The 288358-nt window shown below is 35.6% G+C and overlaps 1 protein-coding gene across 2 annotated transcripts; it reads right to left on the bottom strand.

The window, feature by feature from the left end:
* Window positions 1-94355: 94355 nt before the first annotated feature.
* Window positions 94356-269613, bottom strand: KLHL3 (kelch like family member 3). Of its 2 annotated transcripts, XM_031953008.1 has the most exons (15): window positions 268959-269613; window positions 258019-258138; window positions 235483-235589; window positions 218914-219035; window positions 212394-212556; window positions 186581-186690; window positions 167688-167804; window positions 160072-160221; window positions 126870-126987; window positions 118774-118971; window positions 116063-116164; window positions 104771-104899; window positions 100335-100475; window positions 97494-97637; window positions 94356-96366 (listed from the first exon to the last, which is right to left on the bottom strand). In XM_031953008.1, the coding sequence occupies exons 1-15, from the start codon at window positions 268970-268972 to the stop codon at window positions 96338-96340; spliced, it is 1764 nt and encodes a 587-aa protein (XP_031808868.1). In that variant the 5' UTR covers window positions 268973-269613; the 3' UTR covers window positions 94356-96337. The 2 variants fall into 2 exon arrangements, with proteins under 2 accessions (XP_031808868.1, XP_031808869.1); XM_031953009.1 differs by lacking the exons at window positions 235483-235589; window positions 258019-258138; window positions 268959-269613 and adding an exon at window positions 220882-221410.
* Between the last annotated feature and the right edge of the window lie 18745 nt (window positions 269614-288358).

Here is a 288358-nt window from a genome sequence, read left to right as displayed (position 1 = left end):
CTCAGGGTTGGTTCCATGATGTAGGCAGACTGGACTCCATCCCTAAGAGAGGAACTAGAGACAGATTATCATTAGCAGAAAAGGACTTTAAAAGCTATCTGGTATGTTTTCATTGTACAAAAGAGGAAAGTGAGAATCAGAAAAATCATAGTATTTTCCCAAAGTCACTGAGTCCCAAAATGCCACTTTGGCTTTGAACAAAAGTCACCTGACTCTAAATGTAATCCTTTTCACCATACTGCCTGGCCAAAGGGGAATGCTCGCTAGTTTCTCTCCTCAAAGCTTAAGCATACATTACAAAGATATCCCTCCATTCCCAACTCATATTTCTAACAGTGAATTTTAGGTGTTTTTTTCTATTTTTTAGGTCAACACCAATGATTCACTTGCTGTTTTGACTGCAGGGGAGGCCTAGGACATCTATGTCTACCTTCATTAATTTTTATATGTACTTTCTACCCATGTGCTCCTCAAAACTAGGAAGTACCTACTATACTTTTTTCTGTTCCATTTATAAGCATTGATGATCTTCATTTGATGCTTTTGACAATATGGCACCATTTTTTTCCCAGTTCTTTCTCATATTATTCCCCTACATAGGAGTCAATCTCTAGACAAAATAGACTACTCTCTAACCCTACACTGTTGCCCAACATTATAAGCTCAAACTAATATGCTTTCTCTTCTCTGTTGAATTCTCAATCATCTTTGTGGTACTCTAGAGTACAACTCAAATGCCATTTCTTCCAGGAAGTTTTTGCAGGTCAATAATGAACTTTACCTTCAAATGTCACATGTACTTGGTTTGCATCTGAAACTCATGTCATAGCTAATTTTTATAAATACTCTAAAGTTTACAATCTTGTCAGTAGGTGTTACTATTATTTCCAGTTTTACAGATGAAGAAACTAAGGCATAAAGAGTTTAAGTGGTTTACCCAGAATCACACAGATAGTAAATATGTCAGGCTTCCAATTCAATTCTTCATGACCCCAAGTTCTTCAAAGCCATCTAGCTGCTTATATCAATTCTTCATGACACCAAGTTCTGCAAAGCCCTCTCTCTCTCTCTCTCTCTCTCTCTCTCTCTCTCTCTCTCTCTCTCTATATATATATATATATATATATATATATATATATATATATATATTCCCTTACTAAAAATACTATCTTTTCTGAGCTTTTTCTCTATACATATCAACCACAATGCTCTATAAATAGTGAAACACATTTATTTTTTATTAATTTGTTTCATTCCTCTATCCCCACTCCCATTTTTAATCCAAAAGTCTTTGCCCTTCTAAGCTAAATCACCAAAGATCCTTTATTCCCTCATAGCAGATCCTAATGCTTCAGCCTATGATGATTTCTGTTGATTCCTTTGAAAAGGTCTGCTCAGAAGATTACTTTTTTTCATGTAGCCCAAAAGAACTATTCAGTCTTGAAGGTATCTAAGGTTTTTGGGGGGCTATTCCATTTTTATACAATTGAACTTTTCCCCTAATGACCCTGGAACCCCTGGTGGCCCTTACCCCACTGGGTGACTACAAAATTTAGCTGAACATTCACTCCAGTTTCAATGAATGTGTATTGAGGGAATGGGGAGGAAGCAAAAGAAGCCAGAAGAGCCACCTCCCATAAGCTAGGATTCAAAAGAACACAGACAATGTTAACAGGGACTGAACCAGAACTCTATCTGCAAAAATGATAATTACCTAAAAAAAGCTATTCTTGTCAAATCCCTGCTGTCTTCTTTACAACCTTTATATGCAAGAGACGCAATTCTCTGCTTTTCTGGCCAACGACTAATATTTTCTTTTGAAACCATTGGAGTAGTAGGAGCACTTGAAGTCAGGAAAGCCCATATAGTTCAGTATTATTAAAAAAAATTTCTTTGTGGGAATAAAGTCTTTTTTAATAACTTTTTATTTACAAGTTATATGTATAGGTAATTTCATAGTATTGACAATTGCCAAACCTTTTGTTCCAATTTTTCCCCTCCTTCCCCCCACCCCCTCCCCTAGATGGCAGGATGACCAGTAGATGTTAAAGTATAAATTAGATACACAATAAATATACATGACCAGGGAATAAAGTCTTTTGGGGGGGAGGGGGAAAGGAATCAGTTTGGAGTTTGTAATAATGAATAACACCAATAGACAAGCTTGCTATTTTGCAGCAACCTGTAAAGGCACAGCCATCTACCAAGGAAAACTTCCCCAGAGATAAAATAATTTGAAGATAATTTCTTCCATGAAAAGAATAATGTTGCCATCAAAATGAAAACTCTTGTAATAAAACCAAATTACACTGAGACCTTGGGAGCACTCTGCTTCTCCTGCATCTCTGTGACAGAATTTCTTTCTTTCTTTTTTTTTTTATTTAATAGCCTTTTTATTTACAGGTTATATGCATGGGTAACTTTACAGCATTGACAATTGCCAAACCTCTTGTTCCAATTTTTTTCACCTCTTCCCCCCATCCTTCCCCAGATGGCAGGATGACCGTAGATGTTAAAAATATTAAAATATAAATTAGAACATAAAAGTATACATGACAAACATTATTTTGTGTACAAAAGAATAGACTTGAAATATTGTAAATTAGTTGTGAAGGAAATCAAAATGCAGGTGTATAAAATAGGATTGGGAATTAAATGTAATGGTTTTTTTCACCCAGAGTTCTTTTTCTGGGCGGCTGGTTCAGTTTTAACGTCCATTAGAAATGATTTGGTTGATCCTTGTGGGATGGACAGGCCCATCAGAACTGGTCAATAAAGTATTGTTGTTGAAGATATAGATCTCCTGGTCCTGCCTATTTCACTCAGCATCAGTTCGTGTTCTCCAGGCCTTCGAAATCATCCTGTTTATTTCAAGGGTAATATTATAACAATATTCTAACCAACAATTTTTAATTCTTCAACGATGGGCATCCATTCATTTCCAGTTTCAACACAAAAGGGCTGGGCCAAACATTTTGTGAAGTACAGGTCCCTTTCCCTTCTTTATAATCTCTTTGGGATATAAGCCCAGTAGTAACACTGCTGGATCAACGGGTATGCACAGTTTGATAACTTTTGAGCATAGTTCCAAACTACTCTCCAGAATGGTTGGATTTGTTCACAACTCCACCAACAATCCATCAATGTGTGACAGAATTTCTGTAAAAATAAAGTGGCAACAGCTAGAAGCAAGGGATTAGGAAAAGGAGATGATCCCTGAATGCTTATAAAACAGAGCCCCACCGAAGAGCCAGCCAGAGCAACTCAGTGACTCAGGCCTCTGGGGGTCCTTTCATTTATTGTTCCAGATGTAAATATTACACAGGGAATGGTTGTTAAGGGGCAAGTACTGAATCCCCCAGATTATTCCCTTTCATAAGAGTGAGCTGGAAGGGATCTTGGAAGTTACCTGGTCCAACTTCTAAGACCTAAAGAAGTCACAGATCATAGGATCTGTGATAGATTTAGATTTGAATTGGAAGGGAGTTCTATCCTATGTAAGGTAACACAAGTTAAATGTGTCAGAGGTAGGGTTTACCCAGAATCACACAGATAGCAAATATGTACCTTCTTATACATCTCAACTCTGAGCCTCAATTTCCTTCCTTATAAAATAAGGAAGCTGAACTTGATCCCTAATGTAACTTCTCCTCTAAATCCTATGAGATCTGCCCTGTAAGGCTGGCCTAGAGAACACAAAGATTTAACAAGATAAACTGGGTCAAGAACTTGTGTACTTTGACCCCAGAGCCATTGTTCTTTCCATTACAATTTCCTTAAGCTGACTTGGGAATTGATGAAAATAGAGGGTAGAAGGTGAAAAAGACCTCACTGCTCTCAGGCCCATTTCAGGAGGGTACCCAGGCCAGCCATCTCATCATTTTCTACAAGGTTGCACCGCTCTTTATTTCATCATGCCTCTGCACTGCATATCCTCCCCAGGCTCCTTTTTCAGCTTTTTTTTCAAGAGTAGTACTTCCTCATTAGATTGTGAAATTCTTAAGGGACTTTCTTTGGTCTTTGTATCTCAGATTAGCCCAGTGCCAGTACCTATGGGTACTTAATGAATATTGATTTCTACAACTACCTTAAATGCTTAAGCAGATTTAAGCTTGAGGATGAAGGGAGACCAGAAAGGTGGGGGTTGATACAAAGGACTTCTCTGACCCTGGAGAATTAACATACATGTGAGTTTAGAAATGAATATAATCAATTCAATAGGAACAGAATCAAATGCAAATCTAAATGAGAATCTTAGAATAAAGTTAGTTCAATTCAATGAATATTTACTATATCATTAGGCATTGGGTATTCATAGACAAAACCAAAATTGTCTTTGCCCACAAGGAGATTTCATTATTTCAGATAATCCAAATTTTCCTATTAACAGCAAGTTGTTAATTTGTTAACTTGTTAACAGTCAAACTTAGCTATCTGTACATTATTTATTACCGTAACAGAAATTTTTAACAAAAGGAATAAAAATATAGTAGAATATAAATGATGTTAATATGTGTTTTTTCTAATTTTCTAATTCAGTATTGAGGCCTAACAGTGATCCTTATGGATGGGTTAGTGGTCCATTTACTACTTGAATTTGACCCTACTGCACTAGGCCATACTGCTTCTGTTGGTCACAAGACAGGAAAAAATGGACAGATCAGTACAGGACCATCCCCATTAAAGACTAAAAGCATTGACCAGGTGGAAAGAACCAGGGGAGAAGTCTACCCTAAGAGGCAACTAAGTTTTCATCCCATTTCTACCATTAACAAGCTGTGGGACCTTAAAGAAGTCACTTCTGCTCTCTAAACTTCAATTTCTTCATTAATTAAATTAAGAATTGGACTCATTTCTGGTGTCTTTTAACCTGATAATTTGTGATTCTAGGAAAGAAAATATGAGAGAACTATAATCCCAAGAAAATAAGAACCAGAGAGAATGATGTCTAATATATATAATATTATTATTATATTATTGATTATATATTATTAATATATAATATTATATTATATATAAATATATGTTGGAATCCTAGTGTTAACTCCACTTGAAACAAGGTACAAAAGTGGAACTGAGAAACAATGCTTGTGTTCACACCTGTACTCACTGGAGTTCACACGTTTGGGAGATTTCAGGGTTTAGTATGAGATATCCGAATTCACACTTCCCTTGAAACTCTCAGGGCCAGAGAGCACTTTGGGAGAAACCCATAATCCCTCTCTCTCAGAAGAGATCCTATATAAGAAACAGACAGAGGCTCTCTCGGGGAGTTGAGCTGAAAACATTGAGAGAGAGTTCAGCTGAATTAGATTGGAGAAGGGAGCATCAGTTCAGTTGAGGAGAAGCACTCTCTCAGAGGCACAATCAGATTCAGCACTTTGCTGATTGAGAGCCAGAAGCCCTCTCTCAGAGGCAAGAGAGATTCATTCCATCTGGAGGCTGAAGAAAGCAGAGGCAAAGGACAAAGCCAAGAGTTTAGAACGGGAGAGAGAGCAGAGGTTGGGACAATTAAAGATTTTGGAACCGCAGAGAGATAGGCATCTGAGCTAACCGGGCCCAAGGAAAGAGACAAGACTTGGAAGGAGAAAATAAATGTTTGCATTTTATCAGCTGGCTGCATTTTAGGTGATTATTTACTCGTAACTGAAACTAAGGCTGCCTCCCGAAAACTTCCCCGAGAAACCTTCTCCCAGAGAGAACCATTATTATATTTTAAAGAACAAGAACACCACAAATATATATTTGTATATATACATATATGTGTATATATATTATGTACATAAATATAAAAGTATATATATGTGTGTGTATACATATATATATATATATATATATATATACCAGAGAATATATATGTGTGTGTGTGTGTGTGTGTATATATATATATATATATATATATATATATATATATATATATATATATATACACACACATATATATATATATTCTCGGGTATTTGCCTATGTCAAAGTGAGGAGCTTGAGTTGAGGTTTGGAATTTGGAGGGAGTAGGCAGCCTAAAGAATTTACATTCCATTTTATATCTTTACAAGATAAAAAGTATTTATGTAGCACCTTGAATTTTGAGGATGCCCAGAAAGACAGGTAATTGTAATGAATTGAATTAATAGGCTGAAAGGAGCACAAAGGATCAAAAAAAATTCTCCAGAGAGCCCAAAGGATGTAAAACCCTTTATAATGAACAGATTATGGCCAAGATTACTAGATATATCTAATATGTTGTTTGAAGGTTGATTATCTAAAACTAAAGTGATTTGTAAAAATATGTCTTGAAGGAAAAAAACAAAGCAGAGCTTTCAACATTTAAGAAAGGATGAAAGGCTAGCAAAAAAAAAAAAAGTGCTTAATCAGGGAAGGCAGAGCTTGGCAAATGTGAGCATTTGCAGATGTGCTAATAATGTACAGATGCTGATGGACTGACTAGCAAAGAGGTAACAAATTAACCAAAGCTCTGTCAATTACCCTTCTAATATTGTATGCATTAGTTTTGTTTGTACAAAAGCTTTTATTTTTATATAATCAAAATTTTCTATTTTGTGATCAATAATGATCTTCTTCTTTGTTCATAAATAGGATAAAATAAATAGGATGGATTTTTCTAGCATGAGAGGCAACTACATGAATTATAGAATTCAGGAGCTACTAAGTCTTTCAACAGGTGCCAGTTGCTCTTCATGAAATACCCCCTGACACTATAATGATACCTCTTAGAGGAGATGACCAATGACTGCAGACCTGGCCTGGCTTGCCAAAAGACACAGATCTCCAAGGAGCTGTCTCATCAGTCTGCAGTCAAGGTGAAGTGAAATCACTATTTAACAAGTCCTACTAAGTGTCCTGTGTTTTATTATTATGTACCACCCAATAGATGCTAGGCCAAGGCCCATTTGGTCATCTTTTGGGTCCTGTTTGACTCAGATTGACCGTAAATAGCAGTTATTTCTGGTGGCCAGAAACCCTGAGATTATTCCCCTCCCAGATTCATTCATTTATTTATTTAGATTTTTTTTTTCGAGAGCAGGGACTAAGTAAAAGGGAAGATGCTTTGCCTTAATTGCTGCTTAGCCTAAATTACTGAATGAGTGTAGTCTCAGTCAAATTGAGACCTGTTGAAGACTTAACTTTATTTTATTTTATTTTTGTTGAGGCAATCGAGGTTAACTGACTTGCCCAGGATGACACAGCTAGGAAGTGTTAAGTGGAAGACCTAACTTTAAAAAGGCCAAGGTCTCCCATTTCACCCAGAGTCATCTCCAGTCCTCTTGATCTATATCTTGTCACTGGACTTAGATGGCTCTGGAGGGAAAAGAGAAGCAAGTGACCTTGCACAGCCCTCCCTCATTAAAATCCAATTCAACTTCCATGTCATGGCATCAACAACTTGATGCCATGGTTCTCTTTCACAGTGAAGGACAAACAAATACTAACCTCTCAAGGGAGTATAATAGGAAACATAAGATTATTGCATTATGTTTTAAGTGTTTGTCCATTTATATTTATATATATTTTTACACATTTCTTCTTAGTAGAAGAAAAAAAGAGCTGTTTCTAGATGTGGGTATACATATATATAAATATGTATTTATATTTATGTATATATGTATATATATATATTAGACTTGAACTCAGAAAGACCTGAGTTCAAATCCAGCCTCAGACACTTACAAATAAGTTATATATGATCTTGGGTGAGTCACTTGGCCTTTGTTTGTCCAGCTTTCATCATCTATAAAATGGGAATAATAATATTACCTTCCTCTTAAGATTGTTATAAGAATCAAATGAGGTATTTGTGTGATTTGTAACAGCACATTTGTAATATTTGTAACAATTAGCAAATGCCTAGCATGTAGTAGAAACTATATAAATGCTACCTAGAAAAAATAACAACAAAATTCATATGGAAAAACAAAAGGTCAAGAATTTCAAGGGAATTAATGAAAAAAAAAATCAAATGAAGGTGGCTTAGCTGTACCAGATCTAAAACTATATTATAGAGCAGCAGTTACCAAAACCATTTGGTATTGGCTAAGGAATAGATTAGTTGATTGGTGGAATAGGTTAGGTTCAAGGGATAAAACAATCAACAAATATAGCAACCTAGTCTTTGACAAACCCAAAGACCCCAGCTTTTGGGATAAGAACTTACTGTTTGATAAAAATTGCTGGGAAAATTGGAAACTAATATGGCAGAAACTAGGCATTGATCCACACTTAACACTGTACACCAAGATAAGGTCAAAATGGGTTCATGACCAGGCATAAAAGAATGAGATTATTAATAAATTAGAGGAACACAGGATAGTTTACCCTCTCAGACCTGTGGAAGGGGAAGGACTTATGACCAAAGCAGAACTAGAGATCATTACTGATCACAAATAGAAAAATTTTGATCATAAAAACTGAAAAGTTTTTGTACAAACAAAACTAATGCAGACAAGATTAGAAGGGAAGCAAAAACTGGAAAATATTTTTACAGTCAAAGGTTCTGATAAAGGCCTCATTTTAAAATATATAGAGAATTAACTCAATTTATAAAAATCGCATTCTCCAATTGAAAAATGGTCAAAGGATATGAACAGACAATTTAGATGAAGAAATTGAAACTATTTCTAGTCATATGAAAAGATGCTCCAAGTCATTATTAATCGAGAAATGCAAATTAAGACAACTCTAAGATACCACTTACACACCGTCAGATTGGCTAAAATGACAGGAAAAAATAATGACGATTGTTGAGGGGATTGGGAAAACTGGGACATTGATGCATTGTTTGTGGAGTTGTGAACGAATCCAACCATTTTGGAGAGTAGTTTGGAACTATGCTCAAAAAGTTATCAAACTGTGCATACCCTTTGATCCAGCAGTGTTTATATCCCAAAGAGATTATAAAGAAGGGAAAGGGACCTGTATGTGCACAAATGTTTGTGGCAGCCCTTTTGTAGTGGCTAGAAACTGAAACTGAATGGATGTCCATCAGTTGGAGAATGGCTGAATAAATTGTGGTATATGAATATTATGGAATATTACTGTTCTGTAAGAAATGACCAACAGGATGATTTCAGAAAGGCCTGGAGAGACTTACATGAACTGATGCTGAGTGAAATGAGCAGGACCAGGAGATCATTATATACTTCAACAACAATACTATATGATGACCAGTTCTGATGGACCTGGCCATCCTCAGCAACGAGATCAACCAAATCATTTCCAATGGAGCAGTAATGAACTGAACCAACTATGCCCAGAGAAAGAACTTTGGGAGATAACTAAAAACCATTACATTGAACTCCCAATCCTTATATTTATGCCCACCTGCATTTTTGATTTCCTTCACAAGCTAATTGTACAATATTTCATAGTCTGATTCTTTTTATACTGCAAAATAATGTTTTGGTCATGTATACTTATTGTGTATCTAATTTATATTTTAATGTATTTAACATCTACTGGTCATCCTGCCATCTAGGGGAGGGGGTGGGGGGTAAGAGGTGAAAAATTGGAACAAGAGGTTTGGCAATTGTTAACGCTGTAAAGTTATCCATGCAAAAAACCTGTAAATAAAAAGCTATTAAAGAAAAAAAAATAAAGAAAAAAAAAGAAACTATATAAATGCTAATTATTATTATTATGATTATTATTACCCATACCAGATTTACATTATACATTGAGTACTTTTCTACTTCCTTTTAGGGAAAATACTTCTTAAGTATGAACTAATCCTATCACCCTAAGCTTTAAGTGATTTTTTTCCCAAGTTTTGGGGGAATAATTAACAAAAGTGTGAAGAGAGAGACAGAGACAGAGACAGAGATGGAGGGAGGGAGGGAAGGATAGAGAGAGGGAAGGAGGGAGAAGATGGGAGAGAGAGGAAGGGAGGGACAGAGAGGGAGAGGGAGAGGGAAAGAATGTTTGATCCCTTTCTTTTGAAGCTAGGTTCTCCCAGGACTCAACCAGTCTCCCACAAGCTCAGAGCCAGCTCAGCAAGTGTGCTGATAAGTCTGGTGATAAATCAAGTTTGATGGTGGAGATCCACACCTCTCCCCTCCTCCGCCCCCCGCCGAGAATCTGCTATTATATTGTCATTGTCAGAGATATTGCTATTATGTGGAAAGGTAAAGAATTTACAGATTAAGCACATATGGATCAGAGACTATTAGCTAAAGTAGATCAAGCCTATAGGCCTTAGTTTCAGCTTCTCTGGAGTCATGTGATTTTAGATAAGGCCTGGACAACATCCCATTGTCCAAAGAAGGAATTAAAAATATATACCTTGCCAGAGAAGCTGTTTATCACCTTGTCTACTACATTCCATTGATTAAATAGGGGAATACAGATTTATGTGACCAATCACAACACATAAAGGGTAGGATTTTGAGGGTTCTTTGTCTGAAATGTATAAATATTATAAACATTTTCAAGGCTCTGGCCCTATCCTGCTGTGAAATTTGGCTCACAGAGCAGGATGGGGTCTGCTTCTCGAGATTCTAATAAATAATTCTGCTTTTTATGACTGATTTCTGTAGTAGTCAATTTGTGTAGGTCTTTTTACCCCAAACTGTTGGAGGCTCTCTGGGGTGGGGTTTTTGGGGGAGATGGTTGTGTACCCTGAACATGGAACAGTTTTCTCCATGGTCCCTGGCTCTGAGTGAGCAGCCTCCCTCCCATCTTAGACAACAACACAAAGTGGAGATACTCAGTGGAAAGCAGAATTGAAGATTGAAGGAAGTAGAGTCTTGACTGGCCAACATAGTTTAGAAATTTACATGTGTGGTGTGGTAAGCTCTTGGAACAGTTTGAGAGTCCTATTTGTGGGATCTTGGGGAACCCAAGGGAATATCCCTTGCTAAATTTTATTGAGTGCAGGACTGTGATAGGCCCCAGTGTTAAAGAACTGCCGAGGGAAGCTTCCAGGAAACTGCTAAACTTAGTTTGGGAACTAAGTATGGGAAAGACAGTGTAAAAATGGATGTCAGGACATTAGCTAGGGGATTGAAGACTGGGATGAACTTCTCAGATATAAAAGGTGAAAATAAGAGCTCTGCATCTGTCTGTGTGTGTATGTTTGCTTTGCATTTTGTGTTAAAAAGTTAGCAAGCTGGTAAGAGATAAGAATTCAGTCTCTGTGTTGCAAGCTTAGAAAAATATCAGGCTGAAATTAAGACAATTCTGAGATACCACTACATGCCTGTCAGACTGGCTAGAATGACAAGGAAAGATAATGCGGAATGTTGGAAGGGATGTGGGAAAACGGGACACTAATACATTGTTGGTGGAATTGTGAATACATCCCACCATTCTGGAGAGTAGTTTGGAACTATGCCCAAAAAGTTATCAAACTGTGCATACCCTTTGATCCAGCAGTCTTACTACTGGGCTTATATACCAAAGAGATCATAAAGATGGGAAAGGGATCTGTATGTGCACGAATGTTTGTGGCAGCCCTCTTTGTAGTGGCCAGAAACTGGAAACTGAGTAGATGCCCATCAATTGGAGAATGGCTGAATAAATTGTGTAGATGAATATTATGGAATATTATTGTTCGATAAGAAATGACCAACAGAATGATTTCAGAAAGGCCTGGAGAGACTTACATGAACTAATGCTGAGTGAAACGAGCAGGGCCAGGGGATCATTATATGCTTCAACAACGATACTTATACGATGATCAATTCTGATGGACCTGGCCATCTTCAGTAATGAGAAGAACCAAATCAGTTCCAATGGAGCAGTAATGAACTGAACCAGCTACGCCTAGTGAAAGAACTCTGGGAGATGACTAAGAACCATTACATTGAATTCCCAATCCCTATATCTTTGCCTGCCTGCATTTTGGATTTCCTTCACAGGCTAATAGTACACTATTTCAGAGTCCGATTCTTTTTGTACAGCAAAATAACAGTTTGGTCATGTATACTTATTGTGTATCTAATTTATACTTTAATCTACATTTACATCTACAACTCATCCTGCCATCTGGGGGAGGGGGTGGGGGGAAGGAGGGGAAAAATTGGAACAAGAGGTTTGGCAATTGTCAATGCTGTAAAGTTACCCATACATATAACTTGTAAAGAAAAGGCTATTTATATATATATATATATATATATATATATATATATATATATATATATATATATATATATATATCAGGCTGAATTGCTCAAAGTGGAATTCATTCAGAGTAGTAATTCTTTCAGAATGGCTCAGAATGTATTGGTCTTAAATTATGAAAAGGTAATTTGGGAACTAATTTGGCCTTCTCTCTCTCTCTCCCTCTCTCTGGCTGACTGCATTCTCTGTGAAGGCACAGAGATGCACTAAATGGGCTTGGAAGTTTAGAGAAGCTCTGTTTGTATTCTGGAAGGAAAGAATGTTCAAGGTGAAACAAAGTTCTCTACAGGGGAGGACTCCTGGGAAAAGCTCCTAGTCTGTTTTGTTGATTTAAAAGCTCTGTTAAGTTTTAAGAAAAATGATTACGAAATTTGGGGAATGGTTATTTTAATGTTATTTAGTATAAAATTTGCTTGAGATTTTTAACTTTTTAACTAGATGTACTGATTTGTAAGTAAGGAAAAACTGGGCTGAAGAATTTTCAGAGCTTTCAGAACTTTCAGAGTAAAGGGCAATAAAACCTTATCTGATCGAAACTCAGGCAAGAGAAAAACATTTGATAAGGAACTTTGGGATGATTCTGAAAATTGTGGGAAATAATTTTGCTATTGTCTTTGCATGTTAGATTTGTTTATTCTGAGTATAGAATCTTGGAATTTGTTTGAAAATTGATACCTTTATTACTAAAGAAGAGAAAGAAAAAAAATTGTCTATTTTAAGAATGGAGAAAAAAAACAGCCTGCTCTAGTTAGAGAAGAGAGTAAAGAGCAATAAAATTCAAGCTTAGCCTGGCCTGGGCAATAAAAAACTCTGGCGATAAGCTGTTAATTGCTATGAGAAGAAATGTGGCAGAAAAGAAAAAAAAAACTTTTAAAAACAGCTATATTTAGTTTGATTCAGTATGTTACCTTCTGAAACATGGGATAATTTGTTAACATTGTAAGTTATGCTTTATGGAGCTTTTCTAGCTATTGTGAATCTTAAAGTTTTGAAGGGAACTGGAGAGGAGAATGCAGGAAATTTATGAAGCATTGATTTGTAGCAGCAAATTGAGAACTTGAATGATATCAAGAAGGAATCAGTTGGAAAAAGAAAGGAAATAAACTGATTGCCTAAATCTTGAGAAGGATTCCTGTGTAGGAAACTGAGTGGGAGGGAAGGGCAGCAGTGAAAAGGGGCCTTTGTTCCTGCTGCAGCTGAACTGCTGAAGAAAGCAGTCTCATCTTTAAAGGGACAGGCTGCTCATGCAAGGTGTTAATTGACTGAATATTTGTTTCTTTGAAACATAATGGTTTTCTTGTTTAAAGAATATGATCAAAAATGCGACCTATAGTTTAAAAGGGTTATTTCAAAAAGTTTAATTGATGTTTTTAAGAACTTTTCAGATTCTTTTATGTGAAAATAGGATATTTTAATTAACTGCATTGATGCCAATTTTCTGAAAGGATTCCAAGAATAATAGTTTTTGCCTTTGTCTTTTTGAATATGTGTTTGTCATGGGCAATATATAGTTTGGGATTTTTCTGTGTATTGGGTATTTTAAAAGCAAAATGATTGGTATAATATTCAATTTATGAAACATCTACTTGGGTATATAAGAATTGTGTGAAAATTCTAGGATAATTTTTTTACTGGTAAAAGTCTTACAATACGTAGATGATCCTTTTGTGGCAGGGAGGAAAATGAGTGACCTTGTCCAAATCACTATCAGTTTGTTAAATTATTTAGGAGCACAGGGACTGAGAATTTCTTAAGACAAATTGAAATTTGTGAAATGTGAGGTAAAATATTTAGGTCATTATATAAGTGAAGGGAAAAAGAAATTAGATCCCGTAAATTACTTGAGGGAAAGAAGGGAAACAGTAAAGGTAAAGCAGTGGCACACAGGACATTGGTCACTAAAATTTTGACTAATCTTATGTTATCTAAGAACATTGAAGTGATTCATGTGCAGGGGCACCAAAGAGGAGATTCATTTGAGACAAGGAGAAACTGCTTTGCAGATGAAACAAAATGGACTGGAGAAGAGGTATCTGTAAATACGGTGGAAGTGATGGTGCTAATTCTGGCATTTCTGCCTCCAATGCCTCCACCTGCCCTTACTCCAGAAGAGAAGCAAGAAATCCAAATTCTTGGCACTCAGAAGGGTAAAGAGGGATACTGGTTCCTCCCTGATGGCAGAGAGATACTGACCACAGCAGGTATGAGACATGTACTCCAACATTTACATCAGGGCAGTCTTTGGGGTGTCCAAAACCTGGTGATGCAGTGCTGACTAAGTTTCTAAATCTGTGGCACTGGCTTGTACACAATAGCAGGCAACTTGTCAGTGATTGTCCTGTTTGTCAAAGAAAGAATAGGAGGACACAACAACAAGTCCAAAAAGGAGGAAGGCCCCCTGGTAGACCTTTCCAAAGTATACAGGTGGACTTTACCGAGCTGCCATCAGCAGGGCGTCTCAAATACCTGTTGGTCGTAGTGGAACATCTGACCTCATGGGTGGAGGCCTCCTTCCTTGCCTGCGCAACTGCCTCAGCAGTCTTAAATGTACTCCTTGAGCATATCATTCCGAGGTATGAGGTGGTGGAGCAGATAGATTTATACAAGGCACTCATTTCATGGCTAAAATCCTCCAATCGGTGGCCCGAGTTCTAGAAATATAATGGGACTTACACACCCCATGGCATCTGCCCTCATGAGGTAAAGTGGAAAGGATGGATAAGGAAATTAAACAGCAATTGACTAAATTGGAGTTAGAGACACAATTGCCCTGGACCAAGTGCCTTCCCCTTGCCTTATTAAGAATTAAACCAAAACCCCAAAGGGATGTGGGATTAGCACCTTATGAATTATTATATGGTCACCCTTATCCAAAAGGAATTCAAAATTCTTCCTTGCATCCAATATTTGAAACCAAGGATTTGTTTTTAATGAAATATGTTATATCTTTTCTGCAACATCTGAAAACTTTATAACTAAAAGGGCTTATTGCTCAGACTCCTCCCTTAGGATTCACAGTGCATAAGTTCTAGCTTGGAGACTGGGTCTTGGTTTGGACATGGAAGGAGGACAAGATGACCCTGACCCGGGAGGGACCATTCCAGTTCCACTTGACATAAGATACAGCAGTGCATACCCAGGAAAAGGATGGACTCAGCATACCAGAATTAATGGATGCTCCAAGGGTGTGGGCTTCCAAACTGAATCCAGAGAACAAGCTAAGACAAACACTGAAAAGGAACTGATGAACTGTGCATATAAAATCTTGATAGTGGTATTGATCTAGAGTACCTTATTGGGGCACTGCCTAAATCAAACAGGTGCAGGGCCATCATTGATGGGAGAGAGTAAGTGTGAATGGACCTTTTACTCATTGACCAGAAAGGGTAGATATTATAGATTGTGATGAGCATAGAAACAGATGGAGCAAATGAAATATTGTTTGTGATGATGGGTCAGTGCTTAATTGTGTCCACCAGCATTCATTAGGGGGTGATGAAGACAAACTGGTGATGCTAATGGGTGGGGAAGATGCCTGGCCCCCAGCACATATTATCAAGGAATATGGACAGATGATTTGGGCCTAAGATGGGGATATTGGACACGCACATACACCCACCCACCCACACACACACACCCACACACACACACACACACACACATATATATATATATATATATATATATATATATATATATATATAAAACTACCTGTTGTATGCAAATTGATGACAAAGTGTTGGAATCCTAGTGTCAACTCAACTTGAAATAAGGTGAAAACTCAAGGGAGATATCAGAATCCTGGTGTTAACTCAATGGGATTGATACAGTGCTTATTGGTTCACACCTTAGAGCAAATCCTTACAAGGTGATGTCACTAATACTGATAGACAATAATGCTTATGTTCACACTTTTAGAGAGCTCATATAAACAAGAAGTATTTAAGTACTCATTGGAGTTCACACATTTGGGAGATGTCAGGGTTTAGTATGAGATATCTGAATTCATACCTCCCTTAAGCTCTGCCTCCACAAGGAAGAGTTAACCTTTGGGAGATCATATATAAAGAGGCTCTTAGCTTCGGAGAGTTACTTTGGAACATTGACTGGGCTCAGAGAGGAGCACTCTGGGAGGAAGCTCACAAGCCCTCTCTCCGAGGCAGGAGAGAGTCATTGCATCTTCCACTTTGGTGCTGGATGGAGGCTGAAGAAAGCAGAGGCAAAGGACAAAGCTGCAAGACCTCTTGAAATGAAGCAGAGAAATAGGCCTCTAAGAACACTAACCAGGCTATATTGGAGACAATAAAAGATGTGAACTTTTAGCACCTGGCTGCATTTTGGGTGATTATTAATTTTAGCTGAAACTAAGGCTGCCTCCAGAAAACCTCCCCAAGAAACCTTGCTCCCAGAAAGAACCATCATTTTAAAGAACAAAAACACCACATTTTGGTGCCCAACGTGGGGCTGACAGGCCCCTCAGTGGATTTCAGTGGAAAAGCTCCAATCCAGATTTCAGTGGAAAAGCCTCTGATCCTGAATCCAGTGGAAAAGTCTCCTCAATCCAGAAATTAGGGTGAGTACAACAAAGAAATTTTGTTAAAAGAGTTAAAGTAGAATTTCAGCTAAGATGGGACAGATATTTAAAAAACAGCCTGTTTTTGTTCAAGGAAAATGTTTAGAGAGCATTGTCAAAGTTATGGAAAGCCAAGGTTTGATTATAATTTTGGAGCAGATCACTGAACTTTTAGAAACTGTTAAGTACATATGTCCTTGGTTCTCTATGGAAAAAGAATTGGATTTAGATGAGTGGAAATTAATAGGAGAAAAACTGGGTGAATACTACAGATCTAATTCAAACTCAATGCAGTGGAAATTAGAAAGAGAAGATCTTTTTTATAATAAAAATGGACCTGACTCAATTTCCAAAGACATAATTAATACATACAATTTAATACAACTGGCTATAAGAAGTTATTTAAGTGTTAGAATGAAGAAAAAGAAAGTGCAGCAGGGAGAAGTGCCAACTAAACTAGGTGATAAGGAGGAAATTTCAGATAAGAATGGAGTTAAGTACAATTCTAAGTGTGATACTTCACAGCAGGAGGAATTAGATCATTCCACATCTCATGACCTTCCCCCCTCAATTAACCCTTCATAGGTGGAGGAAGAAGGGGGAGGGAGAGAGGCAGAAACACAGTCAGCTTCTCCTGTGAAGCAGAATATGACAAGATTAGAAGAAGCATTAATTAAGGCAAAAAATGAAGGAGAAGATATATCTGATTTTATAAATGCATATCCTGTGATTGGAAAGCTTGACTCTGCAGGTCAAAAAGAGAGAAAATACACTCCTTTTAATTTGGAAAAAATTAAAGATTTGAAAAAGGGTTGCACTCCTTATGGGGTTACATCCTCTTATGTGAAGATGGTTACTAGATAATTTGTCTTATGAAATCTTAACCCCCAATGATTGGAAATCCATAGCGAGGACATGCTTAGAACCGGGACAAAATTTATTGTGACTTTCGGAGTTTCATGAATTATATAGGATTCAAGCCCAATGCAATAGGCAAACAGGAGCTATTGGACAAATCACTTTTGACCAGCTAGCTGGTGAAGGTCAGTATGGAGAGAATTCAGAACAGATTTATTATCCCATAACAGTGTATGAGCAAATTTCTAAGGCTGCAATAAAAGCTTTGAATTCTCTCCCTGGACAGAAAGATGGAAATAAAGCTTTCACAAAAATAGACCAAGGCCCCAATGAACTTTTTGCAGATTTTGTGGGATGTTTGCAAACAGCTATAATAAGAACCACTGGAGATAATGCTGCCACAGAAATAATGATCAGACAATCTGGCTTTTAAAAAATGTCAATGAGGTTTGCAAAAGAATTATATGGGGACTAGACAAAGATGCTCCTTTAGAGGAGATCATAAGATGCTGTGCCACAGTGAGCACAAATGCTTATTTTATCCAAACTATGATGAACATGGGAAGACAGGGTCCCTCTTGGCAAGGGACTTCTAGAGAAACTCGTAGATGTTCTCAGTGTGGAAAAGTTGGACATTTGAGAACTCAATGTAGATATGGAGATAGAATGAGAAGACAGGGTGAGAGAAAACCCAAAACCCCATGTCCAAAATGTAACCGAGGCTTTCACTGGGCCTCTGAATATAGAGTGACCCAGAGAAATGAGAATCAGGGCCCAGCTCCAAAGTATCAATCAAAAGGCAGATGGGGCATGATAGTAGCTGAGGTTACACCCAGAGAGTCTTTAGAAATTCAGGACTCTGATGTCATCAATCAGCTGAAAAGCAATCAGGATTACAGTTGGAAAGAATACAGGTCTTTTAACCAAACAGGGCAGTATTCAGTGCAAACAGACAATTGGGGAGAATATAGGCCTTTTAACCCAACAGAGCAGTGTCCAATGCAAACAGCTCCAATGTAATTACCAGATGATAAGGAGAAATCCCCAAAGTAGTAAATAGAATGGAGTTAGATAGGTTAACTGCTTGGGGAAGAGGGTTTGCTTGTATTTCCACAGGTAGAGAAGGAATCAGATGGGTGTCAAAGAGCCGTATTCGCCTTGTCCATCAGAGAGAAACAGAAAAAGAGAAAAACCTCAAAACAAAGGAGAAGATTTAAGAAACATCTGACACTGAAGGAGCATGGCTGACAATGAGACTGTTAAAATAACTTTTAAAATCTTCATGAATCATTGGATTCCTTAACACAAGATGAGACTCTTTCAGTTCTTGAAAACCAGCAAGAACCATTGGATTTCTTGAGATGAAAAATTGTTGATGAGACTATTGCAGTACTTCAAAGCTTCCAGGAATTATTGGATTCTTGGCACATGAACTAATGGACAATGGATTCCTTTGGAACTATTTTTAGGACTTATGGACATATATAATTCTGTATGTTGATTCATGTTATGAAAAATTGTTTACTTCAAAGCTTACAGGAATTATTCCTGGCACATGAACTATTGTCCATTAGGACAATAGATTCCTTTTGGACTATTTCTAGAATTTATGGACATGTGTAAATTCTCATGTTGATTCATGTCATTTGTTACATTACTACTAGCTTGTGTGATATTGCTATGTCCTTATGTATTTTATGTAATTATGTGTAATGCCTCCCATATTGATGGATTTATGTACACCTTGTTGCAAACCTGTTTCAAGTGAGCCCCTTTAGAAACCCCGCTAATCTGATTTGATTTTCTATTTCCTTTGGTGTTTTCATCTCCCTTCCTGATGTGAGGGAGGTTCTTTTTGGGGTTTCTCACCTCCTTGAGAAGTCATGTTCTAAATCAAAAGAAAAGGGGAGATGTTGAAATCTTTACAAATTGTTAAGTCATTAGAGTTGATAGAGACAATAATTATCTAATTTAGCATGGTTCAGTACGATTGATTTGATCTTAGAAGGAGATGTTATAGGCCAGAATGTGAAACAAGGTACTAAGTACAACTGATAGAAACAATGCTTGTGTTCACACCTTTAGAGAGCTCATATAAGCAAAAAGTATTTAAGTACTCATTGGAGTTCACAAGTATGGGAGATTCACAAAAGTTAACTTTGTAACTTTGTGAATTCACACCTCCCTTGAAGCTCTTAGGGCCAGAGAGCATGCTGGGAGATATCCCACAATCCCACTTTCGGAGGAGCATAAATAGAGCTTCAGGGAGCCAGTCAAGGAAGAGTGACTTCAGAACATTGTTAGAGGTTGGAGAGGAGCACTCTGGGAAAAAGTCCACAAGCCCTCTCTCGGAGGCAAGAGAGATTCATTGCATCTTCCACCTTAGTGCTGGCTGGAGGCTGAAGAAAGCAGAGGCAGAAGCAAGGGACAATCTGCAAGAGCTCTTAGAACCAAGCAGAGAGATAGGCCTCTAAGAAAAACTAACCGAGCTATTTTGGAGGAAGCAATAAAAGATCTGAACTTTTATCACCTGGCTGCATTTGGAGTAATTATTACTTTTAACTGAAACAAAGGCTGCCTCCAGAAAACCTCCCCAAGAAACCTCTCTCCCAGAGAGAACTCTTATATTTTAAAAAACAAGAACACCACAACAAAGGACAAGTAGTAAAAGAAATTACTAAGGGCATTTGCAGGATAGTTCATGTGCCTGTCCAAGAAATCTCCCTTCAAAAATGGCTGGTGGTCTTGGTTTGATGGTAACTGGTGGAAACAGCTCTTATGGTATAGACATTGCAATCAGTGGTATTATTCTGTTTACCACTACATTTACCCTGTATAATAGTTCAAAAATCACTGTCAAGAATCTTACATATAGGGGATGCCATTAAAATAATGATTTTACAGAAAGAGGGATGGGAGGTAGTAGCAGGGGATGATCCAGATGAGATTAACAAGCATTGTGTAGAGATGTTAATTTAATTTGACCACAATGTAAATTCTTCATGAGGAAATATATATATATATATATATATATATATATATATATATATATATATATGAATAACAGGGGGGATTGTGTGAAAAGGTGAAGAACTTATAGATTAAGCATATATTGATCAGACTGTTAGCTAAAGTAGGTCAAGCCTATATAATCCTTAGTTTCAGCTTCTCTGGAGTCATGTGATTTTAGATAAGGCCTGGACTACATCCCATTGTCCAAAAAAGGGATTAAAAATATATATATGGCCCAAGAAGCTGTATATCACCTTGTCTACTACATTCTGCTGACCAAATAAGGGAATACAGATTTATGTGACCAATCACAACATATAGAGGGTGGGATTTTGAGAGTTCTTTCTCTGAAATGTATAAATACTATAAACATTTTCAAGGCTCTGGCCCTATCCTGCTGTGAAATTTGGCTCACAGACCAGGATAGGGTCTGCTTCTAGAGATTCTGCTTTTTATGAGTGATCTCTGTAGTGGTCAATTTAGGTAGGCCTTTTTGTCCCAAACACTATCATGTCACTTGTTTTTTGCTATGTTGAGCACCTGCCTTTTCCAATCTTAGTATTCCATCTATACCAGTTATATTCCTGTTATTCCTAAAGGACACTCCCAAAATATTTGTTGTTTTCAAACAGATTTGGAAGCTTCCAAGTGAGCAGAAGTCCCAGTTAATTATTAGCAAGGAAGCACCTTTGTCTTGCCCTGGGCTAGGACTCCTCCAATCCTAGTACAATAAATGACAATTGACATCCTACAATCCTCATCCTAAACAGGAGGCTCTGAATGCCCTCTAGTGCTAAAAGTGTTTAAGAACATCTTTATTGCACAGCCTTCAGAAAATTCTTCCAGAATCCCATGTGAAGTAAGCAGAACTGTGGAGTCGGGAATAACCATCTTTGTGGATTCAAATGTGGCCTCAAACACTGACCAGATTTATAACCCTGAGCAAGTCACTTAATCTATTTTTTTTTTTACCTCAGTGTTCTCATCTGGAAAATGAGCTAGAGAAGGAAATGGCAACCAAATAGGATCATGCAGAATTGGACATGATTGAAAAATGACTGAATTGAATTCATAAAACTAGCAATCTAGTAAAGGGAAAAAGTCATAAATTCAGGTAACAACAATACACAACATTATATGACAAATTTAGAGAGATACAAAACAAAGCAGAGAGAGGACCCAGAATAAAGGAAGGCTTCTCTAAAAAAAAGAGAGCATTAAAATTAAATTTTAAAGTAGTGTTGTCAAACACAAACACAAATGGATGTCATTAATTCTACCTAAGGATCCTTGACTTAGTTTTAAAATGTAATGCTCTCTAGGTCTTTTTGTATTTTATATATTTTGTTAAATATTTCTCAATTACATTTTAATCTGGTTTGAAGGCTGCCTATTTGACATTTTTGTTTTAAAGGACAAGAGGACTTAAACATTCATTCACAGCCTCCTAAATTCCAGGCACTATTAAACACTATTGTTTGTCAGGACCACTAGAGATATCTCTGGATGCAGAAGGAGACCTTGGTCTTTTAATGCTAACAAGTCTTGTAAGACTGAGGCAAATACCCAATCAATGATTAAGGTTAGTGATTGACACAGAGAATGGACATTTTTATTCAATCAAAAAAAAAGAAAAAGAAAAGAAAAATAAAGTCAATCTGTAAGGGGAAGATCTTTGGAATGTCTGGCCAAAAAGCACCAGGGATAAAATAAAGGTAAAAGACAATTCTTGATTTTAGGGAACTCACAGGCTAATGGGAGGAACAACATGTAAGCAATTATGTACCAACAAGATATATACAATGCAAAATGGAGATCATTTCAGAGGAAGGCACCAGCATTAAGGAAGACAGGAGCAGTTATAGAAGTTGGAACTTTAGCTGAGATTTCAAAAATGCATAGATGAAAAGGGAAAAAATTCCAGACATGTAGAGAGCCAGTAAAAATTTCTGCAAAGAGGCCATATAAGGGAGTAAGATATAAGCTTAGAAAGGCAAAAGGACTGACCCTATATTATAGCATGGGAGTATTCTTGTGTGACTCAAAGGGAAGGAGAAGAGACATCTCTAATGCCCTCTCCCCACTTTCTCCAAAGAAGACTTTAATTAGTGCCAGGAGGGGATCAAGAAGCTTGGGGCCAGAAACTTAACCACTCTGCTTTTCTCAGAGAGGAGCTATAATTTGTACAGGAATGTGGCTTTCAAATTCAAACTTCTGGTGTTATTTCATTAGTTGGGGAAAGAGATAGAAGTAGGACTCTAAACTTTATTTTTAAGGCTTGACTCCTTTCGCACCAGTCCAGTTATGAACACAGATAGGGTTAAAAGTTTTGTTGACTCAAGTTGCCCATTGTTCCCAGTCTTGCTTAGACACCAAATCTGAAACTTTCTATATCATCTGCTCTTTTGTCACATACCTGCAAATTGCTACATTTTTAATACCTTAAAAAAACTGAGATACAAGGGGTCAACTTCTCTTGCTGAGATCTGAATTGTCTTAAAGTTACCTATAAAAGCTGTCCACACCTTGAAGCCTTTGATGATTTTCAGTGATCAACCTGTCAAGTATTGCTATCTCAATTTGCTTATAAAATTTTTTAAATTCTCTTTGTCCTGAGTTTTGCCTCATTAATCGAGGTGAAAGCCCAAATGAAAAATTTTCCTTTCAGTAGGGAGAAAAAATCTTTTGCAAGTCCACAGCAAAAAAAAAAAAAAAAAAAAGAAAGAAATCAGAGAAAGGATGCAATATATGACAATAGAATATATAAGTATGAAAAATTTCACCCATTTAGAATTAGGTAATTCAGCTCAACCAAGAAAAAGAGTCCCATATGTCATTTAAGAGGAACATCCTCAAAATTGTGCCAGTTCATGTTGACTTCCTTGCACTGTATTTTCTTTCACCAAATAGCATTGGCAGGTTCCAACTTCTCTCTGAACCTTGTAAGCTATAAGTATCCAAAATGAAGGCCAAGTCCAATGAGACTCAAATGATTGCTAGTATTCTCTGATTAAGCTTGCACTTTTGAAATGTATGTGTTACATCTTACATGTAGTCTGACACAGTGACACTATTGTGTCCTCCTTGATATGTATAGTACCATGTCTACCAATTGTACTGTTAATGTTAGAATCCTTGTCTAGATTGTCCAAAGCTAAGAATGTTCTGGAAGTAAATGGTATAATCAAAGTCATAATCCCAGAACCTCATTAGAATAAATTCACTTTTCATTATAATATTCATTCTTCTCATTGCTAACCAATCAGAGTTGACTACTCCCTCAGAAACACCTACTCTTTTGAAGGCATATAAGTGTTTAGCCCCTCTTATGAGGGGTCTTTAGCATGAGAGAATTCTATTGCCCACTAGCGTGATTAATAAAGTGATTAATTACCCAGACACATTCTCTTAAACTTTTTAGTTATCACACATTTATAAAATGAGGGAGTTGGGTTATCTCTCAATATACAATCTGATACCTTAATGCTTGAGCATCACAAGCAATTATAATTATCAGAGAGGTAGATGGGTCATATATTATGACAAGCTATTCAGGCTGGAAAGGTAGGAGCTGAAGGGACCTGGCTAAAATCTATTGGAGAAGTCATTTTGGAAAAATGCCTGGAGAGCTGTTCTCAAACCCAGTTTCAAGTTCTACTTCTGACACATATTTGGCTTTGAACCCTGGACAAGTCACATAAGCTCGGGGTGCCCTGAATGGCTTTTTAAGATTTATAAATTAAACAAACATAAAATATAAATTGCAGAGAAGGTACCAATCTACATTGATGAAAGAGTTTTCTCACTATACATTTTCCTTTATCAATTGAATTGTAGCTCTAACCCCTATCCCTTTCTTCATTTCTGAGGCGCCAAAGCATTTTATGTACTTTGTCTCCTTTGTAGTCTGATCACAATTATGTGAAGGTAGGTATTTTAAGACTAAGAAATATGAATGGATTTGTCCAATGTCTCATACAACTAGGGGTTAGCAGGGCTAGTATTTGAAGCTGGGTCATCAGATTCCAAATCTATTACTCTGTCCTTTAAATTATAGCTAGCTGGAAACATCACAGACCAAAAGACCTGAAGACATGTTTACCCATCTTCAAATTTCAGGATGAGAAGAGAATTCTGGAATTTGAAGGAGCGAAAATTTTTTTAAATTTTTAATAGCTTTTTATTTATAAGATATATACATGGGTAATTTTACAGCATTGACAATTGCCAAATCTTTCATTCCAATTTTTTCCCTCCATCCCCCCACCCCCTCCCCTAGATGGTAGGATGACCAATACATGTTAAATATGTTAAAGTATAAATTAAATACAAAATAAGTATACATGTCCAAACCGTTATTTTGCTGTACAAAAAGAATCAGATTCTGAAATAGTGTAATTAACCTGTGAAGGAAATAAAAAATGCAGGTGGGCAAAAATATAGGGATTGAGAATTCTATATAATGTTCTTAGTCATCTCCCAGAGTTCTTTCACTGGGTGTAGCTGGTTCATTTCATTACTGCTCCATTAGAACTGATTTGCTGAAGTGCTTTCCTTCTCTCATCTCATTGCTGAAGATGGCCAGGTATATCAGAATTGATTATCATACAGTATTGTTGTTGAAGTATATAATGATTTCCTGGTCCTGCTCATTTCACTTAGCATCAGTTCATGTAGTCTCTCCAGGCCTTTCTGAAATCATCCTGTTGCTCATTTCTTACCGAACAATAATATTCCATAATAGTCATATACCACAATTTATTCAGCCATTCTCCAGTTGATGGGCATCTACTCAGTTTCCAGTTTCTGGTCACTACAAACAGGGCTGCCACAAAAATTCTTACACATACAGGTCCTTTTCCCTTCTTAAAGATCTCTTTGGGATATAAGCCCAGTAGTAACACTGTTGGATCAAAGGGTATGCACAGTTTGATAACTTTTTGAGCATAGTTCCAAATTGCTCTCCAGAATGGTTAGATGTATTCACAATTCCACCAAAAATGTATTAGTTTCCTGTTTTCCCACATCCCCTCCAACATTCCATATTATCTTTCCCTGAAATTCTAGCCAGTCTGACAGGTGTGTAGTGGTATCTCAGAGTTGTCTTAATTATTTTCTCTGATTAATAATGACTTGGAGCATCTTTTCATATGGCTAGAAATAGTTTCAATTTCTTTGTCTGAGAATTGTCTGTTCATATCCTTTGACCATTTATCAATTGGAGAATGGCTTGATTTCTTATAAATTAGAGTCAATTCTCTATATATTTTGGAAATGAGGCCTTTATCAGAATCTTTGACTGTAAAAATGTTTTCCCAGTTTATTGCTTCCCCTCTAATCTTGTCTGCATTAGTTTTGTTTGTACAAAAACTTTTCAATTTGATATAATCAAAATTTTCTATTTTGTGATCAGTAATGATCTCTAGTTCTTCTTTGGTCATAAATTTGAAGGAGCAAAATTTAAGAGAAATTGTCAGCAAAAGATTCATAGCCTTGTTGCTCCAAAAAATGTGGAAGGAGGAATGGATATAATAGATACAAAAAGACATTGGATGACCAGGCCTTCCTCTCTCTATGGAAGGTTACTCAGAATAGTCTCTTTTTAGAGGGTCAGTTTTCTCATCCATAAAATAAAGGTAATATTATTTCACAGGATTGAGGCAAGGAAAGCACTTTCTAAAATTTAAATATTATGGAAATGAAAATTATTGCAATTTATAATAACAAAGGGTAAACCATAGAATAAAAGAGTAAAGGGACGTTAGAAGTGTCACATTGAGTAAGACCCACTGTCCATGCAAGTGAAGATTTCTGTGGCTAAAAAAAATTCTATTTCCTTCCCCAGTGACAAAATTAGAGGAGATCAGATGCCAAGAATCCTGGTTAATGTTAGAAGTAGACAAAGTAAGATTATTCTGCAATTCCAGTCATGGAGTCACAAAGAAGCTCCCTGAAACTTTGGGAAGTTAACCAGAGAAAGACAAGAGGTAAGAGTACTTGACTTGAAGTACTTGACCTTCATTCATATTCCAGATTCCATACTTCCTACTGTACATTTCTATTCCCCTCACTGGATTCTTGTGTGGATTAAATGATTTCTCAGATGCCTTCCAGCTCTAGATTCTAGGATCCTTTTAAATAAGTAAGAAAACCTTACATCTCAAAGCAATTCAGGGTGCCCATTCATTTTCTTTCCTTCTTTTTTTTTTTTACATTAAATTCTTTCAATTAACAAAAATCCTACTTATCACCCCAAGTGAAAAACAAAACAAATATGTATAATCAAGCAAAACAAATTTCCACATTAGCCATGTCCAATATATGGAGATATACAGATAGACATTGATAGATGTCTCACTGTATCCCTTAGGTGGATCCTGTCTCCAAATCCAGCACTCTTTTCCCACTATATTACAAAGCTCTCTCATTCCAGCCATTTTAGTCATTTAGTAGCTGATAAAGCTTAAAGAACAAAGAAAGAAGGAAAAAAATCCACATGTACAAAATATTTGTAGTAGCTCTTTTTGTGATATTAAAAAATTGAAACTAAGAAAGTACTCATCAATTGGGGAATATCCTGCAAGCTGTGATATATGAGTGTGAAGCTATTCCTATTATACTAAAATAAATGAGGAGGACAGTTTCAAAGAACCATGAGAAGACTTCTGTAAATAATTCAAAGTGAAATAAAGAGAATCTGGAGGACAATTACCATGATAACAACAACATCATAAAAAACAAACAACTTCTCAAGACTTAGGAATTTTGATGAACACAATCACCAAATTACAATTTCAGAGTACTAGGACCATGTCTCCTAGCTCTTCAAACTATATTCTTCCCACTTTACCACAGTATATAGTCCCTCCTCTCTTGAGGAAGATGGGGACCTCTAGTTCTAGATCCAAGTAAACTATAACCCAGAGATCCAAAAGTATCATGCTGTATTCAGGATTCTCAGCATTTCAGTCAAGTCCATGAAATCAGCTATAGTTACATACCAGGAAAGGGGAGTGTAAAGTCTTGGGTATGTAGCTTACACACATTTTAGAAGCATCAGAATACTTACATCAGTGGTAAAACAGCCACACAGAGCTGTCTATTGGCTGAGCTTTGATAAAAACAAAAATGAACCTCTGCCATATGCCGAGACCCTCTTTGGAGAGATGGGAGAAAATATAAAGAAAGGACGGTTGTTTGATTACTCATCCCCACAACAGTCCCCAGACCCCTTGGATCTTGTAGTATGTATTGGAAGGTCTTATTATTGGGTCATTTGATTCTTTCAGTTAGCTTGGTGAAAAATATATACCTGATTTATATACTCTCCCCCTGACCTATGTGGGTGTGCATACATACATTCACACATGCACATCCTTTCTTTTTTTTCATCCCTTTCCCTCATTTTTTCCTCTTTACCTTGCATCTGGGATCCTGAAGTGTGTAGTGAAAAAAACACTAGGCAACTGTGTCTATTTGTTTCTATATATTGTATATATGAGCTATTCCACTAATAAATGACTATTACTTAATCAATACTAAATTGATTTGGTAATTATTGTTTAGAGATGGGCCCCTTTCCTTCCCACTTAAAAAATTATTGATATTCTTGATCTTTTGTATTTTCAGATAAATTTTTAGTTTTTTAGCTTATGAAGTAAACTTTTGGTAGTTTGGTATGGCACTGAATAAATAAACATGCAGACAATTATTATTAATTTGCAGACAATTATTATGAACAAGCAATTTTTTCACAATTTTAGGCTTGTATTTCTACAAATAAATGGATGTCAACATTTGTTATATCTGTTTGTCATATATTTAGGTCTATATTTTTGAGTAGTTGTATTCATGTAGTCCTTATGTGTGTCTTGACAGATTCCCAAGTATCTTATATATTCTGTAGTTATTTTAAATGGAATTCTTCTCTTACTACTAGGTTTTGTTGGGAATATAAAGAAATATTGATGACTTATGTGGATGTATTTTATATTCAGAAACTCTGCTTAAGTTTGGTTTCAAATTATTTTTTGGTTGACTGGGTTTCTTATGTATGTTATCATATCTGCAAAAAAAAAGTGATAATTTTGTTTTCTCTTTGTCTATGTTTAATTGCTTGAATTTCTTTTTCTTGTTTTATTGCCATAGCTAATATTTTTAGAACTGTGTCAAACAGTAATTATGATAATGGATATATTTGTTTTAGTTTTAATTTTATTGGAAAGGCTACTGGTTTATCTCCATTATAGATAATTTTGGCTTTTGGTTTTAAACACATACTACTTATCATACAGAGAAAAGATCCATTTATTCTTGTCTTCTAGTATTTTTTAAAAGGAATAAATGTCATACCTTGTCAAAAATCTTTTTTGAATCTATTAATGTAATCATGATTTTTGTTATCCTTGTTTTGTAACATACTCTGTAATATAGTTTTCCTACTAGTGAATCAAATATTTGTAGTATAAACCCAACTTGGTTATAGTGTAAGATCTTTGTGATAAGTCTCTTTTGCAATATTTCATTAAATTTTTTGCACTGAAATATTTATTAAGGATATTAGTGAATAGTTCCTTTTATTTTTTTTTCAATTTTGACTTTCCCTGGTTAGGTAGCAAGACCATATTTGTATCATACAAAAAAAAATTTAGGATCCTTTCCTAAATTAATTTTTTCAAGCAGCTTATGTTATGTCAGAATTAATATTTAAAAATTTTTTTTGATAGAATTTAATTATAAATTCATATGGAACCAGAATTTTTTTGAAACCCTAACCCTAAACAGTCCCATCTTAGAAAAAGAAATAGAACAAGCTATTAACCAACCACCTAAGAAAAAATCCCCAGGACCAGATGGATTTACATGTGAATTCTACCAAACATTTAAAGAACAATTAACTCCAATGCTATATAAACTATTTGAAAAAACAGGGATTGAAAGAGTCCTACCAAACTCTTTTTACAACACAGACATGGTACTGATACCTAAACCAGGTAGGCTGAAAACAGAGAAAGAAAATTATAGACCAATCTCCCTAATGAATATTGATGCTAAAATCTTAAATAAAATATTGGCAAAAAGATTACAGAAAATCATCCCCAGGATAATACACTATGACGAAGTAGGATTTATACCAGGAATGCAGGGCTAGTTCAATATTAGGAAAACTATTAGCATAATTGACTATATCAATAACCAAACTAACAAAAACCATACAATCATCACAATAGATGCAGAAAAAGCATTTGATAAAATCCAACATCAATTCCTAATAAAAACACTTGAGAGTATAGGAATAAATGGACTTTTTCTTAAAATAGTCAGGAGCATTTATTTAAAACCATTAGTAAACATCATATGCAATGGGGAAAAACTGGAATCTTTCCCAGTAAGATCTGGAGTGAAGCAAGGTTGCCCACTATCACTATTATTATTCAGTATTGTATTAGAAACACTATATTTGGCAATAAGAGTCAAGAAAGAGATTAAAGGAATTAGAGTAAGCAGTGAGGAAACCAAACTATCACTCTTTGCATATGATATGATGGTATACTTAGAGAACCTCAGAGATTCTACTAAAAAGCTATTAGAAATAATTCATAACTTTAGCAAAGTTGCAGGATACAAAATAAATCCCCATAAATCCTCAGCATTTTTATACATCACCAACAAAATCCAACAGCAAGAGATACAAAGAGAAATTCCATTCAAAATAACTGTCAACAGCATAAAATATTTGGGAATCCATCTACCAAAAGAAAGTCAGGAATTATATGAGCAAAATTACAAAAAACTTTCCACACAAATAAAGTCAGACTTAAATAATTGGAAAAATATTAAGTCCTCTTGGATAGGCCAAGCAAATATAATAAAGATGACAATACTCCCTAAACTAATCTATTTATTTAGTGCTATACCAATCAGACTTCCAAGAAAATATTTTAATGATTTAGAAAAAATAACAACAAAATTCATATGGAATAATAAAAGGTCGAGAATCTCAAGGGAATTAATGAAAAAAAAATCAAATGAAGGTGGCCTATCTGTACCTGATCTAAAACTATATTGTAAAGCAGCAGTCACCAAAACCATTTGGTATTGGCTAAGAAATAGATTAATTGATCAGTGGAACAGGTTAGGTTCACAAGACAGAATAGTCAACTATAGCAGTCTAGTGTTTGACAAACCCAATGATCATAACTTTTGGGATAAGGATTCATTATTTGACAAAAACTGCTGGGATAACTGGAAATTAGTATGGCAGAAATTAGGCATGGACCCACACTTAACACCGTATACCAAGATCAAAATGGGTCCATGATTTAGACATAAAGAACAAGATTATAAATAAATTGGAAGAACATAGGATACTTTATCTCTCAGACTTGTGGAGGAGGAAGAAATTTATGACCAAAGACAAACTAGAGACCATTATTGATCACAAAATAGAAAATTTTTATTACATCAAATTAAAAAGCTTCTGTACAAACAAAACTAATGCAAACAAGATTAGAAGGGAAGCAACAAACTGGGAAAACAGCTTCACAGTTAAAGGTTCTGATAAAGGCCTCATTTCCAAAATATATAGAGAACTGACTCTAATTTATAAGAAACCAAGCCATTCTCCAATTGACAAATGGTCAAAGGATATGAACAGACAATTTTCAGACGATGAAATTGAAACTATTACCACTCATATGAAAAAATGTTCCAAATCATTATTAATCAGAGAAATGCAAATTAAGACAATTCTGAGATACACACCTGTCAGATTAGCTAAGATGACAGGAAAACTGTCATGACACTTCTGAAAAGAATATTTGGGCTTTTTTAATTGTTATTTTCTGTTTTCTTGGATCTTTTATTGCTTTTCCTGGCTAATGGGTAAATACTTCAAAGATCTGAGTGGCAGCTACCTCCAACTGGGAAACTGCAGATTTTCAGTAAACATAAAGTGGTCTGATAAAGACTGAAATCTGATTATTATTTTCTTGGTCTGAGCTTTTTCAAGCTCCTAATCCAAGTTTGGGTCTAAGAAATATATTGTGGACTTGCCTCTTCTTGGAGCTTTAATAGATTACTGCTGGTAAAAGGAAGGATCTGTAGGTTCCGAGGGATAGTACTGCAAATTTGCCCTTGATCAGGGTTTCCTATTTTAGTTATTCTACTATAAGATTTCAGACAGAAGTACGTCTGGATCCTTGCTTGATCTACTCCCAGAGCCACACATCTCTTTACTACATTCTTATTCCTTGCACAACCCACAAGGCCCAGACAAACCACATTTTCATTATTTTCCAGGCTACATGTGGACTGTTGTTATAGAAATCTCTTTACATGGGCAGTCACTCCACTCCTGAACTGCTTCTCATCTTGAAATTTCCTTCTGACTCTGAGGTCTCTCTGTCTCTTTCATTGGGTGGTTCCTCCCATTAAATGTTTTCCTTCTAGAAGGAAGTAGTGTTTTTTTTTCTTTGACTTGGAAGCTCTAGATTTTGACTGCTACTCCCAGAAGTATTTATTTTGGGAAATCTTTTGGGAGCTTTCCAGTAGATTTTATTTTCATTTTGCCCACTAATTTTAAGCAACCTGAGCAATTTTCTTTCGTGATTTCCCAAGGTTCTATTTCCAGAAACTGGAAACTGAGTAGACATCCATCAATTGAAGAATGGCTGAATAAATTGTGGTATATAAATATTATGGAATATCATTGTTCAGTAAGAAATGGCCAACAGGATGATTTCAGAAAGGCCTGGAGAGACTTACATGAACTGATGCTGAGTGAAACAAACAGAGCCAGGAGATCATTATATATTTCAACAATAATATATGATGATCAATTCTGATGGACCTGGCCATCCTCAGCAAAGAGATGAACCAAATAAGTTCCAATGGAGCAGTAATGAACTGAACCAGCTATGCCCAGTGAAAGAACTTTGGGAGATGACTAAGAACCATTATACTGAATTCCCAATCCCTATATTTTTGCCCATCTGCATTTTTGATTTCCTTCACAGGCTAATTGTACAATATTTCAGAGTCCAAATTCTTTTTGTACAGCAAAATAATGGTTTGGTCATGTATACTTATTGTGTATCTAATTTATACTTTAATATATTTAACATCTACTGGTCATCCTGCCATCTAGGAGATGGGGTGGGGGAAAGGAGGGGAAAAATTGGAACAAAAGGTTTGGCAATTGTCAATGCTGGAAAATTACCCATACATATAACTTGTAAATAAAAAGCTATTAATAAAGAAATAAAGAAGAAAGAGCGAGAGGGAGAGTGAGGAGAGAAGGGAGAGGTAGGAGAGAGTAGGGACAGAGAAAGGGAGAGAGAGGGGGAAAGAAAGAAGGATATAGGGATAAATAGAAAGGAGGAAGAGAAAAAGGGAACAGAGAGGTAGAGGGAAGGGAGAGGTTGAGGGGGATAGAGGAAGAGGAAAAGAAGGAGAGACTGGGAAGGAGAGAGAAACAAAAAGAGAAGGGGAAAGTGAGAGGAAAGGAGAGGGAAGGGGGAAAGGGAGAGAAAAAGAGGGAAGGAGGAAGGGAGAAGAGATGGAAGGAGAGGGGGAGAAGGGAGAGAGAATGAGAGAGAAGAAGTAGAAGAAGAAATAAAGAAGAAATCAAAGAAGAGGAAATAGAGGAGGAGGAGGAGGAGGAGGAGGAGGAGGGGGAAGAAGAAGAATAAAACAGATGGGAGTGGGAGAGGGGGAGAGAGACAAGGAAAGGGAAAAACAGAGACAGAGAGACAGAGAAAGAAGGGAGGAGGAGAAGAGAATTCTCTTGTCTTTCTGTTAAGATTTCTAAGTCAAGGTGGCAGAGAGGAGGCACACAGCTGTGTAAGCTCCGCGTTTTCTCTTAGAATTCATTTCATGACAAGCCTCTGAATTAATACTTGACTGAAAAAAACCACAAATAATTACCAAGAGAAGATATCCTTGAAATTCCCCAGGAAAGGTCTGTTTTTGCTCAAGGGCGGGGAAAGTTTTAGATCAGGCACAGGCTGAGGGCAGTCAACAGCAGCAAGAGTGCAGCAGGCAGCTCACAGCCCAGCAGACCGGAGGGGGGTGGGGTGTGATCTCAGCCGTCTCTGTGGGGAGAGCTTTGCTACAGGATTGCATACTTTGCCCTGACAACAAGCCAGCGGACAAGCAGAGAATCTGTAAACACAGGGGGTGAAGGATACAACCCCAAAATAGCTGGAATCTCTCGGGACCTGGCCACTCCTCCTCCACAGTGTCTCAGCACGCTCTCAGAGTCTCAGAGCCCAGGCGCAGCACAACCATCGCTGTCCTGTTAGGGCCTTGCTGCTGCCCCTGCAGTCTGTAGAGGAAGCTCGGTAACACTACCCAGGCCAAAAAAGAAGGCAGATTCCTTTTGGGGTTTTTTTTTTCTTTTTTTCTTTGCTAGTTTGTCTTTGATTCTTCTCTGACAAAATGAGCAAAAAACTGAAACAGACCTTAACCATTGACAGCTTCTATATGGATAGAGAGCAGGAAATATGATGAAAAAAGAGCCTGGACACTATTTTCCAGGAAATTATCAAAGAGAACTGCCCAGAAGTCATAGAAACAGAGGGTAAAATAGACATTGAAAGAATTCATCAATCACCTACTTAAAGGGATCCAAAAATCAAAACACCAAGAAATATCGTGGCCAAATGCCAGAACCCTCAGATGAAGGAAAAAATACTTCAAGCAGCTGGAAAAACCCAATTCAAATATCAAGGATTATCCAGGATCTAAACCCTGAAGAGACTAAAAACAGATTGTCTCCAGCTGAATCCCCACAGGAGGAGATCATCTGTTCCTCAGCACAGATGACTCTCATAGAAGAAATTTTGAAAAACTCTCACAAGAGAGCTAGAAGAAAAATGAGAAAAGGGAGGGAGGTTTGGCAAGAGAGTCTGGAGAAGTCATCCCACTCATTTAAAGACAGAGTGGATAAAGAAATCAAATCGTTGAAAATTAGAATTAGTGAACTGGAAACAGAAAACAGCTCACTAAATAATAAAATTGGCGAAATGGAAAAACATTCCATAGAACCAATTGGACAATTAGAAAAAGATATAAAAAAAGTGAGTGAAAACACTTCATTGAAAATAAGAATAGAACAAATGGAATTGAATGACTCAACGAGACAAGAAGAATCAGTCAAGCAAAACCAAAAAAACCAAACAATGGAGAAAAATGTGAAATACCTTCTGGGGAAAACAACAGACCTGGAAAATAGGTCTAGGAGAGACAATCTGAGAATTATTGGACTCCCAGAAAAATACGATGAAAAAAAGAGCCTGGACACTATTTTCCAGGAAATTATCAAAGAGAACTGCCCAGGAGTCATAGAAACAGAGGGTAAAATAGACATTGAAAGAATTCATCGATCACCTACTGAAAGGGATCCTAAAATCAAAACACCAAGAAATATACTGGCCAAATGCCAGAACCCTCAAATAAAGGAAAAAATACTCCAAGTGGCTAGAAAAACCCAATTCAAATATAAAGGAGCCACAATAAGGATCACCCAGGATCTAGCAGCATCCACATTAAAAGATCGAAGGGCCTGGAATATGATATTCCAAAAGGCTAAGGAACTCGGTATGCAACCAAAAATAACTTACCCAGCCAGAATGAGCACCTTTTTCCAGGGAAGAAGATGGACATTCAATGAAATAAGCAAATTTCACCTATTTTTTAAAATAACTTTTTATTGACAGAACCCATGCCAGGGTAATTTTTTACAACATTATCCCTTGCACTCACTTCTGTTCCGATTTTTCCCCTCCCTCCCTCCACCCTCTCCCCCAGAAGGCAAGCAGTCCTATACGTGTTAAATAGATTACAGTATATCTTGGATACAATATATGTGTGCAGAACCAAACAGTTTTCTTGTTGCTCAGGGAGAATTGGATTTAGAAAGTATAAATAACTTGGGAAGAAGAACCAAAAACGCAAGCAGTTTACATTCATTTCCTAGTGTTCTTTCTTTGGGTGTAGCTGCTTCTGTCCATCCTTGATCAATTGAAACTAAGTTAGATATTGTCTTTGTTGAAGAAATCCACTTCCATCAGAATATATCCTCACAGAATCATTGTTGAGGTATATAATGATTTCCTGGTTCTGCTCATTTCGCTCAGCATCAGTTCATGTAAGTCTCGCCAATCCTCTCTGTATTCATCCTGCTGGTCATTTCTTACAGAACAATAATATTCCATAACATTCATATACCACAGTTTACTCAACCATTCTCCAATTGATGGGCATCCATTCATTTTCCAGCTTCTGGCCACTACAAACAGGGCTGCCACAAATGTTTTGGCACATACAGGTCCCTTTCCCTTTTTTAGTATCTCTTTCGGGTATAAGCCCAGTAGAGACACTGCTGGATCAAAGGGTATGCACAGTTTGATAACTTTTTGGGCATAGTTCCAAACTGATCTCCAGAATGGCTGGATGTGTTCACAATTCCACCAACAATGTATCAGTGTCCCTGTTTTCCCACATCCCATCCAACATTCTGCATTATCTTTCCCTGTCATCCTGGCCAATCTAACAGGTGTATAGTGGTCTTAATTTGCATTTCTCTGATCAATAGTGATTTGGAACACTCTTTCATATGAGTAGTAATAGTTTTAATTTCATCATCTGAAAATTGTCTGTTCATATCCTTTGACCATTTTTCAATTGGAAAATGGCTTGATTTCTTATAAATTAGAGTCAATTCTCTATATATTTTGGAAATGAGTCCTTTATCAGAACCTTTGACTGTAAAAATGTTTTTCCAGTTTATTGTTTCCCTTCTAATCTTGCCTGCATTAGATTTGTTTGTACAAAAACTTTTCAATTTGATATAATCAAAATTTTCAATTTTGTAGTCAATATTGATCTCTAGTTCTTCTTTGGTCATAAATTCCTTCCTCTTCCACAGGTCTGAGAGGTAAACTATCCTATGTTCTTCCAATTTATTTATGATCTCATTCTTCATACCTAGATCATGAACCCATTTTGACCTTATCTTGGTGTACGGTGTTAAGTGTGGGTCAATGTCTAGCTTCTGCCATACTAATTTCCAATTTTCCCAGCAATTTTTGTCAAATAATGCATTCTTATCCTAAAAACTGGGGTCTTTGGGTTTGACAAACACTAGAAAATTAAAGTTATTGGCTGTTTTGTCCTTTGAACCTAACCTATTCAATTTTCATTGATCAACTAGTCTATTTCTTAGCCAATCCCAGATAGTATTAGTAACTGCTGCCTTATAATATAATTTTAGATCTGGTACAGCTAGGCCACCTTCATTTGATTTTTTTTCATTAATTCCCTTGAAATTCTTGACCTTTTGTTTTTCCATATGAACTTTGTTGTTATTTTTCTAGGTCATCAAAATAGTTTTTAGGAAGTCTGATTGGTATAGTGCTAAATAATAGATTAGTTTAGGTAGTATTGTCATCTTTATTATATTTGCTCACCCAATCCAAGAGCATTTAATATTTTTCCAGTTGGTTAGATCAGACTTAATTTGTGTAGAAAGTGTTTTGTATTTTTGCTCATAACGTTTCTGATTTTCCCTTGGCAGATAGATTCCTAAATATTTTATACTATCAGTAGTTACTTTAAATGGGATTTCTCTTTGTAACTCTGACTGTTCGATTTTGTTAGTGATATATAAGAATGCTGACGATTTATGTGGGTTTATTTTATAACCAGCAACTTTGCTAAAGTTGTGGATTATTTCTAATAACTTTTTAGTAGAATCTCTGGGCTTCTCTAAGTATACCATCATATCATCAGCAAAGAGTGATAATTTCATTTCCTCATTGCCTATTCTTATTCCTTTAATATCTTTCTCAGCTCTTATTGCCATAGTTAGCATTTCTAATACAATATTAAATAGTAACAGTGATAGTGGGCAACCTTGTTTCACTCCTGAACTTATTGGGAATGGTTGCAGTTTGTCCCCATTACATATGATGCTTACTGCTGGTTTAAATAGATGCTACTGATTATTTTAAGGAAAAGTCCATTTATTCCTATACTCTCAAGTGTTTTTAATAGGAATGGATGTTGGATTTTATCAAATGCTTTTTCTGCATCTATTGAGATGATCATATGTTTTTTGTTAATTTCGTTATTAATATGGCCAATTATGCTGATAGTTTTCCTAATATTGAACCAGCCCTGCATTCCTAGTATAAATCCTACTTGGTCATGGTGAATTATCCTGGGCATGATTTTCTGTAATCTTTTTGCTAATATTTTATTTAAGATTTTAGCATCAATATTCATTAGGGAGATTGGTCTATAGTTTTCTTTCTCTGTTTTCAACCTACCTGGTTTAGGTATCTGTACCATGCCTGTGTCATAAAAGGAATTTGGTAGGACTCCTTCATTCCCTACTTTTTCAAATAGTTTATAAAGCATTGGGACTAATTGTTCTTTGAATGTTTGGTAGAATTCACATGTAAATCCATCTGGTCCTGGGGATTTTTTTTTAGGATTTTGATAATAGCTTGTTCTATTTCTTTTTTCTGAAATGGGACTATTAAAGCAATTTACTTCCTCCTCTGATAATCTGGGAAGCCTATATTTTTGGAGGTAGTCATCCATTTCGCTTAGGGTATAAAATTTATTGGCATAAAGTTGGGCAAAGTAACCCCTTATTATTTCTTTAATTTCCTCTTCATTGGTGGAAAGTTCTCCCTTTTCATTTTTAAGGCTACTAATTTCATTTTCCTCCCTCCTTTTTCTAATCAGATTTACCAAAGGTTTATCAATTTTATTAGTTTTTTCATAAACCAACTCTTAGTTTTATTTATTAGCTCAATAGTTTTTTTAGTTTCAATATTATTCATTTCTCCTTTTAATTTTAGAATTTCAAGTTTAGTAATTGATTGGGGTTTTTAATTTGGTCTTTTTTTAGCTTTTTAAGTTGCAAGCCCAATTCATTGACCTTCTCTTTCTCTATTTTGTTCAAGTAAGACTGTAAGGATATGAAGTTTCCCTTTATTACCGCTTCTGCTGCATCGACAAATTTTGGTATGATGTCTCACCGTTGTCATTATCTTGAGTGAAGTTTTGAATTGTGTCTATCATTTGCTGTTTCACCCAATCATTCTTTAAGATGAGATTATTTAGTTTCCAATTACTTTTTGATTTATTTACACCTAACTTTTTGTTGAATGTAGTTTTTATTGCATTGTGATCTGAAAAGAAAGCATTTACTATTTCTGCCTTCCTGCATTTAATTTTGAGGTCTTTATGTCCTAATATATGGTCAATTTTTGTGTAGGTTCCATGAGCTGCTGAGAAGAAAGTATACTCCTTTCTATCACCATTCATTTTTCTCCAGAGATCTATCATACCTAGTCTTTCTAATATTCTATTTACCTCTTTAATTTCTTTCTTTTTTTGTGATTTGATTTATCTAAATCTGAGAGTGCAAGATTGAGGTCTCCTGCTATTATAGTTTTGCTGTCTATTCCTTCTCATAACTCTCTTAATTTCTCCTTTAGGAAGTTAGATGCTATACCACTTGGTGCATATATGTTTAATACTGATATTGCTTCATTGTCTATAGTACCTTTTAGCAAGATATAGTTTCCTTCCTTATCTCTTTTAATTAGATCAATTTTTGCTTTTACTTGATCTGAGATAAGGATGGCTACCCCTGCTTTTTTGACTTAACCTGAAGCATAATAGATTCTGCTCCAGCCTTTTACCTTTACTCTGTACGTGTTTTTAAATGTGTTTTAAATGTGTTTCTTGTAAACAACAGATTCTGACTCTTGATCCAGTCTGCTATCTGCCTCCTCTTTATGGGGGAGTTCATCCCATTCACATTTACGGTTAAGATTACTAATTCTGTATTTCCTGCCATCCTAATATCCCCAGATTATGCTTTTCTTTTTCTTGCCCTCCTTCCCCACTTCCTTAGTATTAAACTTATTGGTCCCACTTGCGTCACTCAGTTGTCCCTCTTTAGTATCCCTCTCTCCTCCCTTTGAATCCCTTCCCCTTTCTTGTACCCTTCCTTTATTACTCTTTTTCCTTTTCCCTTTTCTTCTCCCACTTTTTAATGAGGTGAGAGAAGATTCTCTGTAAAACAAATGTGTCAATTATTTCATCTTTGGGCCAACTCTGATGAGAGTAAGATTTGCACAGTGTTCCTCCCCCTCTCTATGTTCCCTCAGATATGATAGGTTTCCATTGCCTCATCAATGCATGACGTTTCCCTCTTTTTATCTCCCCTTTCCCCTTTTTCTGACACTATCCTCTTTCCATTTCTACTTCCCTTTTTTATGCTATATCAGTAAAATCAAATTATACATGTGATTTTTATATATATCCACAACAGATATACAGTTCTCAAGAGTTCCTTTTATCTTTTTCTACTTGTCTTGAGTCCTGTTGTTGGAGATCACATTTTTTATTTAAGTCTGGTTTTTTCTTTGGAAACAGATGGAATTGCTCTTTCATTAAATGTCCATTTTCTTCCATAGAAAAAAATGCTCAGTTTAGCTGGATAGTTTATTCTTGGCTGCATTCCAAGTTCTTTTGCCTTTGGGAATATCAAATTCCAGGCCCTTCGAACCTTTAATGTTGAGGCAGCTAGATCTTGCGTAACCCTTATTGTGGCACCTTGGTATTTGAACTGTTTTTTCCTGGCTGCTTGTAGAATTTTTTCTTTAGTCTGAAAATTCTGAAGTTAGGCCACAATATTCCTTGGAGTCTTTATTTTAGGGTCTTTTTCAGAAGGTGTTCGATGGATTCTTTCCACATCTATTTTACCTTCCGGTTCTATTACTTTTGGGCAGTTCTCTTTAATAATTTCCTGTAAAAGAGTATCTAGGCTCTTTTTTTCGTCGTAATTTTTGGGTAGTCCGATGATCCTTAGGTTTTCTCTCCTTGATATATTTTCCAGGTCGGTTGTTTTTCCAAGTAAATATTTGACATTTTTTTCCAGTCGTTCATTTTTTTTGGTTTTGCTTGACTGATTCTTCCTTTCTCAATGAATCAGTCATTTCTATTTGTTCAGTTCTGATTTTTAGTGAGTTATTTTCTTCATTAGCGTTTTTTACTTCTTTTTGTATATGTCCAATTGAATTTTTAAATGAGTTGTTTTGCTCTATGGAATTTTTTTCCATTTCACCATTTTTTTTTTTAGTGAGTTATTTTCTTTCTCCAATTCACAAATTCTGTTTCCCTGCCCTTCTTGGGAGGTTTTTACCTTTTCCAGTTCACATTTCAGGGAGTTGTTTTCTTTTTCCACTTTGTCAAATTTTTCTTTAAGTGAGTTCTATGTCTTTTCTGTACTCTCTTGCATAGCTTCTCTTTCATTTCCCCATTTTTCTTCTAGTTCTCTTTTAAGGTTTTTAATAGTCTCTTCTAGGAGAGCCTTTTGTATTGGGGACCAATAGTTGTCTGGAGACTGTCTGCTATTAGTCTCTTCAGGGTTGAAAAGCTGTTCTCTTTCTGAGTAGAAAGTATCAATTGTCCTTTTGATTTTCTTACTCATTTTGTTAAAGCCTTTAGGGTCTGTCTTCAGGGCCAGGAGGTTACCAGCTTCCTCTGCAGGGCAGTGAGAGGTGTATGGACAGGTAGCTGGCTTGCTAGCAGGCTGCAAAAAGCAGCGAGGTACTGGGGTGCTCTGGGAAAGAGTTCCCCACCAGGAAGTAACTCAGGCCTACAGGGCAGAGCTGGGAAAGTGCCCTGCAAAGAACCCCTGCTGTGTGAGATAACGACTGCCTTGGGGCTAGATGCTGAGCAGTGAGAGTTTCACTATCCCAAGCCAAATCCTGCCCTGGGGCTGTGGGTATTAGCAGTTGAGCAGTGAATGGATTTTCAGGGACCAGGAAGTGTCTCTGCTCAGGGAAGCACAGTCCTGTTGGGGAAGTTCTATTGCCCCAGGCCGAGCCCCCTACTGTGCTGATTAGAGGCTGCCCAGGCTGTGCCCCCCTGCCGTGTGGGTTTGTAACTGCCCCTGAAAAAGCCCTTAACTGCAGGATGTAGCTGCAGAGCTGTGTTTCAGTCTCCTGAGTCACTTCCGGGTTTGAGTAGCTATAGCCAGTGTTAGGTTCTGGCGTTTTTTAGAGTACTCTCTGTTCCAGGCTTTAATTTCTCTGCCAGTTTACTGCTTTGTAATCAAGGCAGAGCAGTTAGCCTATAGCAGAGTGGTCTCTATAACTTCTCTAGCCACAGAGATCACCCCCGCCCCTGGTCTGCTCAGGACGCTAGCCTCTCCCTGCCTGTGCTGGTCTGTTTCTGGCCCCTCAGGACAAATCTTTCCTGGCGATCTTCCAGATTGACTTCAGCAGATAAATTGTATGCTTCTGATCTTCATGAATTTAAGCAGTGAAGAGCTATTTCTGAGGCTGGATAAAATAGTTGGTTATGAGGGTCATGAGAGGAGCTTAGAAAGTCGCGTGTGCCTTCTCTGCCATCTTGGCTCCACCCGTCAGAGTGAATTTCACCTATTTTTGATGAAAAAACCAGAACTTAACAAAAAGTTTGATCTACAAATATAGAACTCAAGAAAAAGGTAAAAAGAAATCTTGAGAACTATATTTCTGCTATAAAGATGTATAAAGAATACATGTATACCTTGTTCTAGAAACTAGAGGTGGAAAGGACATTGTATCAGAAAAAGGATAAAGTTGGGGGTACTACATCTCATGAAGAGGCAAAGGAAACTTATTCTATCTGAGAGAAAGAATGGAGGGGGATGAATATAGTGGGTATCTTACTACCATCAGAATTGGCTTTGAGAGAAAAATTTTAGCCATATTCAATTTATGGTGAAACTTCTCCCACCTCATTGAAAAGTGGAAGGAATAAGTCAAGTGGAAAGGAATACGGAAACTGTGAGGAAAAGGAGTAAGATAGGGGGAGGAACTCTAAGGCGGGAGGAGGGATACTAAAAAGGGAGGGCTGTGAGGAACAAGTGGTGCTCACAAGTTTAATACTGGGAAGGGGGTAAGGGGGAAAGAAGGGAGAAAAATAAAGTGGGGTTAACAAGATGGCAAGTAATACAGAATTGGTAAAACTCCCCCATAAAGAGGAAGCGGTTAGCAGAATGGATTAAAAGCCAGAATCCTACAACATGTTGTTTACAGGAAACACACCTGACCAGGGAGATACATACAGAGTAAAGATAAAAGGTTGGAGCAAAATCTACTATGCTTCAGATGAAGTCAAAAAAGCAGGGGTAGCCATCTTGATCTCAGATTAAGCAAAAGCAAAAATTGATCTAATTAAAAGAGATAAGGAAGGGCACTATATCTTGCTAAAGGGTAGCATAGATAATGAAGCAATATCAATATTAAACATATATGCACCAAGTGGTGTAGCATCTAAATTCTTAAAAGAGAAATTAAGAGAGCTGCAAGAAGAAATAGATAGCAAAACTATAATAGTGGGAGATCTCAACCTTAAACTCTCAGAATTGGATAAATCAAACCACAAAATAAATAAGAAAGAAGTCAAAGAGGTAAATAGAATACTAGAAAAGTTATATATGATAGATCTTTGGAGAAAACTAAATGGAGACAGAAAGGAGTCCACTTTCTTTTCAGCAGGTCATGGAACCTATACAAAAATCGACCATATATTAGGACATAAAAACCTCAAACTCAAATGCAGTAAGGTAGAAATAATAAATGCATCCCTTTCAGACCACAATGCAAGGAAAATTATATTCAACAAAAAGCCAGGGGAAAATAGACCAAAAAATAATTGGAAACTAAATAATCTGATACTAAAGAATGATTGGGTGAAACAGCAAATCATAGACATAATTAATAACTTCATCCAGGAAAATGACAATAATGAGACGTCATACCAAAATGCGTGGGATGCAGCTGAAGTGGTAATAAGGGGAAATTTCATATCTCTAGAGGCCTACTTGCATAAAATAGAGAAAGAGAAGGTCAATGAATTGGGTTTGCAACTAAAAATGCTAGAAAAATAACAAATTAAACCCCACCCCAGTCAAACACTAAACTTGAAATTCTAAAAATAAAAGGAGAGATCAATAAAATTGAAAGTAAAAAACTATTGCATTAATTAATAAAACTAAGAGTTGGTTCTATGAAATAACCAACAAAATAGACAAACCCTTAGTAAATCTGTTTAAAAAAGGAAACAGGATTTCTAAGTCCAGAATCACAAGATGACACCAGATAAAACTCCCCTCTACTATACATTTGTTACTTAACACAATCACAAGATCACTAAGATTTTGGATGCATTATCATTACTCTGGCTTCCTGCTTCATCAACGAAGGTCCAATAAAAACTTCTGCTCGTGGAAGAGTTCTGCATCCCAAATGTTAAACACACAGTTTGCAAGTCCCATGCAAACCATCACATGTGGCCCAAACCAGAATAAGATGTAACTTGGAAATATTTAACAAAAATAAAATACAATAAAACATAGATAATATGAATATGTGGTTTTCTAAGTTAATATGTGGTTGGTAGGAGTCCTTCTATACAGTATAGTGAGCCCTATTTTTATTTGAGTTTCACACCTTTGCTGTCCAAAAATGATCCTAGAAATTAAGGTAGAGAAATACTCCCTCCCCAACATACATATTTGTTGTCTTTATCCACATACTGTGGCCCTATTTCTGTCAAAGGCACAGCTATTCTTCCAGGCTCAAAACTAAGGTTTGATTCCTTGATTACTCCCTCTTACAATCTTGTGCGTTCCTTCCCCACGTTCTATAGATTTTGCCTTTGAGATACTTCTTGCATATACCTTCTCTTCTCTCCTATGTTACCGCCACAGCCTTCCTATATGCCCTCACACCTGGACAATAGCAATAGCCTACGGGCTAATAACCTGCAGTAATCTCCCTGTCACAAGTTTCTTCCCACTTCAGTCCATCCTCCACTTAGCTTCCAAAGTGATTTTCCTAAAAAGACACCTCCATTCATGTCACTCCCCTATTAAAAAACCCCTTTGGGGCAGCTATAGTGCAGTGTATAGAGTACTAGCTCTGGAGTCAAAAAGACCTGAATTCAAATCCAATACAAAAGTGGATTTTCCTTGATTGATTACTGCACCTAATCTTTCATTCTCCATGCCATTTGCAACTATCTTTGTTTGCAGTTGATTACATTTGAAAGAAAAGTAGTTTAAAAAAGACAAAATCCAATTGGAAAAATTACATCCAAAACAAGTACTTTATAGAAAACAAGACCACCGAAAAGTAAAATACACAAGAGGAAGAAACATCTTGTCCTCAGTATCCTTTATTCTTGTATGCAAGTATAAGATAGTGAAGTACCATGGTTTCTAATGAATACAAGGGAATGTAAGCATTCAACATGGACAACAAGATTTCCTGATGGAACATTTCCAAAGGTGTTCAAAGACTAAAAAAACAAAAAACCCAACAATATTGAATCAGGCTATTGAAGCAAACTTTTGGAATTATCATCTAACCTGGGCGTTTCTCTTCATAGTTTGGTATGGTGTTTTTCTTCTTTAAAATATAAGAGTTCTCTCTGGGAAAGCAGGTTTCATTGGGAGGTTTTCTGGAGGCAGCCTTAGATTCAGTTAATTACTCCAAATACATCCAGGTGCTAAAAGTTCAGATCTTTTATTGTCTCCAATATAGCCCGGTTAGTTTTTCTCAGAGGCCTATCTTTCTGCTTGGTTTAAAGAGCTCTTGCAGCTTTTTCCTTTGCCTCTGCTTTGTTCAGCCTCCAGATGGAATGAATCTCTCTTGTCTCCGTGAGAAGGCTTGTGGGCTTCCTTCCAGAGTGCTCCTCTCCAACCCCTGGGAAAGTTCCCAAGTAACTCTTTTGAAGCTCTAAGAGCTTCCTCTCTATATTTGATCTCCCAAAGGTTAACTCCTCCTCTGAGAGAATGGGATTATGGAATTATAGAGTGCTTTCTGGCCCTAAGAACTTCAAGGGAGGTGTGAATTCAGAAATCTCATACTAAACCCTGAAATCTCCCAAACATGTGAACTCCAATGAGTACTTAAATACTTCTTGCTTATAAGAGCTCTCTAAAGGTGTGAACACAAGCATTATTGTCTATCAGTATTAGCAACTTATCACCTTGTAAGGATTCACTCTAAGATGTGAACCAATAAGCATTGTCTCAATTCCATTGAGTTAACACTAGGATTCTGACATCTCCCTTGAGTTTTCACCTTGTTTCAAGTTGAGCTGACACTAGGATTCCAACAGTTTGGTATGTAGTCTTTTGAAAAATGAACACATTAGAGGCAAAATTAAGGAAAAGTGAAGAAAGACTAAGATATGAAATGAAATTTCAAGATCATATTTAATGTTTGCATAATAATTCATAGAATTGTTATATATAAAGCATGCAGTTACTTTACACAATTCCTTTATGATTTTCATTAAATGGAAAAGTATTTGGGAAAAGGAAAGATATGCTAAATCAAGCTGGCAAATTTCATGGGATTCTGTCAGGAATTTAATGAATTCCATTGATTGGAATCATTGCAATACATAGAAAAGTGGATTTTCCTTGATGGAGTACTGCACCTAATCTTTCATTCTCCATGCCATGCAACTATTTTTGTTTGCAGTTGATTACATTTAAGCAGTAGTTGAAAAAGATGAAGTCCAATTGGAAAAATTATATCCAAAACAGGTACTCTATAGGAAATAAGCGCAGTGAGAAGTAGAGTACACAAAGGGAAGATGGAGTTTTCCATAGAGGTGCACATTTTCCTTCTAAAACATGCTCAGAATCTTATATCCTAGCATGCAAGTAGAGAAAGAGAGTGAAGTGCCATGGTTCCTAAAGAATAAATTAATATAAGCATTCTAAAACAGGATGTCCTTTTCAAACATATCCAAAAAACAATAAAAATTGTTTAAAAAAAACAATATTGAAACAGGCCATTGAAACAAATAGAATTATCAAACCAGGACTTTTCTCTTGATTCACTTGATTTCTCTTGATTGACTAAAAGTCCTTATGTCCTTATGAAATATATTGGTTAACAACATGAGCACATATCAAGTAAAATCAAAGAAAGGTGAAAAAATTGTAAGATAGAAAATGAAATTTTGAAATCATATTTAATGTTTATATGTCTTACAAATGTTACACATATAATCTGTGCTATTATTCCACTTAATTTATTTATGATTTCTAGTAAATAACAAATGCTTTTGATAATGGGAAAAAAGTGATATACAAAACCAAGCTGGCAGATTTCATGGGATTCCTTCAGCAATTGAAAGAATTCCACTAATTGCAACAACCATTGCAATACCTAGAAAATTGGATTTTCCTTCAATGAGTACTACATCTAAACTTTCATTCTCCATTTCATTTGCAACTGTTTGCACTTGATTACATTTGAATGAAAAGAGTTTAAAAAAGATCACGTCCAACCGGAACAATCATATCCTTAGGAAATAAGATGGGACAGAAGTAAATTATACAAAGAGGAGAAGATGGAGTTTTCCATGGAGGTGCATACTTTCATTCTAAAACATACAGTGCTCAGCATCCTTTATTCTAGCATGAAAGCAGAGGGAGATCAGTGAAGTGCTATGGTTCCTAATGAATAAATTAATGTAAGCATTCTACATTGAAAACAGGATCTCCTTATTGAACACATCCCAAAGGTGTTTAAAGACTACAAAAAGACCCAATATATAAACAGGCAATTGAAGCAAACATAGCATTATCATCAAGCCAGAATTTTTCTCTTGAATGACAAAAAAAAATTGAATCCCTATAAAATGTATTTTTTTAACAAAATGAGAATATATCAAGTAAAATTAACAAAAGGTGAAAAAAAATCATAAGATAGAAAATGAAATTTTGAGATCTTCCTTAATGTTTGCATAATATGTCTAAGAAGTGGTACACATATAATCTGTGCTGTTATTTTACCTAACCTCTATGATTTTCATTAAATGGCAAGCTTATTGGGTAATGGGGGAAAAGTGATATATGAAACTGAGGGGGGAAATTTCATGAGAACCTTTCGGAATTGAATGAATTCCATTCATTGGAATCATTGCATACATAGAAATTTGGATTTTCCTTGAATGAGTAATGCACCTAAAATTTCATTCTCTGTTCTATTTGCAGCTAACTTTGCACTTTATTACAGTTAAGTGGAAAAAATTTAAATAGAAGATGTCCAATTGAAAAAATTACATCCAAAAAGGATAGTCTACATACAAGATCAGTGAGAAGGAGATTACACAAAAAGGAGAAGATGGAGTTTTCCATGGAGTTGCATACTTTCCTTCTAAAACATCTTATGCTCAGTATCCTTTATCCTGCATGCAAGAAGAGGGAGTTTGTGAAGAGCCATGGTTTCTTATGAATAAAGTTAATGTAAGAATTCTTCATTTAAAACAGGAACTCCCTATTGAACATATCCCAAAGGTGTTCAAAGACTACAAAAAAAAAAAAAAACCTAATATATAAACAGGTCATTGAAGCAAAGAGCACTATCATCACACAGTGCTTTTCTCTTGATTGACTAAAAGTCCAAATCCTTATGAAATAGATTGTTTAACAACATGAGCACATATTAAGTAAGATCAAAGAAAGGTGAAAAAATAGTAAGATAGAAAACGAAATTTTGAAATCATATTTAATGTTTGCATAATATGTTGTAGAAGGGTTATACATCAAAAATGTGCGGTTATTTTACCCAATTTTCGTTAAATGGACAACTATTTGGAAAATGAAAAGAAGTGATATACAAAACTGTGCTGGGATATTTCATGAGATTCCTTCAGGAATTCATTGAATTCCATTGATTGGAATCATTGCAATAGATAGAAAAGTGAATCTTCCTCTGTTGTATAATGCACCTAATTTCTAATTCTCCATGCCATTTGCAACAAGTTTTGTTGGTAGTTGATTAGATTTAAATGAAAAGAGGTTGAAAAAGATGATGTATAAACATGGCCAAGCAGGGCTGGATCAATATTAGGAAAACTATTAGCATAATTGACTATATAATTGACTATAACCAAATTAACAAAAACCATATGATTATCTCAATAGATGCAGAAAAAGCATTTGATAAAACCCAACAGCCATTCTTGTTTTTAAAAACTAGAGAGTATAATAATAAAAGGACTTTTACTTAAAATATTATGTAGCATTTAGAACCCTAGAGATTCTACTAAAAAGCTATTAGAAATAATCCACAACTTTAGCAAATTTGCAGGACACAAAATAAATCCACATAAATCATCAGCATTCTTATACATCACTAACAAAATCCAACAGCAAGTGATATAAAGAGAAATTCCATTTAAAACAACCATCAATAGTATAAAATATTTGGGAGTCTATCTGCCATATATATTTGCTATATGATCAATACTATCAAACACTTTCTACACAAATAAAGTCAGATCTAAACAATTGGAAAAATACCAAATGCTCTGGGATAGGATGAGCAAATATAATAAAGATGACAATACTACCTATACTAATCTATTTATTTAGTACTATACCAATCAAACTCCCAAGAAACTATTTTAATGACCTAGAAAAAATAACAACAAAGTTCATATGGAAAAACAAAAGGTCAAGAATTTCAAGAGAATTAATGAAAAAAAAAAAAGCAACTGATGGTGGCCTAGCTATACCATATCTAAAACTCTATTATAAAGCAGCAGTTATCAAAACCATTTGGTACTGGCTAAGAAACAGACTAGTTCATCAGTGGAATAGGTTAGGTTCATAGTACAAAATAATTAATAACTATAGCAATCTACGGTTTGACAAACCCAAAGACCCCAGCTTTGATAATAATAATTCACTATTTGACAGACTACTGGGAAAATTGGAAACTAGTGTAATGTTCTTGGTGGTCTTGGAGCAGTCTTCTTTTCAGCAGATTAATCACCATGAGAATAGACAGGTGTTAAAGTCCAAAAGTCTTTATTGTCTTTTTCGCCTGGTACTCAGCTAGCTTTCTCATGGCCTTCAGAGGGGACTTGGTTTCAGTGGAGAAAATTCAGGATAGGCCTGTCACCACAGGATGTGAGATGGGATGAATGAATCTATCTCTCAGTCCCCCAGTAGAGCCACCAAGAGCCTGATTGAAGATGGAAAGAATATCATCCCAGTCCTTCCTGGCTGTTATCATTATCATAGGTGTGAATCTTGTGGAACTATATTAAGTACTAAGTACATGTACTGAACTAGAGAATTAAGCACCATGCTAAACTAGATAAACATTGTATTTATCAATTCCACTGACTTAGTTCAGCATTCTGGCCCATAACAAACTAGTATGGTAGAGACTAGGCATTGACCCACATAAAACACAGTATAACAAGATAAGGTCAAAATGGGTTTATGATCTAGGCATAAAGAATGATATTGTAAATAAATTAGAAGAACATAGAATAGTTCACCTTTCAAATTTGTGGAGGAGGAAGGAATTTGTGACCAAAGAACTAGAGATCATTATTGATCACAAAAAAATAATTTTGATTATATTAAAAAAATTTTGTATAAACAAAACTAATGCAGACAAGATTAGAAGGGAAACAACAAACTGGGAGAACATTTTTAAAAAGTTCTAATAAAGGCTTCATTTCCAAAATATATAGAGAATTGAGTCAAATTTATAAGAAATCAAGTCATTCTCCAGTTGATAAATGGTCAAAGGATATGAACAGATAATTTTCAGATATAGACATTGAAACTATTTCTAGTCATTTGGAAAGGTGCTCCAAATCACTATTGAAAGCAAATTAAGACAACTCTGAGATACCACTACACACCTCTCAGATTGGCTAAGATTACAGGAAAAGATAATGAATAATGTAGGAGGGGATGTGGTAAAACTGGGACACTAATACATTGTTGGTGCGATTATGAATGGATCCAACCATTCTGGAGAGCAATTTGGAACAATGCTCAAAAAGTTATCAAATTTTGCATATCTTTTGACACAGCAGTGTTACTACTGGGCTTATATCCCAAAGAGATACTAAAGAAGGGAAAGGGACCTGTATGTGCCAAAATGTTTGTGGCAGCCCTTTTCTTTTTTCTTTCTTTTTTTTTTTTTGTTTGTTTGTTTTAAATAACTTTTTATTGCCAGAACCCATGCCAGGGCAATTTTTTTACAACATTATCTGTTGCACTCACTTCTGTTCTGATTTTTCCCTCCCTCCCTCCACCCCCTCCCCCAGATGGCAAGCAGTCCTATACATGTTAAAGAGTTTCCAGTATATCTTAGATACAATATATGTGTGCAGAACCGAACAGTTCTCTTGTTGCTCAGGGAGAATTAGATTCAGAAGGTATAAATAACCCGGGAGGAAAAACAAAAATGCAAGCAGTTTACATTCATCCTAGTGTTCTTTCTTGGGGTGTAGCGGCTTCTGTCCATCCTTGATCAATTGAAACTGAGTTAGATCTTCTCTTTGTCAAAGAAATCCACTTCCATAAGCATACATCCTCATACAGTATCGTTGTTGAGGTATATAATGATCTCCTGGTTCTGCTCATTTCACTCAGCATCAGTTCCTATAAGTCTCGCCAATCCTCTCTGTATTCATCCTGCTGGTCATTTCTTACAGAACAATAATATTCCATAACATTCATATACCACAATTTACTCAACCATTCTCCAATTGATGGGCATCCATTCATTTTCCAGCTTCTAGCCACTACAAACAGTGTGGCAGTCCTTTTCATAGTAGCTAGAAACTGGAAACTGAATGGCTGAATAAATCATGTTATGTAAATGTTAGGGAATATTATTGTTCTGTAAGAAATGACCAACAGTATGATTTCAGAGTGTCCTGAAAAGACTTACATGAACTGATGCTAAGAGAAACAAGGATAACCAGGCAATCATTGTACATGGCAACAACAAAACTATACAATGATCAGTTCTGAAGGTTGTGGCTCTCTTCAACAATGAATTGATTCAGACCAGTTTCAATTGTTCAGTAATGAAGAGAGCCATCTACATCCAGGGAGAGGACAGTGGCAACTGAGTGTGGACTACAACATATCATTTTCACTCTTTCTGATGTTGTTTACTTGATTTTATACTTTGATTTTATACTTGATTGATACTTTGTTTTCCTTTTCAGGTTTTTTTTCTTTTAAGATTTTTCTTGTGCAGCAAGATAAATGTATGGATATGTATACATATTTTGGATTTAACATATATTTTAACATATTGGAATATCTGCAATCTAGAGGAGGAGGTAGGGGAAGGAGGAGAAAATTTGGAACAGAAGGTTTTACAAGGGTCAGTGTTGAAAAATTACCCATGCATATGTCATAAATAAAAAGCTATAATAATAATAAAAAGATGAATTATAAATGGGAAAATTACATTCAGAAAAGGTACTGTATATAAGACAAAACCAGGAAGAAGTAGAGTTCACAAAGGGGAAGAAATTCAGTTTTGCACAGAGGTGCACATTTTCCTTCTAAAACATGCTCAGAATTCCTATATCCTAGCATGCAAGTAGAGAAAGAGAGTGAAGTGCCATGGTTCCTAAAGAATAAATTAACATAAACATTCTACATTGAAAACAGGATCTCCTTATTTAACATATTCCAAAGGTGTTCAAAGACATATATATATATATATATATATATACACACACACACACACACACACACACACACACACCAGGGCTTTTCTCTTGACTAAAAATCCAAATCTTTATGAAAAGTAGGGGTAGCCATCCTGATCTCAGATCAAGAAAAAGCAAAAACTGATTAATTAATTAATTAAGTAATTAAAAGAGATAAGCAAGGAAACTATATCTTGCTAAGGGGTACTATAGATAATGAAGCAATATCAATATTAAACATATATGCATGAAGTGGTGTGGCATCTAAATTCCTAAAGGAGAAGTTTAAAAAGTTGCAAGAAGAAATAGACAGCAAAACTATAATAGTGGGAGATGTCAACATTGTTCTCTCAAAACTAGATAAATTAAGCCACAAAATAAATAAGAAAGAAGTTAAAGAGATAAATAGAATACTAGAAAAACTAGATGATAGATCTTGGGAGAAAATTGATTGGAGACAGAAAGGAGTATACTTTCTTCTCAGCAGTTCATGGAACCTATACAAAAATTGACCATATATTAGAACATAAAGACCTCAAAATCAAATGCAGAAAGGCAGAAATAATAAATGCTTTTTTTTTCAAATCATAATGCAATAAAAATTACATTCAATCAAGGGCCAGGGGAAGATAGACCAAAAAGCAATTGGAAACTAAATAATCTCTTCCTAAACAATGAATGGATGAAACAGCAAATGAGAGATACAATCAATAATTTTATCCAAGAGAATAACAATAATGAGACAACATACCAAAAATTTATGGGATGCAGCCAAAGCAATAAGGAGAAATTGTATATCTCTAGATGCTTACTTCCATAAAAGAGAAAAAGAGAAAATCAATAAATTGAGCTTATATCTAAAAAGCTAGGGGAAAAAAAAACCAATCAAATGCCAAACTTGAAATTCTAGAAATAAAAGGAGAAATCAATAAAATTGAAACTAAAAAAACTATTGAAATAAGTAAAACTAAAAGTTGGTTTTATGATAAAACCAATAAAATAGATAAACCTTTAGTTAATTTGATTAGAAAAAGAAAAGAGGAAAATGAAATTGTTAGTCTCAAAAATGAAAAGGGAGAACTATCCACAATGAAGAGGAAACAGCAATTATCAGGAGTTACTTTGTCCAACTTTATACCAATAAATTTGACAACCTAACTGAAATGGAGTAATACCTACAAAAATATAGATTGCCAAGATTAGTGGAGGAGGAAATAAATTATGTAAACAGTTCCATTTTACAAAAAGAAATAGAACAAGCTATTAATCAACTCCCTAAGAAAAAATCTCCAGGACCAGATGGATTTATATGTGAATTCTATCAAAGATTTAAAGAACAATTAACTCCAATACTATATAAAGTATTTTTTTAAAATAGGGAATGAAAAACTCCTACCAAGTTCTTTTAATCAGGTAGGATAAAAACTGAGAAAGAAAATTATAGACCAATTTCCCTAATGAATATTGATGCAAAAATCTTAAATAAAATATTAACAAAGAGATTACAAATAATCATCCCCAAAATAATACACCATGACCAAGTAGGATTTATACTAGGAATACAGGGCTGGTTCAATATTAGGAAAACTATTAGCATACGTGACTATATCAATAACCAAATTAACAAAAATCATATGATTATCTCAATAGATGCAGAAAAATAATGCGATAAAGTCCAACACCCATTCTTATTAAAAACACTAAAGAATATAGGAATAAGTGGACTTTTCCTTAAAATAGACAGTAGCATCTATTTAAAACCATCAGCAAACATCATATGTAATGGGGAGAAAATAAAACCATTCTAAGTAAGATCAGGGGTGAAACAAGGTTGGCCACTATCAGCATTGTTATTCAATATTGTATTAGAAATGCTAGCCTTGGCAATAAGAGGAGAAAAAGACATTAAAGGAATTAGAGTAGGAAATGAAGAGACCAAATTATCACTTTGCAGATAATATAATGATATACTTAGAGAACCCCAGAGAATCAACTAAAACATATTAGAAATAATCCACAATTTTACCAAAGTTGCAGGGTACAAAATAAATCTGCAGAAATCATCACCATTTTTATATATTTCCAACAAAGTGCAACAGCAAGAGATACAAAAAGAAATTTCTTTCAAAATAACTGTTGATAGTATAAAATATTTGGGAATCAAAGACTACAAAAACTATGTACATGTATATATATATATATATATATATATATATATATATATATATATGTATTGTTTGTGTGTGTGTGTGTGTGTGTGTGTGTGTATGCCATTGAAGCAAACACTTAGCATTATCATCAAACCAGGGCGTTTCTCTTGAATGACTAAAAATCCAAATCCTTATGAAATGTATTGTTTAATAAAATGAGAACATATCGTGTAAAATCAAAGAAAGGTGAAACAATCTTAAGATAGTAAATGAAATTTTGAGATCTTCTTTAATGTTTGCATAATATGTCTTAGAAGTGTTACACATATAATCTGTGCTGTTATTTCACCTAATTTCTTTATGATTTTCATTAAATGGCAAACTGGGTAATGGACAAAAGTGATATATGAAACCACTGGCAAATTTCATGGGAACCCTTTGGAATCGAGTGAATTCCATTAATTGGAATCATTGCAATACATAGAAAATTGGATTTTCCTTCAATGAATACTGCACCTAGATTTTTTATTCTCCATTCCATTTGCAGCTAAGTTTGTTTGCATTTGATTTCATTTAAATGAAAAGAGGTTGATATAGAGGAAGTCCAATTGGAAAAAATTACATACAAAACAAATAGTCTACATACAGCAAGATCAGTGAGAAGGAGATTACACAAAGAGGAGAAGATGGAGTTTTCCATGAAGTTCCATATGTTCCTTCTAAAATATCCTGTACTCAGTATCCTTTATTCTAGCTTGTAAGTTGAGGGAGAGAGTAAAGCACCATTGTTCCTAATGAATATGAATGATAATGTAAGATAATGAATAAAAATAATTCTGTACTGAAAACAGGAATTTCTTATTGAACATATCCCAAAGGTGTTCAATGATGATTTTATATATATATATATATATATATATATATATATATATATATATATATAAACCATTGAATCAAACACTTAGCATTATAATAAAACCAGCCCAATTTCTTTATGATTTTCATTAAATGGACAACTATTTGGAAAGTAGAAAGAAGTGATATATTAAACCAAGGCTGGAAAATTTCATGGGATTTAATAAGGAAATCAATGGATTCCATTGATTGGAATTGTTGCAATAGATATAAAAGTGAATTTTCCTTTGTTGAATACTGCACCTGATTTTTCATTCTTTGTTCCATTTGAAGTAACTTTGGTTTGGAATTGATTAGACTGAAATGAAAAGAGGTTGAAAATGACAAAGTATAAATGGTTAAATACATTCAGAAAAGGTACTGTATGGAAGACAAGACCAGCAAGAAATAGAGTTCACATAGGGGAAGAAAATTCCTTATGAAACATCCTCTGCTCAGGAAAGTATCCTTTATTCTAACATGAAAGTAGGGGAAGATAGTGAAGTGCCAGGGTACCTAATGAATTAATGTAACCATTCTATATTGAAAACCATTCTACATTGAAGACCTGAAACAGGATCTCTTCATAGAGCATATTGGAAAGGTGTTCAAAGAGTACAAGAAAACAATGTATAAACAGGACAATAAAGCAATCATTTAGCATTATCATCAAATCAGAGCTTTTCTCTTGAATGAACAAAAATCTAAATCCTTATGGAATTAACAAAATGAAAACAAATCAAGTAAATTCAAACAAAGGTGAAAAATCATAACCTAAAAAATGAAATTTCAAGATCATATTTAATGTTTGCATAATGTCTTAGAAGTGTTACACATATCATCTTGCTGTTATTTCACGAATTTCTTTATGATTTTCCTTAAATGATCAACACTTTGGGTAATGGAAAAAAATGATAAAAGAAATCGAGCTGGCAAATTTCATGGGAATCCTTACACATCATATAAATTCCATTAATTGGAATCAATGTAATACATAGAGGGAAGGGCTTTATGACCAAAGAAGAACTAGAGATCATTACTGATCACAAAATAGAAATTTTCTACTATACCAAACTGAAAAGTTTTTGTACAAACAAAACTAATGCAGACAAGATTAGAAGGGAAGCAATAAACTGGGAAAATATTTTTACAGTCAAAGGTTCTGATAAAGGCCTCATTTCCAAAATATATAGAGAATTAACTCTAATTTATAAAAATCGCCATTCTCCAATTGAAAAATGGTCAAAGGATATGAACAGACAACTCAGATGAAGAAATTGAAACTATTTCTAGTCATATGAAAAGATGCCCAAAGTCATTATTAATCAGAGAAATGCAAATTAAGACAACTCTAAGATACATTCACACACCTGTCAGATTGGCTAAGATGACAGGAAAAATAATGATGATTATTGAGGGATGGGAAAACTGGGACATTGATGCATTGTTGGTGGAGTTGTGAACGAATCCAACCATTCTGAGAGTAATTTGAACTATGCTCAAAAAGTTATCAAACTGTATACCCTTTGATCCAGAGGGTTACTACTGGGCTTATATCCCAGAGAGATCATAAAGAAGGGAAAGAGACCTGTATGTGCACGAATTTGTGGCAGCCCTCTTTGTGTGGCTAGAAACTGGAAACTGAGGGATGCCCATCAATTGAGAATGGCTGAATAAATTGTGGTATATGAATATTATGGAATATTATTTTCTGTAAGAAATGACCAACAGGATGATTTCAGAAAGGCCTGGAGAGACTTACACGAACTGGATGCTGAGGAAATAAGGACCAGGAGATCATTATATACTTAACAAATACTATATGATGACCAGTTCTGATGGACCTGGCCATCCTCAGCAAGATCAACCAAAGCATTTCCAATGGAGTAGTAATGAACTGAACCCAGCTACACCCAGAGAAAGAACTCTGGGTGATGACTAAAAACCATTACATTGAACTCCCAATCCCTATATTTATGTCCACCTGCATTTTTGATTTCCTTCACAAGCTAATTGTTCAATATTTCAGAGTCTGATTCTTTTTGTACAGCAAAATAACGGTTTGGTCATGTATACTTATTGTGTATCTAATTTATATTTTAATATATTTAACATCTACTGGTCATCCTGCCATCTGGGGGAGGGGGTGAGGGGTAAGAGGTGAAAAATTGGAACAAGAGGTTTGACAATTGTTAATGCTGTAAAGTTACCCATGCATATAACCTGTAAATAAAAGACTATTAAATAAAAAAAAAATGTAATACATAGAAATGTGGATTTTCCTTGAATGAGTACTGTGCCTAAACTTTCATTCTCTGTAATATTAGTAGCTAACTTAGTTTGTACTTGATTATATTTGAACAAAAAGAGGTTCAATTGGCAAAAATGCATCTTAAACACCTAAACAGGTATACTTTAGAAAATAAGACAAGTGAGAAGTAGATTACAAAAAGAGGAGGAGATGGAGATATCCATGGAGATGCACAGTTTTCTTTCTAAAATATTCCATACTCAATATCTTTTATTCTAGTGTCAAGTAGAGGAAGAGAGTGAAATGCCATAGTGTGTAATGAATAAATTAATGTAAGCATTCTACAGTGAATACAGGGTCTCTTTATTGAACATGTCCCAAAGGTATTCAAAGACAAAAAAATAAAAATAAAGCAATATGTAAACAGGCTATTGAATCAAACACTTACCATTATCATCAAACCAGAGATTTTCTCTTGAATGACTAAAATTCTGAATCCTTATGGAATGTAATTTTTAACAAAATGGAAATATATATAATGCACATATATATATATATATACATATATATAAAATGAGATATATATGAAAAAATCGTAAGACAGAAAATGAAAATTTGAGATCATATTCAATATTTGCATAATATTTCATAGAACTGTTGAACATATAAACTGTGCTGTTATTGACACCTAATTTATGATTTTCATTAAATGTCAAACTCTTTGGGGAATGAAAAAAAGGGATATAAGAAACCATGCTGGTAAATTTCATGGGAATTCTTTTGCAGCTTATGAATTCCATTAATTGGAATTGTTGTAATTTGTTGAATTGTGAATTTTCCTTGAAAGAGTACTTCACCTAAACATTCATTCTGTGTTCTAATTATACCTAATTTTGTTTGCACTTGATTACATTTGAATGAAAAGAGATCTAATGAGAAAATTTACATCTAAAACAGGTATGCTAGCTTTAGAAAACAAAACTGGTGAGAAGTAGATTACACAAAGAAAAGAAGATGGAGTTTTAGATGGAGGTACATACTCTTGCTCTAAAACATCCCTTGCTCATTATCCTTTATTCTAGTGTGCAAGTAGAGGGATGTAGTGAAGTGCCATGGTTCCTAATGAATAAATGTAATCTAAGTGTTTTACATTGCACACAGGATCTTCTTATTGGACATATCCCAGAAATGTTCAAAGCCTCAAAAAAAAAAAAAAAAAGCAATATTGAAAAGAGTCATTGAAACAAAAACGTAGAATTATCATCAAACCAAGGCCTTTCTATTGATTGGCTAAAAATCTGAATCCTAATGGAATATGTTGTTTCAACATGAACAATAGGAGTAAATGCCAAGTAAAATGAAAGAAAGTTGAAAAGATCATAAGAAAGAAAATAAAATGTAGATACCTATTTAAAGTTTGCATAATATGACTTAGAAGTGTTGCACATATATTATGTGCTCTTATTTAACTTAATTTTTTTTACATTTTCATTAAATGATAAACTCTTTGTGTAATGAAAAAAGTGATATAAGAAACAGAGCTGGCAAATTTCATGGCAATCCTTATGAATCGTATGAATTCCATATATTGGAATCTTTGAAATTCATTGAATTGTGGATTTTCCTTGAATAACTACTGCATGTAAACATACATTCTCTGTTCCCTTTGAAGCTAATTTGATTTGTACATGATTATATTTGAACATAAAGAGGTCCAATTGCAAAAAATTACATCCTAAACAGGTATGCTTTAGGAAACAAAATTGGTGAGAATAGAGGACACAATGAGATGAGTTTTCATGGAGGTGAAAAATCTCCTTGTAAAACATCCCATCTTTAGTATACTTTATTCTAGCTTGCAAGTAGAGAGACATAGATAAGTGCCATGCTTCCTAATGAATTCTAATATGCTTCTACCTTACAAACATGATCTCCTTATTAAATATATCCCAATGGTGTTCAACACCCCCCCAAAAAAAAGCAATATTAAAAATGATTATTGAAGCAAACATTAACAATTATAATCAGATCATGGCCTTCCTCTTGATTGACTAAAAGACTAAATCCTAATGGAATATGTTGTTTCAACATGAACAATATAAATAAACATTAAGTAAAATGAAAGGAACTTGAAAAGATAATAAGATAAAAAATGAAATTTCAAGATCCTATTTAATGTTTGCATGATATGACATAAAAGTCTCCCACATATAATCTTTGCTATTATTTCACTTAATTTTTTTTTAGATTTTCATTAAATGACAAACTCTTTGGGTAATGATAAAAAATTATATAAGAAATCAAGCTGGCAACTTTCATCAGAATCCTTATGATTGGTATGAATTCCCTGAACTGGAATTTTTGCAATTCATTGAATTGTGGAATTTTCTTGTATGAGTACTACACCCAAACTTTCATTCTCTGTTTCATTTGAAGCTGACTTGGTTTGCACATGATTATATTTGAACATAAAGAAGGCCACAAAGAGGAGAAGATGGAGTTTTCATCAAGGTGCACAAACTCGTTCTAAAACATCCCTTGCCTGAGTGTGCAAGTAGAGTCCAATTGGAAAAATTACTTCCTAAACAGGTATGCTTTAGGAAACAAAACTGATGAGAAGTAGATGGGGGAAAAAGAGAGAAGATCGAGTTTTTAATGTAACTACATACACTCCTTCTAAAACATCTGGTGCTCAGTAATTTTTATTTTAGTAAGTAGAGGGATATAGTGAAGTGCCATGTTGCCTAAAGAAAAAAAGCAGCATAACCATTCTATATTGCAAATGTGATCTCATTGTTTTATATGTACCAAAGGTACTCAAAGCTCCAAAAAATGCAACATTGAAAACAGTCATTGAAGCAAACATTTAGAATTACCATCAAATCAGACCCAATCGTTTGATTGAATAAAACACTGAATTCTAATGCAATATGTCATTTCAACACAAACAACATGAGTTAATATCAAGTAAAAGGAAAGAAATTTAGAAAAGATTGTAAGATAGAAAATCAAATATCAAGATCCTATTTAATGTTTGCATAATACGACTAAGTGTTATACATATAATCTTTGTTATTATTTCACTTAATTTTTTTGGATTTTCATTAAATGACAAAGACTTTGGGTAAAGATAAAAAAATATATAACAAAGTGAGCTGGCAAAATTCATAAGAATCCTTATGCATTGTATGAATTCCATTAATTAGAATCTTTGAAATTCATCGAATTGTGGATTTTTCTTGAATGAGTACTGCACTAAACTTTCATTTTCTGTTCCATTTGCAGCTAACTTGGTTTGCACATATTTGAACATAAAGAAGTCCAATTGGAAAAATTATTTCCTAAATAGGTACTCTTTAGGAAACAAAAGTGATGAGAAGTAGATGGAAAAAAGGGGAGAAAATCGAATTTTCAAGGAGGTGCATATACTCCTATAACATCCCATGCTCAGTATCCTTTATTTTAGAAGGACATAATAAAGTGCCATGTTTCCTAAAGAATAAAAGTAGTGCAAGCATTATATATAGCAAATGTAATCTCATTGTTGAACATATACCAAAGGTGTTCAAAGCCTCAAAAAAAATTATTGAAAATGGTCATTGAAACAAACATTTAGAATTATCATCAAACCAGGGCCTTTCTCTTGATTGACTAACAGCATGAATCCTAATGGAATATGTTTTTTCAATATGAACTATATGAGTTCATATCAAGTTAAATGAAAGGAAATTGAAATGATGGTAAGATAGAAAATGAAATTTTGAAATCCCATTTAATGTTTGCAAATATGACTTAGAAGTATTACAGTTATTATCTGTGCTGTAGTTTCATTTCATTTTTTTTAGATTTTCATTAAATGACAAACTTTTTGGGTAATAATACAAAGTTATATAAGAAAGCACGCTGGCAAATTTCATGTGAATCCTTATCCATGTTATGAATTCCATTAATGAAAATCTTTGCAATTCATTCAATTGTGTATTTTTCTTTAATGAGTACTGTAAGCAAACATTCATTCTCTTTTCCATTTACAGTAAACTTACTTTGCACATGATTATATTTTTTATTATAGCTTTTTATTTACAAGATATATGCATGGGTGATTTTTTAGCATTGACCCTTGCAAAACCATCTGTTCCAACTTTTCCTCTCCTTCCTTTCACTCCTCCCCTAGATGGCAGGTAGACCAATACATGTTAAATATGTTAAAATGTATGTTAAATACAATATATGTATACATATCCATACAGTTATGTTGTTGCACAAGAAATATCAGTCTTGGAAATAAAGTAAAAATAACCTGAGAAGGAAATCAAAAATGCAAATGGAAAAAAGAGAGGGATTGCAAATGCGATGTTGTGGTTCACACTCATTTCCCATAGTTCCATGGCTGGGTGTAGCTGATTTTCTTCATCAGTGAACAAATGGAACTGGTTTGGTTCATCTTTTTGTCGAAGAGAGATGTGTCCAAAGAAAGTGCTCAGTTTTGCTGGATAGTTTATTCTTGGCTGCATTCCAAGTTTTTTTGCCTTTTGGAATATCAGATACTAGGGCCTTCGATCCTTTAATGTGGGAGCAGCTACATCCTGAGTGATCCTTAATTGTGGCTCTGCGGTATTTGAATTGGTGTTTTTTGTTTTTTTTTTTGGCTACTAGTAATATTTTTCACTTAATCTGATGGTTCTGAAATTTAGCCACAATATTCCTTGAAGTTTTTATTTTAGGGTCTCTTTCAATGCCTATTTTACCTTCTGATTCTATGACATCTGGGCAGTTCTCTTTGATGATTTCCTATAAAATGGTATATGGGCTCTTTTTCCATTCATAATTTTCAGGGAGTCCAATAATCCTCAGATTATCTCTCCCAGATCTATTTTCTAGGTCTGCTGTTTTTCTAAGAAGATATTTAACATTTTTCTATTTTTTTGGTTTTACTTGACTGATTCTTGATGTCTCAATGAATCATTAGTTTCTATTTGTTCAGTTCTGATTTTTAATGAGTTATTTTCTTCATGAGTTTTTTTTACTTCTTTTCGTATATGTCCAATTGGGTTTTTAAATAAGTTGTTTTGCTCTATAGAATTTTTTTCCATTTCACTAATTTTTTTTACTGAGTTATTTTTTTTTCCAAGTCACAAATCCTACTTTCCTGGGAGTTATTTATCTTTTCCAATTCACAAATTCTGTTTCCCTGGGAATTCTTTACCTTTTCCAATTCACATTTCAGGAAGTTGTTTTCTTTTTCCACTTTATCAAATTTTTCTTTTAGTGAATTATATGTCTTTTCAGTACTCTCTTGCACAGCTTCTCTTTCCTTTCCACATTTTTCTTCTAGCTCTCTTTTAAGATCTTTTATAATTTCTTCTGGGAGAGCCTTGTGTGATGGGGATCAAGTTACATCCCCTTTGAGGTTTTGTCTATAAATTGTCTGTTATTAATCTCCTTGGGGTTGGAAACCTGCTGTCTTTCAGTATAGAAGCTATCTATAGTTAGAGTTTGCTTGGCTTTTTTACTCATTTTTTTTAAAGTCCTTAGGTTCTGCCTTCAGGGATAATTGATTTAATCTTACAACAAATAATGGTTTCCTAGTGATATAATGTTTGGTTTATACTCAGTATAGAGCATTTTCAGCTAGATTCAGAGACAGATTCATTCCATCGTCCACCTTTGTGGTGGCTGAAGACTGAAGCACAAGCCCTTGGACTCAAAGCCAGAGTCATTCACTCCATCTCATACCACTGTGGTGGCAGGCCTATTCTACTTAGCTTCTCCACTAAAACTAAGACTCCAGAAGGCCTTTAAGAAAGCTAACCAGGCCCCAGGAAAGGAGACAAGACTTTGAAAGAGATAATAAAAGATTTGGACTTTAACACTTAGCTACTCTTGTAGTGATTGCTCGAACTGAAACAAAGGCTGCCTCAGAGACCCCAAAAAAACCAAACCAGAGAACATTATATCCAAACGTGGGACTAAGAACCTTCATCTGTGACCCAGAAATTAGGGCGAATACAAGAAGGAAATTTTGTAAAGGGCTAAATTAGTGCTTCAGCTAAAATGGGACAAATGTTTAGAAAGGGGATTTCTCCACTACAAGGAAAATGTGTCGAAAGCTTGGTTAGACTGATAAAGAATCAAGGTTTGATTGTGACTTGGGAGCAGATCATTGAACTTTTAGAAATAGTACACATCTCCTTGGTTCTCTAAGGAAAAATAATTGGATCCAGACAAGTAGAAATTAGTAGGAGAGCAACTAGGTGAATACTACAATGATAATGGACCTGACTCAATTTCTAAAGAAACATTTTATACATAAAACTTAATACAACTGGCTTTAAGAAATTATATAAGTATTAGAATAAGAAAAAAGAAGAAAGAGCAGGAGGGGGAGAATACAGACAAACTAGGTGAAAAGGATGAAGAATTAGACAAAAATGGAGTTAAGCACAATTCTGATGAAATTAAGGAATGTGGTGCTTTGCAGCAGGAGCCATTAGGGCATTCCCCATTCCCTGATCTACCTCCTTCAATTAACCCTTCATGGGTGGAGGGAGAAGGGGGAGAGGGAGGGGTAGTGACACAATCAGCACTACCTATGAAGTAGCCTATGACAAGATTACAAAAGGCATTAGTTAAAGCTAAAAAAGGACAGGATACATCTGATTTGATAAATGCATACCCTGTTATTCAAGATTTTGATTCTTCAGGTTAACAAAGGAGAAGATACACTCCTTTAGATCTGGAAAAAACCAAGGATTTGAAAAAAGGTGCACTCTTTATGGGGAATTATTAGAGAATTTGGCTTATGAAATCTTAACCCCTAGTGACTAGAAATCTATATAGCAATGACATGTTTAAAACATGGAAAAAACTTGTGGCTTTCAGAGTATAGTGAACTATACAGGATATAAGCCCAATGCAATAAGCATATTGGAGCTGATATACAAATCACCTTTGACCAACTAGAAGGTAAAGGTCAGTATGCAGATGCTTTAGCACAGATTAATTACCCCATAGCAGCATATGAGCAATTTGCTGCTGCTGTTATATAAAAGCATGGGGTTCCCTCCCAGGACAAAAAGCTCAATTGTGTGTGCATCAAAATCGTACATAAAATGGCTTTTTCATGACATTGCACTCATTACAGGACAGGAAGTAATACCTAAAATTTAATGATTACAATTCCTTCTTTTATAAAAACCCAAGAATGCATTTGCTGGAATTTGAATTTTTCAAACAAAAACATGATCACACGAAACACTTTCAAAAAGAATAAGACTAAATTCAATAGACAGGAAAACACAATAAGAGGAATTGATGCTTAGAAAAGGAAGAACTGCAAGAGTACTATGCAAGATCATTGATTCCATGAAAAACGAGTCCTGTTGAGAAACCTTTGATCTAGCTTTAAAGGTAAAGAAGATAATGCAGTGCATAGGGAGAGCTAATTTTATGCAAATAAGATAGAATTGACATAACTATCTAAAGTCACTAAAGTCACTAAAGAAACAATGCAAAAACCACCAACTTATTACTTGTGTCTACTAAGATAAACCAAAGAATGGCAAAGACAATGACGGAATTAAGGACATGAAAAAGAGAAAAACCATTTCATGCTTCAGATATATCTGGCCAGAAAGTTTACATCAACTGCTTTGTATTCAGGTTTTCCTATCATTGTTGAATTCAATTCGATCATTCTTATGCAAGGAAAAATGCTTTCTTATGCTCAAAAAATTCGATTGTGTGTGCATCAAAATCTTACATAAAATGGCTTATTCATTTACATTGCACTCATTACAGGACAGAAAGGAATACCTAAAATTTAATGACTACAATTCTTTCTTTTATAAAAACCCAAGAAAGCATTTGGTGGAAGTATTAAGTTTGTGTAAATTTAAAACTCATTGCACACAGCATTACCTTCTTTATATTTAAAAGTAGATCAAGGGTTGCTACGATGCTGATGTTTCCAGTGGAATTTGTGAAGTTTCAGAGAAATCTGCACTTGGTACTTCTTTCCTGATCAATATAATGAACCACAAATTGTTTTGTCTCATTTGCATTTCAATGCATTCGTCATTGTTTTTGCTTTTCTTTATTTTAACTGTGTACACACACTTGAAACAGAGGAGTAAGTTGAGTAATAGTCCATCATCTTTTCTTTTGCAGGCAAAATCCTTCAAGACCCCATTTTATTATACCTTTCCATTATGGTAGTTAATTTGGTAGTTTTCTTCTTGTTTTTAGTACATTTTGGGACCTTAGCACTACTGGTCCATTCTATCAAGTTGGCCAAAATTGAACACGCAACGTGCACTGTATTATCTTCTCTATATTAAAGAGCAGATTAAGGGTTGCTACAATGACCATGTTGTTTCCAGTGGAATTCGTGAAGCTCCATAGAAATCTTCCCGTTCCTCCCTTCCTAAGCATCAATTAAGCTTCCTATTACCTCTTCACTTTTTGCTTTTCTTCTGAGTATAGATTTAATTGCTTTACAATGAGTTGTGTTTGATCGTATTTTTGTTGGAATATTCCACTTCAAGGAAATGCATTCTGATGTTTCTATGAAGGAATTTAGTGTATTCCCTCAAGATTCCATGTTTCCAGGGAAATTAGTGATGTTCCAGAGAAATCTGCACTTGGTACTTCTTTCCTGATCAATATAATGGAACCACAAAATGTTTTTTCTCATTTGCATCAAGATTCATTCTTCATTGTTTTTGCTTTCCTTTATTTTAACTTGAATGAATGAAGAAGTTGAGTAATCATCCATTATCTTTTCTTTTGCTAGCAATGTCCTTGAAGATTCCATTTTATTATATAAGTATTGCAATGATTCCATAATGGTAGTCTTGATTTGGCAGTTTTCTCCTTGTTTCATTTCAGAACCTTAGAGCTATTGGTCCATTCAATCATATTTATTACTTGTGTCTATCAAGTTAAACCAAAGGATAGCAAAGATAATGACGGATGTAAGGACATGAAAAAGAGGAAAACCACTTCATGCTTCAGGTATATCTGTCCAGAAAGTTTGCATCAACTGCTTTGTATTCAGGTTTTCCTATCATATTTGCACAAATTTAACACTCAGTGAATACTGCATTTTCTTCTCTGTAATTAAAAATACATCATAGGTGGCTGAGTGGCCCACATTTTCTAGTGGAATTAGTGAAACACCAGAGAAATCTTCCAGTTCCTCCCTTTCCAAGCATCAATATCACTTCTTACAAGCTCCTCAACTTTTGCGTTGCCTCTCAGTATACATTTAATTTGTTTACCATGAGTTCCGTATGACCTTACTTTCCTTGAAATAATCCCCTTCAAGGAAATGAATGCTAAAGTTTTGAATAAGGAATGTAGTGTATTTCTTCAAGTTTGGGCAATGTGCTGTGTCATGATGTGATTCCAATGGAATAAATGGTAGCAATTGCTGTAAGATTTGATAACCTCACAACTGTCCTTTTTTCATTGGAAGGCATTTTTGCCAGGGGGAAAAAAGTTCAAATTGAATGGCTATCTGTTAGGAAAACCTCAATATATTGTACTTGGTACTTTTTTCCTGGACAATATAATGGAACCACAAGTTTTGTCTCATTTGCATTTAAATGCATTCGTCATTGTTTTTGCTTTCCTTTATTTTAACTGTGTACACACACTTGAAACTAATGAATAAGTTGTATAATGGTCCTCTATCTTCTTGTGCCTCCAGAAGAGCATCATCTGAGCTGTTATTTAACTTCATGTTATTTAGATTTTCATTAAATGACAAACTCTTTGGGTTATGATAAAGAACTTATATAAGAAAGAATGCTGGCAAATTTCATAAAAGTCCTTATGCAAGATATGAATTCCATTAATGAAAATCTTTGCATTTCATCATTTGCATTGATTTTTCTTGAATGAGTACTGCACCTAAACTTTCATTTTCTGTTCCATTTGCAGTTAACTTCGTTTGCACGTGATTATATTTGAACATAAGGAAGTCCAACTGGGAAAATTATTTCCCAAACAGGAATGCTTTAGGAAACAAAAGTGATGAGAAGTAGGTGGGAAAAAAGGGAGGAAGAATGAATTTTCATGAAGGTGCATACACTCCTTATAAAACATCCCAGGCTCAGTATCCTTTTTTCAGAATGCAAATAGAGGGACATAGTAAACAGCCATGTTTCCTAAAAAATAAAAGTAGTGTAAGCATTGTATATAGCAAATGTAACCTCACTCTTAAACATATACCATATTCATGACCTAGGCATAAAGAATGAAATTATTAATAAACTAGAGGAATACAGGATAGTTTACCTCTCAGACCTGTGGAAGGGGAAGGACTTTATGACCAAAGAAGAACTAGAGATCATTACTGATCACAAAATAGAAAATTTTGACTATACCAAACTGAAAAGTTTTTGTACAAACAAAACTAATGCAGACAAGATTAGAAGGGAAGCAATAAACTGGGAAAATATTTTTACAGTCAAAGGTTCTGATAAAGGCCTCATTTCCAAAATATATAGAGAATTAACTCTAATTTATAAAAATCAAGCCATTCTCCAATTGAAAAATGGTCAAAGGATATGAACAGACAATTCTCAGATGAAGAAATTGAAACTATTTCTAGTCATAGGAAAAGATGCTCCAAGTCATTATTAATCAGAGAAATGCAAATTAAGACAACTCTAAGATACCACTACACACCTGTCGATTGGCTAAGATGACAGGAAAAATAATGATGATTATTGGAGGGGATGCGGGAAAACTGGAACATTGATGCATTGTTGGTGGAGTTGTGAACGAATCCAACCATTCTGGAGAGTAATTTGGAACTATGCTCAAAAAGTTATCAAACTGCGCATACCCTTTGATCCAGCAGGGTTACTACTGGGCTTATATCCCAAAGAGATCATAAAGAAGGGAAAGGGACCTGTATGTGCACAAATGTTTGTGGCAGCCTTCTTTGTAGTGGCTAGAAACTGGAAACTGAGTGGATGCCCATCAGCTGGAGAATGGCTGAATAAATTGTGGTATATGAATATTATGGAATATTATTGTTCTGTAAGAAATGACCAACAGGATGATTTCAGAAAGGCCTGGAGAGACTTACATGAACTGATGCTGAGTGAAATGAGCAAGACCAGGAGATCATTATATACTTCAACAACAATACTATATGATGACCAGTTCTGATGGACCTGGCCATCCTCAGCAATGAGATCAACCAAATCATTTCCAATGGAGCAGTAATGAACTGAACCAGCTATGCCCAGAGAAAGAACTCTGGGTGATGACTAAAAACCATTACATTGAATTCCTAATCCCTATATTTATGTCCACCTGCATTTTTGATTTCCTTCACAAGCTAATTGTACAATATTTCAGAGTCTGATTCTTTTTGTACAGCAAAATAACACTTTGGTCATGTATACTTATTGTGTATCTAATTTATATTTTAATATATTTAACATCTATTGGTCATCCTGACATCTGGGGGAGCGGGTGGGGGGTAAGAGGTGAAAAATTGGAACAAGAGGTTTGGCAATTGTTAATGCTGTAAAGTTACCCATACATATAACCTGTAAATAAAAGGCTATTAAATAAAAATAAAATAAAAAAAAATAAACATATACCATAGGTGTTCAAAGCCTCAAAAAAAAAAGCCGTATTGACAATGGTCATTGAAGCAAACACTTAGAATTATCCTTAAACTAGGGCCTTTCTCCTGATTGACTTTAGCATGAATCCTAATGGAATAGTTTCAGCATGAACTATATGAGTTCATATCAAGTAAAATAAAAAAAGTTGAAATGACATTAAGATACAAAATGAAATTTTGAGATCCAATTTTTATGTTTGCTAATATGACTTAGAAGAGTTACACTTATAATCCGTGCTGTTATTTCACTTAATATTTTTTTAACTTTTCATTAAGTGACAAAATCTTTGGATAATGATAAAAAAAAACATATAAAAAAGAGAGGTGGAAAATTTAATGTGAATCCTTATCCAAGCTATGAATTCCATTAATGGAAATCTTTGCATTTAATTGAATTGTGGATTTTTCTCAAATGAGTACTACACTTAAGCTTTCATTTTCCATTCCATTTGCAGCTAACTTTGCACATGACTATATTTGAACATAAAGAAGTCCAACTAGAAAAATTACTTCCCAAACAGGTACGCTTTAGGAAACAAAAGTGATGAGAAGTAGATGGACAAAAAATGAGAAGACCAAGTTTTCATGAAGATGCATACATTTCTTCTAAAACGTCCTATGCTCAGTATCCTATATTTTAGCATGCAAGTAGAGGGATATATTGAAGTGCCATATTTCCTAATGAATAAAAGCAGCGTAAGCATTCTATATTGCAAAAGTGATCGATCGCATTGTTGAACATATCCCAAAGGTGTTCAAAGTCTCAAAGAAAAGCAATATTGAAAATGGTCATTCATCAAACCAGGGCCCTTCTCTTGATTGTCTAAAAGAATAAATCCTCATGGAATATATTGTTTCAACATGAACAATATGAGTTCATATGAAGTAAAATGAAAGAATGTTGAAATGACGGTAAGATATAAAATGTAATTTTGAGATCTTATTTTATGTTTGCTAATATGACTTAGAAGATTTACACTTATAATGGGTGCCATTATTTTACTCAACGTTTTTTAGATTTTCATTGTGACAAACTCTTTGGGTAATGATAAAAAAAACTTAATATAAGAAAGTGAGAGCTGGCAAATTCCATGAGAATTTTTATGCAAAATATGAATTCTATTAATGAAAATCTTTGCATTTCATCAAATCGTGGATTTTTCTTGAATGAGTACTGCACTTAAACTTTAATTTTCTGTTCTATTTGGAGCTAACTTCCTTTGCACATGATTATATTTGAACATAAAGAAGGCCAATTGGGAAAATTACTTCCCAAATAGGTCCACTTTAGAAAACAAAAGCAATGAGAATTAGATGGGAAAAAGGGAGGAAAAATGAATTTTCATAGAGGTGCATACACTCCTTCTGAAACATCCTTGGCTCAGTATCCCTTTTTTTAGGATGCAAATAGAGGGACATTTGTAAACTGCCATGTTTCCTAAAGAATAAAAGTAGTGCAAGCACTGTATATAGCAAATGTAACCTCATTATTGAACATATACCATAGGTGTTCAAAGCCTCAAAATAAAAAAAAAAGCAATATTGAAAATGGCCATTGAAGCAAACACTTAGAATTATCATCAAACCAGGGCCTTTCTCTTGATTGAGGAAAAGTGTAGTGTTTTTCTTCTTTAAAATAATAATAATAGTTCTCTTTGGGAGCAGGTTTCTCAGGGAGGTTTTCTGGAGGCAGCCTTAGTTTCAGTTAATCACTCCAAATACATCCAGGTGCTAAAAGTTCAGATCTTTTATTGTCTCCAAAATAGCCCAGTTAGCTCAGAGGCCTATCTCTGCTTGGTTCTAAGAGCTCTTGCAGCTTTGTCCTTTGCTCCTGCCTCTGCTTTCTTCAGCCTCCAGCCAGCACCAAGGTGGAAGATGCAATCAATCTCTCTTGCCTTCGAGAGAGGGCTTGTAGGCTTCCTCCCAGAGTGCTCCTCTCCGACCCCTAGGAATGTTCCCAAGTAAAAACTCTCGAGTGGCTCACTGAAGCTCTATTTATGCTGCTTCTCTGAGAGTGAGATTGTGGGATATCTCCCAGCATGCTCTCTGGCCCTAAGAACTTCCAGGGAGGTGTGAATTCGGCTATCTCATACTAAACCCTGAAATCTCCCAAACATGTGAACTCCAATGAGTAAAGGTGTGAACACAAGCATTGTTTCTCAGGTCCACTTAATACCTTGTTTCTTCTGGCCCATAACAGTTTGTAAAGATTCCCACAGAAAAGTATGAATCCTAATGGAATATGTTGTTTCAACATGAACTATATGAGTTCATATCAAGTAAAATGAAAGAACATTGAAATGACGGTAAGATTCAAAATGAAATTTTGAGATCCCATTTTATGTTTGCTAATATGACTTAGAAGAGTTATATTTATATTCTGTGCTGTTATTTCACTTCATGATTTTTAGATTTTCATTAAATGCCAAACTCTTTGGGTAATGATAAAGAACTTATATAAGAAAGCGAGCTGGCAAATTTCATGAGAATCCTTATGCAAGATATGAATTCCATTAATAAAAATCTTTGCATTTCATCGAATTGTGGATTTTTCTTGAATGAGTACTGCACCTGACCTTTCTTTTTCTGTTCATTTGCAGCTAACTTAGTTTGCACGTGATTATATTTGAACACAAAGAAGGCCAACTGGAAAAATTACTTCCCAAACAGGTATGCTTTTGGAAACAAAATTGAGAAGTAGATAGAAGAATGGAAAGAAGAACAAGTTTTCATGGAGGTGCATACACTCCTTCTAAAACATGCTCGGTATCCTTTATTTTAGCGTGCACATAGAGGGATATAGTAAAGTGCCATGCTTCCTAATAAAAGCAGCATATGCAGTCTATGTTGCAATTGTGATCTCGTTGCTGAACATATCCCAAAGGTGTTCAAAGCCTTTTAAAAAACAATACTGAAAACAGTCATTGAAGCAAACACTTAAAATTATCATCCAACCAGGCCCATTCACTTGATTGAGTAAAACACTAAATCCTAATGGAATATGTTGTTTCAACATGAAAAATATGAGTTCACACCAAGTGAAAGGAAAGAAGTTTGAAAAACATTGAAAGATAGAAAATGAAATATCGAGATTTTATTTAATGTTTGCATAATATAAGTAAGAAGTGTTACACATATAATCTTTGCTGTTATTTCACTTAAATTTTTTTAGAATTTCGTTAAAAATGAAAATTTTGGATAGTGATAAAAAGTTATATAACAAAGTGAGCTGGCAACATTCATGGGAATCCATATGCATTGTATGAATTCAATTAATTGGAATCTTTTCAATTCATGGAATTGTGGATTTTTCTTGAATGGGTTCTGCACCTAAACCTTCATTTTCTGTTCCATTTTTAGCTAACTTGGTTTGCACGTGATTATATTTGACCATAAAGAAGTCCAATTGGAAAAATTATTTCCTAAACAGGTACACTTTAGATAACAAAAACCTATGAGAATAGATGGAAAAAAGGGGAGAAGATTGAGTTTTCATGGTGGTGCATACACTACCTTCTAAAACATCCTGTGCTCAGTAACTTTTATTTTAGCATGCAAGTAGAGGGACATTGTAAAGTGCCATGTTTTCTAAAGAATAAAAGTAGTGCAAGCTTTCTATATAGCAAACCTAATCTCATTATTAAACATATACCCAAAGGTGTTCAAAGCCTCAAAACAAAGCAATGCTGAAAACGGTCATTGAAGCAAACACTTGGAATTATCATCGTACCAGGGCCTTTCTCTTGATTGACTAAAAGTATGAATCCTAATGGAATATGTTGTTTCAACATGAACAATATGAGTTCATATCAAGTAAAGTGAAAGATAGTTGAAATGACCCCAAGATAGAAAATGAAATTTCAAGATCCTATTTAATGTTTGCTAATATGACTTAGAAGTGTTACATATATTCTGTGCTGTTATTTCTCTTAATGTGTTTTTAAATTTTCATTTAATAACAAACTTGGTAATGATAAAACATTACATAAGAAAGCAAACTGGCTAATTTCATGGTATGAATTCCATTAATGAATATCTTTGCAATTTGTAAAGTTCTTGGTTCAGTTTTCTTGAAGTCTTGGGGCAGGCTTTGTTTCATTTCAGTAATTCACACAAGAATAGCCAAGTATTAAAGTCCAAAAGTCTTTATTGTCTCATTTGCCTGGTACTTTCTTGTGGCCTTCAGAGGGGACTTGGTTTCAGTGGAGAAAATCCAAAAGGAGAACCTGCCATCAGGAGCCTGACTGAAGATGGAATGAATCTCATCCAGTCCTTGATGGCTGTTATATACTCCATTATCATAGGTGTGAATCTTGTGGAACTATATTAAGTACTAAGTACATGTACTGAACTAGATAACTATTAAGCACCATGCTAAACTAGATAACCATTGACTTTATCAATTCCACTGAATTAGCAGCTTGTAAGAATCCTTGTTTTAAGTACAGAGTTCTGGCCCATAACAGCAATTCATGGAATTGTGGATTTTTCTTGAATGAATACCCACGCAAACTTTCATTCTCTCTTACATTTACAATAAACTTAGTTTGCATATGATTATATTTGAATATAATGAAGTTCAATTTGAAAAATTACTCCTAAAGTACACTTTAAAAAACAAAACAGGTGAGAAGTAGATGACACAAAGAAGAGAAGACAGAATTTTGTGCAGGTGTATACACTCTCTAAAACATCCCATGCCTTCTTTATTTTTGCATGCAAGTAGAGCGATATACTGAAGTGCCATAGTTTCCTAATGAATAAAAGCAGCATAAGCATTCTATATTGCAAAAGTGTTCACATTGTTGAATATATCCCAAAGGTGTTCAAAGTAAAAAAAAAAAAAAAAAAAAAAAAAAAAAAGCAAGTTTTATTTGAAAACGGTTATTGAAGCAAACACTTAGAATTATCATCAAACCAGGGGATTTCTCTTGATTAACTAGAAGCATGAATCCTATGGGAATATGTTGTTTCAACATGAACTATATGAGCTCCTATCAAATAAAATGAAAGAAAGTTGATATGACCATAGGATAGAAAATGAAATTTCAAGATCCCATTTAATGTTTGCTAATATGACTTAGAAGCATTATATATATTCTGTGTTATTATTTCACTTAATATTTTTTAGATTTTCATTAAATGACAAACTTGTTGGGTAATGATAAAAAGTTACATAAGAAAGCGAGATGCCAAATTTCATGTGAATCTTTATCCATTATATGAGACCATTAATTGGAATCTTTACAATTCATCAAATAGTGGATTTTTCTTGAATGAGTACTGCACCCAAGCTTTCATTCTCTGTTTCATTTAAAACTCACTTGTTTTTCACATGATTATATTTGAACATAATGAAGTCCAAATGGAAAAATTACTTCCTAAGGTACACTTTAAAAAACAAAACAGGTGAGAAGTAGATGATGCAAAGAAGAGAAGATGGAGTTTTCATGGAGGTGCATACACTCCTAAAACATCCCTTGCTCAGTATCCTTTATTTTAGTGTGCAAGTACAGCAATATAGTTAAGTATCATGTTGCTAAGGATTAAAAGTAGTGCAAGCATTGTATATAGCAAATGTAATCTCATTGTTGAACTTATACCAAAGGTGTTCAAAGTTTCAAAAAAAGCGACAGTGAAAACATTCTTTGAAGTAGACATCAAACATTATCATCAAACTAGGGCCCTTCTCTTGATTGACTAAAAGTCTGAATGCAAAAGGTATATTTTGTTTCAACACGAAGAATGAGTAAATATCAAGTAAAATGAAAGTTGAAAAGTTCATAAAATAGAAAATGAAATTTTGAGATCCTATTAAATATTTGCATAATATGACTTAGAAGAGTTACACATATAATCTGTGCTGTTATTTCACATAATATTTTTTAGATTTTCATTAAGTGACAAACTCTTTGGATAATAGTAAAAAGTTACATAAGAAAGCAAGTTTTTATGGAGATATATGTACAATGCAAATAGAGGAACATAGTAAAGTGCCATGTTTCCTAATGAATAAAACAGTGTAAGCATTCTGTTTTTTAAACATGATCTCATTGTTGAACATATCCTAACTGTATTCAAAGCCTCAAAAATAAAGCAATATTGAAAACGTTCATTGAAATAAATACTTAGAATTATCATCAAACCAGGGCCTTTCTCTTGATTGATTAATAGTCTGAATTCTAATGGAATATATTGTTTGGACATGAATAATACGAATAAATATCAAGTAAAATGAAAGAGAGATGAAAAGATCATTAAGATAGATAATGAAATTTCGAGATCCTATTTAATGTTTGCATAATATGACTTAGAGGTGTTACACATAAAATCTGTGCTGTTATTTCTTTTTTATATAGCTTTTTATTTACAAGATATATGCATGGGTAATTTTTTAACATTGGCAATTGCAAAACCTTTTGTTACAATTTTTCCCCTCCTTCCCCCCAGATGGCAGGTTGACCAATACATGTTATATATGTTAAAGCATATGTTAAATACAATATATGTATACATGTCCATACAGTTATTTTGCTGTACAAAAAGAATCAGACTTTGAAATAGTGAATTTACAATTAACTTGTGAAGGAAATCAAAAATTGTGCTGTTATTTCCCTTAATATTTTTTCCACTTTAATTAAGTGAAAAATTCTTTGGGTAATGATAAAAAGTTATATAAGAAAGCAACCTGGTGAATTTCATGGGAATCCTTCTGCATGATATGAATTCCATTAATTGGAATCTTTCCAATTCATCAAATTGTGGATCTTTTTGGAATAAGTACTGTACCTAAATTTTATTCTCTGTTCCATTTGCAGCTAAATTCGTTTGCACATGATTATATTTGAAATTAAATAAGTCCAATTGGAAAAATTACTTCCCAAACAAGTATGCTTTAAAAAACAAAACCAGTGAGAAATAGATGACACAAATTGAAAAAGATGGAATTTTCATGGAAATGCATATACTCCTTCTAAAACATCCTGTGCTCAGTAACCTTTATTTTAGTGTGCAAATAGAGACACATAGTAAAGTGCCATGTTTCCTAACGAATAAAAGTAGCATAAGCATTCTATATTGTAAACATGATCTCATTATTAGACATTATTAGATTTTGTTAAAAAACAAAACCAGTGAGAAGTAGATGACACAAAGAGGACAAGATGAAGTTTCATGGAGTTGCATATATTCCTTCTAAAACATCCCATGCTCAGTATTCTGATAGAAAACATAATTTTGAGGTTTACATAATATGTCTTAGAAGTGTACACATATAATTTGTGCTGTTATTTCACCTAATTTCTTTATGATTTTCATTAAATTACCAACTCTCTGGGTAATGGGAAAAAGTGATATAAGAAACTGAGCTGATAAATTTCATGGGAATCTTTTGGCATAATATGAATTCTATTCATTGGAATCATTACAATACATTGAAATGTGGATTTTCCTTGACTGTGTACTGCACCTAAACTTTTATTCTCTGTTCCATTTGCAGCTAACTTTGTACTTGATTATATTTGAACAAAATTTGCCTAACTGTGTTGGAATCCTAGTGATTCCAACTTGAAACAAGGTGAAAACTCAAGGGTGATGTCAGGGTCCTGGTGTTAATGCAATAGAATTGATTGATACAGTGCTTGTTGGTTCACACCTTAGAGGGAATCCATGTAGGGTGATGGGTTGCTAATACTGATAGACAATAATGCTTGTGTCCACACCTACCTTGAAGTTCTTAGGACCAGAGAGTACTCTGGGAGATAACCCATAATCCCTGCATGTGGGGTTCTTGTTCTTTAAAATAATAATAATAGTTCTCTCTGGGAGAAAGCAGGTTTCTTGGGGAGGTTTTCTGGAGGCAGCCTTAGTTTCAGTTACAAGTAAATAATTACTCCAAAATCGCAGCCAGCTGATAAAAGTTCAGATCTTTTATTGTGTCTTTCAATATAGCCCGGTTAGCTCAGGCCTATCTCTCTGCTTGGTTCCAAGAGCTCTTGCAGCTTTGTCCTTGGCTTCTGCCTCTGCTTTCTTCAGCCTCCAGCCAGCACCAAGTTGGAAGATGCAATGAATCTCTCTTGCTGTGAAGATAGGCTTGTGGGCTTCCTCCCAGAGTGCTCCTCTCCGACCCAGTCAATGTTCTGGAAAAATTCTTCTATGCTCTAAGAGCTTCCTCCATATATATGATCTCCCAAACATTAACTCCTCCTTCTGGAGGCAGGGATTATGGGTTATCTCCCAGAGTATTCTCTGGTCCTAAGAACTTCAAGGGAGATGTGAACACAAGCATTATTGTCTATCAGTATTAGCAACCCATCACCCTGCAAGGATTCGCTCTAAGGTGTGAACCAACAAGCACTGTATCAATCAATTCTATTGAGTTAACACCAGGACCCTGACATCACCCTTGAGTTTTCACCTTATTTCAAGTTGAGTTGACATTGGATTCCAACATAACTGGAAAAATTTTATCCCAAAAAAAGTATGCTTTAAGAAACAAGACTGCTTAGAAGTGGTATAGACAAAGTGGAGAAGATGGACTTTTCCATCAAGGCGCATACGATTCTTCTAAAACATCCTGTGCTCACTATCCTTTATTTTAGTGTGCAAGTAGGGAGAGAGTGAAGTACCAGGGTTCCTATTGAATAAAAGTAATTTAAACATTCTGCATTTTCAATGCATCTCTTTCAAAGGATCTCTTTATTGAACATATCCCAAAGGTATTCAAAGACTACAAAAAAACAAACAAACAAAAAATATATAAAAAGACAATTGAAGCAAACACTTTAGCATTATCATAAAGCCAGGCCTTTTCTCTTAAATGACAAAAAACCTGAATACTTATGGAATATATTTTTTCAAAAATGAGAAAACATCAAGTAAAATTAAAGGTGAAAAAATTGTAGGATAGAAAATAAAATTTTGAGATTCTATTTAATGTTCGCATAATATGTCTAAGTAGTGCTGTTATTTCACATAATTATTTTTAGATTTTCATTAAATGACAAACTCTTTGGGTAATAAAAAAGTAGTATAAGAAACCAAACTGGCAAATTTCTTGGGAATTCTTACATATCATATGAATTTCATTAATTGGAATTATTGCAATTCATCGAATTATGGATTTTCTTTGAAGGAGTACTACACCTAAACTTTCATTCTCTGTTCCACTTGAAGCTCACTTTGTTTGCACTTGATTTCATTTGAATGAAAAGAGGTCCAATCAGAAAAATTACATCTGAAATAGGTACAGTTTAGGAAACAAGACCAGTGAGAAGTTGATTACACAAAGATGAGAAGATGGAATTTTCCATGGAGGTGCATACTTTCCTTCTAAAATATCATGTGCTCATTTATTCTAGCATGCATGGAGAGCAAGATACTGAAATGCAATGGCTCCTAATGAATAAAAGCAATATAATCATTCTACATTGAAAACAGGATCTCCTTATTGAAACAATATCCCAAAGGTGTTCAAAGACTACCAAAAATACAATATATAAACAGGCCATTGAAGCAAACACATAGCATTATAATCAAACCAGGCTTTTTTCTAAAATGACTAAAAATCTGAATTCTTATGGAATGTATTTTTTTTAACAAAATGAGAACCTATCAAATAAAATCAGAAAAAGATGGAAAAATCGTAAGATAGAAAATTCAATTTCAGGTCATATTTAATGTTTTCTTAATGTCTTAGTGTTTCACATATAATATGTGTTGTTATTTCACCTGTTTTCTTTATGGTTTTCATTAATGACAAATTCTTTGGGTAATTGGAAAAAGTGACATATGAAATAGAGCTGACAAATTTCATGAGAATCCTTTGGGTATTGAATGAATTCCATTAATTGCAATCATTGCAATACATCAAAATGTGGATTTTCCTTGAATGAGTACTGCACTGAAACATTCATTCTCTGTTCCATTTGCAGCTCACTTTGTTTGCACTGGATTACATTTGAATGAAAAGAGGTACAATTGGAAAAATTACACTTGAAACAGGTACTCTTTAGGAAACAACACTGGCAAGAAGTTGATTACACAAAAAGGAGAAGATGGAATTTTCCATGGAGGTGCATACTTTGCTTCTAAAATGTCCCATCCTCAATATTCTTTATTCTAGCTTGCAAGGAGAGGAAGACAGTGAAGTGCCATGGTGTATAATGAATAAATTAATGTAAGCATTCCACAATGAAAACAGGATCTCCTTATTGAACATATCCCAAAGGTGTTCAAAAACTACAAAACAATATATAAACTAGGCCATTGAAGCAAACACATTATCATCAAGCCAGAACTTTTTTCTTAAATGATAAAAAATCTGAATCCTTATGGAATGTTATTTTTTAACAAAATAACCTATCAAGTAAAATCAAAGAAAGATGAAAAACTCATAAAATAGAAAATGCAATTTCTAAATCATATTTGATATTTGCATAATATGTCTTAGAAGTATTACACATATAATCTGTGCTGTTATTTCACCTAATTTCTTTATGATTTTCATTAAATGATCAACTCTTTGGGTAATAGAAAAAGTGATATAAGAAACCAAGCTGGCTAATTTCATGGGAATTCTTTGGCATCATATTAGTTCCATTAATTTGAATCATTGAAATACATCTAAATATGGATTTTCTTGAATGAGTACTGCCCCTAAACTTTCATTCTCTGTTCCATTTGCAGCTAACTTTCTTGGCACTTGATTATATTTGAAGGAAAAGAGATCTAATGGGGAAAAAAATTATATCCAAAACAAGTATGCTTTAGGAAACAAGACTGGTGAGAAGTAGATTACACAAAGAAGATGGAGTTTTCCATGGGAGTGCATACTTTCCTTCTAAAACATCTTTTGCTCAGTATCCTTTATTCTAGTGTACAAGTAGAGGGGCAGAGTGAAGTGCTAGGGTTCCTAATGAATAAAGGTAATGAAAGCATTCTACATTGCAAACAGGATCTCCCTATTGAACATATCCCAAAGATGTTCAAAGCCTCAAAAAAAAAAAAAAAAGCAATACTGAAAAAGGTCATTGAAGGAAACACTTAGAATTATCATCAAACCAGAGCTTTTCTCTTGATTTAAACAGTATATTGTTTCAACATGAACAACATAAGAACATATCAAGTAAAATCAAAGAAATGTGAAAAAATCATAAGATAGAAAATAAAATTTCGATATCATATTTAATGTTGGCATAATGTCTTAGAAGTGTTACACATATAATTGGGGCTATTATTTCACCTAATGTCTTTATGACTTTCATTAAATGGCAAACTCTTTGGGTAATGGAAAAAAAGTGATATATGAAACCGAGCTGGCAACATTCATGGGAATCCTTCGGGTATTAAATGAATTCCATCTATTGGAATCATTGCAATACATCAAAATGTGGATTTTCCTTGAAGAAGTACTGCAGCTAAACTTTCATTCTCTGTTCCATTTGTGGCTAACTTTGCCTTTAATTACATTGAAATGAAAAAAGGTCAAAAAATCGGAAATCCAGTTGGAATAATTACATCCAAAATAGGTACTCAATAAAAAACAATATCAGTGAGAAGCAGAGTACACAAATAGAAGTAGATGGATTTTTTCATGAAGGTGCATACTTTTTCCCTAAAACATAAGATGTTCAATATGTTTATTTTAGCATGAAAGTAGAGGGAGATAGTGAAGTACCATAGTTCCTAATGAACAAAAGTAATGTAAGCATTCTACACTGAATACAGGAATTTCTTATTGAACTTATCCTGAAGGTGTTCAAAGACTACTATATATATATGGTGTTCACAGACTACAATATATATATACATATATATATATATATATACATAAACAGGCCTTTGCAGCAAACACTTAGCATTATCATCAAACCAGGGCTGTTCTCTTGATTGATTAATAGTCTGAATTCTTTTTGAATATATTGTTTCAACATGAACAACATGAGCACATATCAAGTAAAGTCAAAGAAAGTTGAAAAATTCATTAGATAGAAACAATTTCAAGATTATATTTAATGTTTACATAATATGTCTTGGAAGTGTTACACGGTAATCTGGGACATTATTTCACCAAATTTCTTTATGATTTTCATTAAATGGCAAACTTTTGGTAATGAAAAATGTGATATATGAAACCTAGCTGGCAAATTTGATGGGAATCCTTCGGCATTGAATGAATTCCATTAATTGGAATCATTGATTGAATGAGTACTTTACCTAAACTTTACCTAAACTTTCATTCTCTGTTCCATTTGCAACTAACTTTGTACTTGATTACATTTAAATAAAAAAAGTTTTTAAAAAAATCAAATTGGAATAAGTACATCTGAATTTGGCACTCTATAGAAAACAAGGCCAGCAAGAAGCAGAGTATAAAGAAAGGTGAAAAATTCCTAAGATATGAAATGAAATCTCAAGATCATATTTAATGTTTGCATAATAATTCTTAGAAGTGTTACACTTCAAAAATGTGCAGTTATTTTATCCATTTCCTTCATGATTTTCATTAAATGGAAAATTATTTGGGGAATTGGAAAGAAGTGGTATAAAAAACTGAGAGGACAAATTTCATGGAATTCCTTCAGGAACTGAATGAATTCCATTGATTGCAATCATTGCAATAGATAGAACAGTAGATTTTCCTGTTGAGTACTGCACCTAATCCCTAATTCTCTATGCCATTTGTAGCAACTTTTGTTTGGAGTTGACTAGAATTAAACGAAAAGAGACTGAAAATGATGAAGTACAAATAGGAAAATTACATACAAAAAAGGTAATCTTCTATACAGTACTGTATAGAAGACAAAACCAGCAAGAAGCAGAGTTCAAAAAGGGAAGAAGATGCAGTTTTCCATGGAGGTGCATACTTTCCTTCTAAAACATCCTGTGCTCAGTACAGTAGATTTTCCTGTTGAGTACTACACCTAATCCCTAATTCTCTATGCCATTTGTAGCAACTTTTGTTTGGAGTTGACTAGAATTAAACGAAAAGAGACTGAAAATGATGAAGTACAAATAGGAAAATTACATACAAAAAAGGTACTCTTCTATACAATACTGTATAGAAGACAAAACCAGCAAGAAGCAGAGTTCAAAAAGGGAAGAAGATGCAGTTTTCCATGGAGGTGCATACTTTCCTTCTAAAACATCCTGTGCTCAGTAACCTTTATTCTAGCATGCAAGTAAAGAAAGATAGTGAAGTGTCATGAGTCCTAATGAATAAATTAATATAAGAATTCTGCATTGAAAACAGGATCTCCTTATTGATCATATCCCAAAGGTCTTCAAAGAGTTAAAAAAAAAGAAAAAAAAACAATATAGAAACAGGCCACTGAAGGAAACACTTAGTATTATCATCATATCAGGGCTTTTCTCTTGACTAAAAGTCTGAATCCTTGTGGAATGTATTCTTTTAACAATATGAGCACATAGCAAGTAAAATCAAAGAAAGGTGAAAAAATCGTTTGTTAGGAAAGGAAATTTCAATGACGATTTTCATTAAATGGCAATCTGCATTTATTTTACTTTAAATTTCATTAAATGACAATCTGTGAAATGGAAAGAAGTTATATATTTGAAATGGAACAGGGAAATATAATAAGATACCTTCAGGAATTCAGTGAATTCCATTTATTGGAATCACTGGAATACTTAAAAAAGAAGATTTTCCTTGATTAAGTATTGCATCTAATCTTTCATACTTTGCAGCTAACTCTGTTTGCTTTTCAATACATTTAAATAAAAAGCTGTTCAAAAAAGATGAAGTCCAATTGAAAACAGGTACTCTATGGAAAACAAGAGCTGCAAAAACTAGAGAGTTCACAAAAAGAAGAAGATGGAGTTTTCCATGGAGGTGCATACTTTCCTTCTAAAATGTCTCATACTCAAGTTTATTTTAGCATACAAGCAGAGGAAGATAGGGAAGTGCCATGGTTCCTAATGAATAAAAGTAATGTAAGCATTCTACATTGAAAACAGTATCTCCTTATTGAACATATCTGAAAGGTGTTCGAAAGGTGTTTGAAGCTATATATATATATATATATATATATATATATATATATATATATGTATATTTAGTAGCCATTGAGTAACCAAGATGGAGGAGAGGACATACATCTATTTAAGCTCTGTCTTTGCTCTCAGAACACTTTATTTAATGACAAGGCCTCAGAATTAGTGCTTGACTGAAAAAAACCCCACAAATAATTACCAACAGAGGATATCCTCGAAATTCACCAGAAAAGGTCTGTTTTTGCTCATGGGTGGGAATGGTTAGATCGGGTGCAGACTAAAGGCAGGCAGTGGCAGAGCAGCAGACAGTGAGAGTAGCTCACACTGAGCAGACCTGGGGTGTGATCTCAGCAGTTTCTGCGGGGAGAACTTTACTACAATGTGGCTACTTTGCCCTGGCAGCAAGCCAGTAGATCAGCAGAGAAGCTATAAACACAAGGGGTAAAGATTATAACCCCAAAAAGCTAGGGTCTCTTGGAACCTGGCCACAACCACCCAGAGTGACTCAGCACGCTTTCAGAGTCTCAGAGTGAAGATGCAGCACAGCCATTGCTATCCTGCTAGTGCCTCCCTGATGGCCCCTGCAGTCTGTAAAAGAAGCTTTGTAATACCATCCAGCTCCCACCACCACCACCACCAAAAAAAAAAAAAAAAAAAAAAAAGCAGACTGAATTTGTTTTTTGGTTTTTTTGGTGGTTTGTTTTCTTTGATTTTTCTCTGACAAAATGAGCAAAAAATTAAAACAGATTCTATTGATAACTACTATGTGGATAGAAAGCAGACTTTAAACCCCAAGGAGACTAAAAAGAGACTGTCTCCAGATGAATCCCCAAAAGGGGGATATGATCTGGTCCTCAACACACAAGACTCTCACAGAAGAAATTAAAAGGGCTCTCACAAGAGAGCTGGAAGAAAAATGGGAAAAGGAAAGGGAAGCTTGGCAAGAGAATCTGGATAAGTCATCCCACTCATTTAAAGATAGAGTGAACAAAGAAATCAAATCCTTGAAAAACAGAATTACTGAATTAGAAAAAGTAAACAACTCCAAGGAAAACAGAATTAGTAAATTGGGAAAAGAAAATAGCTTTCTAAAAAATAAAATTGGCGAAATGGAAAAAAATTCCATGGAACAAAACAACTCACTTAAAACCTCAATTGGGCAATTAGGAAAAAGAGATTTAAAAAGTGAGTGAAGAAAATAATTCACTAAAAATCATAATTGAACAAATGGAATTGAATGACTTGAGGAGACACCAAGAATCAGTCAAGCAAAATCAAAAAAAAAAAAAAAAGAAAGAAAGAAAAAAAGAAAAAAGAAACAATGGGAAAAAATGTCAAACAGCTTCTTGGGAAAACAACAGACCTGGAAAATAGATCCAGGAAAGATAATCTGAGAATTATTGGACTTTCGAAAAAATATGATGAAAAAAAGAGCCTGGACACTATTTTCCAGGAAATTATCAAAGAGAACTGCCCAGATGTTATACAGAGGGTGAAATAGACATTGAAAGAATTCAATGATCACCCTACTGAAAGAGACCCTAAAATCAAAACTCCAAGAAATATTGTGGCTAAATTCCATAACTATCAGACAAAGAAAAAAATACTACAAGATGCTGGAAAAAATCAATTCAAATATAAAGGAGCCACAATAAGGATTACTCAGTGTCCACATTAACGGATCAAAGGGCCTGGAATCTGATATTCTGAAAGGCTAATGAATATAGCATGCAGCCAAAAATAATTTACATAGCCAAAATGAGCATTTTTTCCCAGGGAAGAAGGATATTCAATGAAATAAGTGAATTTTTTCTATTTCTGATGAAAAAACCAGAACTAAACAAAAAGTTTTATCTCCAAATATAGGATTCAAGAGAAATCCAAAAAGGTAAAAAGAAATCTTGGGAACTATATTTCTGTTATAAAGATATCTAAAAAACACATGTATAATTTGTTCTAGAAACTAGATGTGGAAAGGAAACTGTACCAGAAAAAGGGTAAAGTGGGGGAGCTACATCTCACAAAGAGGTAAAGGAAACCTATTATATCTGAGAGAAAGAATGGAGGATGAACATAGTGTGTATCTTACTCTCATCAGAATTGGCTTAAAGAGAAAAAAATTAGACATAATCAATTTATGGTGAGACTTCTCCCACCTCATTGAAAAGTGGGAAGGGAAAAGTGAAAAGGGAAGGAGTAAGCTAAGCAGAAGGGAATACAGAAATTGTGAGGAAAAGAGGTAAGATAGAGGGAAGAACTCTAAGGTGCGGGGAGGGATCTTAAAAAGGGAGGGCTGTGAGAAGCAAGTGGTGCTCACAAGTTTAATACTGGGGAGGGGGGGTAAAGGGGAAGGAAAGGAGAAAAGCATAAGCAGGGGTTAATAAGATGGCAAGTAATACAGAATAAGTCATTTTAACCATAAATGTGAATGGGGTAAACTCCCCCATAAAGTGGAAGCAGATAGCAGAATGGCTTAAAAGCCAGAATCCTACAATATATTGTTTACAGGAAACACACTTGAAGCAGGGTGATATATACAGAATAAAAGTAAAAGGCTGAATCTATTATGCTCCAGAGGAAGTCAAAAAAGCAGGGGTAGCCATCCTGATCTCAGATTAAGCAAAAGCAAAAATTGATCTAATTAAAAGAGATAAGGAAGGGCACCATATCTTACAAAAGGGTAGCATAGATAATGAAGCTATATCAATATTATACATATATGCACCAAGTGGTGTAGCATCTAAATTCTTAAAAGAGAAATTAAGAGAGCTACAAGAGCTACAAATAGACAGCAAAACTATAATAGTGGGAAATCTCAACCTTGTACTCTCAGAATTAGATAAATCAAACCACAAAATAAATAAGAAAGAAGTCAAAAAGGCAAATAGAATACTAGAAAAGTTAGATATGATAGATCTTTGGAGAAAACTAAATGGAGACAGAAAGGAGTACCTTTTCTTCTCAGCAGTTCATGGAACCTATACAAAAATTGACCATATATTAGAACATAAAATCTTCAAACTCAGATGCAGTAAGTAAGGCAGAAATATTAAGTACATCTTTTCAGACCACAATGCAATGAAAATTACATTCAATAAAAAGCCAGGAGAAAATAGACCAAAAAATAATTGGAAACTAAATAATCTCATACTAAAGAATGATTGGATGAAACAGCAAATCATAGACATAATTAATAACTTCACCCAAGAAAATGACAATAATGAGATATAATGCCAAAATGTGTGGGATGCAGCCAAAGCTGTAATAAGGGGAAATTTTATATCTCTAGAGGCCTACTTGCATAAAATAGAGAAAGAGAAAGTCAATGAATTGGGCTTGCAACTAAAAATGCTAGAAAAGGAACAAATTAAAAAACCCCAGTCAAATATTAAACTTGAAATTCTAAAAATAAAAGGAGAGATTAATAAAATTGAAAGTAAGAAAACTATTGAATTAATAAAACTAAGAGTTGCTTCTATGAAAAAACCAACAAAATAGACAAACCCTTAGTAAATCTGATTTAAAAAAAAAGGAAAGAGGAAAATCAAGTTGTTAGTCTTAAAAATGAAAAGGGAGAACTCGCCATTAATGAAGAGGAAATTAGAACAATAATTAGGAGTTACTTTGCCCAACTTGATGCCAATAAATTCAATAACTCAGATGGAATGGAAGAATGTCTTAAAAAATATAGCTTGCCCAGATTAACAGAGGATGAAGTAAATTGGTGAAACAGTCCCATTTTAGAAAAAGAAATAGAACAAGCTATTAGTCAATTCTTAAGAAAAAATCCCTAGGACCACATGGATTTACATGTGAATTCTACCAAATATTTAAAGAACAATTAACTCCAATGCTATATAAACTATTTGAAAAAATAGGGACTGAAGGAGTCCTACTAAATTCCTTTTATGGCACAGACATGGTACTGATACCTAAAGCAGGTAGGTTGAAAACAGAGAAAGAAAATTATAGACCAATCTCCCTAATGAATATTGATGCTAAAATCTTAAATAAAATATTAGCAAAAAGATTACAGAAAATCATCCCCAGGATAATACACTATGACCAAGTAGGATTTATACCAGGAATGCAAGGCTGGTTCATTATTAGGAAAACTATTAGCATAATTGACTATATCAATAACCAAATTAACAAAAACCATATTATCATCTCAATAGATGCAGAAAAAGCATTTGATAAAATCCAACATCCATTCCTAATAAAAACACTTGAGAGGATAGGAATAAATGGGCTTTTCCTTAAAATTGTCAGGAGCATATATTTAAAACTGTCAGCATTATATGTAATGGGGATAAACTGGAACCATTCCCAGTAAGATCAGGAGTGAAACAAGGTTGCCCACTATCACCATTATTTTTCAATATATTAGAAATGCTAACCTCAGCAATAAAAGTTGAGAAAGAGATTAAAGGAATTAGAGTAGGTAATGAGGAAACCAAATTATCACTCTTTGCAGATGATATGATGGTATACTTAGAGAACTCCAGAGATTCTACTAAAAAGCTATTAGAAATAATTCACAACTTTAGCAAAGTTGCAGGATACAAAATAAATCCACATAAATCTTCAGCATTTTTATACATCGCCAACAAAATCCAACTGCAAGAGATACAAAGAGAAATTCCATTCAAAATAACTGTCGACAGCATAAAATATTTGGGAATCTATCTACCAAAGGAAAATCAGGAATCATATGAGCAAAATTACAAAACACTTTCCATACAAATAAAGTCAAATTTAAATAAATGGAAAAAAAATCTTGGATAGGCTGAGCGAATATAATAAAGATGATAAATACTCCCTAAACTAATCTATTTATTTAGTACTATACCAATCAAACTCCCAAGAAACTATTTTAATGACCTAGAAAAAAATAACAAAATTCACATGGAAGAAAAGGTTAAAAATTTCAAGGGAATTAATGAAAAAAAAAATCAAATGAAGGTGGCCTAGCTGTACCTGATCTAAAATTATATTATAAAACAGCAGTCACCAAAACCATTTGGTATTGGCTAAGAAATTGATCAGTGGAATAGGTTAGGTTCACAGGACAAAATAGTCAATAACTATAGCAATCTAGTGTTTGACAAACCCAAAGATCCCAACTTTTGGGATAAGAATTCATTATTTGACAAAAACTGCTGGGATAACTGGAAATTAGTATGGCAGAAACTCGGCATTGATCCACACTTAACACTGTACACCAAGATAAGATCAAAACGGGTCCATGATTTGGGAATAAAGAATGAGATTATAAATAAGTTAGAGGAACATAGGATAGTTTACCTCTCAAACTTATGGAGGAAAAAGAAATTTGTGACCAAAGAAGAACTAGAGATCATTATTGATCACAAAATAGAAAATTTTGATTATATCAAGTCAAAAAGCCTTTGTACAAATAAAATTAATGCAAACAAGATTAGAAGGGAAGCAACAAATTGGGAAAAACATTTTTATAGTCAAAGGTTCTGATAAAGGACTCATTTCCAAAATATATAGAGAATTGACTCTAATTTATAAGAAATCAAGCCATTCTCCAATTGATAAATTGGAGATATCAAAGGATATGAACAGACAATTTTCAGATGATGAAATTGAAACTATTTCTACTCATATAAAAGGGTGTTCCAAATCACTATTGAGCAGAGAAATGCAAATTAAGACAACTCTGAGATACCACTACACACCTGTCAGATTGGCTAAGCTGACGAAAAAAATAATGATGAATGTTGGAGGGGATGTGGGAAAACTGAGACACTGATGCATTGTTGGTGGAGCTGTGAACGAATCCAACTATTCTGGAGAGCAATCTGGAATTAAGCCCCAAAAGTTATCAAATTGTGCATACCCTTTTATACAGCAGTGTTATTACTGGGCTTATATCCCAAAGAGATCTTAAAGAAGGGAAGGGACCTGTATGTGCAAAAATGTTTGTGGCAGCCCTTTTTGGAGTGACTAGAAACTGGAAAATGAATGGATGCCCATCAATTGGAGAATGGCTGAATAAATTGTGGTATATGAATGTTATGGAATATTCTTGTTCTGTAAGAAATGACCAGCAGGATGAATACAGAGAGGCTTGGAAAGACTTACATGAACTGATGCTGAGTGAAATGAACAGAACCAGGAGATCATTATACACTTCAACAACAATACTCTATGAGGATGTATTCTGATGGAAGTGGATTTCTTTGACAAAGAGAAGATCTAATTCAGTTCCCATTGATCAATGATGGACAGAATCAGCTACACCCAGAGAAGGAACACTGGGAAATGAGTGTGAACTGTTTGCATTTTTGTTTTTCTTCCCACGTTATTCTTACCTTTTGAATCCAATTCTTCTTGTGCAACAAGAGAACTGTATGGTTCTGCACACATATATTGTATCTAGGATATACTATAACATATTTAACATGTATAAGATGGCCTTGCCGTCTAGGGGAGGGGGAGGAAGGAGGGAAGGGAAAAATCAGAACAGAAGTGAGTGCAAGGGATAATGTTGTAAAAAATTACCCATGCATATGTTCTGTCAATAAAAAGTTATAATAATAAAAAAAATTAAATAATAAAAAAGTACCCATTGAAGCAAACACATAGAATTATCATTATTAAACATTATTACAATTTTCAGTAATTGGCAATCTCTTTGAGAAATGAAAAGAAATTATATATGAAACAGAACAGGCAAATATCAAGGGATACCTTCAGGAATTTAATGAATTTCATTGATTGGAATCATTGCAATAACACTTACTGTGTGATCTTTGGCAAGTCACTTAACCCCAATTGTCTCACACCCTCTCCTAGATATTTCTACAATCAAATATAAAATCCTGTTTGGTTTCATAATCTGGCATAGTCTTTTATTATCTTTCCAATCTCCTTATGCTCTTTGATCTAAAGATACTAGTTTCCTTGATGGTCCTCAAGTAAGACACTCCTCCCAATTCCAGGCATTTTAACTGGCTGTGTCTCATGCATATAACACTTTCCTTCTTCACTGCTGCTTCCTGGATTCTCTGGTTTCTTCAAGTCCTAGATAAAGCTTACCTTCCACAAAGAGACTTTTCTAACCCCTTCCTTAATTCTGGTGCTTTGTCTCTATTAATTATTTCCAATTTATATATAGCTTCTTTAAACATAGGTGCTTGCATATTGCCTCTTTTCATTTAAGCTGTGATCCCCTTGAGAGTAGGGGCTATCTTTTCCCCTTCTTTTATCCCCAGTACTTAGTTCAGTCCCCAGCACATAGTAGGTGCATAATAAATATTTACTGACTGACTGATACACAAACATACACACTAAACCTAGGATCCAGAAGGCACTGGTAGAGAAGGAGCTGTATTTCCTAGACTAGAGCCCTTTGCCTCTTCAAAACTTTCAAGAAAAGGTAGACCTCCCTCTACATGGGAGTCCTGTTCTTAAAACTACCTGCTAAGCCAAATTTTTACAAATTAAATCATATTTTAAATGCACTAAGATGAGTTTATATTTAAATGATGTCCTATGATGAATCTATTTGTGCAAAATTATTTTTCCTGCATTCCACTGACATCCTGATCCTTCTTCAAATTCAATTCACTGATATCTTCTCCATAAAACTTTACTAACATTCTCTCTCCTCTGAACCTTGAGCATTTTGTTGATCACTGATGACCTTCTATTGTAGGTAGATATCTGGGTACATGTATTGTTTCTTTTCTTCAGTTCCTTGAGAACAAAGATCATGACTTACTTTTTGTCTCCCATAGCAGCAAGTACAAGGCCCAGCTAATGGCAACCACTCAGTAAATGTTTGCTGAATGAATGATGCCATGAACTTTCAGTTTTTTTGTCCTGTTATAAAACTTGGCTCTTTTATTTCCCTGAGGTCCCTTTGCTGTCCTCCTCTAATGACTGCTTTCAACCTTTTCCGGTCTTCTATATATCATGGAGACCCTCAGGGGAGAAAAGGGCCACAACTTGGTGCTTCTAGTATTGATACTATGACAGAGAATAAATGACAAAAAGACAAAGAGGAAAGGAGAAAAGATAGTGGGCCTGTAGCTTTCATAACTGGGGTAAGGAAGAATTATGCATGGTGCCAGTCTGTCCAAAGGAAATACTGAGAATTGTTTTAATTGCACAGCTTTTATTCTTTATTTTATAAAGAAACACAAAATGTTTGAAACTATAACACGATTCCTGTTAAAATCATATATTTTGGAAACTGTATCTTCAGTTATCACTGAAATTGAGCATACTTCTGGAAAATTTTCTCTTACAAAACATTCGGTCTATCACAACCACAAAGAAAAACAGATCAAGGACCTTGCCCACTCAGTATGCTATAATCTGTATGGTTAATCAGATTTCACCAAAAGCTTCTGTAGGAAATCATAAGGGCTGAGCAGCCTTGTACACACATATGCATACACACACATTCATACACACAAACACACTTTACCATCTTAATTCGTTTTTAAAAGAAAGTATTTTACACATAGTATCATATGAAAACTATACAAACTAAACAATAAGTTCAATGGTGGATTCTTATTGTCACTGAAAAGGAGAATAAAACTACAATTTGACCACCAATGGCAAGAAGTCAGGCCATTTCCAATGCATTATTGACTGCTAAAACTGCCATCTCAACTCCCGAGATCCAGACTTTGAGAGGACCCTTTTGGTGTCCCCAAAAATGAACCTATGGTGATAAGATTAAATGCTATGATTGGCCTACTGTTGCCTTCCATAGGAGAATCTTCTTCCATTTCCAAAGAAAAGCTGGCCTTGGAGATAGCATACCCGCTTATTTCAGTAGACATAACAACATTGTAGAATATTATTGATTAAATCTCTTAATAGTGCAAACCCAAGAAAAAATATTCCAACCTCATGGCATCAGGGGACAATGAGGTCAAAACTTCTTCCTTCTTCAATCAGTAGCAAGCCCTAAGAATGACATCTAACTGAAAAAAGTTCAATCTACCTCCCAAATCTAGTTTATAAGTTACAAATGGAAAGTAGAGTAGATTCTCTGATTTGACTTGTATCACTTATGTAGGGAGAGCAGGGAATCAGAGTTGTATAATCAGAAAGCAAGAAAAAGAAACTAAAACCAAGAAGACACTGCCCTATTAAAACTACAAATGATACTTACAGAAGTCTTAGGGATACAGTACTTAAGAAATGTCATTCAACGTACAAGAAGCAAGGCTTGTAAGGTTTGAGATGTATGTCTGCAAAATACAAAATACTTTAATTTGTAGAGAATATGATAGAGGGACAGGGATAAAGTATTCAATAACCAGATCTCTCCAAAATGGACTTTCTGATAGCAAAGTCTTCTACTTTTAGTGTCTGAATTCAAGAAGAAAATTAGAAAAGTCTGTTAGAATTTGGCTTTAAAAGGCAGGACCCCTCTTCCAAACTTAATCACATTAGCACTGCTGGATTATGCACCAGTGGAGCCAACTGGAAAATGGACAAGTGATATTTCAAGACCCACAGAAAGCAGACTGGTTGCATAAAAGTAAACAGGAAATGTAAATGATGAAAAGTGAATTTTAAAGTTTTGTGTTAGTATCAAAAGCTTTCTTAGGAATACAAGAATCTATATATAGCTCATTATTTTTTTTCCAACTAAGAAATATCCCTTTAATGTTCCATAAGAAAAAGCATAACAGAAAAAGGATAGGGAAGAAGGTCATATACCAGAATTGAATCTGATGTTATTTTCTGCTTTGAAAACACAGGGGATAATGGTTATAGGGATAAGCAGGGTTGAGATGTGAGTCACACAAGGAATGACAATTTTCAACCACAAAGCCAATAAAAAGTGATTCAAAAAATCTTTAAAATTATCTTATAAAAATATCTACATTAAAATTTTATCCCCAAAAGCTATAGCTTCAATTCTATAAAAAGGCGATCTTTGAAAAGGATCTGGCTCAGAAATGTACAAACATTACACAACAAATATTGAAGAAAACAATGTGGGGAGGGGGATACTGCAACTGGCCTGTTATGGAACTTATCAGATGTTCACATTGCATAGCAGAAAAGGAGGTCATGTTGCCTGACTTAACACAGCAACTTTTTAGATAAAGGAGAGATACCACTGGCCACTAATGAGTAAGACAATTGGAATTCAAAGCAGAATTCAGTGTCTACTTTCCAGTCAGTGTCTATTTTCTAGTCAGCATCTGAGCAAGTTCTAAGTTGCTTGCCCATTATGTAGTGATTTTCTTTGCCTTTTGGGTTTCAATTCCATTTGTTGCCAACAGGTTTGTAGTATTATACTCTCTGGGAGTGCTACCCCATCCTGGAAGGGTTTTAGCTTTCACAAGCCTGTGTTAACTGCCTGAGATGTCTACTGTGCTGGTGCATTGATGCTGACATAAAATTCCTGATCTATAGATTTCCTATAGAGTTGATTCTCACCTGACTGCAGTTACTAGCATACTAGTCTCTAGGTGATGACATATCAATTCTAGCCCCCATGGAAACACACATGGAGATGAAATGCATATCATTCCACAGATGTCCCCATCTGACCCCACAGATAAACAGGGGCAGTGCTCCTTGGTACAAGGGAATCCTAGAAAGCAGAATTAAAAGCAAAATCCAAAAATCAGAAAACAGCAATGGTTTGCTTTAACAAGCAGACTTCTTTATGGATAGATGACCTGGAAATGGAATTTACTTTAAATCTTATTAAATAAGGATTTGGAATCTGTATTGTAATGCCATTCACCCTTTTAAGACAAAAGAATAGTGCTCTAAGCAAGGGAGGGGAGCACTTTTGCAAACAATTCCTTCGTTCAATTAATTCCTCAACAACTTAGGCTGAGATGTCAAGAACACCAGTCTTACCTACTAGAGCACCGAACATATTTTGATCTTTCTTGTAATATGGCCATTTGTCTCCTAAATAGTATGGTCAGATATTTGAGGCTTTGCAGTGTGGTTGGCAAGAATTATGGGTAAATCATGCATGCCCTAGGGAGTTGCTATTTTGTTTCCAAGAAACTATGATCAGCATCAGGAGGTCTGATATTGGCAAAGGGCAAGAAGCAATATATGAGGCCCTCTCTGAGGCTGTTGGTATACATATTAAGTGCTTAATATTAAATGACTGACTAGTGTGGTCCCAGAATTTTTAAACATCCATACACAGTACTTTCAACAGTATCTGGATTGTTACTTTTTTGTTGCTTGTTGTTTTTTTTTTTTTTTTTTTTTTTAATAACCATGGCTATACCAGGTCTTTTGGGCCTATTGATCATGCCCTGAAATATCACGTGGCTCCAAAGACTCCCCAAGAAAAAAGCCAAATGCTGGCATCAGGCTGGCTTTATGTGTAGATAAAGTAGGCAGCTGCCTCTTTTGATGTGATATGAGGGATTCAGAAGACCACATAAAAGCACCTCCCCAATTGATACCTAAAATTCAACCATTAGTGATTTATGATTTATTCCTTGGGGTTAAGCATTACCTCTCTTAAAGTGCCAGCGCCTCAGGAAAAATCACTCATAAAGACCCTAACACCTCTGACTCTTCTATTTAAGAGGAAGTTCAGGAAGCAATGGAAGCTTGAGTGAGGAGAGGAAAGGAGGCACAGAAATGTGGAAAGGGAATGCAGGAGTTCAGACCAACTTCATCAGTGTCACAATTCAAGGGCTGAACCTGACTAGGATAATTAGTCTGAAATTGCCCATCTTCTCCTGATACCCAATGGAGACTCCCTTTTGTCTCTGAAGTCACGATGGACAAAGACTGGGTGCCTGTCAGTTTCTTTCCTGAGAGCCATTTTAAAGAGCTACTTTTCCTGGTGGAAGTGATCCATGTGCAATCCCTAAAACCTAGAACCCCCACAAACTTCCAAAAGCTGTCAGAGAACCCAGTGTTAGAGTCTACCTCCTGAGATTTTTGGTGTCAGCCAAGCTGGGGAGCCCCTGTGGAAGGTGACTGGTCATAGATTAGAAAAGGTTCTACAACTGGGGTCCTCTAGGGTCTAGACCTACAGCTATAGTATGTGTATACAGAGGCACTGTAAATCTAGATCTGGATTTGACTCCAGCTGGAGTCACAATCCACAGCCTGGAGATTTTACAGAATAGCAGCACCAGTCAGACAGCAGGCTCCTTATAGCACCATGTTAGGCATTCGGGGATGAAATACACCTTCATGGTTTTAGATAGTCATGAAAACTAGCTCTGTGGCTGAGGTCACACCATTTTCTATGATCTTTTTATGGGTATTAGGAAACCCCAAGAAGGCAAGAGGCCAATTTGCATTGTCAGATGTAGGTATATGTGTTTTCCTTTTAAAAGAAGTAAGGAAAAAAAAACCAAGATATTGAGGCAGCATTGCTTTAGGAGTTTCCAACATTGATATGGGGGCTTCTTAGACATGGAAGACCCCTCCTAGGGTGCCTTTGGTGCTCTTTTGAGGTGTGGCTTGTGAACATAATCATAGTGACTAGCAAAGAAAGAGCACAATCCAGCTCCCAAAATGACACGGTTCTTCTATAGAATAAATTTACAGTAGGCAAGTAATGTATATATACACAGTCACTAGAACTCTGCCTGGTCCTCAGGTGACAAAGGTAACGAAGCTTTCCATTTCCTCAGTTTTCCTCGGGAGACAAGTGATCATCTGATTCTGTCTCTAGAAGAAGATCTCTTCAGAGTCTTAGGGTCACTTCCAACTAAACCAATAGAGTGAGTCCAGAGCAGGCATTTTCCATCCCTTGAGTTTTAGCATATTTGCAATATCAGTAGTAAAGAAATTCAGTAGACTTTCACCCACCTACCTTGTTATAAAGCATGGTGTTTTACACAGAATTACAATTTCTCCAGTGTCATTGTGGAAATATGAAAAACACAGTAGTCCCCTATTTGGAGGCCACTTATGGGGTAAGGGTAAGGGACAGTTCATTGCACAAAATGGAGAAAAATGCACACGAGGTGAGGTGGAGGATGAGTTTGATGGGATAGGTGGGGCAGAAGGGAGAAGGTGTTCTCACACTGTGTCACTACTCACAGCCAAGCCAGAGCAGAGGCTTAGCTCTCGTCATATTTTCTTGTCCCGTGGAATATGACAATGTGACAAGCTGAAACAAATCAGTTCTGATCCACAGTGTTATGAAACCCAAGCAGCATTTCCTCCTGTCCTCCACCTCTTGGCAGGGTGAATTTTTGTCATAATGGCTTATGAATCACAGCAACACCTATTGTGGGAGTAAAAAAATATAGAATCTTAACATTTCCTGTGTTAATTCACACATACACCATAGTTATCATCTGTTCCAGTGACCATGTGCCTCAAACACAGCCCAAATTGGCATTTTTTTATACAATCTGTGATTTTATTAGGATAGGAAACTAATGATGAGGAACTTCCCGCTAAGAATGCAGATGCAGTGAGTGGTTCTGCAATTTATGATCTTATAGAATTGCAAGGGGCACTAAATGGAGTGACACTTAGGGTCTTATAATCAGTAAGTGTCAAAGGCAGAACTTGAACATAGGCCTGTAAGGACAGGTCTTTATCCCACACAACATATCAGCCACATCAAATGCCAATCAGTGGAAAAATAACCTTTAAAAAAAAAAAAGACAATCAGGATTAAGTGACTGGCCCAAGATCACACACCTATTAAGTGTAAGACCAGATTTGAACTCTGATCCTCCTATCTCCTGGGCCAGTGCTTTATCCATTGTGCTACCTAGTAGCCCCCAGTGGGAAGCATCTTTGCATGAGTTACACTCTGAATGCTCTTATCCCTTGAAACTATAAGCCACCTCTTCTGTTTTTTTTTTTATTCTTTATTATAAAACCTATATAGCTCTCTTGAGACAGAGGATTGAAAAATTATTTGGAAATGAAAGTGATAGAAAAACATAATTTTAAAATTTAAATGTATCTCAAAAGAACCAAGAAAACATTATACACAGTGTATAAGTCCATTAAGTCCATTTTGATCTGAATATGTAAATGTTTAGAAGAATTACACATGTTTATCTTCTTTCGGATTGCTTGCTGTCTAGAGAAGGTGGGGAAGGGAAGGAGAAAAATTTGGAATACAATGTTTTGCAAAGATGAATGTTGAAAACTATCTCTGCATGTATTTGGAAATATTAAAAAAAACTTGAAAAAAATGTATCTCAGAAATATAAATGTTATGTAAGTGTAAACCATTGCTTTTTCTTTTTTAAAGATTTTCAAAGTGCTTGGCACACAGCCCAACTGAGTAAATACTCAGTCCATACCTATTGGCCTGCCTGAGCCAACAAGGTTCCATTCCCTATGCTTACAAAGCCACGAAGATACAGGAGAAAAAGAAGCTTCACTGACCTGCATAACTTCTGCCTGTGCTCATGTTTGTGGGCAGCAGCGTCCACTTGTCACTGACAGGATTGTAGTACTCCACAGATGCAAGATTGCAGGAACCATCATCACCTCCCACCACATACAAGAGCCCATTCACTGCACACACACCTGCAAGTCAAACATAAGCCCTGACAAGGCACTAACAGGCAGGCACTAATAACAGCTCATACAGCTTGTATGTTATTATTATACATACTGTTTGTAAAATATTTGTGAAATCATTTGCTCTTCACAGCAACTCTTTGAAGTATGGGACTTTTCTAGAAGGCAAAATCTCTCTGTGGCCTCAATCATGTACCCACAATATGGCTCATTAGTAGCTTCCTAGAAATCACCATTAAAATATCTGTAACTACAGAAATCTCTCCTTGATTTCCATTCCTCCATCCCTGGAAATTTCTCCCAGTTTGTAGATGAGCAAACTGAGGCTCAGAGAAGGAACAGAACTATATATTAGAAATGGGACTAGAATCCATATCTCCCTAACACCTAAATACAGTCTTTTATCTGTTACAAGATATTGTGGATGAGGGGAGAGCCACAATACAGAGCATAACAATTTTAATAAGGCATTTACAAAATCTCCTGTGATACCCTTGTGAAGAGATCCAATTACAAAAATATGGTATATGGACTTAAATAGCAAGTTGGGAAATGCCAGATGAGAAGTGATGAATTAAACTAACTGGCAGTCCCTGGTGGCATATCCCAGGACTTTTGTACTGTTCTGTCCCATTCAATGCCTTTGAAGACAACACAGAAGACAAACATAGGTGATTATCAGGGGACCAGGGTTGGGAGATATAACTAATACATTTGGAGGGTGAAAGGGATATAGTGATTTGGGACTGCACAGTGTCATACACCAACAGAATCCATCTCCATTCATAGGGAATTATTTTTCTTTCTGAACTTTGTATAAAACATATCACATGATACCTTCAATAACACTTTGATGGATGGTGACACTCAATGGATTACTGAACAAAGCTACCTTCTTGGATGCATGTGTCATAGAATCTTACATGGTCTTAACAAGTGCATAATGTGAATGCAAGAAATAGTATGAATGACATAATTAAGGATGAATAGGACTAGAAAATGGGGTTGATCAGAATAAGAAATAAAAGGATCAAAGTTATTAAACAAACAGCCTGAGTGCTATAATTTTTCTTTGAGATTTTGTTTTGGTCTAGAGGCTCTATCCATTTCTTCTTCTCTATCCATCACTTCTAGTCTTAGAGACTTGTTTGGGTCATTGAGAGATTAAATAATTTGTCCATGTCAAAAGCAGGTCTTGAATCCAGGTCTTCTGGACTTCCAAATCCTACTGGCCACTAAAGATCATACACCAAAGACTATAATTACACTGGCATCCATGAAATATCAAAATAATCAGAGGAAAACTTTCAGAACATCAAGTGAATCCTCCAGAGCAAGGTGAAGGATGTGAACACAAAAGATTCATAGAAGTTATGGACAAGACACATAGGATGAGAGCACAGATGGACTGAGACCTTGCGAAGATTAACATAGCACAGTAGACGGCCAACTGGACTTGGAGCTGAGAAGACCTAGGGTCAATTCCAGCCTCTGACATTAACTAGAGAAAGAGAGGAATTTAGAAGCTTGGGATTAATCTGTAGAGTTTGTGCCAGACCAAACAAAGAATTTGCACTGAATCACAGAAATAATGACAAACCACAGAAGGATTTGAAACATGATCAGGTCTGTGCTTTAGGAAGATTATTTTGGAAGTCATGTGGAAGATGAATTGAAAAGGAGAGAGAATAAAAAGCACAGAAACCAATTAGGAGTATATTACAATAGTTCAAGGAATACATGATAAAGGTCTAGTCTAGGGTACTGACGCTATGAGTGGGGAGAAGGAAATGGGCTACATAGATGTAGTCGTATACCCTCTGAAAGCTAGCCTTTTCACCTTTTTTCTGCCTCACATCAAAAAATAAAAATTATGAACATAGCATCTACTTCCAGAAAAGGAACTGATGGAGTCTGGATATAAACTGAAGCATATTTATTTACTTTATTATTCTTGGCTTTTTTGGTCTGTGATTTCTTTTGCAATATGGCTAATACGGAACTGTTTTGCATGATTGCACATGTATGATCTATATCAACTAATATAGGGAATTATATTATTTTTTGTTTGCCTTCTCAAGGAGGGAGGAAAAGAAGTAGAGACTTTGGAACTCAACTAAAAAAAAAACTTCTTGTTTACATGGAATTGAAAAAAAAATTAAATAAAGGGATTATAAACCATATCTCATGCTGTCAAAATAGATCCCTAAGCAAAGGATATAGTGTAGGTCCTGCAAACTTAAAGGATATTTATTTTGTGAGTCTGGTGTTGCTCAGTACACAACACAGACTTGGTCACTGGGGATGAAATGTTCTTTTTAGTCACCTGTGTATTTGTGAAACAGACAATTTTTTAACAAATGGTTTCAACTCCAGATTTTGGTACTGAGCACTGGATTTGAAGTCAAAGAAATTCTGTTCAAATTCCTACTTCTTAAAACATTGTTCTCACAAGGATATTCTTGGCACAAGAACACAGAAGGAAAATGGGAGTTGGAATATCTGAATTCAATTCTAATTATTAACGTAACACTGAGCAAGTTATCTTCCTCTTCTATCAATTAATAGGAATAAATAAGCAGATTCCCTAATCCTTCTGGAGTACATATCCATTACCCTTTCTCACACCCCTGGGAGGCAGCACTTCCTAAGGAAAGAAACTTACTACCCACAAGCTGGAATGGGAAACAGAAACACTATTACCTGCATTTCGCCGACACATGTTCATATCAGCAACTTGCTTCCAGGTATTTGTCCCAGGATCATAAACCTCTACACTCTTCCTCACCAAGGGTCCATCATGCCCACCTGTGGCATACAGCTGCCCACTGAGTACCCCAACCCCTGAAAGAGAGCACACAGGCATTGTCCAAAGCCTGGACAGCTTTTTCTACTTCTGAAGCAAGAAGTATCATGTCATTTATTTTTCTCTGCTCTAAGCAGAAGTAGCCAGAAATGATCATCCAAAGTATTAGACTAAAACTGAACTATTTTCATTTATTAGTATCTGGTGAAATATCATTATGCATGCTTAGAATGGTCTGAAAAAGAAAAATCCAATGCAATAAATCCAACTTCAAAGAGCCATGATTTTCTTGATATGGGTTTGTCATTTCATTGATAGTAGACAGGGACTCTATTAAAGTTTAGCAGACAGTTTTTGGGAATCTACTGTGGCTGGAAAATTGTCACTCCACCAAAAACCTACTAATGAGCCTCTTTGACATTAACTAGGTTAGTCTCTGGTAATAGATAGAGTGTCATAAGATTTGGCCTATCCACTTTAATAGGAGCTTCTAGAGAATAAAGTTCTACTGACTTGGCTTTCAATAACCCAGCATTTCTTCCATGACACAATGACAAACTAGATTGAGGTTTTATCAGAGAAAAAGTGATGTAGCCCACAACAAAATCTAAATGAAAGTACAAAGAACAGAAGAAGACCTGAATCAGTTTAATTCAAGCATTTAATGATCACATAGTATGTGCTAGTTTTGTGTGCAAGGGACAAAAGTGAAAAAGTACCTTCCCTCAAATAGCATAAATTTTATTGGAAAGTGGCTTTGCCACAAATTATCTATGGATCACTTCGTCCATCTCTGTAAAATGAGAGCCCTGAACTTACACTAACTTGTGACAAAAGTCCTGGGGTCACATATAGTTTGACTCCAGTCCAAACTGCAGTTACCCTAAATGGCCACTAGAGAGAGAGCTACTACCAAAAATACTTGTGGCTTCTATCGTGATTATTGTAATTGGTTTTTTACTAGATAACTCTTCCTGTGATAGCTGAATGAACAGTCTTCCTCTTAAGAAGCAAATCTTATTGGAATGTAAGGATCCAAAGTCTACTGCCTTCAGAGGCTGCCTTTCTCCCCACTAAGGCACACAATACTGGAAATTCACTACTAGTATCTTCATTGTTGGTTGTTCTATGATTACTGCTAGTAGTACTCCTTAGTCCAAAGTGTGATTTCCTGGATCGAAAACTATTGAGTTTTCTGGGACGTTATAAGAATTTTCTCAGGGCCAGTATGCTAAATTCTAGGGACTCTCTATTTCCTGAATTACAATAGTACTACCTACCATAGGAGAGAGAACAAGACGCAATTTCTGGAAGTACTGGGTTCTAAAATAATGGCAATGAATTGGAATTTGAAACTAGTGCCTTATGCATCAACATATACACAAGTATAATACCATTGGGAAGTTATGCATTTCTGCAGAAAGGATCCTAAAATCTCCTTTTAATACAGCTAGATAGCTCAGGAAAACCTGAGTTCAAACCCAGGCTTGAATCCTTTGGCAAGTCATTTAAACTCTACTTCAGTTCCCTCAAGTGTAAAAAGAGAATAATAGTATCTACCTAACAGGATTTTCATGAGGCTCAAATGAATTAACACATGTAAAATGCTTTGCAAACTTTAAAGAGCTATATAAATGCTAGCTATAATAGGAAGAGAAAACATATACACAAGGATGACATGCAAAATATATGCAAAATAAATTCAAAGCAAATGGGAAGAGGAAATTAGGTAGAGTTACTAGCAGCTGGAATTAAGAAATGTTTCATGTAGAAGAAACAAGAGATGTGCATTCCAGATATTCCAGAGAGTAGAAAGGTGAATAGATGCAAGATAGAATTTCATATGTGAGAAACAGCAAGAAAGCCCTTGAGCAGTACAGAAAGGGAGCAATTATAACAAAAATGGAAAGGCAGATTAAGGCCAGATGGGAAAGAGCTTTCAAGACCAAACAGAAGCTCATGGCTTATCTTTGCCACAATAGAAAATCATTGGAGTTTGAGTAATAGTGTGAGATAAGCCTCTGCTTTAGGAAAATCATTTTAGTAGTGATATGGAGGATAGAATGTAAAAGAGATTTCAAGAAGGGAGACTTATCACAAGAGTTCAGCTATACAGTGAAATGAGGAAACTGAAGTTCCAAGAAGTTAAGTGAATTTCACAGAATTACACAAGTAAATGGCAAAAACAGTATTTAAAGCTAGGTCCTCCAACAAGAGTCAAACTTGAATTTCTTCACTGAAAACTCCAAATTAGCTTACATACCAGCTCATACAGTTGACATTTCTGTAATATTTTAAATTTTAGAAAGCATTTTCTTAAAATGCCCATAGGAAATTGGCAATATTGTATAATATTCAGTTTTCACCGTAAGTGACCTATGGATTCTTTCCCAGAAGAACTTGCTGAAAAAACTTTACTCATGTGGGGGCCTAGAAGAGTCCAACAGAACTCCGGCAAGTGTCTCATTTACTAAGATACAAACTGAGATGTGGGAGAATCAGGTTCAAAATACACAGGGCTGTCTAACCAGGAATTAAGATATTTCTCACCAAGGCCAGGCTTTCTTCCAAATTATCACTTGTAATAGACACAGCATCCTCTCTGTATCAAAGAACTCTCTCTACTCTGCTAAGATGGTACCACACAACCAAATTCTTAAGACTTTTCTCCAACACTTCAGAATCACAACAGAGGTTATTCAGGTAATAAAATAAGTGTTTGGGGTTTTCTTAATGGAATTATTCCAATGGCTTTTTCTTTTCATGGATGACAGAGGTATTTCCACAAGGGGCCCACCTTCAAATCTCAAGAGAAATGCTAACTCTCTAAAAATAACATTCTGAGCACAACTTTTTAATAATTTCTATGGGATTCATACTGTGCATTTTCTCCCCAACTCCCAGTTTTTTTTTTTTTTTTTTTGGTCCAGACTTGTGATTTCAAACTTGTTCCATCAAAGCAGATTAGTAACTAATCTGCAAATTGTTTACAGGCCTTGAACCCAGGTTTTCCAAACTCTATGGCTTACCCTAAAGGCAATGAACCAAGCTGTCTCCCTCTGTGCAGTCTGCCTCTAATGAGTTTCACAAGTTTTTTTTTTTTTTTTTTTTAATAACTTGTTGAAGATGTTCAACCCAATTTGGAGAGAGACTGCAATTTATCATATACCACACATATACTATAAACTCTACCTCTTCATAAACAGAAGAGAACAACATTTATTTCAGTACCCTGAAAAACAGACTGTCTATGTGAGCATGTTTCATAGAACCCAGTTTGTTTATGATCAGGCATTTGGGAAGAATTCACTAAGAACAGGATGCTAATCAGGACATTCCTGTACATCACCAAGAGTTTCAGTAACAAAGAATCTGATTTCTTCCCTGAGTAGGAGGGCAGAGAGTATCTTCTCCCACTCCTTTCCCACAGATTGACCCTGGGACCAGCAGCCAATGGAAGCTGACAACTCAAGCATTTTCCTATGATCTTGTGAGAGATGAATAGAAAAATAGTACAGGTGGGCCAGTGTACCATACTCTCTGGAGATTCCTAGACAGACTGACACAACTTCTGTACTTCCCACGAGAAGCAATGGAGAAGCTGTCCCATGGAGAATGAGCCCACTCCCAAAGGGAGGGAGAGGTTTATCTCTCAATAGTGTGACCTTTAATCAGACTAAATATTTGCCAGGGTTCAGTTCAATAAAATATGTTAAATACAAAAGATCTGCAATTTTATCCATAAAATTGCAGATCTTTTGTATTTAACATACTAGCATAGACTACCACCCTTCCATGATTTACTATATATATTTCTGGAGTTGTTGTGGCCAAAAAAAATTTCATTTAATGGCCAATCATCACAATTAGATTCCCTGAACATATCTTCCATCCTTAAATGAGAAGTATATGGTCCATCATTATGGAGAAGGAGGTTAGAGAAACATCTACAAAATAGGGAGAGCAGGCCCAACATATCTATCTCACAGGGCTGTAGAAGAAGATAAAATGCAAAAAGGGAAATGAGGATGCTTTCAACATTTTCAAGTACTGTTCAAATAGAAAGTTGTTATGAAAATTTAGTGGGCTCTTGACCTTTTGGTAAACGAATTCAACTCTGCATTATCCTTCACTCTCAATTCTGTATCCTCATTCTACCAATGCTCATGACTTGTTGAATCCTTAGCTTGGGGACCTTTTGTTCACATTCTGCTGAATGGATCCCCATGGGGAGAACAAGCTTGTACAATCTTGGTGCTATACCTTGGAATGGCAGAATGACCTGACTGCCTTTCAAAGGCTTTGACACCCAACTGTCTCATCCCAGAGATACCTGCTCCACTGCGGCGTGTGCTCATGTCTGCCACATATGTCCATTCATTGGTCGCTGGGTTGTACTGTTCCACAGTACTGAGGCACTGGCGGGAAGCCCCATCATAACCCCCAACAGCATACAGCTTTCCTGGCAGGAGATGGATGAGAAAACAAATGAAAATGGCACCTCAGAAGTAACTTCAATAAGCAGTATTAAGTCCTTAAACTTAATATATATAGCATTGTATTGGCACTGTAGATATAATAACAATGAAAAAATGGTCCCTGCCTTCGAGAAACTTTATATTCTACCAGAAGTTATGGAAGAAGGAAGTCATGGCAGAAAAGATTTTCCTACTAAAACCTCTGCCAAATATATTCCACTGACAACCAACTCTTAATTTCCATCACATCCTGCTATCTTTTATTAGAATCTTAGCTTAAAATCCTCTTCCTGTAGGATGCCCATCTGAGTTGATGAAATATTTTTCCACCCCATCAATGCAATCCCTGACTTACCTTCCCACGGACACATTTATATTATTGTAATTGAGTTCTTTATCAATTGCAAATGTTTGTTTTGTCAGTTTTAATATATTACATAGTTATGCTATTAGAGTTAGAAGTCTCTGTCGATTCCAAGTGTTTGTTTTGTCAGTTTTAATAGATTATATGTTACTTGAGAGGAGGTATGGCTTTTTCCCCTTAGCACAACTTGGCAACCCTAGATACTAGAAACTGAAGGATATTCCCATTTCTGGGAAGCAAGTCCACTATCTTGGCCCTTATTCATTCAATTATATCCATGTCCATGGTCCAACAAATATATTCATTTGAATGATCAAAGCTGAGAGCCAAATAGCGGCAAAGGACTGAGTGACCCAGATCTCAAATCTTCTGCAACTAAAACATTCAAACTGCCTCACATCTCTCATCTACTGCTGGGACTATGGGAATTCTCAGGTGGCAGTCCCAATAAATCTGTCAACATTACCCTGAGGTAAATAACTTTTTATCTGTCTTGGCTTCATCTATGCTCTAGCAAAAGAAGATAATAAATGTTTATATAGTGTCACTGTGGACCAGGTACTATGCTAAGTGCTTTATAAATATGATAACATTTATATTTATTTATCATTTGACCCTGGCAACAAACCTAGAAAACAGGCATTGTTATTATCCCTATTTTACAATTGGGGAAACTGAGGCAAGTAGCGGTTAATACTATTGTATTCATACAGGTTCATACAATTAATAAGTTTCTCAGATCTTCCTGACTCCAGGCCAAGGACTCTATCCATTGTACCACTTAGCTGGTCTCTATACCTTATAAGATGGATTCCTTTAAAGATGGATTATTTCCTTGTATTGATGTTCCCTCTACTAATAAAGCTCTTGGCCCCTCTGTGCCTTAGAAGATGGTATTTTTGAGTTGCTGTGGTTGAAAAACATCTGTCTCTCAAGGCTTTTGGTGTTCTCAGGCTTTCTGGAGATGAGGGAAATGGATACACTACTCTATCTGGGTGGCTTAAATCCAAATAGGCTTCAAATCAAGAGTGATTCAGTTTTAAGGAGCACCAAATGAAGAGCTCCATGTGTTTAAAACCCCAGCTCTGGTCCTTACTGCCCATGTGACTGGGCAAATTACTTCATCTTTCAAGGTGTCTTGCTTCCTCATCTGCAGGATGATAGGGTTGTACAAGATTGACCTCTACACTCCCTTCCAGTTTGAAATCTAGGATCCATGGGAAGAGAGAAAAATGTTCCCCGTCTGTCTTCTCATTTAAAATGTGCCAGATTAAAAAACATTGCTTTCTTCCACACGCAGGAGGTACACACAGAGAGCTCCCTCAAATGGAATGTTTTAAATTATTAATATTGAACTTCACAAACTATCCAGACATCAACTGAAAATGTCTCCATGCTGTGACTGCAAAGCTCTACTTGTGTCTGCTTAACCACTTTACTATTTTTAACTCCTGATCTATTGTTGGATATTCTTGGATAAAGAACAACAGGATGGAAGAAGGGTGGTAAAAAGGAGCTAGTTACCAAAAGAACATTTACATTGAGCAGAAGAGAGGACCAGGAATACCACATTCCTCTCACTCCACCAAGAAAATGAGTCTAAGAAATGACTGGCCTCATTAGCAGAAATGTATTCCTAGCACTGACCAATTTTATTGTCAGCTTGTGTCAGTGTCAGGATTATAAATTTCTAAAGATTCTCTAAATCACTAATGTAAATTTAAAAGAACCCTTACCTAGATGATTAAAAAAAGACAGCAGTTGGAAAGGCTGTGAAAAAAACATTATTACTCATGGTGCAGATTGTTTCAATTATTTTAGAAACATAAGGCTTACAGGATATTAAAGCTGGAGATGGAAGAAACCTCAGGGGCCATATTGTCTAACTTCATCAGTTTCCTTAAGGTCATCTATGTTGCAAATGACTGAGATGGATCACTGCCAGAAAAATGAGTAAATTGAATTGAAATGGGAATTTCTCATATTGTTAGTGATTTACCTTCTATCCAACAAGCTGACATAGATGATTAAAAAAAGACACATCAAACATTATTAATGATGGTATGGATTGTTTCAATCATTTTAGAAAACATAAGATTTAGGTTATTACATTTGGAGATGGAAGAAACTTCAGGGGCCATATTGTTTAACTTCCTCAGTTTCCTTAAATGATTTGTCTAAGGTCATCTATGTTGCAAGTGACTGAGATGGATCAATGCCAGAAAAATTACTAAATTATTCGTTACTTTGACTCAGTGATTTGCTACTGAGCACATACTCCAAGGAAGTCAAAGACAGAGACAAAAAGTCCCATATACAACAAAATATTTATGTCAGCACTTTGTGGTATCAAAAAAGTATAAGTAGCTACCCATCAATTGGGAAATAGTTAAACAAACTGATGATAAATGAACATAAGGCGACTCCACTGTAAAAATCAATGTAAGGAATTCAGTTACCTAGGAAGAGTTATATAAACTAGTACACAGTAATGTAAGCAAAAAGGAATAACTTTTATAATGACTTAATTAATGTAAAGAAAAAGAACACTAAAAGATATCAGAACTCAAATCAATGCAATAGCCAATCTTGACTTGATTGAGAGGGTTAACAATTAAAAACATCTTCCTGCTCTCAACAGAGAGGAGGCAGAATACAAGTGAAAAGTGAGCTTCATGCTGCCACACATGACCCCTATGTTGATCTTATTTCATAAGACCACAGGCAGGAAAGGTACTCAGAAGTATTTAATGCAACCACGTCTTCCAGATGAGGAGAGTTATAATTTGTTACAAGGGACTGCTTCACTGAACATAGAATAGAGGATGAGGGGTACTTAGATATTGGAAAATAACACCAATGCAATAAAAGGCATCAATGTAACATTTTTTTTAAAAAAAGGAAAATTTATTTCTAAAGGGAAAATTATACAATTCAATATCATAAGATCACAGTACCACATGATGAGGGTAGGAGGCCTTTCTAATAACAGGAAAGAAACTACATCCTTTTTCATGTTATTTCTCAAATTGAATTGTTACATACCGTAACTGTTTTCCCTACCTCTGAGTATAACTTTATAAGTTATACTGTTCCCAATGGCATATCCCTCCAGAAGAGAAGACAGACAGACAAATGGAGTCAGAGACAGAAAGATAGAGACAGACAATCAGACAGAAAATTAGAGACGGAGATAGATAGACAAGATCCAGAGACAAAAAGATAGAACTGAGACAGAAAGAAAGCAAGAGAAAAAGAGAAAGACAAGCAAGAGTGAGCAAGAGTGAGAAAGCAAAAGAGAAATAGACGGAGAAAGAGAGAGAGAGAGAGATGCTGCCTTTATGACTACAAAGTTTAAACTTTTCATTGTGACATCCAAGGTAAATGCTAACTAGCCTAAGTCCCACTACTCTAAGATCCAACCAAACTAGTCATATTCCTCCATGTTTTTCTCTTTCCTTAGTCTTATTCCCTCCACTCTCTTGGGAAGAGAAATGTGTTCCATCAACTGTATCTTCTACAGAATTAGCATAGTACTTTGCACAAAATAGACATTCAATAAATGTTTGTTGAAGGATGCATAAATGAATAAATGAATGAACTTCCCTGTAAAAATTCTATCCATCATCTAAGATAAAATTGAAATAATTATAATAATTGATAGTTCACATTGTTTTTGGAACTTTAAGACTTACAAAAAATTTTCCAAAAATAACTAGATGAGGAATTAAAGGATTATCTATTTTATCAAGTATTATTTATTATCTATTTTATAGATAAGAAAATTAAGGCCCAGAAAAAATTGGTGGTTTATGCAAGGTGATAGTTAAGAAATAGTCGAATTCATGTTGTTTTAATTTTTTTTTGTTTTTTTAAGTTCTAGGCATTTTATTTCATTTTAGAGGCAATTAGAGTTAAATGATTTGTCCACTGGGATTTGAACTCAGGTCCTCCTGACTCCAGGACTGGTGCTCTGTCCTAGCTGCCCAAAGTCCTATGCATTTTCTACATCTTCTATGGAAACTTCTCTAATCTTTCAAAAACTTGTATTCTCTTCCTCTTCTAATATTGTTTAGCATGTTTTGCTTCCTTTGTGATACTCTATTTTTAGGATTCACTCTCTACCCCAACATTTGATTTTAATAAACTTAAGGACAGGGACTATCATATTCATGTCTTTAACACGCCTGCCCCTCATACTCATTCAGATTCAATAATATTTAGAATGTTATACCTGATAGATGCTCATCATCTAGTCTTTGGTTGAACAGTTCAACATGTGATAGTGGAGTCAAAAATATCTTGATTCCAATACTGATTCTGATACTTACTAGCTCTGTGTGACCATCACTCAGTCTTTTTGAACCTCAGTTTCCTCATCTGTAAATAGGGAAACTTATAGAACAAACCTTACATAATTATCATGACTCTCCAATGAGATGACAAACATGTGAAGCACTAAAAATTTTACAACATTCCTAAATATTCCTAGATAAATGCCAGTTATCCTTATTATTTTATTACCTATTAGAGCACCCAATCGCATTACTGGACAGCTCTGATTATTCAGAAGGAAAGCCTACTCTTTATTGAGTTAACACTTGGCTTTAGTCAGTTCTGCTTTCTGGAATCACATTAATAAATTCACACCCATATGAATACTAATGGTTGAAATTAATAATGAAAGATAAATGGAAGCTTAATTCCTTAATTTATTAACTACTCTGGATATTAAACAGTTGTGGATTTAGTCTACAAAATTATCCAGAAGCTTAAAGATCAAATTAAATATGTGTCTAGAGTTGAATTTAATAAGAGACATGCTGTGAACCCATGGAAATAGTAATGATATAAATACTGTGTATTAGTGATGTCATTTATACTGTATTATATTTATATATGATGATAGTCATTTAAAAAGAAAGCTTATTTCTTAAAGAAAGAGATCCTAGGGCATAACACTCTGGGATGACAAAATATTGATTTAGGCCAATTTACCATATGACTTGAAGCAAGTCGCATAGCCCCTCTGGAGTCAGTTTTAACCCTCTGCAGCAGAAGAGAACACATTTCTACTAGGGAGAATTTAGCAATTGATGTGCCACAGTTTCCTTTGATTACTCTACCTCAGTTTTGCTAATTGTTCTCAGTTTCCCTAAATTGTTCTGCCTCAGTTTCCCTTAATCCCCTTAGTTGCAACTCCCCCTCTGATTCATTAGGACTGATATACCTCAGGGCTAGTTATTCTAAAGTTATAAATTGTAAATATGTAAACTCAAAATAAGGGGGTGTTCAGACTCCCTGGCTCCTAACTCCTCCTAAGTCATCAAAAATTTATGGTCCTACCCCCCACCCTATCAGAACTGGATTGATAGTCCATTCCCGATTTCAGTGCTCTGCCTCTGCCTCAGTCTACCCCTTGGTAGCTTGGAACCACATATGTATATATGCTTCATGAGAAGCACACATTAGCTGCTGGATGCTTTAGACATCAGCCTTGGAGGCAGCATGCTGTCCCCTTAGAAATACAAATAAATTATTAAAAACTCTCTAATCTCTATCTTGCCTCAGTTTCTCTAGCATTACATTTTGGAGGCTTCCCAGAGAAATATGAGAGTAGGATTAGAGATCAGAGACCTTCAGGCCTTTGGATTTTTCCCGGAGTCTCCAGGGAAAAGAGCAGTTTTCAGCCACAGTCACCAAATGGTGAACACCTTCCTTTTGGCCACAGGAGAGTAAGTCTGGATATCTTAGGACATAATCTAATCTGTTTACCTGTTCTATCTGTCTTGTGCTAGCATTTGGATTCTCAGAACAATAGAATGCCAGTGGTCATTAAATTCTGAGAATGGGATCATTTCCAGGATGCTGTATGATACCTTCTGTTTTGGGTGTCTTTTAAGACACATCTGGTCTGATCTGATTCTGAGCACCTTTTTGGGCATTATCTGGTTGTATGTGCTAAATGTTTTATTTAATGTTGTAACTGTGCAGTCTATGTCTGTATGATTTGTGTTCTGTATTCTGTGTGATATCTGTTTTGTTAATTTAAGAGCTCTGTTAAATTTTAAGAACAATGATTAAGAAGTTTGGCAATTGGTTATTTCAATGTTGCAACTGTGTTTAGTATAAAATTTGCTTGTGATTTTAAACTTTTTAACTTGTTGCACTAATTTCTAAATAAAAGAACAACAACAACAACAACAACAACAACAAAACTGGACTATTTTAAGACTGTCAGAAGCAGTTTTCAAAGCCAACTAGTAGAATTGCTAAGGGAGAGAGCAATAAAACCTTACCTGATTCAAATTCAAGCCTGGCCTAGGCTGGCCTGGGCAGATAAGGCCACTGGAGGACAAAGGAGTTTATGCTAATTGCTTTGACACCTGGGAAAAGGTTTTGGAGAACTAGTTTAAACCTAAGTGAAAACAAACAAACAAACAAAAAGTATCCTTTTGGGCAGTTTCAAAATGGTTTTATTATAGCCTGTGCGTGTTAGATGTGGTTAGCTTGAGTATAAGATCTTAGAATTTGTTTAAATATTGAAAGATTTGATACTGAAGAGAAATTTTTTTTTAAAAAAAGCTGTATTTGATTTGTTTTATGGAGTCATTTAGCCATTCACTATATTGTGAATCTTAAAAGTTTTGAAGGGGAGAGACAATTAGGAAAATTTGCACATGGAAAAGAGGTTGGATAGGGTAGGGAGAAATGAGATCTTTTGTCTTCAAAGGGGAAGATTAAACTCATCCCCCCCTACACTACTCTCTGCTACTTTAACAATGGAACATCTAGTTGGAAAGGTTGTAGGGTTGGGAATTGAAGGATGGAGAAATGTTGAGTAGGGGTCGGGAGCTAGGAAAAATGCCACGTGGAATAGGGGAAGGGCAGAAGAGAGGCCATGTGAAATCCCCTTCCCCCAATTAAGCCTGATATAGAATCTCTCCCCACCTCCCACTAAGTGGCCACTTTCTGCTGAGGTTTGGGTCTGGCAAGTGATTTTATAAGACAGGCCCACTTTTAAGTTAATTGACTGAATATTTGTTTCTTTAGATACATAATGATTTCCTTGGTTAAGGAATATGGTCATAAACGTGATCTATAATTTGGTAGGGTTATTTCTAAATGTTTAATACTTTTAAGAATCTTTCAGATCTTTTTATGTGGTATTTGGATATGCTGTATAGGATATTCTGTATAAGTTTTAATTGATTGTATTGGGTCATCTTGAGGTTATTTAAAGGGTCTAAAAATAATAATTTTTTTTCTTTGTCCTTTTGAAAATGTTTCTGTTATGGGCAATATGCAATTTGGATTTTTTTCTGTGTATTGGGTATTTTAAAGCAAAATGATTTGTATAATGTTCAACTTATGAAACATCTACTTGGATATGAAAGATAATTGTTCTAAGTTGTGAACTTACTGAGACAAATTTCTTATTGTTATCAATGTAAGGTCATGGTAAATACCTGTTTGGGATTTATCTGAAATTTTGGTTAATGGGATTTGTTATTGGAGGTAAAATTTCTTGGGCTTGTAGTTATTATTATTTGAGAGTTTTAAAGCTTCATTGGAATAATTATCTGGAGTAAAACTGGGTTAAGTCTATTTTATCCTGTATGAGCTTAGGGATCAGTTTTGATTGCTTACATTGTTATAATCATATCCCTGCATTTTTTCCTCCTGTGACTGATTTCTATAATCAGAGCAATGGTCAATAGAAACTGTTAACGCAATTCAATTATGTCATACATTGCTGTTTCCAATCTGATTATATGTAATCTTATATCCTAAATACTTTGGCAAATAAGTATTTAGCCTGGTCATCTATCTGTTACCGGATATTTGTGTCTGTAGATATTCAAATTTTTTAAAAGTTTCTAAATAATGAGAGGACGATTAGTGCAATGGTCTGGGAAACCTAATTGCTGTTTTTTTTTTTTTTTTTTTTAATTGGGCTACAGCTAACAGCTGTTTGCCTGTCCTGTGAAACAAGCATGTCTCCTTACCTAGGAAGCTGCTGGCCAATCTATTTTGGCCTCCCCACATCTTGTAGCAGTCCTTGTGGACCAGTCTTTCCATCTCAGACTGTTCTAACCTTTATTTGTTAGATATGTATTTTTCCCCTAGATTTTGGTCAAATTACAGCTATATCTGGGGCCTAGATCAGCTTGGATTATCAGCACACCACTCCACACCCATCCCCCTCCCTGGACTGAGAGTAAACGCCTGTCCTCAACATGAAGAAGCAGTTTTTGAATGAGACCATCGTCCCTGCTCCTAGTGTACTTTAGACTGATATGGGAGAATTTGGGAATGGTTGATGAATGACTGTTAAACCCTGACGGGGTCATCTATTACTGTGTGTTTTAAGATTTAGGATGGAAACTGTTAAAACTGTGTAACTATTGCTTTTATGTTTTAGGGATTTTTAGGAAACCCTACTGTACTAGACTGTTATGTATAAGAATTTTGATTCACTCTTGGAATTTATATGTGGGATGGTTATTTGATAATTCCTTTCTGTGAGAAAAAAAGGGAGGAAGAGATAGGAAATTGGGGAAACTGGTGGATTTTCTCAAAAATATCTGAAGGAATGGGAACCCCTAGTTTTCTGTTCACTTTGCTTTAAGCACTTCAGCCCCACCCCCTATTTCACTAGTTCAGATTGAATTGGAAGTCCTTTAAGCAGTGATTTTCCTTTTTACTCCTTGCTTAAACTTAATGAGATGTGACTGCTGGTTTTGCTTTAACTTTGGAAGCCCTTATTCTGTTAGAACTGCCCTGGCAGACTCAGTTTTGGGGGGACTATTTTCTGATTGCCTGTTTTTAGAAATCTCTAAGATACAGGCACCTTGGGACTGGTAGTCTCTATTTCTCCAGTCCTGTAACCCCATTAATTAGTACTTCAGCATTCTCAAAGGACCTTATAATTTAATATCAGGCCTCTAAAAGTTCGGGGTTTGCCTGCCTTGATAGTCTAACTGTGCATACTCTGATAGCTCTGCTCAGAAATCTGATCCTTTCTGCAGTCCTGTCTGTTCCTCTAGGCAGGGAAAGGTAAAGCTACTACAAGCCTCACCCTTCTCCCCTGGAGTAGGTTGCCCCTCTGAATGGGCAGCACAACTGTCTTGAGCCCTGTTGCTCTATAAGCAGAAGCCGAGTTAAGTGCAGAAATGACCACAGACCTAAGTCACAGTTAACTGTCCATCTCAAACTGGATTCTCTGGCTGAGATACCCCAACTGCAGAGACTTGACATGCTTGCAACAGGGAACCTTTGTACTGCTGTTAATTTTGGGGTTGTCAGGGAGAGACTTGCCCTTGCTTTCTAGTTTTATTTTGGTTTATTTGCCTCACATAGGATTGTTCAAAATTATGGTGCTAAAACCTTGCAGTACCTAAAGGAAGGTAATTCAATGATTTGAATATTCAGAAGAGAGAGTGTGTGTGAAATGTTGTGCCACAGTTTCCTTTGATTACTCTACCTCAGTTTCCCTAATTGTTCTGACTCAGTTTCTCTAAATTGTTCTGTCTCAGTTACTCTTAATTGTTCTACCTCAATCCCCTTAGATGCAATATCCCCTTCCAGTTCATTAGGACTAATATAACTCAGGGACTCCCTGGCTCCTAACTCCTCCTAAGTCATCAAGAATTTATGGTCCTACCCCCAACCCTGTCAGAATAGGATTGATAGTCTGTTCCCAATTTCAGTGCTCTGACTCCGCCCTTGCCTCGGTCTACCCCCGGTAGCTTAGAGCCACCTGTGTATATACTTCATGGGAAGCACACATTAGCTGCTGGATGCTTTGGACATCAGCCCTGGGGGCAGCAAGCCCCCAGCACAATCTCTCCCTCTCAGAAATCCAAATAAATTATTAAAAACTCTCTAATCTCTATTTTGCCTCAGTGTAAATGCCTACAGCATTACACAGTGAATGGAATGACCATAAGTTTAAATGTGGAGAAAATATAAAGGATCATCTAGTCCAATCTTATAATTTGACATATGAAGAAAATGAATACTAGAGAAGTGACTTAAGACCAACCAAGGTGTAAACAGACTTGAGGACAAGAATGAATCAAAAACTTTAATAGTGTCAATATTCAAAGTGTGTGTGTGTGTGTGTGTGTGTGTGTGTGTGTGTGAAATCTGGAATTGTAACAACACAGGTGTAAAGAAATCCAAGTGAGAGAAGTCCCTCTGCCAGAATAGGTGAATAGTTGTTCTGCAGAGTGGGGAGTTGTCTAAGGCACCAAGAGGTTAAGGTCACAAAGTTTATGTCAGGAGTCTTGAAGACTGACTCTTTATCCACTTTATTCATTCTGTGTCTATTATTATGTTTACTATTTATTTATTATGTTTGCTACTGTTTATTTTTTTTAAATATGAACAAAGTTAATCAAATAAAGATACCTAACCAATGTACTAAAACTCCTATTTGCCTTCATTTTATTCCTTTTACTAGAGAAGCAAACAATGATGAACTTACTCCATGTGCCTTGCCTTATCTCTCAAATCAAATATTAAATTCACTTAGCCCATGAAGATGAGATATTAACACAAGCTTCAGAACCAGTAGCTTAGATAAAAGAGAAATAAAAAGACTACCCCAAAACCAAATCACTATTTAACTTGAGGTACCCACATGGTCAAAAGCAAAGAGATCTGACCGTGAGGGCTTGAAGAGAGAAGAAAGGTCTAGGTTGGAATGGCCTCAGAATTCCTGAGCCAACCAGGAAACTGATCATTTCTCACTCCCACCCCTGCCTTCCTTCCTTACCTTCCACAACACCTACTCCCACACTGCTTCTCCTTGTGTTCATAGGGGCCACAAAGAACCATTCATTTGTTTTGTAGCTGTAGGCTTCAACTGATGCAAGACCTAGAAACCAAAAAAATAGGAAAGACTTCTCTGTCATCTCATTGTCAATGACTCTATATATATCAGCCTTCATAAACAGGGAGTCTTTATGTGTGGGAATATTTAAAAAATAGTACGTATGTATGTGTGTGTGTGTGTGTGTGCATGTATCTATCTCTTGGACACACTGTGTCTATGTGCATTTAGTATGGGTTAAAAATAAAAAACTTTTAAAAATGAAAGAGAATATAGGTCTATGCATAATATAGTTTCTGTATGCATATATGTGACATATATGAGAGAAAGCAGATATTATGAGAGATTATGTCTTAAAATCCCTAAAACTTTTTTTTTTGACTTTCATCATGACCTAATCTCTCCATACTTTACCAGGCTATGACTTCTGTATTGCCTATATTCTCTTTCATTCCTACTTTCAATCTCTTGGTAAACCAGTTCAACTCTATAGTACCTTTTAGTCTCATTTCTCTTGTCTCCTTTGTTCTAAAGACACTCATGACCTGCCAAATCCTAGTCATGAATTACTTCTACCATCAAACCCTTTCTCTTCACATGCTGCTGAAGGGAGGCTGAAAAAAATCACAAAATCATGAGAACTAGAACCATTACAAACTGATGTTCTTTAATTTCAAATGAGCTCTCACTGCAGCAAGACAATCCTTTATCTCTCTAATTAATATCTCCCTAATAAAGCATCTATTTCAAACCTTATCTTCTCTTATCAAGTATCTACTCAAGTTGAGTTGCTGCTTTTCCCTTTTTCATCATTTTAAAATTCTTTGACATTATTCCCTACTCTCTTTTCCTCTCTCCCAGTTTCATGATAACTAAGTGGTCTTTCTCTTTACCAAGGCCATTTCATTTGCATCTACCCTTAATCCCATCTTCTCCAGCAGACTGTGTGTACTAGCATCCTTATTCTCTTTCTAATCAATCTATCTTCCTTCCAAGCTGTCTCTAAACACGCTCATGTCTAAAACTTCTATAGTTTTCGGTAACTATCATCCTATACTCTTCTACTTTTTGGCTAAACTTTGTAAGAAAGCCATCTACATTCAATTTCTCCTCCTATGTCATTTTTAATCTTCTACACTATGTTCTCTGATGCCATCATTCAACCACAACTGTTCTCGCCAAAGTTTTCAATGACTTCTTGAAAAAAATATTTTGTGACGCAGTAAGGGTTAAGTAACTTGTCTGAGGTCACACAGCTAGTAAGTGATAAGTGACTGGACTTGAACTCGGGTCCTCCTGATTCCAGAGCTGGTATTCCATCCACTAAGATACCTAATAATGACTTCTTAATTGACAAATCTAATCTTAATTTCTTAATCTTGATACTTTCCTGAATTCTATGCAACATTTGACACTAGATTACCTACTACTACCCTTCATTAGGTTGACACTGCTCTCTTCTGGTTATACTCCTATTACAACTGCTTTTATTTAGTCCTATTTGCTTGTTTTTTATATCTAGTTCATGTCCACTAAGTATGGATGTTCCCCAAGATTTTGTACTGGTCTCTTCTCTTTAGTCTCTTGCTTAGTGATCTCATCAAGTCCCATGAGTTCAATTATCATCTCTACCAGATGATTCCCAGATCTAATTAATTAGCTTAATCTCTATCCTCAGTTACACATCTGCATTACCAGCTGGATTTTGTACTTCTAGAATTGAAAAATCCACAGGCATTCCAAATTCAACATATCCAAAACAGAATCTTTTATTACTCACCCCCACCCTCATCCCAAACTGTCTTTCTAATGTCCCTTTTACTTTTCTGAACATCATCCTCTCACTTCCTTGCAACTTCGGTGCCATCCTTGGCTCTTCAATCTCATTCATTCCACATCTCTAATCAATTGCCAAATCTTGCCATTTGTACCTACAAATCAGCTCTCATATATGTCCCTGTCTCTCTACTCATACAGCTACCACTCTAGTTCAGGCCCTCATCATCTTTCACCAGTATGATTGCAATAATATTTTAATGGGTCTCCATACACAAGTTTCTTTCCATTCTAGACCATTCATCACATAGCTATCAAAATGATTTTCTTAAAACATAAGTCTGATCATATCACTCTCTTCCCAATAAGCTCTAGTAGCTCCTATTACTTATCTCTAGCATGGAGCATGCCTGGAACATAAATGATTAATAAATAGTTATTAATTAATTGCAGTTAATAACCCAGCCCTATCCGATCTTTGTAATCTTCTTACTCCCCTTCACTTTCCTTCAAGACAGGAAATTTTTTTTTAATTGATGTTTTTTTCTTTCTATCTTTGGTATTTGGCAGATGGTATGCACTTAATAACATGAATGTTTTTTGATTGAATTAAGAGAAAATTTATGTGTCTATGGAGAAAAATTATGTCTGTAGTGACAAAAAAAGATTATGTGTATGTAAGCAGGTATGTAAGACAGAGAATGGAAGAAAAAGAGACAGAGTGAAGAGGGCAGAAAGAGAGTAAGCATATAAAGTAGTTACACTAATGGGCAAAACAAGACCTTTGTCAGGAGAGGAGGATGTAGATTTCATTACTGTGCTTAGGCAAACTCTTAAATATCTCCTAGGCTAAAAGGAGAGAACATTTCTGAGCCCACCTGTGCTACCATCAAATCCTCCCACTGCATAGAGAAGGTCGTTGAGCACAGCTGCGCCTAGCGTGCTCCGGCGCTCCTGCATACTGGCAATGGACGTCCACTGGTCCTTCACACCATCATACACATCAACGGTCCGAACACGAAGGGAGCCATTAAAGCCCCCCACAGCATAAACGCTTCCAGCCATAAACACCACTCCTGAGGAGCAAGAAAATCAAAGTGTTCAGATTAGCTCATGTAACAGCAAAGAAAATTGGTCAACTCTCAATTGTACAATACAAATAACATTAATAAAGCACAGACTGGCATAGTGGCCAAAAATGGAGAGCTTGACTTGGTATTAGGAAGAACTAGGTTCAGGTTCATACATTCCAGCTATGTGACTATGAATAAATCATTGAACCTTAGTCTCCCACACAACTCTGAAACTAAGGAAGTTCTACATGGATGGCCCATGTATATCAGTGACTCCACAATGATGACATCATAGGGTGGGACCAAACAAACAAACAAAAAAAAAAAAAAAAAAAAAAAAACCAACTTCCAGGAGCTCTCTTGAGGGTAGGTACTGATTTTTCTTCTCTTTGTATCCCTAGCACTTACCACAGTGCCTGACAAATAATAAGAGTTCAAAAAAAATATCTGTTGGTTGTTTGACTGAAGAGGAAATATAACTACAGTATGGACAATACAAAATATCAGGTAGTCTCAAATCTCATCTATTCCTTATATTGTATAGAATTTTTTTTTTAAGAATTACATTTGAATTCTGTTTTATGTAGGTGAACACTAAAATGGATATTAAATTTTACTCAGGCTAATAGCTCTAAGGATCTCTGATTGTTAGGAGTAAAATATTTGTCATGTAACTTATCTGATGTCAGGGGAAAGATACTTATTCAGCATCCTTTGGACTTGGTAGCTAGCACTAATGGCATTTCAGCCTTTGAGAATGTAAAGGGCTGAAACTTTGAGTAGATGCACTGGGTTCAGATGACTGAGCACTTAAGTCTAATTACACACTGGGCAATACTTATGCTTGGAAAATGGTCTTTCCCACTAGTCTGTACTGGCTTGATCTTTTGGTGTATACAGATGATTGTAGGAGGGATTGGGGGTGGACTAAGACAACCCAGAGTCACTTTGGTGGTAGACAAAGAGAAGGAAGGTCGTGGAGATCCTGCGTCCATTCCCTTCACTTCTACCCCTAAAGACCAAGAATAAAGACAAAAGACTTTTGCATATCCTGACACTGGCAGATTCTAAGGTATCCAGGGTGCTAACTCATTCTTCATATTAGGTGCCCAACGTATGAACCAAGGACCCTAATTTCACTGAAGAAGTTTTTGGTGACCAGGAAATAGGGTGAGTATTTTAATAGACAGACAGGGAACTTACTTTGTTAAGGGCTAAACTAGTAACCTTTTCTAACTGAAATGGGGCAGATATTAGGAAAAGATTCTCCCCCATCCCCAACTCCACCCCTCACCTCCACCCCCACCCCTAGGGGGCACTATAGAAAGCATACTTCAGTTGATCAAGGGACAAGGCTTAATTGTAACTTGGGAGCAGATTGCTAGACTCTTGGGTACATTAGAATGCATGTCCCCTTGGTTCATAAAGGAAGAAGATATTGGAGCAGATAATTGGAAACTAGTAGGAGATCAACTATGTGAATACTATAATGATAAAGGTCCTGATTCAATTTCCAAGGAAACATTCTATATATACAACATAATACAATTAGCCTTAAAGAATTCTGCAAGTTAGAAAAAAAAGAAAAGTTTTAAGAACAGCCAGATGAGGAAGTGTGAGGAAAAAGAGGAAGACAAAGGACAGAATAATGGCAATATCACCAGAGGGCATGAGGGGTTAAGTGAACCTGAAGGGCGTAGTGATTTTCGATCTCACAGAGCAGCTTCAACCCCGCCTAAACCACTGGTTCTTGACGTGCTCCCATTAATTTCACCTTCCGAGATGGAGGGAGGAGGAGGAGTAGGAGGGGCAGTGATTCCACCAGCACCTCCCCCCCAGCAATCACCCCCCTCTATGACTAGATTGCAAAAGGCACTACTTAAACCCACAGAAGAAGGACAGAATTTAGGTGATTATGTATCCTGTGATTCAACAGTTTAACTATTCAGGTCAAGAAAGTAGAAGATACATTCCTTTTGATATAGAAATCCTCAAAGACCTGAAAAAAGCTTGCACTCTTTATGGGGCTACATCAGCTTATGTTAAGATGTTATTACAGAATTTGGCTTATGAAGTCTTAATCCCTAGGGACTGGAAATTTAAAGATGCTTAGAACCTGGACAAAACTTGTTGTGGCTTTCTGAGTATAGTGAGCTCTGCAGGATACAAGCCCAACAAAATAGTCATAGTGGAGTTAATACTCCAGTCACCTATGACCAACTAACAGGTGTAGGTTCTTATGCAGACATTTCAGTACAGATTAATTATCCCATAGCAGCATATGAGCAAATTGCTGCTGCTGCAATCAAAGAATGGGCTTTTCTCCCCAGCAAAAATGACAAGGATGAAGCCTTCACAAAAACCGCATAAGGGCCAAATGCACTCTTTGCTGATTCTGTGGGACATTTTCAGACAGCTGTCATACAAACTAATGGTGAAAATGCAGTAACAGAAATTATAAGGCAACTTGCTAAAGAAAATGCTAATAAGGTTTGTAGAAGAATTATACTAGGACTATGCAAGGATGTTCCTTTAGAGGAGCTCATAAGATGCTGTGCCACAGTGGGCACAAATACCTTTTATAGCCAGGCTATGATGCAGACTTCCCAAGATCCGAACGTGAGAATACAAGGTCCCTTTTGGCAAGGGACTTCCAGAGAGACTCATCATTGCTTTCAGTGTGGTAAAGTAGGGCATCTGAAAGCTCAATGTTGGCACAGATACAGAGTAAGAAAACAGGGTGGGAGAACAAGACCCAGTACCCAATGTCCAAAATGCAACAGAGGCTTCCATTGGGCATCAGAATGAAGACTGATTCAGGGAAATAAGATGAGAGGCCCAGTCCCAGGGCCCAAAGTAAAAAATACTTGGGGCATGATGGCAGCCAATGCTACACCCAGAGAGTACCTAGAAGTCCAGTACCCAGATGTGACCAATCAGCTGGGAAGCCATATGATGGGAGAAGGGGATTACAACTGGGGAGAACAGAGTTGTATGCAGCTGGGACAACTGAGATACCCCCTAGAGAGGTGAAATCTGTTCCTTTCCAGCCTATGGCTCCCTTGCCTCCAGGCACAGTAGGCTTGACCATTACATCTCCTGAGAGTACTTACAAAATAGTATTCATCCATACACTGATGTGGGAAACTGGAGAATGTGTAGATAATATCCCAGTCATTAATACAGGTAGACAATGTGTGACTTATCAACCAGGAGAATTAGTAGCATCAGGTTTACTGATACAGACTCCTAATAAGCAATCTGGGGATAGTTGCCCAAATTCTGACTCCAAGAAACAAAATCCAGGAATATTCTGGACAACAGCTGTGACAGCTGACCAAACTATGCTCACTATCTATATAAATGGCATACCATTAGAAGGCTTGGTAGACACTGGTGCAGATCGTACAGTCATTAGAGGTGTCAACTGGCCCAGTCACTGGCCAAAGATTAAGGCAGACACCTACATGTCTGGCATAGGAGGATCAATAGCAGCTGAAGTTAGTGCTACCCCTTTGAGATAGACTTTTGAAATTCGGGATATAAGAACAATAATGAGGAGTTACTTTGCCAACTTTATGCCAATAAATTTGATAACCTAAGTGAAATGGATGACTACCTTCAAAAATATGGACCGCCCAGATTAACAGAGGAGGAAGTAAATTGCTTAAATAGTCCCATTTCAGAAAAAGAAATAGAACAAGCTATCAATCAACTCCCTAAATTCTACCAAACATTTAAAGAACATTTAACACCAACGTTATACAAACTATTTGAAAAAATAGGGAATGAAGGCGTCCTACCAAGTTCCTTTATGACACAGACATGGTACTGATACTTAAACTAGGTAGATTGCAAAAAGAGAAAGAAAATTATAGACCAATCTCCCTAATGAATATTGATGCTAAAATCTTAAATAAAATATTAGCCAAAAGATTACAGAAAATCATCCCCAGGATAATACATCATGACCAAGTAGGATTTACACCAGGAATGCAGGGCTGGTTCAATATTATGAAAAATATTAGCATAATTGACTATATCAATAATCAAATTAACAAAAACCATATGATCATCAATAGACACAGAAAAAGCATTTGATAAAATCCAACATCCATTCCTATTAAAAACACTTGAGAGAATAGGCACTTGAGAGAGAGAGAGAGAGACTTTTCCTAAAAATAATCAGTAGCATTTATTTAAAACCATCAGTAAGCATGATATGTAATGGGGAAAAACTGGAACCATTCCCAAAGGGATCAGGAGTGAAACAAGTTTGCCCACTATCACCGTTACTACTCAATATTGTGTTACAAATGCTAGCCTCAGCAATAAGAGTTGAGAAAGAGATTAAAGGAATTAAGAGGAGGTAATGAGGAAACCACATTATCACTTTGCTGATGATATGATGGTTTACTTAGAGAACCCCAGAGATTTTACTAAAAAGCTATTAGAAATAATCTACACCTTTAGCAAAGTTTCAGGATACAAAATAAACCCACATAAGTCATCAGCATCCTTATATATCACTAACAAAATCCAACAGTTAGAGTTACAAAGAAAAATTCCATTTAAAATAACTACCAATAGTATAAAATATTTAGGAATTTATCTGCCAAGGGAAAATCAGGAACTATATGAGCAAAACTACAAAACATTTTCCACACAAATAAAGTCAGATCTAACCAATTGGAAAAATATTAAATGCTCTTGGATAGGGCGAGCAAATATAATAAAGATGACAATACTACCTAAACTAATCTGTTTGTTTAGCGCTATACCAATCAGACTCCCAAAAAACTATTTTAATGACCTAGAAAAAATAATAACAAAGTTTATATGGAAAACCAAAAGGTCAAGAATTTCAAGAGAATTAATGGAAAAAAAAATCAAATGAGGGTGGCCTACCTATACCAGATCTAAAATTATATTATAAAGCAGCAGTTACCAAAACCATTTGGTATTGGCTAAGGAACAGATTAGTGGATCAATGGAATAGGTTAGGTTCAAAGGACAAAATAGTCAATACCTATAGCAATCTAGTGTTTGACAAACCCAAAGACCCCAGCTTTTGGGATAAGAACTTATTGTTTGACAAAAATTGCTGGGAAAATTGGAAACTAGTATGGCAGAAACTAGGCATTGACCCACACTTAACACCGTACACCAAGATAAGGTCAAAATGGGTTCATGACCTAGGCATAAAGAATCAGATTATAAATAGAGGAACACAGGATAGTTTACCTCTCAGACCTGTGGAAGAGGAAGGAATTTATGACCAAAGAAGAACTAGAGATCATTACTGATCACAAAATAGAAAATTTTGATCATATCAAATTGAAAAGTTTTTGTACAAATGAAACTAATGCAGACAAGATTAGAAGGGAAGCAATAAAACTGGGGAAATATTTTTACAGTCAAAGGTTCTGATAAAGGCCTCATTTCCAAAATATATAGAGAATGACTCTGATTTATAAGAAATCAAGCCATTCTCCAATTGATAAATGGTCAAAGGATATGAACAGACAATTCTCAGACAAAGAAATTGAAACTATTTCTAGACATATGAAAAGATGCTCCAAGTCATTATTAATCAGAGAAATGCAAATTAAGACAACTCTAAGATACCACTACATACCTGGCAGACTGGCTAGAATGACAGGGAAAGATAATGCAGAATGTTGGAAGGGATGTGGGAAAACAGGCACACTAATACATTGCTGGTGAATTGTGAATACATCCAACCATTGCAGAGAGCAATTTGGAACTATGCTCAAAAAGTTATCAAGCTGTGCATATCCTTTGATCCAGCAGTGTTACTACTGGGCTTATACCCCAAAGAGATACTAAAAAAGGGAAAGGGACCTGTATGTGCACGAATGTTTGTGGCAGCCCTCTTTGTAGTGGCTAGAAACTGGAAACTGAGTAGATGCCCATCAATTGGAGAATGGCTGAATAAATTGTGGTATATGAATATTATGGAATATTATTGTTTGGTAAGAAATGACCAACAGGATGATTTCAGAAAGGCCTGGAGAAACTTACACGAACTGATGCTGAGTGAAACAAGAGGGCGAGGAGATCATTATATACTTCAATAAAAATACTATATGATGATCAATTCTGATGGGCCTGGCCATCTTCAGCAATGAGATGAATCAAATCAGTTCCAATGGAGCAGTAATGAACTGAACCAGCTACACCCAGGGAAAGAACTGTGGGATATGACTAAGAACCATTACATCGAATTCCCAATCCCTATAAAGGGAGGTAGGGATCTATGCTTTCTTTTACAACATGACTTCTATGGGAATGTTTTCCATAACTTCGCATGTGCTTTCTCAATATTGGGGGAATGGGGAAGGATAAAGGAAAAAAATCTGGAACTCAAAAGTTTTAAAAATAAATCTTAAAAATTGTTTTATATATAATTGTGGAAAAATAAAATATTAAGTAATAAAACAAAATAAAAAAGTAAAAAATTGAGTGGCTGTGGGGTCAAAAGTTTTTCAGCTATAGTAACTTCACAGTCATGAAGAGGCTATAATCTATCCAGAACACAATGCTTAAAATGTGGGGAAAATGTTAAAAATAAACATGGTTCCAGAACACATAAGACCATAGATTCAGAGTTAAATTGGATCTATTCAGGGTTTGGTGGGTTGGGTTTTTTTGGTAGTTGTTTTTTTTTAATCTTTGTATTCCCAGAACTTTGCAAACAGTATGTGCTTAAGTTGCTTATTGAAACAGCACGTGCTTTATGTTTGTTAAATTAGTTTGAATCGATTTAATCCAATTTTCTTATTTTTTATATGAGAAAATTAAAGTCTAGATTGACCAAGTGCTTTGCCCAAAGTCACACAAATGATAAATAGTAGAACCCAAATTCAAACTGAATGAAACAGGAAAATGAAGACTAGGCTCTAGGAGAAGAGCAAAGATTTGTTCTTCCAGAAAAAAAAAAAAAAAAAAAAAAAAACATTTAAGAGGTTAACCCCTTACCCTTTACTCAACTGCTTAGAGAAAAACCTGACTGATTGTTTAATGGCCTGGAGATAAGGAAGAAGTCTGCAACCTGGCCATCCCTATCTGAATAGTTAAGAAAAACCTGAAACAGACCAAATCCCCTAAATTACTAGGTCAGTAATTGAGAAACCTTTAACCCCTCTTGATTAATTGATTATTTACCTTTGAAGCAAGACAGACCTTTTTTCTTAATAACATTTTGAAATATTTATTGCTTAACCAAGACTCTGGTACCACAAAAAACCCACTTGTATTCCAAAGACAAATATAAGGAATAAAGATGCAGTCAGCCAATGATTTTAAAAGGATTAGCAGGAGATGGGTGGGCGAATAGTTTCTGTAAACCTTGACTATATAACTATGCTCCTTACTTCTGTAAAATGGGCTTTCTCCGCTCCAGACTTTCTGGTGAAGGGGTTACCCTGCTTCTCCTAAGAATCAAAATAAATACACTTTGCTTGTACCATGCCTTTGAGCAGTTACTTTGAGTTAGGGTCTTTGCATGCCACATAAAACCCAAATTATAGAATAATAAGATAGGTTCATTACTAAAAGGGATTTTAGAAGCTATCCATTCCAATGGTCTTATTTTACAAATGACAAAACTTGGACTAAGAAAAGCTCAGGGATTTATTTGCCCAAGATCACAGAGTAATGAGTAATATAGCCAAGAATCAAACCCAAGAACTGAGCTTTGAATGCAGTATTCTCCTCTGCACACCAATCAGTCCTTCATATTGCCCCCCCCCAACTATTCAGAGATAGCCTTCCTCTGAGAAACAATAGAAATGAGGCTGATAAGAAAGTGGTTTGTTTGTTTTTAAACAAAACAACGGTTAGATCATATTACAACTCCTAAAAATCATCCATCTCACCTGCTCTACATCTCCTTGAAGGAAGTTCTGCAATCTGATCCCATCTGTCTTCCTCAAAATCATAACATTCAACACTTCTGATAGCTTTGGGAGCTTGGCCTCCCACTACAATCATAACCTGAAAAGAGAAAAAAGAAGCATTAAAATAGTATACCATTAAGATTGTCTTTTACAGGTGAGAAAACTGAGGTGTAGAGACTGAAAATCAACTACCTAAAATCACATCATCAGATTAGAAGAAACCATTGTCTCTTCTTACCCCCAATATTCCAAACATTTTTTTTAAACTATACTAAATATTCTGAAGGAGAGAAATTGTTTTCACAACAGTTTCCATACTTAGAGTCATTGTAGCTAAGTAGGTGGTTTAAAAAGTGGCCTTTTAAAAAAACCAAGTCTAGCTAGCAAGGAGGAGGGGAACAATGCATCCAGGAGTTAAGTCCAGAAAATAGGGTGTGAATTGGGTAGCTTTGACTAATTTTTACTTCTAAGGCTGATTTTCAATTTAAAAAAATAAGTCATTTTAAAAGGGCATTGCTCTACCCATACCCACTAAATTAAAAGTAATAAAAATAATTATTTTACACATATATTATATACATAAATATATACATACATATTATATATATGTGTGTGTGTGTGTGTGTGCGCGCACAATGAAATAATATTTGTAAATCACTTAACAGTGTCTGGCATATAAAAGGAGTTATGTAACACTTATTTCCTATATATATATATATATAGATATATATATATAGATATATAGATATATGTATGTATATGTATGTATGTATGCATATTTACATGCTACTTTCCTCCCAACAATCAAGTAAGCAGTACAGGCATCATTAATCTCATTTAACAGATGGGGACACTAAATCTTAGGAAGATGAAATAATTCAGCTACTAAGTACTGGACCTATTCCCAGCTCCACTTGTAGAACACATAGAAGAAAAAGCTGTGCAATCACTCCAAGCATATACATACTCACTCTTTTCCCACTCTCACTTCATATTGGAGCACAGAGTTCATTGAATATGTTAGGATGGGAAGGGCTCTAAAAGATTATCTAGTCTACCTTCTTCAAATTTCTGGTGAGGAAACTGAGGCACAGAGACATGAAATGATATGCTCAAAGTCACAGAGGTAGAAATTAGCAGAAATGACAGCTGAAGGAAATCTTCCTGTACTACCCTTCACTGTTCTGAGCTCTGATAGCACTGCTTTATCATCTGTCTGATTTAACAATCATGATCACAGACTTTATATCGAGTGTGCAAACCAATTAACATACATTTTCTCAGGGATGCACACAACAACACTATAAAATAAGTACTACTATTTTTTTTCTGTACAGATGAGGAAAGATCTCACAGATGATAAATAGCAGAGGCAGAAACTGAATCCAGATCTTTCTGCCTCTATGTGCATCACCATGCTCAGTGCTACGCTACTGCCATATCATTCATATCTGTCTACCACATATGAAGTACCAATGTTCAAAAAAACCCAGAACATAACAAAATGTAAATTTAATGCTGCATTAATTCAAATTTTCTTTGATGATTAGAAAGGAATTTTAATTCTTGCAAAACCTTAAGTTCATCCTCTTAATACTTAGATAATATCCTAGATACATTACTAATTAGATTAGATCAGATTAGATTAGAATCTTCCAGAGGCCAATTTGGTTTCCTATACTCATTAGATTCATGACTCTGGACAAGTCATTTAACCTCTGTCACAGTTTTCTCATTTGTAAAATGGGAATGATAAAAACATCTACCTTTTAGGGTAATAACCCTATCTACAATGTGCTTAGGCTATTATGACTAATATTAACATTGCATCAATATCCAATAGATGAGAGGTTATGATAGTTAGTAGAGGTTTACAGAATAGTAGATAAATCAATGAATTAATAAATATTTATTAAGGACCTTCTAACTACTATGCCAGGCACTTAAAGGTTAAAAAAGAAAAAAAATCTCTACTCAAGTAATTCTAACTGAAAAAGAATGAGGAGCCAAAGAAAGCACTGAGATTATAGACTGGAATACTGGATGATTACTTCAATGAGAAAAGCAGAAAAAATGAAATGTGGGTGATTTTGAGAAAAAGATAATGAGTTTTATTTTGAATATGTTGACTTTGGTGTGTCAGTTAACCGTGTCTAATAGGTATTATGATATAGAACTAAAGCTCAGAGGAGAAACTGGGACTGAATGCATAGATCTGTGATGCATGTGTATAAAGTTGCTAACTAAATTCATGGGAGCCAACGAGTATAGAGAGGAATAGGATATAGGGAGGGAGTATATAGAGAAAAGAATTCCCAGGTCAGAAACTTGGCAAAAGTCCAATGAGAGACATGAGGATACTGAGAGGTAACAATCATATGAATAGAAGAAGAACCAAGAGAGAGTAGTGTCACAAACAAACAGACAAACAAAAAAAAAACAGAAAGGAAAAAGGATATAGGAGGCAATCAACAATGTCAAATGCAATAAAGAGGTCAAGTAGGATGAAGATTTGGTTAAGGATGAAGAAGTCTAAAAAGATGAGGAGGAAACAAAAATTCATCAGATTTGGTAATTAAGAAATCGAAGTGTTGCTTCAAGGGAGCACATAACCAAAAAGACTGAAGACTAGATATTTTCTTCATTTCACATTTACTCTAGAAAAATTCCCCAAAGAGGAATTAAGTGTCAGAAGTGGAGCAATTATAACTAAATTCATAGAACTAGAAGCAAGGAGTCCAAAAAGGTAGTTTATTCTTAAAGTACTCAGAACCCTTTCTCCCAAGTTACCATGGTCAGGCAAGATACATACAAACTGGACTCATGGGGTTTTGGTTTAGAACTCACTCAATTGTTTCTTTCTTTTTTCCAGTATACCCTTACCTTCCCAGTGCATCTTCACCATCACATTGCATCAAGCAACAGTCATGACTTTGCCTAACCACATGAGGAGAACAGAAGGGATTGGAGTAAAAAATCAGGCCTCCTTCTGCCTGAGATGTTCCCTAAGTTAAGAAACTATAAAGCTGCAGAGACTCTACTTAGAACATACATACTAGAAGATAGTATGTTCTGTAAAAGTCCTGTAAAAGGTTGAATCAGCTCAGAAAGAGTCCTAAAGAACTGACAGAACTGGGACATGGGAACAGCTCTGGTACTAAAATAAAGGAGATAAATTCACTTGGGACCAATTGAAAAATAAGTTTCTCAAGTGGGAAAATATTGAGGCTAACTTCCAGTCCCAGGAATATTTGCACCATTTAAGAGAGAGTCAGAAAGTGGGTGACAAATTAATATAAGGAATTAAGACTAAAAACTACCATGAATTTCATGAATACAATTCAATTAAAAACTTAAGAGCAGAATTCAATATCAATAGAGAAGATGTTAAAATTAAAACAAAGGATAAGTACAAAAAAATTAAAAGATTACAAAATCTCTAAAGAAATATTATAAGACAAAGGAAATTGAAACAATATCTGAGAACCATTATCAAAACCCTACTGATTCTCAAGAGAGCATGAAAACATAACAGGATATTGCAAATTGGTTTAAAAGCAAAATGAAAGTGTTACTAGAAGTTAGAAGGAAATAAATGTCAGAATAACATGACAAATCAAAAAATATGAAGACCATAATGCAAGAAATAACATAAGAAAACTGCCCAGAGGGTATAAATACAAATTTTAAAAGTACCAATAGAAAGAATTCACAGGTCTCCTCTGGGTAAGAAAAGAAAACTATAACTATACAACATGTTGCATATTTTATTTAGATATCAATATACTGAACAGTTATGCTGATTTTTCCTCTTCTTTTTCTTTAGTAGTTAAATTCAATAATTCCAGTTACAAATAACAAAAAATGTAAGAATGCGGGGGGAAATGTATACAAATAAAATAAAATCTGAAAAACATAAAATTATTCTGAATATACTTGAATCCACAGAAAAAAATGGAATGAAAAATTCTGAAAAAGGAGCTCAAGATGTAACCCAAATATGTTCTAGAAAGCTAAATCTAATCATCAGTGAAAAAAGATGGATGTTAAATTGAAGAAAGAAAAACATTCCAAAAATGTCTGCCTCTTCCCCCCAAAAGGATGTGAGACAATTTGACTTACAAATACATTAAAGAAAAGAAAGACAAGAAAGGTAAATAAAGACAACTACAAAATAATGAATAAGTAGTGAAATGAAATACTCCATATCTGGAGATTTAAAAAAAAAATTAAAATGAAAGACCTATGATTAAAAATAAAAACCTACCACCAACGACAGAGAGATCACTAAGAAATTCCTTTTTAAAAAGTTCTTTATTGATATATTCTCTTTTATACGTTTTTATATTTATCCCTACTATTCTCCCTCCTTTATCCAGCAAATAGTATTTTTAAAGAAAAAAATAAGAAAAAGGGAAAAATCAGTACAACCAGCCAAAACATTAATAATGTTAGAAAACATAGTGTATAATATCTGTGGACCTCTCAGTCCACAAATGGGAGGGTTGGAGGTATTCTTTCATATCTCTCTATTTGAATCATGTTTGATCTTTACAATCTTGCTAATTAACTTTGATTTTTTTTATATGTGGCTTTTTTCAGTCCATTTACACTATTGAATTTCATGTGTATATTAGCTTTTTCTTTGCATGATTTAATTCACTTTGTATTAATTCATAGATATCTTTCCATATTCCTCAGTACTAGTCAAATATATCATTACTTATAGCACAGTAATACACCATTCCAATTCAATACTATAAATTTTAAAAATACAAAACGAAGTAAAGATGAAAGGAAAATTTAATTAAATAGAAAAGGTGACAGGAAAAAGCTACAAATACTAAACCGTACAACTCACAAGGGTAAATCAATGTACTTTGTGGGGCTATGTTGTACAAAGAGATGACACATAAATGGGCAGCTAGAGGATATAGGGTAATATATACTATGTATCAGTTAAATCTAAAAAATCAGAAATTGCAATTGTGTTATAGGGTGAAAAACTTTAGATCATGCTATAAGTAGAGATAAATAAGGAAATTATGCTTTAAAAAAATAGTTTTCAATGCACTGTTAAAAGCATCCTGGGGGCTCCTGAGACCTTTTCAGGGAGACAAAGAGGTCAAAACTATTTTTATAATAATATTAAGATGTAGTAATTTATATGGTGAACAAAGACAGACATAACCCAGATAAATAAAAGTTCTTCAAGAGATTTTCAATTTAATAACTGATCATAGACATAGAAAGCTGGAAAATACAAAAGGAGAAGAAATATTGAACAAACACACCTTTTATAGAACACAAGTCAATAAAAACAGTAATCTAATAAAAAAAAGTAAAAAGAAAAGACAAAGACCTAAATGGAGATGTGACAGAACCCTTAATAATGAGTAGGTTAAAACAATCAGAGAATAAAAATTAATAGTTACATGAAAGATAATGATGAAACAACATACCAAAATTTTTTAGTCCTCAGACTAAAAAGTATATCCCTAAAAACATACATAAATAAATTACAGGGAAAAAAGAGAAAAAAAAACTGGATGTACATCTTAAAAATCATGGAACCAACTTAAACCTTAAAAGCACTAAACAGCAAATCTTAGAAATTAGAAGAAAAATATATAAATTGGAAACCAAAAAAGATGCTAGAACTAAAAAATAAGATTCTTTGGAAGACCTAACAAAATTGATAAACCTTTAAACAATCTGATTATAAAGAAAAGAGCACAAGAATCAGATCAACAAAATAAAAAGTAAAACAAGGCAAAAACATACCTCTCCCAAATCAAAAGAAATAAAAATAATTATCAGAACCAACTAAATGAAGTTATATGACAACAAAACTGAGAACATAAAAATAATTAAAAGACTTCCTATAAAAATATTTTCATAGAACACAAACAACCATAGTCTAGTCCGAGAAAATGAAACAAAACTAGTTATGAAGGAAAGACCAATAAGGGAGGAAAAAATGCTACTCTTGAAGAACTGAATAAAACTTTTTTTAATAGTATTTTTCTCTAATTACATGTAAAGACAAATTTTAATATTCATTTAAAAAATTTTGTGTGCAAAAATTTTTTAATCCCACTCTTCTCTTCTTAAGATAGTAAGCAATTTGATATATGTTATACATGGGCAATCAGGTAAAATATATGAAAGAAGAAACAGAACAAAAGAAAAAAACATGAAAAAATTGAAAATGGTATGCTTTGATCCATATTCAGACTTCATCAGTTTTTTCTCTGAATGTGAATAGTATTTTTTCTCATGAGTCCTTTGGAATTGTTTTGGATCTTTCTATTGCTGAAAAGAACTGTCATTCATAGGTGATCATGATAAAATGTTGTAACTGTGTACAATGTTCTTCCAGTTCTCTCACATCACTAAGCATCAGTTCATGTTAAGTTTTTCAAGGTTTTTCTGAAATCTATCTATTCACCATTTCTTAGAGCACAATACTATTTCATTACATTATACTACAACTTGTTCAGTCATTCCCCAATTGATGAGCATGCCTTCAATTTCCAATTCTTTCCCAGCACACACATACAAAAAAGATGCCATAAACATTTTTGTCCAGGTAAGTTCTCCCCTTCTCCCCTCCCCTTGCCTTTTTTTTAATTCTCTTTGAGATACAAACCTAATAGTGATATTGCTAGATCAAAGAGCATATCCATAGTTTGTGCCCTTTGGACATAGTCCCAATTTACAGAATCAGTTCACAACTCTACTTAGATCTAGTTAGATCAGTTCACAACTTTTCTTAAGTTTCCCAATTTTCCCACATCCCTTCAAAAATTTATCATTTTCCTTTTCTGACAGATTGGCCAACCTGAGAAATATGAGGTAGTACCTCAGAGTTGTTTTAATTTGCATTTCTCTAATCAATAGTGATTGAGAACATTTTTTCACATGACTATAGATAACTCTGATTTCTTCATCTGAAAATTACTTGTTTATATTTGAATTCATTTTGAGTATCTATTTTAGCCATTCCTGACTGGTATTCAAAGGATATGAACAGACAATTTTCAAAGAAATTACAGCTATTGGTAGTCATATGAAAAAATGCTCTAAATCACTATTGATCAGAGAAATGCAAATTAAGAGAACTCTAAGGTACCACTTTATAACTCTCTGATTGACTAAGATAATAGGAAAAAATAATGATAGATGTTGGAGGGAATGTGGGAAAATGGGGAGGACATTAATACATTGTTGGTAGAGTTGTGAACTGATTCAACCATTCTGGAAAGCAATTGGAACTATGCCCAAAGGGTTATCAAATTGTTCATAACCTTTGATCCAGCAGTGTCTCTACTGAATTTGTATCCCAAAGGGATCATAAAAAAGGGAAAAGGACACACATGTGCAAAAATATTTGCAGCAGTCTTTTTTTAGTGGCAAGGAACTGAAAATTGAGTATATATCTATATAATAGAATATTTTTGTTCTATAAGAAATGAAAGATTTCAGAAAAGTTTGGAAAGACTTACATGAATGCTAAATAATGCTATGTGAAATGAGCAGAACCAAGAAAACACTATACACAGCAACAACAAGATTATGTGATGATCAAATGTGATGGACTTGACTCTTTTCAACAATGAGATTGTCCTTGTGACTTGTGCTAGAAAGAGTCAACCACATTCAGAAATGAGTATCTTTGGAAACTGAATGTGGATCAAAGCACAGTATTTTCACCCTTTTTGTTGTTATTGTTATTGTTTGTTCCCTTGTTATTTTTTTTCCTTTTGATATTATTTTTCTTACACAGCATGACAAATATGTAAATGTATTTAGAAGAATTGCACATATTTAATATATATTGGATTGTTTGCTATCTGAAGAAGGGGGTTTAGGGGGAAAGGGGAGAAAAACTTAGGACAGCAGGTTCTGCAAAGATGAATGTTGAAAACTATCTTTCAATGTACTTAGAAAAATTACAAACTATTTTTTAAGGGGATCTATTTTATAATTGTTGGAGGTGAATTTGGGAGAGTTCAGGTGATTTCTTGCTTGTTCCACCATTTTGACTCCTGGAAGTCCCATCAAACTTTTAAAGAATAATTCAGGGAGCGGAGCCAAGATGGAACAGAAGGCCCACGCGACTTTCTAAGCTCTTCTCTTACCCTCTTTATCAATATTATATCGAGCCTCAAAAATAGTCTTGATTGCTACAACTCATAAAGATTAGAAGTGTAACAACTCACCAGCCAAAGAAAATTTGCACTCTCGCCAAAAAAGGTTTGTGGGGAGGAAAAGGGGGGAGGTCAGCACAAGCAGGGAGAGAATGAAGGCTCCAAGCAGAAGCCTCAAACCAGAAGTGAGAGCACAGATCGCAGCTCAAGCTCACAGCCCCAACGTGCAGTATGGGGCTTTTCCTTGGGGCAGTTGCAAACCTGCACGGCAGGAGGGCACAGCCCAGGTTAGCCTCTAATCTACAAAGTGGGGGGCTCGGCTTGGGGCAAAAGAGCTTTCACAGGGCCGATTTGCATGGGTCAGAGACTTCCAGGCAGACTTCTGGTAGTGCCGGGCTACCTGTGGTCAGCTTCTAATACCCACAGTCCCACAAGGGGCTCTGGCCTGGGGCAGTGACACTTTCACCACTTAGTCTCTAACCTTAGAGCAACAACACAGCCCAACTGGGCACTTCGATAGCTCCGCCAGTGCTGAATCCACTTCCGGTTGAGGGAAGGGAAAACTCTCACTCAGAACACTCCCATACCTCGGAGCCAGAAGACAGTTTACATCTCTCCCTGTTCTGCAGAGTAAGCTGGTAACCCCCTTGCTTAGAAAGCATACCCTAAAGGCTTTAAAAAAATGAATAAAAAAATGAAAAGAACGATTGACAGCTTCTATGCAGAAAAAGAGTAGGTCAGCAAACCTGAAGAGACTAATAGCAAATAGGCATCAGACGATACCCCCAAGGGGAATGTCACCTGTCCACTTTTACATGATGCTCTCATAGAAGAGACCATTAAAAGTCTCAAAAGAGAGTTACAAGAAAAATGGGGAAAGGAAAGAGAAGCTTTACAAGAGAGCAACAACTTCCTGAAATATAATTGGAAAAGATAAAAAATTCCCAGGAAGTGCAGGGAAACAAAATTTGTGAATTAGAAAAAGTAAAAAAATCTTTGGAAAGTAAGATTTGTGAATTGGAAAAGACAAAGAAATTGCAAGAAAGTAGGATCTGTGAATTGGAAAAAGAAAATAATTCACTAAAAAAAAAATTAGTGAAATGGAAAAAATTCCATAGAGCAAAACAATTCATTTAAAAACTCAGTTGGACATATACAGAAAGAAGTAAAAAAAAAAGCTAATGAAGAAAATAATTCATTAAAAATCAGAACTGAACAAATAGAAACTAATGATTCATTGAAACAGCAAGAATCAGTCCAGCAAAACCAAAAAAATGACAAACTGGAAAAAAACCATGAATTATCTACTTGCAAAAGCAACAGACTTGGAAAATAGATCTAGAAGAGATAATCTGAGGATTATTGGATTTTCTGAAAATTATGATGAAAAAAAGAGCCTAGATATTATTGTACAAGAAATCATCAAAGAGAACTGCCCAGATATAATAGAATCAAAAGGTAAAATAGGCATTGAAAGAATTCATCGAACACCTTCTGAAAAAGACCCTGAAATAAAAACCCCAAGAAATATTGTGGCCAAATTTCAGAACTATCAGATTAAGGAAAAAATTTTACAAGCAGCCAGAAAAAAACAATTTAAATACCAAGGTGTCACAATAAGGATCACGCAAGATCTGGCTGCCTCCACATTAAAGAATCGAAGGGCCTTGAATCTGATATTCCGAAAGGCAAAAGAACTTGGATTGCAGCCACGAATAAACTATCCAGCTAAGCTGAACATGTTCTTCCAGGGAAGAAGATGGACATTAAATGAAACAAATGAATTCCATTTGTTTCTAAAGAAAAAATCAGAACTAAACAAAAAATTTGATCTCCAACCATAGGACTCAAGAGATGCAGAAAAGGTAAAAAGAATTTTTGAGAATTGTATTTCTGTTGTGGATATACAAAAAGAATACATGTATAATTTGATTTTACTGATATAACATAAAAAGGGAAGTAGATATGGAAAAGGGATGATGGCAGAATAAGGTGGGAATGGGGGGATAAAAAGAGGGAAACCACATCCCATGAAGAGGCAAAGGAAACTTATCATATCTGAGGGAATTTAGAGAGGGGGAGGAACATTGTGTAAATCTTACTCTCATCAGAGCTGGCTCAAAAAGAAAATAATTGACATATTTGTTTTAGAGAAAATTATCTCTCACCTCATTAAAAAGGGGGAGAGGAAAAGGGAAAAGAAAAAGAGTAATAAGGGAAGAAAGGGGAAAAGATTCAAAGGGGGGAGGGAGAGATTCTAAAGAGGGTGAGCCTCGTGATACAAGTGGGGTACATAAGTTTAAAAAGGGGAAAGAGGTTGGGGGGGGCAAGAAAAAGTAAAGCATAATCTGGGGATATTAGGAGGGCAGGAAATACAGAATTAGTAATTCTAACCGTTAAATGTGAATGGGATGAACTCTCCCATAAAGAGGAGGCAAATAGCAGACTGGATCAAAAGTCAGAACCCTACAATATGTTGTTTACAAGAAACATATTTAAAGCAGGGAGATACATACAGAGTAAAGGTTAAAAGCTGGAGCAAAATCTATTATGCTTCAGTTGAAGTCAAAAAAGCAGGGGTAGCCATCCTTATCTCAGCTCAAGCAAAAGCAAAAACTGATCTAATTGAAAGAGAAGGAAGGAAACTACATCTTGCTAAATGGTAGCATAGACAACGAAGCAATATCAATACTAAACATATATGCACCAAGTGGTATAGCATCGAACTTCCTAAAGGAGAAGTTAAGAGAGTTGCAAGAAGAAATAGACAACAAAACTGTAATAGTGGGAGATCTCAACCTTGCACTCTCAGAATTAGACAAATCAAACCACAAAACAAATAAGAAAGAAATTAAAGAGGTAAATAGAATATTAGAAAAATTAGGTATGTTAGATCTTTGGAGAAAATTGAATGGACACAGAAAGGAATATACTTTCTTCTCAGCAGTTCATGGAACCTATTCAAAAATTGACCATATATTAGGACATAAAGACCTCAAATTTAAATGCAAGAAGACAGAAATAGTAAATGCTTTCTTTTCAGATCACAATGCAATAAAAACTACATTCAACAAAAAGTTAGGGGTAAATAGATGAAAAAGTAACTGGAAACTAAACAATCTCATCTTAAAGAATGATTGGGTGAAACACCAAATTATAGATACAATTAATAATTTCACTCAAGATAATGATAATGATGAGACATCATATCAAAATTTGTGGGATGCAGCCAAAATAAGAGGAAATTTTATATCTTTAGAGGCTTACTTGAATAAAACAGAGAAATAAAAGATTAATGAATTGGGCTTGCAACTAAAAAAACTAAAAAAAAGAACAAATTAAAAAACCCCAATCAAATACTAAATTTGAAATTCTAAAATTAAAAACAGACATTAATAATATTGAAAGTAAAAAAACTATTGAACTAATTGATAAAACTAAGAGTTGGTTCTATGAAAGAAACCAATAAAATAGATAAGCTTTTGGTAAATCTGATTAGAAAAAGGAGGGAGGAAAATGAAATTAGTAGTCTTAAAAATGAAAAGGGAGAACTTTCCACCAATGAAGAGGAAATTAGAGAAATAATAAGGAGTTATTTTGCTCAACTTTATGCCAATAAATTTGATAACCTAAGTGAAATGGATGACTACCTCCAAAAATATAGACTTCCCAGACTAACAGAGGAGGAAGTAAATTGCTTGAATAGTCCCATTTCAGAAAAAGAAATAGAACAGGCAATTAAACAACTCCCTAAGAAAAAATCCCCAGGACCAGATGGATTTACATGTGAATTCTATCAAACATTTAAAGAACAATTGTCCCCAATGCTATATACATGATTTGATAAAATAGGGAATGAAGGAGTCCTACCAAATTCCTTTTATGACACAGACATGGTACTGATACCTAAACCAGGTAGGTTGAAAACAGAGAAAGAAAATTATAGACCAATCTCCCTAATGAATATTGATGCTAAAATCTTAAATAAGATATTAGCAAAAAGACTACAGAAAATCATCTCCAAGATAATACACTATGATCAAGTAGGATTTATACCAGGAATGCAGGGCTGGTTCAATATTAGGAAAACTATCAATATAATTGGCCATATTAATAACCAAATTAACAAAAACTATAGGATCATCTCAATAGATGCAGAAAAAGCATTTGATGAAATCCAACATACATTCCTAATAAAAACACTTGAGATTATAGGAATAAAGGACTTTTCCTTAAAATAATCAGCAGCATCTATTTGAAACCATCAGTAAGCATCATATGTGATGGGACAAACTGCAACCATTCCCAATAAGATCTGGAGTGAAACAAGGTTGCCCACTATCACCGTTACTATTTAATATTTTATTAAAAATTCTAGCTTTGGCAATAAGAGCTGAGAAAGAGATTAAAGGAATAAGAATAGACAATGAGGAAACCAAATTGTCACTCTTTGCTGATGATATGATGGTATATTTAGAGAACCCCAGAGATTCTACTAAAAAGTTATCAGAAATAATCCACAACTTTAGCAAAGTTGCTGGTTATAAAATAAACCTACATAAGTCATCAGCATTCTTATATATCACTAACAAAATCCAACAGTCAGAGTTACAAAGAGAAATTCCATTTTAAGTAACTACTGATAGTATAAAATATTTAGGAATCTATCTGCCAAGGGAAAATCAGAAACTTTGTGAGCAAAATTACAGACCACTTTTCACACAAATTAAGTCTGATTAAAAGTCTGATAACCAATTGGAAAAATATTAAATGCTCTTGGATAGGGTGAGCAAATATAATAAAGATGACAATACTACCTAAACTAATCTATTTGTTGAGCGCTATACCAATCAGACTCCCAAAAAACTATTTTAATGACCTAGGAAAAATAACAACAAAATTCATATGGAAAAACAAAAGGTCAAGAATTTCAAGGGAATTAATGAAAAAAAAAATCAAATGAAGGTAGCTTAGCTGTACCAGATCTAAAATTATATTATAGAAGCATCAGTTACCAAAACCATTTGGGATTGGCTAAGGAATAGATTAGTTGATCAGTGGAATAGGTTAGGTTCAAGGGACAAAACAGTCAACAACTATAGCAACCTAGTGTTTGACAAACCTAAAGACCCCAGCTTTTGGGATAAGAACTTATTGTTTGACAAAAATTGCTGGGAAAATTGGAAACTAATATGGCAGAAACTAGGCATTGATCCACACTTAACACCGTACACCAAGATAAGGTCAAAATGGGTTCATGACCTAGGCATAAAGAATGAGATTATTAATAAATTAGAGGAACACAGGATAGTTTACCTCTCAGACCTGTGGAAGAGGAAGGAATTTATGACCAAAGAAGAATTAGAGATCATTACTGATCACAAAATAGAAAATTTTGACTATATCAAACTGAAAAGTTTTTGTACAAACAAAACTAATGCAGACAAGATTAGAAGGGAAGCAATAAAACTGGGGAAATATTTTTACAGTCAAAGGTTCTGATAAAGGCCTCATTTCCAAAATATATAGAGAATTGACTCTAATTTATAAGAAATCAAGCCATTCTCCAATTGATAAATGGTCAAAGGATACAAACAGACAATTCTCAGATGATGAAATTGAAACTATTTCTAACCATATGAAAAGATGCTCCAAGTCATTATTAATCAGAGAAATGCAAATTAAGACAACTCTAAGATACCACTACACACCTGTCAGATTGGCTAGAATGACAGGGAAAGATAATACGGAATGTTGGAAGAGATGTGGGAAAACAGGGACATTAATATATTGTTGGTGGAACTGTGAATCCATCCAACCATTCTGGAGAGCAATTTGGAACTATGCTCAAAAAGTTATCAAACTGTGCATACCCTTTGATCCAGCAGTGTTACTACTGGGCTTATATCCCAAATCCATCCAACCATTCTGGAGAGCAATTTGGAACTATGCTCAAAAAGTTATCAAACTGTGCATACCCTTTGATCCAGCAGTGTTACTACTAATGCCGATCAGTTGGAGAATGGCTGAATAAATTGTGGTATATGAATATTATGGAATATTATTGTTCTGTAAGAAATGACCAACAGGATGATTTCAGAAAGGCCTGGAGAGACTTAGACGAACTGATGCTGAGTGAAACAAACAAGGCCAAGAGATATACTTCATCAACAATACTATATGATGACCAATTCTGATGCACCTGGCCATCCTCAGCAATGAGATCAACCAAATGATTTCCAATGGAGCAGTATTGAACTGAACCAGCTACGCCCAGCGAAAGAACTCTGGGAGATGACTAAAAACCATTACATTGAATTCCCAATCCCTATATTTTTGCCCACCTGCATTTTTGATTTCCTTCCCAGGCTAATTGTACAATATTTCAGAGTCTGATTCTTTTTGTACAGCGAAATAACGGTTTGGTCAAATATACTTATTGTGTATCTAATTTATATTTTAATATATTTAACATCTACTGATCATCCTGCCATCTGGGGGAGAGGGTGGGGAAAAAGAGGGGAAAAATTGGAACAAGAGGTTTGGCAATTGTCAATGCTGTAAAGTTACCCATACATATAACCTGTAAATAAAAGGCTATTAAATTAAAAAAAAATAAAGAATAATTCATAGCTATGATATACAAATTACCTTGAAAATTGATAAAGTAATCTACAAAACTTCTTTTACAAAATAAACATAATGGTAAGAAAGGTTAATGAAAAAGAAGTAGGGGCAGACAGATGGCTCAGTGGATGAGAAGAGAAGAGAAGAGAACAGAAGAGAAGACAAGACAAGACAAGACAAGACAAGACAAGACAAGACAAGACAAGACAAGAAGAGAAGAGAAGAAAGAAAAAAAGAACTATAGTGAATATTGGTTCAAAAGTTTTTAATAAAACTCTGGCAATAAGACCACAATAATATATCCAAGAAATCATTATTATGACTACTTGGATATATAGTGGAAATATAATGATAGTTTAACATTTAAAAAAATCAACAAAATCATATTAAAAACAAAATTATTCCAAAACACATGAATATCTCAAAAGATATTTTGAGCAAAGTTCACCAAATTATAGGCATTTTAAAAATAAAAAATAGCACAGATCATTCTTGATTTATTCCTATATTTATTATGAAAACTTTAATTGTTTCCATGCAGTACTTAACCCAAAATTAACATATTAAAACTATGTTATATTTGTGGACCCAGTCAGAGCAATTTTGTGATTTTTCTCCAGCTTTATTCAGCAGACAGTGGATGGTAGTAGCAATTTCTCCCAAGTAATTAGGAGGGCATGATCAATAATAAGATAAGGGGATGAGGGCTGAGGAGAAAATAGTGTAGAGTTAAATTGATTTGCTGAGAATTCAAGATGAGGAAAGTAGGGTAGTATGTTCAATACAGGGTGATGGAATGGAAAAGAACTGAGGGGTCAAGGGATCAGAAATAATGATGATGATGAAGAACAAGGTCCCTATTCACTAAGAATTGTTGGGAAACTTACACCATATGCCACAATATTCAAAATGAATATGAAACAAATATTAAAAAATCACACTATAAAATATTCAAAAAGAAGTAGATCACATGCTTCTCACAGGTGTGGGCAGGGATGAATTCTTAACTAAACAAGGGATAAAGGCAATTACAAAAGATAAAAGTGATAATTTTGACTACATAAGATTTATGATAAGCTTCTGCATAAATAAAATTAACAAATTTAGGATAATAATGGAAGTACTTGTGATTTTCTTCTATAAAATAATAATGGTTCTCTCTGGGAGAGAGGGTTTCTTGGGGAGGTTTTCTGGAGGCAGCCTTAGTTTCAGTTACAATCAATAATTACTCCAAAATGCAGCCAGCTGGTAAAAATGCAAACGTTTATTTTCTCCTTCCAAAATAGCCTGGTTAGTTGAGGCCTATCTCTCTGCTTGGTTCTAAGAGCTCTTGCAGCTTTGTCCTTGGCTTCTGCCTCTGCTTTCTTCAGCCTCCAGCCAACACCAAGGTGGAAGATGCAATGAATCTCTCTTGCCTCCGAATGAGGGCTTCTGGCTCTCAATCTCCCAGAGTGCTGAATCTCCGACACCTGGGAATGTTCCCAAGTAAAAACTCTCGAGTGGCTCACTGAAGTTGTATTTATGCTGCTTCTCTGAGAGTGGGATTGTGGGCTATCTCCCAGCGTGCTCTCTGGCCCTAAGAGCTTCAAGGGAAGTGTGAATTCAGATATCTCATACTAAACTCTGAAATCTCCCAAACGTGTGAACTCCAATGAGTACTTAAATACTTCTTGCTTATAAGAGCTCTCTAAAGGTGTGAACACAAGCATTATTTCTCAGTTCCACTTAGTACCTTAGTGGCCCATAACAGTTTGTAAAGATTCCAACAAGTACTCACCTGGGAAAATTTCTTTGCATAAAATTCTTAGATATAGGGATTTATGATATGCAACCCACAGAAATATAAGATCAAAATTATTTCCTAATAAAAGATTAGTAAAAGAGTTCTCAAAAGAACATTACAAACTATTAACAAACATAAAACATGAAAAAAATCTAAATCATTAATATTAAGAGAAATATACATTTAAACAACTAAGATCTCATTTTTCCCTCCACAAAGTGATTAGGGGGCAGGAGTAGAAAATGAGGATGGTCAGAATGCTACAGTTCTAAGGTTTGGAATGGGAAGAATGTCAACAGGACAAGTTGGTGAGGGATTTAGTAGATATATAGATAACAGTATAGAGTGAAACTGGCTAATTATAGGATTGAGATTAGGGAAGCAGATGGAAGGAGATAGGAAATGGTAGTAAGAAGAAAGAGGAAATGGCCTAGGAAAAAAAAGTATTGAAGAGAAGGGTTGAAAACAATAGGTGGAAGGGTAGTGATAATAAGAGATTATAGAAAGTTAAAACAAAGTTTTCAGTTAAAGATCTGGAACATTTGTAGTTAATGATGAGATCTAGGGTGAAAGAATTAGTTCTTGAGATAAGGCAATAGAGGAACAAGGAGGCTAAGGAGGAGTTTGAGGGAATATTATCATGAATGATGAAGTTCCCAAAATAAAGGCAGAAGTTAAAAAAGAAAGGAAAATTATGAGTCAGCTATTGAATTCCTCGAACAAGGAAGAGGAATGACCTATCTGTCAGAGCACAGTAGTCACTATGATCTCAATAGAGTAGAAAGTAAAAGGGATAGAGGTTGTTGAACAATGGTGGCAAGGGGGAAGTGACAGTGGTGAGGCAAGTAGTATTCAACTCCCCAACCAGGAGTCAGAAATGGAAGTAAAGATATTGGGAAGATTAGGAAGGATTCAATGTCATATAGGCCAGACCTCAGTGAGAACAAGCAGATAGAAAGGGTATGTATGAGAGGTCCAGAAGGAAGGCAAAAGGTACATCAAAAGTGGTGGGCAGTGTTGCAGTGGGTCATGAGCAAGGCAGAGATAAGATGTGGATAAGAATGATAGGATAGGATTGAAACTAGTATGCTTCTAAATATCCAGTGATTAATACAAGGATAGGTTGTCTAACAAATAGTGAGATTGTTGTTCCTAGCTCAAGGAAGATACTTTTACTCTAGGAAGGAAAATGTTTTCCTAATACAGATTAGGAATTTTTTTTAAGGAAAGACCACCATAATACTCCATAGAAAAAGTAATTTCAGAGCAAACTCTGTAAGTGTCTTTTTAAAAAGTGTAATCCTAGCTATTAGGAGGATCAAATGAGATAAAATGAAGTATCTTGTAAATCTCAAAGCACCATATACATGTCAACAATTATTAATATTATTACTGTTATTAAAATTATCTTGTTCTAATCTTTTTGATAGAATTTAAAAATGCTCTTGGAATAATTGGCTAATCTTCTATCATTCCTTATGTTTGATATTTGTGGACTATTTTAAAAAAGCTTTTTATATTTGGATTAAAATATTGGAATGTAAATGCATCCTCTATAATGATGATGAAATGCTGACTCTACTAATCAACAAGATAGCCATACTGAATCATTTTCCTGACAGTGGCCTTCTACTGACCATACTCTGTCTTATAACCAAGATCATTTTGGGAAATGGCTAATCAAAATAAGGGGATATAATATATATGTTAAGGGCTGACTGTACAGTTCCCCTGGAAGGATATGAGAGCTGGAACAAACTGAGGGTCACAAGAAACAAATACTACGAGACTGACATGGCCTCAGAGATAAGGTTCCTCATATTCCGTCAGTTGTTCCGAGAAGTGGCTCTTCCCAGGTGAGAGCTCCAGAACTTCTTTTGTAGGCTACACAAGTTTCATCTTGCTTACCTCAGATTGTTGGCGCAGGCTTTTGCAACATCTTGGTGGATATGGGATAAAAGAAGGGGAAAAGAAAGAAAGAGAGGAGGAAAGATGTGATCTCTTACTTGAACATGCCTTAATAAAGTGCCTACAAAAAGTGGCAGTGTTTCCTGTGACCCACAACCATACAGTCCCAGGGACTATGTGACATGGGATCTTATCTCAATAAAACGTCAAATTAGCAGCAAGGACATGTGCCCTCAGACATTCTGCCTGATGGCTTGACTTCCTGGCTTTATGTCCAATTTAACCGGGAGAAGTCATTTCACCTCACCTACAGCCTTTACCTGAAAACCCTTCTACAAACAAGGACTCTCAAGTATTTCAATCTAAAAAAATCACTTAATGTCTTTAAATGTCATTTGAGAGAGGAAATGATGAAAAGACATGCTAGATTAACCCCTAGTTTCAGTAAATTTCCAAAGCATCCATTTGCATTTTCCTGGAACATCATTTTCCCTGTTGCCATCTGCAGAGTGGGGTGATGTAGGAGTATTCATGTACTTGCAAGATGTTCTCTGGTTGTCCATGGCAACCCATTCTAGGGTGATGTTATGGTTGGTATATGTGTGGGTTCTAAAATTATATTATTAGCTGTTCCATCTTGAATGTGGCAGTTTGACTTGTGCATACATAGTTTTTTGGGGAATGTGGGGTGCCCTTGTCATTTTCCCTGGAAACTAAAGAGAGTGGCATTTTTTTAGTGGCATGAAGTTTTATAGACAGGAGAGGAGACACTGCTGAAAATGATCTGAATCCTGCTCCTTTCACCTATTATTAACTAACTTTGTTCATCATTAATATTGTTTCTGAAAGTCCAACTATTGTTAGTTTATCTGCAATAATGCACAACAAAGCTTCCCTGGCATCAAAGTCCTACAACTTGTTCCTTTTGGTCTATTCCAATTACACATTTATATATGATCTCTGCCCAAAATTATTCTACTCCAACATGTCTGTGACATTAATCACTTTTCTATTGCTTTTGTTTGGTTACTTACAGATCCCTAATCAAAGCATTTTATTCAACATAGAAATTTTAAAACATAGATCATTCTCTGAAGTTTTTTTCTGTGCAGAATCTAACTAATGTCACACAGGATCAAGATAACAGATTTAGAACTAAAAGAGACTTTAGAGATCATTAAATCAACCCTTTCCTTTCCCAGAACAAAAAAAAAGGAAGGCTAAAAAAGGGTAAAATATTTGCCCAAAAGTCACATGAGTAATTAACTGTAGAAATGGGATTCAACCTTAGGCGCTCTGACTCCAAGATATAGGACTCTTTCTTCTGTATGACATATTTGTACAGCTAATAAATATAATCAGGCAAATAAAGCAGCACTACAGATCATCAACAATGGAATTAGCTTCCAAAAGATATGCTTCAATTGGTAAATAAGCAATATATCATGATAAAATATAAAACAGTTCTTGACTCAAAATTATAAGAATATGTCACTATCCAGTTGGTAAATGGGTATGAATAATTTTCAGATGAAGAAATTTAAACCTTCTATATCACATTAAAAAATATTCTAAATCACTAATGCAAAATAAGACAACTTTGAGGTACCACTTCACATCACTCAGATTGATTAAGATAAAAGGAAAAGATAATAATAAATGTTGGAGGGGATGAGGGAAAACTGGGACATTAAAACATTTGGAGTAGAGTTGTGAACTGATCCAACCAAAATCTAGAACAATTTGGAACTATGACCAAAGGGCAATAAAACTGTGCATATCCTTTGATCTAGTAGTATCATTATTGGATCTGTATCCCAAAGAGATCATGAAAGAGAGAAAAGGACCCATGTGTGCAAAAATGTTTGTAACAGTAGCAAGAAACTGGAAATTGAGTGGATGACCACTAATTGGGGAATGGCTGAATAAGTTATGGTATATGAATGTAATGGAATATTATTGTTCTATAAGAAATAATAAGCAGGCAGATTTCAGAAAAGCCTGGAAAGACTTAAATGAACTGATGCTGAGTGAAGTGAGCTGAATCAAGAGAACATTACACAATTAACAACAAGATTATGCAATGACCAACTGTGATGGATTTGGTTTTTCAATCAATGATGTGGTGATTCAAGACAAATCCAATAGACTTGGGATAGAAAATGCCATACTTTAACAAAGAGAAAAGTATGGAAACTGAATGTGGATCAAAGCATGATATTTTCATCTTTTTTGTTGTTGTCTATTTTTTTCTTTCTCATGTTTTTTCCCTTTTTGGCCTGATTTTTCTTGCACAACATAACAAATATGGAAATATGTTTAAAAGAATTACATATATTTAACTTATAGTTAGATTGCTGCTTGCCATGGGGAGAGAAAAATTAAGAGAGGGGAGAGAAAAAGTAAGAGAGGTGGGAGAAAAACTTGGAACACAAAGTTTTACAGAAATGAATGCTGAAAACTTTTTTTTACTTGTAGTGGGAAAAAATAAAATACTATTGAATTTTTTTTAAAAGCAGTTCTTAAAAAGAGAAGAATTATAAACTATTAACAGGTATATTTTCAAAAAATGTTCCAAATCAGAAGAGAAATGCAAATCCACACACTATGTTAAATGCTGGACCTACAAAGAAACGAAAGAGGACTCCTGTCCTCAAAGAATTTATAATCTCAAAGGAGAGACAACATGAAAATAAATATGTACAAAGAAAACTATATACAAAATAAATAGAGGATAAGGAACAAAGCACTGGGAATTAAGAGGGATTTGAGAAGACTTCCCATAGAAGGTAGAATTTTAATTTGCATTTGTCCCTGAAGGCCATAGGAAGTGACTAGAATTTGAGTAGAGGGGTGACATGATATGACCTTCACTTTAAGAAAATCCTATTAGTGGATAAATGGAGAAAGGACTAAAGTGGGAAGAGGTTTAAGACAAGTAGATGCATCTATTATGCAGGCTATTATAATAGATCAGGTGTGAGGTGCTAAGTGCCTGAACTAGAATAGTGACAGTATCAGAGAAAAGAACAAAGTGTATATATAAGAAACAGCTCTCAAGCTTCACCTTATACCCAATAAATTGGCAAAAATGGGATCAATGTGAGAACTATTGTTGGTATGACTTTCAGGAAAACAATTTGAAATTATGCAAATAGAGTGTCTAAAATGTCCATATCATTTGACCCAAAAATTTCTCTGCTAGATATATGTGCCCCAAGGAGATTACAAACCAAAAGAAATATTCTCTAGATACAGAAACATTTATAGAAGCACTTTTTGTCAAAGAATTGAACTGGAAACAAGCAGATGGTTTTTAATTAGGGGATAGCTAAACAAACTGTGTTACATTAATATAATGGAATATTATGATGCAATAGGAAACAATTCTAAGAACCTAAAGAAGTACTGTTTTGCCATAGTTTCCTTTGATTATTCTACCTCAGTTTCCCTAATTGTTTTACCTCAATTTCCTTGAATTGTTCAGCCAGGTTGCAACATCTCCCCTCCTAATCATCACGATCCAGGTAAGGAGAAAAACCTTCTATCTTAGACATCATGACCCCATTCCTTCCCTACTTATCAGAATGTCCTGTGCCTCCCCCAACCTGTCATTGTTCTTCTTGATCCCAACTTATCAGAATTTCCAGTGCCTCCCCACACCCTGTCAGAACCGGTTTGATAGTCCGTTCCAACTCTCAGTGCTCTGACTCCTCCCCTACCTCGGTTCACCCCTGGGAGCTTGAAGCCACATGCATATATATTTCATGGGAAGCACACATCAGCTGCTGGATGTTTTTGACATCAGCCCTGGTCACAAAGCCATACATAAAGGTACCTATAAGCTGAATATTGGTTTAAAAAATTACTTAATTAATGCTATCTATGTTCCATTGTATTTTTATTTATTTATGATTTTATTAATTTTATTAAATTTCAATTTGGTTCAACTGAGGGCATGTTATAGAGTACATATTTGACACTTCTGAAATAAGGAAGGAAGTGTTGTGCCACAGTTTCCCTAAATTGTCCTGCCTCAGTTTTCCCTGAACTGTTCTGCCTCAGTTCCTTGAATTGTTCTGCCTCAGTCCCCCTTCCTGACCATTAGGATTGGGATAATTAGGTGTTAAGGGACAAGTCAATTCTCCAAAAGCCTCCATAGCTATGGATCATAACATCTGAAGGAGTTGCAGGGCAGCCTTTGCTGGTTGTTGCAGACTGGGAATGAGAGCTGGATACCTGGTACCACTCTCCTGGGTTAAGATGTTCAAGTCTGTCTTCAGGTTTAAATGGTGGTACATCTAAAAGCAGGAGCATGGAACTTATTTGGCCCAGGGAGCCAAATTCCAATACATTTCTCTTTGTCATGAACTGCATACTCTTTTCCAAGTTAATTCCTCTGTAAACTTTTGGATAAAGTACAGGTACCAGGTATCCAGGGAAGCAAGGCCTAGTTCCAAGGTCCCAGGCAAAAAACAGGTGGGGCATGATGGCAGCCAAGTTTATACCCAGAGAGTCTTTAAAAGGTCAGTGTTGGTGATCTTCTTCTTTAAAATATAAGAGTTCTCTCTGGGAGAAAGCAGGTTTCTTGGGGAGGTTTTCTGGAGGCAACTTTAGTTTCAGTTACAATCACCCAAAATCGTAGCCAGCTGATAAAAGTTCAGATCTTTCATTGTGTCCTTCAATATAGCCCGGTTAGCTCAGAGGCCTATCTCTCTGCTTGGTTCCAAGAGCTCTTGCAGCTTTGTCCTTTGCTTCTGCCTCTACTTTCTTCAGCCTCCAGCCAGCACCAACGTGGAAGATGCAATGACTCTTGCCTTTGAGACAGGGCTTGTAGGCTTCCTCCCAGAGTGGTGCTCTTTGACCCCAGTCAATGTTCTGGAGAAATTCTCTCCAGTGGCTCACTGGATTTATGCTGAGTGTAAAAGACTGACTCCGCCTTCTGGAGGCAGGGATTAAGGGAGGTGTGAATTCAGATATCTCTTTGTAAACCCTGAAATCTCCCAAACATGTGAACTCCAATGAGTACTTAAATATTTCTTGCTTCTATAAGCTCTCTAAAGGTGTGAACATAAGCATCGTTTCTATCAGTTGTACTTAGTACCTTGTTTCAAGTTCTGGCCCAAAATATCTCCTTCTAAGATCAAATCAATCATATTGAACCATGCCAAATTAGATAATTATTGTCTCTATCAACTCTAATGACTTAACAATTTGTAAAGATTCCAACAGGTCAGGATTCTGATATGATCCATCAGACAAAACCTGGTGGGGAAAAGGGATTACAAATGGGGAGAATACAGGTTTTATAATCCAATAAAAGGTCAGTGTCCAGTGTGAGCAGCTTCAATATTATCACCAGGTAATGTGAAGAGATCCAGAAAGTGGTGAATAGAAGAGACCATATAGGTTAACTGCTTCAGGGAAGTGGAAAGAGGTCAGACAATGCAATAGCCTCTCGGTCAGAGAGGTCAGAGAACAGCAATTGCCTCTCAGTCTCCTTGCATCATCATCTCACAAGAAGAGATCCATTCTGCAGGTCTGGGTTGGATCTCCAGCAGCCACTGTCAAGTGGCTCCCATGTATTCCAACAGCTCTCCCATGTATTCCAATAATTAGGGCTTTAGGGATCTAGCATTCCAAAAGATAAGACTCCAGATGTCCTAACTTAAATACCTCTACCTCTCTCTCTCTCCAGATTTCCTGGCTCTAGTTTGACTATCTCCTTTACTCCAATTTATAAGAATTTATGATCCTATCCCCCAACCATTAAAATTCTTGCTCTCAGTGTTTGGACCCCATCCCCTACCTTTGTCTTTAAGTACTGATATTGGAGCCGTGTGTGTGTGTGTGTGTGTATATATATATATATATATATATATATATATATATATATATATACTTCATTGGAATCTCACCTTCCTTCCTGATGCTGAAGCTGAATGCTTTGAGACATCAGCTCTGGGACCAAAATGGATCCTTTGGTCCCAGAAAATCTCTCCCTCTCAGAAATCCAAATAAAATATTAAAAACTCTCTAATCTCTATCTTGTCTCAGTTTCTCCAGAATTATGAGAGAAAAGGCGGGGGAGAAGGAGGGAAGGAAGAAGAGAGGGAGGAGGGGGAGAGACAGAAAGGGAGGGAGGGAGGGAGGGAAGGAGGGAGGAAGAGAAGGAAAGTGAAGAGAGAGAAAGGGAGAGAGTGAGGGAGGAGAAAAAAAGGTTAATTTAAAAGATTCTTTAAGCAATCAGAAAGAAAAACTTCAAATATCAAAGATCCACAACCAGGATTGAAAACAACTTGCCATCTACCACTAGCAAGAAGAAGAAAGCTTGGAGTATAAAATTTCAAAATCAAAAGACATGGGCTGGGGCAGCTAGATGGTGCAGTGGATAGAGTACCAGCCCTGGATTCAAGAGGACCTGAGTTCAAATCTGGTCTCAGACACTTTGACACTCCCTAGCTGTGTGACCCTGGGCAAGTCACTTAACCCTAATTGCCTCAGGAAAAAAAAAAAGCAAAAAGCAAAAAAAAAAAAAAAAAAAGACATAGGCTTCTGTTGGAGGGGCTACAGAAAAGTAGGTGCACTAATGCACTATAAGTTGAACTAAAACTAAACCAAAAAGTCACTTAACTATGCATATTCTATGATCTAGAAATACCACTATTAGGTTTATAGCCAAGTGATAGAAAAGAAATATGAAAAGGATCCCTACATATAAAAATATATATAGCAGCTCAGTTTTGTAGTAGCAACAAAGTATGGCACACATACAAGTAATAGAATATTATTGTAAAATTAGAAAAGATGGAATGGACAGTTTCATAGAAAACCGGGAAAACTTAGATGAATCAATGCAAAAAAAAAAAAAAAAACAAATAGAGTTAGGAGAAAAACCACACAATGCAAAAAACTTTGAAAAACTTAAGAACTCTAGTCAATAAAATGACAAACTATGATTCCAAGGGACTGAATCTGAAGCATGATACCTCTTGACAGAGAAGAAAGAAACTTAAGATGCAAATGCAAATTAAAATGCAAAATACATTACCAATGCATATATTTATTTGAAGTTTTGTTTATTTGTTTGTATGTTTGGGAGTGTTGAGATGGAAAGGAAAAAAAATATTATTATTGGAAAACTAAAGATATAGGCTTACCACTAAAAACTTTCCCATCAAAGTTCAATTGAGCATAATCCTACAAGGAAAAGAAAATGAACCTTTAGTTAAAGGACTTCTAAAAATTCCTGATGAAAAGATATGAGTTGAGTAAATACTTTAAAATACAAGTAAAGAATTAAAAAGAAACAAAAAAAAGTAAATGAGCAATTGGAAGGTATGATATAAAGATAAATTATTTATATTCTAGTGAAGTAGAAAAATATTTCCCACAAAATTCTAGAGTCTTCCAAGAGTCTTAAAAGAGTTCAATAAAACAGAGAGCCTAGGAATATTTATGTTGTTTTGATGATTTAAAAAAAAAAGAAAAGAAAACAGAGTGAGGTGGAAAAGAATACACTGAAAGTACAAGGTAATTTCCTATCTCACATAATCACAATATACAAGTACAAGACTATACATACAAGGAAGAAGAGGTAGGTGAAGCAAGCATCATGTAAATATGAATTTCATTTCACTCATGTAAAGAAAGGTAAAAAAATACATACACACACACACACACACACACACACACAGTTTGGTATAGAAATATATTCAATTCAAAAGGAAAACTGGAGGAAACTGGGAGGTGGGGAAATATGGAAAACAAATTAATAAATTCAGGGAAGGATTATTCATAAATAAATACACTTTAAACTTAGAGGGTAGATCATAAAAAGGATTTTAAACAGGAAGGGTTTCCTTCCTTAAAGAAGGAAAAAAGTAAAAACCTCTGATAGACTCTTGGGTAAATAGAAGAGAATATGGCCCTGAGAGGTGAAGCAGATTTCATCTTATGAGCAAATTCCTCTCTCTCTCTGTCTCTTGAGTATCTCTGTCTCTCTGTCTCTGTGTCTTTCTCTATCTCTCTGTCTGCCTCTTTCTCTATCTCTGTCTTTCCCTCCCTACCTTCCCCCTCCTCTTTCCCTCTTTTGCTCCCTCTCTCCCCAATTTAATTCTGTATTAGAAAGGGCCAGGGAACAAAGAAGAAAATATATAAGAAAACACGATGGAGGGAAAATCACAATTAATATCAAAACTGTGAATAAAAAAGAAGACAAGAATGAATTAGAGAGGAGAATATAACCATATGTTGTTTATAAGAAACATCTGAAACATCAAGATTCACAGAGTTAAAATGAGGCTGGAATAAAATCTATTATATTTCATCTGAAAACAAAAAAAAGAGGGAAGACATGGAAACAGCAAACAGATTTCATCAAAAACAAGGAAACAAAGATATCACAGACAATGTCATTATTTAATATATATAAATCAAGTGATAGGGTGTCTAAATAAGGAAAAATTAAATACATTACATGAAAAAATAGACACTAAAATTAAAATAATTGAAAAACTCAAAATATATCTTTCAGACCTGGACAAATCCAAGAAGAAATAAACAAGAAAGAAGTTAAGAACCTGAATAGGATTTTAGAAAAGTTAGCTTTCTGGTAATTAGTGTAAAAATAGGAATAGGTATATATTTAGAAATACACACATACACACATATATATCTTTCCATATTATACATATATAAATGCATATTATATATATATATATATATATATATATATATATATATATATACACATTTACAAAAATGACCAAGAATTAGGCATAAAATCCTCTCAAATGCAGATATAATCATCACTTCCTTTACATAAAAATTATACTTATTAAAGGATAATTGAAGAAAAGATTAAGAATTAATGAAATTACTGGGCTTATATCTCAAGAAAGCAAATGATAAAATAAAGTCTCCATATATTCACAAGAACACTTTTTATGATAATAAAGAACTGGAAGCAAAGTAGGTGTCCATCATTTGGGAATGGCTGAACAAACTTTGATATAACAGAATATTACCATGCTGTAAGAAATGATGTGTGTGATGAATGCAGAGAAGCATGGAAAAATCTTTGTTAACTGACAGAGTGAAGTAAACAGAGTCAAGAAAACAATATACAAAATAACTACAAGAATGTAATGAAAAAAACAACCATATACCAAAAGATCAAAAATTAATATAACAAACATGACTCAAATGAAAAGATATGAGAGAAGGCCCTCAGCTCTTACCTTTGTGGAGGTGGGGAGTAAGGTAACAGATATTGCACTTTTTGGGGATTTTTTCAATATATTGATTTGTGGAACTGACTTTTTTCTTCTCTAAGAAATATTGTTTGTTATATAGGATGCTCTCTGGGTGAAAGACATGGAGAAGAAAGATTGGAATAACTATGATGATGTAAAAAATTCAATACATCAACAAAAATTTATTTAAAAAATAATAGGGACTAAAAAACTTGATCCTAAAGAACTGCTGGATCAAGGGACAAATCATAGATACAATTTCATTAAACATAATAACAACAATGGGACAACAAATAATAATTTTAGAGGGATACAGTCATAGTAGCCCTTAAGAAGAAAATTTTACCTTACTTCACGCTCTATGAATTAATAAAGATTTTTCATGCTTCTCCATTTAAACATTGTGTACTGTAACAGCAATACTGTATAATGATCAACTGTGAATGACCTAGCTATTTTCAGCAGAAACAAGACAATTCCAAAAGGCTCATAATGAAAAATATCATTTATCTTTAGAGAAAGGACTCATGGAATCTTAATGGAGATTGAAGTATACATTTTTTTTTTACTTATCTTTCTTGGGATTTTTCTGTCTGTATTTTTTCCCCCCACAACATGGCTAACGTGGAATTATGTTTTGAATAAATGAACATGTATAACCAAATGAAATTGCTTGCCCTCTCACAGAGAGATTAGGAAAGAAAGGGAGAAAGAGAAGGTGGTATTCAAAAAATTGGGGGAAAAAAGTTAAATATTGCTTCTACTTATAAGTAGTGAAAAAATAAAATATTAAAATTTTTAAAAATTATGTCACCCATTTGCATGCCAATAAAACTAACAATTTAAATGAAAGGAATTTACCAAAATAAAATACCAACAAACAGACCAAGGAATAGGAAACTTTAAAAATAACCCAATCTCAAAAAAGAAAGAAATTTTTTTAAAAATATAAATAAACTTTCAAAGGGGAAAAAACTAATTTGAACTTCCAAATAATTCTAACAAAAATTTTTTAAAATTAATTTGTATATTATATAAACTATATGTAAACATAGGAAAAGAAAGGATGCTACCAAATCCCCTATGATACAAAAAGAGTCCTTGTACCTAAGTCAAAGAGAAATAAAACAAAACCAATTTATTAATTGCCCTCTCACAGACAGATTAGGAAAGAAAGGGAGAAAGAGAAGTTGGAAAAACTATTCCTATTCCCAAATTTTTAAATAATATATTATTAAAAGAAAATATACCTATATTGATATACAAAATTTTTAGATAATCAGTTTAGATTTTAGCAGAAATACAAAGTTGGTTCTTTTCTTGGATCAGAGCGAGACACACCAGAGCAAAAGCATTTGCTGAGAATGTTTTCATTAACCAAAAATGTAAGTCAAAAGTTCAAAGACTATCAGATACCATTGTAGTTCCAACAATAAATGAAGTGCTTCATTAGTATTAGTACTAATGTTTTGCCTGAGCAATGGAAAACAGGACCATTTGAGGGAAACATGTTAAGAATTTCCAAATCAATTCATTTTAGGATCAAAGGCAGGAATGCAACTAGATAGAATTTCTAGGATGTCATTTTAAATCCCTCATGGAGATGTAGCCACTATTCTCTACAGAGTTTTTTGTTTGTTTGTTTGTTTGTTTTTTGTTTTTTGTTTTTTTTAAAGAACAAGAATAGAAAAGAAAGAAAAATTTGCTTCCTAAGGGGGAAAAAAGGCAAAAAAAAGTTGACTTTAGTATCTAGAAATGTCAATAAGCTCTTTTTCAAATGTAATCTTGGTACCTACAAGGGATTCTCAAGGTGCTCAGTCTAAGCATGGACATAAACTCTAATTGTAAAAGATGTTTCTATTGACAAGAACAAAGACTGATCAAAGGAGGAGGTAATGAAAGAGCTTCCCCACACCTTCAAGGCCAGCTCCATATTCAATAAAATCTATTTTCTGAGTCCTGCATGTCTTTAACCAAGTACATGCAAGGAAAGAAGATATTTTCAGAGGGAGGAGAGAGCAGATCCTCAGTATTCTTCAAATTTCATGTTTGTCTTTCATATGAAGATAAATCTGAATTTCTAGAGAAACAAAGGTTATATACCTTCCATATATGAGGTATGGAATGGAGTTAGGACAACCATAGCTTAGGCAAACTGGAGAACTTCAAGCTGGGCCTGGGCTATAAATATAGTCAGAAATCAGAATGCTTGCTTTCTTACATAAGTAGAGACTAATTCAGCAACACAAAATAGCAAATGGATAAATAATATTATTCCCATTTGTGTCATATATAATTTGTGTTATTATATTTAAGGTTTTCAAAATATTTTCTCCCCCAATCAAGTTACAAAGTTGATAGTGCCAGCATAATTATCCCATCTCATAGATAAAGAAACTGAGATTCAAAGAGCATGTTTTGCCGATTATTTACATAGCAAGGAAGTGCTGAAGTTGGACTCAAACTGAGATCTCCATACTCTATTCAATCTTTCCACTGCACCATGTTGCCTCTAAAAGATGCTAATCACAGATTTTCAAAAGTAAGGCCAAGTAAATGAAAGATGGCAAAGTGTATTTTCCTCCCTTCTTTTAAAGATCTCTGCATAGTGAGAGTGGAGCATTGCATATTTGTCAGATTCTGTTGAGATGTTAAGTTTGGCTCAACTGATTTTTTTTCCCTAATAACAAGAAGAAGCATTTTATAGGCGCTTGGTACGTACCAGGCACTCTGTGAAGCGCTGATGATACAAAGCAAAGCAAAAACTCCATCCTTGCCCCAAAGAATTTCCAATGTAGAAGACAATATTTAAAGGACTGAGTACATATAAGATACCTACAGAGGAAATTGAAGATAATCCAGGAGGGAAAGACATTAGCATTTGAGGGGACCCAGAAAGGTCTTCTGGAATAAATGTGATTTAACTATGTTATAAAGGAAATCAAGAAAACAAAAGGCAGAGGTGATAGGAAAGAATATATAGGCTTAAGGAAAAGCCAATAGAAGTAGAGACAGCAAACAAGAGTATCATATTTGAAGAAGTGCATTACAGCATGCATAGAGGGAGGCTTTCCATGCCAAGAAAATTAACAAGCAGTCAATGTAAGAGGATGACATAGTTAGACATTCTAAAAAAATCGCCATGATGACTGAGTGAAGAATGGAATGAAATGGGGAGAGACTTGAGGCCGGGAGACCAGATAGAAGGCTATTACAATAATCTAAGAAAGAAGTAATAAGGGGCTTACCTAAGGTGGTAGCTGTGTGAATGGAGAGAAGATGCATACAACAGATGTTGTAAGGGTGAGAAGACATTTAAGTAAAGAGCTAAGAATGATATTCACTGAGATTATGGGCCAAGGTGACTGGGAGGATGGTGGTGCCCTCAGGTATTATAGGAAAATGACAACAAAAGAAAATAGAGGGAAAATAATGCATTTTGCTTTAGACAAGTTGAGTTTGAAATATCTACGGGACATCCAATTTAGGATGTACAGAGGCAGCTGATGATGTAAGATAGAGCTCATAAGAGAAACTAGTCCTAGAAATAGAAATCTGGGAATCATCTGCATTGAAATGATCAATGAACTCATGAGGACTCATAAGATCATCAAATAAGATAATATAAGGGCAGGGAAGTGAGGCAGTAAATAAAGCCCTAGACCTAGAGTCAAGAAGTTCAAATCCAGCCTTAAACTCTTATTAACTGGGTGATCCTGAGCAAATTATTTAATTCTGTTTGCCTCAATTTCCTCATCTGTAAGACAATCTGGAAAAGGAAATGCCAGATCTTTGCCCAAAAAAATGAGGTCACAGAGTTAGACATGATTGAAAAATACTGAAGAAGAAAAAGATAAAAGAAACAATAGAAGAAGGTATGAGGCTATAGATAAGGCTATGAGGAATTCCCACAGTCAGTGAACATGCATGGATAAAAAGGACACTAAGAAGAACAATCAGGCAGACAGATACTAAAAGAACCAGGAGGGAGCAGTATCATGAAAACCTATTGAGGACAGATGAAGAGGAGAAGATGATCCAATTTAAAATGTCGCCAAGAGTTGAAGAAGGATGAATACTGAGAGAAGGTCATTAAGTCTGGTAAATTTAGAGAGAGTAGTGCCAGTTGAATTATGAAAGAAGGAAATGAGACTTCAGAAAATAAGAAAGGAATGAGAAGCAGAGAAATGGAGGCACAAATTACAAATAGCTTTCTCGAGAAGGTTAAAAAAAAAAAGAAGTTTCTCTCTTTCTTTGAAGTTAATGGGAGTGGTACCACCAAGTAAGGGTTTCTTAAGGATGCAGGACTCATGAATGTGTTTGTGGATAGCAAGGAAGGAGTCAGAATATAGGAAGAGATTGAAGATAAGGGAGTATGGGGAATATTTCATAGGGATGTTTCTCTTTTTAATTCTGTTACAAGAGATAACTTGTAGGACAAGGGTGCAAGGGAAATATTTAGAAATAAAAATGAAGAACTAAATTATCAATTTTTTAAAAAGCAAAGTTTAGACACAGTGACGTAGGTGAGCTTATATACAGTTCTGGTCTTCAGTATCAAGGAGAAAATGAACTTATCTTACCATTGTGACACTATCCACTTCTAATTATCCTGGTTCCTGGTATTGGGAGAGATTCCTACAATCCACAGTGAATCCTAATGTCTCCTTTGAGACACCAAACCTTTGCCTGGGTCTATAGACAAGGAGTAAGTGATCTTGTATGAATTGCCTCATCTTTTATTTTCCAAGTAGAGATGGTAATAAGTAATAAAATGACTACAAGACTGTCAGCCAGAGGGAAGAATGTGGGCTAAAAAAAATTGTGGGGTAAAAAAAAAAGTGAAAAGACTACTGGATTTGGAGGTACAGGGATTGTCTTTACTTCTCCAGGCTTCAGTTTCTTCACCTATAAAATGAGGGGATTATTTCTAAGAGCCCATTTAGACCAAAATATGTAATGTTATGATTATCTTAAATAGATTAGCTAGGACAATGTGGTATGGTGAATAACTTCTGAACTTGGAGTCAGAAAGATCAAGATTCAAATCCCATCTCTAACACTAGCTATGTGACTACCTCTTCGGGTATCAACCTTCTCACCTGTATAAAGAGAATAAGAATAACAGCGCACACTATACAGATAAGTTGTGGGGCTCAAATAAGATAATACATTAAAGGCACCTTACAAGTTTTGAAGAATTATATAAATATCTATTATTATTATTATTCACATTGACTTATTAGGTACTAACAGAGAATTTTCCAGTTCCTGCTTTCCTATCTCAAACTTGCAGATTCCTAACCTTTCAGGAGCATCTAACCCTATAGTCAACTTATAAGCATGGAAATCATAGGTAGCTGACCATGTAAAGATTGAGAGTTACACTCCTTAACCTAGTAATGAGAGGGCAGAGCAAGAATGGTTCTCAATGAAAATGAGCAGCTTCTTACCTTCGGCAGGCTGACTGGAGTTCTTGGCTTAGTCCTTGGGTTTTTTATCAACAGCCTCTGATCCAAAGGCAGCAAGTGGTATTTCATAGCTTCAATGAGGAAGTCTTTACACGTGTTGTTGTTCTTAATCAAAGCTTCTTCTTCAACTGTCTAGAGGTAGCAATACACAAATTTGGTTGGAGTAGTCTATACTTGTATTAAACATAACGTTCATTCATATAATACTTAGATTTTCTATGTGTATGTATATACATATACACACACATACATATATGTATACGTAGTTTCTTTCCTAGTTAGACAGTAAGCTCTTTCAGTGTAGGGACTGTTTCCACTTTTGTTTTTGTATCCATCCCTAGTATGCGGCACAGAGACAAATACAAAGTAGGCACTTACATAGAATCTCAGTCCCTTTGATGACATATTTTCATTGAGGTACAATGTTTTTTAAAAAATTTCAAAAGTTTCTTTTATTTGTATAGCATTTTTGGATCTTTTGAATAACAGTATTTGAAGAAACTAACCACTCTTCTATCCAATATTGTTTGTAAAAGAATCCAGGTAATAAATTCCACTTCAGTTTTAATTTCGGAAAGCATATTTTCACTACAGCAGTACATTATTATGTAGATTAAACACAAAGACCATTCAGGGTCCAAGATTACAGATGATAAATCATATAGCTCTTCTAGCAGAGGAAAGTGGAGATTAGGCACATGAAGCATTACCTATGCTGCTACCCATGCCTATTGGTACTTGTTTTTGTTTAAACATGTTTTTATTACTAGAGATAAAAAGGAGTGCTTAGGTGGAGGAATATGGCAGGAAATGTCTGTGATGACAAAACAAAAAACATCATCATAACATTTGAAAAAAAATACATTATCTCTACGGATAAAGGTTTCTGCCTTCTTTCATTAGAAACTGACAATCATAAATGCCTCTTCTGCCTTAACTGCTAAACATTATGGTAAAATTTAGTGGGCAGCTATATCAACTTGCTGATTTTAGGTACCTAGTAATAACTTCTGCTTAGTTTTCTGTTGAGGATTTCTGTTTTGTTTTATCCTTAATAAATCTTATTTTGTACTACAAATTTCCACAAATCCCTTTGAAAGTTGGTTAAAATATAAATATAAAGAGTATAAAGTGGTAGGAAGAAACAGTTGAAAAAGAGATGGGACACATGGACAGATAAGCAGATAGTTATCGTTATGTGTCCTTTGTTTTTGAAGAGGATCAATGACATCATACTATTGGAATAAAATAGTAGATGATGGGTAATGTTTTCACTTGCATGTGAATTGGAAGTGATGCAGAGCTGCACAAGATTATCAGCCTAACTCATTTCTGAAGTTATCAGAGCCCAATAGCAGGATAAAAGTCAGGATGACTAGTAATGGTCTGGGAAGATGATTCTGGCATCTTCAAGGTTTGGCCAAGCTCCAAGCTCTCCACAGGGCATGGCCATTGGGACAAATTGTTCTCATCTGCCCATTCTGTCAGGAAAGTCTTCACATGCTAGGGCTAGACATCCCCCTAACTCAACAACAGGATTAAGCTTGTTGTTTATGCTCCACCTGGTTTAGCCCTTTGATAGGTATTTTTACTGGGGTGTGGCCACTGCAGGTGCTGCAGCCTCTTGGAGTCACAAATGAGCTTCTAGGACCTGGATCCTAGACAGGCACCAAAAGTAGAACATATCTGAAAAGGGCTCAGCAAGTCCTCACACCAGAGGTGCTACTCCTCCCTAACCACTTCATATATCCTGAATAGACAGACAAATGGATAGACAAACAGACAGAAAGTAAGTAGATAGAAAAATCTACATGCAAATAACAAGAAAAGCCAAACTGAATTCTTTCCAATACCAAGAAGAGCTAGAGAAAGTTCATCCTAATAACCAAATTCAAATATCTCAAAATGAACATACTGCTTCCCAGGGAGATGAGAACTCTTCAACTCAGACAAGAAAGTCTGTGACTTAAACAAAGTGAGTTAAACAAAGGCTGTTAGTGGCAAACTATCTGGGTTGTGGAAGAAGTACCTAAGAGGAGTAGAGAGTAGAAACTGCATTCTTACAGGTACAGGCTAACCAAGGCAAATGTCACAATGACCCAAAGAACTGTATATCAGATATGGGCATCTGTGACCTCAGACTGTTAACCTCTGAGAGCTGAAGGTGTGCCAGATATTTAAGGATAACCCACATCCAATAACAGCTTAAAAAGAAACTAGAACATCACCACTAGGTCATTTGGAAAAATTGAGTTTGGATCAGAAAAGTCAATGATCACTTCAGAGTTTATCATTAGGAATTATATTACCCTCTTAAGCACCCTTTCCTCAACACATAAAGTAGAGATACTTCTCTGCAGTGAAGTCATCAAAGTAAGATACAAGCAGAGATAGAAAGGGAAAAAAGGAAATTATGCATAATAGGACTGGGGGGCCAATAATATGAACCAATATTCATTTCTTTTGAAAAAAGGTTATATCCTTCCCCTTTCCCTTCCTCCTGTTTCTTTTTCTTTCTTTAGCCTTATTTTCATTGATATATTTTGTTTTTATATCACTAATTTCTGAATATATCCTTTCCAGCTTCCCCACAAACTAGCCAACCCTTGTGAAAAACTAAAAATAAAGAGGGGAGGATAAGGAATGATTTCAGCAAAATTAAATTAACTACAAAATCTGACACACTCATAAGCCTCCCTCTTCTGCCAATAAAGGAGAAAGATGCATTTTCTCATCTGTTTTATGGGGTCAAACTTAATCATGGATTACACCAAATTCAGTTTCTTTTTGTTATGATTGTTTTTACACAATATTCAGTTTCTTTTTGTTATGACTGTTTTTCTTTCCATTTACATTGCTGAAGTCATTGTGTGTATTTTCTTCTGTTTACTTCATTCTGCAACAATTTATATAAATATTTCTCTGAATTCTTCATATTTTCCACTTCTTACAGCAAAATAATATCCCATTATATTCATGCACCATAATTTGTTTAGCTATTCCCTAGTTGATGGATATCTTTTGTTTCTTGTAACCACAAAAAAGTATTCTTATGAATATTGTGGTATGTAATAACTCCTTCATTTTTTTGACCTAATGAGTACAAATGTCTAGCAGTAGATCTCTGCAAGAGATATGGACACCAAGAATATGGGCATTTTTTTTTACCTATGCTATTTTTTTTGGTAAATGCTATTTTTTTCCAATATGTGTAAAGAAAGTTTTCAACTCAATATTTTAAAGACTTTGATGTTCAAAATATTTCTCCTTCTCTCTTTCCCATAATGCCAAGAAATCTAATAGTGGTTTACATGTGCAGGCATATAAACATTTCCACATTAGTCATGTTACGAAACAAGATAGAGAAAAAAAGGAAAAGCTACAAAAAACCCCTAAAAGTAAAAATAGTGTGCTTCTATCTGCATTAAAACTTTCTCTGGATATGGATGGCATTTGTCATCATGAGTCTTGGATCATTATATTGCTAAGAAGAACTAAATCAATTATAATTGGTCATCATATGATGGTTACCCTCTACAATGTTTTCCTGGTTCTCTTCCTTTACTCAGCATTTGTTCATGTAAGTTTTTCTGGATTTTTCTGAAATCCACCTGTTCATCATTTCTTATAGCACAATAATGTTCCATTACATTGTAATGTTCAGCTGTTCCTCAACTGATAAGCATTCCCTCAATTTCCAATTTTTTTTTGCCACAAGAAAAAGAGCTGCTATAAATATTTTTATACATGAGGTCCTTTTTTCCTTTATGATCTCTTTGGGATACAACCTAGTAGTGATATTGCTGGATCAAAGAGTATGCACAGTTTGATTGCCTTTTGGGCATAGTTCCAAATTGTTATGGACCAGAACTCTGAAACAAGGATTCATACAAGGTGTTAAGTTAGTGGAATTGATAAAGACAATGGTTATCTAGTTTAGCCTGGTGCTTAATAGTTCTCTAGTTTATTCATGTCCTTAGTACTTAAGATAGTTCCACAAGATTCACACCTATGATAATGAAGTATATAACAGCCAGCAGGGATTGGACAAGATTCATTCCACTTTCAGTCAGACTCCAGGTGGCTATCCTGGGAGACTGAGAGGCTCGGAGATAGAGCCAGAGAAGACAAGTGCACTGGAGGTGGGAGCTCAAGCTCTCAAAGCCTAGGAGAGAGAGATTCAGTTCCATCTTGGGTCAGGTTCTTGGTGGCTGGCCTGACCTCCTGCATTTTCTCCACTGAAACAAGTCCCCTCTGAAGGCCACAAGAAAGCACCAGGCGAAGGAGACAATAAAAACTTTTGGACTTTAGACCTCCAGAAAACCAAACCAAGAACATTATACCAAATTGTTCTCCAGAATGGTTGGATCAGTTCACAACTCCACTAACAATGCATTAATGTCCCAATTTTCCCATTATCTTCTTCAACAACCAAATCAATTTGTTAACATAATTTTAAATTACTTTCCAGAATGAATTTACAATTCTCTCAATAGTGGAATGTTCATGTCTTCCTGAAACCCCTCCATCATTAAGTATCTCCATCATTTGGCACTTGGCAATTTTGGTGGTGAGAGGTGAACTAGACTCTTGGTCTTATACATTTGTTTTAATTCTCTATACATCTTGGATATGACTACCATCAGAAATACTTGATTCAAAGACATTTTTCCCCTGATCAATGCTTTCCCTTTTTTAGTCAATCAACAATTCAGCATCTCATGTTGTAGGCATTGCACCAGATACTAGGGATACAAAGACAAAAGTAAAATAGTTCCTGTCCTTGAGGAATTTACATTCCATTAGGGGAGATAATATGTGTATATATGTGTATATGTAGACCATGTACAAATTAATAGAAAGTGATTTGGGAACAGCATAGACTCTAGAAACATCAGGAAATGCTTCATACTGAAGGTAGCTCTTGAACTGACTTTTAAGAAAACCAGAAATTTGGAGAAGCAAAGTGAAAAGGAAGAACATATCAGCATGGAAGAGAGTTGGTATAAATAGTAAATGGAGTATTATGTGTGAAAACTGAAAGAAGGGAAGTATTAATAAATGTAGAGTGTATGGAGGGCAGTAACAGCTAAGAAGGCTGAAAAAGAAGAAAAGAGGTAGGTGTATGAAAAGCTTTAAGAATCAAACAGAAAAAGTTATATTTTATCCTGGAGATAACAGTAATAAAGTAGACTTGAGCTTTAGGAAAGTTATTTTAGCAGATGTACAAAAGATAGACCAGAACATTTGAGGTCAGAAAAATAAATAAAAGGTTACTAGAAGAGTCCAAGTAAGAGATGACAAGCATTTTAACTAAAAGGATTGTTGTGTGAGAGGAAAGATTTTGTGGAAGGAGAAATGAAAATGTGGAGCAAATATGTAGATATCTGGGGTGAACAGTAGTTAAGAAGCTAGTATATACCAAGGTTTTCAACCAAAGAAACTGGGAGGAACATGATACCCTCTACAGCAATAGAGATAGAAAGGTCTGGGGCTGAGAAGAAAAGAGTTCTATTTCAGATATATTGTGTTAAAAGATGCCTTCAATCTCATATAATCAAAATTAACTATTTTATATTTTATGATTGCCCTCCCTTGTTTAACAATTCCCTTGTTAACTCCCTTCCAGCCATATATATGAAAAATATATATGAACTTATTCTCTTTTAATGTTGTGACCTTCTATGTTAAATTAAACATCAATTAAACAATAGTCTTATATATACTATAAAAGGTTGTTATAAATCTAATTTCAGACAAATTACTTTCCAGTTTTTCCTTTTCCAGTTTTCTTAATTGACGCAATAACACTATTTAAGCCAATGTGGTCCTACCTACCAAAAAGAAGGGGAAAAACTCATTATTCAAAGGAAACAAATTTTTAGAAAATTTTCTTCAAGGAAAGAAGCCCCAAAGATAAAATAAATCCAATTTCTTTGTCATCATGTGCCAGCAGCAGCACGCACCAAAGTAGAATAGAGTTCCATTGGAAAGTCACTGACCCTTATTTTTGGAGGGAGGAATTGGGGAAGGTGAGGCACAAAAAGAATCTGTGAAACTCCTGCAATACTAATTAATGCTTATCTGGGCACTTCTGAATGAGACAACAGGGATGGGAAATCATTCTAGAATTTCTCTTACAACTCTTAGATATTCCTAACTCTCACCAAAACACAAATTGACTCATTCAATTTAATATCTGATTTGAACATACTCATTACCAATGATACCTAATAAATGACAATGGGGCATCCCTTCAAAATCAGAGTAGAGTTCAGTTTCTCACTATTTCTAATCTCTACTTTAAACTTCATTTTAGCTATAGTGATACATGATAATCAGTGGGACTTTTTAGAAGCAACATATTAAGCTCTCCAAGCATCCATTCTTCCCAAAATTTTGCTTTCTTTTTTTGTATAAAACTTTCCTTGACTCTAACTATTCAAATTCACCTCTAGGAAACTCAGTATACTACAGTAAGAATAAATGATGTAATGGAAAGAATATTAGACTAGGAACCAACAGATATGGGTTCTAATCTTGGCTTACTATTATATTGGCTATATGATCCTGGACAAAACAATTCTCTTGGGTCTGGGGCTCTATATTCTAATCTGTAAAATGAAAGGGTTGAACTAAACACTCAGATTACTTCTTGTTATGGGCCAGAACCTGAAACAAGGTGCTGAGTCAGTTGAATTGATAGAAAACAATGCTTGCTTAGCATGGTGCTTAATAGTTCTCTAGTTCAGTACATGTACTTAGTATAGTTCTACAAGATTCACACCTTTGATAAGAGAGTTATATAAGTTTGGACAAACTCAGCCAGAATCAGAACTGGAAGACAGAGACCATGATGGTGGTCCTCTTGCCTCCCCCACAGAAACCAAGATACAATTAGGAGAACCTCAAGAAGCTGGCAGAGGCAGAGAACACAAAGAACTGGCGGCAGGAGTTCAAGCTCTCGGAACCAAGGAAAGAGATAGGCCTCTAAGAAAGCTAACCAGGCCCCAGGAAAGGAGACAAAACTTGGAACGAGATAATAAAGGATTTGGACTTGAACACCTAGCTGCACTTGTGGTGATTACTGAACTGAAACTAAGGCTGCCTCCAGAGACCTCCAAGAAACAGAAACAGAGAACATTACAACTTCTAACTGTAAACATTAAATCATTTTTATGAACCCTTCCTTTTTCATCCCTAACCATTATTTTTCCATTAATTTTGAAACTAAAGGACTTTTAATTTGACTCTTTCCTGACCTCACTCATTTAACACAGAGGTAGGGGAAGTGCTTTAATCTCAGCTGATTCAGCTTTGGTTTCAAGGCTTAACTGGGGAGAAAAAGTGTATGCCTAAAGCTCCTAAAGACCACATCACTGAAAGCTGGAAGGAGCCTTAAAGAGTATTTGGTCTTTATTTTTCAGATAAGGAAAATAAGGCCAGGAAAACTTAAAAGACTTGTCTAAGATGACACATAACAGTATTTAGCAGAGCTAAGATTCAAACTCAAGCAAAAAAGTAAAAAATAAAAATAAACTATTTTTATTACAGTAAACTCTGGTAACAGGGCTGTTTATTCTTCATGGCTCACTAACCTGGACAAGATAGTCTCTTGGTAAGAGGGGAAGACGGACATGTTCCATTAGCTTAGCCATATGTTCCAAGCGGGTTTCTTTCTCATAATTTATCCAGGAAATCACAGCTTCAAAAACCTATAGAGGGAGACAATATAGTTATATGAGTTATACAGGCATAAATAAATACTATAAGAGGTCAGAGGAAGAAGTGACCATTGTGAAGTGGAACAGATAGGGAAGATTACACAGAGGAGGTTGATTTTGAGTGAGGCTTTAAAGGAAGAGTCCAATTTAATATATAGAGATGAAAAAGGAAAACAACTTTGGCTTATGGAATAGTATAAGCAAAAGTGTAAAGTTCAGAAGAAGCATGGTGTGGGGGGAAGTGAGACAGTGAGGAAATGGGTGGCTAAAGTAAAGGGTACCTATGGAACAGTAATTGAAAATAATTTGGTTATGCAGTACAGGTCAGATTATAGGAGGCTTTGAATTTGAACTGATTAGTCAATAGTGAGTCAATGCAAGTTCTTGAATAAGGAAAATTTACTGATGACTAAAAATAAGCTCTACCTGGTCATTTTGCTTAGTCTTTGTTCAAAAAGCTAAATATCAGTGAAGCTTAAGGATGTTGACATTTGACCTTATCTCTATTTTATTTATTTTTGTCTCAACTTTGTCCAATTGGTTGGACAAAAAACTTAGTCTTATTATTCACATATTCAACTATAAAACAGGTACATATAGGCACACACATATGTGTGTAACATATGCACACAGACATACACAAAAAAATTCCTGCAAATCCAGGTCGTCATTTTTTCATTGAAACTTTAGGCTCAAATATTCCTAACAATCAAGGGAACTAAGCCAGCAACACACTTGCAAAAGAACCATTTTGGTGAAGCAGGGAGGCCTCATGGGGATCACAATTCAACCCGATCCAGTGGTTTCCCATCAAAAGAAAATGCTTTTTAATGGGACAAGTAAAAAAATAATAATAATCATTTACACCTGCTCAAAAGGCATTGTACTATGGACTTCAGTTTTTAAACAAGGAACTATCCTGTTCTCACTGGTCCATGCTCAGCAATCAAATATTTGGGTATTTTGAATAGATCATCAGAAAGGGAGAAGAAATAGGATTTGAAATTGCACAGCTCATGCTTGAGAGCAAGGCTGTGACTATGGTCTCATCCAGAGTAACCTGATCACTCTGTTCTCACTCCCCTCTTCCTATTTAACTAAACCTGAGAGGATCTGCTCTTTACTAAGTTTTGTCATGAAGCAAATCCTTATTTGAACTGATGTAGAATGAAATAAGCAGAACAAGGAAAACAATATACATATTAAAGCAATGTAAATGGTGGAGGTTGGGAGTAGGAATTAAACTGAACAATTTATAATTATAATGACCAAGTCTGGTACCAGAAAAGAAGAGGAAATGCCCTCCCTTTGCAAAGTTGGGAGCCTATAAATATGGACCATTGCAGATACTGTCGTCTTATGTCCTGATTAGCTGTGCTGAGATGATTTTTTTTTTATTCTTTATTATAAGAGATAAGTTGTTGAGTAGAGAGAGGGAGTGGGAACATGGATTTATTAAGCATCTACCATGTGCCAGTCATTGTGCTAAGTACTTTACAATATTTCTCATTTGTCCTTCACAATGACCTGGAGGGGAGATGCTATTATTATCTCTATTTTATAATTGAGGAAACTGAGGCAGAGTGACTTGCCCAGGGTCACACAGGTAGGAAGTGTTGAAGTATAAATTTGAATTTAAGTCTTTCTGACTCCAGGCCCAGCATTCTATCCATTAGGCTACTGACAGATTCAGAAATGGAGGAAATGAAAAATAAAGGTATCAATAAGATTTTTGATAGCCAAAAAACCCTCCATAGTTATAAAGGCATAGCTGTATAAAAATTGTAGTTACTATATTAAAATAGAAAAAAATTGGAAAAAGAATTTACATGTTTAACCAATTAATCTCCGGTCTATTTCAATTTCCTCATCTGTAAAATGGGGATAATAAAGCCATCTACATCTAGTATCTACAAGGTTGTTGTGAAGATAAAATAAGACATTTTTAAATGCTTTACAAAACTTAAAAAACTATATGATGATGATGAATTGCCAACCATTTGGGAATGGCTGAGTGAATTATGGCATATCAATCAATGTAATATGGAAGAGAGGGGACAAAAATTCTTTTGAAAGAAAAAATACATCAACAGGGACAAAGTTACAACAGAAAAGGCAGTAGCAAAGAAAAGGATGAGGTACAAAGAGATTCTCAGTAGACACACAAAGAAAAATAAGAAAATTAATTTAACTCAACTACCAGGGAAAAACCAACTTTACATATCAGAATAACTGTCCTTTAAACCACCAAGTATTACAGTCTTGTTATAAACAGGACAATCACTTGAAGAATGAGTGTTTTAGGTTGGCTGAGTTCATGACTCTGAGGTTTTCCTAACCCCAAACTGTACCCCAATCTTAGAGGAGGGAGGAAGCTTCTCTATAGAGTACTTGTCCAATGGCTAGAATAAACCTGTTGTATTCACCTTTTCTTCAGCTGATGTCTAAAAGCTAGGTGTGAAAGAAGGAAAGGCAGCAGCAGCAGATTAGACCTTAGCTTGTCCTATCCTGGATGACTAGGGACTGGCAAAATTCCAACCCCATCTATAAGATCCATCCCAACAAGGATAAACTTCTGTCCTTTTTAAATATTATGGTTATCGCTTCAAGAAAAAGAATATCCTGCCAGACTCCTCAGATCAGTTCTGGGATCAAAGAAGTTTGCACACATATCTGAATAGCTTTAACCACCTCAACTTTATGTATAATTTAAGACACAAATTTGGTTTCTTGGATATAATAAAAACCCTTGCAGGCTCTGAGAAGACTACAAAGGATGGCTTTGGTCTTTCTTAAAAAAAAAAAAAAAAAAGTAAAATCTACCAGTTAGTCGGTCAATAAAGATTTATTAAGCATCTACTATTTGCCAGGCATTGAATTAAGTACTGGGGATAAAAAAAAAAAAAAAGGCAAAACAATCCCTGCTTTCAATAAGTTCATCATTTAATGGGGGGGGGGGGAGAACCTGTAAACAACTGTACACAAATAAGATTAAAAAGGGATAAATAAGAGGGAATTGGGATATAAGAGGGTTGGGAAAGGCATTCTATTGAATGTGGAATTTTAGCTGAGTCTTAAAGGAAGCCAAAGAGGATCCAGAGGGAGAAATGAAGAGGGAGTGTGTGAGAGTCAGTGAAAATGTTCAGTCTGGAAAGTAGAGTGTTTGGCTAGGAAAAGTAAAGAAGCCAGGATCACTGTATCACAGAGTCTATGAGGGCAGGAGGGAACAAGGAGTGTAAAGGGCAGGAACTCTGTATGGTTGATTTAATCCTACAACTAGGTGTTAACTCAGGGGAATTAATGAAACAATGATTATCTAGTTTATCTTGTGAGTTCTCTAATTCAGTATGATTGATTTAATCTTACAACAAATAATTGTTCCCTTGTGATATAATGATTGGTTTATACTCAGTATACTGTAATGATGTAATTGTAATAGAGTATATAACCTAGGGACAAACTCAGCCAAAGACAGATTACATCATTACTCAGCCAGAGAGAGACTTCAAGATAGAGACCCTCATGGTGATTCTCCTGCCTCCTGTACTGAAAGCAAGATCCATTCCAGAGGGCCTCTAGAAAGCTAGCCAGACCTCAGACAAAGGAGATAGATTGTGAAGGAGACAATAAAGACTTTGGACTTCATTCCTGACTATCCTAGTAGTAATTATTCTGCTGAAACGAAGACTGGTCCCAAGACCTCCAGAAAGTTAATCAGAACAAAGGAGAATGGAAAAGAAGGAGGCAAGGGTGAGGTCATGAAAGGTAATGAATCCCAAATAGAGGATTTTGTATTTAATATGGAAGGTAATAGGGAACCATTGGAATATTTTGTTTGGAAATGGTGGAGAGGCGACATGATCAGACTTGCACTTTAGGAAGATCATTTCTTTCTTTCTTTTGCTGAGGCAATTGGGGTTAAGTGACTTGTCCAAGGTCATACAGCTAGGATGGGTTAAGTGTCTGAGACCAAGTTTGAACTCAGGTCCTTCTGTCTTCAGGGCTGGTGCTCTATCCACTGGGCCACCTAGCTACTACTAGGAAGATCATTTTGACAGCTGAGTGAAGGGTGAATTGGAGAGGAGAAACCACCAGTAAACTATCATAATGATCTGGGCATGAGGTAGTGAAGGCCAATGTTAGAGAAGAAAAGGAGGCATATTCAAGAGATAAGGCCAAGGTGAAATCAACAAGCCTTTGCAACAACTTGGATATGGGGGATGCAAAAAAGTGGGGAGCTGAAGATGACACTTTGGTACAAGTCTATGGAACTGGGAGAATAACACTACCTTAGACAATAATAGGGAAGTTAAGAAAGAAGGAAGGGTTTCAGGGAAAAAATAATGAGTTCAGTTTTGGATATATTACATCTACTGAACATTCAGTTCAAAATATCTAATAAGCCCTTGAAGCTACAAGGCTTGGGGGTCAGCCAAAAAGTCAGAGCTAGAAAAATAAATTAGAGAATCATCAACATGAAGATGATCATAAAATCTATGGGAGCTGATAAGATCATTAAGTGAACTAGTATATAGGGAGAAAGAAAGAAGGGATAGGGTAGAACCCTATGGGACATCCACCCTTAGCAGCCATGACTTTGATGAAGATAAACCAAAGAAGGAGGAGGAGTGGTTGGATGGGTTAAGGGTTAAGGAGAGAGCAATGTAATGGAAACACCTACCGAGAGGATAGTATCATGAAGAGGGTAATCAATAGCATCAAAAATTCAAGAAGAATGAGGATAGATAAAGAGCTATCACATTAGAGAACAGTTAAGTGTTAACTTTAGAAAGTGCGATTTCAGTTGAATAATAAGAAAAGAAGCCAGACTGTAGAGAATTAGGCACAGAGTGAGATTCACCAACTATAGACAACCTGCTTATAGATTTAGCCATAGTGTGGAAGAGAGATATAGGATAATACCTAGTATGGATGGATGGATTAAGTAAAGGATTAGTTTTGTTTCTGAGGATGAGGGAGAGACATAGACAAGGAAAGATTAAGAGATAAATGAGAGAGTGGAAATGATAAAGTAATCTGGTGAAGATGGGATAAGATTCAATCACATTGAGGTAGTTGGATTTGCTTTGGCAAGGAAATAGGTGAGCTCACTTCCAAAAGTGAAGGAGGAAATAGTGGCAGAAGTCATCTGAATAAAGATGGACCTCTCGGTAAAGGTCCTCCAATTTTTCAGTAAACCAGGGTCTCACTTTGTGACGATTACAAGTAGTGCAGACTTCAGGGGTAATAAAATAAGTTCTGTTTTGGACATATTTAGCTTTAGATCCCTATAGAACATCCTATTTAAAATGTCCAAATAGCTGCTGGTGATGTTCAAGAGAAAAACAAAGCCTATATATACAGATTTGGCAAAGAGCTTATAATTGAATCTATAGGAGTTGATGAAATTACATTGTGAGATGATTTAAGACAGAGTCTTTGGAAACATCCACAGTTAATGGGCATGACATGCCATTTCCTTGCTGCCGGTTAAAGGTAAGAGTGAAAAGAAAAAAAAACAGGCATATAAAATAGGCTGATCAAAATGTGTCCAAGCTAGTGGCAGTTGTGACCTTTGTGCAACCAAGGGCACTTTGGTGCCTCAGAATTCAAAGTCACATGATATTGGGCAGCTGCTAATCAGCCAACTGGTCCAGCACCTCTGAAATGAACCAGGAGAGGGCAGCCTAATCATCATCTCAAAGAGAAACCCAAAATTTCCCAATCAGGAATTCCTGCCAATTTTTCCACAAAGAGAGTTATAAAAAAGCAACACGAGAAGGGATTCTAAGCAAACAATGCTTGCAGCCTATGAACTCAGGAGCCTAAACTGCTGACCTCAGAAAAAAGGCAGAAGAACAACTCAGATGGTCTGAGCCTCAGCTACAACAAAACCTACAAGTGCAGAAGTCGGACATTTCCTCCAGAACGAGCTAGCTCCATGCCCTCACCTGGACCCCAGCTGGATCAGGCTAGTACTATATATAGCTCAGAGGGCAAGCAGGGCCAGCAATGACATGGGGGCCAGCTGGCAATGACATTAGCACTGATGATGACAACAGAGCCAGCCAGAACATGGGGGCTGGCAGGTGATGATAGGGAGGAGGGTGGCACTGAGGGGATGGGGGGGGGGGTGCAAAGCTGGTGTTGACACTAGAAAAGCCAGAGGAAGAATCTTGTTTGGGAGAGGAGCAACTACTACCTACCAGTCTGGATACTATAGCTTCCAATTGATGACTGAAGGCAAAGCATTAAGAAAGACAGGAAAGTCCAGCTCCTTTATCACTAGGCAAAAAGAATGACTGAATGGAAGTGTTTTACATGATTGCACATGTATAATATATGTCTGTCTTGAAGGGGGAAGGGGAGGGAGAGGTAGAATTTGTTACTCAAAACTTTTAAAAAGTTTTAAAAAACTGTTTCTTCCCTACTGTGTCCTCATTTTACATGTGGAGAACTGAGGCAAATAATTTGTCCAAGCCACACATCTAGTAAGTGTCTGAAGGAATATTTGAACTCAGATTTTCTTAATTTCAGACCCAGTGCTCAATACTATACCACCTAGCTGTTCAAAGTTACCCAGGTATTTAAAGTATCACAGATGGTGATCCACAGATCCACAGACTCATGAGCCAGTGTGCCTGATTGTATTTTCTCCTCTTGAAAAACTGTACTTACACCAAAAATGGTTAGCTTTTAAAAACCCTTAAATCTTGTCCCTACCCTACTTTTCCAGAGCCATTTTGTAGAACTTTTCCTCTCACATTCTATGAACCAACCAAACTGTACTCTTTTCCTCAAATATAGTGTGCATACTCATATATGTGGACATACACACATACAAACACATATATCTCTCCCCTCTCTTTCCTCCCCAGTCCAGGTCTTTGGACTGAACATCTTCCATTACTAAAATATACATTTTTCTTTCTTTCCACCAGTAAACTATCATAATGATCTGGGCATGCTCATAGGTTCTTTCTCTTCTTTTAAGACATAGTTCAAGCATAGTTAAGCCCTTCATGACACCCCCAACTGCCAATGCCTTCCCTATTTTGTATTTATTCTCATTATATTTATTCTGCCTTTAAATATATGTGTACATGCTGTCTCCATCAGTCGAATGGAAGTAGTTTTTGTTCTTTGTAATTGTATCCTTCTGTCTTGCACAATGCCTGGTATATTGTCGGGGCTGAATACATTGCTTTTAAATTGATAAGCTGAATGTTCTTCCTCCCTCTCTATATCTCCTACCTACAAAGCTTTTTAATATACTATTTGAACAATAGTATACATTTTAAGTATTGGTACACATATCTTCCCCCAAGCTTTATGACCTTAACTCCATATCTTATCTAAACTTAATATATGTCCCCAGAAACAAGCAAAGTGCTGTGCTTACAACAGACATTTAATAAATATCTACCATAATATAACTTAACTCCATATCTTATCTAAACTTAATATATGTCCCCAGAAACAAGCAAAGTGCTGTGCTTACAACAGACATTTAATAAATATCTACCATAATATAAATACATCACAATTTGCATTTGAGTAAAATCTCATTTTTAAAGGATTAAACAAATTTTTTTCCTGATCATGAGTCCATGAGTTCAGTGAGCCCTTTCCATTTAAAATGTCTATGCAGAACCATCTCTGTAGAATTTTAGAAATATATTATTGGATCCATGAGAAGTATACAGTATCCATTCCCATGATGCAGAGACTAACTTCCCATTTGGGAAAAGTAAGACCCAAATAATTTTCCTCCAGTCCCAGGGAAAATCAGCAGCACAGTCTGGACGAAAATCCAGAAGTCCTGGCTGTAAGTGTTCCTTTTGCCTTTTCTTTAAAGTTCTGCTTCAATTGTGAGGATTCCAAAGAGTTTGTCACCCAGTTCCTCCACACTCCTTCAGCTTTGCGCAGAGTTCAGAAAGAACAGACAGACATGCTGGGTGAAAATATGTCATAAAATTAGATAGGCTATTGGACACTGGTCAAGGAAACCCCAAAGAGTATCAGTCATGAAGTGTAGTAATCAGAGCATGGGCAGAGCATGGATGGCATCACTGGGTACTCAAACTGAGTACCAAGTCAAAAATTTAATTTTGTCCTTGCCTCAAAATCAATCAATTGAATCAAAAATATTTTCCAAGTCCCTACTTTGCACTAGGTGCTGTCTGAACACTGAAGAGATAAAGTAAAAAGAAAAGAGCCTTTGACTTCAAGAAGTTTATATTCTATCAGGGAACAACTGTGTATTATACTTATTATAAAACACATGCTTATAAGAAAAATAAATACAAAGCAATTCAAAGTGAGGCACTATCAGCTAAGAGGAGGAAAGGTCTCATGTAGGAGGTGGCGTTTAGTATTTCAGCTAAAATTTGAAAGAAGCTAGGCATTCTGAGAGGCGGGTGTGAGGAAGGAATTCATCCCAGGCACAAAGGCAATCTTGTTCAAAGGCACAAAGATAAGAAAGGGTTTTCTTTTAAGATTTCTCACCAAACCTTTTGCAAATATAGTTTCATAATAAAACAAATGCTCTATATAGAGCCTTATGACAAAGGCTCTATAATAATCATACTAAATGATCAATAAAATAATATCCAGCTACTCTATCTCTATCCTTCTTGCCCATCAGCAGTGTTGGAAGAATAAACAAAACCTTGTTTAAGATAGTCCTAAAAGATTCACATATAAGATATAATAGGTCTATGATTTCATCAGCATGGGGAATTTCTAGTATGGGAATTACCCCCCATGAAAGCATATCATATTTGTATAGACTGCAGACTAAACAGATCTTAGATCTGTGACTTTATATTTAATCTTAGGGAACTGCCTGAAGCATTGAGAAACTAAGTGTTTTACTTAATCATACAGATATAATAATCATACATAGATAATAAGTGCCATATACTAGATTTCATAGGATCAAATATTTAGAGTCTCAGAAAACATCTGGTTCAAACTACTCATTTTACAGAGAAGTTAAAATTATTTTCCCCCCAACTCAAAATCCAATATATTGTACACCATATCATGCTAATTTATATAGAACAAAAGGCCAGGAATATAGTAATACAAGGAAAAATGTAGGAAAGAGGGAAGAATGGAATTGTCATAGGTCATCAGGCATTAGAGAAACTAGAGAAAATTATCCTTGCTCTCAAGAAGCTTATATTCTATTTCTGGAGGCAGAGAGGTGGGGGAAACATTTATATATAGTAATGAGTAGTAGTGGTGGTGGTAATTAAGTGGTAGTAGTAATAACAATAGTAGCAGTAATAATGGCTAACATCTACATAATGCTACTGTACCAAGTACTATGCTAAGCATTTTATAATTATTATCTCATTTGGTCCTATTATTATCCCCATTTTACAGATAAGGAAACTAAGGAAAACAAAAATTAAATTCAAATCTTTTCCCACATGCTTATTAGCTGTATTAGCAAGACACTTAACTCTCTGAGGCTCAGCCATAAAAAGAAAGTCTAAGACATACAGATGAAAATGAATTTAGAAATCTAGAATTTAGAAAATGAATTAGAATTAGGCATTGAGTTGAACCCCCTTATTTCACAGACAAGAGAACAATGACCCATAGAGGTTCAATACCTTGCCCCTTGCCTAAGATCACACAAATAATAACAAACAGCTAAGAGTAATTCGCAGCTCCTCCAACTCCAAATTTATCACTCTTCTCAGTTCCATACTACCTCCAAACTGCCAAAACTCAAGATTATGTATGAAAACTAAAATTGTAAATCATTCAATAAATGTCAGCAATCATTAGAGATAAAACTCATAAAAGAAACTATGGATTCTGATTATGTAAAAATAAATAGCTTTAGTCTTAATAAAAGCAATGCATCTAAAAGAAGAAAAGATACAGACTGGGAAAAATCTTTGCATAATCCTTGATATGTACTTGATATCCAAAACTTATAGAATTAACAGAAAGCTGTAAGATTAAAAGACATCCCCCAATTGCAAAGTAGTCAAAGGTCATTGTAAAGGGCTGAAACTCTTAAAAGGTGTGCTTGAATTAGACAACCAAGCACTTAAAACTAATTACCTATTGGACAATGATTATATTAGCATATATTTGGAAAAATGGCCCTTCTCACTGTTCCCTGCTGGCTCCATGTTTTGCTGTATACAGATAATCGTAGGAGGGATTAGAGGGTGGTATGAAACAAGGCAGACTCAATTTGCAGCAGAACCAGGAGAAGGGAGGTTGGTGGCGAGCTTGTGGCACTTTTCTCCATCCCCTTCACTTCTACCCCTAAAGACCAAGAACTTTTGCTTATCCTGACTCTGACTGATCATGAGACCTCCAGGGAGCTAGCTCAGACTTCACAGGTCATGACTAAAAAGTTTTCAAAAGAAGCTCAAACTGAATAGCCATCTAAAACATATTCAAAATTACTAAAAATCTAAGAAACAGAAATTAAAATAACTCCAAGGTTTCACTTTAAATGTGTCCAACTCACAAAAGGAAGATGGAAAAATTCAATATTGACAGGTCTATGGGGGAATGGAGCAGGGGGAGAGAAAGCAGGCAAATTCACTGCTGAAGAAATCAAGGCAAGTCAACAAGCATTTATCATATCTTTGCCAGTGTGCTAGACACTGTCCTAAGTAATAGAAATACAAAGACAGTCCCTTTTTCTTTTCAAGGAATTCACATTTTAATGAAAATAACATGCAAAAAACTAGGCACTACAGAACAAACTGGAAGAAAATCAAAAAGGGAAGCCAATACCATTAAGGCATGATATGTTCCCAATGACAGTAATAGGAAAGTTAGCAAGAGTAAAAGGTTTAGGGGAAAAAATAATGATCTCAATTTAGACATGCTAAGTTTAAGACATCTATGTAATATCTGGTTCAAGATATCTAACAAAGAGCAGGAAATGTAAGCCTCCAGGAGATCAGCAGAATGATTAGGGCTAGATAAATAAATATGAGAATCATTTATGTAGAGATTATAATTGAATCAGCAAGAACTACAGCAGGAAGAGAAAAGAGGGCCCAGAACAGAGTTTCAGAGAATATCCAAAGTTAATAGGGGCAAACTCGGAAAAAAAAGGTTTAGCAAACGTGACTAAGGAGTGATCAGATAGGGAGGATCTCAGAGAAAAGAGTATCAAAGGGGACAAGGGTGACTGATATTATCAGAAACCGCAAAAAGGTCAAGGATGAAGATTGACTAAAAGCCATTAGATTTGGCAATTAAGAGATTATTGGTCTGGAGATGACAGCTTCAACTGAATGATGACACTAGAAACCAGACTTCTGCGAGTGAAAAAAAAGTGAAAGGGAACTAAGGCACAAATTGTAGACAATCTTCTCAAAGAGTCTAGTCATAAAAGGGAGAAAGATATAAGACGTTAGCTAGCAAGGGACAGATCAAGTGAGGATGAGGAAGATACAGGCATGCTTGCAGGCAGTAGAGAGAAAGCCAGTGACAGAGAGTGATTGAAGTTTAGTGAGAAAGTAGGGAATGACAGAGAAGATAATCTCCTCCAATAGATGAGATGTAATGGGATCATTTGCGCAAGTAATGGGTGTTTTCCTTTGCAAAAAGAAAGGCTATCTCTTCAAAAAAAGACAGGTAAAGTTAAGGATAATGGAGGGAGGCATAAGTGATATAAGATGAGAAAGAGGGAGAGTAAGTTCTTGAAAATGGTCTCAATTTTTCATATTGGGAAAATAGAGTGAACCGATACAAAAAGATAATCTATTCACTGACTGAAACTAAGTAAATTATGAATACATAAAACAAACAGCTTAAATTCAGTGTATAAGTAAATACTTCCTATTTAAAGTTAAAAGAACAAAGCTTTTTTATCAACAATCAGCAGGATGATTTCTGAAAGGCATGGACAGATTTACACAATCTGAAGCTAAGTGAAGTGAGCAGAATCAAGAGAACACTGTACACAGAAACAATAAGATTATGTGATAGCCAATTCTGATGGACTTGGCTCTTCAACAGTGAAGCAATTCAGACCAATTCCAATAGACTTGTGATGGAGAGAACCATGTGCAACCAGAAAGAGGACGATGGGGACTTTATGTAGATCACAACATAGTATTTTCACCTTTTTGTTGTATTTGCTTAATTTTTTTCTTTCTCATTATTTTCCTTTTTGATCTGATTTTTCCAGTACAACATATTAAATGTGCAAATATGCTAAGAAGAATTGCTCATGTTTATTATATTACTTGCTTTCTAGGGGAGGGGATAAAGGGAAGGGAGGGAGAAAATTTTGGAACACAAAGTTTCTGCAAGGGCAAATGCTTAAAACTATCTTTGCATCTATTTTGAAAATCAAAAGCTATTATTAACAAAAACAAAGCTTTTCTATCTTTTAAAGATCTATTACAGCAGCAATTACCCTTCTGTTGTGGTATTATCTTTAACTCTGTTGCCAAAAAGAATTTTATTTAAGATTGTGCATTTGTTTACATTTGTCTCTTATTAAAACACAATTTAACACTGGGGGAAAAAAAGACCCACTCAGGACACCTCAATTTTGGAGGCTAGGAAAGGTGGCTACAAAGTAACTGGAACTTGATAAATTCACTGCAGAAATGATATAGGGAAAGGGCATTTTCAAAAAATACATACAGTGGAGTCTCTCCAGACATTTTCTCAGAAGTTGTTCTGGGTTGTGATTAAAAGACAGAAAGAATATCTAGTAAAATGAAATTTTAACTAGACCTTATAGTAGCACCAAAAATGATGTTAGTGCAAAGGAAAAAGTGAACAGCAGGCCAGAGAGAAGCAGGATAAGCCATTTCACCAAGGGCCTACCTGTTCCAGTGTCTTTGCACACTCATCATTGAGTACCCCATTAGCGTTTAATCAGAAAAATCAATGGAAGCACAAACTAGCAATTCATCATTTGGTGAGCTCAGAACTGTAAATAAGCACATTAAATTCAACCCAAGATGGTCCAGCAAGACAGTAAAACAAAGTAAGAGATTAGAAAAACAAGAGAAAAATAATTGGGTGTAATTGTCAAGTTGTTGAGGAGGTACAAAGAAGAAATTATAGGCCATTTGCCAAAGCATTTGTCCAGCAAAGTTATTAGCAAAAAAGACAAAGGACTGAGGACATCAGTTACTAAGAATGAATAGCAAGGAGAATTTTGCAATGGCCTGTACAGATGTGCAATGTTTATATTTTGTATCACAGCCAAGTAACTATTTTTTCTGCTCTAATTATAGGCTATTCTTCTCCCCTTTTGAACAGAAGGTAAAGTGGTTTAAGGAACATACCACTCTACTCTCCAAGCTGTCATTGAGAATGAAGAATAAGAAGAAGGACTTCAATTCAAAACCCAAGAGGGAAAAAAATGTTCTGATCTTTATCAGGAGGTTGGAAAAATATGACACAAAGGAATAAAGGAAAGAAAGAAGACAACTCACCTAAATTTTTATGCCTACATGTTGTACACAAAGAACATAAGCTCCCTCACAGTAGGGATTTTTTCATTTATGTCTTGGTGTCCTAAGCTAGTACAGGGCCTAGCACTCAATAATAAAGTGCTGAAAGGTTGATTCTAAAACAAAAACCTAATTCACACTGAGATAAGTCTAGAAAGTAATGAAAATGGCTCTCATAATAAATAATCTAAGGTGAGGAAATGATAGGAACTTTGTGGGGAAATGATGGCCTCATCTCATAATTTCTGATAAAAGAAGAAAGGAAAACTTTGCATAGTCTGATATACATTTTAGAATTTAAGACAGGTTTCAAAAGGTCCTGATTAAATGGACAGAATACTATGGCCAAGAATTCAGCAGCAAAGTAACACCGTACATAGAGTAATGAGGCAGATTCACCTTTATAAGTTCAAATCTGAATTTAAAAACTATGTGATCTTGGGCAAGTCACTTAAATGTGTTTGCCTCAGTTTACCTCTTCTATATAAAATGATCTGGAGAAGATATCTTTGCCAAGAAAAAGTCATGAAAAGTCAGACATGATCAAAATGACAGAACAACAACAAAATCCTACAGAAAAAGTCAGGCCTGGAAGCTTAGGGAGTTCTCAAGACATAAAGAACAATTCCAATGAGGAGGAAAATGGAAAACAATATAAAGAGGTGGATATGGATGCCCAAGGAACTCATCAGATAACTCACACAGATGTAAGTATGGATAGTCAATAGAGAGCAAACACAAAAAGATGGCACAGTTCTATAACTGTGGGACAGCTGGCAACGCAGCAGAAAAACATATAGACTTGAGCTCGCATCTGGCCTTGGACAAATCATTTGTGCTTACTGGACAAGTCATTTCACTTCTGTGGTCTCAGTTTCCTCATTTGTAAAATGGGGTTAATAAAAGTACCCACCACCTAAGGTGGTGGTTGTGAGGTTCAAATGAGGTAATTTTAAAGTGCTTTATAAATATCAGCTAACATTATTATTTTTATTATCAGCATTTTTAAAGAAGTGTCAGCAATGCTAATATTTAGAATGCAGTAAGGCTGCTGATGGAAGATGAGAACAACAAAAAGATAGGGTTGATTTTTAGCTGTGATGGACCAAAAAAAAACAAACAATGAAGGGGCAGGACCATAATCCCTACTGGATGGGATGATAATAATGGGCAACAGAGAGAACAATAAAAGGACCTTCTCAAATGTTTGGCTGAAGTGGAGCAAGGAAAGTCATGGTAAATTGGTAAATTGAGAGAAGAGTCAAATTTATTAGAGACAGAGGAGTTCCAAATAAGTGAAGCCTGGATGGAAAATAAGGAATCCAGTCCTACCCCTGCTTCTTTATATGGAGGAGTTTATAGTTCCCACTCTCAAGTCAAAGGGACATAAAGTATTAATGAGGTGTGAGTAAAAAGAAGATGATGAGATTTATTAATGTTGAGATTACTTCGGGCATAATGGAAAAGTCAAAGAAGTTCAAAATTAGTAGAGCCAAGTGGAAAATTATAGTATTCTTCTCTAAAATATAATGTTCTCTGGGAGCAGGTTTCTTGGGGGGCTTCTGGAGGCAGCCTTAGTTTCAGTTCAAAGTAATCACAGCAGCTAGGAGTTAAAGTCCAAATCCTTTATTGTCTCCTTCAAAATCTTATCTACTTCACTTGGAGCTTGGCTAGTTTTCTGGAGGCCTTCTGGATCTTGATTTTAGTGTTCTCCACAGGACAGCTGGCCACCACTTCTCTGTCTTCCTTCGTTCTGCCCGACTGCTTCTCTGGCTTGTGAATCTTCTCTATTGAATCCTGGCTTCTGAATCTCCTGGAGTGAATCCTGGTTGAGGCTCCTAACTTATATATGCTTTCTTAAAGGTGTGAATCTTGTAGAACTCTAGTAAGTACTAAATACATAATCATTGTCTCTATCAATTCCACTGACTTAGCACCTTGTAAGAATCCTAACATCTCCCGCTTTCTTTTGATTTAGAACATAGGTGGTCATGACTTCCCTGACTTCTCAAGAAGGTGAGAACCCCAAAAAAGGTGATCATGCCTTCCCTGACTGCTCAAAAGAGGAGTGAAAATACCATAAAAAGGAGGTGATCACACCCTCCCTGACATCTCAGGAAAGATGAAAACACCAAAGGAAATGGGAAATCAAATCAGATTAGCGGGTTTCTGAAAGGACTCACTCTTAAAACAGGTATACATAAATCCATCAATATGGGAGGTATTACACATAATTACATAAATTACAGAAGCACATAGGAACACAGGCTAGTAGTGATGTAACAAATAACATGAATCAACATGAGGCATTATATATGTCCATAAGTCCTAGTAATAGTCCAAAAGGAATCTATTGTCCATTAGTTCATGTGCCAGGAATCCAATAATTCCTGCAAGTTTTGAAGTCCTGCAATAGTCTCATCAACAGTTTTTTCATCTCAAGGAATCCAATGATTCCTGCTGATTTTCAAGTCCTGCAACAGTCTCATCTTGTGTTAGGAAATCCAATGATTCCTGCAGATTTTGTTCTTAGGTTTTCTCCTTTGTTTTGATGTTTTTCTCTTTTTCCCTTTCTCTCCAGGTGCTCGTTGCCACCCATCTGTTTCCTTCCCCATCTGTAGGAATACAAGCAAACCCTTGGCAATTGCATTGAAGCTGCTCATTATATTGGAGCTGCTCTCACTGGACACTGCCCTTCTGTTGAATTAAAAAAACCTGTATTCTCCTCAATTGTAATACCTTTCTGCCATGTGATTGCTTTTTGGCTGATTGATCACATCAGAGTCCTGACCTTCTAAAGACTCTCTGGGTGTAAACTCAGCTGCCATCATGCCTCACCTGTCTTTTTTATGATCTCTTGGAGCTGGGCCCTCCGTCTCATTTCCCTGGGTCAATCTACATTCTGAGGCCCAGTGGAAGCCCTTGTGGCATTTTGGACATAGGGTTTTGAGTGTTATTCTCTCACCCTGTCCTCTCACTCTATCTCTATCTCTACACTGAGCTCTCAGATGTCCTATTTTTCCATACTAAAAACATCGATGATTTTCTCTAGAAGTCCCTTGCCAAGAGGGACCCTGTCTTCCCATGTTCATCATAGTGTGGGTATAATAAGCACTTGTGCCCACTGTGGCACAGCATCTTATGATCTTCTCTAAAGGAGCATCTTTGTGTAGTCCCCATATAATTCTTCTGCAAACCTCATTAGCATTTTCCTTAGCCAGTTGTCTGATCATTATTCCTGTAGCTGCATTTTTTCCAATGGTTCTTGTGACAGCTATCTGCAAATGTCCCACAAAATCCACAAAGTAATCACCCCGAATGCAGCCAGGAGTTAAAATCCAAATCCTTTATTGTCTCCTTCAAAATCTTATCTCCTTCACTTGGAGCTCAGCTAATTTTCTGGAGGCCTTCTGGATCTTGATTTCAGTGTTCTCCACAGGACAGCCTGCCACCACTTCTCTGTCTTCCTTCATTCTGCCCGACTGCCTTCTCTTGCTTGTGAATCTCCTCGAATGAATCCTGGCTTCTGAATATCCCCAACTGAATCCTGGTTGAGGCTCCTAGCTTATATATGCTCCCTTAAAGGTGTGAATCTTGTAGAACTCTAGTAAGTACTAAGTACATAATCACTGTCACTATCAATTCCACTGACTTTAAGTACCTTGTAAGAATCCTAACAGAAAATGAGATATCTGATAGCTCCCTTGCTATATAGTTAAATCTATAACTTAATACCTGTCTATGCCTTATCTCCCCTGTCCAATGTAAGGCTCTTGAAGTCAAGAATTACTTTTAATGTGTGGTTGTGTGATGGTTTCATATTTAATCCATTTTTTAATGTTCAGCTGTGGATACATAGAAATGCTCGTTTTTTCATGTTCAATATTAATAGGGATAAAAAGGGAAATCAGAATTGCAAAAACAAATAAGTAAAAATTTTAAAACTTTGAACTAACAAACCTCAAATTAAAAAAAAGATCCACAATGATCTTAACAGGCTAAAATATTAGGCTGGAGGTAATACAATGGCATTTAGTAGGTATATATATGTAAATAAAAAAAATTTAAAATTCAACTCTTCAAGGAAGAACTAAATAGAAGCTCATCTGAAAAAGATCTAGAGGTTTGGGAAGACTTAATGACTCAAAAATATAAGAAGAAAGCCCAAAACACTAATGTGGTCATATATGACATTAAAAAGAAATAACATCACATATTTAACCTATATCAGACTACTTGCTGTCTTGGGGATAGGAGAAGTAAGGGAGAGAGGGAGAAAAATCTTGAACACAAAGTCTTGGAAAATTTCATGTTGAAAACTATCTTTAATGTATTTGAAAAAATTAAATACTGAAAAAAAAGAGAAATTGAATCCAGAATTTTAAAAATAGGATTATGGATTTAGAGTTAGAAAAGATACCTGAGATCATTTAGATCAATTCTCTCATACAATTGAGGAAGAGGTAGCATAGGAAGGAAAGTAATTTATCCAAGATTACGTAAATGTCAGAGGCAGAATTTGAATTCATCTCTCTTACCTCTAAAGTCTCTGCCTTTTCTATTTTTTCTTTCTTTTTTTTTATTATAGCTTTTCATATACAAAACATATGCATGGATAATTTTTCAACATTGACCCTTGCAAAAACTTCTGTTTCAACTTTTCCCCTTCTTCCCTCCATTTCCTCCCTAGATGTCTGCCTTTTTTATTAGGTTGGGTCATGTGTTAGGTGACACATTTTCAGGTTTAAGCTGGAAAGCATCTAGAGGAAGGAAATGAGAATATCAAAGTTTTGTGAGATCATACCAAAAGAATATGAGTTGAAGACATTTTAGAGAAGGCTGAAAAGACCTCAAACCAGACATGATGTGTGGAAAATGCCAAAAGGCATTCAGTTCAAGACAATGAAAAACTTCCTAATGAGTGGAGCTCTCCAGAAGTAAACCCAGAGAGATAGTCAGCTCTCCTCCAGCAGTGGTCTGCCAGAAAAGTCTGGTAAAACTAGTCCCAAAAATAGAGATAGAATGAATTTCTTTTTGCTTTATTTAGAGATAGCAAACTATGAAGGCAAAACATCAAATATAATGCTGGACTTAATTGATGAGTTAACTTTAGTTTTAATTTCCTCTTTTTTATTCTTTGTTACATAGGGACTATGTAACTATTGGGAAAGGGGAAGGGGAGACACATTAAGAAACGAAGGGAATGTTGAAACAAAAGACAACAATAAAAATTTAAATTTAAAAAACATTAAGTTCATTCTCCCCATCCCAAATGCTTGCCTGAAATTACTGTTTTACCTTTTCTTCCGAAGAAACTGTAAGCTTGTCACTGGATATTAAGCTACACACCTGGTCCAGATTAAGGCTCAGAAATTCTTCACCCAACATCACTTCTGGGAAATGCTGCTCTGTTAAAAAAAAATAATAATAATAAAATAAAATAAAGTCATCATAAACTCTAGCCCTTATACCAACCAAACAGCATGGAAGTCTAGTAAAAAATAACAATTACTTTGGTTCAGATCCTAGCCCTGACTTTTCCTAAAAAATCTCTTTCTCTCTCTGGTCTTTGGTTTCTTCATCTTCAAAATATGAGTCATAGAACCAAGAGGACATTATGCACAGTAACAAGATTATGTGATGATCAACTGTGATGAACTTTGTTTTTAACAATGAGGTGAATCAAACCAACTCCAATAGATTTGTGATAGAGAAAGCCAGTCATATCCAGAGAAAGAACTATGGAGACTGAATGTGGATCAAAGTATAATATTTTTACCTTTTTGTTGTTTGTTTGTTTGTGTTTTTTCCCCTTTTGATCAGATTTTCCTTGCACAGCAAGATGAATATGAAAATATGTTTAGAAAAATTGTACATGTTTAACTTATATCAGATTGCTTGCTGTCTTGGGGAGGAGGTAAGGGGAAGGAGAGAGGAAAAAACTGGAACACAAGGTTTTGCAAAGATGAATGTTGAAAACTAATTTTGCATGTATTTGGAAAAATGAAATACTATTTTTAAAATGGGAATCATAATGATGAGGTTTAAGTTTGGGGGTTCCCTTCTGTCAGGGATGATGATGATGAGATCTAAATTTAGGAAACCAAAATGAGATTAGGGCTCTTGGTGGTCAGGGAGTTAAATGATGAGGTTTAGTGGAGGGTTCAAGGAAGCAAATGGAGAGGTTTGGTTCCCCTACACCCTCTTGGGATTCGGCACATGGGTAGGGAGTTTTGGGGAACCCTCTTCTGGCGGTACAGAGATTCTCTGTAAAGGAATTTACAAACCCGAAAACCTAGATTGATAAAAGAGGTTTATTATTGGCATTGGGAAGTCAGCCTTTGCTATGCATGAACAGAAAGGCTGGCTTCCTTAGCAGCAAGGTCCCCATAGAGAGTAAAGTAGTGGAGGAGTTCTGGCAAAGAAGTAAAGTTTCTACTAGAGATATCCCAACAGAGGGGCATAAATCTCATCAGGAAAATAGGTGAAGATAAAGAGAGGGTAGCACTGGAACAGAATATTATTCCAGTGGGCAGAGGTTTCCTTGGCATAGCATGGCATGATATGGCATGGCATGGTAAGACCTCTGCAAGGAGTTGTTCCAAGTTGTCTCTTTTTATCTACAAGCTGGGTTTCAGCTTGAGCTGGGATTTGAATAAAATTGAATGAGTCTCTTTAATTCAATAGGGTTGGAATTCTTTAGCTCAGGATTGAACCAATCCCACCTAGATAAACCACTTTATCTGATTCCCTGGGGCAGTCTCTCATTGAGGCAGGGTTGAAGGAGATTTTCTCTTTTAAGAAGCTTCAAGTACTTTACCTCAAGGCTCATTCCTAAAATCAGAGAGAAAGAAAGAGTTTGGGGGCTCCCTTCCGTCAATAATACTTAAACTACCTTCTCAGAATCATTATAAACTTTAGAATTCTGTAAAAATGTGAGGTATCAGTAGAATAAACATTTACCAACAGAGCTATTAAGGAATCTAAAAGATAAAGGATAAAACATATTTTTTACCTGAAAAGAATTGGTAACAGAAAAGAATGTAACAATGTGGTCACCACTTTGTTTAAGCCTTTGCATTTAACAGCACAGAAGAAAATAGAACAGAAAGTACCCAGTTTTCATTTTCCACTGTTCAGTGTAATTAATAATAGAGTTTCAGAAAAGTGTCACTGTGACCTTCCTACTTTATTAAATTCAGAGTGTAAATTTGTATAACTGTAGCCATCTATCTCCATAGCTCTCTGAAGCAAAACTAGGCCAAAACCCTTTTGCTGCTAAATCATGATGAGAGGCTAAAGCTGAAATGGGGAATGGGATTGTCTCTCCTTATGCAGAAATGACAGGAATGGCTGTGACAAAGTAAAACATATTCACTATGACTAAAGTACTTACTAAACATCACTTTTGTGTGTGAAAGCAAATGGAATAGTCCCAATGATCTGCTGACAATCTCACCTCTGAAAAGATTGCACCTCTCCCAGAACAACCAAGAACACCTCTGCAAGATAACCAGCAGGAACAGCTATGCTTAAGGAGCATCCCCACCGTGAAATGGGAGAAAAGTTTAATATAAACTCTCCTAAGGAGCCTGAGGTGATCAAGCAGACTTACTAGCCATATGGCAATACTAGTCACAATTTGTGGTGTGTCTCAGTTTCTTCAAATAATAGATTGAAGATAATAAATAACCAAACAACAATCAAAATCAAATAATCAAAAAATCAAAGAAAAAAATCAAACCTACCTCACAAGATTGTATGGAGAAAGGAATTTTTAGGTTTTAAAGAGCAGTAGAAATGGAAGTTACAAACTATTGCCACAATAGAGAAAGTACAGGCAGCCCCATGTGAAAAACACTGGAAGAAACAAAGGTTTTGCTTCCCATTAGGAAAGTAGTGTTGCAATGGGAGAGCAGGTTTGATAGGTAAGAAATTATCTGGACACTGAATTGGTTTTTCAAAGGAAAAGTCTTTATTATCATATAAAGCAAGTCAGGATTAAGCAGTATCAGGGCACTAGTTGGTCTTAAGGGGTACTCCAGGCTGGATTTTTTTTTTTTTTTTTGTATAAACATATTTATACAATTATCTTGCTGCACAAGAAAAATCAGATAAAAAAAAAAGAAAGTAAATGAGTAAGAAAACAAAATCCAAGTGAACAACAACAAAAAGAGTGAGAATGTTATGTTGTGATCCACATTCAGTTCCAACAGTCCTCTCTCTGGGTGTAGATGGCTCTCTTCATCACAAGATCATTGAAACTGGCATCAATCATCTCATTGTTGGAAAGAGTCACATTCATCAGAATTGATGAATTCTGATCAATCATATAAGATTGATGTTGCCATGCACAATGATTTCCTGGTTCTGATCATTTCACTTCAGGCTGGGTATTTTATAAGGAAAGGTAGGGGTAAAGGTCGGGGAGAGATGTTTATTCTTTGGTCATTGGTTAGACCCTCTCCAGGAAGACGTTTACTTCTTAACCACTGGCCAAATTTTGAAAAAAACAAAGAATAGAAACATGTATCAGGACCTAAGTTTCCTGATATAGGGTCTGTAATATTAGTTCAGTTTTCTGGAGGTCTCTGGGGCAGCCTTCTTTTCAGTTCACTAATCACCACAAAAGTAGCCAGGGGTTAAAGTCCAAATCCTTTATTAACTCCTCCAAAGTCTTGTTTCTTTGCCTGGGGCTTCAGCTAGCTTTTTGTAGAGGCCTTCGGAGTCTTGGTTTCAGTGGAGAAGCTAAAGAAGACAGGCTTCCACCAAGGTGGTGTGAAATGGGATGAATGAATCTGAGTCCAAGGGCTTCCAATCCGCTTGTCTTCCCTAGCTCTGAATCCAAGCTCTCTCAGTCCCCCAGGAGAGCCACCAGGAACCTGACTGAAGGTGGAAAATGAATCTTTCTCCTTGGCTCCAAGAGCTTGGCTTATATGTTCTACACTGAGTATAAACCAATCATTATATTACTAGGAAACCATTATTTGTTGTAAGATTAAATCAATCATACTGAACTTAGAGAACTATTAAATACCATGCTAAACTAGATAACCATTGTCTCATCAGTTCCACTTAATACCTTGTTAGAATCCTTGTTTCAAATTCAAAGTCTGTCTACTAGGACCCAAGCTCCTTGCACCTGAGTGTATGGTTAACCATGTCCTGTTTACCACACCTAAGCCTCCTACACCTATCCTGGTGGGCAACAACAACTTGTGTCTAGTAGAATGAATTATGAATTTAAAAAGCACAAGACCTGGACTCTAATTCCAACACTTAGTAGCTAGATAGCCATGACCAAGGCATCATTTTGGTATAGAGGGACAAAAAGTGAAATTGAAGTAAGAGGCCATGAGTACGAAGTTCTTTCCAACTCGGAGATTTTTTAATTCTGTGAAAACACACCATAAACTGAAATCCTATACAAATATGAGGTACTATGATGAGGAGAAAACACCAAATTCAGTTAGCTATTTCTCTTAGCATACAAAGGGGAAATTTCCAGCAAGAATTAAGACTCCCTAGAATCCTAGCCAATTAAATTATCTTAAGAGGGCAGATGCCCAGTTAGATGTTGCTGCTCCATGTCCTTGAGATTAAGGCAACAACTGGAATACCAATATTCTCTACATGAAAATGTCCACCAAATCCTCCCTTACCTCACATTCTATATATGAGCTCATAAAATAAATCAAGAAATCCATAATTAATCCCCTTTACAACATCAAAATCTTAAAGAAGTTTCTCATACTTTTTTTCTGAAGAGAAGTCATTTTATTTTTGGCTTACTGCTTCTTGCCAAAGTTTATTCTGGTAAAATCTTTATATGTATTCATAAATAGGTTTATATAGAGGTAACTAAAAGAAGTATGCAATTTCTATATAAGCTCTCAAAGACAACAAATAACAGGTATAGAAAATCCTATATTTCACTCCATAAAAAATGCATTAGGCACTTAAAAAAACTTTCAGAAGTCCATAAACAGAAACACAAAACCACATTTAATATTTGTATGGAAGAGTTAATTATAAAGAACTCTTTCCCCACTAGTGGAGGATACAAAAAATTATTCCTTTCTCCTCAATTAGCTAATCTAGTTCATTATAAAGGCAGCTAAGTGACACTAGGCCTGGAGCTAAGAAGACTTTGAGTTCAAAATCAACTTCTAATGCTTACCAGCTATGGGGCTGTCTGCCTTCCTCAGTTTCCTTAAGTGCTAAATGGGGATAATAATAGCACCTACCTCCCATGGTAACTATGATCATAAAATAAGATAATATTTGTAGGGGCACCTAGTTGGTACAGTGGATAGAGCACCAACCCTTTAATCAAGAGGACCTGAGTTCAAATCTGGTCTCAGATATTAAACACTTCCTAGCTGTGTGACCCTGGGCAAGTCACTTAACCCCAAATACCTCAGTGGAAAAAAAAAAAAAGATAATATTTATAAATCACTTAAAATATCTGACACAAGAAAGTGCTTAATAAACGCTTGTGTCCTTCCTACTACAAGCACAGTTGAGACTTTCCTACTTACGCTTTCAGTCCCACAAACTTTAATGTGCAAATAATACTAGGCACATATATTCAGTAACACTAAGATCCCCAGCTCTTCATGACATGGAGGCAAGACAAGTCTAGAAAGAGATAATAATAAATGCTTGAGTACCTTCCTCTTTTCCCACTAATGTCTTTAATAAAGAGAAGTGACAAACAGGAAGAAGTAAAGAAGGAAGGGAAATACATATTAAGCCATTAAAATAAATATAAAATAAAATACTAAAATAAAAAATTTGGATGTTAAATAACTTGTCAGCATGGTAAAAAGGACTTTAGGAGACCCACATTCAATTTCCCATTATACCCAAGAAGAATGTAAGTTTTTGCAGGGGGGCACTCTAGTTTTTGTCTTTTTAGTGCCTAGAAAAGTATTTTAAATTTTGAATGGAATAATGGAATGAATAAATAAAAGAATAAAAAACATTTGTTAGGCATTTCATATGTGCAAAGCATTATAAGACTAAGCTAAATGTTTATTAAATTGAACTGCTACAAATTCACTATGTAATCTTAGAAAGTCATAGCTTCTCTGTTTTTGATGAGTGTGCGTAACAGAGAACACATTACTTCCTAAGAGAGGCCTTTTCTTTTTCAGGTGAGTTTTCTTCATACCAAACTCAAAATTTGCCTCCTAATTTTTTCTAATTGGTGTTATTTTGGCTCTCTGAGATTGTACAAAATATTTCATCCTTCTTCCATGGTACAAGAAAGTGGGATTCTTCCTAAGATGGTTTAAACCCATTCAAGACGCAGAGGCAAGAACCTGTATTAAATGACTTATTGTAGCCAGCAAGTTGGTTTTTCTGGGTTTTTATTGTTGTTGTTGTTTTATAATATCATGTCTAGTGGGTAGCACTAACAACTAGGGAAAAGAAAAAGGCTGCAGGTAACTTTTATGAGTAAATCATCTGCCTACATCATACAGCTCACAGTTAAAGCATTTGTAGAATCATTCTTCAGATGAACCCACACTGCTCTCCATTCGGTGAGTTAGCTGCACACACCAGAAAAACATACTTCTTGTTCCAGAACTGAATTTGACGTTCTGTATTCACCAGCTTTGTGACTAAGAAAATGACATTTGAAAGAGGAGTAGGAGAAAGTGATAATGACATTTTTTTTTTTTAATTTTTCATAGTTCACAATCTAAGGCAAATGAGTTCAGAGACTTGAAAAGGAACCGAGCTGTAATCACATATTCCAAAGAGCTCATTAAGCAACAAAAGTCACCAAAAATCCCTAAAGATATGACATGCCAAAGCTTCCTCATTCCTCCTACACATTCTTGTCTCTCACCCATGGCAGATTCATCCTCCTTCCTTTACTTACATTTCTCCCATATGCAACCTCACTCTGAAATCTCGTAAGAAAATTCTTCTTCTTTTCAAGAGGTTCACTCAGGAACGAGAAGCACCCACAGATTTCTGAAGGACCAATGAGGAAAATGGGTTGGATATTCTGAAATCTTTTAGTTCTTCTCCAAAACCCAAGGATCCACATCAAAAGATTGGCTAGCATGAACTAAGTATGGAATAAATTCCCTCAGGGGCAAAGTTTTCTTACCAGCTAAATAGGTACAGTTTTTCCTACAAAGATGGAAATTTGTTTCTATAGGAAACATTCACAGCACAGAACAGAGTAAAACATATTTGTTTTTTCCAGAAATAAGAAAAGAAGATTTTGTGGGGTTAAAGCGTCAATTATCACTTTTAACTTCATTAAACTTCAACACTACAGATCCATAATATGTAGAGGAGATTGGGTAGAACATGTACTGAACTCAACACATCTCCTAGAAATTGGTTTATTAAAAAATAAATCACTAGATATAGAACAAATGAACAATTATTATTAGCAGTTCTAACAAAAGCCAGGAAGTAATAATAAAAGAAAACTTATTCAAAATAATTAGAAAATTCATAAATATTTGGGAATTCAACTATTAAGGCACAAATAAGATTTATATAAATAAAATTTTAAATGCTCGTTATAGATATAATGGAAAATTCAAATAAGTAATACTCATGATTGGGCTATACAAATATGATTAAAATGGTATTTTTTTCAATGAGACAAACAATAACAAAATTTATTTGGAGGAACAAAAGGTCTAGGATCTCAAGGAAAACAAAGAAAAAATAAATGAAGAGAACAAAATTACCAGACTTCAAACTATGTTATAAATCAATAATCATCAAAAAATATTCAATAATAGATGGGGAATATTCACAGAACAGAGCTTAAGGAAATTCATAAGGAAATGCAAACAAGAAAATTTTTAAAGTAACAGTGAATTTATCATATATATGTTTAAAAACAAAATGTAATAGATTTTCATAGATTCATACACAGTTATCTTATTTTTCTGTGTATATGGAAATTCTAGGGTTTTTTTTTTCCCTTTTGGTTGCTTATTACATACAAATAAAAAATTTTAAATGATTGCCCCAGAATTCTTAAGCAAGAAGTAATCATAAAAGAAAAATAGATAATTTCAATCACATAAAATTAAGAGCTTGTGAACAAATAAAAGTAATGAAGATAGGAAAAGAAGTGAAATTTCTGAGTAGGAAAAAATTTTTCATTAAATATCACTAATAACTTTATATCTAATATATGTATCCATGTATTTTATATATATGGGGAGTTAATACAAACATATAAGATCAAGAGCCATTTCCCAAGAAATAAATAGTGAAAGGATATAAACAAACAAGAAGAGATGAAAACTACATATGACAGTATGAAAATGTGTCCTATATCATTAATTATAGAACAATGCAAATTAAAACAGCTAAGGTTTCAGCTCTCAGTGTACCAACTGACAAATGACAAAAAATTAGTATTGGTTAAAGCTGTAGACACTGCTTAAAGGAAGAAAAAGCACTTCTCTTTCTTCTTTGAAGTAGGAAAATATGGTTATGAAACACTGTATTTACTGTCAGACTTTTTTTCTGGTTATACATATATATTAATTTTTTAAATACACATTTCTTTATGAATCATATTGAAAGAGAAAAATAAGAAAAGGGGAAAAAACACAAAAGAGAAAAAAACAGAAAAAAGAAATTAACTTAGCATATGATTATAAATCAATCTTCAAAGTTCTCTTTCTGGAGACAGATGGCATTTTCTATCCAAAGTATATTGGGATTGCCTTGAATCACTAAATCATTGAGAAGAACCAAGTCTTTCATAGTTGCTCATTGCACAATCTTGCTGTTATTGTGTACAATGTATTTCTGGTTCTACTTGTTTCACTCATCATCAATTCATGTAAATCTTTCCAGGCTATTCTAAAATCAGCTTGTTCATCATTTTTTATAAAACACAATTATTCTAGTACCTTCATATATCAAAATTTATTCAGCCATTCCCCAATTGATGGGCATCTCCTCAATTTCTATCTAATACTTTGCCAAGACAAAAATGCTATAAATGTTTGTACTTGTGAGTCCTTTTCCTTTTTTTAATAATCTCTTTGGGACATAGACCTAGTAGTGGTATTGCTGGATCAAATCAAACAGTTTTATATACCCCCCTTTGAGTATAGTTCCAAATTGCTCTCCAAAATGATTGAAAAATATCACAATTCCACTAACAAGGTCCCAAAACTAGTATCCCAGTCTTCCCATACCCCCTCCAACATTTATCATTATTTTTTCCTGTCATTTTAGCCACTCTGAGAGGTGTGTGAGGCAGTCCCTCAGAGTTGTTTTAATTTGCATTTCTCTAATCAAAAGTTTTAGAGTATTTTTCATTTCAACATTTGAAAACTGTCTGTTTATATCCTTTGACCATTTATCAATTGGGGAATGGCTTGTATGCTTATAAATTTGCCACAGTTCTTTATATATTTTAGAAATAAGACCTTTATCAGAAACATTGTCTATAAAAATGTTTTCCCAACTTTGAACTTCCCTTTTAATCTTGTTTCTGTTACTGTCAGACTTAATTTTGTTTAGCTGAATTTTCCAAAATGTTTTTTCTCTCTCTTTTATTCTTTATTGGGGAATAGGAGGCAAATAAGGACTGGTTCTCTGAGGAAGGAAGAAGGAAAAATATATTTGGAAATGAAGGTAATGTTTTTAAAAATCAATTTTTTTATTTAAAGCATATTAAAAAATGTTGACAGGGCTACGAGAAGAGAAACACAAATATATTGTTGGTAGAACTGGGAATTGGCCCCATTATCCTGGATATATTTGGAATTATGCAATTAAAAGTGACTACACTGTTCATTCATATCCTTTGATACTACAACTAGGCAAAAATAGGTTGAGAAAAATACACACACACACACACACTCACACACACATACATCTACTTAGTTCAATGGATAGAGCACTCAACTTGGAGGCTTCAATCCAGCCTCAGACAGTTACTAGCTGTGTGATCCTGGGTAGTCACTTAATCTGTCTGCCTTAGTTTGCTCATCTATAAAATGGATGTAATAATAAACACCTACTTCCTAGAGCTATGTGAAGATCAAATAACATAATATTTTAAAATGAAAATACTATATTGTGAATAAGACATTTTCAAAGCACTATACAAATGTTAAAGCAACATATAAAAGCAAGTTATCATTATTTTCAACTGAAGCATTTTTGTGAAAACAGCAAGAAATTGTAAACAAAGCAGGTACCTCTCAGTTGAGAAGGATTGAATGATTAGGAATGATTACATACGAACACTATGGAATATTTCTGGGTGATAGAAATGAAGATTAGAACCTCAGGAAAGATTTGTATGAACTGGTGCCAAGTGAAAGAAGTAAAATCTAAAGAAAGTATGCACAATTAACGTAATGTTAATTAAAAGATCACTTAAAAGAAGCCAACTGAGCAAGTGAAAATTAAGTACTTGTTCCGAAGAATGGATTATAAAACATACTCCACTTGCTGCTTTGCCTTATTTCAACTTCACAGAATAAAATGCTCCATGCCAGGTACACCCTGGGATTTCTCCCCTTTACATTCTAAGTTCCTTGGGGGCATATCTGTGTTATTAGATTGGACTGGACATCATCATCTTCTCAGCAAAGAGGCAAGGATCTATTAGAAAGAACCAGGAACTATGTCCAGGTTTTTTGTTTATGTTTTTCTTCATTTCATAGTAAAGTTTAATCTGGAATGGGATGAAAAAATGTGGTATATCCAAAAATGATTATTATAAAAAACAAAAATGCTTTAAAATTTTACTTTTAAAAGATAATAATTCCTAATACTCAAATTGCTTGGTGCCCTTTTGCTTTCTTCCCCTTCAAAAGGTCATTTGTTCTCCCTGGGCTTTCTCTAGATGATCTCCAAGAAAACTACTTAGCCCTGATAGTCACACAAAGATCATGAGATTTAGAACTATAAGAGATCTTCGAAATCATCTTGTCTAATTCCCTCCTTTTATAATCCTAAGATCCAGAGAAACTAAGGGGAAAATGAGTGAGGATGTGGGAAGAACACTGGATTTTGAGTAAATGAAACCTGGAGCATTCATTCCACTTCTGGACTTCATTGACTGTAAAATTATCAGCAGGTTATATCAACTGCCTAAGCCCCAGTTTTCTCATTTACAAAACAGATCACAATGTCTACAGGATTTACTTCCTGGTGTTGATTTAAGAATCAAATAAGAAAATAAATGTACTTTATAAAATTTAATGAGGTATACAAATATCAGTTGTTGATATCATCATCATAATTATCTAATGTGCCCCAAAACAATATTGTGCAGTGGCAAAAAATACTAGCTTTGACATCAGAATCTCTAAGCCCACAGACATGGCATCTCTCTGCATCTGGTCCCCCACCTGTAAAATGAGGGAATTAGGCTAAGTGAACTCTAAAGCCATTTCTAGCACTAAGACACTACACATTAAGATGAATATGGAGGTCCCTCCTTTAAATCCTGCACTTTTTCTACCAGGCCTTTCCACTAAGATGAGAAAAGCAGAAAAGGGTAATCCAGGTAATTGAGTTATTGGTTATTTCTGTTCTGGTTAAGTTCAAATTCATAATATAAACAATTATTTTTAAGTTTAAAGTCTCAATGAGCATAAAACATAATTATTAGGTCTGTTGCTATCCATAAGGATCAGAAACTATAGTTAAGATGTATAGATAAGGTAAGTGATAGACTGTACATACAAAACAACCAAATGAGGAAATTCTAGTCCACCAAGAGGACTTAGACTTTGTCTTCATTCTCTTCGGAAAGGCAGACTTTAGACTGGGCTTTTTTCTGGGCACAAAATATGTTCCTTCCCTCCCTAAACATATATTGGAAAGGCACCTTCCAACCCAGGTAAGAACTGCTTAAAAACAGCAAGTGGGAGAGGTGGCAGAGGAGGTGGAAAGAAAGGCAAATGCAAACATCATTCATCCATTCATTCATTTAACAAATATTTATTAACTAAACACTTACTATTTGCAAAACACCTTGCCAGGCAATGAGGAAAATAAAAAATATAGATAAGATTTAACCCTTAACTTCATTAACCTATGTACTAGCAGGATAATAATACTTAATACAGAATACTACTAATAATGTTAATACTAACTAGAATTTATATTGTATTTTAATATTTGCAGAGTATTTAAAACATATTTAATAAGCAAAAGAGAGGAGTGAAAACAGTTATAGTAGGTCTAAGGCAAGAAAGTCCTCATTGTCCCATTGGGATAAATGAAGGACATTCCAGAGAAAGCCAACTACATAACTGCTTTTAATATAAATATAAAAAGTATTCTCCAAAAAGGACTTTCTCCAAAGAGCCAAAGTGGGGCCTAATAATTCAGTAATCCCACAAGTCTAATATTAGAATATTATGAGGAAGTGCTGCTTTTACTGCTTTTGTGATACTGCAGCATCAAGTGCTTTTTTAGATTTTTTTAGATTTTTGATGTCTGGATTGATAGTAGGGAAATAGGTGCAAAAGGAGGCCAGCTGACATACTCTGAAGCTTTCCTGACCTACAGGGATCTGGATTTCATATTTCACAGTCTATCTCCCTACTTGGATCCTATAATTCCTAAGGCCACAGGCTTGTGGGAATCGAAATTAGATCTCTTCACTGCTTAAGAATTCCTGGATGGGTAAAGACTCTCCTCCAGAATTCCTGAATGAAAGAGTCTGGTGTAGCAGAGAAGCAGAAGCAAAGCAAAATAGAGCAACTTCATAGAAAATGTTTTACAAAATTCCAAATAACTCTGGAATCTCCCAGTGACCCAATTTGCCAACAGCAGGGCAGACTGGGTCACACACACTCCTCTAACTCTTCATTCTCTAGTCTGTAAGTATGTTTCAATGCAGAAAGCAAGTCATCAAATCATCCTATTCCTATCAGCCCTGGTTCTTAGTCCCCTCATCCTCTCAGTCCCAGAGGTCTCTATTACTGGTCACTATATATCTATTACTATATAGATATAGATATCTGTGTCCCCTTGAGTTAAACATCTCGAGAATGGGAAAGATCTTCCACAGAGTTAATTTCCATCCATCTCAATACTGCTTCATTTCCTCTTAATCCATTCCATAGAAAGGTCACTGTCCTTAAAAGCCAGAACATTTGACTGTGATTATGACATTTACCACACAAATTAGTATCAATCTCTGACCCATACCCCTCCTCCGGTTATTGGGTCCTAATAGGGCCCTGTTTTCTCTCCCCAGCACTAGAGTGTCATACCAGAACTGCCCAGTAGAAAGTGCTATTGAATCAGGTCTGGCCTTCCTTAAAGAATCGGCAGAAAGGAAGTTTTCTTGCAATCCAGCAACAACAAATTAACTTCTGGATACCAGAAGCAATAGAATGTGCTTTCCCCTCAGCCACAAGAACTAACTAGAATGTCTAAAGTCCCATGACTTTTCCTGGCTTTCTTGAAACTCACAGAGAATGTAAAAGGCATAAAGACAAAGCAATTTGAAGGTGCAAAAAGGGGAAAGGAATCACAATAAGTCTACTCTTAGTTTTTATGTATATAAAAACTAACCTGAGGAGGAAGGTAGAGGCCACAGTGCAATCCTTATTGATAGATGCAAAGTCTAAGAGACAGCTAGGACTCTTATTCCCTCTCATTTAATTATGACATTCCCTGGTTTCAAACTGCCTAATCATTCTAAAAAGCTCTTGCTTTTTAGCTTTTGCTAGCAAGTTAGTGGAGTCCTCCCTGGGTTTGCTAGCCTATGGCTGGAGGGTTTCAGCTCTGCCTGGCTGACTGATGTAAACAACATCTCCCAAGAATTTTAACTGCTGTTTTATTAATGGCCACTTCATTACTATCACACAGAATGGGCTCTGCCAGGGCAGGGGCACCTCCTAATCACCAACCAACAAAATCCACATAAACCCACTCCCTTGCCTCAGAGGTTAAAGATTAAACAGAACCTTGGAAACAAGGATAATGAGTATTGCAGCCTGGCCTAATCCTACCAGCCTACTTAGAAGAAACACTGTGGTCCATTTCCCTGCCCTGGCCAGAACCACAGAGAATGTCAGAAGAGCTGCCTTCCACATTTGGAGAAATACACAGGGAGAGAGAACCAGAGTTTTAAGCTGCTAGGGGCTAAAAGGATACTCATAGAAATTACATAGCAATTAATGATACCCAGAAAAAGAACAGAGGTAGCTGAGGAAAAAAAAGGAAGAAGTCCTAAATTTAAGGCTAAAAGAGACTTTGGAAACCATCTAGGCCAATCCCTTTAGATATCCCACAGAGCCAGAGAGTTGAGAGAATTTATCAGATAGGTGGGATTTTAATTCACTCCCCTTAGTGCTCTAACAGTAATTGGAATGATCTTTCTCATCCTCAATTTGTTTCATTAACAACCCCAAGTCTGTATATTAGGTATTGCTGGGATTCCTGGTTCAGGTCATATTGTTCTGCATTTCCTACCTCAGAATTTTCCTTATAGATTGACCTACAGATGAAAGTTCTATTTCTCAGGCTAGGTGACATAATAGACTGCAATGTATGTAGAAGAAGGTAGTCCTCTACTGAGGCATTCTAAAGTCTAAAGGATTTTCAGAAATTTCTTACTCACTGGAACTACTCCCTGACTGCTTCAGTAAGGTGGGGGGTGCAGTGTGGCAGGAGTGAAGGGGCAAGGTGAGGAATAGGCTTGCATCAGCTATCTTTGGGGGCCTCAGAATGGACTTGACCTAGAATTAAATCACCCTGCTGGACCTCTCTTTATTCTTCAGCACTACAGTGAACTTTTCATGATCAATATCCTAAAACCCTTCTGCTTACAAATCTAAGAAAATGAGTATCTATTGATGGAATTGATTCCATGGCTCCATAATTATATTTATCATTTCTGTCATATTCTGAGCTTTATAAAATATTCTCATAATGCTAGATCTAGAGCTGAAGGAGAACTCACAGCCACTGATTAGTATTCCTTGTTCTCCCATCATCTTGTACTCTACATACAATTATGGTCCTCACAACAACCCTTCAAGGCAGATATAACAGATATGATGATGATTACCATTTTACAGATGATAAAATGGAGACTGAGGTACTCCAAACCTCCCAAAAGAATTCCTTTTCCATTATATGGGAGATACTTCACTGTATTAACTGACTTGAAAGGCAGGCCAAATTTAAAGCCTCAGTGAGCCAACTGATGGAGAAATCCTGGAGTAAAAAGTTCAGTGATGTGACTTGGACTAGTAATCCTCACAAGCTTCTCATTTCTCACTATAAGCAAAAGATCTATTTTGGGGTACTCAATGACATAAATTGTCATTAAGTTTATATAAACTTAATATAAACAAACTGCACATTCTAAGTCCTGCTAGAGTCAATGCTTTATTATTTTAAATATTACTACATGATTTTAAAAGGTTTCATGAACTTGAGAATTACACATGGAATTAAAATATTTAACCTAATTCACTTTCCCTTATTCCAAAACCACTGTACTATCTGTCTCTAAAAGGCAGTGGGGAGGGTGCTCAGAAAGGAGTGAAATAGAGGGTTGATATCACCAATAAAAAGCAAAAAAAAAAAAAATCAAATGCAGGGAAAGAAACTCTATTTCCATTCCAGAAGTTGGAGATTTGCTACAACTGAAAATTTAACCAGAAGAAGAAAAGAAGAGGTAAAGGAAAAAGAGAACTCAGAGGGGTCCTAGCCCCTAAGTTTGGTGATCTCCAACCTGTGGAATTGTTGACTTGATAAATCTAAGGAAAACAAATCAAAAGTCTTAGTCCCTTCATTTGGCATATATACCCAGGCTTCCAGTGAGAGTCAGATTAGACCATCTCCGTGTTCCCTCTGAGTTCTGAAATTCTAAAAATTTTGTCTGAAATCAGAAAATCAATCAATGCCTTTCAATAATATGCTGTTTCCCTGAAGAAACATAGGGGAAGAAAGGGGAAAGGAATCACAATAAGTCTACTCTTAGTCTTCATGTATATGAAAACTAACATGAGGAGGAAGGTAGAGGCCACAGTACAACACTTATTGATAGATGCAAAGTCTAAGAGACAACTTAGAGCTGGAGCAGAATAAGGATTCCCTGATATAGCCCCCAGTTCACAGATGCATGCGCTAATAATGATGTTCACAAGATGATTGTCTCTCATTAAGAATGCCACCAGCCCACATGATTCATGTAGTATAGATAAAATGTCTTTCCTTCAGGTATACAGCAAAGCAAGCAGCAGCTGAGGGAGGACTGTAATGCACTGAGGTTTGAGTTGATGCACTGAGGTCCCAAGTACATGAGGCTAAATAGTAATTGGACTATACTCTATTAATATACATGATTGGATAAAGAATGGTCCCTGCCCACTCTCCGTGCAAGTCCTGATGTGTTGTATAGGAAATGACGATTTTGGTGGGTGAAGGCAGAGAGAGGAACAGGAAGAGAAGCTGGGAGAGATTGGGCCTGGGTTCCATACTCCTAGCTGCTGGTGGTTGTGGCTGCGGGTCTAGCTAGCTTATTGACTCAGCTGCACACATTGCTATCGCCGATTCTCTTCCACCTCCGATCCTTCTTCACTGAGAATAAAGACTGACGATTTTCCCCTAACCTGAATTCCTGACTCCTGCTGATTTAAAAATACACGATCTTCACATTTGGCGCCCAACGGTGGGAACCAAGGACTGAAGAAGTCTCCGGTGACCAGGAACGTGGGTGAGTATTGTTAATAGACAAACAGGGAACTTATTTTCTTAAAAACTAAACCAGTAATTTTTTTTTTTTGGCTAAAATGCTAGCTAAAGACTCTCCATCTCCGCCCCCAACCCCTTCAACCCTTTCAACCCCACCCACTAGTGGTGCTATAGAAAGCATGCTTAAGCTGATAGAAGGACAAGGGCTACTTATAACTTGGGAACAGGTAGCTAGACTTCTGGGTATATTAAACCGCATCTCCCCTTGGTTCGTAGAGCAGGAGCAGATCTCTTGAGAGATCTGGTCCCTGGTTGGACAACAGCTGACTGCATATTACAATGAAAACGGTCCTCATTCAATTTCCATCAAGGTATTTTATTTACACAATATAATTCAGTTAGCATTAAGAAACCCTATCCCTAGAAGAAGGAAAAAACCCATTGCTCAGAGTAGCCAAAGAGGGAGGCCTGATATTAAGGAGGAAGGCAATGAAGAGATTAATGACCATATCCCCACAGGGCATGGAGACTTAAGTGAGCAAGGATGTGGTGACTTTCCACCTCAGGAGGCAGCTTCAGCCCCACCTCAGGAGCAAGTGATTAAGTGATTGAATCTCCTCCATCAACTCCACCCTCCAGGATGGAGGGAGGAGGGTCAGTGGGGGGGGGGGCAGTTTCAGCACTAGCACTTCCCCCCCAGCATCCCCAGTATCCAATTATGAGTATATTACAAGAGGGCTTAATGAAGGCCAAAGAAAAGGGTGTGGACGTCAGGGAGCTCCAGCCACATATCTTTCCTGTAATTTCCCAGTTTAATGCCTCCGGTCAACAAAGTCGAAGATACACCCCTTTTAACATAGAAATCATCAAAGACCTAAAAAAGGCTTGCACTCTTTATGGGGCTACATCAGCTTATGTTAAGATGCTACTACAGAATATGGCTTTTGAAATCTTGACTCCTAATGACTGGAAATCTATAGCAAGGGTATGCCTAGAACCCGGACAAAATTACATGTGGCTTTCTGAATATAGTGAGTTCTGTAGGATACAAGCCCAACAAAATAGTCAAAATGCTGTTCATGCTGCGATCACCTATGACCTACTAACAGATATAGGTCCCTATGCAGACATCACAGCACAGATTAATTATCCAATAGCAGCATATGAGCAAATTGCTGCTAATGCTATCAAAGCGTGGACTTCGATTCACAATAAAAATGACAAAGGTGAGGCCTTCACAAAAATAACACAAGGGCCAGATGAGCCCTTTGTTGACTTTGTGGGATGTTTACAGACTGCTATCACAAGAACTAATGGGGAAAATTCATCAACAGATGTTTTAATATGGCAACTTGCTAAGGAAAATGCTAATGAGGTGTGCAGAAGGATGATGCTAGGATCATGCAAGGATGTCCTTTAGAGGAGTTCATAAGACGCTGTGCCACAGTGGGCACAAATGCCTTTTATAGCCAGACTATGATGCAGGCTTCCCAAGATCCCAACATGGGTAGACAGGGTCCCTTCTGGCAAGGGACTTCTAGAGAGACACGTCAATGCTTTCAGTGTGGCAAAGTAGGGCATCTGAAAGCTCAATGTTGGTACAGAGGCAGAGTGAGAAAGCAGGGTGGGAGAACAAGACCCAGTACCCCATGTCCAAAATGCAACAGAGGCTTCCATTGGGCCTCAGAATGTAGACAGGTTCAGGGAACGGATGAGGGGCCCAGCCCCAGGGCCCCAGGCAAAAAACACTTGGGGCATGATGGCAGCCAATGGTGCACCCAGAGAGTGCCTAGAAGTCCAATACCCAGACATGACCAATCAGCCAGGAAGCCATATGATGGGATAAAGGGATTACACAATCAATCAGCCAGGAAGCAACCTGATGGGAGAAAGGGACTACAATTAGGGAGAATAGAGTTGTATGCAGCTGAGACAACTGAGATACCCCCTGGAGAGGTGAAATCTGTTCCTCTCCAGCCTATGGATCCCTTGCTTCCAGGCACAGTAGGCTTGACCATTTCACCTCCTGAGAGTACGTACAAAACAGTGTCCATCCACACACTGATGTGGGAAACTGGGGAATGTGTAGATAATATCCCAGTCACCAATACAGGCAGACAATGTGTGACTTATCACCCAGGAGAAATAGTAATATCAGGTTTACTCATACAGAATCCTAATAAGCAGCTTGGTGATAGTCACCCAGATTCTGATTCTAGATCACAACATCCAGCAATATACTGGACAGCAGCTGTAACAACTGATCGACCTATGCTCACGATCTATATAAATGGCCTTCCATTGGAAGGATTGGTAGACACAGGTGCAGATCGTACAGTCATTAGAGGTGCCAATTGGCCCAGTCACTGGCCAAAGATTAAAGCAGACACCTACATGTCTGGCACAGGAGGATCAATAGCAGCTGAAGGTAGTGCTGCCCCTATGAGATGGACTTTTGAAGGCAAAACAGGAGTTTTGACTCCTTTTACAGTTGAAAAAATCCCCATCAATCTGTGGGGAAGAGACGTTTTATAGCAATTAGGGTTAAAAATGAGTACTTCGGTTTTTTAAGCAGGGCTGTGTTGAAGGCCTGCCAACACTTTCACCTGTTCCTATCCAATGGAAAACTGATACACCAGTGTGGATAGAACAGTGGCCCTTAAGTAACGATAAAATTCAGGCCTTCTTAGATATAGTACAGGAGAAGCTTGACCAAGGACACTTAAAACCTTCTCTAAGTCCTTAGAATTCCCCAGTGTTTGTCATGAAAAAGAAATCTGGAAAATGGAGGATGTTAACGGATTTAAGAAAAGTGAATGAACAGATGGAAACTATGGAAACTCTTCAACCTGGACTTCCATCTCACTTGCCTAGAGAATGGCCTCTTTGTGTCATAGATATTAAGGATTGTTTCTATTCATCCTCTGGATAAGGAGGATATGAAAAGATTTGCTTTTCAGTGCCCATGCTAACTTAGCTGAGCCTTATAAAGATATGAATGGACAGTTTTGACAGGGAATGAAAACAGCCCTACTATGTGTCAAATGTATGTTGTTGCTGCTCTTGCTCCAGTAAGAAAAGCATTCCAAAAGTTATGCTATTACATTCATGGATGATATCTTGGGATGTAAACCTGAGGAACAAATTAGAAGCATGTCTACAAAAGACCTAGAAACACTAAGGAATTACAATTATACATAGCACCAGAAAAATTCAAAGACATGCTCCTTTTCAATATTTAGGATATGAAGTATACCCTAAGATGCTTACAGTTCAAAAACTCCCTTAAGAACAGAAAAAGCTAAACACATTGAATGATTTTCAGAAATTATAGGAGATATCCAATGGATACCAGTTTTAACTACCTATCAGTTACAACCATTATATGACATTTTAAGGGGAGACAGTGCTTTAAATTCACCATGCCAGCTTACAAAAGAAGCTCAAAAGGCTTTGAGAGAAGTTGAACTGTCTTTATCCAATGTGGTTGAAAGAGTCACTTAAAAACCCTTGGAGATATCAGTTTTTGCCACACAAGAGGCACCCACAGCAGTCCTTCATCAAGGAGACAGTGTGATAGAATGGGTGAACCTCCCGGCACAACCAGAACAAAACCTTACACCCTACCCGGGGCTTGTGGCTAGAATTTTATTAAAGGCCACTAAACGAGCAGCACAATTATCTGGGACAAGACCTGACAAGATATACACCTTTTATACCAATACACAAATTAATGTGTGTTGTGAGACCATCCCAGAGTGGCAAATTTTATTAGCCATGGCTCCAAATTTTTTACATGGGTCTCCATTAAAGGTAACTAGACTATTACATAATTGGCAATGGATTCTTGAAGAAAAAGTTTCTAAAGTTCCTCTTAAAGGACCAACTATCTTCACGGATGCATCCAAATATAATATTTGTGCTGTGTACTCTCATGATCTAACTATAAAGAGAGTAGTCAGAACTCCTTTTCAGTCCATCATAGAATGAATTGTACGATCATTCTAGCTCTTTTATTATCCAGGAGACATAAATATAATATCTGATTCGGCCTATTCAGTAGGTGTGGTACAAAGAACCACAGCCCAAATAAATTTGCAGCCTCTAATAATATCACTTTAAGAAACTTCAAGAGCAAGTGAGAAAGCATCCAGGTAAGATCTATATATTACATGTCCATTCTCATAGTGGACTCAGGTCCCATATTTGATGGCAACAAAGGCAGATAGCCTTCTAACTATGTTGGTCAATACCCCTTTGTTCCAAGAAGCCCAGGCATCTCATTCTAAATATCATCAGGCTGCTTGAGCTTTACGTTTACAATTTGGAATAACAAGAGAGGAAGCTAGGAGCATAATAAAAGCCTGTACGGCTTGCCTTCCTTTCCACGTTCCTACACTGCCTCCAGGGAAGAACCCTCATGGTTTGAGACCCAATGAAATCTGGCAAATGGATGTGACCCTTTATAAATCTTTTGGTCGTCTGTCTTTCATCCATGTTGTGGTAGACACCTTTTCGGGATTCACTTTTGCAATACCAGCACAAAAGAGAAGCGAGTGGTCACTGAATTCCTCATACAAGCATTTGCCATTATGGTGTCACAAGCAATAAAAACAGACAATGGTCCTGCTTATTCTTTCAAACTTTTGAACACTTTTGTCACAGTATAAGGTTTTATGCACCACAGGCATACTTTTAATCCTCAAGGACAGGCAATAATGGAGAGGGAGAAAAGGGTATAAGATGTCCTCCAAAACAAAAGAAAGGGGAGCCACAGGTAACCCTAGAGAATTCTAAATCTAGCCCTTTATACTATTAACTTTTGATTTTTGACAAAGATGCACTGGCTCCGGCAGACAGGTTTTATAACCCACCGGAAGGGCAGTGCCCAGTGCGAGCAGCTCCACTCTCTTTAGATAATCACCAGGTGATGTGGAGAGACCCAGAAAGTGGTGAATGGAAAGGACCAGATAGGCTAACCGCTTTGGGGAGAGGGTTTGCTTATATCTCTGCAGGTGGAGAAGGAATCAGATGGGTGCCAATGAGCCATATTCGCATTGTCCATCACAGAGAGACAGAGCAGACCTTTGAAACAAAGGAGAAGACTCAAGAAATACGGTGGTTCTTTTGATTGTGCCTACCATTAAAAGAGCGTGGCAGTTAATGGCCTTTGACTCATGAACATCAAAGATTGTTGGACTTTCAAAACCTTCAGGAATCACTGGATTCTCTGAGACATGATAATTGTTGTGGATTGAAAACCCTCAGGAATCATTGATTCTCTGAGACATAGGACTGAAAACCCTCAGGAATCATTGGATTCTCTGAGACATAGGATTGAAAACTCTCAGGAATCATTGGATTTCTGAGAAATGATAAGACTGTTACAGGACTTCAAAATTGGAACATTGGATTCCCTAACACATAAAAAGACTTTGCAGGACTTCAAAACTCAGGGGATCATTGGATTCCCTGACATGTGAAAATGGACAATAGATTGGTTTTGACTATCTCTTAGCTGCTGAAGAAGGTGATGTGTGACTGTTGTTTACATACCCTCCTTCTAGGGACTTCTGGTGATCTTTTCCAACGCATATTATTTATATTGTTTGCATTCTTGCTACTTGCATGTACAACCATGTTTGTTACACCACATTGAGCCTGCACTGACTGTGGGGAGAGTCATCCCAAAGCCTCTGCGTTATTCATGTTGTGAATACCTCCCATGCTGATGGGTTTGTGCATAATAAGACCCTTCAGCCCAGAAACCTGCTAACAACCTCCACTTCCCCTTGGTGCTTTTCATCTCCTTTCCTGAGAAGTCAGGGAGGCTGTGATCATCTCCTTTTCGGTGCTTTTACCTCCTTCCCTGAGAAGTTAGGGAGGCCGTGATCACCTCCCCTTGGGGGCTCTGACCTCCCTGAGGAGTCAGGGATGGCATGACCACCTGTGTTCTAAAATAAAAAAGCGGAGATGTAATGGCTGAGGTTTGATGATGCAATGAGGTCCCAGGTAATGAGGCTAAATAGTAATTGACTATATCTTTAATATACATGATTGGATAATGAATGGTCCCTGCCCACTCTCTGTGCAAGTCCTGATGTGTTGTACAGGAAATGACGATTTTGGTGGGTGGAGGCAGAGAGAGGAACAGGAAGAGAAGCTGGGAGAGACTGGACCTTGGTTCCATACTCCTAGCTGCTGGTCGTGTGGCTGCTGGTCTAGCTAGCTTCTTGACTCAGCTGCACACATTGCTATTGCCGATTCTCTTCCACCTCCAATCTTTCTTCATTGAGAATAAACACTGACGATTTTCCCCTAACCTGAATTCCTGACTCCTGCTGATTTAAAAATACACAATCTTCACAGAGGACTGGCTGCCTTCTCAGCCTAGTTCATCCACCCTGGCTAGGCTCATGATATAGAATGAGTACTATAAAATTAACATTCACTGGCATTCAGGAATGGACAAAACAACTTTTCTTTAAAAACAAACCCCACAAAAGAGACTGCTACTTATGATAAATGTAATTTAGGAAACAAAGAATTCATCCTACAGGTACAGGGATCCCAGAGGTCCTGGATTCTAAAGAGGTGGCTTCAAGGACTTCACACTCCATTGATCAAGCCTGAGAAAGCAAATGAAGGGTGAAACAGGCAACTAAATTGATGTTTTGGAATGAACATAGTTTGAGGATGGAGAATAGAGAGGAGAACCTGGCACAAACATTCCCAAATCCCCAATCTTTACTTAAAATTTTATTGATATTTTTTCTATCATTTTCATTTGTAAATCTCCCTTGCTCTTACTACCCTTCAAGCTATTCCCTAAAAGAAAGGATAAAAAAGAAAGAAAAATAAAGTCCAGCAAAACCAACCAGGACATAAACTGAGTCTGACAAAATATGTAATACTACTTAGCCACACTTTTCTCATTTATTCTCAAGGACAAACTTGGTCATTATAATTATACAATATTCCAAACCTCAGTTCTACTAAGGAATCACTCTAAGTTCAGACCCTTCTTAAATGACTTTTCTAACAAATGACTAATTTTTGCTAGGTATTTTTTGTTTGGTTTTTTGAGGGTTTTTTGTGGCCAGATTGGACAAAATTTCCAGTAATGAAAGCACAGGAAGTATTAATTCAGTTTTGAGACCTAAAATATCTCCTGCTCTAAAGAGCCATAGATCAACTCACTCTAATGATTCCTGGTGTCCAGACTTCATATGTACATATACAAGAACCACTTATAAGTAAAAATCACCCAATGCACTGTATTTAGTCACTCAATGACTAAATAGGCAAAGGGGCTACTGGTGCAGTCACAGAATCAACCCAGAAGCTCCTGGAGAAATATTTTCAGAGGGTGGACTTCCTGAAAGGCAAAACCTTAGTAGTATTCTGTGGATTATAACAGGATTGACTTTCTCCCCCATCAGCCTTTGAAAGCTAGTAGACATTGACTGGCACAACAGAAAAGGAAGGCCTGGGCCCAGCTCTACTAGTCAGTAGAGCAGCTAGGATTTGAACACAGGTTCTCTGACTCTTTCTCAGTGCTCTTTCCACTGTGCCATACTGCAAAGAACACTAATGCAAAATGAAGAGAGCACTACAGGAGATTAAGGAGGAGGAAAAATGGAAATGTTAGCCAACAGATGGGATTCCTCCCACTTCTATAGGTGATTCTCAAAATCAGTTTGTGAGCTAGGGGAATGAAGATGAATAACCTGTATTTGAGAGGAGAGAGTGCTCCTATTATCACTACCATCCCCATTTCACCAATAAAGAAACTGAGGATTGAATTATTCTCCTCACCCAAGTGAAACAACCCTTTCCTGAAGTCCTTCTTAGATAAACTTTTATATACTTAGTTCTTCTCAGAAACACAGTGATCAAACCAATTCTAAAAGACTCATGATGGAAAATGCTAATCCAGAGAAATAAATATGGTGTCTGAATATGGATAGAAAAAAAAAGTAAAAAGTAATATGCTTCTATCTATATTCAGACACCATATTTATTTCTCTGGATTAGCATTGAGAAAGAAAAAAAAGTAAAAAGTAATATGCTTCTTTCTCATAGTTTTTTCCTTTTTGTTCTCTTTTACCCTTCTTTTATAATATGACTAATGTGAAAGTATGTTTAACATGATTGCATATGTATAACCTATATCAGAAAGCTTGTTGTTTTGGGAAGGGGTATTAAAAGGAGGAAAAAAGTTGACAATCAAAATCTTATAAAAGTGAATGTTGAAAAGTATCTTTACATGTAATTGGAAAAAATAAAATACTATTAAGTAGAAGGGGAAAAAAGGAACAAGGTTTGCAGGGATTAAGTGCTTGCCTGGATTGCATAGCCAGTAAATGTTTGAAAGAGAATTTGAATATAGGCCTTCCTGACTCTCAGTCCAGGTCACCAACTACTATGACAACTCCAGACTAAAAATAGCAGAATCAAATATAATACTCCTTGTATTCTGAGATGACGTACTTCACACAAAGTCCCATCTTCTACAGTTCCCTCATAAACCACAACCAGGTGAGGTAAAAAAAGAATGAGAAAGACCCAGGAATGGATACTAAGGAGTGGATATAAAGAGAGGGAGAAATGACCCTAAATTACATTGCTTCAAGAAAAACAAAGCAAGGTGACACATCTGTATGCTAGGAGGTCACAGAGTACAGGTCAGAGATAAAAGGAGTCCAAGAAAAAAAATTTTAGCAAAAGGAAAGGTGATTGTGCTAAATTCTTGACCATAGATAGAACAAAACCTCCCCTAATGTTTATGTCAGTTCAAATCCCTCCTTCTCCAGGAAGTCACCTAACTTACTTACTGTTACTTACTTAGTTACTGTTGTAACTAGTCCAAAGAAATTTCTGAATTTCTTATGGCACTTACTTGATAATTCTTGCTCTAGCTTTATATTGCTTTCATTGAAATGGTATTATCAGCAAATTATCAAAGATATAATGGATAACTCTAATTACTTTTGCACAGACCAGAGCAATGCTCCCAGAGGAAAAAAAAGAAATGGTCCAACAGAAGGAAAAAAATCTTTATATCAAATTATCTGATAAGACCTTGGTACTCAAGATATATAAACATTTAACAGTTAAAGAGAGATATGCAGATACACACATGTATATATAACTAAAAGCTAATCCCCAATAGATTAATAAAGCATATAAAAAATCTATAAAAGAAAAATTGCAAACTATTTCCAACCACCTAAAAGAATATTCCAAATCATTAATAACAAACATGCAAATAAAAACCATTCTGAAGTTTGCTTTCAAATTGGCAAAAATAACAAAGTATTTTGGGTACACAGCAGGGGCTTAGTAAATACTTGATGACTGACCACAAAAAATTAATGACAGCACTCTCTTCCCTTCCTTTCCCAGAGTTTCTCATTACCTGCATAAGTATTGGCCTGCTGCAGGAGCTCTGTGCAGGTATGCACATCTGCAAAAGCTCTGATGCCAAGACAGTTGGTGGGATGTAACTGAGACTGGAGAAAATCACAACAATTTTGCCGGACATCCATTAGTTGTAACAAACTAGCTGCCGGCAGCAGCACCTAAAAGGAAGAAATAAAGATTGCCAATTGTGATACCTGAAGTGCACTCCTGGGATCTCCCAGACCCCAACAGAGAATTAGAGTAATAAAATAAAATCCCCCGTCTCTCTTCATTCTGGACATAGGCCTCTCATCTGAGCCAGGACCAAAGGAATATACCAATCAGTACTCTGGGTCCAAAACTGCCTTCTTCTCCTGTTCTTCCTCCACATTAGGGAACAGAAGCTGGGAGAAAATTGCATAAACTGAAAATATTCACAAAGCAAGGGGACTGGCCCAGGAGTAGAACATACTGGCACTTAACATTGCATGCATCATTTTCAAACTATCATTAGACACAAATGTAAAACCGTACTTCACATATTTCTATTTATCACTTCTTTCTCTGGAAGTGAAGAGCATCTTCCTTCTTAGGTCTTTTCATCACTAATTGACGTCTACTGTCATCACATTATGGCAACAAAGTTGTCATAATGACTTAATCATAAAGTTGCTTTTAGAACAATATTGTTATTATGTACAATGTTCTCTTAGTTCTGCTCACTTCACTCCTTATTGTTTCATATAAATCTTCCCATGTCTTTTTAATCAACCAGCTCATCATTCTTTATAGAGCACTAATATTTTTTCACAATCATATACCACAACTTGTTTAACTATTCACCAATTGAGAGGCATTCCCTTAAATTACAGTTCTTTGCTACCACAAAAAGAACTTACATATATATTTATAAATGTTTATATATATATATATATATATATATATATATATATATATGGAGAGGGGGGGTTCTTTTTCTTTTTTCCTAATCACCTTGGGAAACATACCTAATAGTGGTATTGCTGGATCAAAGAGTATACACAGTTTTATAAGGTAATTTTGTTTTTGTTGGTTTTTTTCAGTAATTACTACCTTATGATATAGTTTAAAAGCTGGTACTGCTAAACATCCTTCCTTTACATATACTTTTTTCATTAATTCCTTTGATATTCTTGAACCAAAGCTCTAGTTTCCCAGTGTTTACCGGAATTAAACCAAGCAGAGGCTCCTTGATCTTTCGCAAACTAGCTGCTTCCAAAGTAAGGTGATTTTGCTCCCAGAAAATCCTAAACTCCAAATAGAACATCTCCTTGATTTACTGTGATTATGTCTAGGAAGACAGTGCTTGACTTTCTTTGGGAACACATGGATTGAAATCTTGCCTCTGACACTAGTTTGGTAGCCTCTGAACTTCATAGCCTCAGTTTCCTCACTATAAAATGGGAATAACAGGGCCTACATCACAGGATTTTTGTGAGAATCAAATGTAATTCAGTATGCAAACTGTTTTGCAAACTTGATAGTGTCCTATAGATTCCAACTATTGTTTTATTTATTATACAGCTTTTGCTGTATAATAAATAAATTGATCCTCTGCCTTTGCCTCTTTCTCTCTCCTATATCCCTGTGCCACAGTAGGATAGCCACCAATTAGCAGTGTGTCCTTGGGTGTTTTCTAAGTCACTGATTCATTCCAAGTGGACACAGCCAAATCACTGAATCAGTCTCCTCCATCCCCCACTGCTCCATCCCCATCAGGCAGCTATAAAACAGGAAACTCAATTAACCTGTAGGCTTGTTCAATAGATTCCAAAAAAGATTAGTCTTCAGTCCTGCTGGCTAAGTTAGGATATCATTAATTATTTCCACCCCTTTTTTACAAACAGGCTCATGCTTACACATACAGAGAGGATAGAGAATCAATCATGCTCCAAATTGAAGAATTACCACCACCAAAATGTTTCTCCTTGATTTAGGATGTGACAGAAACAAAACTGGACAAATCCACTTATTCTCACTAGAACAGCAATGCTCTCAATCACTGAAAGGTAGAATAAGAATGATCTATCCTATGATGGAATATCAAGCTCAACAAAGGGGATAGAAGAAAGTGTGAAGGGATGTCCTGCTGTAATTCAGAAGATATCATGGTGGAAATAAAAAAGATAGGAGATCTAGAATCCAATCCTGACTCTATCCTGTTCTGGATATGTGAGCTTTCCTTTTAAATTCCTCTAAGGAATTTAAATCAGTTCATATCTCTGACCTTTTGTTTACTTATCTACAAAATGGGAGTAATCTCACTTGCCTGGCAATGACTTTTGGACAAAAGGATCAGCCTAACTAAATTCAGAAAGGTTCTTTACTAAGGTTAGCCACAAAGATAGAAAATTTTCAGTCACAGCAATTCTTGAAGACTATCTGAAAAGATGAATTAATAAATATTCCTTCTGTGTTCTCAGGTTATACTTTCAGGTGCTCTAGACAGACCTATCCCTAAAGTCTTCAATTTCCCTGGTGCTTAGAAATCATACTAGAAGACAAAAATTATAATCTGACCTCTTCATTCTATTTGGTTCTTCCTCTGCCTGAAAACATTCCCTTTGTCTACTTCTTAAAATAAACAGAGCTGTGGCTTCTCTAATTGCTTGTTCCCACTGTTTGATCTTTAGATGGTAATTATGAGTCAAAAGCCTTTTCTCTTCCTTAGAGGAATTTAAAAGGAAATTAGGAGGGGAAAGGATAAGATGTATGGACTAGACTACTAAAATAATAATAATAATAATAACTTATTTTATATAATGCCTTAAGTTTTCCAAAGTCTATTCTTTACAACCCCAACAAGATGATGTAGAACATCAGTATTATAATTCCTATTTTATCAACTGAGGCCCCACGGAGTTACATGACTTGCCTGCAGGACTCAAGCAACCAGACTATCTGACTCCATATTTAGTACCATGGGCTCTCTCTGACATTAGGGTTATTAGGGCATTAACTCCTCCTTAGAGTCAAAATGGAATCTAACCTGCATATTCTGAAGTTTGGAAGTCGAGTAAAAAGGCTAATTACATTGAGATCTGAGAAAAAAATAGAGCAAAGTACTTAATGACTATGTTGTCAGCTATAAAATATCAGTACTCTGAAGAGAGGATTTAATCTTGATATAAACAACTGGCACATTTTTTTCAAAAGTTTCATCTCTGTGTGATTCTTTGGGACTCGATTTGGGGTTTTTTGACAAAGATACTTAGAGGAGGTTGCCATTTCCTTCTCCAGCTCATTTTACAGAAGAGGAAACTACAGTTAAAAAAAAGTTAAGTGATTTACCCATAGTCACACTGCTAGTAAGTAGCTGAGGCTAGATTTGAAATCAGGTCTTCTGAGTACTCTCCTGCATCACCTCGCTGCCCTATGTGCAAATAGTAAATACTAATACTTCCTATCTATTTTTGTTTCTTGGTCTACAAGGGCTTTCAGAAGAGTCTACTTTCTCATTATATCATAGATCTGGGGCTACAATGGACCTCAGAAACCAATCTAATACCCCCCATTTTACAAATAAAAATACCAAGTCACACAGACAATGAGCATGAAAGATAAGAGCTGAACCTTGGTTGAGTCCTGAGGCAGCACTCTTTCTATCCTACTACACATCTTTCCTTAAAACTGTACTGCCCCCAATTTAGCAGCAAGGATCCAAATGGAAAAGAAAACCTAGACTGTGTGCTTTCCTGTGAAAATGTTCTCTGCATCAGGTTTGGAGGGGGCTGGTTTATTTTTCAATTAGATTCAATTCAACAAACATTTGTTAAGCACATTATTATGTATTAGGCACTATTCTAGATGCTAGGAAAGAAGAAAAGAGAGGACAGGGCAAGACAGAGTAAATAGGGCAGGACAGGACAGAAGAGCAGATGATAAGAGAGCAGAGGACAGGAGATTAAAAGAGAGCACAAGAGAGCAGAGGACAGGAGAACAGAAGACAGGATAGGACAAAATAGGAGAGGATGGCAAAAAAAGGACAGTATGGGAGAGCAGAGAACAGATCAGGACAGGATAGGACAGGAGAGCAGAGGTGAGAATGGGAGAGCAGAGGACAGGGGAGAGCAGAGGACAGGACAGGACAGGACAGGACAGAATAGGATAGGATAGTAGAGGACAAGACAGGAGAGCAGAGGACAGGACAGGACAGGACAGGATAGGACAGGAGAGCAGAGATCAGGCCAGGAGAACAGAGCACAAAGTAGGAGAGTAGAGGACAAGAAAGCAGAGGACAGAATGGGAGAGCAGAGGACAGGACAGAACAGGACAGGATGACAGGAGAACAGAGGACAGGACAGGAAAACAGAGCACAAAGTGGAAGAACAGAGGAAAGAATGGGGGAGCAGAGGACAGGATGGGAAAACAGAGGACAAAACAGGACAGGATAGAATGGGAGAGCAAGACAGAATGAGAGAGACAGGACAGGACAGAACAAGACAGGAGAGCAGAAGACAGGACAGAACAAGACAAGAGAACAGAGGACAGGACAGAACAGGAGAGCAGAGGACAGGACAGCAGAGGACAAGAGAGCAGAAAACGGACAGGATAGGACAGGAGAGAAGACAACAGGATACAACAACAACAGAAGCTATGAAGTTTAAATTATCATCCACATGGCTTTCAGAAATGGAAGTTTGCCACAGGACAGAAATCATTTTGCTCACTATAATGATGATATTATAGTTCTTGGGAATGACCCTTGCCTGTAAAGGACAGGGGAGCCTGCTTCTCCCCTCTATTGGCCTTTCCTTCATTTTTTTTTTATTTGTGTGCCATTCTCCAGCTCTGACTTTCCGCACCCCCCTGACAAGAAAACAGAGCAGAGGATATCCCGTCACAAAGTTTGTTTCCTTTAGCAATAACAGAAGGAAATGCCTGCCATGGAGTGCACCAACTTCTGGTATCCCAGCAACCATGCTCCATCACTCCATTCAGGGCACAGTGGCTGGGCCAGTAATGATGATCACAACCTTGCTACCATATCTGACTGCAAGATAGGATCAAAGCTATTCAGTCACCTCTGCCAGCATGCTATACTAGGAAGACATAGGTTCCAAAACTGTGGTGAAATAGCATGGCACAATGAAGTCATAAGACTTGGCACCAGCTCTTCTATTCTCTATGGACACTGAACAAGTCTGTAGGTTACATTTTCTCATCCATATACAGACTGAATAACTTCTGAGGGGACAACCCTAAATTGATGATCCTATAGAAGCCCCTTATTTATTAGCTATATAATCTTGGGTAAGAGCCCAAGGTCAAACAATTTCGTGTTATCATCATTCTTTTGAAACTCTGCTTTCCTACTCTATTAAATGAAATAATACTTGCATACCTCATAGGATTGCTATAAGGAAAATGTTTGGTTTTTTTTTAATCATGATTTTACCACCACAGCACCAACTAAAGCCAAACCACAAAACATTTCTTCATGGAGAAGTAAATGTTCTAATGTTGAGTAAACTACATAGTTCTCCAGGATTTATATGACAAGGATCAAATGATTCTCTTGGTTATTCAACTAAGCTTACTTCAGCCCTAGATATTAAGGCTTTATTTGTCCACAGTATTTTTTTTCTCTGAACGCTTCTTTTTTATATGCTGAAATTTTGGTTTTGCTAATGATTGATAAATTCACAATTTATAAAACAGCTAGATAATAAGGAGTCTAGAGCTAAGGGCAATTGGGAAGAATGGCTTGGGATGATCAATGCTCAGGGATTCAGAACCAATTACCTATACTTTCTTTTTGTTTTTAAATAAATTTTGGGTTTTTTAAATTATCAAACATTTTCCCCTTCCAGTTCTCTCCACTGAAATAAAGATGCAGAGACAGACACAGAGACAGGTCCTTAGAAATTATCTTATCCAATTCTCTGATTTTACAAACAGGTATCAGTATCTTTACAAAATACAAAAAATACAAAATACAAAATTTACAAAATACAAAAAAAAAATCTTTACAAAATACAAAAAAAAGTATCTTACAAAAGATCAGTATCTTTGCTGTGCCTCCCTCATAACAATACCATGAGCATCCAAAGAGAAGGGTGATGTGGGGAACAAATTTTGTAAATTATAAAGCATATACAAATGTGAGCACTTAATTATGACAAACACACAACAAAAATTACTCTAAATTTCACTGTCTGACAAAGTATTCAATAATAAATAATTATAAAGATCTCCACGTCTAGTATTGAAAGGTTTACAAAGCACTGTTTTTACAACAATCCTTTGAGATAGATGATATAATACAAATCCCATTTTGCAATTGACGAAAGCTGAAACTCAAATATACACATATTTAACCATAGTTACACAACTAATAAAAGCCAAAGCTAGAGTCTAAACCCATATCTCCTACCCCAAAAATCTAGATTGTTCCGTGAAAGCACAGGAAGCTAGCTGCTCCTCCTCCCCTGTAATTCCAATCCAATGATAGCTGTATTCATAACAATTAAGCTCATTTCTAAGGCCCCAATTACCTGGACATTTTCTTCTGTCACCTCAATTTCAGCTGTATATATGTAGTCAATCAGCTTACTCAGCGTCTGCCCATCCACATCTTTAATTTCAATCTTCTTGGCTTTACTTTCACTCATGTCACCTATGATGCAAAAACAAAACGTGTTTGTGGGGCTTTGTTCTGTTTTCTTTCTCATAGTTCTCTGTCTTCTATCATTTGTCACCCAAACTTTTACTTCAAAAACATCCAGATCTCAGATAGAGAGTTCTTGACCTGGAATCTTATAAACTTATTTTTTCCTCATATTTTGATAATTATTTCAAAGAACTTAGTTTTCTTTGTAATCCTATGTACTCTATTTTGTGTTTTTAAAAAGATATTGAGAAGGGGTCCATAGACTTTACCAAACTACCTACAGGGATTGAAACCACAAAAATAGGTAAAGAATCCTTGCTTCTTATTATGACCCTTAAAACTCATCAGATTGTTCCTTTGACCCTTACATTTTGACCCTTCACTGCTTCCTTTCAATCTTTTTATTTACCTGATATTCATTTCCTACAGGTCTATCTTTCCTTGTAAAAGCAAATCTTTGAGTAAATCTACAATGGATTTTTTTTAAGCAGATACTTTGGAGAAAACAGCTCTGATTTCACTTTGGACTTGCAGGACCTTTTTAATTGACAATACTAAAATGTATACTTTTGAGGGCCTGAGCGCTGTCATTTTTGTCTTTATATACAATGCCTGGCATAGTTTCCTGGACATGGTACATGTTTAAAGACTGTGAAATTGAATTAATACTTTACTCATTCATTTCTTGATCATCCAACAAACATTTGTGAGCAGAATACAGCACTAGTCATTGAGGGAAATACTTATACACAGCCAGGACCATAGAAACAAAGATCAATAGCTAAAAAGGACCTCAGAGATCCTCTAGTCTAACCTTTAGATTTTACAAAAAAAGGAAATTGAGACAGAGGGAAATTAAATGTCTAATCCCAAATCACACAGATTGTAACTAGATAGGATTCCTACCTTTATGGAGCTAAACTATAATACACAAAAACTATGTATAAGTCCTTAGAAGGAAGAACTGACTGGGCAGTTCTCTCTGTATAATACCCAGAAATGTAAGTATGTTTAATTGACACTGAGGCTGGCAAAGACTGCCCTATTATATTCTAGGTAGTGGTTTTCTTCCTCAAGGACCAAGAACCATAAACCAATAAACTGTCCAGATACTCCGTGTGTAGTAAGCAAATTAATCAAAGCCAAAATTCATTCAACAAATGCTGTTTATTTTATAGAGAAAGGGGAAGGCAGAAATCTCTCTGTTATGACTAAAATAAAAAGCCGCTTCACTAGGACAGAAGAGAAATGTAGAAGCACTTCTATAATCAAGCATATGAAAACAAGAGTCCAAAGTTATTGTTTTCTCTCTGTGGAATTCATGCATCTGAGCCAAAAACAATAAAGTACAGGCTAGTGTATGGGCTACCAATGCCTACCTCTGGGCTGTGCATGCTTCTAAGGATGGCTTCATCAGCCCACCATGTGCAGACTGACAGATTTCTAGATCAGAATGATTCTGGAAGAATCAGAGATAAACCAACCCAGGCCCCACTTGCCCTGTGCTTCACTCACTGCTGAGCTAGATGGGCAAGAAGAGATTCCCTTTTCTTGCCTTTCTGTTCCTTCCCCTCCCCAGTCTCTTATCAAAATAGACTCTGCTGTCTAGTATTACCCTCTATCTTGGCCCCCAAGAGAACTCTCTAGTAAAAAGGGAGTGGGAAAATGAAAAAAAAAGATAAATCCCAATCAATCAATCAATCAATCAACAAGCATTTATTATGTGTCTACTATGTTAGGAGCTAGGAATACAAAGATTTTTAATTAATATAAGTATTCTGTCATTTACAGAATAAAATGAATTGTTCCTTGCTAGAAAATTATTAGAACCCTGCAGTCTTCTCCAAACTACCTGCTCACTCTCAGCAGAAAATATGTTCTCTTCCTTCAGTTCCCCTGCTCCTTGCTTAACATCTCCTCAGCATTTCATTAATCATCTCATTCCCTCCTATCTCAGAGAAAGAGATGAATCTCCTCCTATGCCTTGGATTCCAACTTTTCCCAATCTTTTCCACTCCTTCCAGCAACTTCTGCCTGTCTCCATTGCACAGGTTCCTTCTCCATATCTATAAATATAAAAAAAAATTTCCTAATATTAAAACAAAAACCAAATAGAATAAAACCTTTCACTTGATTCTAACAAGCCTTTGAGCTGCTATTCCATCTCTCTTCCTCTCCTGTCACTGCCTTGAGCAAGCATAAGCATTGTTTCTACTTCAATTTCCTCCCCAAACTTTCACTTCTAAAACCTTTTCATTCTGGTTTCTAATCCCTCCAATTTAAAGAAATAATTGTTTCTAAGGTTTCCTGAGTTAGATAGCATAGAGCATGAGCCTAGAGTCAGGAAGACTTATCTTCCTAATGTCAAATCTGGCCTCAGACACTCAATAGCTGCGTGACCGAGCAAGTCTTTTAACCCTATTTGCTTCAGTTTCCTTATCTATAAAATGAGCTGGAAAAGGAAATGGCAAGAAAATTGCAAAAAGGGTCACGAAGAGTGAGATACAACAGCAAACAATAACTGAAATTACACCCAAGGTCTCCTAATCCAGAAATCTAATCATCTCTGCTTAGTTTTCAATTCCCTTTACTTTCCCATAGATGATTCCTTCTTCCTGATAACTCCTGGCACTTTTCTGGTTCAGAGAAGTAATAATCCAGCTCAAAATCCCTCCTCTTGAAAAGGCCTTTCTCCATCCTAACTATATCACCATTTCTTCACCTTCTTTCTTTCCCATTGTTGGGCCCTTCCCTCTTTCTATAAAGAGAAAGGATTTTCTTCTTGACTGGATTGTGAGCTTCTTAAGGATAGGGACCATTTGGGAGGCAGGAGTGCTTTCTCTGTACCCCCAGCACTTAGCCCAATGCCTGGCATATATAGTGGACACTTAATAAATGCTTGTTATTATGGCCTAATATCATAAAGATATTGAGCAGAATTAGTTCCTTTTCCACACAATTCTTCAAATACTTTGAAGACTGTGATCCTGTTCCCCAATCAAGACTTCTCTTTTCCCCAAAATATCTATAGTTTCTTGGACCAATATCCTGACTTCAGTCCTCTCCCCATTCCAGATTCCTTTCTTTGGGCTATCAATGCCTTTCCTAAAATGTGGTGATCAAATTAACTTCAGAAGTCTAACCAAAGCAGACTATTATCTTCACCTTTCTCAAGTTTCCATTCACAATGCTGATTCTTTTATTTTTTAATTTAAGAATTTGTTTTCAGTTCCAAATTTTCTCCCTCCATTGACTCCAGTATTGATTCATATTGAGCTTACAATCCACTAAAATCCCCAAATCTTGTTTTCACAGGATCTACTTTCTACAAAAATATAAGATTTCACAATTTATCCCAATTACATTTCCTATTAGATTCAGCCCATCATTCTGATCATTCAAAATACCTTTGGATTCTAACTTTAGAATCTCATTTCTTAGCTATTCCTTGACACTTTGTATCACTTGCAAATTTGACATAGCAATCTGGTGAAATGTAATGATTACTAAGACTGGAGTCCAAAGATCTGTATTAGAATCCTGACTGTTACTTACTTGAATGAGATCTTAGCTAAGGTACTTCTCATTTTTCTCTTCTGTAAAGTGAGGGGGGGGTGAAGACAGAGAGCTGGACAAAATAATCTCTTAGTTCTAAATCAAAGAGATAGTGGTAGAAGTAATGCAATCCTAGAAGCCATCACATCCAACCTTCTTATTTTACAGATGAAGAAACTAAAGCTTAGAGAGATTAATTGACTTGCCCAGTTAAAGTAGGGGTCTATTTTTTTAACCCATGCTGTTTCCATGAAATTCTCTCTCTCTAAGATCCTAGCTAACTAATAGGTTCTATCCATACTTAGTACCTACTTTTTTTTTTTCATATGACAATTTTAATTTTTAAAAGTACTTTGAAAATGTCAAGTCCCTGGTGTTGCACAGCTGGGATTGGGCATTACCTTATGCCTGCATATCTCTGGATGTGCATAGTACCTTGCATGTTCACTTGCATGAACCATCTCAGTCTTAGTACTCAAGGGTCCTACTTGCATACATCCTGGGTTTTAGTGCTGGAGGCTGGTGGTCCAAGGCATCTTCCTGAAACAGGAACACCTTTCTTTTGCAAATTTGATCATTCCTCTCATTCCCCCCCCAAAAAAATGGTGAATCTCCTATACCCAACTCTTCCAGTTGATTTTGCCACTAGCACAGCCTTCAAAAAATCTTACCAGGTTTTGCAAGCTGCCTGAGAAAACGCAATAGTTTTCAAAGTTTAAAAAGTAATTCATCCAAAGATAGTATTCTCTGGAAATCTCCATAAAATTGGTGTCCTATTGCACCTCTGTAGAATAGCCAACCACTTAGTAATGTATTATTAAGAGCAGCAGATTTGGAATCAAAGGTCCTTAATCCAAATCCTGGACTTGGCTACTTACTGGCTATGTGAATTTGGACAAGTCATTTCACCTTCTTAGTTCTGTTTCCTCATATGTAGAATAAAGGGTTTAGATCACAGCCTCTAAGGTTCTTCCAGCTCTAATCTTTGAAGTTCCTAGCATCTGGATGTGTTCATGCTGAGCTTTAATGTATTTGAAGCAGATAATATTAACCAGGGCTGAGTTACTAAAATGATTTTCAACATCTTCTGCATTTAAAAAGTTTATTTTCCATTATAGAGTATTGTAAGAATAATACAAATGTAGATAAACCTTAGTACCTACTTTTGAAAAAACTAGAAATGCTTGAGGAAGGAAAATGATAAGAGATTAAGAGAATTTGGAAGTATTACGAAGTGATGATTGAATTGTAAATGCATCCAGCCATTCTGGAGAGCAATTTGGAACTATGCTCAAAAAGTTATCAAACTGTACATACCCTTTGATCCAGCAGTGTTACTACTGGGCTTATATCCCAAAGAGATCTTAAATTAGGAAAAAGGACCTGTATGTGCAAAAATATTTGTGGCAGCCTTTTTTGTAGTGGCTAGAAATTGGAAATTGAATGAATGCCCATCAATTGGAGGCTAGCTGAATAAATTGTGGCATATGAATATTATGGTATATTATTGTTCTATAAGAAATGACCAGCAGAATGATTTCAGAAAGGCCTGAAGAGACTTACATGAACTGATGCTGAGTGAAATGAGCAGGACCAGGAGATCATTATATATTTCAACAACAATACTATATGATGATCAATTCTGATAGACATGGCCCTCTTCAACAATAAGATGAACCAAATCAATTCCAATAGAGCAGTAATTAATTGAACCAGCTACACCCAGCGAAAGAACTCTGGGAAATGAGTGTGAACCACTACATAGCATTTCCAATTCCTCTGTTTTTATCCGCTTGCATTTTAACATATTTAACATGTAAAAGTCTACCTGCCATCTGGGGGAGGGGGTGGAGTAAAGGAGAGGAAAAGTTGGACAGAAGGTTTTGCAAGGGTCAATGCTGAAAAATTACCCATGTATATATTTTGTAAATAAAAAGCTATAATAAAAAAAACTTTTTTAAAAGAAGTGATGAAGTGAAAGACAACTCATGTAAAAACATTTTGCTGTCAGATTGACTTAGGAAATCTTATTTCTTTAAGTCATTTGCACAAATCTGCTGGAAGGTGAAACAATAACATACCATCTTCTAGCTGACAAAGAAATGACCATATTGTTCATTCCCTTCATGTCCACCCCTCAACCTTTCCACACAATTGGCTGAACCCATGAAAGTGAAAACCTATTAGGTTCTATTCCAGGGTGTAAGAATCTTCTTAACTATATATGTTCCTTTATAGCTAAAGCCCAATTTCACTGCTGCAGTTTATTTCTATGTTGAGAAAAAAAAAAAGTAGGATCCTATCCCATGTGTAATAACAGCCTTTTGGGTGTACAGATAGTTATTAAGTCTTCTATTTTCCCTAATTCCTATAGGCTCTCTGTCTCTTACTTGACTGCACAGTTGGCTAAAGCTAAACACTGGGACCAAATTCATGGGGCTTGATTCTATAGGGACTAATTAATTAACAAAAAGAAATGTTCCCTATTTAGCAGGGTTCGGATTACATAGAATATAGCACCCAATCAGCTAGACTTTGATCAGTCACTTAGTAATTGTAGAAGTCTAAGTTGTTTAACCTCTCTGATCTTCAATCTCTTCATTTATAAAAATGGGCATAATAGTATCTGCACCTTCTGTCTTATAAGGTTGTTTTGATGAAAGCATTTTATAAACTCTAAAGCCTATAAGGCTAGAGTGAAGAAGAAATGGGCTAAAGAGTAGTGATAAAATGGAGTTGTTTGGTGTGAAAATTAAGGTGATCCAAACAGATTCCGTCTCATAATTTTGTATCTATTTTGTACAACCACATATATTATCCTTCATCTTATTTTTGTCCTTTAAGTCATTCATGGGAAAATAAGTCATCCATTGTTTCATAAAATGTAGGTGGATGTAATTAATCAGCACCTCCCAATTCTGAGAAAGGAGAACCCTCAAAATCTACTCCCTCTCCCAAGTGAACTGAAACTCACTCTTCCCTTTTCCTTCCTCCCAATTTGGAAAATCCATCATCTTTCCTCCAATTAGATATCAGATTACTTAATCTTGTATAGATACTTACATCCTCTTAAAACTGCTTTCTTTTAATGCATAAAAATCTATCTCCTCCTGTATTCAGGGACCACTGCCAAGTTGCCCCAATTTGTTATGACACTGGCATACATTGCTTAATAAATTGATAAACTCAAAAGCTGGAACCTGTTTCCTCAGTTATTTCAGATTTCACCCATTACATGAGGGTTTCCAGGTGGATTTTCCTAAGGCACAGATCTGATCATATCACACACACCCAACCTCCCTTACAATAAGTTACATAGCTCCTTATTACTTTCAAGTTAAATAGGATTTGTCAATCAAAGCTCTTCATAAACTAACACCTTCCTATTCTTCCAGTTGTCTCACAATTACCTCTCCTCCATACAACCTATGATACAGCTAACTGGCCCACCTGCAGCTCCTTTATCACCACATAATTTCCTGTCCATCTGTCTTTGTAATAACTGTTGCCATTCTTGGGATGCTCTACTCCCTCACCTCTGCCTCTTACATATCTGTTTTCCTTCAAAACTCAGCTCAAACCTCACCTTTGGTCAGTCTCTCAGTCTCATTTCTCCCATTCCCAGCTGCTAAAGCCTTTTTTCCCCCTCTCAGAATACCTTCCATCTACTCTATAAATATTTTGTAAGCCCTAATGTGTACATATTCTGCATGTCTACATGTTGTCTCTACCATTCTAATGATTAGCACAACCTAACCCATTAGTAAATACTTGACCGGTAATGGAACATGCGTCTTAATCAAAGAATTCTCCCAGTTAAGAAATTCCCTCTACTGCAGCAGGTCAGCAACTGTTTTGTAATTTACAAAATAAATTTTGCCTAACTCATTAAACAGCTGTATTTACCCACGATCATACAACTAGTGGGAGTGGGGTGGGATAAGGCAGGCAGGACAAAGTCTCTAGGTTATACTGCCTGATTAAAATGTTATTATTTTATTTTTATTCTGCAATAGGGTCAGGAACAGGATGCCCAACTCAGAAATGGTGAGTTGTTGGAATCTAAAGAAGTGACTATATAAACAGCATAATATCTGGGCCCAGAGGAAAATGTAAAAGATGGAATGAAGACATTACTAACTCTAAAGTCTTAATCCCAAAAGAATGATTCTACAAAGCTATACCTATTTCTCCTAACCAGAATGGGGCAATCTCCCTCAAATAAAATCACTACCCAGTCAGAGCAGGGTGTCCAATAGTCAAGACCCCTCTTGTCCATCCCCCCGTAACCCTCAAAGAAGAGAAAGGGTAAATTTCCACCCAGAGTCTAATCCCTCCATCATACACATGCTCCATTGACAGGAAAAGGTTGGCATTTTCAGGATAACATAGGCTTCAAAAAGTTTTAATGAATTCTTTTCCATGAAAAATACAAGAACCTTCTCCATCTTATGAGTTACCTGCAACAAATATGCATTCATTCCAAACTCCTGCCTTTCTCTTATTAGATTTTAAGTTTTCTGAGAGCTCAATAAACACTTTTTAAATGCCTACTAGCTGGGCAGTGCTAAGAACTAGAATAAAAGAAAAGTGACACAGTCCCTTCTCTCAAGGAGCTCATAGTCTAATGGGAGAGGCAACATGAAAGTAACTAGATACAAACTAGCTACCTATAGGAAAAATTAGAAATAATCAACAGCCAAAAATCACTAAAAGTAAGAAAAATAAGGAAAGACTTCCTGTGAAAGTTAGAATTTCATCTGGGACTAAAGGAAATCAGGGAAGTCAGGAGGCAGAGATAAGAAGGGGGAGCATTCCAATGTGAGGAAGAGCCAATAAAAATACCAGTCAGGAAATGTGAAGAAGAACAAGGAGGCTGGTGTCACTTGAGCAGAATATATCACAGATAGTTCAATATTCCCAATACCCAGGTTTATAATAGTGGACACAATAAATGTTTATTCAAATGAAATGAAAACTTAGATTTCCTCTCATCCCTAATGCCTGTCCCAAAGTCAAATTATTGTATACTCAAAGGTATCAGACTTTGAATATGACTTCACAAAGCTGACATCCTCTACCTCAGCACCTTACAGCTGAAACACTTATTAGATGGTCTTCCTGCCTCAAGTCCATTCTCCAAATGGCTTCCAAAGCAATCTTCCTAAAGGAGTCTATGTCACCTTCCCACTCAAAAAACTTCAATAGTTCCGTATTACCTCTAGAATCAAATAACAAAAACCTTTTTTTGGCTTTTTAAAGCCCTTTGTAAAATGACATCTTCCCACCTTTCCAATCTTCTTAAATTTCATGCTCTACAATCCAACGACAGTTTCTTACCCAGGGCTCTGGCTGGCCTCCATTCAGGAAATGTATTCCCTCATTTCTACCTCCTGGTTTCTCTAGGTTCCTTTAAGAATCAGATTAAATCCCACTTCTGTAAGAAGTAAGTAGTCCTTTACCATTTACCTTATCCCAACTTGAAGGAAATACCTTTCTTCCAAGACTATCTCCCAATTCCACTGAATATATATGTAATTGTTTGAGTGTTGTCTCCCCCATTAGAAGAAAAGCAGGCACCCTGTTTTTGTGTTTCTTTGTACATAAGCATTTATTACAGTTCCTGGGACATAGTAAGAGTTCAGTCATTGCTTATTGACCTGTCTACTAACATTGTGAAAAGATAGCAAATCCTCTTCCCCTTGTCACTCTGACACTTTGCTTAGAAGGACATATAACACAATTACTATTTCACTTCAATGTAGACAAGAATATTTATTATTATTATTAACAATAATTGCAGCTTATGTAGTATTGTGATATTTATTTACAAAGAACTTTTTTACATTCAAAGTGGCTAATACAAAAATTATTATTCATTTCTGAGGTAAAGTGGATTGCCTGTGGTTACCCAAGAAGTAGGTTATCAGAGCAAGAAATCAAATCCATTTCTTCTCTAAGATCAGCACTCAAACAAATTCTGTGACAAAATATCAGCAAATCAAGTCAAATCCTTGGAGGGTGCTATAATCCTCCAGGACTAAGGGAAAAGTTTGCATTCATTACAAGAATTAGCCTGTGCAACATCCCTTTGAGTCTCCAAGAGAGAAGAGAACTGTGTCCCAAATCACTCCAATTCTAATCCAGTTCCCATGATAGAAAAATTAAGTACTAAGGAGAAGGAAATTTAAAACACCAATACCAACACCACTATCACCTCAGACATCTTTTCAGCCGAACTAAAAAATTTTAATCAAACCACTGAGTCAGAAAAGAGTGTATTTTCATTTTCCTCTCCTTTTGACGTTTAGCAATTGATGTGAACTATCTCTTTGAGTAGTCAAGTGGAGCTTCTTTTTAAAACTAATTCTATGTACTTTGAAGCTGAACCTAATAATTTTTTAAACTTCTTCCAGTATTATTAATTTAAAGCAGCTACTTATTAAATGAAGTTCAGACAAAGTCTAGAAAATTACTTGGGAAGAAAAAAAATTCAAGAGCCTTGGTTCAATATGAAAATAGCTGAGCTTCACACCTGACTGATTCTTCTCATTGATTCTGCCCTTAGATTAAGAGAACCTATTATGAGATCACTAGCAGCAGATTTTGCTGCTGCCTTCCAGAATTACTTTCTTTCCGTTCCGTCCCTAGCTTAGATATGCATTTTTAAAAGGGCAAAGAAACCAATGGCCACCATTACACTTTACTACAAGCTTGATTTTCTCTATAGGATGCAATTTGGAAATGAAACTCCAAGGGAAAGGGAAGTAAGGAGGAATGTGGATGGCAGATCCACTTACTGAAGGAACATCAGCAGAATTGCTACAGATAAGCTGAAATTAGAGAAAATGAAAGAGGAATGGAGGAAGAGGGAAAGAGTCAGGCAGAGGAACATATTATACGCATTTTCAGACACCAATTCTTTTCAAATTTACCAAGAAGTGAAATAAGCTCTTCAAAGCTTCTCTTCCCACTCTTTCTAATTAATTATTCAAATAATCAATCATCAATCATTAATTACTGATTAGATGATAATTAATTTGGACACTGTGCAAGGCACTGGAGAATACAAAGACAAAACCATTCTTCCCCTCAAAGAAATACTGTCAAATTTGTGCCTGAATTTTTCTTACATAGACATTAGGTCATATCACTCCTCTGTTTAAAAATCATCAGGGGTTACCTATTGTCTCCCAAATATAAAGTTCAAACTCCTCTGCCTGGCTTTTAAGGACCTCGACAATCTGTCACCATCTGACCTTTCTAGTCTTATCTCTTTCTCCTCCAATATTCTCCATACTAGAGCAAATTAGAGATTAAAATTTAAATGGAAATTAAATAGTTTAATCCTAAAAAAAAAAAAAAAAAAAAAAGTCAAAGACAATCACAAAAACAGTCTATTTCATTAAAGCCTTTACCTCCCAGGGTTGTTGTGAGGACCAGATAAGATAATATTTGTAAAGCACTTAGGATAGTACCCAGCACATATATGCTTCCTCTCAGCCAACTGTTTTAAAACACAACTCAAATGTCACTTTTTTCACGAAGTCTCCTGAACCTTGCCTCCTTCAACTCCCAGACTCCTTTCATTGGCAATAGTTTTCTGTTGTTAAGCCTCATATATCACTTTACTTCTAGCTTTTTAAAAAACATTTTTATTTAAAGTTTTGAGTTCCAAATTCTAGTCCTCCTGCCCTTTGATCTGTTTTTTCTCTATTTTATTGATATAAATAATTAGATATAGAAATTTTCCCCTATGTACCACTTTGGCTACATACCATACATTTTGGTATACTGTTTCATTGTCATCATTTTCTTTAATGAAATAGACAGTTTCTGTGATCTTCTTTGATTCTATTTAAAACTATTTGAAACTATTTAATTTACATTTAAATTTTAATCTCTTTGCATTGTCTATTATTGAATGTGATTTTTATTGCATCATGATCTTAAAAGGATGTATTTCTATTTTTGCTTTTCTGCATTGGTTTGTGAGATTTGTATGTTCTACTAAAATCAGTTTTTGTGTTGTTGTGTTGTTGTTTGTCCTTTGTTCTCGAATAGGACCATGATGTCAGGGAGGTAATGCCATGATAAGCAAATGAATTGGATTTAAGTAAGGGAGAGCTGTGCAAGGTCACCTGCCTCACTGTCCCCTCCAGAGCCATCTGGGTCTAGTGGCCAGCTATAGATCAGGATGACTCGAGATGGCCCTAGATGCAATGGGAAACTTTGGTCTTTTTAAGCTAAGATCTTCAACAGTTCTCAGGCCTCACCCATTCAGTGATTAAGGCTAAGTAGCAATTGAGGCAAAGAATTTCCTTTTTCACTTAGTCCAAAAAAATCTAAATGAATGAATCAATGAATCTGGGAGGGGAAAACTCTCAGGGTTTCTAGCCAAACAGAAATAACTGCTATTTTCATTCAATCTGAGTCGATTGGGACCTAAACAATGACTAAATGGGGCTTAAAATCAGATTGATTTTGGATTAAGGCCTGGTCCATAAGAAAAAAATCTAGCCAGTAAACCCCAAGACATCTTGGAAAGACATCTCTTTTCAGAGGTGAAAAGAGAAAAAAATGCTTTTAAGAGGGTCTATAGGTAAGAGTATGATACTCTATGTGGACAGATGAGGGGAAGGAAGGAAGGAAGGAAGGAAGGAAGGAAGGAAGGAAGGAAGGAAGGGAAGGAAGGAAGAGGAAGGAAGGAAGGAAGGAAGGAAAGGAAGGAAGGAAGGAAAAGGAAGAAAGGAAGGAAGGAAGGAAGGAAGGAAGGAAGGAAGGAAAAGGAAGGAAGGAAGGAAGGAAGGAAGGAAGGAAGGAAGGAAGGAAGGAAGGAAGGAAGGAAGGAAGGAAAGGAAGGAAGGAAGGAAGGAAGGGAAGGAAGGAAGGAAAGGAAGGAAGGAAGGAAGGAAGGAAGGAAAAGGAAGGAAAAGGAAGGAAGGAAGGAAGGAAGGAAGGAAGGAAGGAAGGAAGGAAGGAAGGAAGGAAGGGAAGGAAGGAAGGAAGGGAGGAGGGGAAGGAAGGAGGAGGAAGGAAGGAAGGAAGGAAGGAAGGAAGGAAGGAAGGAAGGAAGGAAGGAAGGAAGGAAGGAAGAGAGAAGGAGGGTCAGTCTTACAACTAACCAATTCCAGGCCCGCTTTGTTCACAGACTTTGTTATTTGTCTTTTGTTCTTGAAGAGAACCATGACATCAGGGAGATGATGCTATGACATGAAATGAGTTAGATTTACTGCTGAGAAAAGGTATATTCCTTTCTATTCCCATTCAATTTTTTCAGAAATCTATCATATATAACTTTTCCAGAATTTTATTCTTCTCCTTAACATCTTGTTTATTTTTTGGTTAGATTCCCCCATCTTCCCCTCTATTATAACAGCTTGTTCATATTCTTTTATCTGCAAAAAGTTACCTCATTCAATCTCCCCATTCCTTTTTCTTCCAGTGCAATTTTCTCTCATTCTTTATTTTGTTTTTTGGGGTATCATCCATCAAAATCACTTTATATCCACACCCTCTGTCTACATATACTTCTTTTAATTGCTCTTATAGCAATAAATTTTTTTAGAGTTACAAATATTATCTAGCCATATAAAAATATAAATAGTTTAACCTTATTGAATGTCTTATATTTTCTCTTCCTTGTTTCTTTTTTTATTAAATCTTTTTATGTATCCCTTAATTCTTGTATTTGGAGGTCATTTTTTTTTTTAGTTCTAGACTTTTAATTAGAAATTATTGAAAGATCACAATTTCATTAAATATCCACTTTTTCCTTAAAAAATTATATTCAGTTTTGTTGGGTAGGTGATTCTTGGTTGTAATCCTAACTCCTTTGCCTTATGGTATATCTTTTTGGCTGTTTGCATTACTTTTTACTTGTTTTATGAGCTCTGGAATTTTGCTATGATGTTCCTTGAAGTTTCCATTTTGGGATATCTTTCTATTTCTATTTTTCTATTTTTATTTCTATTTTAGAAATTTTCTAGATTTTAGAAATTTTAGAAAAATTTCTATTTTTAATATATCAAGTCAATTTTCTTTGATAATTTCCTGAAGGATGTTTTCCAGGGTTTTTGTGTCATGACTTTCAGACAATCCAATAATTCTTAAATTATCTCTCCTAGGTCTATCTTCTAGATCATTTATTTTTCCAATGATAAATTTCACTTTTTCTTTTTTTTCTTTTTTTTTTTTTTTACGACTCAGACTGAATGGAAATAGCAGTTATTTCTGTTTGGCTAGAAACCCTGAGAGTTTTCCCCTCCCAGATTCATTGATTCATTCATTTAGATTTTTTTGGACTAAGTGAAAAAGGAAATTCTTTGCCTCAATTGCTACTTAGCCTTAATCACTGAATGGGTGAGGCCTGAGAACTGTTGAAGATCTTAGCTTAAAAAGACCAAAGTTTCTCATTGCATCTAGGGCCATCTCGAGTCATCCTGATCTATAGCTGGCCACTAGACCCAGATGGCTCTGGAGGGGACAGTGAGGCAGGTGACCTTGCACAGCTCTCCCTTACTTAAATCTAATTCATTTGCTTATCATGGCATCACCTCCCTGACATCATGGTCCTATTCGAGAACAAAGGACAAACAACAACACAACAACACAACAACACAAAAACTGATTTTAGTAGAACATACAAATCTCACAACCAATGCAGAAAAGCAAAAATAGATTTTTTGATTTTATTTTATTGTAACAATATCTCACTGGCATTAGTTTTCACTTGCTGATTTCTAATTTTTAAGGAATTATTCTCTCAAGTGAGCTTTTGTACTTTCTTTTCCTATTTGTTCTATTTTTAGGTTGTTATTTTCCTTGGTAAATGACCATGTTGTTGGACTTTTTTCATGATTCTCTTGCATTACTTTCATTTCTTTTCCCAATTTTTCTTTTACTTCTCTAATTTGCTTTTTGAAATCCTTTTTAAGCTTTTCTGGGAATTCTTTCTGGGTCCAAGACCAAATTACATTTTTCTTTGAGACTTCATATGTAACTATTTTGACACTATTGTCCTCTTTTAAATTTATGTATCGATTTTCCCTATAACCATAATAACTTTTTATAGTCAACTTTTTTTTAATTAGTTTTTTATTCATTTTTCTCCTTTTTTTGACTTGGTGTTTTTATGTGAGAATTGGGCTCTAGTCCTGTACTCTCCCAAATTTCTTGTTAGGGCTCTGAATCTTACTGTCTTTCACTGGCTGTCAGGGCTTGCTACTTGCTTTCTCCAGAAGGTAGGCTTCCCTTCAGACCAGGACTGGGAAGTAGCCTCTCCTGGATGTGAGCTTTAGGTACTGGCATGCCATGATAACACTGCCTTTCTGGTGGCTAGCTCTGGAGGAGAGATGCTGTTGCAGGTCTGCCCCAGCATGGGACCCTGGGACTGGGTTGCTATAGAAACAAGTTTTTTCTGCTGGTAAACCCCAGGGCAGAACTTTAGTACTGGTCAGCAATGAGGTCAAGGTCTTACTGGTGGATTTGGCTGGGCCAGGGTCTGTGGGTAGGCACCTTGCTACACTGCATAGATTCCTCATTCTCCTAAGGGTCTACTGGTTGGCAGGAGGGAAGGGTCTCACAGGTGGATTGCCCCAGGATTAGAATCCTGCTGCAGGCTCTCTGCTATGAGGTTAGCTGCTGCTGCTGCTCTTAGGCCTCAATTCTAAAGCAGTTTTCTAGTTGTCTGGAGAGGAATATGGAAAGGCTTCAGAGTTCCTTCCTTACTCTGCCATCTTAGCACCAGAGGTTCCACACATTTCTAGAGTCTTAAAACAATAGCTGGATGCCACTTGTTGAAGATTCTATAGAGGAGATGCTTATATAAACATGATATTTACAAAATAACTCGGAGTTTCTCCATGCAGCATGTTAAGACATTATATAAACCAATATTAGAGCACAGGGTTGGAAGTACTGAGGCAATTTCTAAATGTCCCTGAGACTCAGATTCATCCTCCATAATATAAGAATAATCTATCCTAGGCTACCTTCCTTAAAAAATCTTTTGTAAAGCTAAAAATCAGAGTTTATATAGGACAGATTCAATCCTAAAATTCTATGATTATGTAGTTCATTAAAGATTAGGTCACCTTCTGGGCTTATGATCCTATAGAATAACATCTCTGCCAAGTTCATACTATGCTTCCTATTCTCCTCCCTCACCTCATCATGGTGTATGTAATCCAGGTGTAAGTAAATTCTTACAATTACCTGCCACTTCCTAGTTTACACAGTAATTTCTTATACATTATCTGTTAGTCTTTCTTCACAACAGCCTAAGGAAATAATATTACTCTCATTTCACAGAAGAAACTGTAGCTCACAGAGTACAACTGACTTGTCACATAATTAATAAGCGACAAGATGATAATTCATTTTGTCAATAAAAAAACTTAAACCATGGGTTAAGTCATTTGCTCAGTCACACAATTATATTGAAGGCATAATTTGAAGTCAGGACCTTTGACTTCTTTCTCTCACTGTTTTCTTTTTTCTTTCTATTGAACCATGCTGCCTCCTGAATTCATATTTATACCTAGAAGAGATATTAAAGATCAATTATACCAATACCCTCAACTCAAAGGACCTAAATGACTAGCCCAAAGTCATGGTTATATAATCATTACTATATGTAATAAGTAGCAAAACTGGAATTTGAATCCACGTTCCCCCCATACTTAGAGTCCCAGTTCCCCTGTTTTATAGATGAAAAGGGTAGGGCCCATAAAGGCAAAGAGATTTGGTTACCCAACCAGTAAGGGCAGAAGCAGACCATGTCCCTAGATCACTAGGCTTCCCCCTATGCCAGGCAGCCTCCTCCTAGGACTGACTGCTGACCTTCACAAAAGATTAACATTTACTTGTCTCTCCCCCTCCTGGAAAGGACCCATACCTGTAAACATTGCACAGAAGTAGGGGCTGCAGGCAGCCAGCACTACCCGATGGGCTTCAATCTCGACATCTTCAGCCACAATCATCACATCACACAACAGCTGCTTACTGTAAAAAATAACCAGAAGAGTGAAAGAAGTTAGTCCCAATAACTCATAAACAACGCTCCTCTCTTCAAAGCTGCTCCTGGGACCCACATAACCTAACAAAATCTCTCCTTCAGCTGGCAGTTAGGGAATGGACTCATTCACCTCTGAATCTCCTTACAACATCAGCCTCCCTCTCTTTAGCATGCAGGGAGTTGATCCCATTGGTGCCATGTATACAGTAGCCACTTAATAAATGTGCATTGAATGTAACTGATGCTGGCAATCCATGTGTTCCTGGGCTCAGATTTTCACTCCCTTTCTGCTCCATTCCCCTATTAATTCTAATTGATATTTTCAAGGCAGTCTGTTAGTAGTGGAAAGAGCCTGGGGCTAGGAATCAGGAGACTCCAATGTATGTAGGTATGTACATGAATGTCTCCACTGGAAAAGAAATACTAACTACTCCTCAAAGGTCAAAAAATGACCAATGAAAATACCAAAAGACATAAAAACTATTTGCAAAAGGCAAGAAGGAACTGGCAAATATTGATTACTTAATCATATCACCACTCAAGATTAGACTACCAAGAGAAAAAAAAAGAAGAAGAAGAGAACCAGATGGGATGACAAGGAACTTGGAATCCTGTCTCAGACTTGTTGCTGTGGGACTTCAGGCAGAGCCAATCCTTTCCCTCATCTTCAAGGTGAGGGGGTTGACCTCTAAAATTTCTTTAGAATTTAATAAGTTATGAGTCTTTGATTCTTGAAAAGTCTCCTCAGGCAACCACAGTTCCTCAAAACCCTACAAAGTCCACATTTAAAATGCAACTGCAACTAGAAACAGGAGGAAGTAAAGTCCAGTCATCTAGAAACACACCAGAACAAGTCCTGACTGGAAAATGCAAGGAAAAAAAAAACTATGAGTTACTTTTTAGTCCAGATTGGCATAGGCAAACTGAGAAAGGTCTGCAAATACTGGGAATGGAATCTGGAAGTGCACCTTAAGGAACATTTGGGGACTGAATGAGGGGCTGCCCATGGCTGTACACCAGGGTAAGAAGAGGACACAGATCTTTATAGAGAGGTCCACTACTGTCAGGAAGCAGGAACAGTTGCCACCTGCTAACTGTCATTCACTATCCAGTTCTTTTTTTTTTTTTTTTTTTTTTTATTTAATAGCCTTTAATTTACAGGATATATACATGGGTAACTTTACAGCATTAACAATTGCCAAACCTCTTGTTCCAATTTTTCACCTCTTACCCCCCCCACCCCCTCCCCTAGATGGCAGGATGACCAGTAGATGTTAAATATATTAAAATATAACTTAGATACACAATAAGTATACATGACCAAAACATTATTTTGCTGTACAAAAAGAATCAGACTCTGAATTATTGTACAATTAGCTTGTGAAGGAAATCAAAGATGCAGGTGTGCATAAATATAGGGACTAGAATTCAATGTAATGGTTTTAGTCATCTCCCAGAGTTCTTTTTCTGGGTATAGTTAGTTCAGTTCATTACTGCTCCATTAGAAATGATTTGGTTGATCTTGTTGCTGAGGATGGCCTGATCCATCAGGACTAGTCATCATCTAGTATTGTTGTTGAAGTATATAATGATCTCCTGGTCCTGCTCATTTCACTCAGCATCAGTTCTTGTAAGTCTCTCCAGGCCTTTCTGAAATCATCCTGTTGGTCATTTCTTACAGAACAGTAATATTCCATAATTTTCATATACCACAATTTATTCAGCCATTCTCCAACTGATGGACATCCATTCAGTTTCCAGTTTCTAGCCACTACAAAAAGGGCTGCCACAAACATTCGTGCACATACAGGTCCCTTTCCCTTCTTTATAATCTCTTTGGGATATAATCCCAGTAGTAACACTGCTGGATCAAAGGGTATGCACAGTTTGATAACTTTTTGAGCATAGTTCCAAACTACTCTCCAAAATGGTTGGATTCGTTCACAACTCCACCAACAATGAATCAATGTCCCAGTTTTCCCACATCACTATCCAGTTCTAAGTCACAAGTCTAAGGCAAGACGGGCCTAAAGAGGGAACCTGTCCCATGTGGCAGTCAAGGCCAAAGAACAATCACAGGCACAGCTATGCATTGAGCAAGATGCAAATAAATAGTAAGTCAACAAGCATTTAAGCACCCACTATGTTAGAGGTACCATACCCAGTGCAAGAATACAAACAAAAAGGCATTTTTTTCTCTCAAGGAGCTCTCAGTCTAATAGAGGAGACAGCATGCAAACAGTGATGTGAAACATGGAGAGTAAATTATAGTTAATCTCAATGGGAAGCCACTATATGTCTTTATAAAGTGCACAAGATTAAACAGCATCTACATAGCTCTGATCCCCAGAGCAGAACAGAGTGTCACAGCTCCTATGGAAAGATGAAGTCTGTAGCAGAATAATCAGGGCAGGAAACACAGACCAAAGGAGAGCCTGCAGTTCTAGCTCTGGACTACCAGAGCTTCTAAGTCTGCTAACAGTGGCTGAGTCCAGTAGCCATCTCAAAATAGGATTAAGTGCACAGTTGAGTGGCTCAGAATTGGTCAGGAATGGTCAGGAATTTGAAAAGTTCAGATTAGGAACTCAGCATTCAGGCTTCAGCCTATATCATACTATTTGGCATATACTGAAAGCTTACAGGACCTGCAAGGACAGCCTGCGCTATCCCTCAGATGCTGAAATGATATGACATGTAACATCCTGAGAAAGCAGCAACAGTACACAAAAGGACAAAAAAAAAAAACAAACAAAAAACAAAACAAAACAAAACAAAACAAAAAAAACACTAAGAATAGTCCAGACTCCATAAGCACTCCTCCATAAGCACAGAGTTTGGCTTTTATAAAGAGATAATGTAATAATACTATGCAATAAGAAATGATGAACAGGCATATTTTAGAAAAACCTGGAAAGATTTGTATGAAATGATGCAAAGTAAAATGAGCATAACAAGGAAAACATTGTAGGCAATATCAACAACATTTTGTGATGCTCAGCTATGAAAGATTCAGTTCTTCTCAACAACACAAGTGATCCAAGACAAGTACAAAGGACTCAGCAAGGAAAATCCTATCCACATCAAGATAAAGACCCTTAATGCAGATCAAAGCATATTTTTTCACTTGTTTTATTACTTCTCATGGAGTTTTTCTCCTTTTGATCTGTTTCTTCTTTCACAATTGGAACTAATATGGTAATATGTTTTACGATAGCCTATTCATAAACTATCAAACTACCTACCATCTTCAGAAGAGGGGAGGAAGAAGAAAGTGAATAGTAAAAATTTTCTTGACATGTAGCTGGAGAAAAAATAAAATAGTATTTAAGAAACAAATGGAAGAAAAACACATATAGGATACAAGTTCAACTAAAATTGCTGGAAGACCTGAAGCAAGAATTTTTGTTTTAAAGAGTTCAAAAATAATCTTACAAATGAAATGAAAGTGCTAGAGGAAATAATTAGGAAAATAATAAGTGCCAATGAAAATATAGAAAAGACATGAGTGCAACAGAATAAAGAATTAGAAGAGAATTAATATCTTGATCTACCAACCAACAGAATTCTTGAAAAGTAGAATAGCCCAAGCAGAAGTTAATGACTTCATGACATAAAAAGAAATATTAAAAACTGAGAAAATAGTCATATCAAAAACAAGTCACCTGGAAGAATACCTAAAAGCTATGACCAAATAAGAAGAAAATAGAAATTATTCAAGAAAACTTCTTAGATATCTTAGAACCAGAAGATATAGTGAAAATAGAAAGAATTCATCCATTACCTCCTTCCCCAGAAACCTCTTCATCCTAGAAGATTACTCTAAAACTCTAACTCACAAACTCATACCTGAAAAGTACCCTTCTGTTTCTGAGGTCCCTCCTTCTGATCAAAGAGTAAAGGACTCCTCCATGTGCCCTTCTCCTCCATTTATGGACACAGGATGATGATTCTGGAAAAGAGAGTGAGGCTGATTTTGTGCATCTCTGCCTCACTTAAATCCAATTCATACAATCACTCCTGTGGTGTCATTAGTCTTCAAAGATGAAGAACAAACAATATTCCTCTGGCTCATCCGTCATGTCTCATCTTACTTTACCCAGTACCTTCTTTCCCCACACTTTCTCTTTATCAATTTCTTTTAATCTATTATTTTCTCCATTAAAATGTAAGTTCCTTGAGGACAGGAGCCATCTTACTTATATTAATATTCACAGAATTTAGTATAGTACCTAGTAAGCTTGTTGACTTAATGAAACCCAAAAATGATAACTTCTGGGAACATTATGTTCAAGGTCACAGGTCTTGTCAAAATGGTTTTCCTAAAGCACAGGTCTAACACATACTAACATATAGTCTCTATTTGTCTGATAATATTATATTATTATTCAATCAGTTCCAGTGGCTCTCTATCACTCCCAGATTAAAATATAAAGTCCTCTCTTTGACAACCAAAAACCCTTCCTAACCTGATCCTCTCACATACTTCCTCATACTTTCTCTGCCTTCAGTCTAGTAAAACTGATCTCCCAGCAGATCCACATACAAAATACATTATTTCCCAGTTTTGTATTTTCTCTGGTAGTTACTCAAGCCTGGAATTCTCTCCCTTCACATCTCTATCTGGACTTTCCTGGCTTCTTCAAATCCCAGCTAAAATATGACCTTCTGCAAGAAGCCTTTCCAGGTTCCCCTTAATATTAATGCTTCTCACTGTTTATTATCTCCAATTTCACTGTTTATACCTTTTTTTATCAAGTTTTTTGCATGTTGTCTCCCTCATTAGACTACTGGTTTCTTGAGAGCAAGGACTATCTTGTGCCTTTCCTTGTATGTGCCCAGTACCTAATAGGTGCTTAATAAATGCTTGCTGTCTTGACTGACATGGGCAGATGATACATATGACCTCTAAAAACTATATTTTAATCAATGATCATATAAAATAAGAGAGTTTGAAAATAGTCTTTTTTTGTTTTAATTATTTTAAAATTAAAAAGGAAAGGGAGAACTAAAGAAATATACTAGGTGGAAGAGAAAAAAAGGACAGAGGAAATTTTCTTACATAATTGTGGTGCACAGGCAGAAAACTAACTAGGAAGGGGTGGAGAGAATAAGCAATACTTCAATTTTACTTTTATCTGAAGTGGTGAAAGGAGATAAGAATTTACATTCATATTCACAATTGGGTGTCAAAATAAATTTTACTCAATGGAGTAAAAGAAAGGGAAGAAAGGAAAGGGAATATAATAAGGAAGAAAAATTAATGGAGGGTTACTCATAAGGAGAACAAATACAAACTATGGAAAATAGGATTTGAAAAGGGGTTTAAAAAAACAAAGAAAGGCCAAAATTCTGCGATTGCATTGTAGAGTAGGGAAAGAAAAGGTCAGGAGAGCAAGAAATGACTATGTCAAACATTACTGCTGAATACACTCTTTCTCTTACAATATTTTTCTTTATTAATAGGAGGCAGGAAACAAAGAAGAAGAAAAATATAAGAGAAAAGGATCAGGGAATATAATTAGTGAACGTAGAAATGGGATGAACCCACCCAAAAAACAAAGAGAGAAAAATGGACTAGAAAATAGAATGTTATTTACAAGAAACACTCAAAACATAAAAAGCCAGGGAATTAAAACAAGCAAAAACTATTATACTCAGCTGAACTAAAAATGATAGGGGTCGGTAATCATGATCACAAGCAAAATGGTAGCAAAGTCAGATTTGATTAAAAGAAATTAAAAACAACAGATTTTGCTGAAAGCTATTAATGCTTAAAATCAATGCTTAATTTATATGCAATGAATTTCATAACATTTAAATAAATTTAAGTGAAAAGTTTTTGGCTAAATAGAGAACTAGCAAAGTATAATAAAAAGAGAACTAGTAAAGATCTCAATGTATCCCTTTGAGACTTAGATAAATCGAGCCAAAAAATAAAGAAAGAAAGAACAGATGAATCATAAAACAAATCACAGAAACAATGAATAATTTCATTAAAAATAACGACAGTGAGACAGCATACTAAATTTGGAGGGTTAAAGCAGTCTCATTACTAACAGAAAGAAAGAACAGGTTAATTACTTGAGTATGAGATTTTAAAAAGCTAGAAAATTTTAAACCCCAAATTAAGCATCAAAATAGAAATTCTGAAAAATTAAAGAGATTAGCAAAGCTGAAAAGAAACAATAAATAAAACTTTTAAGAAATCAATAGTATGGATAAAATACTAGCTAAATACAAGTCATTCCTCAATGGATAATTGATCAAAGGATAAGAACAGGCAGTTTTCCCTATGAAGAATTCAAAACAATTTATTTTCCCTATGAATTCAAAACAATTTATAGTCATATGAAAAAAAAAGCTCTAAATCATTATTGATTAGAGAAATGCAAATTGAATCTTGAGATATCACTATATACCTACCAGATTGGCTAAAATGAAAGACAGGGAACATGATAAATGATGGAAGGGATGTAGAAAAATGATGGAAGGGAAATGTACAATAATTCATTGTTGATGGAATTGTGAACTAATCCAAACATTTTGAAGGGCAATCTGGAATTATGATCAAAGGATTATAAAATTGTGTATATCTTTTGATCCAGCAATACTACTACTTAGTGTATTTTCAAAGATAATTAAGGAGAAAGGAAACAAACTTATATCTTCTAAAATCTTTTTAGCAATTCTCTTTATGGTGGCAAAGAACAGGAAATTACAGGGATGACCATCAATTGGGGAATGGCTGAACAAGTTTAAGTATATGATTGTGATGGAATACTACTGTGTTATGTGAAATTATGAGCTAAAGGATTTTAGAAAAACATAGAATTGCACAAAAGATTAATTCCAATGTTACAAATTTATTGAAAAATAGGAAGAGGTCCTTCCAAATCCTTTCTATACAAGTATAGTCTTTCTATCTAGACCAAAATGAGTCAAAAGATAGAAAAAACTGACAGACTAATACCAGTAATGAATACTTGTGCAAAAAAAATTGTAAATAAAATATTAGCAATTATATGATTAAGTTGGATTTATAGCAGAAATTCAGGACTGGTTCAATAATAGGATAACTACAACCATGTCAATAATGAGAGAATAAATGAATCTTTCCTTAATATAATAAATGGTATTATCTAAAAACAAGAATCAGTATCACCTGTAATGACAATAAACTAGAGATCTTTCCAGTGAGATTAGAGGTAAAGCAAAGATCCCATTACTACAAAAATGATAACATTTCTATAACTAAAATAATGATAACTATCTATAGTGACAAGACATGTTGTGGAAAATAAAATAAACCCACTTAAATTACCAGTATTTCTACATACTACCAACAAAATTTATCAGGAAGAGATATAAAAGAATAAATAAAAAATAAAAATAAGCACTTCTTGTTGTTGTCATTCAATCATGTCTGACTCTTCATGACCCCATGAACCACAACACACCAAGCCCTTCAATCCTTCACTGTCTTTTAAAGTATGTCCAAGTTCACTTTCAATGGTTCCATGACACTAGCCATCTCATTCTCTGCCATGCCCTTCTCCTAAAGTGATCTTCTCCTTTTTCCTTCAATCTTTCCTAACATCAGGGTCTTTTCCAATGACTCCTGTCTTCTCATTAGGTGGCTGAAGTATTTAAGCCAGTATTTAAGTATTTAATCTTCAGTATTTGACCTTCCAGTGAAATAGCCTGAATTAATTTAAGTATTCACTGATTGGATCTCCTGATTATCCATGGGACTCTTTAAAAGTCTTTAACATCTACTGATCATCCTACCATCTGGAGGAGGGGGTGGGGGGAAAGAAGGGAAAAATGGAACAAGCGGTTTGGCAATTGTCAATGCTGTAAAGTTACCCATACATATAACCTGTAAATAAAAGGCTATTAAAAAAAAAAAAACTCTTCTCTAATACCACAATTAAAAAGTGTCAATTCTATAGTGCTCAGATTTCCTTAAAATAATCCAGCTCTCACATACATACATTGCTATGGAAAAAACATGGCTTTGATAATACAGAATTTTGTCAACCAGGTAAATAGCTCTGATTTTTAATATGCTGCCCATATTTCCCATAGCTTTCCTTCCAAGGAGCAAATGTCTTCATTTTGTGGCTGTAGTCACCATATGCACTGATCTTCAAATCCAAGAACATAAAATCTGACACTGCTTTCATTTCTTCTCCCTCTATTTGCCAGGAAGTGATAAGAACAGTTGCCAAGATCTTAATTCTTTTGATGTTAAAAGTTTCAAACCAGCTTTTTTTACACTCTTCTCTTTCTCCCCATCAAGCGGCTTCTTATTTCTTCTTCATTTTCCACCATCAGAGTGCCATCATATGCATATATGAGATTTTGATATTTCTACACTGCAACCTTCATTCCCTATTTTGATTCATCTATCCTGGCATTCTGCATGATGTATTCTGCATTAAAGGTAAATAATAAGGCTAAATAAATAAGCCTTGTCATATTCCTTTTCCAATCTTAAATCAATCAGTTTACCCATAGTCACTTCTAACTAACTACTGCTTCTTGGTCTGCTTACAAGTTCCTTAGGAGACAAGTAAGATGATCTGATACTCCCATCTCTTTGATGACTTGCCACATTTTGTTGTGATCCACAATGCTTACTAACATCCACTTAGCTAAGTTGATCATAGTTGATCATCACATAAGCTTGTTGTTACTATGTACAATGTCTGGTTGTTCTCACTTCATCTCAGTTCCTGGTTCATCTCACTTCACTCAGCATCAGTTCATTTTCATTTAAGTCTTTCCAGGCTATTACAAAATTAGCTTGCTTATCATTGTTTATAGAACAATAATAATCCATTATATTCGTATACCATAACTTTTTCAGCCATTCCCACCTGATGGGCCTCCACACAATATCTGATTCCTACCACCTTACCAAAGGAACTGCTACAAATATTTTTGCACAAGTGAGCCCCTTCCCTCCTTTTATGATCAATTTTGGGGTACAGATCTAGTAGTGACACTGCTAGATCAATAGTATGCAGTTTTATATCCTTTTGAGCATAATTCCAAATTGCTCTCCTGAATGGCTGGATATAACACTGTTATATGTTACATCACAATTCCACTAACAATGTAATAGTACCCCTGTTTTCCTACAGCCCCTCTAACTTTTATCATTATTGTTTCCTGTCATTTTAGCCAATGTGCTGAGTGTGAGGTAGTACTCAGTTCTTTTAATTTGCATTTCTCTAATCAATCGTAATTTAGAGCACTTTTTCCATATGACTATAAAATGATTTAATTTCTTCATCTGAAAATTGTTCCCATGCCTTAATAAATTTATCAATTGTAGAATGACTTGTGTTCTTATAAATTTGACTTAATTCTCTATAGATTTGAAAAATAAGGCCTTTATTAGCAACATTGGCTGGAAAAACTGTTTCCCAGCTTTCTGCTTACCTTCTCATTATAGCTGCAGTGACTTTGTTTATGCATAAACTTTTAAATTTCATGTAATGAAAATTATCCATTTTGCATTTCATAATGATTTCCATATCTCATTTGGTCATCATAATATCCAACTTGTACAAGTCTTTTATGTACCCTGACAGTTCTCCCTACTTTCTTGAGTTTGTCTGAATTTTTCAATAAGAAGTTCATGATTTCAGTGTATAAAATAGACTTCCCAAAACAAATTCAGGAACTACATGAATAAAAATACAAAAATACTCTTTATGCATATTGTTCCTGGATAAGCAAAACCAACATAATAAAAAATGACAATACTACCTAAATTAATTTACGTATTCAATGCCATCATAATCAAACCACTAAAAGATTACTTTGTAAGGCAAAAAATAATAAAATTAATCTAGAAGTGTAAAAGATTAAGTATCTCTAGGAAAATATTTTTTAAACTGAGGATGGAAGATGGCCTAGCAATACCATATTTCAAACTATATGCTACAAAGCAATAATCATCAAAACAGTTTGGTATTAGTTAAGAAATAGAGAAGTTAATCAGTGGAACAGAGTAAGGACACAATATCTGTGCTTGGTTGTTACAACCACAGTAGCTTCTCTCTGATCAACAAAAAAATCACAACTTTTTAGTAAAAACAATTTGACAAAAACTATTGGAAAAGCTGGGAAAAAAATCTAACAGAAATTAAGCACAGAACAACACCACACACACACCAAAAAAAGTTTCAAATGGGTACATAACTTAGACATAAAAGATGACATCATAAATAAATTAGAAGAGCAAAGAAAAAATTATCCATCAAAACAATGAATAGGGAAAGGGCTAATGACAAAACAAGGGAAAGAGACAATCACTGAAGGTAAATGGACAATTTTGATAATATACTATTTTAAAGTTTTGCATAAATAAAACCAATTTAGCTAAAATTAAAAGGGAAATAGGCAAATAGTGGGAAATCTCTGTAGCAAGTTTCTCTTATTAAAAAAATATAGAGAACTGATTCAAATTTATATGAATAAGAGCTATTCTCCAACTGATAAATGGTCAAAAGATATGAACAGGCATTTTCAGAGGAAAAGCAAAGTTATGAATAGCCATTTTCAAAAAAATGCTCCAAATTACTAATAATTTTTAAAATGCAAATTAAAATAACAACCTGAAAAAAGACAACACATTCAGCCTTTACCAGATATTAAAAAATATCACTTAATTGTTTACTGTCTAAAAAATCCACAAGCCACAGAACTTGGTAAAGATTTCAATAAATGTTTCCTAAATTGAATTTTGTAAAGGATTCCTGTTCATATATGGGCTGACTTCTGAGATCCCTCCCAGTTCTGAGGGTCTATGATTTACAAGCAGAATTGAATTAACATACTACAGGTAAAATTAGACTGGGAAAATAATAATAATTGACAGATTTTTAGGAAATGAAACTAAATTTGTGATTTCATTCATATAGGGAATTCCCAGATAAGGAAATTTCCTCAGCAGCTTCTGTACAATTTATGATCTTAGGATGTTGCCTAGAGCCCTAAGAGGCTGAGTTGAACAGCATGCATCAGAACTGGTACTTAAGCCTAGGGCTTTGTGACCACTATACAATGCCTATTCTCTGCATTTTTACTTTTTGCAAAATGCTTTAAATATATTATCTGATTTGTGCCTCATAATAAACCCATCAGACATTCCTCAGGAATTATCATCACTATTTTACTGATGGAAACTAAAGTTCATAGAAAAAAACAAACAAATAAACTAAATAAAATATCAGTAGCAGTATTTGAATGTAAGTCATTCACTCTAAATCTAGCACTCTCCCACATTTTACCTAAAGCAGATCCAGGTGAGCTGCTAAGGCTGGAGTGCATAGAGAGAAGGAGAATAAATAATGACTTGCACATCCAGAAGTAAACAATCATAGGCAACATAAAAATAGGTGATATTTATATAAAATTTTACATATATTATCTCATTTATTATCGCCATTTTACAGATGAAGAAACTAAGGCTGACAAAGATTAACTTGTTCACTCACTCCACATGTCATTTTTATTTTCAAGAACTAGCTCAGTTCAGTCTCTTTTTGCACATAATCCATTAGCCAAATGGTTAGTGCAAGCAATCTTCTACCTTTGGTCAAAGCACTTCATAGCAAATGGTGATTATCCACAAATAATCCAATAGCAAGTGTACTCTATCACTAAGGATTTAATTCTATTTTGGTTCCCATAAAGGATTTGGATGAGGGAGTTGAAATCATTACTGTTATTTAAGGGCAAATGGTATTTTAAACAAGTAAAGCTCTTGACACAGATGAGTTTAAAATGCTGAATAAATTTTCCATATGATTTGCTGAAAGAACAAATGTCAAAACTATGATGAAAGGGCCACAAAACTGTGTTTACCTTTTGATCTAGCAATATCATTACTAAGTCTATATGCAAGGAGATCAAAGAAAAAGAGAAAGGAAAAATATACAAAAATATTTATTGCAACTCTTTTTGTGATCACAAAGAACTGAAAATTGAGGATATGCCCATCAGTTGGGGAATGGCCGAACAAACTATGGTGTATGATTGTGATGGAATACTATTGTGCTATAAGAAATCACAAGCAGGATGCTTTCAGAAAAACCTAGAAAAATGAACCTGAATTAAGACAAAGTAAAATGAGCAGAACCAGGAGAACACTATACACAGTTACAGCAATATTGTACAATGATCAACTGTGAAAGATTTAGCTGTTTTCAGCAATGTCATGATCCAAGACAATTCTGAAAGATTTATGGTGAAAAATGCTATTCATCCCCAGAGAAAGAACTGATGGAATGTGAGTGCAAACTGAAGCATACATTTTTCAACTTACTTTATTGTTCTTGGATTTTTTTTGGTCTGTGTTTTCTTTTGCAACATAGTGAATATAGAAATGTTTTGCACAATAGCACATGTATAATCTATTGAAATTGCTTGCCTTCTTGAGGAAAAAGGAAGAGGATATAATAAGGAACTCGAAAAAAATTTTAATAAATGATACATGTAATTGAGAAAAATAAAATAAAAATTAATTTAAAAAAAGAACAAATGTCACAATGGAAAATTTTATTCCAACTCAAAATAAATGGTTATCCTTAGGGATCAAATGAGAGCTATAGGAAAATGGACATGAAGAAGATGCCAACAGTGGGAAATAAGTTGATGTTTAAAAACAACTTTAACAAGTTATATAATGTAGAATAGAGAAAAGATCTCTGGGGACCTGGGTTTAAACATTGACTGTGACATTTAATATCTGCATCACTTTGGGCAAATAATTTAATATTACAGGCCCCAATTTTCTCATCTCTAAAATGAGAAGGTTGGATTTGCTGGCCTTTGAGGTCCCTCACAGTTTGTCCAGAAACTTTAACTCAGGTCAGGGTTTTTATACATTGAAAAAATATTTAACTTCCAACTCTGTCTAGAGCACTATTCTGGCAGTGAGGGAAAACATGCCAAATTTAGATAAGATATGGTACCTGTCCTCAAGAAGCATACAAATCTGGGAGCAAAAAATAAGAAAAGATAGATTGATGCAGAACATTGTATGAAAAATAACCTAAGGATTATGTGAGTTTTAAAAGGAAAAATCTTTACCAACAAGGGAACCAGAGAATGTTACCATGGAGCAAATGGCATTTCAGTTGGTCTTTAAAGGATGAATAAGAATTCAAAACACAAAGATGGGGAGGGAGCTCTACAGTATGCACAAGTGCTATTCTGATCTCCGAGGAAGAAGACTCAGAGACTGAGCTTACAGTCTAATAATAGGAAGTTAAGAAACAAATGCTGAAATATAAAATTTCACATGATAAAAGCATTCAAGAGGAGCAAGAATAGTCTGAAATGAGAGATGTGAGGAGGCAGAGATGGCCAATCCTGCCAAACACTTAACAGCAATCTTGAATGAAGGACCAAGAAGTCATTCTACTGCACTTTCTTTAGATGGGAGTCTAGGACCAAGGAGATGGAATTTCTTTTCATTAATACTAGCAATTTTGATCTTCATTTTAACAGACAAAATGAGGTTTCTGGGATTCTCTATAAATTCCAAATACGTGTGCATAAGACCTTTGGCTATTACTCTTCCTCTTTCCAAGAATAATCAGGGTGGTCTAGATCTTAGAGGGGACCTCCCAAAGGCCTCGAGACAGAAAGGAAATCCTGAGTGGCTTGGCAAGTTCTGATGGGAGAAATAGCAATCTATCCCTCAAGGACAGAAGTGCAGCTGTGTAGGCCACAGGCTTGAGGTTTAAAGGGAGAGAGAAAGGTAGAGCAGCTGGTGTATTACCATACCAAAACTTCATTCTCAGGGAAGCAAACCTAATAGAAAAGTTGTGAATTGTGTGATTCATAAATAGCAGAGCACATGTGTGCTTGGGCTAAAATAGTTTTTAACTGAGAAAAAAATGTGAAAACCCTGTTTAAAAAAAAATTGCAAGTCCTTAGAATATCACAAAACACTTAAATTAGTTTAATCCACAGAAAGTAAGATCCTTTAATCCAATTTTCCACAAAAGGCACAAATATGAATGAGACTCATTCTTTCAATTGAATCAGCCTCCAAGGTACTGAAGCATATACTCTTCTTTTAACTGCTTCACTTTGATTCACTCCCACCTGTCTCCAACTTTAAGAAACAAGTTACTGAGATTTTTTCCAGATCTAATATTTTAGGGTTCTAAGTGGGGTGCTACAGAGCTGTGGCACCCAACGACCAAAATGAAAACACTATGTACATGGAAAGCTAATCATATGTTTGTTGCATAAAACTTAGAAATAGAACACAGTCCAGCTCCATCTAAGTTCATTTGATTTCACTGCACTTTATCCTTCTATTTTGCAATTGATTATATTCTGAACTACATTTTATTTATTTGAATATTCATTTTCCCTTGTTGGGTTGTAAATTCCTTGAGAATTGGAATGATTTAATCTCATTTGTTTTCTACATCTAACAGTTACTTAATAATAGTTGAATGAATGAACAAAAATCTGGGTTGGGAACAAGCAGAAGAGGGAGTGAAACAAATCTGATATAACACAAGAACATGCTCTTCCAGGAAATGAAGGATCAAAGAATTATAGAATGCTACAGGCCATCCATCTATTCAAACCTCTATCTGATCAAGAATTCCTGCCATATTTATGACAAGTGGTCATCTAGCCTTGAAAATTTACAATAAGGAGGAAACCATAAGACAACTATTTCATCCATTAAACCTAAAATTTAATTAAGTATTCCTTATAAAATGCCTAAGCCTGCCTCTAATTTCTTCATTGTTTCTAAGACTATCCTCAAATGCCAACCAAAATAAAACTGGAGTTCAAATCCTGGTCCTTCTCCATCTATAGTCCTCATGACATCAAAACCTCTCTTCTCTTAGCCAAACACATCTCCAGTTCCTTCAGTCAATCTTTGTATGGTATTATTTCTAGTTCTCACCATTCCTAGGTGTCTTCCTCTGAATGACAATGTCCTCAGCTGTCAATATCTCCCAGATGATTCAGCTGAGTAAAACTCCTTTGTTGGAGTTCTCCCTCTATGACCTACCAGCATCATAAAAGTTCCTCATGGCTTTGTTGTACTTAGGTAAGAGAGAAGAGATCTTAACAACCTAAGCCTTCGGTTTTCTGAACCAACAGTTTCCATAATGATACCACTACCATTTAAACAAAAACTAGCCTAAATTGTATAGAATGAAGAATTAAGATATTGCTCCTATCATAACTTCCAAACTTAGTTTTCTTTCTCTAGACATGATATAAAAAAATTTGACACAGGAAGTTGAATGGAAATTACAAAGAGACAGATTTAGGATCAAAATAAGGAAAACTAAATAAAAGAAAAGAAGTTCCCCTAACAATTAAAACAATCCAAAAATGGAGGGAGCTGAATTTGGGGTCATCAGATGTCTTCAGATAATTGATAGGGATGTTGAAGAAAAAATTTCTCCATATGGATTGTATGGCTTCTGAGGTCTCTTCCAACCTTGATATTCTATGAGAAGAGAAAGAAAAACTGTGAGAGAGGTAAGATAACAAAACACCCTTAACAGTGTGCTTAAAGAACAAAACAAGGGAAAGATAGCAAGCTAATCCATCTTTGTTTGGTGAAAATTAGGTGGTTGATGTCACAATGGATTTCAACTATCTGTACTTTCCTTATCTCAAATCATCACAAAAATAAGGAAAAAACTGTACAAAGCAAATAGAGTCATATATAACTAATCTAGTCAAATCCCACAGGTTGAAGGAAGTAAATGGTATCTGAAGAACAAGGATAAAACATTTTATATACTATAAGCTCAGAGGGCAAGATGCATATGTAGAAGACCGGAGCTCTGAGAAAAGTATACTTGAAGCAAAGATACTTACAGCAGGGTGTTTACTCAGTATGATTGATGAGATAAGGTTCTTTAGTTCACATATACTTGGTACTTAGTGTGATGTAATGGTTCTACAATTGGCACATGCTCAGTGTGCTATAGTGACGTAATTGTATGTGTGAGCTTGAGCTCAGACTCCAGACTCCAGAATCCAGACTCTATCCCTGACCATCCTAATGGTGACTCTCCTACTAAGACCAATACCCGTCCAGAGATCCTCCAGAAAGCTAGCCAGACATTACAATTTGGCATCCAAACGTGGGGCACTGAAAGAAGCACACTACATTTTGAGACTCTGGAAGCAAAGACCTACACTCAGCAGTTCAACTGACCTAATCATTGAGAAGTCCCTGTGACCCAGAAATAGGGTGAGTACAAAAATAGACAACCAGGAAACTTTGGTAAGAACTAAACTAATCACTTTCATTTTCAGCGGAAATGGGGCAAATACTAAGAAAAGAGCCTTCCCCACCTTGAGGGAAGTGTGTAGCATGCATAGTTAAGTTAATAAAGAAGCAAGGTTTGTTGGTAACTTCGAAGCAGATCACTGGGCTCTTAACTATATTAGAGTGCATGTCTCCTTGGCTCTCTAAGGAAGAAAAATTAGAGGCAGATATGTGGAAACTAGTGGGAGAGCAACTAATTGAATATTATGAAGCTAATGGTACTGATTCAATTCCTGAGGAAACATTACTTATGTACCATATAATAAAATTGGCTTTAATGGAGCCCAGAAGTTCTAAAATAAGGAAAATTTTTAATGAGTTTAATATGTTTCATTTCCACCTATGCCCCAACAGGTGCCCTTAGGCCACTCTACATCTCCTGACCATCCTCCCTCAATTTCACTTCTTGGGCAGAGGAAGAGGAATGAGAGGGGCAGTGACACCAACAGCACCACCCATGAAGCAGTTTTGTCCACCCTCTATGACACGATTGCAAAAGGCACTAAAGTTAGAGGATGGACATCTGATTTGAGAATAGAAGTATACCCTGTGATTAAAGAGTTTGACTCTTCAGGTCAAGAAAGAAGAAGGTACACTCCTTATAATCTGGAAATTATCAAAGATCTGAAAAAGGCCTGCACTCTTTATGGGTCTACATCATCTTATGTTAAGATGATATTAGAGAATTTGGCTTATGAAATTTTAACCTCTAGTGATCAGAAATCTATAGCAAAAACATGTTTAGAATCTGGACAAAACTTGTGGCTTTCTGAGTATAGTGAACTCTGTAGAATACAAGCCCATTGACATAGGCAACCTGGACTTAATATACCAGTCACCTTTGATCAACTAGCAGTTTTAGGTCCTTATGCAGACACTTTAGCACAGATTAATTACCCTGTAGCAACATAGGAGCAAAGTGCTTCCACTGCTGTCAAAGTATGCACCTTCCCAGGGAGACAAGATAGAGGGGAAGCCTTCACGAAAATAGTGCAAGGTCCAAATAAACCCTTTGCTGATTTCATGGGATGTCTGCAGACAGCTGTCATACAAACTATTAGTGAAAATGCAGCAACAGAAATTATAAGACAGCTTACTAGAGAAAATGTTAATGAGGTTTGTAGAAGAAGTATACTAGGACTACACAAAGATGCTCCTTTAGAGATCATAAGATGCTGTGCCACAGTGGGCACAAATACCTATTATACCCAGGTTATGATGCAGACTTTTCAAGATCTAAACATGGGAAGACAGGGTGCCTTTTACCAAGGGACTTCCAGAGAGACTTGTCAATGCTTTCAATGTAGTAAAGTAGGGCATTTGAAAGCTCAATGTTGGCATTTAAAATAGAGTAGGAGAACAAGACCCAAAACCCAAAACCCTATGTCCAAAATGTAACAAAGGCTTCCACTGGGCATCAGAATGTAGATTGACTCAGGGAAACAAAAAGGGGGGCTCAGCTCCAGAGCCCCACCAAAAAAACATGGAGCATGATGGCAGCCAATGTTACACGCAGAGAGTCTTTGGAAGTTCAGTACTCCAAAATGATCAATCAGTTGAGAAGCAATCTGATAGGGGAAAGAGATTACAATTGGGGAGAATAGAGTTGTATGCAGCTGGGACTACTGAGATATCCCCTAGAAAGCCAAAATCTATCCCTGTCCGGCCTATATATCCTTTGTCTCCAGGCACAGTAGGCTTGACCATTTCACCTCCTGAGAGTGCTTACAAAACAGTGTCACAGTGGTAGACACTGGTGCAGATCATACAGTCATTAGAGATGCAAATTGCCCCAGTCACTGGCCAAAGATTAAGGCAGACACCCATATGTCTGGCATAGGACGGTCAATAGCAGCTGAACTTAGTGCTACCCTTTTAAGATGGATATCTGAAGGTGAAACAGGAGTTTTTACTCCTTTTATAGTTGAAAAAATCCCCATCAATCTATGAAGAGACATCTTACAACAGTTAGGATTACAATTGAGTACTTTGGCTTTTTAGACAGGGCTGCTGTTGAAGGCCTGCCTGCCCTCTCACCTGTTCCCATTCAATGGAATACACCAGTGTGGGTGGAATAGTGGCCCTTAACAAGTGAAAAAATTCAGGCCTTATTAGATAGTACAGGAGCAACTTGACCAAGGAAACTTATAACCTTCTCTAAGTCCTTGGATTTCAATTTATTAAAAAAAAAAAAAAAAAATCTGGAAAATGGAGGATGTTGACTGATTTAAGAAAAGTAAACGAAGATGGAAATTATGGGAACTCTTCAGCCTGGACTTCTTTGTCCTTTTTTTTTTTTTTTTTCTTTTTTTTTTTTTTTGTTCTTTCTCCTACTCAATTGCCTAGAGAATGGCCTCTTTGGGTTATAAATATTAAGGATTGTTTCTATTCTATCTCTAGATAAGGAGAATATGAAAATATTTGCCTTTTCAGTGCCTTGAATTAATTTAGCTGAGCTTTATAAAAGACAGTTTTAATTATTTATTATATTTAATTAAATACAAGTATTAATTATAAATTATAAAATTATATAATTTTATATTATATTATAATATACAATAATTTATATATAATATAAATATGTATTATAAATCTAATATAGTATATTTATATTAATGTATTAATATAAATATAATATATTATAAATATATTATATAATATATAAATATATAATATAATAAATATATTATATAATATTATATAATAATGTAATTATAAAATTAAATACAAGTATTTAATTATAAAAGACAGTTTTTTAAAAATGGACAGTTTTTATCAATATAATTGGCCATATTAATAACCAAATTAACAAAAACCATATGATCATCTCAATAGATGCAGAAAAAGCATTTGACAAAATCCAACATCCATTCCTATTAAAAACACTTGAAAGTATAGGAATAAATGGACTTTTCCTTAAATAATCAGCAGCATCTATTTAAACCAGAGTAAGCATAATATGTAATGGAGACAAACTGCAACCACCCCATAAGACTGAGGAAACAAGGTTGCCCACTATCACCGCATTATTTAATAATTTGTATTAGAAACGCTAGCTTTGGCAATAAGAGCTGAGAAAGAGATTAAAGGAATAAGAATAGGCAATGAATAAGGAAACCAAATTATCATTCTTTGCAGATGACATGATGGTATACTTAGAGAACCCCAGAGATTCTACTAAAAGTTATTAGAAATAACCAAACTTTACCAAAGTTGCTGTTTATAAAATAAACCACATAAGTCATCAGCATTCTTATATATCACTAAAAAAATCCAACAGTCAGAGTTACAAAGAAAAATTCCATTTAAAGTAATACTATTATAAAAATATTTGGAATCATCTGCCAAGGGAAAATCAGAAACTTTATGAGCAAAATAACAGACCACTTTTCACACAAATTAAGTCTGATCAACCAATTGAAAATATTAAATGCTCTTGGATAGGGCAAAAATAATAAAGATGACAATATTACCTAAACTAATCATTTATTTAGCCATGCCAATCAGACCCAAAAAACTATTTTAATACCAGAAAAAAAAAAAAAATCATATGGAAAAAAAAAGGTCAAGAATTTCAAGAGAATTAATGAAAAAAAAATCAAATGAAGGTGGCTTAGCTGTACCAGATCTAAAATTATATTATAGAGCAGCAGTTACCAAAACCATTTGGTATTGGCTAGAATAGATTATTGATCAGTGGACTAGATTAGTCCAAGGGACAAAACAGTAACAACTATAAACCTTTACTGTGGGAAAATTGGAAACTAATTGGTAAAACTAGGCAATCCACACTTAAACCGACACCAAGATAAGGCAAAATGGGTTCATGACCAGGATAAAGAATGAAATTATTAATAAATTAGAGAACAAGGTTTTACCTCCCAGACCTGTGGAAGGGGAAGGAATTTATGACCAAAGAAGAACTAGAGACTTAATCAAAAAAGAAAATTTCGACTATACCAAACTGAAAAGTTTTTGTAAAAAAAAACTAATGCAGACAAGATTAGAAGGGAAGCAAAAACTGGGAAAATTTTTCAGTCAAAGGTTCTGATAAAGGCCCATTTCCAAAATATATAGAGAATTAACCCTAATTTATAAAAAACAAGCCATTCTCCAATTGAAAATGGTCAAAGGATATGAAAGACACCCGATGAAGAAATTAAAACTATTTCTATCATAAGAAAAGATGCCCAAGTCATTATTAATCAGAGAAATGCAAATTAAGACAACTCTGAGATACCATACACACCTGTCGATTGGCTGAGACAGGAAAAAATAATGATGATTGTTGAGGGGACGGGAAAATGGGGACATTGATGCATTGTTGGTGGAGTTTGGAAAATCCAACCATTCTGAGAGTAGTTTGGAACTATGCTAAAAAGTTATCAAACTGTGCATACCCTTTGACCGCAGTGTTACTTTACTGGCTTATATCCCAAAGAGATTATAAAGAAGGAAAGGGACCTGTATTGACAATGTTTTAAGCCCTTTTGAAGTGGTTGAAACTGGAAACTGAGGAGTCCATCAGTTGAGAATTGAATAAATTGTGGTATATGAAATTGGAATATTATTTTCAAGAAATGACCAACAGGATGATTTCGAAACCTGGAAAGACTTAATAACGATGCTGAGTAAAATGAGCAGGACCAGGAGATCATTATATACTTCCAAAAAATTATATGATGACCAGTTTGATGGACCTGGCCATCCCGCAATGAGATCAACCAAATCATTTCCAATGGAGCAGAATGAACTAAAGCCCCCAGAGAAAGAACCTGGGAGAACTAAAAACCATTACATTGACTTCCAATCCCTATATTTTTTGCCCACCGATTTTTTTTATTTTTCACAAGTAATTGTACAATATTTGATTGACTTTTTTTACAGCAAAATAACGTTTTGGTCAGGTATACTTATTGTGTATCTAATTTATATTTTAATATATTTAACATCTACTGGTTATACTGCCATCTGGGGGAGGGGGAGGGGTAAGAGGTGAAAAATTGGAACAAGAGGTTTGGCAATTGTTAATGCTGTAAAGTTACCCATGCATATAACCTGTATATAAAAGGCTATTAAATAAAAAATTTAAAAAAAATCCAACCAGAAAAATCTGACCAGTGAAGGAGATTTGGCTGAGGAAATGTCTTTACTAAACTTGGATAGTAAGAATAAGAGAAGAAACTTATTCTAAATGAATTTTCAAAGTTTCTCTTCAACCCTAGACCCTGCACAGAAAGGAAAAGCAAGGAAGCTAGGAGGACAAACTGAAAGCTTACATTAATACATTTGGGCAGAGCAAAAAAAATTTTTTTTTCTTTGTTCACAAAAAGCTAAGCAGATATGCTATGCCCTCTGACTCTCTTGTTCTTAAGCAAAGAAAAGAACAGATACATCCATCCCATGAAAAGGAAATATATGCCCAACCATGCCCTCCCTTGCTCAAGGAAGAATGTATGCTTTATTCAGGAATGAAGGTAAATCTTATTCTTAAACTTCTGCAGATTTATTTTTTCTTTTTTTTATTAAAGTATTTTTATTTTCAAAACATATACATAGATAATTTTAAGGCTCTTTTCAAACTAAGTCTAAACTCAGTCTGAGGAACAAGCTCCATCTGAGTATGAGAACATGTATATCAGCATTCAGAATCTTTAATCTGCAATCGTGGGTAGAAGTTCCAGTCATTCTATAATTAGTCTTCAAGCAATTAGCTTGATTGAAAATGAAATTTATGAACAGACCTGCTGTACTCATAATCTTTTTATGGTATTTGGTTCTAAGGTAATATACTCTTCAGAGAGAAAGAGGAGAGGAGAGGGAGCTTTTTCAATTTACACAAGCTTTGTTCTCTATAAATTTGAAATGGGGAATAAAGTCAAACCAAGATGATTTCCTAGAGTAGGCAGGAAAAGGTATAGCACAGGGTTGCTGTCCTAACTCCCCTTGCCTTGAACTCTTAAACAAGAACCATGAAAATGAAAATGGCAGGCCTATTGGTATTCATTCAAGAAACTCCAGGGGGACAAGTTTCCTTGACAAAAGTACATGTGAAATGGAAGAAGTACCTCCGTAGTTCATTCATAACCTTGAATGCCTTTCCCATGTGGGCAGGATTAATTGTAATTGTCCTCTGGTCCTTCTCTTCATCCTCACATTCCACCAGGGATTGGGAACTTGACTTTATGCTATAAAAGGAAGCAAGGAGAAGGGTCACACACATGGATTGTTTTCACCGAAAATCAAAAAGCACAGAACACTCAAGTGAGAGTTCAAAAACTGAATCACAGAAAAAAGAAATGAACTTGGAGACAGAAGTTCAAATTTGAACTCATACCTGAGTTCTAAATCAATGTCCATGGAATCCTACATGAGATCCTATCACAGAGGAAAAGATTCCAAAATATGGAAGAGAGAAAGAAAAGCCCTAGAAACAGATTCAAAGAATCTAAATTTGAATCCTAGCTCTGTCACCCACTGCTGTTAATAAGCAGAATGCTGAACTCAAACTCAGCAAGGGCTGTGTATAAATACCATCTTAGATCTTTACTAGCTGTGTAATTGTGAGCACTTAAATTTTAATAGGCCTCAGTTTCCTTATCTAGAAAATGGAGGCTTGAACTAAACTGAGAATTCTTAACCTTTTTGGCCTCAGGGACATCTTCTTAGAATTAACATTTTTAAACAATTGAAGCAAATGCTAAATTTCAATTAAAAGTTGGTGAAAATCAAGACATTTTTTTCCTTGGCTAAGGACTTACTGAAATCATGCATGAGACCTTGGACTCATGATTAAGGGTTTCTGGGTTAGGGCAGCTACACAGAGCAGTGGAATGAGTACCAACCAGCCCTAAAGTCAGGAGGACCTGAGTTCAAATGTGGCCTCATATACTTAACACTAACTGTGCAATTCCAGGCAAGTCACTTAATCTCAATTGCTTTGCCAAAAAAAAAAAAAAAAAAAAAAAAAAAAAAAGTAAAAGAGTTCCTTAATTATATAAGCAGCAAGTCTCTTAATTTAAACCCAGCTCTTTTAACTCCAAACCCAGCACTCGTACAACTATATTTTGTATATAAAACAGAAATTCACTCTAACTAAGGCACTCAGTTTCACACACAAGCAACAATCAAAAGAGTATCCCAATCACTTCTTGGCTTTGCTTCATTCAAAATAAAAAAAAAAAAAAGGGAACTGGACTAAATAGATGTAAGAGCACATCCCCACCAAATACAGTTAATTCCCATTGAGCATAAGCATTGCTTTCACTTATATATTTATATGTGCTTTTCAGAGTGTTTTTACATCCTTATTACTTGATCCTCATAATTGATCCATAGGAGAAGAAGGGAGAAAGGATAGGTCCTGTGATATCCACTTTCAGACAAGGAAAGTGAAGTTTAGAATGGTAGAAAATGACTTGGTTACCTGGATCAATGAGTGGGAGGAGAATCCAACTCTACCAACTAATCAACCTGCTTCTTTTTTTTTTTTTAAACTACCTCCCTATAAGAGTCACTAGTTGTTGTGGATGTAGTCTTCTTGACCCCATTTGGAACTTTCTTAGCAATCTTAAAAGTGATTTGCCAATTTTTCCTCCAGCTTATTTTACAGATGAAGAAACTGAGGCAAGCAGGATTAAATAATTTGCCCAAGTCCACACAGCTAGTAAATGTCTGAGGACAGATTTGAACTCAGAAAGAAGAGTTTTCCTGACTTCAGATTCAATGCTCTATCCACTGTAATACCTAACTGTCTACTAGGCATATAGTAGCAGTTTTCAAAGAGTTGGAATACAACAAACCAAGATAAAACTCAAAACTCAATAAAAAAAAAATATAAGCTCAATATAAAAATGGTACTGAGCATAATTTTTTAATTTACCATTTAATTTTAAAAATTTTATCTCTAAATTTAAATTTTTAATTGACTTTTTTGCCTCTATGCTTCACAGGCAGCATGACACAGTAGTGAGCTGATCTCTGAATTAGTACCACCTGGATTCAAGTCCAAATTCTGACCCAAACTTTCTCTGGGTCCTTGGCTAACTTCTCAGTGCTGTAAGCAACTAATTCCCTATGTTTCAAAGAAAGTGCCAACCTTCACTGGTAGAGAAGGATCCTTTCCAGGATCCTTTCACCAAACATAGGCCCATTGTCTCTCCTTCATCATTCTATAGGCATCAAGGATCTTGATCGTCCATTTCATTTGCCCAAGATACCATGACAAATTTTTCCTGCCTCTAATCTCTTGCACACTGCCACAGACTAACACTACAAAAACTAACACTTCCATCTTATCATATCCAATCTGTAAAAGCCTTCCTGATTCCTGTGATGATTTGGACAATACTCTTTAAGTACACAAGGCCCACCACAATCAGGCATCAAGCTGTTCTTTCCAGCTTGATCTCCTGCCATTCCTATCATTTGATCATTAGGTGTAATGCCTTACACTTTACCACTTCCATGCTATGATTTCTTCCTTCATCCATTCTAAACCCCTAAAATACCCCTAAATTATCCTTCAAGTCACTTCAGTTCTCTGAGGCTTAATTCTTCATCTGCAAAACTGATAGGGATATTACGTATACTACTTACCTCCCACAGTTAAAAACCTCAAAGCATTATATAAATGTTAGTTATTATTCTAAACAATTAAATTGTTTAAAAGTATTTTTATTGTTTAGAATTAAAGTGACTCTCCCAGTAAGTCTTTCCCATATTCCTCTTTATCCTCCCCAAGCAATAATGATATTCCCAAACATCCCATAGCACATTTTTTCACTTCAATAAAGCATTTAACATTTAATAGTTTATATTATAGTGTTATGTGCCAGAACTCTGAACTTGAAACAAGGATTCTTACAAGGTATTAAGTCAGTGGAATTGATGAGACAATCTAGTTTAGCATGGTGCTTAATCGTTCTCTAGTTCAGTATATGCACTTAGTACTTAATATAGTTCTACAAGATTCACACCTATGATAACAGCATATAAACTCGGACAAACCCAACCAGACTCAAATGGAGATCTAGAGAAGACAAATGGACTGGAGGCTGAAGCACAAGCCCTTGGACTCAGATTCATTCATTCCATCTCACACCACCTTGGTGGCAGGCTCTCCTCCTGCAGTTCTCCACTGAGACCAAGGCCAGTCTGAAAAGGTCTCCAGAAAGCTGCCCAGCCCCAAGAAGGAGATAATAAAGGATTTGGACTTTAACACCTAGCTACTCCTAGCTAGGTGTTACTCCTAGCTAGGTGTTAGGTGTTACACCTGGCTACCAGTATTGTGATTACTGAACTGAAATGAAGGCTGCTCCCAGAGACCCCAAGAAAACCAAACCCAGAGAACATTGCATTATAGTCACCTCTATTGGTGTTTTAGTTAATCAATAAACAACTATTAAATGTCTACCATGAGGTAGATTGTGTTAACTGTAGCAATACAAAAAAGTAAAAGAAAATACTTGCTCTCAAATATCAATGAATTAATTAGACAGCAAACAAATATATTCAAATTAAGACAGGTTGGGAAAGGCTTCCTTAAAAGATGGGATTTTAGTTGGACTTAAGGAAATCAGGGATAGAAACAAATTCAGAAGATAGAAACAAAGGAAAACATTCTAGGCTTTGACCATCCATTGTTAGCTCTTTGAGAGCAAGTACCATGGAACCAAATGTCTAGTCTCATTTTGTATGTCTCTCCCAGGGACAAAAAAGCTGTGCATGTAGTATTTAATATTTGTTAGTGGAAAGAATAAATACATACATTTAACCATCATGGTAAGCACTATTCATCCAAAAACTTGCCATCTCTAAATTCTTCCCCTTATAAACAAATTTAAGAAAAAGCATTCCTGCAAATCATAGTACCAAACTGTACGATGCACTTTTTCATTCAAATTCTAGGGAAAATTTTTCTAAATAAATTCTACTTTACAAGAGAAGTACTGTTATAGAATCACAGAATCTCAGAGCTAAAAAGCTATTTACTTCAACAAGTACCTAAATAAAAATCCCCTCAACAAAATATCCCAATCTTTGCTTGAAGACCTCCAGTGAAGGGAAATCCATTACCTTCTAATATTCCAAGCCACTGTTCTACTTGTTAGATAGTTCCTCTTTATTAGAGCCTCAATTTCTCTCTCCTTCTCCTTCTTCTCTTCCTTCTCTTTTTTCTCCTCCTCCTCCTCCTCCTTCTTCTTTGTCTCTCTCTCTCTCCTTTCCTCCCTTCCTCCCTCTCTCTCTCCTTTCCTCCCTTCCTCTCTCTCTCTCTCTCTCTCTCTCTCCTCTTTCCCTTCTTTCCCTTCACTTCCTCTCTTCCTTCCTTCCTCTCTCTCTATCTCTTGTCCCTCTGTATATAGATATAAAATATAGAGACCGACATATATCCATACAACTTCTTCCTCTTCTCAACTTCGAGCCTCAACTGGTAAGCTTTCTCATTTTCTTGCTCCAAAAAAAAGCTTCCATCCGTAATCAAGCATTTTTCTAGATACCACACGCCAGTTCAGGTCAATTTAACCTAGTTTTAGAATTCACTGGAAACCAAAATTCTGGTATCAGATCTACAATAGAAATACGTCATCAAACAAGAAATCAGCTTTAGAAAACTTTCCCCAAAAAATCTTTTTATTTGGGCATATTTTAGCCATCCAAAATTAGGCAAGCCAAAATCTATTAAATCCTAAGGCATAAAAATCTGGGCACTGGGCAGAAGGAAAGTTTTTCTTTACTTGGTTTTATTTTTTCCCTTGAAAACTTTTTTAGCCAAGTATTTCCAAAATGAAAAGTTTGGTTTTAATCATCATGGTTGAAGCACATATCAGCTTCAGATAATATATTCTTTTTTTTTTCTTTAAACAAATGGTTCCAACTGTAACATCTGAGGTAGTGTTAAGATGTCTTGAATATTTGTGAATGAATACAATAAGTTTCTTATAATAAAAAATGAAAACAATTCTTTTGTATTTGTATTTGTAAAGTATTGTGGGTACTACTGAGAAAACCTAGGTTTACTCTCAGAGCTGCAATTTATCAACTGTGACTTTAGTAAGTCATCGGATTTCTCTGTGCCTTAGTTTCTTAACTACAAAATGAAAGAAATCTAATTAGATGACCTCTTAAAACTCAGATTCAAATCCTGCCTCTTACTGACCCTTACAGGTTAACTTTGGACAAGTCACTCGTCCAGTGTCTATCTTAATCTCAGGGGTCTTGATCTCCTTTCTACTCAAACTCCTAGATGTTTCCATGTATGTACTTTTACCTGGCAGTGAAGATGTGACTAAGAATTCATGAAGCATCACCTTTTTAATGAGCATCATCAGATTTACAGAGACACCTAATATTTCCTGGGTCAAATGTGAAAAAAAAACAAACTCCTCCCTTTGTGGCTCATCTCAGGTACCTCCCCCTATGGGAAGCCTTTTCTGATCCCCCTAATTCTCAGAGCTATTTCCCTGCACAAATTAGTCAGCATCTACTTAATCTGTATTTGTATGCTCCCAAAACTCAGTAAAAATATAAACTCTTTAAAGTTAAAGATGATATTTTATTTGGTCTTTATACTTCCCCAAAGCCTGGCACTGTAACTTTCACACAGTAGGCACTTCATAAAGATGTTCAAGTGGAATTTTATAAAGTTAGTTCCACAAGCATTAGCATATAGACTACAAGCTACTTAAAGCACTTACAACTAATGCTATTGCCTAAGTCCCTATCTCCTATTGTGTCACCTAACACATGTTGGTTGTATTGTACTTTATGTCCTGTACAGTGATCTCATATAAGAAATCCAAATGCAAAACTCTAAGGGAGAAAGGGGAGGAGGTAATCCAAGAAGAAAAATCAACTGACCCATAGTGCATTTTACAATTAAAACCCCAGTTCCCTAATTTCAGGGAAAAGGAATCATCAGGTACTAGACAAAGCCAAGTGTAAAGAAAAATGATAGGCCACATCTCTCACATTATCATATATTTCTTCCAAAGCTGCTCTTTCCTAGAATCCTGGAAAATTGGGAACATAAGCCTACATTCTTTCCACCAGGTCAGATGGCTGATGTAGATAACTGCAAATAGTTAGAAACAAGCAAGGCTGCCACAGCAAATGCCTATTTACTTACAGATCTCCATATCCACACACTTACTCTATAGCTACAGAAGTGGTTACCCTGGTACCTGAGAGCCCTTCAATTCTGCCTGGTCAATATCCATTTTCTTTTGTGAAGTAGAAAACATATCCACCTTGTTCCATCTTCTGAAGCTACTTTATTCAGCATAAAAAATAAGAAATATTTCATGAAGTATTTAGAATATTGAAAATAGAAGCTGAGCATGATAGGAAATCAGAATTCGGAAAATTACATGCTTTTCTTAATATTTTCGTCTAGTTGAAGGCATTTTGAAGGAGTCATGGGACCCAAGTTCAAATCTTGGTTCACTTATTACTTCAGCAAATTATTTAACTTCTATTTTCTTTAGTTCTTCCTTTTGGCAGGGGAAGGACAGGGAGGTGTGGACCCTCATTTTACAGATGTTAAGCCTGTTAAGATGTTAAATGACAATTAAGGTCCTTTCCAACTCCAGAGCTATAGTTCTGGATTGAACTATAGGAACAGAATGATTCATGACTGAATGAATGAATGAACATATTTATCACTTACTATGTATAAGCATTGCTGCAAATGCTGGGCATTCAGAAACAAAAGCAAATCAGTCCTTGCCACTAAGGAGCTGACATTCCAATAAAAAAACCATAAGGGAGTGATGATCAGTGAACAGGGTTCTGATCATGAAAGTCTCAGAGAAGGTGAATAATAAGGCAATCAAACGAATAAAAAAATTTTTTTCCCAGAGGCAATGGATTGATTACAATTCTCAGAGGAAAACGTGGAAAACAAAAACAAGAGGGAGTCTTTTAAGTCTCTTTAAACATCAGTTTCCTTATCTATAAAATGGGAATCTCACAGTACAATTTTAAGGGTCAAATAAGATAATATATATAAGTTGTTTTGCAAACATTAAGGGAAAGTGTAAATGTGTTGAATAAAAGATCTCTTAACAATCTGAACTGAGTAAGGGTAGGAGTATTCAATATAAGGGGAAGGATAGGAAAAAGAGGAAGGAATTACAATGAGCAGGAATAAGATCTGTTGGATTTAATTTGACCTTCAGAGCAGGGTGACATTCATCTCTTCTAGCCTCTTCTAGTAGTCTATACTACAGATGATTTACATGACTAAGTGACAGGCTTAAGAAGGCCATTATTTCTCTCCAAATCCCTGAAGCAAAGAGTTAACAGAGATAAATAGACTGAAAGTAGAAGGACTGAGAAAAAAATCCATCAAAATACAAATTATTCTTGGGGCATTAAAGAGTCATACATTTTAAAACTTTGGACTTTTTTTTACTTTAAATTCGTAATTTTAATTTTTTAATTTAAAGACAACCAAAGAAAGGTTCATAAATGTTTGGGGGTTTTTTCTTGTGCAGAGAACTAAAAATTAATGAAGGCAGGAAGTTGCCTAGGAAAGTGCACAGGTTTTTGGAATCAAGAGGATCTGATTTATAAATGCTGGTTTTGCTAATTACTATGTATGTGAGTATCATGGGTTATATATTCAATTCAGTTTCTTCTATAAAATGGGTGAGCTGTACCTCAACAACCCTAGCTTCTGATTCCAAATACACTTCAGAAAAGAGGGAGAGCAAAATCAGTTGGTAAAATATGTGAAGCCCAATGGAAAAAGAGGGACTAGGGATGGACTTTGAAAGATGTTATTTAACTGATAGAAGAGTGAGCATTCCAAGTGAATCAGGCACAGCCAGTAAAGAATGTGGCTATATTCTGGGATAATAATACAGAAAGTGAAAAGTGTAAACTAGGTCTTTTGTCATTTAATCGCTTCAGTTATGTCCAACACTTTGTGATGCCATTTGGAGTTTTCTTAGCAAAGATCCTGGAGGGGTTTACCATTTCCTTCTCCAGTTCATTTAAAAATGAGGAAAGTGAGATAAATTGGGTTAACTTGTTCAGGGTTACACAATTAGTAAATGTCTAAGGCCAGATTTGAACTCAGGAAGATAAATCTTTCTGACTCCTAGATTGTAAAGGGAAATAGATTCCAAGATTATGATGGGGGAATTTTAATTTTAGGAAGTAGGGAGTTATTCAAGCCTGTTCAGCAAGGGTGAAAATAGAAAACTGCCAGGTTGAATTTCTCTTTGCAACCCAGCCTTTTCATATAAGTGCTTATGAATGGGGGAATGTCCAAAAGGCAGGCAAGAAAGCAATGTGCCTTGGATAAAAAGACTCCTAAATAATCAATGATTAATGGAGTCAAGGACTGAAGAAACCCTGATCTCCTTAAAGTGAGGTTGTGGGAAGGAAAGGTAAGGAGAAATACTAGATCATGAGCTCCAGGAGAAGGGAGTAAGGGTAGACAGATTTTCCCTTCTTTAGATTTCCCATAGCCTCCCAATAATTCAATATTTATAACCTTTGATGATTAATTAGTTAATTGATTGATTGATTATTCAAGCAGCTAGGAAAATGTTGATAAAACTGTAATGATGGTATTGGCTTTAGCCTTTGCATTATACCCTGCCCTGAGGAAAACTTGCCCAGTAATAAAAGCTGTTTGAGAAGACTAAAAAATGTTGACTTCTTAATGAGAGGATCAAATTTCAATTATTATCTTTAATGATTACTATGTGACTTTGAACAAGTCATCTAAACAACCTCATCTAAAATAAAGGGCCATGAGGTGTCACTTTTAGCTCTATATCTTAACTATCTATGTGTCAGGTTTTGTGCTTGACAATTGCATATAGAAACAGTTCCTACTGGGGTTTTTTTCTATCTGGGGAGATAATGAGTACATATTTTAAATATATACAGAATAAATATGTCAGTCCCTTAAATTTAATACCCTCAGAGAGGAAATGTGGTATAAGGACTGGAGGATATAATCTGGAATTAGACCTGAGTGAATCACACTCCAAAACCTTAACTATATAACACCTAATGAAATCACTTTTTCCTCATCTGATTAAAAACAACTTACTTCCCAAAGTTGCTGTGAGATTAAAATAAGATAATATATGTAAAGTCTTCTATACATTATACAGTGAAGGAGCTATATAAATACATTCATATTATTATTATTACTTCTGCTCCAAGACCCACTAGACAACTCCAGTCCCTGAGCATCACTTCTTACTTTCCAAGAGTCTGACCTCTGCCTGACCTCACCTCCCTGCCTCTGAAATTTAAACACATACATAGTGGTCTCTTCTTATTCTCAACCATGTCCCTCCATCTAGGGCTTTAATAAAGTCTGTTTCTGGTTGCTGATAGCAGGATTCTTACAAGACTGAAAGAAAATGTTTGAAGTTCCAAAACTCCATTTATCCCCCACCAGATTGGGAAAACAATTCTCCAAAATTGTGGCTTCCTGACAACATTTTTAATAACAAGTCTTTCAGAAAGAACTCAACATAGAATACCTATTATCAACAGAACAGGGAGACATAAAATTTGAGATATCAATCCTTGAAAGCTGCCATCTTTTCAAGAAATAAAAATCAATCTCTGACTTGTATTTCATATACTGGACAAAATCTGTTTTCTTTCTGTAAGGATTACAGCAATAAAATATACTGTGCAGAGGGGGTCTCTTCAGATACTATACCAGAGACACAGCAATGAAACAATATTCCCACAATTGGGAGACCCTAGTGACTATAGAGAAAATGGTGCAGCTTGGGATTCCCACAGAGTTACAGGAGTTCAGAGGGAACCCATGGATTTTTGAGTTCTTCCAGAGACTCCCCTCTTGGTAGTCTTCGACTCAGTTATGCTTATTATCATTTTGTTGGGTTTTTATTGCCTAGCTTCCTTCTTATTTAGTCCATCAACTCACTATTATTTCTAAGAACTGCTGGCTCTCCTAGGAGGCTTTTCTTCACAAAAACGCAAAGTCCTTGCTAGCTTATGTAAGTGAAACTTCAAAAGATCACTGCTCCCATTCATCTTACTCTCTCCCACCCACCATCATTAAAAAATAAATTAAAAAAAAAAACATACCTGAAAGATATTTTGGTCTTCTCACTGATATATCCACACCCTAAGCCAGATATGTTCACTTACAAATAAAATTAAATCGTTAAGTAATAGGGTTTTTAGTGATTTGTGTGTGTACAAGCAGGTCTTGGTTACAATTCCTATTTTTAGTGCAGTTCCTTGTCTGAAGAAAGGGGTTCTGGGATTCACTGTGGCACACATTCTTTTCTGCATCATGAATTTTAAAAATATGGAACCAAAATGAAACTGGTCAGATCACTAGACGAGGTGACTATTTTCTTTCCTTCCACCGACAATTTGCACACAGACACGAGTGCTCAAGCAGACGGCAGGCACACACCAACTCCAGATAGGGCACAACAAGCATTGCATGCCTGCTTCTATTGGGCTTTCACTAGCGATTTCAAAGGCAATGAAAGACTTAAGCTGCGTGTAGTCTCAGCCCTTCTCAACTGTAACATCTGGAATTCGACTCACGACCCCTAATCACAAACCAGCCCAGAGCCTGGGAAAGGAAATGTCTCCTAGGATGAGCACGGATTAGGTAACCCGTCATCACCACAGCCCGGGTTTACTGCAACCAAGAAATCTATCTTCCTCGCACGCTCTGAGTTGGGTGTGGATGAGGTCGAGATCTGTCCGTCTATCGGTGCCTGCCTGTGCACCGGCCAGATTTCAGGAGACAAGTGGAATTTTAGGGAAACTTGGGTTTGCATCAGTGCTTGCCTGGATCCGGCATAGGCTGTCCAGTTTGATTCGATCCTATCAATTTCCCCAATGCAAATACAAAGGAGACAGACTGCAGTGCATACCCGCGCTCATACACTCACACGAGAACGCGCGCACGCGCGCACACACCACACACACACACACACACACACACACACATACATGTACATATACATACACATACACATACCTTTCCCCCTCCATTGCGGCGTCCGGTCCGGCACGAAACCCGGCTGCCAGCCCGGCTTACAAGTCCTCTTCACCCGCGGTTCCCAGGCAGCCAGTGAAGAGAGAGAATGAGAATGGAAGTCCAGGTTGGAAGGGGATAGAATCAGGGACAGTGATTCAGCATGGCTGCAATTGGATCCTCTTTCCTCCAACCTTCCTTCCTTTCTCCTTTGCTTCTCTCCTAGCAGCTAACACTGCAGAGCCGCCAGTGGCCGCGGCGGCAGCAGCAGCTGAAGAAAATGTCTTACCCAGAGCTCCCTGCAGCCCTTTCAGCTGCTAAAAGCGGCAACCCACTCCTCCTCCTCCCCTTTACCCTCCCCCTCTGGGGCTCACTACTTGGTCTCCTAGGAACCGCGGCTCCTGCTAAACCATGTGCGCGGCCATCACTCCAGCTGCTCCTGCATCTGCACTGAGAGGGCATCCCCGGTGCTCCCACAGAGCACCCATTTGTTCTATGGAGGAGTCCAGGAGTAACAAGGTTCTAGGCACAAGCATAGTTTTCTTCCTTGCTGCAGTCATTCCTGCAGTCTCTCTCAACTCAAAGATATCTTGCTCCATCCGTCTCTTCTCCCATTCGGCCAAATAATATGAAAATGAGGCCTTTAGCTGCATGTAAAGAAAGTGACTTCGGTTGGGGAGGGAAGTGTAATAAAGGAGAGAGGAAAGCGTAAAGTAGAAAAGCTTGCCCGTAAGGTACTGCCAAGGGCCCTTTCTCCCCGCCTGGTTATCATGAGCAGTTTCCAAAATGACTGAGGAAAAATCAGTTTGAGGATGATATATAAGGGGTAACATGAAAATAATGGTAGCCAAAACGAGACCATAAAATTAATACTTCTGATTTTTACAAGAGGAATATTATCACAATAAATAAAGATCAAATATTTTGTAAAATAACTCAAATAATGAACTTCAATATAATGAAAAGAACTGGAAACCTCCTTAAAGTATACAGCAATGACATTTGATCTCTTTACTATGTGGTATTAAATTTTCTGCTTCTCTCTGTTCTGGTCAAACCCATCCCAAGCACTTTCCAACCACCCTTGTCTTTGTTCATGCCCACCCTCCCTGTCTGGAATGCCCTCCCTTCTTTCTCAATGCTAACTAAATCTTGTATCACTCAAATACTACTTCCTACACTAAGCCTTATTTGATGCCCTGCCCTCCTGCCTGCTCCCCATAACTGAAATTATCTCCTTTACACAGTGTCTAGTTCTGCTACTATAGTTATCTTTTCAAACAAGTATATCTTCTCAAATCAACAAAATTATACTTTCTTGGAGAGCAAGTAAATAAATCCTCTATTTTTGCATCCTTCCACAATTTCTTACATAGGAGACACTATTGATAGGTGTGATTTCCCCACATTAGTGAGGTACTCACACCTGCCTAGCCTGTGCACAGCTTGCACAAGCTATTTATTTTCCCAAGCATTCTGGGAATCTGCACTCAGTTTGCAATAATTCATCATTCTGACCTAGCACAAAACCCCCACTTCATTCTGCTCATTGACTGGCAGTGTCTGGGAAGCTATGGGAGCAAAGATGTTATTGGAATGGATCTGCAGGAGCAATATGCCACCTGCCCAGAGAGGAGGAGAAACAGTTTGTCTGAGAATGTTAAAGTTTCTCCTTGAACCCAACTTTCACATAGTCCCTTCATACACTGATTGATTTATCTACTTTTTGTTTTTATTTTGTGTTTTCTTAGCAACAATGTGGTTAGAAAGCATTTAAGGGTTACCAGTTAATAATAATAAAGGACTACTTTTTCTTTTTATGACTTCACTTTGGAAGTACACCAGTATCTTTTTGTCTGTCTTTCTCTAGATTTTCATGATCTCTGTAAGAGCCAGAACAGCTGGTCTGATTTCTGGCATTCTCATGGCTTGTGCATTCCACAGACAGGTTAACTTCAATCCCAGAAATAAGATTATCAAATCTAATATCCTAATTTTACAGATTAAGAAAATGAGGTCTGGGAAGGTTGTGACCAAGCCAGTGTCATAATCAAATTAGTGGTGGAGAAAGAACTGATCCCTTTCAGTTTCATTTTTGTGGAACTCTCAGGTTGAGGGCTGATTCTAGTCTCTCTGTTACTAATCTACTATGTGACACTGGTCAAGTCACTTCCTTTCTATTTCCTATCAATTTCCTCAAGACTACTTATATCAAAATCTGTTTCTGCTGAACTCTACCATATGACTGCCAGTTACCATACTGTCATCCTCTATAGAGAGTGTCCACAGAGAAATCAGAAAAGACATTCAAAAATTAAAGTACTGAATGGAAGAGGAACAAGAAGGCTTGGGCAGGAAAGTCTGAGTTAAGAGGCACAGTAATGCAGGGCTACCTGCTTCAACAACATCCTTTTTAAATAAATTTTCCTAATTAATCAAATTCGTGTCCTTATTTTATAATAAAAATGTCAGTACTCAAAAGATACAGAATTTCATCTGTGTAAATATTTCTTAGTAGATATTTAATAAGTTTCAGTTCCCAATAAATAAATTGCCTGACGATTAGTCAACCCTGCAGTGATAAGCCTCTCTAAATGGAGCCAGGCAAACTCTCTAACAAAAGACAAACAATTCATTACCAGAACTATATGGCTTGCCTTCCATTTCATATTCCCTTCAAGAACCTATAGTCCCTTCCATATTACTATTAAGCAACATCATAATTGAGCTATATGGTATATTAGTAATTCTCTAAGCTAGATAATTCAGATATTATCATCCTCAACTTCGAAATAAAGAAACTGAGGCTCAATACATATAACTAATAAATATAGATTCTAAGAGCATCTCACAGAGACAATTTAAGGAATGAGTATCCAAAGATTTCCACACACATGCTTATGAAATATTAAGGGACAGTATAGAAAAGAAAGTTTGATAGAGATTTTGAAGGTTCATAAATTTAAAACTAAAAAGGGCTTTAAAAGCTATTCCAATCCCTCATTTTATTAATGAGACAACTGGGATCCAAAGAGGTTGAGTGATTTACTCAATTTGACATAGGTAAATGAATTCCAGTCCTAAAACCTCAGTGATCTGATTCCAACTTCAGGTCTCTTTACTCACCTTATATAACTTCTTAATAGAACAGTGCCATTGAACAGAACAGAGACATTCAAATAACTTCTACCACATGCTACAGGCTGATATCATTCTCCTTTCACCACCACAATAACAAAAAATTGTTTTTCCTCTATCTTCTCATCCCTTCTTCTTCCTTTTTTTTTTTAAATCATGCTAGTGGCTCTTCCCCAGATGTTTCCTAGTGATAATCAATCACTAACAAAGAAACTCATTCCCAAGATATCATTATCCATCAGGAAAGTAATAGTATAGAAAAGCAAAAGAAACAATCAATGAGTTTCACTTTTGCAATACCATGACTTCCCATACAGAAAAGAGTCAGCAAAGCAATGAACAGTATCAGGAAAGACCCAGGGAATGAGCATTCAAAGATTTCCACATGCATGCTTATGAAATATTAAGGGACAGTATAAGAGAGAAAGTGCTACAGAAATTTTGAAGGTTCGTGGATTTAGAGCTAAAAGGGACCTTAGAAGCTAGTCCAATCCTTCATTTTACAGATGAGGCAATTGGGATCCAATCTGAGTGATTTATCAGTTTGACATAGGCAAGTGAAGAAATTGTTGGCAGTTGAACTCCAAATCCTTGACTCCAAATTCATTGCTTTTTTCCACTATGCTAGGCTGCCTTGGATTAGCCCTGGGAATTCTCTTACCATCCTTTAAAATATTTCTCAGAACCTAAAGATCAAACAATTCTTAATATCTCAGTAACTGGTAGAATAAAATATATTGACTCCCATGTGTATAGGACTGTAAATTTTTCAAAGCTCTTTCATGTATAAAGTTAGCTAACTTGCCCAAGAAAATACCAACAATAGCAATAACTCATTTAAATAGTATTTTAAGGTTTGCAGTATATTTTAAGTGCTTTTCTCACTTGATACTTAAAATAACCCTCCATAGTCATTATTATCTTCCATATTTTGTGGATGAAATTGAATCTGAGAGAAATTAAATTAATGCTTTGTCCAAAATCACATTACTGGTAAGTAAGCATCTAAGGTAGGATTCAGAATCTAATGCCCCATTTACTATTTCACATACTTTGTCCTCTAATCTACGCAACAAGTCAGAAGTGGAATCAAGATTAGAATTTGGGTCTCCGGTTCCCAGTCCAAGGCTTTCATTCCATGCTTCATCGACAACAATCAGACCCTGAGACATAAATTTCATTTTTTATTTACATTGTCTCTGGGTTCATTTCTTTTATACTTGTGAATTCAGATTAATTTCATTGAGAATAATAGGGTTAGACAATCTACCCCATTTTAAACTGTTTAAATTTTATTTTATTTGTCCAATTAACAAATAATTAAATTTGCCTGTCCTTCTGCTCCTCTCCCATTAAGCAATTAATTGATTGACCAAGACCCTAATATAGATCTACATGGTTCCACAAAACAAATACCCACATTAGTCATGTCTTAAAAGTTCCATCTCCATCTCTTTCTACATTTTAAGTTCATCACCTCTCTCTCAAGAGGTGATACCACATTTGAAATTCAAGAAAAGAAAGATTCAAAAGAATTCACCCAAGTCTACTTGCTATGAAAGGCTAAGTAGGAAGAGAAAAGGTCAATCCCACAAGTGAGCTTGCTTTACAAGACCCCAGAGACTGAGCAGATGTCTAAAAGAATAATAGTTTTCTAGCACCTTAATTTCTTTATGGTGATTATCCTCAATTCCTCCAGATACCTATGCCAACTGCTGCCCAATGATGGCACAGAGATGTGACTCATTATGCAGTTAGGGAAGTATCAGCAAGGCCCACCGGAGAAAAAGTCCTTTAAACACAGGAGGTGAAAGAGTAAGTTCTCTACTATCTTTTCTCCTTAATTGTCAAAACACACATTCCTTGGTTTCCTCCTGTTACCTCTCCTACTCCCTAATCTTTCACAATTCATTCATTAACAGTATCTCTCTTATCCTCCATCCTGGAACAGATATTTGTATCAATTCAATTTATGTATTTATTAAGCATCTATGTTCTAGACACTGTATAGATAATGAGAATAAAATTCAAAATAAAACAAAATAGTCCCTAGCTTCAAGGGACTTTATATTTTATTGGATAATAGCTCTCATTTGTACAGTGCATTAAAGTTTACAAAGCCCTGTACATAAATCTCATTTGATCAAACCAGTAATATCTTCCACAATCTTAGCTGCAACTGGTTTGGGCTCCAGATTTTAAAAAAAGTAAGAAAAAGACCTCTTGACTAAATATGCCTTTTTTTAAAGTCACATTTTGTTTTTACCTATTTACTTTGTCCAAAATTATTACCACAGACTAAAGCTCTAGCTCTCTTTTAAGAGCTAAATTCTGAGTAAGAAGGAAAGTCAGCCAGTTCTCACTCAGTGGTAGCTCACACACTGACAAGTCATGGACCTCTCAACCTCATTCATTTAAATCTTTTGTGGGTTACCACTGTCATCAAAGGTGATAACAATACACCATAATGAAAGGAGACCTGCATCCCCATTCATATGAGGAGAGGACCATAAAACAGGGACAGCTTATACAATATAATTACTGAATTCTAATCCTTTATAATTTTCTATGTTTTTCTAGCAAACCAGACAATGCTAGGCAAATGAGAAGATCACAGATCTAGAATTAGAATGCATGTCAGAAGTCATAAAGTCAGTCTCTTTAGAGGTGAGACTGAAGTCCCAAAGAAGTGGCATAACTTTTCCCATGTCACACAGGTAAATAGGCCTTAGAAGATTTTTGAACCCAGTCTCCCTGATTCAAGAATCAATTATCTTTCCAGAGTACCATACAAGATCTTTTTTTTTTTTTTTCAAAATATCCTACACGTTTTAGGAAGAGGAAGTGTCAAGTGTCAAAAAAGATTGTCTTAGTGAACAAATCCCATCTAATTCAAGAACAGGCCTTAATTAATTCTCTTAAGAGTCTTCTAGAGGACAACGCCAGAAATGTGAATTTTCTAACTTATTTCCAGAGCAAAATCTTTCTAGCAGGCTGATATCTTAAGGGATCTTCAACCTTACCCTATCTACTTCTGAATTGTCTGAAAAAATGTTTTAAGTCTTAATCACCCAGATGAAGAATCAGAGTTCTGTTAGGAACTTCTGAGAGCGTCTGCCCTTGGAAAATATTAATGAATCTCTCTTGTTAGACATGCTGGAGAAGGAATTCCTGATTAAGTCTCAATGACTGACCCAGTGGCTCACACTGTTGTGGCACAGAAATATGAGTTAGAAAAGCCACTCCTTTATGTTGGACTTAAAAGAAAGCTGTTAGAATCTTTTACTTTCTTTCCCCCTTTTACATTGTTATCTGGGAAAATATTAAGAGAATATCGGTGTTAGGAGCAAATTCAAGCTAGGGAGTGGGGCAGGTTTCATAGTTGATAAGGCTCCCTTGGGGCAGATGCTGGTAGCAGAAGCAGGCAAACTTTTATCCATATAATTGGAGTTTCTAGACATTGAGCTTTCAGCCCCAACCTCGAAGAAGCAATGGTAATTCTCAAACCATGTAGTAGCTGTTTGTATGGGAAGCACATGTTCTAAATGCTAGAAGTTCCTGAACTCCAAATTCCTGGATACTAAAGGGGGTTGTCAAGAAGTTCTTGACAATGTTGAGTTCTGGAATCCCAGTCTCCTAGTTAGAATATGGCTTTTTAGAGAAAGAAGGGGGATTTCCTTAAATAGTAATAGCTTCTAGGATTGTTCTGATTAGCAACCCCAAGTTTGTTTCTTTTCTAAATGGAGTGTCTAAATTACATGCTGGGGTTCTGAGTCTGAAATGCTTTAAGACCCTAGGGAACTTATTGGAGGGGTCAGAGAATTATACCAAAATTTTTAAAGGCTATTGTGAGCCCTTAATGTGTTTTCAACATTGTTTATGGGCTTTGAAATCTTTTCATTTTCTACATTTCTGTGGAATAGAAATAAAGGCTATTTTGTACCCTATATATGCCAGATATCAATAAAATTGCAAGTCCATTCACTATACCTATCTCTATCCTTATCCTAAATGTTCATTGTTATCTTGAGTAACCATACATTATTTGGGGACCCTTTTCGCCCATTCTTTGATTTCTGAAAAGCAACTCTGGGTGGGGGCAATATAAGACAAAAAATACTAGTTCAAGGGGCAACTAGTTGGTATAGTGTATATAGCACCAGCCCTGAAGTCAGGAGGACCTGAATTCAAATCTGGTCTCAGACACTTAACACTTCCTAGCTGGGCAAGTCACTTAAATCACAATTGCCTCATCAAAAAAAATTAATAGTTCAGGACACTATCTTCAATTTTCTCAAGTCTCCCAAAACATCCCTTCCTATCCTTTAGCTCAGGACCGTGCCAAATGAATTACTAAGAAAATACAAGCTGTTTTTTGTGAATTCCCTCTTCTCTCCTTTCTATATATCTCAAATCTCTTTAACAGCACCATTTACTCCTTTCCTCTAGTTTTTAATAAGAGATCTAACCCCTTCTCCTCTTAATATGGTAGATTGCCTTCACAATCTCCCTTGCTTTCAATCAGTCAATAAACATTTATTAAGCACTTACATTATTATTAAGCACTTATATTGCCAAGCAATATATTAAGCCCTGGGAACATATTCTCTCTGAGTCTAGATCTAAAACTCTCTGCCCTACTTCATCCACTCTCTTAAACCACCACTTGGTCAACAAATTGTAATACAAGACAATACCTGCCCTCAAAGAATACGATCTAATGGAGAACCATAAAAAGCAACTCTCACTTTGTTGTTCCGTCACAGCAGACTCTTCATAGATTTTCTTGGCAAAGAATATGTATTGGTTTGCCATTTCCTTATCCAGCTCATTTTGTAAATGAGTAAACCGAGGCAAACAGAGTCAAGTGACTTGCCCAGGATCACCTTTCGCCCAGCACAATTACGTTTGGCTGTCATGAAAGGGTTCTAGTCTTTCTGCCAATCAGAAAGCCAAACCTCATTAGAGCACTTCAATTCTGAGAATTCACAGAAAGCCCAGGCGGGGATTCTCCTCCTGAGTCCGTAGCTGGTGCCCTCTGGTGGTATAAAATAAATGTGGTTCTCTAGATAAGAACAAAAGCGAAACTTCGCTAGTCAATGGAAAAGAAGGAAGCTTTTTTCTGCAAGGTCCTAGTGCCTTGGGATTCTAAAATGCCTGTATACCGACATAGATACTCTGTAAATGAAATACCGGACGCCCAAAAGACCTACAACGAATTAGACACAACATCGCCTACTCTCAAGTCTGGTCAGCCCATAGACTTTTCCGTCTTTTGCATCTTCATAGGATTTCTATTTCTTGAAGGATTTTAGAGTATTCGCAAGACAAAAGTTTTTGTTATTTGAACTGAGATACACGAAAACGAGAGGAAATGATCAGCTTATTTGGGAAGACAAGAGAATACTGAGGCTTTTTAGTACGGAATTCTTTCCATTTTGTTAGCAAAACATGAGGAATAAATCAAACATTGAATTATAATGGGGGCGGAGTGGATCGAGGAAAGGAGAACGAACCTCAGGGCTTACTTTTTTTTTAAAAAACAAAACAAAACTGCAACATACTGTTTCAATACTTCCACTTTTGCGGTGGCATACTAAATATCAAAATTAATAATGACATTAAATTTGAGATCTCTTAAAGTAATGATTTTGTAGATTTTAGAAGGGAAAGATATTTACACTCGGAAAAGGGGCCTAATGAAGCAGCAAATACTATTCTGGATACCCAAAAAAATGGTTGAAGAACCATACAGGAAGCTATTTTGATTGATAGTATCACATGTTAATGACATCATAAGGATGTTAATCACTAAATTACTGAAATGGACCAGAACAAGGAGTTATTTATTGTAAAAACTGGAAAACAACATGTCTTATTCTTAAAGATTCATGAAAGTAGATCCATTGGTTTCAGGGACACCACACATAAACATGCTCTTTTAAGTTCTGGTTCAGCAGCAGAGTAATTTCAGAATAGACATCTAAGGTCAATTTTGGTAGTCACCTTATTGTTTTGTCACGAAATCTCTTTGGCTTCTCTTTACCTGAAACCTCCTTCTCTGTATAAGATTAATGAAAACAAATATTTCCTTCCACCGATTTCACTGTAGAATATTGTTAATAAAAGCACTCTTTATTAAAGCACATCACAACAAAAAGCTAGCAACATTAAATAATTCATGATGAGTCCAAGAATAAAATGCCACATAAACATTATTTCTTTTGTGATCATCCCTACTTACACATCCCTTCTGTCAATCCCTTCTGCCAACAAAAATTATTACCAACACATTTAACACACCCCTAACTATATGTGTATCTACAATGTGTTTATCAATATATTTGTCTGTGATTTCATCTGTGCAGGAAATTACCAATAAGAAAATTTGCTCTATCAGTTCAGAATAACAATTGTTATGCAATTTGTAATCTATGGAGTTTCCTGTGGACACTGAGAAGTTGAACCCATGTCATTAGGACTCAGAGGCCATATCTCTATGTATTTATAGGTTTACATTTCAATATGTACAAACAGGGTGTCTTAGTGCAGTTTTTATTTTTAATAATTTCTAGAGTATACTATTAACTATTTGAATATATTTTTCACATTTATTTTTGAAAATTTTGAGTAATACATTTTTAATTTTAAAAAGACAAGGCACACTAAGTAGTGTGATGACCAAGTTAGCACCCTGGGTACTTTAGAATCAGCCAGAATCAAGATCAGCAAAAGTCCTTGATCTTTATTCTTTGTGGAGGTGAACGTAATGATGACATGAAGAGCAATCTCGAAAGGAATATGCCAGGAGTGATTCTGGTTTTCTTATTCCATCCAATCTCCTATATAACAGATTAAGCCTGCAGCGTAGTGGGCATGGCCATTCTTTCTCCAAGGATATACTGATAAGAGTGTTGTCCAATTGGTAATTGGCCTTAAGTGCTCTGATCTCAGTGCATCTGCTCAGTTTTCAGCCCATACAAAGTAGAGGTGTCTTGTCTTGTTGAAATCAAAAGTTGCATGTGAGAAATTGCCAAATATGCTGAGGTCCTCTAGGACAACTATCAGCAAGTACTTATTAAGGAGCCAATATATGACAGGCACTGTACTAGGAACTGAGGAAACAAAGAAAAACAAAAGACCTCCCTCCCCCACCACCAAGAAACATACATTTCACTGGAAGAAAATAACATGTATATAATTACACACATATAGTATGTTATATAAATACATATCTATACATAGATATATTAAAAGTAATGGGGGAACATCAAGAAATCATTTCTAAGATACCACTGGAGCTGAACTTTGAAAATAGCACTATGAGGCCTAGTCTCAATTCAGGAACTAAAGCAGGAGAGATGAGTAAATCAAAGAAAACACCAATCAGTATAAAAATTTGTTGTAGATCTAATGATTCCCCCACAAAGAATAGAGAGTAACTCCCAAACTGCAAACAAAGAAGAAAAAAAAAGGGGGGAGAGGGAGATGGACTTTCCATAAGGATGAATACCTAGAAGTGAAGCAAGAATTAAAGACACAGAGGAAAGAAAGGAAAGGAAGAAAAGTGAAAGCTCTTGAAAAAAAAAATGGGAAGGGGAATAGGTAGCTTAGAAAATAAAATGCTCCTATTTGCCCCAAAAATGGAATCCCTGAAAATTAGAATAAAAGGAACTGAAATCAATAAGACTACAGTAAATATTAGGATAGAAGAATTAGATGTTGAAGAAAATGTAAGATATTTGATATTTAAAACAAACTGCCTGGAAAACAGGTCAAGGAGAAAGAATTCAAATTATTTAATTTCTAGAAAATGGTGATTTAATTAAAAATAAAAAATCTCAGATATTATATTTAGATGTCATAAAAACTATTAGTAACCAGAGCACAAAGTAAACATAGAATCAATGGATCATTTCTAAAAAATCTATGGAAAAAACTTCAAAAGGGAAGTACTAGGAACATAATAACAAATTTAGAGTTCCCACATCAAAAAACAAACAAAAAAACCTTACTCAATCTCATCACAGATAACCAGAAAGCAGTTCAATTAGCAAAGTATGAAAACCAAAATTATACAAGATCTGATAGCTTCTACTAAAAATGAGAGATCTTGGAATAAAAAATTCAATAGGCAAGAGACAAAGGCATACCTATACCAAGAATAACTTGCCCTGTAAAACTGAGCATAATTTTACTGGGGAAGAGGATAAACTTTTAATGAAAAAATAGTCAAGCATTTCTGTTGGAAAGAGATGACTAGTAAATTTGAAATACAAAGTTTAGAGTTCATCAGAGAAATCTAGAAAGATAAATTTATTTGAGCAATTAGAAGGAGCTATAGGATAATGTAATGCTAACATTCAAATGGGAAGATATGATATCAAAAACAAATTACCTGGAAAACAGATCAAATGGAAAGAATTTAAAATGTCTTCAAAGGATATTGATTGCGTTAAATAAGAAAAACAGAGGTCCCTACAGGTAGATTAGTTTTGTTCTGAGAGTTTTAAGAGAAGAGAAAGGAGGATAAAAATAATACACTAATGTAGAAAAGAGGAAGAAGGGATTAGAATTTGCTATTCCTTAAAACTGAGGTGCATGACTATACCTCCTCCCCCCCCCAAAAAAAATGGAAGGGATAATGCTATATAGTGTATTAGGTAAATCTCCCATTTATCCGAAATGGACAAAGGATTGGACACACTTTTATTAGGAGACTTTTTTTTTTTTTAATATTCTCATGTGAACATCCAAATTTGTCAAACTATTGATGTTAAGTTGTGCACCCACCTATTTAACTTACATTTGACTACTTCAAAGTAGTTGCAGAGAGGAGGTTTTAAGGAAAGGGATATTAAGATAGAAGATAACATAATTATAATGGCACATTATTGTATCATAAGTGTTAAGGAACAGGTCAATTCTCCGAGAGCCTCCACAGCTGTGGATCACAGCATCTGAAGGAGATGCAGGGCAGCTTTGCTGGCACAGGTGTTGTGGACTGGGAATGAGATAAATTTGGGGAAGAGAGGTCAGACAATGCAATGGCCTCTCAGTGAGAGAAGAGCAATTGCCTCTTGGTGTCCTTGTATCATCCTCTCACAAGAGGGAATCCATTCTGTGGGTTTCGGTTGAATTTCCAGCAGCCATTGTCAGGTGGCTCCCGTGTATTCCAACAGCTCCTGTGTATTCTAACACATAAATATGAACAAGGAAATACAGAAATACTAATTGGCCCACATTTGAATCCATTCTTTAAACTACCAAAATGATTTTCCTAAAGTACAGGACATGTGTAAACCAAGTCACTTTTATACACTCCAATGCCTCTATTGTTTTTAAGGTAAACATAAATCCTATTTGGCTTTTAGGGCCCTTAATTTACTCCTAATCTAGTTTATTGCTTCCCTTTCCACATAGTCCTATCCAGCCAAGCTGGCAACATACCATCAACTGTCTCCATGCCCTGAAAGCACTCCCTCTCCACTTCTCTTTCAGAATCCCTTATTACTGTGAAGTATTTTCTGATCAGTCGAGGTATTAGTGCCTTCTGTATCAAAACCACATTGTATTTATTATTCCCACACATGCACATTGTTGAAAGTAGAGACTGTTTTGTCTTTGTGATAGTATCCAGCACAAATTAGGCACTTAATAAATGCTTTTTGTTACATCAAATGAAAGGATTTAGAATGAAGTAAACAGAACCAGGAAAATGATATATTTTATCTCAACAATATAAATAAAAAGTACCATGAAAATACAAAAAAAAAAAAAACAAAAAAAAAAAAACAAAAAACCCGAGTACTGTATAATTATGATGACCAAATTTATCCTTAAGAGGAATAAATGTTAATGATTACATCAATAAATTCTTTAAAGAAAGTAAATAGCTAACAGCTTATTCCCAGTAGCTTAAAGATATGAACAGAAAGCTTTTAAAAGAAAAATGCAAATTGAAATAACTATATAAATGTAAATCACTTAGCTAGAGAACTATATATTAAAACAACTGAGATTTTACCTCATCAATCAGTTTGGCAAAGATTTTTTTTTTTAACTCATAAAAATAGTAGTTGTTGGAAGAATTATGAGAAGTTGGGTTCTTAAATGTATTGTGGTTGGAGCAGCTATGAACTGGTCCAACTATTTTGGAAAACAATCTGAAACTATATTACTATGACCAAAGGAGGTAAAAGATATGGGGGGAATGAATGACATGTATAAAAAATTTATAGCAGCAGTGCATTTTTTGTGGTAGCAAATAACACTAAGCAAAATGAGTACTCACAAATTAGGAAACAACTGAGCAAATTGTGATACATCAATGTAATGAAATATTCTGCCATAAGAAATAAGAATATAAAGAATTTAGAGCAACTTTTGAGATAACAGCTAGCATTTTAATAGCATTTTAAAGTTCGCAGTGCTATTTTTACTTGTTAACTCATTTGATTCTCAAAACAGTCCCATGATATAGGTGCCATTTAATGTATCATTTTACAGATTAGAAAACTGAAGCTGAAGGAAGTGAAGTGACTTGCCAACTAATGTGTAAAGCTGGATTCAAACTTGGGTCTTCTTTACTTCACATTCAGTTAATTAAGCCATTTCAAGTGTTCTTCTATTGGACTCTTTGCAAAAGAACTTCAAGGTGTCATGTTATGTCTTAATTTAAGCAAATACAAAATCAAATTTGGCTTTTCTAATTAACAGCTATATAAATTAATGCAGAACAAAGAACTAAGAAATCAATTTATACGACAATAATAATGTAAAACAACTGAAAAAATATAAGATCTCTCATATGAAAAATGCAATGACTAATTTAGAGTTGGCAGTAAATCTGGCTTGTCTTCCCTCAACACAAGCTTATCACTGCCAAACATGTACAATGTGTCAGTTTTGCTGAATTTTTATTGCAAAAGAGGGTTCTATTTTGTTTTACTAAAGCATTCATTGGGAATAGTGGCATATTAAAAAAAAAAAAAAAACACTAAATGAATGTTTCAGAAAGTTTGCTTTTACATTATTTTTAAATAATCTCCCCACAAAATAATCTGACATTGACTATAATTTGGTATCTATATATAAGGCTAAACAGATGTGTTTATACTTAATATTTACAATTATGTATCTTAAGATAAAAACTAATCAGTGAGATTTTATCTACCTCACAGAATTGTTCTGAATGTATAAGGTTTTGTGTGTCAGCTATTGTTCAGAGATGTAGTAGGAAATGTAGGCCTATGTAGTTGAAAAACAGCTTTAGGGTAAAGTTTGTTAGTCTCTGTATTTTTCCGTTATGACCTCTACTTTTTTTAATCTTTGATAAAGCATTTTTCTAATAGCATGCGTTACTTTCCTCACACAACTGATCAGCTTATATGCTCCATGAAGGCAGTGATTATATCATCTTATCCAAACCCATATTCACTAATACTTGGGATATAATGCTTGTGACATTGAATATATGTAATACTCTTTAATGAAGAACACATGCCACCTGAGACAAGTTAATTGAAGTTTTCTATAAATCAAGCCAAACAGAAAACATGCTCTCTTCTCCCCGAGTCCTTCAATCCTTTCTGGACATTTTCCCCCACTATGAAAGCTCATTTTTATTTATCTAGTTCATAAACATATTCACATTTATAGTGTTTTGAAATAATGAAATTACATAGAAATTTATGATCATTTTTTGGTGTTTATCTTAATTGATTAGTATGGAGAGAATTTAGAGTCAGTACTTTCTTATCCCCCAACACTGCTGGATTTAATACCTATCTGAAAACAAGGCAATTAACATATATATAAGCATCAAAGCAGGGTTGAATTGCACAGCTTATATATGTGCTCATTATTAACAAATCAACAAAAATAGTGTACAAGATATATCAGAATTATGATATACCAATTTTACATCATCTTATTCATAGGCTTGGTTCAGTGTGGATGGAGAGATTCTCCTGAAAATACTAGGTAACGGTGTTTTAAGTAGTCTAATTTGGATTTGTGAGATTTAAGGCTTTGAAATCATTAGAAGATATGAGACTAATTCAGGCACACGGAATTTAAAGCTGAAAGACAAAAATTAACAAGGCAAAACATTTTGCTTAATTGGAGAGATGCAAAACAGAAAAATTTTAAGAATAATCCAGTCTTGTTCTTCATCTTTGTTAATGATTCCCATAACCTACTAAGTACCAATCGAGTTTTAAATGAGCACGTTAATAATCATTTTAAAAAATGCTCACATTTGGTTGATATTTTAAATCTTTATAGTTTTGAATTCATTTTGAAAGGTAGCTTTTTCAAATATCTCCTTTTTAAGATAAAAAATGTATAGTCTGGTCTGGTGGCATTTAAATTCTTAGTCCATGAAAAGTCTGACTTACCTCACAGAAGTAGGTACCCATCATGTCTTGAAATAAGTCTAAATTTTCCAACCCAGCTATGTAACTTTCTGGAGCAGGGCACTAAATTATATTTCCTAACCCACATTTTTTATATTTAGTAAGCCTAAATTTAACAAAAGAAAAACACAGAAAATGTGCTAAAATCCAGACCAGTTTTTTGGCTGAAAAACTCATGTTAATTTTAAAAGAGCAATTTTTATTTCCTAAATTATATAATGGCATTTAATTTTTTTTTTTTTGGTTAAATAAAAACAAGTTATGGAAATTCCAAAACTTCTTTTCAAAGAGCAAAATGACCTGGATTCCTGTACATTCATTTCTTAAACAAGAAAAAAGTCATTTTGAAAAATAAGTTTAGGGAGCAACTGGGTGGCACAGCGCACAAGCATCAACCCTGGAGTCAGGAGAATCCGAGTTCAAATTCAGCCTTAGACACTGTGTTATCCATGGCAAGTCATTTAATGCCTGTTGCCTCAAAAAAAGTAAATAAATTTAAATTGGGTGGGAAAAGGGAGAGAACTATTATGGAAAATAACAATTCATTTATTCTATTCCCAAAGAAAAAATGTGAAGACATGCAGATTGCTAACCATGACAATATTAACTATTTTCCCAAAAACATGAATCTTGAAATTTCTTGTGAATAAGTAATTTTTGCTATTTTTCATTTTCAACATTTAAATCTCTTCAATTTAATTATAAGAAATTCACAACTTTTGGCTTAGTTACTTGGTTATTAATACATGTGAAGATCCTTGAGGAGTTCCATAAAGGAAAAAAATATTAAAGATCAATAATTGAGACAGATACTGAAATTTAGAAGCCTCTGTAGATACCTAATTATTCTTTATCACTTGAAGTCTAATATGTTTATTTAAAAGTCCTCAAGTTTTTCCCATGCCTTTAATCTGTAGTCTCTGCTGTGGTCATGATTTGGGTTTACTTTGTTACTTTCATCTTGACCCCCTTTTTTACATGTATTTTGACTGTATTCAACAAACATTTAATGTTTCTGCTTCTAGATGCTTTATAACCAAAGATGATTCACTTCTCCAAAACTGAACGGCCTATTCCAAAACCAAGGTGACTTTTACTTCTTTGTTACTTTCAAATCTTAACACACACATCCTGGAGAAATGCATTAATATCACCTGGTGGTCCTTTAGACAACTTGAATTAGTTTATACATAAAACTCTCTAGATCAATAATTAAGTATATCTTTCTTCTCCTTATCCTCAAATATTTGATCATACATGTTTCTATGTACTTTACTTAAGTCAGATTAGATCCAAATTCATTGAAATTTTTCTCCCTCAAAACAACACAGAAAGCTTGTCAAGGGCAAAATACTTCTTAGAACTTCTAATTCTACTTGAACTCTCCTCTATTTAGGCTTTTACACAAACTTTGTGGTTAAACTAAAATATTTAACCTTTACCAAACCTAGTCTGAATTCAACAAACATGTCTTTCACAGTACAGAGAAATTTTGCATACTAGTATTCAGTATTTGCTGGCAATATTCCTCTGTGAAAAGAACTATGTATTTTAAATGAAGGGTGTAGTAGGTGGTGAGGGGGTCAGGAAGATGACTGAATTTTCCCTTCTGGTTCCGAATCTGTTAATTCTTAAAGTTTTTATCAGATAAATTTCCATCAAGATCAACAAAACTTAAAAAGCATTTCCTCAGAACACTTAAGTCCTTAAGAAATTAAAGTCATGCAATTATTTTGAAAATGACAGTTAATTATAGATAAAAATTTCTCCAGGAAATTGATCAGGCAAAAAAAAAAAAAAAAAAAGCCTATAGTCAAATGTTAAAACTATGTATAGTGTTATGTAGGATATAAGAAGTGAACAAAAATTCTTTCAAGGAGTTTACAATCTAACAGGAAAGAGAAGACACGATACATGCTCTTACATTGTAATGGTCTTGTAATTGATAAAAAATAAAAAGAGAAAAAAGGGAAGATTAAAGAAAATGACATTTTGATGGATGTTTCAAGGATAAGTTTGAGTTCTGATTGATTAAAAATGTAATAGATGGAGATAGGGGAAAGGTCAGGAGGCACAAAGCTAATTACAAGCAATAAGTTCACAAGTATGCACTGAATCTGTTTCTCTTTTTCTTTCAGATTGGAAAAAAAAATTGAGGCCTTAGGTGATTAGAACCTAATTGGTTAAGAATGAAAAGAAAATAAGTGTATATCAGACATGGCAATAACAAAAGATGTGACTAGTGATTAAATACAGGGGCAGTGGAACAGTAAAGAATTTATTTAAATAACTAAGTTTTAGACCTCGGCAATGGGAGGAATGATTAATACCCATTCAGAAGGGCTCAATGATAAGATGGCCAGGACAGATCTTTAATTACACTAGATAGCAAATGCTATGCATACTACAATTTAAAAGAAATAAGAATCCCATTCACCAAGGATCTGTGAAATAGGTACATCATTAATTGCACATATTTACCTTTCCCAAAATAGTTTATGAAAGGTATAGAAAATACATTAATTTTAAAACATCATGGCAGAGAAGAATACTAGCTTTGGAGTCAGGAAAACAATTAAAATTCAAACATTTTCACTTACCACCTCATTTTAACCTGAGCAGTTCCATATAAAACAGAAACTTTCACTACCTAAAAACAAGCCTAATGAGAATGCTTTGTCTGCCTTAAGCATATCTTGTATTATGAGATACAATTATGTAATGAAAGTTCTTGCATTAAATTGATTATAGTTTTATAAACCTCACTTGGAAACAACCTATCTCTTCTGGTGGACATCTACAAGAAAATGAGATTTCCTCAGGGATACTGAGCAAGCTTATCTAGCTTTCTGTTAGTAGGCAGGGTTGAACCAAATTCCCTTTCTAAGTTTATGTGCAAGGGGTAATTAATTCATTCACTCACTTTTGAAAACCTTGAATTCTAGGCACAAAAGTCTTATTTACTTCAGGGTCAGAAAATCAACAACTGTACTTTCTTACTAAAAAGAATTAGATTTCAATGTGAATTTTTGTATCAAGTTCAAGGCAGACTTAGAAAACATGTAATAAACAATCTGCAAAGGAGTTTCTCCACAGAGCCAGCCAAAGTTCTTAGAATTTCTTTACTGCCAATTTCAGAAAGTCAAGAATTTACTTCCATGGGCAAAAGTTGTCTTGCCTACCAATTCCTTCATTGCCTTTTGGGTTCTCACTCCTCCCCCACAATGAGATAAATTTTATTTATCATTAAACTAGAAGACACTCAACACTGCAAGTACTGTCTTTGTTTTGGAAGTGTCACATTACATAGATGCGGATTCTACTGAATCTGCCCATATCCAAAAATGACCACTTTCAAATCAAGTTCTGTTTTAAAAAGATTAATCTCAAAAGTAACTCAATAAATAAAAAGTTAACACAATGAACACCAGAAACGTACATACCTACTGGTTAAGTAATTGACAATATTCTGACTTCAGGATATTTCTACCCATCCACATATTAATTTCATTTATTGATTCTTCTGATCATATTTTTTTGGTTGTCTTAAAATCACATCCTGAAAATAGATGTAACAATTTTAATTGTGAATACTTCAATTAACTAAAAGGTAGGAAGGGAATAACAGCATAATCACTTCAAATTGAGAACAAGATTACCTTTTTAAGCTAGAGAATTGTAAATAAATAGAAGTCAAATTTCAATTCCATTTTTGTTTTTATGTAGGACCCTACACAAAACTTTTGAATGCTCTATTCCCTTCTAAGTAACATAGCATTTGCAAAAAAGTATACAACACATTAGAAAAAGGCAAAATATGCAATCAATCTCAAAAATACCCACCTC

This window comes from Sarcophilus harrisii, chromosome 2 (genome assembly GCF_902635505.1).
Source record: "Sarcophilus harrisii chromosome 2, mSarHar1.11, whole genome shotgun sequence".
Taxonomy (NCBI): domain Eukaryota; kingdom Metazoa; phylum Chordata; class Mammalia; order Dasyuromorphia; family Dasyuridae; genus Sarcophilus; species Sarcophilus harrisii.
The sequence above is the reverse complement of the archived record's forward strand: the minus strand, read 5'-3'. Positions and strand labels throughout refer to the sequence as shown.

Coding starts and splice junctions, on each gene's coding strand:
- KLHL3 (XM_031953008.1), bottom strand. Junction 186,691..212,393: donor GCAGGCCAATACTTATGCAG/GTAATGAGAAAC, acceptor TTTTTTTAACAG/AGCAGCATTTCCCAGAAGTG. Junction 97,638..100,334: donor CATGTGTCGGCGAAATGCAG/GTAATAGTGTTT, acceptor TTTGACTTGCAG/GTGTGTGTGCAGTGAATGGG.